The 228,335-nt window shown below is 44.2% G+C and overlaps 3 protein-coding genes and 1 pseudogene across 5 annotated transcripts; 2 read left to right on the forward strand and 2 right to left on the reverse strand.

Annotated features, from left to right (window-relative positions):
- Positions 1 to 24,167: 24,167 nt before the first annotated feature.
- Positions 24,168 to 140,472, forward strand: BEST3 (bestrophin 3). 3 transcript variants are annotated; one of them, XM_077468992.1, is made up of 10 exons: positions 24,169 to 24,390; positions 29,731 to 29,904; positions 76,923 to 77,017; positions 116,278 to 116,511; positions 118,905 to 119,059; positions 120,475 to 120,552; positions 121,721 to 121,873; positions 131,622 to 131,702; positions 133,571 to 133,722; positions 135,560 to 140,472. In XM_077468992.1, exons 2-10 carry the CDS (start codon positions 29,753 to 29,755, stop codon positions 136,419 to 136,421), a joined length of 1,962 nt encoding a protein of 653 aa, XP_077325118.1. In that variant the 5' UTR covers positions 24,169 to 24,390; positions 29,731 to 29,752; the 3' UTR covers positions 136,422 to 140,472. The 3 variants fall into 3 exon arrangements, with proteins under 3 accessions (XP_077325119.1, XP_077325120.1, XP_077325118.1); XM_077468993.1 differs by lacking the exon at positions 121,721 to 121,873 and having other exon boundaries at positions 24,168 to 24,390; XM_077468994.1 differs by lacking the exons at positions 120,475 to 120,552; positions 121,721 to 121,873 and having other exon boundaries at positions 24,168 to 24,390.
- Positions 106,829 to 106,947, reverse strand: LOC143964562 (5S ribosomal RNA; annotated as a pseudogene).
- Positions 140,473 to 150,414: 9,942 nt separating the features above from the next.
- LOC143960408 (cathepsin E-like) lies at positions 150,415 to 208,529 on the reverse strand. The gene is made up of 9 exons (XM_077468995.1): positions 208,468 to 208,529; positions 202,785 to 202,962; positions 186,248 to 186,365; positions 172,366 to 172,484; positions 166,300 to 166,499; positions 166,087 to 166,209; positions 163,781 to 163,925; positions 152,054 to 152,152; positions 150,415 to 151,951 (listed from the first exon to the last, which is right to left on the reverse strand). The coding sequence occupies exons 1-9, from the start codon at positions 208,521 to 208,523 to the stop codon at positions 151,751 to 151,753; spliced, it is 1,239 nt and encodes a 412-aa protein (XP_077325121.1). The 5' UTR covers positions 208,524 to 208,529; the 3' UTR covers positions 150,415 to 151,750.
- A 6,136-nt stretch (positions 208,530 to 214,665) lies between these two features.
- Positions 214,666 to 216,419, forward strand: LRRC10 (leucine rich repeat containing 10). The gene has a single exon (XM_077468996.1). The coding sequence runs from the start codon at positions 214,743 to 214,745 to the stop codon at positions 215,610 to 215,612; it is 870 nt and encodes a 289-aa protein (XP_077325122.1). The 5' UTR covers positions 214,666 to 214,742; the 3' UTR covers positions 215,613 to 216,419.
- Positions 216,420 to 228,335: the final 11,916 nt, after the last annotated feature.

A 228,335-nucleotide genomic window follows, 5' to 3' on the forward strand; every position in this document is an offset into this window, starting at 1 on the left:
CTCTGGGGACACTTTACAGTATGCTGCCCAGGAGGTCCCTACTGCTCTTGTCGAGTGTGCTCTCAATCCTTCTGGTATCGGGGAAAAGTCGAATTGAGTACGCTTTTCTTATGGTTCTGATCAGCCAAAACGCTATCGTTCTTGAGGAGGCTGCCTGGCCTTTCCTTGCGCCATGTGGTATGACTAGAAGGTGTTCTGTTTCTAAATGTATGAGTAGCTACTAGGTAGGTGGAGATGACTGATTTAACATCCAAAGGATGAGGATTCCCTTCGCTATCTAGAAAGACTGGAAGATTGATTTCTGAGTTGAAGTGAAAGGTAGACGCTACCTTGGGTACAAACTGATCTGAGGGTCTGAGGACAATTCTGTCTGGATACAAAACCAGATTCGTTTCTTTAATTAGTAGAGCCTGCAGTTCCGAAACCCTCTCGGCTGACGTTCTTGCCACTAAAAAATATAACTTGAGTGTTAAGTCCAATAGGGAAACTAACTCTAGTGGAAAGAATGGTTCCTTTGACAGGGCTTCTAACACGACTGATAAGTCCCAGGTCAAGATTGGTTTCCTGGGAGGCCTAATTTTCAGACAGGCTCTCTGGAATTGGATGATGAGAGGATTCAAGGCCCACTTTACTCCTGACATTGCGGATAGAGCAAGACTTGGACTTTTAAGGTGCTAGAGCTTAGCCCCTTTTCCAGGCCTAGCTGCAGGAACTCTAGAACCTGAGAAACTGACGGATGTTGCGGATTCCAGGACTGCTGTTGAGCAAAAGTGGAGAATTTTCCCCAGATTTTACTATATATATGTTGTTAGTTGATTTTTTCCTGGCTTGCTGTAGTGTAGATATTACTCTGAGCGAACACCCTTGGTCTAACAACCTCTCCCTTTCAATCTCCAAGCCGTTAGATGTAGTCGTTCTGAAGATGGATGTAGGAACTGGCCTTTCGAGAGCAAGTCCGGGAACAGTAGGAGCTGGAGTGGTTCTTCCGTGTTTAGTTGTAGGATGGTCGCAAACCATGGCCTCCTGGGCCAATACGGCAGTACTGCCACTAATGTGGATGTCGAGCTACTCAATCTGGCTAGAAATCTGGCTATTAGGAGTACCGGAGGAAATATGTACCCTAGGTTGAATTCCCAAGGGTGGTGAAGGCATTCGATCCCAGCCGCTGTTGGGTAGGCCTTTCTTGCTAGGAAGCGGGGACATTTGTTGTTCTCTGGCGTCGCCGCTAAATCCATGTCTGATGTTCCCCATATGCATGTGAGAAGGGCAAAAGCCTGGTCACTGAGAGACCATTCGTTGTTTAATACAAATACTCGACTCAAGTCGTCCGCAAGTTGGTTGAAAACTGGCATCTGTTGTTATTACTTCTGGTAGTGGGGGTACAATGGGACGACAGCGTGTCAGGTTGCTGATCTGGGTCCACCACCATAGAGAATTCTTCACTACCTGAGTGATCAGTATTTGCTGACTCATGGAATATCCGTTCCATTGTCTTAGGAATGAGTTCTGGAAAGTTCTCAAATTCCATTGGGACCATTAGATCATTGGGAAGGTGGAGGACATTGATCCTAGGATGCCTAGGCACAATCTTGCGTATAGATGATTCACTGACAACAGTCTTTTTACTTTGTGGATGAGCGGAAGTAGCTTCTCCTGGGGAAGACCAACTGTGTTGGAACTGATATCTAGTTCGGCTCCCAGGAAAATCATTTTTTGTGTTGGTACCAAGCTGCTCTTTTTCCCGTTTATTATCCACCAGAATTTCTGGAGTGTGGAGAGTAGCAACGTTCGATGTTGCAAGAGTGTTTCACGACTGTCGGCTAGGAGGAGAATATCGTCTAGATAGTGCAGGACTCTCAGTCCTTTCTCCCTCAGGTGTGCTATAACGGGTAGTAGGACCTTCGTAAAGGTTCTGGGTGCCGTTAAAATCCCAAACGGGAGGCTTTGGAATTGAAAATGTCGTTGGCCAATGGCGAAGCGCAGGTACTTCTGAAAAGCTTGGTGCACGGGTATGTGTAAATAAGCGTCGGACAAATCGACTGAGATCATCCAGTCTTCTGCTCCTATTGCTAGTAGTATGGACTGAAGACTCTCCATCTTGAAGGATTCGACCAGAATCGTTCGGTTGAGATTCTTCAAATCTAGCACTGGCCTCAAGTCTCCCGTCTTCTTCGTGACCAGAAAAAGAGGGGAATAAATCCCTACACCTCTCTGTTCTCGTGGGACTTCTATAATCGCATGTTTTTGTAGTAGTTCCATGATATATTTGACTAGAAGTTTGCGTTTTGGGTGTGAGGATGGTAGCCTGGTAACTTTGTAGTGATTCTTGGGAGGTTTGTGTTTGAACTTCCATTTGTGGCCATCTTGAATGGTAGAAATCGTCCAATGATCTTGTATATGGTCTGTCCATATTTGAGCAAATAGCCTCAGCCTTGCACCTACTATTGTGGACTGGGCGAGCGCAGCATCAAAAAGACTTCGTTTGGTCTCCTGGGGTAGTCGCCTTTGCCTTCTGCACCCTCACAAAAGACGGCTGTGGACTTCGCCAACTTCGCTTGAATTCCTTCCCTGGTTTATAAGACCTTGCATCCTGATATCTTTCGGGTAGATGGCGTCTGAACGATGGGTTCATTGTTGTTTGGACCTTCTATCTGATAGGATGAGACCCGATTTTTCTTCCGTGACCTTAGATATTGCCGAATCTAGCCTGGGGCCAAAAAGGTTGGTGCCGTCGTATGGAATCTTGCACCAATTGGACTTGGAGGTCGTATCTGCGACCCAAGGCTTGAACCACAGCGCTCTCTGGGCTGTCACAGAGGTCAACATTGCTCTTGCTGAATATCTTATTATATCTACTGCAGCTTCTGCTACAAGGTCCCCCGATAAGCTGAGTTCTTGCAGAGCAGATATGATTTTTTCTTGATCTGCAGGTGATGGCAGGTGATGGCTCTACCGACTGCTGCCAGAGCGACCGCTGGCCTGCAAGCCCCCCTCCCCCCCGCTGCTGATTAGGCCTTTTTAAGGTCAAGATCTATCTTGTGGTCCATCACATCCTTAAAGGTCAGGGCGTCCTCTATTGGCAGGGTTACATGGCGTGCCAACTGCATTAGTGAGGAATCCACCACCGGGGTCAGGATAAGGGGATTCACCATTGGTTCTTTTAGTGGATAGAGCTTGCTTAGCCTATTGTTCAGCCCTGATTTTTTGTCCGGCCTTTGCCACTCATCCTTTATCAATTCTTTGAGTTCCTCTATAAAAGGAAATGTTTCAGGATCCTTCTTTAAGTTGGGGAAGTATTTTCTTAGTTTAGATGGAGCCTCCTTCTCCTCCTCCCACTCCAATTGGTTCGTAGGCTGCTACCTGCATGATCGATTTTTTTACCGATTCTCTTATTATATTAGATGCCTCCCTTGCGTCGGATTCTTTATCACGTGTCGCCTCATCCAAGCAAATTTGGCACACTGGTTTATTTGGTAGAGCCTGTGCTCCGCACACCCAACATGTGTTAGGCGCAGGACATGCATGCCCAACATCGCGGTGTTGGTGAGAGGAGGATGAGCTCCTGCAGTGGTGGTAAGATTTTGAACGGCTTCTTTGGGAGTGGGAATGTCTTGAAGGGGAACGCTCTTTTCTTTTATAATGCAATGACCCGAAGACCTGCCAGAACTGGCATGAAAAAAAAATGGTGTTAGTGGCAATGCTCTCTTTTCTCCTCTTCTTACTTACCGATTAGATGTCCCCCTACCTTGTGGTTCACGGATGGTCTGCTAAAGCGGTGGCGGCCTCCATAGGTGAAGCAAAGTGTACCTGTGAGGAAGGGTTCTTATTAGAAGCAATAGCAGAGTATGAGCAGCAGGTGCTGGGATAGTAAAATAAGTGGCAGATCACTTACCAGAGGTTAGGGCAGACAGGTTTCAGCAAGGCAGCAATAAGTTAGAGAAAACCAGGATGGAGAGTGATGTTTGTTGCAGTCTGCAGCTGAAAATAGGTTCCCTAGTACACGATCATACCTATTATGCCCATTTTTTTTCTTTTCTTTTCTTTCTTTTTTTTTTTTCTCTTTCCTCTTCTCTTTTATTATCCCTGTGAAAAGAGTGAAAATGGGAAAGACGGGAAAGAGAGGGGCAGTGCCAGGGGGGTTTGGTACTAGGGAGACCCCGGATCTTGGCATTATTCTTGCTTTTTTTTTTTTTCTTTTTCTTTTTTTCTCTTTTGATACCTCTTAAAGGTGGAAAGCCTGATTATTATTGTCTGTATATTCTTAATAAGGCTTGCTTATCTGCCTTATGTTTTGTACTTACCTGCTTGTATCGTACCTTGGGGACTGTCTTCCCTTGTTTGGAGCTTAATAAAATTATATTTGAAAAAAGAAAACAGGTTCAGATCGATTTTAAATATGCCGCCGTCGTGGAGGTGATGACGCCGATGCCACGCATGCACCATAGAAAAAAATGAACAGGCACAAAAGGTAAATGATATATGAAACTATAAGAATAGCCAAAGCAGTATGAAATGCGAAAAGGAGAGGAAAAGAGGAAAATAGAGGGAATGACTGTTGTATACCCTTTTAACCTATTTAAGGTCAGAAAGGCATTTTACAAATCCTAGCCCCTGAGACCATCAGAGTGGGGCTTCCATGGGCGTCCGCAGCAGGGGGCAAGGGGGGTCAAGTTCCCTCCCCCCCTGGAATCCCCAAGGTGTTGCAGCCGCCGCCATGCTGCATTTTTTTTACTGAGTCCGCCGGCGGCTGCATCCTCCGCTCTCTCCTCTGGATCACAGAGCGGGCTGCCTCTGTGTTCGGCGGCAGCTCTGTAACATGGCCCAGCCCCCCCCAGACCTGCTTGTGTGATAGTAGAGAGACTCAATGTTCCGCCTATCACACGAGTCGGTCGGGGGGCGGGGCCATGTTACAGAACGGCCACCGTACACAGCCAGCCAGCGCTTTTATCCATAGGAGGAGATGCTGCAGGTACAGCCTGCCCTGTGTGCCACAGTGCCTGGATAGGAGGATCAGGGGGCTGCAGGGGGCCCCCCTGCCAATTCTCCTATCCAACTTATTTTACTGTCCCCAATTCACCTTGTGCTCCCTGCCCCCCCCCCCCCCCAGTGCTCTCCTCCACCACACTCTCCTGCCTCCCCCCCAGTGCTCTCCTCTACCACCACACTCTCCTGCCCCCCCAGTGCTCTCCTCCACCACCACACTCTCCTGCCCCCCCAGTGCCCTCCTCCACCACCGCACTCTCCTGCCCCCCCCCCCCAGTGTTCTCCTCCACCACAACACTCTCCTGCCCCCCCAGTGCTCTCCTCCACCACCACACTCTCCTGCCCCCCCAGTGCTCTTCTCCACCACCACACTCTCCTGCCCCCCCCAGTGCTCTTCTCCACCACCACACTCCTGCCCCCCAGTGCTCTCCTCCACCACCACACTCTCCTGCCCCCCCCCCAGTGCTCTCCTCCACCACCACACTCTCCTGCCCCCCCCAGTGCCCTCCTCCACCACCGCACTCTCCTGCCCCCCCGTGCTCTCCTCCACCCCCACACTCTCCTGCCCCCCCCAGTGCTCTCCTCCACCACCACACTCTCCTGCCCCCCCCCCCCAGTGCTCTCCTCCACCACCACACTCTCCTGCCCCCCCCCAGTGCTCTCCTCCACCACCACACTCTCCTGCCCTCCCCTCAGTGCTCTCCTCCACCACCACACTCTTCTGCCCCCCCAGTGCTCTCCTCCACCACCACGCTCTCCTCCACCATCACACTCTCCTGCCCCCCCCAGTGCTCTCCTCCACCACCACACTGTCCTGCACCCCCCCCCACAGTTCTCTCCTCCCCTGTTCTTGCTGTCCCCCCTGCTCTCCCCAACCTTCTCTAGCCACCATCCCAGTGCTCTCCACCCCCCCCGTTCACCCCCCAGTACTCCCCCCCACAGTTCTCTCCACTCCCCCCAGTGCTCTCCCCCTTGTCCCCCCCAGTGCTCTCCTCCACCACACTCTCCTGCCCCCCCAGTGCTCTTCTCCACCACCACACTCTCCTGCCCCCCAGTGCTCTCCTCCACCACCACACTCTCCTGCCCCCCCCCCCCCCCAGTGCTCTCCTCCACCACCACACTCTCCTGCCCCCCCCAGTGCCCTCCTCCACCCCCGCACTCTCCTGCCCCCCCCAGTGCTCTCCTCCACCACCACACTCTCCTGCCCCCCCCCAGTGCTCTCCTCCACCACCACACTCTCCTGCCCCCCCCAGTGCTCTCCTCCACCACCACACTCTCCTGCCCTCCCCTCAGTGCTCTCCTCCACCACCACACTCTTCTGCCCCCCCAGTGCTCTCCTCCACCACCACGCTCTCCTCCACCATCACACTCTCCTGCCCCCCCCCAGTGCTCTCCTCCACCACCACACTCTCCTGCCCCCTCCCAGTGCTCTCCTCCACCACCACACTGTCCTGCACCCCCCCCCACAGTTCTCTCCTCCCCTGTTCTTGCTGTCCCCCTGCTCTCCCCAACCTTCTCTAGCCACCATCCCAGTGCTCTCCACCCCCCCCCGTTCACCCCCCAGTACTCCCCCCCACAGTTCTCTCCACTCCCCCCAGTGCTCTCCCCCTTGTCCCCCCCAGTGCTCTCCTCCACCACACTCTCCTGCCCCCCCACAGTTTTCTCCTCCCCTGTTCTTGCTGCCCCCCCTGCTCTCCAGCTCTCCCCATCCTTCTCTAGCCACCATCCCAGTGCTCTCCCCTCCTGTCCCCCCCCCAGTGCTCTCCACTCCGCCCAGTGCTCCCCCCCATCCCCCCCACAGTGCTCTCCTCTCCCCCCAGTCCTCTCCCCTCCATGCTCTCCCCCTGTTCTCCTCCCCAGTGCTCTCCCCTCTGTTCTTTCCCCCCCCAGTGCTCTCCACCCTGTTCTCCCACTCCCCCCAGTGCTCTCCCCCCCAGTGCTCTCCTCTGCCCTCCAGTGCTCTCCCCCTGTTCTTCCCCCCCCCCGTGCTCTCTGCCCAGTGCTCTCCACTCCCCCCAGTGCTCTCCCCCCTGTTTCTTTCTCCCCCCCAGTGCTCTCAAGCTCTCCCCATCACTCTCCAGCCCCCACCCCAGTGCTCTCCAGCCCCCCCCCATAGCTCTCTACCCTCCGTGCTCTCCACCCCTGTTCTTTTTGGCTCCCCCCAGCACTCTCCACTCCCCACCCCTGTACTCTTCACTCCCCCTGCATTTTGCCCCCACCCATGTGCTCTCCAACCCTACCAGTGCTCTCCACCCCCCATAGTGCTCTTTCTGGCCCCCACTGGTGCTCTCAAGCTCCCCCCTGCTCTTTGTACCCCCCCAGTACTCTCCAGCCCCCGTGCTCTCCACCCGTGTTTTTCTGCCCCCCCCCCCCCCCCCGGTGCTCTTCACCACCCCACACTCTTAGCCCCCCCAGTGCTCTCAGCCTACCGTGCTCTCTACCCCTGTTCTTATTGCCCCCCCCCCCAGTGCTCTCAAGTTCCCCCCCCCAGCGCTCTCCGCTCCCCACCCCTGTGATCTCCACTCCCCCTCGCTCTTTGCCCCCACCCATGTGTTCTCCAACCCCGCCAGTACTCTTTGCTCCCCCTTCTCTCCAACTCCCACCAAGTGCTCTCCACTTCCCCAGAACCAGAGGACAGGCTGACTGGAGATGGAAAATGAGGAGAGCTGAAGGTTCAGGTGGCCAGGGACCACTCCATCTCACAGCAGACAGATCCACTGGAAGGAGCACCGTCCCCATCCAAAACGAGAACAGACCCTGCCTGCTGCTGGCCATCATGGATATCCTGCTGGCATGCAAGGTACCGTACCAAGCATCAACAACACACCTTCCCACAGACAGGGACTGCAAACTGGGACATGGGGCACAGGAGGGGCTACAATGATGGACACAGTGAGGCTGCATTCACGGCACAGTAAAGCTGCATTTGATGGACACAGTGAGGCTGCATTTGATGGACACAGTAAAGCTGCATTTGAAAGACACAGTGAGGCTGCATTTGATGGACACAGTGAGGCTGCATTTGATGGACACAGTGAGGCTGCATTTGATGGACACAGTGAGGCTGCATTTGATGGGCACTGGTGAGGCTGCATTGAGCTCTTGCATCAAGTTTGCAGTCTCTGACCATCTCCTGTAGGGAGTTTGGAGCACCGCCAGGATGGGGGTCATGGGAGAAGTCAGACTTGTGTGGACTGTGGACAGGAGACTATAGGATAAAACCAGAGCCACCAAGCTGGAGCCGACTGACTGAGCCCTGCACAGTGCACCTGAGAGGAGGTCAGTGAAAGCACCGCCAGGCCAGTCGGGGGGGGGGGGGGGGGTCACTGATGTAAGGGGGGGTGAATACGATAATGTAAGGGGCACTGATATAAAAGGGTTTCCTCCTTATATTAGTAACCCACCCCCCTTACCTTCAAGTATTCCTTCTGCAGAAGGTGGTCCCCCCCCCCCCCCCCACGTTCTGAGTTCCTGGGGTCCCCCTTGATGATTGATCACTTACCACTATTAACTGGTAAAATGTATGGTTTTCCCTTTCATGAACAAGAAAATAATGACGTTATGCTGTTGTGCTGGTATAATAATGCTGTGAGGCTGGTATGAAATTTTTTCCAGGGCTGGTTTTTGAAAGCATGGGCGTCCGCAAGGTTACTCAGGTGGCTGCGTACCATGCCCATATAGCCTAGAGAATGTACATCTTTTTACATTGCATTACAATCTGTTGTTGCCATATTTTTATCTTTATGAAAACAGCCTATACAGTGACAGTATGAGATCAAAATATGGCCACAACAGATGTATTGCAATGTAAAAATATGTACATTCTCTAGGCTATATGGGCATGGTAAGCAGCCACCAGAGTAACTTCCAATACAAAGTGAAGATGAATTATCTGTTATATAACACAAATGTATTACCAGTGGAAAGATTTTCATGAGATTGCCGAAAAGGGACGGAGCATGAGCGGCCTTAAAATGATGCCCCCCCTTGGAAAAAGTTCTGCGGACGCCCATGGGGGCTTCCCTTCTTTTAGCTCATTTAGAGATTGTACAGACAGGGCTTCCAGTTAGGAGAGGCAGAACCTGGCTGGGGCAAAACGGTAAGGGGTTCCATGTTTCTAACCTATCCTGACCACACGATCGTCCACACAGGTGAGGAAAAAAAGGAGAATGCAACGGTGGACTCCTCTTCGAATCTTATCGCTAACCAGTCCTATCAGGTTGTGGAGGTGGAGTCACAACCCAATGTGTGTGCTGCCATGATGCGTCAGGAAATGTTAATCGCCTAAAGTAGTGTGCATGGGCACATAGGATAACACTATTTAGCTTCTAGGAGCAGAAAAAAAATGCTAATACCAGCTTCTAGGAGCTTAAAAAACACTAATGTGCATGGAGCCTGAATATACTGTATATTCTGCTCAATCTGATAGGGAAAATGTAACAGTATTGATACCAACGATGTTGGAGCATTTGATGATGCAAGGCAAGTAAGTCTATTGGATTAATATCGTAATAGAAGCATACAAAAATGTGACACCTATTTTACATTGCAACAGCTACTTAAACGTACATTTTGTTCAAATGCGGTTTAAGTATTAATTATGCTGTTGCACATGTATCCTGTATTAGATATGTGTACACTTAGGCCTCATGTACACCGCTGCTGGTAAACTGACATTCAGGAGCAGTTGGGTGTTTTTTTCAGCTGCTCCTGAACTCTCCTCTATGTTATCTTATCAGTAAATGTACACAGGGTCGTAAATAGTCGTTTCTAGGCAGTTGAGTTTAGAAGAATTTTTTGGAATGCAAAAAAATGTGTTCAGGACGGATGTTCAGAGGCATTTATTTTTTTTTTAAAACTCTTCTAAGCGCAAACGCGGCATGTAAATGCGGCAAAACGTACGTTTTAAATGTCGGTTACTATCTGTCAAGTTAAATCATTCAGCAGAGATTGTAAAAACATCCCATGTACATGAAGCCTTAGTTCGAACATCCTGATAGGACGAGCTAGCTTCTTCTGACAGAAGATACATGTTTGGCACAACCACACATTTATCCTCCCCTCCTGCCTCAATTTTTGCAACAAAAATATTTATGATTTAAAACAATATGATAATAATAGAAATACAGGGCTTTAACCACTTGCTGCCCATGTAGCGTCATATGACATTGCGGACATTGAGCAGTGATATCTGAATGATGCCTGCAGCTACAGGCATTATTAAGATATTTTCTTTTAAAACCGGCGATTCCCTTCACCATAACAATGATCATAGTGGCTGTTCAGCCGCTTAATTGTTCTTACAGGCAGTGAGAGGGGACTCCCCTCCTCCCGCCATCCTCTGGGCTTCTCCTGGCTCGCACCTGCCATTGTTGAACCAACCGGCCCTGGATGCTGACCATAGAGATTTCCAGTGGGGCAGATGGTCCCCAGAGTCTCTATGATCGTATACATTATGCTTAAAACTGAGTTATACTCACCTTCTCTCCAGCATTGGATGTCTCGGAGCTCCCAGCTGGCAGCTGACATCTTCAGCCTGGCGGCTTCTGGGTATCGATCTCTGGCCATTTTCACTGGCTGGGCCAAGATGAAGTCACTCCTGTGTGAAACTTTACACTGACTTGCACAGCTCAGTTTGCAGTGTGTACAGGCAGGTAAGTAACTTTAACCACTTGCTTACTGGGCACTTAAACCCCCCTCAGTCCCAGACCAATTTTCAGCTTTCAGCGCTGATGCACTTTGAATGACAATTGCGCGGGCATACAACACTGTACCCAAATTAAATTTTTATCATTTTTTTCCCACAAATAGAGCTTTCTTTTGGTGGTATTTAGTTACAGCTCGGAGTTTTATTTTTTGCTAAACAAACAAAAAAAGATACAAAAAAAAAAATCATGTTTTAATAGTTTGTTATAAAATTTTGCAAACGGGTCATTTTTCTCCTTCATTGAAGTGCGCTGATTAGGCGGCACTGATGGGCTGCATTGGTGGGCACTGATGGGCTGCATTGGTGGGCACTGATGGGCTGCATTGGTGGGCACTGATGGGCTGCATTGGTGGGCACTGATAGGCTGCATTGGTGGGCACTGATAGGCTGCACTGGTGGGCACTGATAGGCATAGTTAAGGCGGCACCGATGGGCACAGATAAGGCGGCACTGATGGGCAAAGATGGGCACAGATAAGATGGCACGGATGTGTGGCACGGATAAGTGGCACGGATGGGTGGCACGGATGGGCACTGATAGGTACCACAGATAGATGGGACTGATGGGCACTGATAGGTGGCACTGATAGGTGGCTCTGATAGGTGGCACTGCTGGGCACTGATGGGCGGCACTGCTGGGCACTGATGGGCGGCACTGGGGTGCAGCACCTTTGAGGCAGATTGTGGGCACTGTGGGTGGCACTGTGGGTGGCACTGTGGGGTGGCACTGTGGGTGGCACTGTGGGCACTGACGGGGGGCACTTACTTTTGCTTTTACTTTTACTTCAGGATGGCACTGCGGGAGGCAGGTGGGCACTGGCAGGTGGCAGGTGGTCCCTTGTATTGATGGCCGTGATCGGGACTGATGTCCCGATCACGGCCGCCGGTGATCGGCTTTTTTTTTTTCTCCTCGCGCTGTCAGCGCGAGGAGGAATAATAGCCGATTACCGGCTCCGTTCTATCACATGATCAGCTGTCATTGGCTGACAGCTGATCACGTGATAAAGGGTCGGGATCGACCCCTTGCACGGATCGGTGATCAGGCGAGTCTCATGGACTCGCCGATCACAGAGCGTGCCGCACGTGCCCCTCAGGGGGCGCGCAGGCCGCTCGTACACGGGACGACGTCAATAGACGTAGTCCCGGAAATGTAGGTCCGCGCTAATGCCGTCATTTGGCAATAGCGCGGATCCCAAGTGGTTAATGTAAAAGAGACTTAGTATGTTTCTTCTGCATTAAAAGTTCTGCCTGTTCACAATTTTTATATATTTTTTTTACATTAAAGTTCCACTTTAACCACACACATAATGTAACAGACATTGGTTGTTATGGTGCACCCAGTTGTATAAATGCTATAAGCATTTGATCCGGATTTCTTAACCACTTCAGCCCCCTTCCTGACCAGAGCACTTTTTGCGATTCGGCACTACGTCGCTTTAACTGAAAATTGCGTGCAACGTGGCTCCCAAACAAAATTGATGTCCTTTTTTCCCTCAAATAGAGCTTTCTTTTGGTGGTATTTGATTACCCCTGCGATTTTTATTTTTTGTGCTATAAAGAAAAAAAGAGCGACAATTTTGAAAAAAAAGTGTTATTTTTTACAGTTTGCTATATTAAATATCCCCAAAAAATATATAAAAAAACATTTTTTTCCTCAGTTTAGGCCTGTACATATTCTTCTACATTTTTTTGGTGAAAAAAATCGCATTAAGCAATATTGATTGGTTTGCGCAAAAGTTATAGCGTTTACAAAATAGGGGATAGTTTTATGGCATTTTTATTAATAATTTTTTTCTTAAATGGTGGTGATCATCAATTTTTATCGGGACTGCTACATTATGGCAGACACTTCGGACATTTTTGACACATTTTTGGGACCATTGTGGTTTATACAGCAATCAGTGCTATACAAATGCACCAATTCCTGTGTAAATTACACTGGCAGTGAAGGAGTTAACCACTAGGTGGCAGTGTAGGGGTTGTGTCCTGGGGCGTGTTTCTAACTGTCGAGGGGCGTGGCTGTGTGTGACATGTCACTGATCTCTGCTCTGATCACAGGGAGCAGAGATCAGTGACACTTGTTGCTAGGCAGAACGGGGAGATGCTCGTTTACATTAGCATCTCCCTGTTCTTCCTCCCGGTGATCGTGGGTATCCCCACGGCGATCGAGTCCGCGGGACCCGCGACCCGACTCACGGAGCTTGCCGCGCCTGCTGGCCACTGCTTAAAGGCAAATGTGCAGGTACGTGATTCTGCTTGTACGAGCCCTTCTGCCGACGTATATCGTCGTGAGGCAGTTGGCAAGCAGTTAATAACAAAAAGGTATTTTAGCTGAATTAGAGTATGAAAACTGACAGTTTTAGCTTTTATATCTATAAAATATGTTTGAATGGCATGGCAAAGTCAAAACTCTTATAGTAATCTGCAAATATGTTATGTTATCTATACAATTCACAAAAAATAACTGTGAACCTTCACTAAGTGGAAGAGTGGGTTTAATAATAAAGTTGGCAGTGCATAGCATGAATCTATCCATGGCCGCCATGGCCATCCCCTATTAATGCATCTGGTCCCTTTCAGGAAGCCGAGTGCATAAATTACAGCAGCGTGTGTGTTTCTTTTGAAGCACCTGATTAGAGCCACAGGCTCTAATAGGCTTCAAAATAGGATGGACTTGGAGGACAGAGCATTGTGCTCGAAGCCCACCCAGGTTATTGGGTTGTGTTAGAAAAGCAAATGACGTTTCACCTTTCTAAAACTGAATCGCCTCTCTGCCAATCAGGAAGCGCGGGTCTGATACCCGTTTTCCGATTGGCTGAAAGTTCAGGGGATCCTATTGGACACCTAGGAGAAGGAGAGGGATGTACAGCATAAGAAGCCGTGATCCACACCACAGGAGGAGGAAGAAAGCAACTGGACACGTTGCCCGCCCGCTTCCTAGATGGAGTTAGTGCGGAGATTTGATGTCCCGGCTGTGCTCCGCAGAGGCCAGGGGAGTGTTTTTTTTTTTAAAGGTGTACCTATTCATTTTTTTGTGACTATTAGTATATTGCTTTTGTTGTTTGTATATTCTGCCATTTATTCCCTCGGTGCAGCAGCCAATCAGATACTTGATGAATAGAATATATTTTGCAAGATGCATATACATTTAGAGTACAATTCTAAATACTATTACTAGCTTGTGTTCTTTATATGAGGAAACCTATATTTTAAGCTTAGCGTTTCCTTTAATACATGTTTATTATCATGTCTTAGTGTCAAGACAATTCTTTAAATGGAAAGTATGATCTCAGGCTTATCTACAGAGTGATAAGATGATCAAGGAAAGGAACATGAAGACAAGTGTAGGCACAAAGAGCTGACTCAAATTATCCCCAGTTATTGTGGCATAAATAATATAAATAATATATATAACAGTCTTTAAACAAGTTAAAAAGTCCAGGAACCATGGAAAAATAAAGGGAATCCAGCACTCAGGGCTGCCATCATATAGGAACAGACACCAGGTTCCAAGGGCTGCTTGACAAAGGAGGGCGGCTGCCGTGTCATCCGCAGCGCACATGCTCATGAAACGCGTCCATACTGGTGACTTTATCCATCCTTGCCTGTGTACCATCTGCGCTCCAAGCCTTGTTCTGGGTTCTCTTCCACCGCGGCCGGCTTTTCACATCAGCAGTGGATATTGTGAGCACAGTGATTCCTTGCAGAGAATCGGATCGTCCACTGATAACCTCCCCCCCCCCCCCCCTTCTTGTTGGGACTACTTTACATGCTCATTACCTACTTCTCAAATGCGAGTTGCCACTTTTGAAGTGCATATTAAAAACTTGTTTTAAATCTACACTCAGAGGCGCCTCTCTCCTTGTTCCTCAAGGAATGAAACATGAGCTGCAAGTTACAGATTTTGGCATGTGTTTATCATTTTGGAACAAACTTTCCCGAGTGAAAAAAAAAATCCTGGACAGTTAGGCTCCATGCACGCTGACTTAAAAAACATTGCTTCTACAGTTTTGCATTCTGCCTGTAGAAGCAGCTCAATGGTAACCTATGTATCCATGCACATTAGGACGTTAAGAGGCATATTTTGAGTTTAACATTTAGAGGCAGAATAAAAAATCCTTCTGGTTCACGTTTCTGATTGGAGCCTGGAGACAGAAAAAACATAAAACTCTCCTAAGCCCGTCTAAACTTTGTACAAAAAAAAGCTCTAAAGCGTTTTTTACTCCCAAGAGGACAGACTTTTTTTAAGCCCAATGTGAAAGGAGCCTATAGTAAAGATATAAAGAAAACAGAAAATGATACTGTCGATGAAGAACCAGTCCTTTAAGAAATGTTTTATTGCCTATTGTTGGATTGGCCTAGATCAAGCAATTTTAGTCAAAAAGTAAGCAGAACATCTACAGGCAAAAACAATGTATAAACCAGAAGGCAGTTACTGGACCAAGAGTGACAGAACTTGCAAGACTGTGTTGTGGGACGAGAATTTACTTTCATTCCTTCCTGAGAATTGTCACTTTTTTTTGTTTTGTTTTCCATTGGTTAAAGCAGACCTGTAGGCTGGATTCACACCTATGCATTTTTAGTGCTTTTTGCATTTTGCAGATTTGCACTACAGAACGTGTTCCATAGGAAACCATGTTAAATGGACTGTAGTGCAAATATGCAAAATGCAAAAAGCTCTAAAACTGCATAGGTGTGAATCCAGCCGTAGACCTACTGGATAGTCTCCTTAGCATTTTGCTTAACAACTTCAGCTCTGAAAGGTTTTACCCCCCATCATGACCAGGCCATTTTTTGCGATATGACACTGCGTTACCAAAAAACCTTTTTCCCAAAATAGAGCATTCTTTTGCTGGTATTTGATCAACTCTGCAGTTTTTATTTATTGTGCAAAATAAACAAAACAAGACCGACAATTTTGAGAAAAACAATATTTTTTACTTTCTACTATAAAAACTATCCAATAAATTTTTTTTTAAAAATCCCATTTCTTCATCAATTTAGGCAAAAATGTATTCTGTCAAAAAACAAGGCCAAAGGCTAACGCTGCGCTAGAAACAACTTACCTAAGGAAAAAAAACTATATGTAAAATATAGTGGATAGACTAAGCTGCCAGCACATGAAGTCCAAATAGATGAATATATACAATAGAATAGAATAACAACGTTGCAAAATTTTCAAATGAAAAAGAAAAATGAAAGTCCTAGTGAAAATGTCAGTCCATAAATCAAGGGTTAAACAACAGCCATCTGTTTAAGATATCAGTGGCAGATTGCAGAGGTGGAAACCATGAAAGATCCTTCAAATAATGTGCATCCAGCTCCACACCCAAGTGAGTAAGTAGCCTGCTTACCAGCTATCTGTGACAACTGAAACAGTAGTCTCACCTAGCACAGGGAAATCGGTCTCCCCAGGACCCTTAATGATGTCTGGAACCACAGCTAGGCCAAAAACATGCAAAAGATATAAAAGAAAATGCTTCCATACAGGGCCGTCTTTAAGGCAGGGCAAAAGGGGCAGCTGCCCTGGGCCCTGTCATTGTTGTGGGGCCCAAAACAGCTGCCTCCTACTTGCCAACTATCCAGGTTTAAATTCCCTTGTCCCTTGAAGTTTTATTCCTGTGCTGTATCCCAATATCTCAGTGTGAAGTGCTGGTACTAATGCTGCCCAGCTCTGTTCTATTGTTGTGTGCAGATGACTCAGCTGAAGATCCTATGTTTACATGTAAATCGGCATTCGTATGTAAATAGCGGCGACAATACTAAGTAAATAGCTGCGGCCAGCGGCATTGGTATGCAAATAAAGGCGGCATTCCTATCCTATGTATATCATGCTCCCCTGCTGTGAGGAGGTGATGTGCTGTAACCTCTAGCAACTAATCAGTGAGCCATAATGTGTGCTGTAACCTCTAGCAACTAGTCTGTAAGCAATAATGATATTCTGTAACTGCTGGCAACCAATCTCAATTGCTGTATGATCTGTTACAGAAAACTGATTTTAAGTCTAGCTGCTATTTATTGTATGTCTCAGAGTAGGTGGAGAGGGAAATTGCATGGGGGGGCCCCAAGAAAATGTTTGCCCAAGGGTCCAATCTATACTAAAGATGGCCCTGCTTCCATAGTGCTCATCCATGGCTGTATTTTGCAAATCACTTCAGAAACTCCCTGGTATAGAGACAGACAGACAGACTGAATGACAAAATGTATTCTGCTACATATTTGTAGTAAAAAAAATCCCAATTAGCGTATATTGTTTGCGCAAAAGTTATAGCGTCTAAAAACTATTGGATATATTTATGGAATTTTTATTTATTTTTAAACTTGTACTGGCGGAGATCAATGACTTTTAGCGGGTCTTTGATATTGTGGCAGACAAGTCGGATACCTAACTTACACTTTCGACATTTTTTTTGGAACCAGTGACACCAATACAGTAAACAGTGCTAAAAATATGCACCGACACTGTACTAATGATACTGGCAGGGAAGGGGTTAAAATCTAGGATGATCAAGAGGTTAAATGTGTGGCCAACATTTGTGTACTGTGAGGTATTTTTTACTAAGCAACGTGCTGTTTTTTACCTCTTGCTTCACAGGAAGAAAAAAACAGCACATTGCTGCTGTCTGAAGAGAGCCCTGTGTTTTTTTACCTACACAGGGTTCTCGTCGGGTACTGTCAGCCACCGATTGATGCTGCAGCCAATCGCAGCACAGCCCAGGTGGCGGAGGCGTGTGGGCACGCTCTCTATACTAGGTACGTGATCTGGCGCAGAGCGGTTAAAATGTACCTGTGCATTATAAGTATAGACACATATAAGACACATATAAATTATTTACCTATTCTAAATGGGCAGAAAGGAGCAAAAAGAGGAAGTAAACTTTCACTTATTCCTATAATAAAGCTTACCTATAGGTACTATAAATATCTCTTAAACTTTCACCATTTAGGAGATATTTACGGTATACTGCAATGATGACATCGTTGCATGCGCTCTGAATGGTTAGCCACCCATGCCGTTTCTTCAGAAGCTTGTGCCGTGACCGGCTGCTCCCATGGATATGTGCCAGTCACACAGCCGGAGTCCACGGACCCAGAAGGAAGGTGGGTGAAGATAGATGCGGCCTCCAGTGGGGACGATGAGGGCTTCATTTGCAGGTAAGTTTCACATAATGTGCTAGTATGCGATGCATTCTAGCACATTATGCCTTTACTTTGCAGGTAAGATAAAAAGGGGAAAATAAAGGAATAGTTTACTTCCTCTTCAACCACTTGCCTACTCAAAACAAAAGTGGAGTTACGCTTTAAGGGCTAGTTCACACCACATGCAGTTCCGTTCAGTTCCGTGTGCTTTTTCTGCACTAAAAATGCATGTACAGTGTTTTCCATGTATTCCAATGGCTCTAGTTCACACCATGCAGTCAGTTTCCGGTACAGAACTAGAGCCATTTGAATACATGGGGAAAACGCTGTGCATGCATTTTGTGCAGAAAAAAGCGCACGGAACTGCATCTGGTGTGAACTAGCACTCAGGTAAAAAATTATTATTTGACTTTAGAACCACTTTAACCACTTGCAGCCCGCCGTATAGTAAAACGATGGTGGAGGGGTGGCCCGCTCATTCTGGAACAATGTCATATGACGCCATGCCAGAACTGCCTCTCTTGGCTCCCGCTGGGGCACGTGGCGATCGTCGATGCGCGGTGTCCTAGGACATGGCGCAACCCCGATCATGGTAAAGAGTCAATGACGCGGCTCTTTACCCATGTGATCGCCTGTGTCCAATTACATGACAGAGTGTGTGGTGAGGAGAGCCGATCAGTGGCATTTCCTAGCAGTGACGACCTGTACAGGGGATCAGGGTACTGTGGAGGTTGCTTGCAATCCAAGGTTTTACTGTATTTTACAATATAATTTATTTTTTAAGGAGCCCTTTTGGGGGCCTTTTGTGAAATATCAGGGATGTAAACAGACCAATGATGTCTCACTTTTGAGATAGAAAAAGGGACTGAGGCCAGAAATTCCTCAGTGCCTTTCTCTGCAGCTTTAGCTGCACTTGACAATGAATGAATGGGAAGTGCTCTGTGGTGAGCAGCTTTCTATTCACTCACAAACTGAAGCATAGTAAACAGAGTTTACTATGCTACAGTTATGAATGAACAGTCTATACTGATCACTTACTGTGTTCATTCAGAAAAGGAAGGGGGTAGTAAATGACATACAGTATTTTCCACCCCCTTTTCCACTCTCCACCCTGAAACAATCAACCACAGAAGCTGACTGGATAGGAGGGGAAGCCGACAGCGCTGTAGGATGAGGGGATGGACCAGGGAAGCACACGGGGGCCCAGACAGCAAAAAGAAGGGGGACAGGAGGGGCGATGTGGGTGGAAGGATGGAAGGATTGCGGCCTAGCTGTCACCTGCCCGCTATCGACCAGTAAAACACCCGGGACATGCCGTGCGCATGCTACTTACACACTGTAGCTGCCACCACATATTGTTCACAGCATCTGCAGAGTTTTACACTACAGTAGCTCTTCACAAAGTTTTTTAATTTCTAGTTCTTTCATTCAGAGATTTAGCTTAATCCTGTGCTTTTGTATTTTGACAGTGGGGGGACTCCTCTGCTGTCTGAATATACCGATCAGTGCTGCAGTCATTGCCTGTAGATGCTGTTCAAGCTGCTTTTTTCCAACAGGTCCGTTCAACCGAAGTTGAACGATAGATTGACTTCTGTTGAGCGGCAGTGGCCACACATGAATCAAAGTTTGATCAGTCCCTTGTGAACCGGACAAATTTATACCCATCTTTGGCCACCTTTAGGCTTTAACACAAGAATACGTTTTATTTTCAGCTATTTGACTGTAATTTTCAAATCTCATTGGGCTGAAAATAACTGTCCCCTTTTTTGAAAATAAGGATCCTTAACCTGGTGTTTTAGCTTTGTGATTTGAGCCCACAGTCTTCTTGCTGGTAAATTATTATTATTATTATGAATACACAGGATTTATATAGCTCAAACAGTTTGCACAAGGCTTTACAACATGAGGGGGTGCAGTACAGTTACAATACAATTCAATACAGGAGGAATCAGAGGGCCTTGCTCATTAGAGCTTACAATCTAGGAGGGAGGGTCAAGTGATACAAAATGTAATAGCTGTGGGGGATGAGCTGATAGAGAAAATAAAAGTACAGTTGTTAGATAGGGGCAGAATAGGCTGAAAAGGAGGGTTTTCAGGAATTGTCTAAAAGCAGTAGATAATAGTTGGACAGATAGTTAGGGAGTTCCATAGAATAGGAGAGGCTTGGGAAAAGTCCTGGAGGCAAGCATGGGAGGAGGTGACAAGAGAACTAGAGAGCAGGAGGTCTTGAGAGGAACAAAGAGAATAATTTGCTTGATATTTTGAGACATGGTTATGATGTAGCTGGGGGCAAAGTTATGGATGTCTTTGTAAGTGGAAGCCAGTGCAGGAATTGACAGAGAGGAGCCGCCGGTAGCTGCGTAAACAATCGTGTCAGCTCTCCTAGATGCCTTGCTGCTGAGGGGGAAGATGGCCCCCACTCGGCTCCATAGCATTGACTGGCGGAAGCAACGTCAAACGTCACTTCCGCATAATGCTCTTAAAGGAGAATTTTTTTTTTCTTTAAATTACTTTTTTTTTTTTAATACCATTTTAGTGTAAATATGAGATCTGAGGTCTTTTTGACACCAGATCTCATATTTACGAGGTCCTGTCATGATTTTGTTTTCTATTACAAGGGATGTTTACATTCCTTGTAATAGGAATAAAAGTGACCCAATTTTTTAATTTTTTTTTAAAAAGGACAGTGTCAAAATAAAAAATAAAAAGTAAAATAAATAAGAAAAAAATAAATTGCCTGACCAGCTCACATGTAGAAGCAAACGCAGACGTGAGTAGTGCCCTCATATGAAAATGGTGTTCAAATCACACATGTGAGATATCGCTGTGATCGTTAGAGCAAGAACAAATATTTCTAGCTATGGACCTTCTTTGTTACTCAAAACTAGTAACCTGTGGAAATTTTTAAATGTCCCCTATGGAGATTTTTAAGGGTAAAAGTTTGTTGCCATTCCACGGGCGGTCACAATTTTGAAGCGTGACATGTTGAGTATCAATTTACTTGGCATAACATCTTTCACTATATATATATATATATATATATATATATATATATATATATATATATATATATATATATATATATATATATATATATATATATATATATATATATATATATATATATATATATATGTGTATATGTATATGTGTATTTATATATAAAAAGTGGGCTAACTTTACTGCTGTCTTATTTTTTAATTCAAAAAAGTGTATTTTTTCCAAAAAAAAGTGCGCTTGCAACACCGATGCGAAAATACGGTGTGACAAAAAGTATTGAAATGACCGTCATTTTATTCTCTAGGGTGCTAGAAAAAAAATAAAAAATAAAATAAATAAATATATATATATATATATATCTATATATATATCTATATATATATCTATATATATATATATATATATATATATATATATCTAAGAGTATTTCTAGCAAAAAAAAAATATTTTTACTTTTAAACACCGAGTTTGAAAAATAAGCCCGGTCCTTAAGTGGTTAATGAGTGTGATAAAATAGGTCTGCTTGGCAGGGAGGAGGCAGGAATTGTATTTTTGGAAGGCCGATTTATATTAGTTAAAATCTTTCTGACACTTACGCCACAGGTGCTCAAGAGCTTGTATATGTTTTTTCACACTTCTGATGTCATCTGTTTGCCAAGGATGTAGGGATCGGGGACTTATTCTGTGTGTAGTGAGAGGGGGCAGTGTGCCCAGGGAGGATGACAGTGAAGTGAAGTGTTGTTGAGAGAAGTGGCTAAATAACAATAACCATATAAAACACACAGCCTTGTGGTTTCTTCCATTCCCTTACCTAAAGCAATTTGTTATGTGATAATGGTATATATAGTGGGGCTTAAAGTGGTTGTAAACCCTTACAACACACTTTGACCTACAGGTAAGCCTAGATTAAGGCTTACCTGTAGGTCCAAGAAATATCTCCTAAACCTACACGTTTTAGGAGATATTTGCCAAAAGACAGGCACTGCTGTCTACGGCGCATGCGCCGTAGACAGCGGCACGCAAGCGCACTGAGCGCTGCATCGTCATCGAAGAAGATGCCGCACGTGTCGGCTCCCATGCGCATGCGCGGGAGTGACGTCATCGCGGCTTCGCCGAATGACATCGGCGGAGCAGCGAGACCCCACCGAGAAGATGGATGTGCCGGACTACAGGGGACAACGGTGACATCGCTGGCTCCTGTGTCAGGTAAGTGACACAGAATGGACTACTATGCAGTGCATAGTAGTCCATTCTGCTTTGCCTTTGCAGGGAATGAAAGAGGAAGTAAACTCATTAGGGTTTACTTCCTCTTTAAAGCAGACCGTGTGCTTAAAGCGGACCTTCAGTCATTTTTTCAACTTTCCATCTATTATATCTTCTTCCCTTGATGTTTTAACTTTGGATAGTAAAACATTCTTTTTCTGACAGTAAATACCTTATACAGCCCACTTCCTGTTTCTTGTCTGGTAAAAAGCCTAGGCTTATGACATCATGCACAGCTCTCTCTCTCTCACTCTTGTGAGAGTTTGCCAGAAAGGGAGGGGGGTTGAGTCATAAGAGGGCCAATGAGAGCTGCAGAGCTGGAGGTGTGTGTCTGTGTAAATCCAGGAAGTGAACAGGCAGCAGCTTCAGCTGCCCACAGTTAAAATGGTTACAGCCAGACTTGGTGGAGGGAGATTTCTGCAGCATATTTGGCAAGTACAGAATCGCAGTATATATAAAATAATATACAAAGTGGTTGGAGGGAAGCTTTAGAATGGCAAAGATGTTTTTATTACAAATTATGTGAGCAGACTGCAGTTCATCTTTAAAGTTAAATTCCTGAGAACACTTTGCATTCAATTCGAAAAATGCTAAGAGTTTTTTATAAAAGGCGAGAGGGACATCACTAAATAGGCAAACCTATCTAGAGTGCAAGATTCAACTCATTTTTTGCAGTGCAGAGTTCAAAGTAAAACATTTATTTCTGGTTGCTCTGAACAACTACAAATGTTTGTGATAATACTATATTCATACATAAGCCCCAATGTGTAATATCACCATGAAGTCAATAAGTTGGAAGAGCAGCAAATGTCAAACCTCAGCCTTTATTATACCTAGGGCTTAGGGTAAGAGACATTTTAAGAAAAAGTAAGGACAAGGACAATGCCATGTTTGCAATAAACAAGGTAAGCCTCAACTCCTCACTCACTTCCCAATGGCATCCTCCTTTAGTGTTTGCAGCCTTTTTCTGGAAATCTTTACCAGCACTACCCATACTTGTGCAGTAATGCCCCATAGACTTATTGAGACAAAACAGAGTGGGGGTTTGGCTCCATTCAAGTCTAATAGGAGTTAGTACACAAACATATTTTGGGGGAAATATTAGAAGATACTTTATATATTTAGACATAATTTAATTATTTTCTATTTTTGCACAATGACCAATAAAATATAAAATCAAACTGCAAGTATTCTTCAAAAAAAGGCTTAAATGGGTTAAAGACTGTACAAATAAAGCGTAAACCTGTAGTAAATTAGCCTGAATAGTCTTTCAGTCTTCACTCCTACTTTTTTGTGAAAGAATAATGCCCTGTACGCACGTTCGGACATTCCGACAACAAAATCCGTCGGATTTTTTCCGACGGATTTTGTGCCAAACTTGTCTTGCATACACACTGTCGGACAAAATTGTTGGAAAATCCGATCATTCGGAACATGGTGACGTTCGTTGAGTACGACGGGACTACATAGAGGCCAGTAGTCAATAGCTTTGGTCTCGTAATTTAATCTGAGCATGCGTGGCACTTTGTCCGTCGGAATTCTCTATAAACGATCGGAAAAAGTCAGATCGGATTTTGTTGTCGGAAAACTTTAGATCCAGCTCTCAAACTTTTTTCATCACGATTTCCAACATATTCCGATCAGACCTTTTCCATCGGAAAATCCAACTGTGTGTACAGGGCATAAGGATTCATATGTGAACATTATATTATTTACAAGTACCTTTCTTCTCATAGGTCATCTATTGGTCTTTAATGATATCAAAATGTGCTTTAAGATCGGTTAATACTTTTCTTCTCATGGGCCAGTGTTTTGGAGTGAGTCTAAATTACTGTTAACCACATTTTCGTTTTCTAAACCAAATAACCAAGTGATCAATGTATATATAGACCAGAAGGTGTTACATAAATTGGCTAGCTATTGGTCTTTAGTGATGTGATCTAAATGTGCTTTAAGATCGGTTAAAGATCACTTAGTCAATGGTCTTTGAATGGCAGGTGGATTTATAAATATAGAATAGGAGAGCGCAAGATCAGCAGCTGTTGCCTGTTTTTGTCACATGGAACAGTCTCCGATGTAACTGACAGTGTGCATGTTGGCACAAACAGGCTTCAAGCAAGAAAGACAATCTTCCCTCCTGTGCTCGTCAGTCTGGTCTCCAGGGACTCCTTACTGCTCCTTGGGAAGAGACTTGATTGTCAGCAGAAGGAAACTGTGAGAGTACCATTTCTTAACTTTACAGTATTTTTTAACCTCAGCAAGGACTTTGTAAGGATATTGCCCTGATCCCCATATCAGGTTAGTCCAATACACTTTTCTTTCATTATCTCAGAATGATTGGCTACTTGCATGAATATGAGCATTCTTACTTAGTAACCTATTTATAATAAAAGTTATGTTACAAATGTGTGCATTTCATTTTATTTACTTATTCTGCATATTAACCAAGTTATATTACAGCTTTAAAATAACTTCATATAATTTCTTATCTAACTCAATACACTTCATTCAAAAAAAATTCATTACATAATATTACTTAACATGATCCAAGAGCTTGTTTGAAGATGAATTTTTGTATTATAAATACATGCATAATTACAATTTAGATATTCTAACACTGCAGTTTATAAAAGATTCCTTAGAAGATTTGGGCCATTTAAAATCCTGGCTTATTCTTGCTCTCAGGCCTAAAGGCGGACAGCCCTGACGTATTGGTCTGCAGGTCTTTCAGCTATAAATACCTCCAAAGGTCACAGAATAAACTTTTTATGTTGTTTAATATCATATGATAATAATGATTGTGCTATATACTAATAGTACACATCTTACATCCTGAGCTGTGGTCAGATTTAAATAGTTTGCAGCATTCACGTACTTGGTTATTATGCTTTAATTTTTTAATCTTTAAAATTTAATAATTTCATCTTTTAAATTTAAATATAATCACAGGTGATAAAATAAGTGTTGAGTTGAGTTAAGAATCATGTTCTTTTATATCTGAGTAGCATGTACATGATCATGCAATGACAAAGTACAAACTGTTCCTTCTGATTTCATTTATTTGGGTTATGATGTTCAAGGACTGTTGTTTTATTACAGATCTTTTTAAAGATAACCTTTTAAATAGTCTGGTCAGCTTCATGTGCAAACACTCTATGTTCTTACAGAGTTCTAATTAACACAAAACGTGTTAATAGAAGATTCATTTTGCATTTTGTAGTATTGTTCTAATACAATTTCACAATAGACCATGGAAAACATATACTGTATATATACAGTATCTCACAAAAGTGAGTACACCTCTCACATTTTTGTAAATATTTTATTCTATCTTTTCATGTGACAACACTGAAGAAATTACACTTTGCTACAATGTAAAGTAGTGTAGAGCTTGTATAACAGTGTAAATTTGCTGTCCCCTCAAAATAACTCATCACACAGCCAATAATGTCTAAACCGCTGGTAACAAAAGTGAGTACACCCCTAAGTGAAAATGTCCTAATTGGGTCCAATTAGCATTTTTCTCTCCCCGGTGTCATGTAACTTGTTAGTGTTACAAGGTCTCAGGTGTGAATTGGGAGCAGGTGTGTTAAATATGGTGTTATCACTCTCACTCCCTCATACTGGTCACTGGAAGTTCAACATGGCACCTCGTGAAAAAGAACTCTCTAAGGATCTGAAAAAAAGAATTGTTGCTCTACATAAAGATGGCTGAGGCTATAAGAAGATTACCAAGACCCTGAAACTGAGCTGCAACATGGTGGCCAAGATCATACAGAGATTTAACAGGACAGGTTCCATTCAGAACAGGCCTCACCATGGTCGACCAAAGAAGTTGAGTTCACATGCTCAGCGTCATATGCAGAGGTTGTCTTTGGGCAATAGAGGTATTAGTGCTGTAAGCATTGCTGCAGAGGTTGAAGGGGTGGGGGTTCAGCCTGTCAGTAGTCAGACCATACGCCACACACTGCATCAAATTGGTCTGCATGGCTGTAGTCCTAGAAGAAAGCCTCTTCTAAAGATGGTGCACAAGAAAACCCGCAAACAGTTTTCTGAAGACAAGCAGACTGAGGACATGGATTTATGGAACCATGTCCTTTGGTCAGATGAGACCAAGATACATTTATTTGGTTCAGAAAATGAGTAATAGAAAAAGTAAATGAACAGAAGAGATTTCTGTGGGAAAGAATGAACAGAAGAGAAATCTAAATCAAATCAATATTTGCTATGACCACCTTTTGCCTTCAAAACAGCTTCAATTCTAGGTACATTCTTACAATTCTAGGCTGCCTTAAATCCTTCTGTCTCTTCGTGTAATCCCAGACAGACTTGATGTTGAGATCAGGGCTTTGTGGGGGCCAAATCATCAATGTTCAGAGTCATCGTCCTTCTATAGAATAAATTTACCTGTATTTCTCAGTATTGAGGACACCATTGATCCTGACCAAGTCTCCAACTCCATTTGCAGAAATGCAGCTACAAGCTTGCACCACGCTTCACTGTTAAAATAAACTGCCTCCTGCTATAGCCAAATATTTAAAATGTTCACTCCTCAGTCCAGAGAACCTGCTGCCATTTTTCTGCACCCTAGTTCCTATGTTTTCGTGTATAATTGAGTAGCTTAGCCATGTTTCGATATCAGAGGTATGGCTTTTTGGCCGCAATTCTTCCATATAGACTATTTCTGGCCAGACTTCTCTGGACAGTAGATAGGTGTTACTGGGTCCCATTGGTTTCTACCAGTTTTGTGGTGCTGGCGCTGCTGGACATCATCTGATGTTGAAGGAAAGTAAACATGATGTGTCTTTCATCTGTTACCTTAACCCCTTGACGACAACTGTACACATATATGCGATCTTAGTAGACTGGCCTTTTTTACAGATATGTGCGTATCTGTTTATCTGTTTTTCTCTCTCTTTGTGATTGGAGAGGAAAGAGATACATTTTATCTCTCTCTCTCCCCTTGCAGAGTAAGATAAACACCTGTGTGTAAAAAAAAAAAAAAAAAAAAATGAAGGTTTGATCTAGGTCAGTGCCAGGGTTAGTATTTGGGTCATGGTCAGTATATTTTGGGCCGGATTAACAAAAAAAAACATTTTTTAAATTAATATCAGTGTCAGTTATGTTTTTTCCAAGTAAAATGTGCATTATTATTTCTGGGCAGTGCTACGGGTACAAACAACAAATAATATACACATATGTGATATTGCTGCGATCATCAGAAGCAGGAGAATTAATTTTGGGTTGTAATTTAGTGGTAGATCATGGTAGGTACAATAAATATACAGCTACATTTATTTATATATATATATATATATATATATATATATATATATATATATACATTTTTTTTTTTTTTTTTTTTACTATTTTGGGCCAGTTTTCCATTACCATTTATTACCAAATAAAAGCCCAATTTATCCTGAAAAGATATAATCCACCTGGATGCACAAAGTAGATATGGGTTTACTTCCTCTTTGTCTCCCTGCAAAGGTAAAGCAGAATGAGTTACTATGCATCGCATAGTAGCCCATTATGTGTCACTTACCTGACACAATGTCACCGCTGTCCCCTGTAGCACGGAGCGTCCATCTTCTTCCGGGTATCGCTGCTCTGGCCACACACAGCACTGGAGCAATGGTGACGTTCCCGCGCATGCACACAGGAGCCGCCACTAACGGCATATCACACTCAGTGAGCCTGCACGCCACTGTCTACGGCGCATGCGCCGTAGACAGCGGTGCCTGTCTTTTTGTAAATATCCCGTGTAGATTTAGGAGATATTTCTTGGACCTACAGTTAAGCCTTAATCTAGGCCTTATAGCAAGATGGCTGTCCAAGCTGAATCAAGACTTGGATAGGAGAAAATGATGGACAGTTAAATATAAAATATTGGAAAAAATACAGGGGTGGCCCTGCAGAGCAACCTGCAGCACCAGAGATGTACAGTAGATCAAGGAACAGGCCCCACAACAGACATGAACCCAGTGTAAAATCACCTAAGAAATGTGCAGAATGTGAAAATAAACAAAACCATGATACAATAAACTCAGAACGGGGAGAGCAAGTAAGGTACCAGCACCCATAGCAGAGTCGTCCCACTGACAGCACATAGGTTTAAAGTATCTTATGTATTTATGTTTATTGTGCGCTTGGCAGCATGGATATATTGACCTTTGACACCAGCGAAGGCTGGCCTGTGTAGTCCTATACAATAGAAGAGCTACAGTAGCTCAAATTGCAAAAAAAAATTCCATGCTGGTTCCAATAGCATGATGTCAGAACACACAATGCATCGCACTTTGTTGCGTAGGGGAAATGCCCTGACCCCTGTCCACAGCCAAAAGCACCCACAATGGATATGTGAGCATTAGGCCTGGACCATGGAGCAGGAGGCGTCCTGTTCTGATGAATCATTCTTTTTTTTTTTTACATTATGTGGGTGGCTGGGTGCTTGCTCATTATGTACCCGAGGAGGAGATAACACCAGGATACACTATGGTAATGCCAAGCTGCGGTTTCCAAAATGAGCAAAGTCCTTTCTTGTATCAAGGGAAGTATGGACTCCAGAGAGAGAGATATCATTTTGCCCCTGTACATCATACTTCAGGCTATGTTTCCACTATTGCGTCCCCAAAATCACGCGATTTTACCGCAATTTTTTACTGGCGACTTGAAGCAATGCCTGGGTATTCTTGAGGTCTATGGACCTCAAGTCACCATCAAAGTGGGACCAAAGTAGTGCAGGGACTACTTTTGAAGTCACTGCGTCTTGAAGACATATATGAACGGTGCTCATTGGAAATCATGGGGTACTACTTGTAATGTGACTTTTCAGTCCCAAATCGTATGAAAAGTCACACTAGTGGAAACTAGCAGTACAGTTTTGGGCACCAGTTCTCAAAAAGGATAGCGGGGAGCTGAAGAGAGTGCAGAGGACAGGCACTCTTTACATCTAGAGGAAAGAAATTTCATCTCCAAACACAGAAATATTTTTTCACAGTAAGAGCTGTGAAAATGTGAAATAGACCTCCTCCAGAGGTGGTTCTGGCCAGCTCAGTAAATTACTTTAAAAAGGCCTGGATTCTATTCTAAATGTACATAATATAACTGGGTACTAACATTTATAGGTAAAGTTGATCCGGGGAAAATCCGATTGCCTCTCGGGGGATCAGGAAGGATTTTTTTCCCCTTCTGTAGCAAATTGGATCATGCTCTGCTGGGGTTTTACGCCTTCCTCTGGATCAACTTCGGGTGTAGGATTGTGCAAATGGGATTGAATTAATTTTTTTCTTTAAATGTATATTTACATTTATTTTGATGTGTTGGAACAATTATCCTTGTACTGGACTTTGTTTTATATTGAAGTGTGTCAAGCCTGTTAGAGATTTACCCTCCATTAGCAGCGCAGGCAGAAATAAAAATGCATTTTTCTTGAAAGGGTAGATTTTGTATTTCTGTGCCCTTTTTTATTTATTTTTTATTTTTTTAGTGCTCTTGTTGTAGATTTTATCTTACTGTTGAAATTGTTGTAGAAAAATAGTTTTTGACTTGAATTACAATAACTCATAACTCATTGTATTAATTATCCATTTGTGATATGGTATAATTAAAATACATTGCATTTATGTATTACAGCTTTCAGGAGGAATATGCCGAGATGACAGTCACGTATTCCAGTAAAGTAGCTAATGCTACGTTCTTTGGTTTTCACCGATTACTGCTGAAGTGGAGAGGCAGCATTTATAAATTACTCTACAGAGAGTTCTTTATGTTCATCAGTTTATATACAACACTAAGCATCATATACAGGTACCTTCTATTGTATATCCTTCTTCAGACCATTAACCTTGTATACAAAACCTTTATGAACAATAGTTCAATATATTTAAAATATTGTTTAAATGTTTAAAACAAGCAATCCCATTGGTTAATAATACATTGCAATCATTTTAACTATGGAGACTCTCTCCTAATACAGGACAAACAAAAAGTGGCAGGTAAGCACATTTAGGCACTGTGCCAGAGGCCCATAAAGGGTCCTATGTATGAAAAGAATTCAAACAAAATAAAATTCTGGCTTAATGCAACCCCTCAGAATCCTTGTTTCGTTTTCAGCTCTGGACTGCAGGAATTTCCAATTGGGAGGTGAATGGTTGCTGTGGGTAACAAGAATTTTTCTAGTTATCATACTTTTAATGCATAAGTGCTTTCTGGGTATTAGAGCCCACTTAAAGTGCCCCAGGATGCAGCATTAAGGGGATAATTTAGCTGTTTTTTTTTTAACATCCTCTCTTGTCTCCTATTGCCTGTATTGACAGGTTTCAGGGCTGTGTCAATGACATCAGTTTGACATCCATTTCAGTTTGACGGCTACATAGGACTTGCAGTTGACTTTCCTTTGACTTGCGTTTGACCAACATCAAGTGGGTAAAAGCAAACCAACACCTGTCTACAAAGGCTATTACCAATACCAATACACATTTCTTTTCCTTACTGGGCTACTAGAACAAAGGGACAGAGAGCTGGGGTGACTGGCAGTGCAGTGTGCTGAGACCATGGTGGGGAGCACTGAGAAGGGGCTCCAGTGGTAAACAGTACCTGAGGGCCAACTACAGGCATAATCCAGCTTCAGAGCAAACCTTCAGATGATATTTTAAAGACTGAGGGTGTGACTAAGAGATTTTACTCACCAGGTGTCCTTAGATTTCGTACAGATTTTATAAACAAATTAGTAATGGAAACACATTTACATTGGCATGAATACAGAAAAGAAAAAAGTAGTGCTCAAAGACAACTCACAAAATATAAAAGCAGAGCGTTTCCTTTTTACATATGCACTACTGCCATACTTCTTAAAGCAGAGCTTCAGTATTTTTTTTCATCTTTTCATCTATTAAATCTTCTGCCCTTGTTATTTTAACTGTGGATAGTAAACGTTTTTTTCTGCCAGTAAATACCTTTTACAGCCCACTTCCTGTTTCTTGTTTGTTGTGCCTGAGCACACACTAATCACCCCATGTGCCACTGGTTCTAGGAGGGCCAGGCAACATGGGAATCTGATGTGGCCAGGAGAGGGGGTGATCGATGTTGTGGGGGGGGGGGTCTCTTATAAGAACTGATCCTGTTGTGTGTCTCTTTCTGCAGCAGCTGAAGGCCAGCCTCTCATTCTCTTCCACCAGCTTTCAGCTGCTGCAGGGAGGGACACACAATGGGATCAGCTCTCATGATTGCCCCCCCCTGCTTCACTGATCCCTCTCCCTATCCTGGATTCCCCATGCAGCCTGGGCTACGCTGTAATGCTATCAGCTTCTCTTCACTCCTCTCTTGCCGGCTGCTGTAGGCATGAAGGGGAATGGGGGGGGGGGGGTATCTGCAGGATGGAGAGCGGGGTAAGGGGATGGTAAATGTCATAATTACCAGCCCTTTCCTTTTGTGAATGAACAGTGAGTGATCAGTACCAATCATGCTCTCTGCTTATTCATAACTGAACTGTGAATGAACAGGAGCCTCTGTACATAGCCTTTTGTTCAATCACTATCCAGTGCAGCTGAGGAATTTAAATTCTCAGTCCCTTTGTCTATCAGGGGTCATGTGAATGTGCCCAAAGACCTCATTCACACACGGAGCTTTATTTTTTTTTTCTATCTTGTGTATTTATTAAATGCTTTTTAAAGAATGTACACAGAACATTCACAGAACATACACAGAAAGGCAGATCCACCAACTAAACTGTTTGTAAAGTCTTTTTCCTTAAAAATGTTAACAAAAGCATGTCCCGCTAAGAACTACTTGCTAATTCCTTAGTAATTTCAGCAAGGTAAACTCAAACTTAAATCAAACATTCTCTAGATATTTGTCAACAAAGCTGTTTTTTAAGGAACCAGGTGCAAACTTAAAGTCTTAGGGCCGGTTCACACAGCGAGGCGAGGCGAGGCGACACGGCTCACCTCGCCTCGCTCCCGCAAGTCGCCCCCATTCAGTACTATGGAACCGTTCTGAGAGGAGCGACTCGAGTCGCTCCGACTCAGAAAAAAGGTTCCTGTACTACTTCGGGGCGACTTCGGGGGCGACTTGCATTGACTTCTATACAGAAGTCCTCTGCAAGTCGCCGCTGAGCTCCCCGCAGGTCGCGGCGAGGTAAGTCGGAGACGCCTCGCCGCGCCTCGCTGTGTGAACCGGCCCTAACTAAAGTCTATATTTTTAATTTGAAATAACTAACATGTTATCATGGGCATCTGCAGAACATTTTTCGGCGGGCATCATTTTAAGGTCACCCATTGTCCACCTCTTCATGACAATGTCACGAAGAGGAGGGACTTAGTCATTCATTATCACATAAAGCGAAGGCCAGTGTCCTCCATATAGATCTCCCTTTAGAGCAAGCCAGGGCAGGACCCCATAGAATAGACCCTTCTTACTCTTACCTTTTTTTCACCACTCTGCATTACAAGGAGGGCACACCACTCTGCATTACATGGTTGGCACTGCACTGCACATGGTGGGCACAATACATCACATGGTGGTCACAATCATCACATGGTGGGCACAAAACATCACATGGTGGTCACTGCACATGGTGGGCACAATACATCACATGGTGGTTACTGCACATGGTGGGCACAATATATCACATGGTGGTCACTGCACATGGTTGTCACTGCACATGCACATGGTCACTGCCCATGGTGAACACAATACATCACATGGTGGTCACTGCACATGGTTGTCACTGCACATGCACATGGTCACTGCCCATGGTGAACACAATACATCACATGGTGGTCACTGCACATGGTTGTCACTGCACATGCACATGGTCACTGCCCATGGTGAACACAATACATCATATGGTGGACACAATACATCACATGGTTACTGCACATGGTGGACACAATACATCACATGGTGGTCAGTGCACTACACATGGTGGGCACAATACATCACATGGTGGTCACTGCACATGGTTGTCAATGTCCATGGTGGGCACAATAAATCACATGGTGGTCACTGCACATGGCGGGCACAATATAGCACATGGTTGTCACTGCACATGGTGGGCACAATAAATCACATTGTGGCCACTGCACATGGTGGGCACAATACATCACATGGTTGTCACTGCACATGGGCACAATACATCACATGGTGGTCACTGCACTGCACTGCATATGCCATGGGGGGGAGCAACAATATGCCCCCAGTACAATCATTTCACCCCAAAGGTCAATTTCTGCACAATCCTCACTGTTTACTGACCTCATTTTAGCAGCATGGTAGATCTTCTTGCTCCTGGGCTCCTGCTTAAGGGGATGGCATCGGCGCATGTTGTACTCGCCTGCTCTGTGCAATGGTATTGCAAAAAGCCGCCCTGATCCTCCTCTTCTCAAGTCCCTGACTGGTGATCTTGGCTCCTCCTCTTCTTCATGTGTCCTCATAGCAAGCCATTTGCTATGGACACAATGTGCCTGCTTGTTCCTAAGCTGTGTGTCTATGGAGTCCTGCTTCATAGCCACTCACAGTGGGGCTTAGCCCCACCCCCACTTCCTCCTCAATGAACTTGATTAAAGAGGAAGTAAAGGCAAATTTTTTTTCTTCTAAAAGCACACCCTGTAAGGCAAAGGCATAGCATAGCATTCTAGCTCATTATGAATAACTTACCTGAGAACGAAGCACCTGAAGTGGTCCTCCGTCTTCCTCTTCGCCGCTGCCATGGATCGACTTCTGGGTCTCTCGGCTCCGGCACTGTGATTCGCACGCATGCGCACGGGAGCTGCCCCAGTGCGCCTGCGCGCCGCTGTCTACGGGTAAATATCTCCTAAACCGTATAGGTTTAGGAGATATTTCTTGGACCTAATCTAGGCTTACCTGTAGGTCAAAGTTGGTTGTAAGGGTTTACAATGCTGCTGTTCGAGCCCCTGTGTGAAGAATAAAGAAAGAAAGAGCACTCAAATTGCCTCATCCGTAAATTATGTAGAAATAAAGAAAAAGAATTCCAAAAAAGGAAAACCTATGGTTGGACTTTAAAGGCACAACAAACAGTAGAAGTATACAAAAATATTAGCATTTATTGAAATATACATGTAATACAAAAAACAGGGACATGAAACATATGTAGCGCCGGCTCCTGAAGAGCACGCGCTATGTGTTTTTTTTTTTCTATTTAAATTTCCTAAAGCCACAGTTGGGTTTTAGGGTTAATTATGCCAAATTGTGTTTTCAGTACCAGTCTAGCTGGATTGCATTGGATTCTCCTTGGCCACAGATTTCGCTGTCACCACTGGCAAGTGTGAGAATGCAGTTTGGTTGGACGTATTGATTGCCATTCTTTTTCGGAACCAGCCCAGTGGGAGTGTCGTCCTGCTGTGCATTCTGGGAGAGGGTACTTAAGGTACTGACATCACGTGCTTCTGGGGTTCCAGTCCAGAAGATCTTTCAGTCTGCTTGGTCCTGGTCCTCTTGACCAGCCCCCATGGCCCTCTTGGCCTGGAGTGCGGATCCATCCAATTTTGAGTCTCGGGGCTGGCTAGCCCAAGGCAAAGTAACTGAAAGGAGGATTCAAAGGTTGTCTAGTGCCGTCTCTTCTGTGGAGAGGCCCAGCAGCTGGAGAAGCACCCAGGGGAGGACTCTTCGGGTGAAGGTCATGCATAAGGCTGGCTTCTCAGAAGGAGCCTGGAGGCTCAGTTGAAGGACACTAAGTGGATCTACACTCATATGGTATCGCCGGACCGGCTGTGAGATACTGGTACCATATGATAGCTCTCTAAATTTACCTACATCCCTCAGTTACATTCAAGTCTGTGGCAGAGAGTTTGTTCAAGTGTTCTACATACAAGTCTGTGGCAGAGACTTTTCTTTACTTAAACACTCTATCGGCTGCTAGGCCTAGTGAGAGAAGGTCTATCCGGTAGCTGTGAGAATCCAGTTGTGAACGGTAATTCTCTGGATTTTTATAGTGAGAGACTTCCTATCTTTTGCAGTTCCAAAAATAGATGAACTTCCTACCTAACCCTCTATCCTTCATTGAGAGACTACTTTTTCAAATAAATATCCCAAAAAGCCAGTGTCAGTTTCTACAATTCTTTGGGCCATCTACCACGGGAAACCCCTAGACGCACCCGAGGTCAAGAAGGTAACGGTAAGCCCAATAAAACCAGCAGCTCCTTCGGGGGTCAGTGCTACACATAGATAAAAATCATATATACAAAAAGCAGTCTATATGTGATGTGAGTCCTAATGCGTCTACGTGTTTCGTTGTACACTTCTTCAGGACACTTTGGTGTTCAGTGATTGCAAGGAAGAGAAAGGGGTCTCACTCTCTTGCAAAAGGAGTCTCATATTAATCAATCAGTGATCAAAAAAGTAGTTTCCAACAAAGGAAAAAACACAGTGGTGCAATGGGGTCAGAGCGAAACACCAGGCAAAAAACACCTAGGAACCACCTGTAAACTAGTGATCACGAGTGTCTAAGTATGATACTTTCAGACAGGGGATGCCGTATCAAAATAAATTTTCATAGAAGACAGGATATAACCATAGATGATTCATATCAAAAAGTGTAAAAATCCCTCAGTCAGAGGCAGCCACCAAATAAAGAGTTTGGCTATATGTCAAATTTACTGAATCCAGATCTAAGCTGTTGTCATCCAGGATAGCCAAAGATACGACAATATAACGAAAATCTCCTGCTCTCTCCCAGGGGATTTTCTTTATGTATTATTGCTGTATGGTATAGTATAACAGGAAACGCATAGAGGTTTCCAAAAAATGTATATTTTATTTAAACTCATATAAGTGATTTCCACATTTTATACCTTTTTGGATCAGCATTAACATTAGAGCCCTGACCGCTTGCTACTTGAAGCTTTAACCTATATATTGTAGAAACTTTTTTTAGATGTAATGACCAGCAGAGTGAAAGACTTCTGTGACTGACAGCATTGTGGACTGCACTGCAGAGGCGGCTCAATTCTTTGTGAGGCCTTAGTAAAAACGTAGATATGAGGCCCCACTTACGCCCACCAGCTACACAGCAGGCCTTCCCAGATTGAGATTCACGGTAGGCCTTCCCAGATTGAGATCCTAGTGCAGTCGATGGGAGGGGTGACCTGCATGGACACAACGTCACTCCTCATTGGCTAATGGGTGGAGCTCCAGATGTCTTAGGTTACGCGACAGGGCTCTTAAAGTGGTTGTATACTCTTTTTTTTAACTTTTACCTACAGGAAAGCCTATAATAAGGCTTACCTGTAGGTAAAAAAAATATCTCCTAAACCTTTACGGTTTAGGAGATATTCCCCTCGGTATGCGCCGCTGACTGCAGCGGCGCATGCGCACGAGGGGATTCTCGGCCTGAAAATCCGGCAGTGTCCGGCCGGCCGGAATGAAATCTCCCGCGCGCATGCGCGGGAGTGACGATATCGCGGCTCCGGCCACTCACAGCGCCGGAGCCGCGATACCCGGAAGAAACGCAGAGGGATCATGTCAGCTCCCTCGGCGTGGATCGTGCCAGATGTCGGGGCCTCGTTCTAAGGTAAGTATTTCATAATGATCTAGTATGCGGTGCATACTAGCTCATTATGCCTTTTGCTTTGCAGGTGTTAAAAAAAAAAATAGCGGGTTTACTACCGCTTTAATGCTGCCTGCCCACAGTAGCATTAAGGTGTCCTGTGACCTCTAAAATAAAGTCACGCTGCTATGCCCTGAAACAGTGGTCAGTTTATGTGCCTCCATCATCCGCAGCTCTGCTCTGTTCCTCTTTGTCCTCCTCTCCCCCCCCCCGCCTGTCTGTTCTGTGTCAGTGCCCGCCCCCTCCCCTCCTGCTGCTATCATTTAAACCTTAATGCATTCCTTGCATTAAAGTGGTTGTTACCTCAGTACAATAAAATACTATGATCCCCTCTGTAACATAACTATATGTGTCCCTGTGCCTGTGTTAAATAAAAAAGCTGCCGATCTGTACCTATATCAGTGTTTCCTGGTGCTCACGTGACTCTTTGGCTCTCTCTCCTTTCTCCACTCCACCTCCCCGGCTGACATCAGCAGGATTGTTTTGCACCGTCTGCTATAGCCGAGCTAAGGAGAGAGCTGAGGAGTCATGTGAGTACCGGGAGACGCTCTGATATAGGTACTGATCGGCAGCTTCTTTATATAACACAGGAACAGATATCATTATGTTACAGAGGGGTGGGAGGATTTTATTGTACTGAGGTAACAACCACTTTAATGCAAGGGATGCATTAAGGTTTAAAAAATGTTTTTAGCTTTTAGTATCACTGTAAAACCCTACTCTTTTAATGAAGTCACACAAAGCAAAATACCCTTGTAGTGGGGACTCTCTGCACTGCAAGGGTTAGCTAGTTAAGTCTAGGAGTAGAGGCGTAAGCTGTAATATTTACCACATTCCTCACTTCAGAAGGTTTCCTCCACATTGTGTGACTGCAAAGAAACTTTGGCCTGTGGTCTCACTCTCACTCTGCATTCACACCTCAGCGTAGCGTTTTTGAGCGCTTTTACCGGCGTTTTGTCGCGTGTATTCGCGAGTTTGCGCGCGTTTGCATACAGCGTTTTGCGGCGTTTTTTAACTTAGGCGGTTTTTTTTCAGCCAATAGGAAAAATATTCATCTCTTTTTTCATCTGCTTCCTTTTCTGCTTCTGCTTTTCATCTGTCATTTCCTTATGTAAATTATATTTTCTCCTGAGCAGATACAGCGACAAAACGCCCATAGAAACACTCGTTGTCGCTTGAATTGAGCGTTTCCATTCGTTTCTATGGGAATAAAAACGCCCAAATCAGCCCGATTTGTTTGAGCTTCAGGCGTAGGGCTTCAGGCGACTTGGAGTGGAGATGTGAACCATCTCCATTGAGAATAATAATTTTTTTGCCCTCCAGCGTTTTGTAGCTTCAGGCTTCAAGCTACAAAACGCTCAGGTGTGAATGGGGTCTAACACCGTCACATACAGTGCAGGACCAATAATCCTGCATTGTACATGAGGATGGCAAGGGCTTGTCCACAACCTGGAATTCTGGAGAGAAGAGATGGGCGCTGGAAACCTAAGCCTGTTCAGACTTTTCCTCTACCTCTAGATTAAACAAGCATTTAACCTTTTGTGGAACATTTAACCCTTTTTGTTGAAAAAAAAGGGAACGTTTATTGAGCATACAAAATACATATGATAACAGTAACACATATGGGGTGCAACATGCACCAAATATACGGATAGAAAACAGCTGCTAACAATACCACAGGCTGAAAAACACAAGGAGGGGGGGGTTCTTTGTTTACAGGTTGCACATTACATAAAAAGCAAGGGGCAATACAGTGTGTTCAGATATGGGGGGAAAAGAGGAACTCAGAGGTTGGGAGTCATATGTCGAGCCATAGTACATCCTACTCAAAGTAATTCGCAAAGAGGAGCAGGAAACCATTATTATGAGGGCGGGAAGCCCACCTACAACCACGGAGACAGCTAGACTCGCCGGGCCGAACCCGGGTAGGTGTAAGGAGGCGTACAGACCACAAGCTACACTAGTCGGTACATGTATCTGAATCCCCCATCCATTTATCCCACAGTTTGGCAAACTTGCTCGGGCAGCCTCTATGCATATACAGCAGTTTTTTATAGGGGAGAGTGGCATTGACAGCCGACTTCCATTGTCGGGCGGTGGGGGGCGCAGAGCGCAACCAGGTGCGGGCTATCTGCAGTCTGGCTAGGTATAGGGTCTCCTGTAGGAAAACAGTCGGGATCCTTGCCTCCTCGGATACGAGGAGAATCCCCAGCAAACATTGGCGGGGGCATAGCGTCAGAGGGGAGCCCATTTGGTCGTGGAGGAAGTCAACAATTTGCTTCCAGTAAACCTGCAACTCAGGACAGGACCAAAGGAGATGGTAGAACGTGGCCTGGGGATCACCACATTTAGGACATGTTGGATCATAGCCAGGTCTAAACTTGGACAGCCGCCCGGGGGTCAGGTATGACCTATGTAACATGTAAAGGTGTGTAAGTCTGTCAGAAAGTTTAGGGGAGACCAGCTTAGGGGTGTCAAGTGCAGTTTCCCAGTCCGCATCCTCGATAACCCCCACGTCGGCCTCCCATCTAGCCTTAAGTCGGTAGGCGTGGGCGGTCGCCCCAGGCATGAGCAGGTTGGTGTAAAAAAAAGAAATCAGTTTCTTAGGGTCATCACCTAGCACGGCTGTTGCTATCGGAAGTGTTTCGAGCCTGGGGATATGGGAGCCAAACTGAGAGCTAAGGGCATGGCGGAGTTGAAGATACCTAAAAAACATTCTATTAGGGAGGTTGAAGTCAGTTTTGAGGGCCTGGAAGGGTCTGACAGAGCCATTGGTAATAACCTGGGACAGAAAGATAACGCCCCCGGCCAGCCATACAGAGCGGTCGGGGATCGTAGAGAGCTCGGGAAGTAGGGGATTGTCCCAAAGGGGGGTGTGGGAGTGAAACCTAGGGGCCCCAGTAATGGACGTGGCCTGCTGCCAAATCAAACAATGGTGGGACAACATGTCTCTCGTCAGGACGGAAGGTCCCCCGGAGCCACGCATAAGGAGACGGAGTGGGTGTACGACCAGAGTGTAGTGCGGGGAGCATACCAGTGAGGCATAGCGATCTTTGTCAATCTGATTAAAATAGTAGAAATGGGACAGTTGAGCGGCCAGATAATAATAGTACAGGTCTGGTAGGGCGGTGCCGCCCAGGTGGGTAGGGCATTTCAGAACACTCCATGAGAGCTTGTGTCGAGACGAACCCCAAACAAACGTGTTTAAGATGGCCTCCAAGGATTTGAAGGTTCTGAGAGGGATGCGTAGGGGAGCATGCCAAAACACATAGAGCAGCTTGGGGAGGAGAATCATTTTAACCAAGTTTACACGGCCCATCACCCCAAGGGGGAGACGGGACCAAGTCTGGGTTTTTTGCTTGAGCAGGGTGAATAAGGGTTCCACATTTAAAAGGGTGTAGTCAGTCAGCAATCGTGAATATTGCACTCCCAAATATTTCACCTGACTCGCCCTGACCAAGGGCATTGCCGCCTGATCAGCGGACGGGGCACCCAAGTCTAAAGGGAGGATCTGGGACTTGGACCAGTTAATACGTAGTCCAGAGTATTCCCCAAACTGCTCTATCAGTCGCAGGGCTGCTTGCAAAGAGGGACCCGAGTCTTCGAGGTATAATAACATATCGTCAGCGTATAAGCTGAGGGTTTCCGTCAAAAGGCCCGAACGCAGGCCCTTAATTTGCGGGTGAGCACGAATGGCAATGGCCAGCGGCTCAACCGCGAGGGCATACAGGAGGGGGGATAACGGGCAACCCTGACGAGTACCCCTAGACAGAGGGAAAGGATCCGAGATCCTGCCATTAACCTGGATCCGGGCAGTGGGAGCGCTATATAAAAGCTGGATCCACTTAATGAAGTTAGGGCCAAAGCCGAAGTTAGTCAGGCATTCCCATAGATAACTCCATTCAACGGAGTCAAACGCCTTCGCGGCATCTAGACTCACGACTACCCGGGAGCCGATGTTATCATGAGTGGCCTGCAGATTCATAAAGAGTCTGCGGAGATTGAAGGCAGTATTTTTGTTAGGCATGAACCCCGTTTGATCTGGATGTATAAGGCTGAGGACAACTTTATTGAGTCGCAGGGCCAGAATTTTAGCCAGGATTTTTACATTCAGCTGCAGGAGGGAAATCGGGCGGTACGACTCTGGGTAGCAGGGGTCCTTACCGGGCTTGGGTATAAGGACAACAAGGGCCTCTCCCATGGAGGCGGGAAGGGACATTGTATCAAACATATGAGTGTATAATGTGTGCAGTTCTGGGATTAGCGTGTCTTGAAAATGAGAATAAAATTCCAGGGGCAGCCCGTCCGAGCCAGGCGCCTTGGAGGATGGGAGGGAGGCAAGTGCCTCGGCAATGCAGTCAGGGGAGATGGGGGCTTCCAGGAGGGATCTCTGCTCTGGGCTGATAGAGGGGAAATCTATGGAGTGAAGAAATTGGGTGAGGTCAGCGTGCGTGTGTCGGGTTGTGGAGGTATATAGAGTGGAGTAGAACATTCTAAACTCACGTAGAATCAGGTCAGGGTCGGAGATCAGGTCGTCGGCGGCGCCACGGAGCTGAACCACCACCGGAGGGCTATGGTCAAGCCGGGCCATATAGGCTAGCAGTTTTCCCGCCCGCTCGCCGTGCTCGAACACCCGCTGTCTACTAAAGAAAAGGCCCTGCTTCGCTTTCTCATAATGAAGGTGATCAGTCAGTCGGGACTGGAGGCGGAGCTGGGTGGCATGGTCCAGGGAAGGATCCGTCACAAACAGTTGCTCAAGGGATTGTAGGCGCTCCTCAGCCTGTGTCAATGCCTGTCTAGAATTAGCCTTGTACCTGTTAATACGAGTGATCAGGAGCAGCCTAGCATGAAGCTTAAATGATTCCCATATTGACCCAGGGGACGCAGATCCCGAGTTTGAACGGAGAAAAAAAAACTAGTTCCCTCTGTAGGTCCTCCAGACCTGGGATAACCGTAAGCCAGAAGGGGTTCAGTCTCCACACACGGGGGGGGACGGTCACAGGCAGTCTCAGCGTCAACCAGTATGGGGAGTGGTCCGACAGCACCCTGGCGTCAAAGCCGACCTCCAATAATTCGGGAAGCAGGGAGGGAGAGAGCAGGGCCATGTCTATACGAGACATAGCTCGGCGGGCGGGAGTGAAGCAAGAAAAGGCCTGTGCTGTTGGATACTTATGTCTCCAGGAGTCTGTCATGGCCAGTTCAGCTGCAAATCTACCGAACCTAGTGGTATGAGGGGGGGAAGACGTGCGGTCAGGTGCGCCAAGTCGGTCGAGGCCGGGGTTGATGGTCATGTTGAAATCACCTATCCAGATTACCGGGACTGTAGGGAATTTGGTCATAAAAGTGAGACCTTCGTGCAGGGCCTGAAACTGGAAGGGCGGTGGTATGTAGAACGCCATAATAAGCATCGTCAGGCCGCTCACAGTGGCATGTAAGAATAGAAATCTACCGTGAGGGTCTGAGCATAGGTCATGTAACTGGAACTGCACAGTTTTAGCAATTAAAATGGCTACACCTCGGGAATGGGAAGTGTGAGGGGCGCTGTACATCCAGCCGACCCAGGGTTTTCTAAGCGCCCTTTGGGACTGGCCTGTAAGGTGAGTCTCGACGAGGATCGAGATGTCCACTTTCAGGCGTTTGAGGTGAGTAAGGACGGCTAATCTCTTGGGTTTAGCGCCAAGGCCCCTGACATTCCAGGTTGCAAATTTAAGCGCAGCCATGGAGCATGTCGGCACAGATTAGACTAGTGTAGGCCCCCGGCCCAGGAAGTTCGGGCATGCAGGGCGCCTGGGCAACCCCTGGATCCTCCCTGGCTGGCAGCAACAAATACAAGAACACATTTGCAGTAAAATTACAGCTGTAAATAACACAATATAAAACACATACAACCAGTAAAACAGTCATAACAATGCCTACTCTGGACCAGCGGGGCAAAACAAAAAAACTGTCACTCGCCGCAGCCGCGGTAGTGACTGCTGGCCAGGGAAACAACACAAACATGGGCGCAATTATAACAAACTGCAGAGCAGACAGTGCAGCGGGTTGCAAGGGGTGTACTTTCCAGAGCAAGAGTCAGCAGGTCGTCTGAGAGACCAAATAAAAGTATAGCGCGTGGGGCAGACAGGGGAGAAAAAAAAAAAAAAGGGGGGGGGGAATAAAAAAAGGGGGGGGGGGGTACGGGCGAACCCAGGCATGTGGAAAAAGGGGCCAAATAGGGGAGACAAGGAGTTCAAGCAGTACATGGTTACCTCCGTGTGCATCAGTAGAAATAGGGAGGGAAGGGAGAGAGGGGAGAGTGAAAAAATGGAGCGAAACAAGGGCAAGGGTAGCACGTCCCAGAACATGTCCCCCCTCACGATCTGCGCCATCTCACCGGTGTTCACCATAAAGAAAACAATGAAGGGTGCACGGGAGGCTGGCAAAGGAGGGGAAGCAGGAACTGTAAGGCCAGGGCACAGAGAGAATTCAGCGGCGGTCACCGCAGAGGGCAATCAGCATAGCGTTCTCCAATACAGGGGGTGATAGCAGCAAAAATGGAGGCAGTCCATAGGGTCAATGGAGAAAAAAGAGGGGGGGTATAGCAGAGGGAACAGGAGAGGGCAGGGATCACTCACGGTAGCCAAGGTGGATAGGTAGGCACTACTCAGGGGCTGTAGTGGTCAGCTTTCAAGCAGGGCCTTGCACCGCATCCCGTTCCAACCATGACGAGGCCGCAGCAGGATCTTCAAAGAAATAGGTCTTGCCCTCGCGGGTCACCCGGAGTCGAGCTGGAAACAACATTGCATATGGCAAATGGTGAACTCGCAGCTGGCGCTTGACCTCCGTAAATTGTGCTCGTTTTCGTTGGACCTCCGCCGAGAAATCTGGGAACACTGCCACCGTAACGTTGTCAACCGGGATATTTCCACGTTCGCGGGTGAGACGAAGCACCGTATCCCGGTCTCTGTAGTTAAGTAGCTTGGCAATAAAAGTTCGCGGGGGTGCGCCGGCTGGAGGCGGACGAGCCGCCAGACGATGCGCTCGTTCGATCACGAACGTGGAGGAGAAGGATTCCCTGCCGAAGGTTTTAACGAGGAGGTTTTCCAGGTAGGTGGGGGGGTCGGAGCCCTCCGATCGTTCCGGGAGACCCACGAAACGAAGATTGCAACGTCGAAGTCTATTTTCCATGTCGTCCTGCTTGTGAAGGACGACACTAAGCTGGTGCTGCAAACGTTCGACCGAATGTTGTAGAGGAGGGATGTCCGTCTCCACGTGTTCCACTCTTCGTTCGGCCTCGGACATCCTGTCCCTCAGCTTCTGCAGGTCATGCCGAATATGGGAGATGTCCATCTTAACCTCCTCTATCTTGGTAGTGAGGGCGGATTGGCAGGAGGAGACGGCCTCAAGGATCTTGGCGGTGTCGTTTGCAGGAGACTCCTCCGCGGTAGAAGCGGGGCCGGCGCCATCTTGCTCCGTCGCGCCCTGGCCCTCGTGGCGGAACTTAGCCAGCTTGGCGGCCGCCTCGGAGGGTCTTTTAGTCGGCGACATGAGGCACAAAGTGAGCACAAGGTTCCCGGGCGTCTGTACAGTAAATAGCAAAGAAAAATCCCCAAAGGATAAGGTAAAAGGATGAGGTCTCAGACGGAGCTCTCACTCAGCACGTCCTACACCATGAAGCTCCAGGCCACGCCCCCTTAACATTTAACCCTTTTAAAGTCAATTTGAAAACTGAAAATCTTGCCTAGGAGTTGGTACCATAAAGTAGCTGCTACAAACTTTTTTTGATGAGCAGAAGCCTTCATTTTCAACTCTTTGATTCTGATTTCACATTATTTTTTCAAAAAGTGCCTCTATTAGCAAACTGAAACTAATTATAAAAGTGTCAATCCCCATTGGTTCTACCTTACTACCTTTTTTGTTTTAAATCATACTTGCCTATCAATGCTGCATCTGTCCCCCCACCAAATAAGCTGTTCGGTCGCCTCGAGGCCTACTTAAATGAGACAGGGCTCTTAACGCTGCCTGAGCACAGCAGTGTTAAGGTCCCCTGTCCCTCAAAACTGGGGTAATGTGTGTAGCTCTACCCCTGAAGGAGCTGCTTGATAATTTTGGGTTCCCTGTGCTGCACCTCAACTCCAAGAACACCCTCAGCCCCTCTGACATACCTGGTTGATTGAATCACTACAGACGCACGTAGCAACACCAGCATATCATAAAACATGCAGCGCTGTGATAAAAACACCTAAAAGTGCAAATGGAAAAATAAGCAACAAAAAAGTCCTCTAGTCTTAGTCCAATAACAGTCCGATGACCATAAGCAATAGTGTAGACTTCTCTCTAGTGGAGACGGTCAGAGACTGCAGACATAGTACAAGAGATGTTCAGAGACTGCAGACATACTACAGGAGATGGTCAGAGACTGCAGACATACTACAGTAGATGGTCAAAGACTGTGGACATACTAGAGGAGACGGTCAGAGACTGCAGACATACTACAGGAGATGGTCAGAGACTGCAGACATACTACAGGAGATGGTCAGAGACTGCAGACATACTACAGTAGATGGTCAAAGACTGCGGACATACTAGAGGAGACGGTCAGAGACTGCAGACATAGTACAGGAGAGGGTCAGAGACTGCAGACATACTACAGGAGATGATCAGAGACTGCCGACATACTACAGGAGATGGTCAGAGACTGCCGACATACTAGCTGAGACGGTCAGTGACTGTGGACATACTAGCTGAGACTGCAGACATAGTACAGGAGATGTTCAGAGACTGCAGACATAGTACAGAAGATGTTCAGAGACTGCAGACATAATACAGGAGATGGTCAGAGACTGCAGACATACTACAAGAGATGGTCAGAGAATGCAGACATAATACAGGAGACGGTCAGAGACTGCAGACATACTACAAGAGATGGTCAGAGACTGCCGACATACTACAGGAGACATCAGAGACCACGTACATACTACAGGAGACGGTCAGAGACTGCAGACATACTACCGGAGATGGTCAGAGACTGCAGACATAGTACAGGAGATGTTCAGAGACTGCAGGCATACTACAGGAGATGGTCAGAGACTGCAGAGATACTACAGGAGATGGTCAGAGACCACGGACATACTACAGGAGACGGTCAGAGACTGCGGACATACTAGCAGAGACGGTCAGAGACTGTAGACATAGTACAGGAGATGTTCAGAGACTGCAGACATACTACAGGAGACGGTCAGAGACTGTAGACAGGAGATGGTTAGAGACCACGGGCATACTACAGGAGAGGGTCAGAGACCACAAACATAGTACAGGAGAGGGTCAGAGACCACATACATAGTAGAGACATTCAGAGACCTGCGGACATACTACAGGAGAGGGTCAGAGACCACAAACCTAATACAGGAGCGGGTCAGAGACCACGGACATAGTACAGGAGACAGTCAGAGACTGCAATTCCTATGGATGGGTGTAGATAATGGCCAATTGGCCCTCTCACCAGACATGGCAACAACGGTTCCTCTGATCAGGAGTCGGCTCACTCTGGGTTGCCCATGGCGACTCCGCTCGGTAGCTCCCGAATCTGTATTGTGGCAATGACTTAATTCCTTTCTTCACCAGGGATGGTGCTAGGCTGTGTGGCTTTCCCTCTGGTGGCACAGGGCATCAGGGTTCTCTCTCTCTGATGGTGTTCCCTTAGCACTGTTCTCTCCCTCTGGAGTCCTGGGTGCACTTTACCTAAAGCTTTCCCGGGCTCCTGGTTCTCTCTCTTTCTCTCTCCCTCCCCTTTAGCCGGGCATGCTGTGGGCTGCAGTTTCCTCCCTTATGGTTACAATGGGGCCACAAGTCCTCAGGACTATATGTCCCACAATCCTCTCCTCTGCTCCTTTTAAATTGTGTTTTTCCCCTGGCCAATATGAAGGAGGGGGAAAAAAACATAGCGGGCAGTTGTCCTGACAAGTGCCGCTACTAGTACAGCAGCGTGAGGAGGAGAGGGAGGGGGGAAGCAAGAGTCCATAGCTGCTCCCTCTACACTCAGTAACACAGCTGCTCTGATCTCATGCTGTTCTGCTCTCCTCCTCAGACAGGAGGGGGGAGGGGGAATGGGCAGGAAACACAGAGAGCCCTCTTCCCGTTGCTGGCAACGGCGGCAGCACAGTCTCTCCTCCTCTGACCCGCTCCTGTAATTTTCCAGCAGCGAGAGCAAGCGGGATGGAGATCTGTGGCACCCGCTACATGTGTTAGGCAAACTAGGCAGCCGCGAGGCCCCTGTGAGTGCAAGGCCTTAGGCGATTGCCCAATTTGCCTAATTAACCACTTGCCGACCGCCGCACGACGATGTACGTCGACAGAATGGCACGGGCAGGCATAAGGGCTTACATGTACGTCCTTGCCTGCCCGCCGGTCGGGGGCCCGATCGGGCCCCCGCCCGGTGCCTGCGGCGGTCGGTATTCGTTCGGGAGCGATCCCGGACGAGGGGACGGCCATTCATTCATGGCCACCCCCTCGCGATCGCTCCCGACGAATGAAAATGTCCCGTGACATAATTTCCTCTCCTGTAATGTAAACACAGGAGAGGAAGTGATGTATTCTCTCCTCCGTGTCGGTATTTTTCGTTTCGGCACCGAGGAGAGAGGTTCGGTGAGTTGCACCAACACACCACACATACAGTAGAACATGCCAGGCACACTCACACCCCCCCTTTACCCCCCGATCACCCCCCAATTACCCCTGCCCCCCCAGTCACAGTGACACCAATTGCTTTTTTTTTTTTTTTTTTTTTGCATTGGTGTCATTTGTGACTGTAATAACTGTTAGGGCAGTTAGGGTTAGCCCCCTTTAGTTCTAATGTGCCCCCCTAACCCCCCCAATAAAGGTTTAACCCCGTGATCACCCCCCGTCGCCAGTGTCACTAAGGCTGGGTTCACATTGCAGCGGTTTATGAGAACGAATGTGATTCGCACCGCACTGCAGTGCAAATCACATCCGATCTCTGTGCGATTCGAGTTCAGCCATACAGATAGTATGGCTGAATTCGTGTCGCACCCGCCGCACCCGCCGCAAACTCGCACGGGACCCTTTTTTTGGCCCGCAGCAGAATCGGATCGCTTTTGCAGATCGCACTGCGATATGCGAACTGATCTGGGGGTGTCATTAACATTTCACTGACACTCCCAGCAGTTCGCATAGGGCAGTGTGAACTGCCGCCGGGAGGCATGCGATGCGGGAACCCGCCGCGGATTCGTGGCGTTCCCGCATCGCTCCAGTGTGAACCCAGCCTAATAAGCGATAGTTTTTCTGATCGCTGTATTAGTGTCACAGGTGACGCTAGTTAGGCAGGTAGGTATTTAGGTTCGCCGCAGCTTTTTATAGCGCCAGGGACCCCCATATACTACCGCATAAAGCCCCCTGATTGCCCCCTAGTTAACCCTTTCACCAGTGATCACCATATAACTGTTACAGGTGACGCTGGTTGGTTAGTTATTTTTTTATAGTTTCAGGGTACCCGCCATTTATTACCTAATAAAGGTTTAACCCCCTGATCACCCGGCGGGTGTCATTTGTGACTGTAATAACTGTTAGGGCAGTTAGGGTTAGCCCCCTTTAGTTCTAAGGTACCCCCCTAACCCCCCCAATAAAGGTTTAACCCCGTGATCACCCCCCGTCGCCAGTGTCACTAAGGCTGGGTTCACATTGCAGCGGTTTATGAGAACGGATGTGATTCGCACCGCACTGCAGTGCAAATCACATCCGATCTCTGTGCGATTCGAGTTCAGCCATACAGATAGTATGGCTGAATTCGTGTCGCACCCGCCGCACCCGCCGCAAACTCGCACGGGACCCTTTTTTTGGTCCGCAGCAGAATCGGATCGCATGGGTGTTCACACCATGCGATCCGAGTTTGCAGATCGCACTGCGATATGCGAACTGATCTGGGGGTGTCATTAACATTTCACTGACACTCCCAGCAGTTCGCATAGGGCAGTGTGAACTGCCGCCGGGAGGCATGTGATGCGGGAACCCGCCGCGGATTTGTGGCGTTCCCGCATCGCTCCAGTGTGAACCCAGCCTAATAAGCGATCGTTTTTCTGATCACTGTATTAATGTCACAGGTGACGCTAGTTAGGCAGGTAGGTATTTAGGTTCGCCGCAGCTTTTTATAGCGCCAGGGACCCCCATATACTACCGCATAAAGCCCCCTGATTGCCCCCTAGTTAACCCTTTCACCAGTGATCACCATATAACTGTTACAGGTGACGCTGGTTGGTTAGTTATTTTTTTTATAGTTTCAGGGCACCCGCCATTTATTACCTAGTCTCACTAGTGTACCCCTAAATTTAGGGGTGTCTACTTTCCAAAATGGGGTCATTTGGGGGGGGTTTGTGCCATCTTGGCATTTTATGGCCTTCAAAACTGTAACGCCCTTAGAAAGCCTGAAGGCAGTGCTTGGTTTTCGGGGCCCCGTACGCGGCTAGGCTCCCAAAAAGTCCCACATGTGTGGTATCCCCGTACTCAGGAGAAGCAGCAGAATTTATTTTGGGGTGTCATTTCACATATGCCCGTGGCATGCGTGAGCAATATATCATTTAGTGACAACTTTGTGAAAAAAAAAAAAAAAGTTTGTAATTTTCCCGCAACTTGTGGCAAAATATAAAATATTCCATGGACTCAACATGCCTCTCAGCAAATAGCTTGGGGTGTCTACTTTCTAAAATGGGGTCATTTGTGGGGGTTTTGTGCCATCTTGGCATTTTATGGCCTTCAAAACTGTAATAGGTAGTGAGGAGTGAAGTCAAATATTTACGCCCTTAGAAAACCTGAAGGCGGTTCTTGGTTTTCGGGGCCCCGTACGCGGCTAGGCTCCCAAAAAGTCCCACATGTGTGGTATCCCCGTACTCAGGAGAAGCAGCAGAATTTATTTTGGGGTGTCATTTCACATATGCCCATAGCATGTGTGAGCAATATATCATTTAGTGACAACTTTGTGAAGAAAAAAAAATAAAAAATTAAAGTTTGTAATTTTCCCGCAACTTGTGGCAAAATATAAAATATTCCATGGACTCAAAATGCCTCTCAGCAAATAGCTTGGGGTGTCTACTTTCTAAAATGGGGCCATGGAGGCGGGAAGGGACATTGTATCAAACATATGAGTGTATAATGTGTGCAGTTCTGGGATTAGCGTGTCTTGAAAATGAGAATAAAATTCCAGGGGCAGCCCGTCCGAGCCAGGCGCCTTGGAGGATGGGAGGGAGGCAAGTGCCTCGGCAATGCAGTCAGGGGAGATGGGGGCTTCCAGGAGGGATCTCTGCTCTGGGCTGATAGAGGGGAAATCTATGGAGTGAAGAAATTGGGTGAGGTCAGCGTGCGTGTGTCGGGTTGTGGAGGTATATAGAGTGGAGTAGAACATTCTAAACTCACGTAGAATCAGGTCAGGGTCGGAGATCAGGTCGTCGGCGGCGCCACGGAGCTGAACCACCACCGGAGGGCTATGGTCAAGCCGGGCCATATAGGCTAGCAGTTTTCCCGCCCGCTCGCCGTGCTCGAACACCCGCTGTCTACTAAAGAAAAGGCCCTGCTTCGCTTTCTCATAATGAAGGTGATCAGTCAGTCGGGACTGGAGGCGGAGCTGGGTGGCATGGTCCAGGGAAGGATCCGTCACAAACAGTTGCTCAAGGGATTGTAGGCGCTCCTCAGCCTGTGTCAATGCCTGTCTAGAATTAGCCTTGTACCTGTTAATACGAGTGATCAGGAGCAGCCTAGCATGAAGCTTAAATGATTCCCATATTGACCCAGGGGACGCAGATCCCGAGTTTGAACGGAGAAAAAAAAACTAGTTCCCTCTGTAGGTCCTCCAGACCTGGGATAACCGTAAGCCAGAAGGGGTTCAGTCTCCACACACGGGGGGGGACGGTCACAGGCAGTCTCAGCGTCAACCAGTATGGGGAGTGGTCCGACAGCACCCTGGCGTCAAAGCCGACCTCCAATAATTCGGGAAGCAGGGAGGGAGAGAGCAGGGCCATGTCTATACGAGACATAGCTCGGCGGGCGGGAGTGAAGCAAGAAAAGGCCTGTGCTGTTGGATACTTATGTCTCCAGGAGTCTGTCATGGCCAGTTCAGCTGCAAATCTACCGAACCTAGTGGTATGAGGGGGGGAAGACGTGCGGTCAGGTGCGCCAAGTCGGTCGAGGCCGGGGTTGATGGTCATGTTGAAATCACCTATCCAGATTACCGGGACTGTAGGGAATTTGGTCATAAAAGTGAGACCTTCGTGCAGGGCTTGAAACTGGAAGGGCGGTGGTATGTAGAACGCCATAATAAGCATCGTCAGGCCGCTCACAGTGGCATGTAAGAATAGAAATCTACCATGAGGGTCTGAGCATAGGTCATGTAACTGGAACTGCACAGTTTTAGCAATTAAAATGGCTACACCTCGGGAATGGGAAGTGTGAGGGGCGCTGTACATCCAGCCGACCCAGGGTTTTCTAAGCGCCCTTTGGGACTGGCCTGTAAGGTGAGTCTCGACGAGGATCGAGATGTCCACTTTCAGGCGTTTGAGGTGAGTAAGGACGGCTAATCTCTTGGGTTTAGCGCCAAGGCCCCTGACATTCCAGGTTGCAAATTTAAGCGCAGCCATGGAGCATGTCGGCACAGATTAGACTAGTGTAGGCCCCCGGCCCAGGAAGTTCGGGCATGCAGGGCGCCTGGGCAACCCCTGGATCCTCCCTGGCTGGCAGCAACAAATACAAGAACACATTTGCAGTAAAATTACAGCTGTAAATAACACAATATAAAACACATACAACCAGTAAAACAGTCATAACAATGCCTACTCTGGACCAGCGGGGCAAAACAAAAAAACTGTCACTCGCCGCAGCCGCGGTAGTGACTGCTGGCCAGGGAAACAACACAAACATGGGCGCAATTATAACAAACTGCAGAGCAGACAGTGCAGCGGGTTGCAAGGGGTGTACTTTCCAGAGCAAGAGTCAGCAGGTCGTCTGAGAGACCAAATAAAAGTATAGCGCGTGGGGCAGACAGGGGAGAAAAAAAAAAAAGGGGGGGGGGAAATAAAAAAAGGGGGGGGGGGTACGGGCGAACCCAGGCATGTGGAAAAATGGGCCAAATAGGGGAGACAAGGAGTTCAAGCAGTACATGGTTACCTCCGTGTGCATCAGTAGAAATAGGGAGGGAAGGGAGAGAGGGGAGAGTGAAAAAATGGAGCGAAACAAGGGCAAGGGTAGCACGTCCCAGAACATGTCCCCCCTCACGATCTGCGCCATCTCACCGGTGTTCACCATAAAGAAAACAATGAAGGGTGCACGGGAGGCTGGCAAAGGAGGGGAAGCAGGAACTGTAAGGCCAGGGCACAGAGAGAATTCAGCGGCGGTCACCGCAGAGGGCAATCAGCATAGCGTTCTCCAATACAGGGGGTGATAGCAGCAAAAATGGAGGCAGTCCATTGGGTCAATGGAGAAAAAAGAGGGGGGGTATAGCAGAGGGAACAGGAGAGGGCAGGGATCACTCACGGTAGCCAAGGTGGATAGGTAGGCACTACTCAGGGGCTGTAGTGGTCAGCTTTCAAGCAGGGCCTTGCACCGCATCCCGTTCCAACCATGACGAGGCCGCAGCAGGATCTTCAAAGAAATAGGTCTTGCCCTCGCGGGTCACCCGGAGTCGAGCTGGAAACAACATTGCATATGGCAAATGGCGAACTCGCAGCTGGCGCTTGACCTCCGTAAATTGTGCTCGTTTTCGTTGGACCTCCGCCGAGAAATCTGGGAACACTGCCACCGTAACGTTGTCAACCGGGATATTTCCACGTTCGCGGGTGAGACGAAGCACCGTATCCCGGTCTCTGTAGTTAAGTAGCTTGGCAATAAAAGTTCGCGGGGGTGCGCCGGCTGGAGGCGGACGAGCCGCCAGACGATGCGCTCGTTCGATCACGAACGTGGAGGAGAAGGATTCCCTGCCGAAGGTTTTAACGAGGAGGTTTTCCAGGTAGGTGGGGGGGTCGGAGCCCTCCGATCGTTCCGGGAGACCCACGAAACGAAGATTGCAACGTCGAAGTCTATTTTCCATGTCGTCCTGCTTGTGAAGGACGACACTAAGCTGGTGCTGCAAACGTTCGACCGAATGTTGTAGAGGAGGGATGTCCGTCTCCACGTGTTCCACTCTTCGTTCGGCCTCGGACATCCTGTCCCTCAGCTTCTGCAGGTCATGCCGAATATGGGAGATGTCCATCTTAACCTCCTCTATCTTGGTAGTGAGGGCGGATTGGCAGGAGGAGACGGCCTCAAGGATCTTGGCGGTGTCGTTTGCAGGAGACTCCTCCGCGGTAGAAGCGGGGCCGGCGCCATCTTGCTCCGTCGCGCCCTGGCCCTCGTGGCGGAACTTAGCCAGCTTGGCGGCCGCCTCGGAGGGTCTTTTAGTCGGCGACATGAGGCACAAAGTGAGCACAAGGTTCCCGGGCGTCTGTACAGTAAATAGCAAAGAAAAATCCCCAAAGGATAAGGTAAAAGGATGAGGTCTCAGACGGAGCTCTCACTCAGCACGTCCTACACCATGAAGCTCCAGGCCACGCCCCCTTAACATTTAACCCTTTTAAAGTCAATTTGAAAACTGAAAATCTTGCCTAGGAGTTGGTACCATAAAGTAGCTGCTACAAACTTTTTTTGATGAGCAGAAGCCTTCATTTTCAACTCTTTGATTCTGATTTCACATTATTTTTTCAAAAAGTGCCTCTATTAGCAAACTGAAACTAATTATAAAAGTGTCAATCCCCATTGGTTCTACCTTACTACCTTTTTTGTTTTAAATCATACTTGCCTATCAATGCTGCATCTGTCCCCCCACCAAATAAGCTGTTCGGTCGCCTCGAGGCCTACTTAAATGAGACAGGGCTCTTAACGCTGCCTGAGCACAGCAGTGTTAAGGTCCCCTGTCCCTCAAAACTGGGGTAATGTGTGTAGCTCTACCCCTGAAGGAGCTGCTTGATAATTTTGGGTTCCCTGTGCTGCACCTCAACTCCAAGAACACCCTCAGCCCCTCTGACATACCTGGTTGATTGAATCACTACAGACGCACGTAGCAACACCAGCATATCATAAAACATGCAGCGCTGTGATAAAAACACCTAAAAGTGCAAATGGAAAAATAAGCAACAAAAAAGTCCTCTAGTCTTAGTCCAATAACAGTCCGATGACCATAAGCAATAGTGTAGACTTCTCTCTAGTGGAGACGGTCAGAGACTGCAGACATAGTACAAGAGATGTTCAGAGACTGCAGACATACTACAGGAGATGGTCAGAGACTGCAGACATACTACAGTAGATGGTCAAAGACTGTGGACATACTAGAGGAGACGGTCAGAGACTGCAGACATACTACAGGAGATGGTCAGAGACTGCAGACATACTACAGGAGATGGTCAGAGACTGCAGACATACTACAGTAGATGGTCAAAGACTGCGGACATACTAGAGGAGACGGTCAGAGACTGCAGACATAGTACAGGAGAGGGTCAGAGACTGCAGACATACTACAGGAGATGATCAGAGACTGCCGACATACTACAGGAGATGGTCAGAGACTGCCGACATACTAGCTGAGACGGTCAGTGACTGTGGACATACTAGCTGAGACGGTCAGAGACTGCAGACATAGTACAGGAGATGTTCAGAGACTGCAGACATAGTACAGAAGATGTTCAGAGACTGCAGACATAATACAGGAGATGGTCAGAGACTGCAGACATACTACAAGAGATGGTCAGAGAATGCAGACATAATACAGGAGACGGTCAGAGACTGCAGACATACTACAAGAGATGGTCAGAGACTGCCGACATACTACAGGAGACATCAGAGACCACGTACATACTACAGGAGACGGTCAGAGACTGCAGACATACTACCGGAGATGGTCAGAGACTGCAGACATAGTACAGGAGATGTTCAGAGACTGCAGGCCTACTACAGGAGATGGTCAGAGACTGCAGAGATACTACAGGAGATGGTCAGAGACCACGGACATACTACAGGAGACGGTCAGAGACTGCGGACATACTAGCAGAGACGGTCAGAGACTGTAGACATAGTACAGGAGATGTTCAGAGACTGCAGACATACTACAGGAGACGGTCAGAGACTGTAGACAGGAGATGGTTAGAGACCACGGGCATACTACAGGAGAGGGTCAGAGACCACAAACATAGTACAGGAGAGGGTCAGAGACCGCATACATAGTAGAGACATTCAGAGACCTGCGGACATACTACAGGAGAGGGTCAGAGACCACAAACCTAATACAGGAGCGGGTCAGAGACCACGGACATAGTACAGGAGACAGTCAGAGACTGCAATTCCTATGGATGGGTGTAGATAATGGCCAATTGGCCCTCTCACCAGACATGGCAACAACGGTTCCTCTGATCAGGAGTCGGCTCACTCTGGGTTGCCCATGGCGACTCCGCTCGGTAGCTCCCGAATCTGTATTGTGGCAATGACTTAATTCCTTTCTTCACCAGGGATGGTGCTAGGCTGTGTGGCTTTCCCTCTGGTGGCACAGGGCATCAGGGTTCTCTCTCTCTGATGGTGTTCCCTTAGCACTGTTCTCTCCCTCTGGAGTCCTGGGTGCACTTTACCTAAAGCTTTCCCGGGCTCCTGGTTCTCTCTCTTTCTCTCTCCCTCCCCTTTAGCCGGGCATGCTGTGGGCTGCAGTTTCCTCCCTTATGGTTACAATGGGGCCACAAGTCCTCAGGACTATATGTCCCACAATCCTCTCCTCTGCTCCTTTTAAATTGTGTTTTTCCCCTGGCCAATATGAAGGAGGGGGAAAAAAACATAGCGGGCAGTTGTCCTGACAAGTGCCGCTACTAGTACAGCAGCGTGAGGAGGAGAGGGAGGGGGGAAGCAAGAGTCCATAGCTGCTCCCTCTACACTCAGTAACACAGCTGCTCTGATCTCATGCTGTTCTGCTCTCCTCCTCAGACAGGAGGGGGAGGGGGAATGGGCAGGAAACACAGAGAGCCCTCTTCCCGTTGCTGGCAACGGCGGCAGCACAGTCTCTCCTCCTCTGACCCGCTCCTGTAATTTTCCAGCAGCGAGAGCAAGCGGGATGGAGATCTGTGGCACCCGCTACATGTGTTAGGCAAACTAGGCAGCCGCGAGGCCCCTGTGAGTGCAAGGCCTTAGGCGATTGCCCAATTTGCCTAATTAACCACTTGCCGACCGCCGCACGACGATGTACGTCGACAGAATGGCACGGGCAGGCATAAGGGCTTACATGTACGTCCTTGCCTGCCCGCCGGTCGGGGGCCCGATCGGGCCCCCGCCCGGTGCCTGCGGCGGTCGGTATTCGTTCGGGAGCGATCCCGGACGAGGGGACGGCCATTCATTCATGGCCACCCCCTCGCGATCGCTCCCGACGAATGAAAATGTCCCGTGACATCATTTCCTCTCCTGTAATGTAAACACAGGAGAGGAAGTGATGTATTCTCTCCTCCGTGTCGGTATTTTTCGTTTCGGCACCGAGGAGAGAGGTTCGGTGAGTTGCACCAACACACCACACATACAGTAGAACATGCCAGGCACACTCACACCCCCCCTTTACCCCCCGATCACCCCCCAATTACCCCTGCCCCCCCAGTCACAGTGACACCAATTGCTTTTTTTTTTTTTTTTTTTTTGCATTGGTGTCATTTGTGACTGTAATAACTGTTAGGGCAGTTAGGGTTAGCCCCCTTTAGTTCTAATGTGCCCCCCTAACCCCCCCAATAAAGGTTTAACCCCGTGATCACCCCCCGTCGCCAGTGTCACTAAGGCTTGGTTTACATTGCAGCGGTTTATGAGAACGAATGTGATTCGCACCGCACTGCAGTGCAAATCACATCCGATCTCTGTGCGATTCGAGTTCAGCCATACAGATAGTATGGCTGAATTCGTGTCGCACCCGCCGCACCCGCCGCAAACTCGCACGGGACCCTTTTTTTGGCCCGCAGCAGAATCGGATCGCTTTTGCAGATCGCACTGCGATATGCGAACTGATCTGGGGGTGTCATTAACATTTCACTGACACTCCCAGCAGTTCGCATAGGGCAGTGTGAACTGCCGCCGGGAGGCATGCGATGCGGGAACCCGCCGCGGATTCGTGGCGTTCCCGCATCGCTCCAGTGTGAACCCAGCCTAATAAGCGATAGTTTTTCTGATCGCTGTATTAGTGTCACAGGTGACGCTAGTTAGGCAGGTAGGTATTTAGGTTCGCCGCAGCTTTTTATAGCGCCAGGGACCCCCATATACTACCGCATAAAGCCCCCTGATTGCCCCCTAGTTAACCCTTTCACCAGTGATCACCATATAACTGTTACAGGTGACGCTGGTTGGTTAGTTATTTTTTTATAGTTTCAGGGTACCCGCCATTTATTACCTAATAAAGGTTTAACCCCCTGATCACCCGGCGGGTGTCATTTGTGACTGTAATAACTGTTAGGGCAGTTAGGGTTAGCCCCCTTTAGTTCTAAGGTACCCCCCTAACCCCCCCAATAAAGGTTTAACCCCGTGATCACCCCCCGTCGCCAGTGTCACTAAGGCTGGGTTCACATTGCAGCGGTTTATGAGAACGGATGTGATTCGCACCGCACTGCAGTGCAAATCACATCCGATCTCTGTGCGATTCGAGTTCAGCCATACAGATAGTATGGCTGAATTCGTGTCGCACCCGCCGCACCCGCCGCAAACTCGCACGGGACCCTTTTTTTGGTCCGCAGCAGAATCGGATCGCATGGGTGTTCACACCATGCGATCCGAGTTTGCAGATCGCACTGCGATATGCGAACTGATCTGGGGGTGTCATTAACATTTCACTGACACTCCCAGCAGTTCGCATAGGGCAGTGTGAACTGCCGCCGGGAGGCATGTGATGCGGGAACCCGCCGCGGATTTGTGGCGTTCCCGCATCGCTCCAGTGTGAACCCAGCCTAATAAGCGATCGTTTTTCTGATCACTGTATTAATGTCACAGGTGACGCTAGTTAGGCAGGTAGGTATTTAGGTTCGCCGCAGCTTTTTATAGCGCCAGGGACCCCCATATACTACCGCATAAAGCCCCCTGATTGCCCCCTAGTTAACCCTTTCACCAGTGATCACCATATAACTGTTACAGGTGACGCTGGTTGGTTAGTTATTTTTTTTATAGTTTCAGGGCACCCGCCATTTATTACCTAGTCTCACTAGTGTACCCCTAAATTTAGGGGTGTCTACTTTCCAAAATGGGGTCATTTGGGGGGGGTTTGTGCCATCTTGGCATTTTATGGCCTTCAAAACTGTAACGCCCTTAGAAAGCCTGAAGGCAGTGCTTGGTTTTTGGGGCCCCGTACGCGGCTAGGCTCCCAAAAAGTCCCACATGTGTGGTATCCCCGTACTCAGGAGAAGCAGCAGAATTTATTTTGGGGTGTCATTTCACATATGCCCGTGGCATGCGTGAGCAATATATCATTTAGTGACAACTTTGTGAAAAAAAAAAAAAAAGTTTGTAATTTTCCCGCAACTTGTGGCAAAATATAAAATATTCCATGGACTCAACATGCCTCTCAGCAAATAGCTTGGGGTGTCTACTTTCTAAAATGGGGTCATTTGTGGGGGTTTTGTGCCATCTTGGCATTTTATGGCCTTCAAAACTGTAATAGGTAGTGAGGAGTGAAGTCAAATATTTACGCCCTTAGAAAACCTGAAGGCGGTTCTTGGTTTTCGGGGCCCCGTACGCGGCTAGGCTCCCAAAAAGTCCCACATATGTGGTATCCCTGTACTCAGGAGAAGCAGCAGAATTTATTTTGGGGTGTCATTTCACATATGCCCATAGCATGTGTGAGCAATATATCATTTAGTGACAACTTTGTGAAGAAAAAAAAAAAAAAAATTAAAGTTTGTAATTTTCCTGCAACTTGTGGCAAAATATAAAATATTCCATGGACTCAAAATGCCTCTCAGCAAATAGCTTGGGGTGTCTACTTTCTAAAATGGGGTCATTTGTGGGGGTTTTGTGCCATCTTGGCATTTTATGGCCTTCAAAACTGTAATAGGTAGTGAGGAGTGAAGTCAAATATTTACGCCCTTAGAAAACCTGAAGGCGGTTCTTGGTTTTCGGGGCCCCGTACGCGGCTAGGCTCCCAAAAAGTCCCACATATGTGGTATCCCCGTACTCAGGAGAAGCAGCAGAATTTATTTTGGGGTGTCATTTCACATATGCCCATAGCATGTGTGAGCAATATATCATTTAGTGACAACTTTGTGAAAAAAAAATAAAAAAAAATTAAAGTTTGTAATTTTCCCGCAACTTGTGGCAAAATATAAAATATTCCATGGACTCAAAATGCCTCTCAGCAAATAGCTTGGGGTGTCTACTTTCTAAAATGGGGTCATTTGTGGGGGTTTTGTGCCATCTTGGCATTTTATGGCCTTCAAAACTGTAATAGGTAGTGAGAAGTGAAATCAAAAATTTACGCCCTTAGAAAGCCTGAAGGCGGTGCTTGGTTTTCGGGGCCCCGTACGCGGCTAGGCTCCCAAAAAGTCCCACATATGTGGTATCCCCGTACTCAGGAGAAGCAGCAGAATTTATTTTGGGGTGTCATTTCACATATGCCCATAGCATGTGTGAGCAATATATCATTTAGTGACAACTTTGTGTAAAAAAAAAAAAAATATTTTTTTTTTGTCATTATTCAATCGCTTGAGGCAAAAATATTAAATATTCAATGGGCTCAACATGCCACTTATCAATTTCCTTAGGGTGTCTACTTTCCAAAATGGGGTCATTTGGGGGGGTTTTGTACTGCCCTGCCATTTTAGCACCTCAAGAAATGAGATAGGCAGTCGTAAACTAAAAGCTGCGTAAATTCCAGAAAATGTACCTTAGTTTGTAGATGTGACAACTTTTGCGCAAACCAATAAATATACAATTATTGACTTTTTTTTTACCAAAGACATGTGGCTGAATACATTTTGGCCTAAATGTATGACTAAAATTGAGTTTATTGGATTTTTCTAATAACAAAAAGTAGAAAATATTTTTTTTCAAAATTTGCGGTCTTTTTACGTTTATATCGCAAAAAATAAAAATTGCAGAGGCAATCAAATACCATCAAAAGAAAGCTCTATTTGTGGGAAGAAAAGGACGCACATTTTGTTTGGGTACAACATTGCATGACCGCGCAATTACCAGTTAAAGCAGCACAGTGCCAAATTGTAAAAAGACCTCTGGTCATTTACCAGCAAAATGGTTAATAGAAAATGCAAACAGTCAGGATTGAAAGATAGATGCGGATAATCCTGGGTTGCAGGATGTACTGTATAAGCAGATGACTGGCCTAGCACTTGATCATGTAGTTTTTCAGTCATGATGCCTCCTTGGCTTGCTTCAGCTACCTCTACAACCAGTAATAATTCTGCAGTTTTGGATGTACCCAGGACTTACTACTTACTAGAGGAAAGAAAACAGACAGACAAAATAAAGGCAAAGTGATCCAGTGAGGGCATAGAAACAAAACAATGGAAGAAGGCAACACAGAGAAGGCAGAAGAAAGCACAGCAAAGAAACAAAGATGCTTTGGGAAGCCTTGCCCAGTGCAATCTAATTGCAAGACAATTTCTTGTTCCCTTTCATGACAGTTCGCACCTGTGGTGTGTGCTAAAAAAAAGTATAGCATGCAGATATTTGTTCATTTGAGAAAAAATTTCCATCCTGCCCCTTCAAATTTTCCTATCAATGCAGTCAAAAACAAACGTCAATGTGACCAACTAATAATGAAATGAACAAACTTTCTTACAACCTTCTTTCTTCAAGAATTTTTATTTAAAATTCTACCCATCTATGACCAGCTTTAGACCCCTTTCACACTGGAGGTGTTTTTCAGGCACTAAAGGGCTAAAGATAGCGACTGCAAAATACCTCCCTGCAGTCCCAGTGTGAGAGCCCGAGTGCTTTCATACTGGAGCCGTGCGCTTTCAGGACATTAGAAAAAGTCCTGCAAGCAACATCTTTGAAAAGAATGGGCAGCACTGCCGAATTTAACCCTTTCTTCGGTCGCTAGCGGGGGTTAAAAGTGGCCCCATAGCAGCCAAAAAGCATTGCTAAAACACAGCTAAAACTGGCGGCGATTTACCACTAACGCGGATCGTTGCCAGTGTGAAAGGGCACTTGGGGATCTTTGATTATAAGCTCCTTGAGGGCAGAGACTGAATGTACAATATATGTTAAGCGTTGTGTAAATTGACAGCACTATATAAGTACCTGTAATAAATAAATGTACAAGTAACATATCAATTTTAGAAACAAAACTATGAGAGTACATTAGATGTAAACCAGGTGTGACCCCAGATGACCACTTATGTGACTCTGCATTTTAAGTCCAGCACAACATCATATTTCCCGTTTACGAAGTCTGGTAAAACACTTTATCACCCTGTGACTTTTTATGTCACACCCATAGAACGTGTAGTATGTCCAGGGTATATAGAGTTTCTTGCTGACCCATAGTTGCCCACAGCATTCCCAAACTACTATATGTTATTCTGACTGGTGTAATGCTCGCTTAGCATCTGCCTCATATGACTTGGCCTTCTACTTGGATTGTAATTTCCTTGGACAATGTTCAGGCTGCTCACCATTTATTTTATATATATATATATATATATATATATATATATATATATATATAGTATGTATGTGTGTGTGTATATATATATATATATACAGGGCCGCCATTGGGGGGTAAAGGCAATACATTTGTAAGCGGCCCGCCGGGCCCAGGGACGACCTGCACCCCGTACAGCAGCTTAAAGAATTAAACTGTTGGACTAGCACAGCAGGCAGCCGCTGGCTGCGTGGCACTCGCAATAGCGAATGTCACATACATGCACAAGAAGCCCTTGTCTGATTCCTTCTCCCCATGTCCCCGCCTCCTCCCCAAAGGTGATCCTGCACTCGCTCTGTTTCCTTCACTGTTGAGGTGGAGCCTGCTGCTGCAAGGTTACTATTATTGTGATTAGGTGGGGCGGGACTCCGGAAGGGGGTGTGGTCAGTGGTTGGAGTGGACCCAGCCCTCTCAGGTGCATGCATTACAGATGCAAGACAGAAAGCAGCATGGAGGGTAAGTCCCCAGTGTGCAGGGGCGTTCTGCTGTATTGTAGATTGGAGTGGACCAGTGAAAATGGATGAGGATGATTTTGGGTGGGGATAAGAGTTACATTGTGGAGAGGCTCTTCAGAATGTAACTCTCATCCCCACCCAGAATCACCCTCATCCATTTTAACAATGTAACTCTCAGTGGCAGCCCTTGCATTAGTGACGCTGCCCCCCCCCCCATCCATGCTTCCAGCCCCCTAATCTACATGCAGGGCGCCGGACTTATGAATTCCAATGGGGGATTTTGACGCACATGATTGGAACCAGAGGCCCTAATAGGCTTCAAAATAGGGTGGGCTTCGGTGGTGAGATTGACACGTCGCTGGCCCCGTCACCTGGTATGGACTTAAAGGGGAAGCCCTATGCCAGAAAAACGGGGTAGGGGTCCCCCCCAGGTCCATATAAGACCCTTATCCGAGCATGCAGCCCGGCCGTTCAGGAAAGGGGGTGGGAACGAGCGAGCGCCCCCCACTCCTGAGCCATACCAGGCTGCGTGCCCTCAACATGGGGGGTGCTTTGGGGAAGGGGGGGCCTCTTCCCAACAACCCTGGCCGTTGGTTGTCAGGGTCTGTGAGTGGGGGGCTTATCGGAATCCGGGAGCCCCCTTTAATAAGGGGGCCCACAGATACCGGCCCCCCACCCTATGTGAATGAGTATGGGGTACAATGTACCCCTACCAATTCACCTGTGAAAAAAATGTAAATAAAACACAACACAAGGTTTCAAAATCATTTATTGCACAGCACCGGGGGTCTTCTTCTGTCTTGGGGGGTCTTCTTGCTGGACTCCTCCGCTATCTTCTGCTCTTTTCCTAGCTCTTTTACTAGCGGAGGAGCCAGGCTTTCTTCTTCGTCGCTGCTGCCCGGGGGTTTTCTTCCGACTTCGGGGGTCTTGTCCCCCTCTTCGGGGGTCTTGTCCCCCTCTTCGGTTCTTCTTGCTGGGCCTCCGCTTTCTTCCTTTAGCTCTTTTACTAGCGGTGGCCCGGTCTTCTGTCGCCGCCTCTTCTTCCGACTTCGGGGTCTTGTCCCCCTCTTCGGTTCTTCTTGCCGGGCCTCCGCTCCTTCTTGCAGCTCTTTTACTGGCGGTGGCCCGGTCTTCTGTCGCCACCTTCTCTTCTTCTTCCTTGAGATGTTGACTCGACGCTGTCTCTGGCTGTAATGACAGGGATGTGTTGCGCGGTGACTTATATAGGGACAATGGCCGGGGTCACCGGGTGATGTCCCCTCCCATTATGATGTCACAGTTCCAGAGGATGCTCTGTAAGTTGTAATTTTTTTCCCACAATTCTTTGCAAAATTAAGATTTTTTTTTCTTACAAAATTGTCATATTATCAGGTTATTTCTCACACGCAGCATACAACAAATTACACCCCAAAATACATTCTGCTACTCTTCCCGAGTATGGCAATACCACGTGTGAGACTTTTACACATCCTGGCCACATACAGAGGGCCAACATTGAAGTAGCACCTTCAGGCGTTCTACGAGCATAAATGACACATCTCATTTCTCTTTCGTTCATTGACAGACACAGCATGTTCATCTTGACCTCCAGGTTATATAGCCCCTTTAGGAGAGGGCTAGGCAGAAAGTGTTAAAAACAGCAACACTTGCACAGTACTGCCCAGGGGGCGGTCCTACTGGCTATAACCCCCCTGTGCCGGCTCTGTCGGCTGTGTACATTCCGGGCGTAGAAAACTGGTAAGCGGACTACCTAAGTCGTCAGATGCTGGGCCAAAGGGAATGGTCACTACATCCGGATGTATTTCGGCTCCTTTGCCTAAGGTCGGGCACGCCAGATGTGGATCTCCTGGCTTCTCGACTCAATCGGAAGGCACAGAGGTTTGTGGCCAGGTCAAAGGATCCCTGAGTGGACGCAGCAGACGCTTTGGTGCCTCCATGGGGGCATTATTGGCTGATTTATACTTTTACCCCACTCAAACTTCTACCATGTCTGCTTTGCAGAGTGGAGGCCGAGGGGATTCCGGTAATTCTGATTGCCCCAGATTGGCCTCGCCATCCGTGGTACACCGACATAGTACAAATGGTGGTGGATGTTTTCCTTGGCGACTGCTAATGCGAGAGGACCTTCTGTCGCAAGGTCCAATACTTCATCCTGCTTTACCGTCACTGACTTTAACGGCATGGCTGTTGAAAGGTAGGTGCTAAGGGACCGAGGATTGTCGGATTTTGTAATATACACTATGCTGAGGGCATGGAAGTCATCTTCTCAGAAGATTTATCATCGTACTTGGAAGACCTACATCTCCATGTGTGAGGAGATGGGGTGGCGTCCAAGCACATACTCGATTTCCAGGATCCTGCTGTTTTTGCAGCAAGGAGTTGATCAGAAACTTAAAAAAGGAGGAAAACCGCATCTAAAATATCAATAAGAGCTGCCTGCACAACAGAATCTCTGTGAATAAATAAAGCATAAAAAATAATAATAGAGTGTGGCGCTTAGTAAAAATGTGTACAATGATATTGTTTGTGTTTCACGCCACATTTTTACTAAGCGCCGCACTCTATTATTATTTTTTGTGGATCAGAAACTTGCCTTAAAGGGGTTGTAAAGGTAAAAAAATGTTCACCTTAATGCATAGAATGCATTAAGGTAAAAAAACATCAGACAACGCCGCCCCCCCCCCCAGCCCCCCATTTTACTTACCTGACCCCTCGAAAGTCCCGCACTCACCTCCGACATCCTCTTCGACGCTCAGCCTTGCCGTTGATTGGCTAGAGTGGATGGATTGAAAGCAGAGCATCCATTAGCTAGCGCTGCTGTCAATCACATCCAATGACTCGGCGTGCGGGGTCCAGTGATACAGTGATCGGCTATAGCCGCCGGCTGTATCACCGGAGCGCGCCCGCAAGCACTTCTCACCATGCGAGGGAGCTCGCATGAATGTGAGACGTACTTGCGGGGGGAAGCTGAGATAGCCGCTGAGTAACTCCAGAAGACCAGGTTCGGGGCCACTCTGTGCAAACGAGCTGCACAATGGAGGTATTACATGTTTGTTGTTTAAAAAAAGAAAAATCCCTTTACAATCCCTTTAAGCACCATCAAGGGGCAGATATCAGCTTTGACTCTCTTTTTTCAGTGACCCTTGGCGACGCATTCATTGGTGAGTACGCTTGTCCAGGGGGTTTGACATGTGGCCCCTCCGGTTCGACCACCGCTACCTCTGTGGGATTTGAATCTGGTGCTCTCGGTGCTTCAGAAACCTCTGTTTGAAAACATTAGGGAGATCCCCTTATTGACACTCTCTCAGAAAGTAGTCTTTCTAGTGACTATTACATCTGCCAGGAGGGTTTCTGAGTTGGCGGCCTTATCTTGCAAGTCTCCCTACTTGATCCTCCACAAGGATAAAGTGGTGCTGCGTCCGCAGCCTTCGTTTCTGCCAAAGGTTGTTTCTGCCTTTCGTCTAAATGAGGACATTTTGCTTCCGTCCTTATGGCCTCAGCCGTCACACCCCAAAGTGGTGGCTTTGCGTTCCTTGGACATGGTCCGGGCTCCTCGGGTGTATCTGTCTGCTACGGCTCCTTTTCGGAGGTCGGACTCGCTGTTTGTATTGCTGGCTGGTCCATAGAAGGGACTGGCGGTCTCATCGGCCACCATTTCTCGGTGGATCAGACAGATTGTGGTTCAGGCTTGTGCCATAAGGGGGCGGGCACCTCCCTTTCCTATCACGGCACATTCTACCATGGAAATTGGTGCCTCTTGGGCTTTCTGACATCAAGCTGTGACAGGTACTCAGATGAATTGTCACAGGTTACTTGGGTACTACAGATGGACTGTGACAGGTACTCTGGTACTCTGATGGACTGTGAGAGGTACTCGGATGAATTGTGACAGGCACTTATATGGTACTTTGATGGGTGGTGACAGGTCCTCTTTTTTGGGGGGGCAATCAGTGTGATTGGTGTACACCGTAAACGGTAACGAGATGTTACCGCAATCTCATTCTCACACACTATGGTGTGTAAGGAGGAGAACCTGGTAATCACAGCCGATCACGTGGTAAACAGACGCCGGCCAATGGCTGTTTACCAGCGTCAGTGACGAGCAGTGTTACCGGGAACACGCCGCCACCGACGTGCAGGAGCAGCACACTTGTGATTGCCCACACGAGCAGTGCAAAGTGGGGCGGTACCTACTGTGAATGGTTGTGACTTCATCACGGCCGATCACCTGGTAAACAGCCATGCCCAATGGCTGTTCACCCCCCTCAGTGGCGAGCAGTGTCTCAGTGACACGCTGGCACCGAAGGATCAAGGATGTGCACACATGATCGCGCGCATTCCCTTTTTAAATGGAGGGATGTCATATGACGCCCGCCCAGAACGAGAGCTGCGCCACCTGGCCGTCATACGATGGCCGGCGGGCGGCAAGTGGTTACACAAAACTCGGGCTTCCTTGTACCTATAAAATATGCTTTTATTATTGTTCCACAAGAAAGAGTCTCATGGATACATACAAACCCCAGCACATTCATTAAAAAAAAAGGTAAAAGCATGCAGGGTTTGGAGTGCATTACATACAGGGTGCAAGTTTCTGGGATGAGCTATGAACAGAGTGCAAGTTTCTGAGATAAGCTGTGTACAGGGTGCAGGTTTCTGGGATGAGCTGTGTACAGAGTACAGGTTTCTGGGATGAGCTGTGTACAGGGTGCAGGTTTCTGGGATGAGCTGCGTACAGAGTGCAGGGTTCTGGAATGAGCTGCGTACAGAGTGCGGGGTTCTGGAATGAGCTGCGTACAGAGTGCGGGGTTCTGGAATGAGCTGCGTACAGAGTGCGGGGTTCTGGAATGAGCTGCGTACAGAGTGCGGGGTTCTGGGATGAGCTGCGTACAGAGTGCGGGGTTCTGGGATGAGCTGCGTACAGAGTGCGGGGTTCTGGGATGAGCTGCGTACAGAGTGCGGGGTTCTGGGATGAGCTGCGTACAGAGTGCGGGGTTCTGGGATGAGCTGCGTGCAGGGTTCTGGGATGAGCTGCGTACAGAGTGCAGGGTTCTGGGATGAGCTATATACAGGGTGCAGGGTTCTGGGATGAGCTATGTACAGAGTGCAGGGTTCTGGGATGAGCTATGTACAGAGTGCAGGGTTCTGGGATGAGCTGCGTACAGGGTGCAGGGTTCTGAGATGAGCTATATACAGGGTGCAGGGTTCTAAAATGAGTTATATACAGGGTACAGGGTTCTGGGATGAGCTATATACAGGGTGCAGTAATATTTAAAAAAGAGAAACAATCAGCGCACACATGTATAATACCATAAACAAATTTGCAAGCTGAACACCAAAAGGAGCAATACAAAAAACACCTTAATCACAAGTCAATTAATATAAATAGTGCAGCGCAAAATGCAAAAGTCCACGTGTATTGGTCTTGTATAACACCTCAAAGAGCATGTAGAGTGAGAACACCACGTGGAACAACCGCTGATTACTTGTATGTGACAATCCTTCCCCCAATGAGCATGTAGAGTGGTTCACTACCATTGGGGGAAGGATTGTCACATACAAGTAATCAGCGGTTGTTCCACGTGGTGTTCTCACTCTACATGCTCTTTGTGGTGTTATACAAGACCAATACACGTGGACTTTTGCATTTTGCGCTGCACTATTTATATTAATTGACATATATACAGGGTGCAGCAGAGGAGTAATTAAAACCTTCAGGGCCCTGGTGCAAGAAACCATGACGGGTCCTCCCGACCTCCGGCCTGGGCCATTCCCTCCAAGCCCTTCCCACTGTTATTACAACCCTACATGGTCCCACAGCAGATCTCTTTCACATGTTGTGCAGTCCTGCAGTCTTGGGCACCTGCCATAGTAGCAGAAGGTCGGGGCCCAGTCGCAAGTGTGACCTTTGCTGGTAGTTCTGCCAGTGGTGTCAGTGTGGACTGTGAATAGTGTCAGTCAGTACAGCAGTGGATGTGGTCAGTAGGGCAGTGGACATGGTCGGTAGAGCAGTGAACATGGCCAGTAGTGCAGTAGACATGGTCAGTAGGGCAGTGGATATTGTCAGTAGGGCAGTGGATATTGTCAGTAGGGCAGTGAATATTGTCAGTAGGGCAGTGGATGTGGTCAGTAGGGCAGTGGATGGGATCAGTAGTTTTAAATTTTAGTTATTTTATTTTTTTATTATTTTTTACCATTATATTTTATTTTACAATTATATTTTGTATAGTTTTTTTCACAATTTTTAATGTGAGGGGGTGGCAGTGCAGGGCAGTATGATGGGAGGGGTGGCAGTGGAGGGCAGTATGATGGGGTTGAGGGCAGTATGATGGAAGGGATGGCAGTGGAGGGCAGTATGATGGGAGGGGGTCGCAGTGGAGGGCAATATGATGGGAGGGATGGCAGTGGAGGACAGTATGATGGGAGTGGTGGCATTGAAGGGCAGTACGATAGGGTGGAGAGCAATATGATGGAAGGGGGTGGCAGTGGAAGGCAGTATGATGGGAGGGGTGGCAGTGGAGGGCAGGATGATGGGGTGGAGGGCAGTATGATGGGAGGGGGTAGCAGTGGAGGGAAGTATGATGGGAGGGGTAGCAGTGGACAGTATGATGGGGTGGAGGACAGTATGTTGGGTGGGGGGATAGTTGAGGGCAGTATAATGGGAGGGGTGGTAGTGGAGGGCAGTATGATGGGAGGGTGATAGTGGAGGGTGGTATGATGGGAGGGGGTGTAGTGGAGGACAGTATGATGGGAGGGGTGGTAGTGGTGGGCAGTATGATGGGAGGGGTGGTAGTGGAAGGCAGTATTATGGTAAGGGTGGTAGTGGAGGGCATTATGATGGGAGGGGGGTAGTGGAGGGCAGTATGATAGGGATAGTGTAGGGCAGTATGATGGTAGGGGCTGGTAGTGGTGGGCAGTATGGTGGAGGAGGCAGTGGAGTGCAGTATGATGGGAGGGGTGGTAGTGGAGGGGCCTTTCTCTGTCACTATACATATATACACACGCAGTATCTCACAAACATGAGTACGCCCTCACATTTTTGTAAATATTTTATTATATCTCTTCATGTAACAACACTTGCTATAATGTAAATAATTCAACACACAGCCATTCATTTCTAACAAAAGTGAAAATGTCCAAATTGGGGACAATTAGCCATTTTTCCTCCCCGATGTTGTGTTATGTTATGTTACGTTAGTGTTACAAGGTATCAGATGTGAATGGGGAGCAGGTGTGTTAAAGTTGGTGTTATTGCTCTCACTCTATCATGCTGGTCACTGGAAGTTCAACATGGCACCTCATGGCAAAGAACTCTCTGAGGATCTGAAAAAAAGAATTGTTGCTCTACATAAAGATGGCCTGGGCTATAAGAAGATTGCCAAGACCCTGAAACTGAGCTCCAGCGTGGTGGCCAAGACTATACATCGGTTTAACAGGATAGGTTCCACTCAGAACAGAACAGGCCTCGCTATGGTCGACCAAAGGAGTTGAGTGCATGTGCTCAGCGTCATATCCAGAGGTCGTCTTTGGGAAATAGACATATGAGTGCTACCAGCATTGCTGCATAGGTTGAAGGGGTGGGGGGTCAGTGTCACTTCCTATTTCCTGTTTCACTCACATGCTGCAGTTTCACTTCATTCAAGTTGACATTAATAATGGATATTGGGAGATCTTTGGTGACACACCCCCACCCCGGCCATGTCTGCCCCCCCGTGTGTGCTTTGTTGGGTTGGTTTTTACTCTGCCTCTTCAGCTCCTGAGCCAGAAACTCATTACTGCCGCCTCTGGGTATTCAGCATTTGGTAGTTTGATCCAGCCTTTGATACTACACACGCATCTACCCCTGATGAAACGGGCATGGTCTTGTGAAACACGTTGGGATACTTTTCATGCCTGTGTACTTTGCAATTTACATTTTATATCATGATACGTGTAATTAAATTTTTTTACTATATGTATCATTTCAGTGGCTTGGCTATGATTCATGTTGTTTATGTTTGCATGACAATTTTAATACATTTTGAGACTGCATTTTCTCTGTCAATTGTTAGCTAACCGCATTTACCTCATTTAAAGTCCCGGGCAATTTCCTGTATTTTGATGCATATATTGGGATGGAGGTGGTTTGCGGGTGACATCAAACCTTTTCTTTTTTGTCAAGAGGGTAATGTAGTAATGGAAAAAAATGGTGGCCACACAAAATATTGACACTTTGGTCCCAATTTGGACATTTTCACTTAGGGGTGTACTCACTTTTGTTGCTAGCGGTTTAGACATTAATGGCTGTGTGTTGAGTTATTTTGAGGGGACAGCAAATTTACACTGTTTGCAAGCTGTACACTCACTACTTTACATTGTAGCAAATTTCTGTCAGTTCTTCAGTGTTGTCACATGAAAATATTTACTAAAATATTTACAAAAATGGGAAGGGTGTACTCACTTTTGCGAGATACTGTGTATATATATATATATTGCATTTTATGCATACATTTTGCATTTAGGCTGGGTTCACACTGCAGCGGTTTATGATATTGGATGTGATTCGCACCGCACTGTAGTGCAAATCACATCCGATCTCTGTTCGATGCGAGTTCAGCCATACAGATAGTATGGCTGAATTCGCATCGCATCCGGCCGAAACTCGCACAGGACCCTTTTTTCGGTCCGCAGCAGATACCTTATTTAGCATCTCAGTCATCCCCCTGTTTGACACATGAGTTACTCCATGTGTCAATACTGCATCATACCTAAATAAGGATTTTGGCAATACCGGCTTTCCTTCAGGTGATGTGTAGATGTTATCTTGTGCAACCTTTTGTTTTCTAATATTGTTTCTCCCCAGGGCATGCATTCTGCTGCATATCAGTAAGGACTGTATGATCTATTTCTATGATTTCCTGTTCTGTCATTATTTGATGTGTTTCTTGTGCCGCTATTTTAGCTGCTTTATCTGCCCTTTTATTTCCTTCCGAGATGGGGGTCTGTATGTTTTGTGTGTGCTTGACATTTGCAGATTGCAAGCTCTTTTGGTAACTGTATTGCATCTAGGAGTTCTAGAATGAAGTCCATGTGTAAAATTGGCTTACCACTGGAGGTGACCATCCCCCTGTTTTTCCATTGTTGTGCAAAAACATGTACTGTTGAAAATGCATATTGACTGTCAGTGTGTATGGTTACTGATTTTCCTTTTGATAGTATGCATGCTCTTGTCAGTTCTACAAGTTCTACTACTTGTGCTAAATAATGTTTTGGTAATGGCCTAGCTTCTAAGATTTTATCCTGTGTCACTACTGCATATTGTCAGGTCACCTTGAGGCCAGGTGACAGATGCACACCGTAGGGATTAGGAGTGCACCGCAAGGTTGTGGACCCTATGGCTGACTGCTGCTGACGGAGGTCAAGGTGATAGGAAGGCAGGGCTGCCAGAACACCAAGATGGATCCCACCGGGGATAAAGCGTTAATTTCCTGGGGTGCGGAGTCTAAGAGCCAGCAGGTGTTCACCAGAGCCTCGAGTGGTGAGGATGGACTTGGCTGCAACTGGCTCCAGGTCGCGACCCCCAGGGTCCCCCAGCTCACACCCACAGTAGGCAACAGGAGGATAGGGATGGTGAGGGACAAAGCCAAGGTCGGGGCCACAAGCAGACAGGAATAGTTGGGAACACACCAAAAGGTCAGGATCACAGGCAAACAGGGATGGTTAAGGACACGCCAAAGTCGGTAACGGAATAACAGCAGAGCACACGGCAGGTAACAGGAAGCTAACACACAAAGGTTGATCAGCAGGGCTGGCCTGCAGTGCACAGGTTAATATAGAGTTCTCTGATAGGAACTAGGGTGGAGTCATGCCAGAGGATGGATTATAAAAGCAGTCAGGTGAGGGTCGGCTGGTCTCTAGAAATGAACACATGGAGACAGGTAAGCAGACGAACTCTATTGCATAACCATGACACATATCTAGTTGCATTTGTGCCATCTGGATTTTTCATACTGGAGCCATCAACAAAAAGTGTCATGTTAGGGTTAGATAACGGTACATCTTTCAAATCACTTTGTGGCAGTACCTTTTCAGCGATGGCAGCAGTACAGCCATCAGTAGGAAGTGGTAGTAGTGAGAATAGGTTTAATGTAGTACATCTCTGTATCGTTAAGTGAGGTTGTTTCAAAAGTATTGTCATACAGGAAAGGTGTCGTGCTGGGCTCAAATGTGATATTTCTTGTTGTAAAAGGATAACGGACACTGCATGTGGTACTTTGAGTGTCAGCGGGTCAGATAGCACTATAGATGCTGAGGCCTTAACTGCTTCCACTGCAGCTACCACTGCCTATACACAGGGTGGAACTTCTCTAGTTACACTGTCTAGTTTTGTAGAATAGTAAGCAATCGGCCTCTGACACCCGCCGTGTGACTGTGTAGGTACTGATGTCATGTGACCTTCCCTTGAGTCTACTGTTTGTTCAAAAGGTTTGTCATAGTTTGGTAAGGCTAGTACTGATGAGCTAAAAAGGACTTGTTTTAGGTCAGCAAAGGCTGTCTCTGTTTCCTCACTTCATTTTATAGCGTCCTGTGGGGCCATGGGGGTTCCCATGTATGGCATGGACCAACGGGGTGGTTAGTATTGAATACCCGGGGATCCAAGCTCTACAAAAATTCATCATGCCCAAAAAAGACATAATTGGTTTCTTTGTTTCTGGCTTTGGCACCTGGAGGAGGGCTCGAATTCTTTCCTCATCCAGATGTCCACCTTCTTTTAAAATATTATACCCTAAGTATTTGACCTGCTGTTGCCACAACTGGAGTTTTGGTTATTTACCTTATGCCCTTGGTCATGGAGGAAATACAACAGAGCCATTGTGTCAGTCCTACAAACCTCCTCTGAGCGAGACGCCACTGTTGTCTACATAGAGGTGGAGCTGGCTTCCCCCTGGGGTAACAAATTGAGCCATGTTTGAGGACATTGCCTGTGAAAAGATGGTCGGGGACTCACAATAACCCTGGGGCAACCTGGTGAAGGTAAACCAAAATTGATGGTCGGGGTGCACCGGAATACTAAAGAAGGCATTACTGATATCAATCACAGAAAATAATTCATTTCCCCAGATCTAAATCATTCAATAGTGCAGGGGTGCCCAACCGCCCCATCTTGCTCTGAGATGGCGGGTCAGCAAGCCCAGATCGCGGGTTCCCGACCCACCATCTCCGAGCATCAGCGCAAACAACGGAACCGCCGCTAAAGGAAGCAGAGCCAAAAGTATTGGGGGTCCTGCCTTTACACACACAGAAACGTGACTGGCCTGCACAGAGTCCTGACCTCAACCCGATAGAATACCTTTGGGATGAATTAGATGTCAGTGTACACAGGAGGACAGTTTTAAGTAGAGTTATGGATCTGAGTTTGCCTCTAACCTCATACAGGTATTTAATAATGAAAGGGTTAACTCCAATGCATCCTGAATTCACTCTTTTAGTGTGAGGTGAGCAATATGACTAACAAGTTTGTTTCACAGGCAGAGTACTTCTTCTAGGCATTAGGTAACCCTCTTACGTGCTTAAAGAACAAATCAAAATTTAACAAAAGTGTTGAAGTTATAGAGTGTGACAGAAAAAGCAGCATCGCGGGGGTAAGTGTAATATGTTGTATTGCAAAATATTTTGGACTGAGAAGGTCACGTAAAATATAGGATATTTCATTTGAGACTGTAGTAACTGTTTACTAAAGATAAATTGATATATTCTGAATACAGTATAATTTGAAATGAACAATTGTATAGGTTATACATAAAATTGCTTTAATTAAAATGTATATTTATTAAGTAATATAAAGGGTAACTCCACTTTAGTGAGGAAAAAAATAGCAAATAATGAAAAAATATAGCGTATACAATTGTAATACAAGTCATATTGTTTTTGAATGATATTAAAAAATTACCTTTCCTTTTCAATCTGCAGCTGCTGTAATTTTCTGAAAATGCAATGCAATATGGCTTCCTGGAGTTGTTCTGTACACAGAATGTGTGCAAGCCACTCCGCAGAAACTTAATTTCCTTCTTGTGTGATTGGCTCACCGATTTTCCCAGACTACACTATGATAAGGTTCGCCAGTTCCTAAAAGTCTTGCAGGACAATTTCATGGTTCAGATGGTAGATGCACCAACTAGAAACAAGGCGTTACTAGATCTACTGATTACCAACAATACAGACCTGATCACAGGTCAATTGGCTTCAGTATAAATCACTCAAATAGGAAACACAAGGGGAGCACAAAGACACTGAATTTCAAAAGAGCAAACTTCCCTAAACTACGAAGGTTGCTAGAAGATATAAATTGGGATAAAATCTTAGAAACAAAGAACACAGAGGAGAGATGGGTTTGCTTTACGAGCATATTAAATAAGGGCATTAGCCAGTGCATCCCACTGGGAAATAATTGTAAAAGAGTGAACAAAGGTCCTGGATGGCTTAAATCCAATGTAAAAATGCATATAAAAGCAAAGGAGAAGGCCTTCAAAAAATACAAGGCTGAGGGGTCATCATCAGCATTCAGACTTTACAAAGAATGCAACAAGATATGTAAGGGTGCAATTAGGCTTAGATGGAACATGAAAAACACATAGTGGAGGACAGTGAAAAAAATCCCAAGAAATTCTTTAAGTATATAAACAGTACAAAAGGGAGGACAGACCACATTGGCCCCATAAAGAATGAGAAAGGACATTTGGTTACAAAGCATGGGGAGATGGTGAAGGTATTGAATTTATTCTTCTCCTCATGTCCGCACGGGGGAATCGAGGGGCTTCAGTAACCAAAACTGCAGTGTTTGTCCTCATGCCACAGCACAGGAGGCACCCCCATGGCTAACAGAGGACAGAATTAGAAATAGACTTGGGAAACTTAACATTAATAAATCATCGGGACCAGATGGCTTGCACCCGAGGGTACTTAGGGAACTCAGTCAAGTAATTGCCAGACCATTGTTCCTAATTTTTACTGACAGTCTACTGACTGGAATGGTACCAGCTGATTGGAGAAAAGGCCAATGTAGCACCAATATTTAAAAAGGGCCAAAATACATCCCTGGGAATTACAGACCAGATGGCCTAACATCAATAGTATGCAAGACTTTAGTAATAAAAACAGTATCATTAGCAGTAATCAGCATGGATTCATGAAGAATCATTCTTGCCAAACCAATCTATTAACCTTCTATGAGGAGGTGAGCTGCCATCTAGATAAAGGAAGGCCTGTAGATGTTGTGTATCTGGATTTTGCAAAAGCATTTGACACAGTTCCCCATAAACTTTAAAGTCCGTTGGCATGGACCATAGTGTGAGTACATGGATTGAAACCTGGTTACAAGGGAGAGTTCAGAGGGTGGTGATAAATGGGAAATACTCGGAATGGTCAGGGGTGAGAAGTGGGGTCCCTCAGGGTTCTGATCTGGGACCAATCCTGTTTAATTTGTTCATAAATGACCTGGAGGAGGGGGTAAACAGTTCTATCTCTGTATTTGCGGACAACACTAAGCTAAGCAGGGCAATAACTTCTCTGCAGGATGTAAAAACCTTGCTAGAAGATCTGAATAAATTAATGGGGTGGGCAACTACATGGCAAATTATGTTTAATGTAGAAAAATGTAAAATAATGCATCTGGGTGGTAAAAATATAAATGCAATCTACTCACTAGGGGGTGAACCTCTGGGGGAATCTAGGATGGAAAAGGACCTGGGGTCCTAGTAGATGATAGGCTCAGCAATGGCATGCAATGCCAATCTGCTGCTAACAAAGCAAACAGAATATTGGCGTGCATTAAAAAGGGATTAACTCCTGGGATAAAGCAATAATTCTCCTACTCTACAAGACTTTGGTCCGGCCTCACCTGGAGTATTCTGTCCAGCTCTGGGCACCAGTCCTCTGGAAGGATGTACTGGAAATGGAGCAAGTGCAGAGAAGGGCAACAAAGCTAATAAAGGGTCTGGAGGATATTCGTTATGGGGAAAGGTTGCAAACACTGAACTTATTCTCTCTGGAGAAGAGACACTTGAGAGGGGATATGATTTCTATTTACAAATACCATACTGATGACCCCACAATAGGGATAAAAAATTTTCGCAGAAGGGAGTTTAACAAGACACGTGGCCACTCATCAAAATTAGAAGAAAAGAGGTTTAACCTTAAACTGTGTAGAGGGTTCTTTACTATAAGAGCAGCTAGGATGTGGAATTGCCTTTCACAGGCGGTGGTTTCAGCGGGGGGCATAGATAGTTTAAATAAACTATAAGATAAGCACCTGAATGACCCCAACATACAGGGATATAAAATTTAATACTGACACATAATCACACACATAGGTTGGACTTGATGGACTTGTGTCTTTTTTCAACCTCAACTACTATGTAACTATGTAAGATACAAGTCAGATTTCAGGCATTTCTGGAACAAAAATTTTATTGTTTAGTGAGATACCCCCAATAGGAAATCAGGTCTAAAGGGATGCAGGCCCAGCAGACTTCCCCATTAGTGCTCTGTAGGTGCCACAGCTGCTTGATTATGAATCCACTCCCATTAGATTAATTTTCCCACATGGGCACAGAGAAACACACAGGGATTTCTTCAGAACAAGGCCCCTTTCACGTGGCTTTCCGATCAGGTCCGTCTGTCAGCTTTATGGAGCGGCGGATGTCAGCGGTGACATGTCTGCTGACACCCACTGCTATCCAATCCTGTGCGTAAAATCCACACGGATGGAGACCCTATTTTCCATCCATCTGGTGGATTGGATGGGATCCAATGAAAACGGACAGGCAGGTTGTTTTCATCTGATCTCCCCATAGAGGAGAGTGGGGCTCTGACAGGTCCGTCCCAGCACAGAGAGAAGAGAGGGACCTGTCATCTGCCTGCTCAGCAGGGATCAGCGGATCGATCCACCTCTGAACAAAGCGGAGTCCGTCGGGGGGACCGCCCATGTGAAAGAGCCCTTACAAAAGAAAGGAATCTGAAACAAAGTTTGTTATAAGCCTTGCAAAGTACATAGATCACCCAGAGGGCAATGTTTTTTTTCTCATCAAAAGTAGAGTTACGCTTTAAAGATCAGTTACAAATAATTAGCATTTACTGGTGTACATTGACTTTATTTCTGCTGCAGATTTTTTCTTGTAGGTACTCAAAAACGTTACTTTGAAAAGCTATCGATTTACTGTGACAAATATGCTGAACAAATCCCAGTAACATTTGTTTTAGGTAAGTGACCACCAATGAAAAAACTATACACGGAAGTATTTATCAGTGCAACTGATCCTGACCACAGCAACACTGATGCACATTATGTGTTCTCCACTGAAAAAGCAGTTATGTACACTAAAACTAAAGAGATTCATAGACATGACAGTCAGCAGATCAAACTGCCACATTGTAATTCTTTAGAATTATCATGGCATAAACATATTGGGAGATCAGTCTTGTGTGTATATTTTTTACGCATTGAGCAGATACCCTAGCAATGTGTGTGTCCTCTTTTTTTTATTTTTTTATTTAGGAGAACCAGTAGCAATTGTCTAGGAAAACTCATGTTTGCTGATTGTTCTTCCACCCTAGATCAATCAGCCAAGTGGTGACCACAGAGAATGTAAACTAACAATAGGCATTTCTAGATCTGACCTAATTACTTAAATTGGGCAATGATCAACTGTGAGCAACTTTATTCTCTTAATATCATTCTTTCCTTTTTGTGTTAAGTTGTGTTAGTTGATATTTTTTCTGATCAGTTTGCCAATGTGCAATTACAGGTTCTCATAGAAAAAAAGGCGCATGGTAGCCCTAAATTCTACTTTTTATGCTACTCTTTATTTTGTATTTCTGTGTGTGTGCTTCATTGTTCTAACTTCCTCTGGCTCATTAAACACCTTTGTGCACTTGACAGTCACAATTGCTTTTTTTCTCATTTGGAGCTTAACCTCATAATTAACCAGCAACATTGAATGTTGGTGTGTTATAACCAAATTACTGTAATACAATATCAAGATGGATACCCATCCTTTAATGTTTCCATCAGTTGTTGTCTCAGAAGTAGAAGAAATAATGCATATCGCCCAACTTTTTAAGATGGAAATGTGGGACACCTATCAGCAAAAGAATGTAGGCATAGGACACACCCCCTTAAAGGAGAATTTACAAATGCAGCAATTAGAAACTGGATGAAAGGTTTAGCACTGGAAACACTTTCTGAAAGATAAAAAGTTCATTTTATATACAGCTATATAGATCAGACCAAAATGAGGGACAATTGAGGAGCAAAGAGGCACTTTGTTAAAAATCAGGGACATGGGGGGCGTGGCCGATGATGGAAGGCTGAAGACATACAGCACTGAGCTCTGTGTCTTCCCAACGCTGGCAGATAATTTTTCAGCCCACAAACTCCCACATCCTGCATGTCTTTGGATACCTCTCACCCAGCCTGAGTCTGATGAGATGCAGCAGGGCATTATGCAGCGCTATTTACTCCGCACAGCGCCACTCTAATCACAGAGCCCCAAGGACAAAATGACGACTGGATGGACCACAGGGAAGAGCAAGCCTCCCCCCCATCCCCACAGCAGCCTGTGCAAGTGAGGGCACTGCTGAAGACCCCTCAGGTACACAGTTGGATCCTCTGTAATCTCATCACAGGTCAGACAAAGCCCAAACCATGTCCCAGATGGCAGACCCACCCTATACTGACTCTGAGGGCCCAATAGATCTGAAGCCACTGCCCTTCTCTCCTCCTTTAAAGCCACATTTGAATCCTAGGCAGCTAAAATTGATGCCTTGCTACATGTAGAACTGCAAGCGACAAGTTTCAATCACTGAAAAAGCTGTTTCAGCACTAACCACTACCCAGGCTGACCATGCAGCACATATATCAGTACTGGAATCTGTGTCTAAAGCTCATTTGAATCACATAGGACAGCAGCAACTCTGTAAAGAAGGTGTTGAGAACAGATGTCGCAGAAACAATGTTCGCTTCCAAGAATACCAGAGTCAACATCAGGCACAGATCTGAGACCTATTGTTGTCTCTATCCGCAATCCTGGGAAGGGAGCCAGCATCTCCCATTGAACTTGACCTGGTACACAGAGTGGAGGGAAATGGGGGGGGGGACCAAGGTGGCCACCCTCAAGACGTACTCTGCCAAGTCCACTATTATACCCTGAAAGAAGAAATCATGGGGAAAGCATGGCGGATGGACCCTGTGGACTTTGACGGATCCTCTATCCACATATACCCTGATCTCTCCCGCCACACGTTATACATGCAGAGAGTAGTATGCCCCCTACTGGATCTAATACACCAGGCCGGAGCTTCTTATACCTGGGGGTCATCCCTTTAGCATCAGCGTGACCCAAGTTGACCACAAATTCATCTTGTCAGACCTGGATCAACTGGCCGATTTCTTTCATTTCCTCAAGCAAGATCTAGTTGATGTCCCAAACTGGTTGGACCCTACTGACGACCAGCAGCGGATCCCGGGGCCTGGCCCTCTCTCTCAACGTCACAGACGTCCAAGGTCCAGATCGGCTTCTACCGACTACATGGCCCAATGGCCTACCTCACCTGAGGATTGATTCGATCTTCCCCTATTTGAACTCAGATCCTGCGTTGCCCACTGAAAATTCCATAGGAGGGTTGAGCCTTCTTTCTCTGGCATCTGGCAGGTTTGAATTATGAACTGCTTCATACTTCTCTGCCTCCGGTGGTCATCAGCAACCATACTACTCGATGTACCATAGCATGATCCACAGACCTAGTAACCATAAGGTACCTTTTCCTGCCCTTTGCTAGTACGACTTGTTCAGCTGGGGTTTGGGAAGGTAAGAGGGCATTTAATGATTCACATATCTGGTTATTATACCAGTAAGACGATTGCCTTCCCTTACCATTATCCTATACTCCCTTTTATAGTTTTCTATGTACATCCTTATCATTAATGTGTCTGAGCGTGGGGGCATCTTTTTCTCTCCTTGGATATTCATATGCCTGCTAGGCTCCGCTAGAGGAGAAGAATTTGGCCCTATGCAGTGGTAGGGGTGAAGTCCTTTTGTGATACTTCTAGCCTCGCCTTTATATGAGATGCTTATTTTACTGACTTTTTCTCCTACAGGGTACATATCTGATATATGTATAGGCCCCGCGGATCTGTCCTTGAAATCTACCTGCTCTTCATGAAAACTGGGGGTTGCGTTGCCTTATCTGAGACAGCCCCTGGGTGGTGATAAATATCCAGATACCAAGCTGTTTACTCTAGTGCGCTATTATGATTATTGTAAATGCTATTGTTGTAAATGAGTGCTGGTATTGAGCCGAGCGGCAGTAACCCAGACTCTGTCTTGGATGGAGGCTTACCTGTTCAGCTCGTTCTGGATATTTGACTTTCATGTTTTTTCCTCCTAGGTTAACCACTTAAGCCCCGGACCATTTTGCTGGCTTAAGAGCAGACCACTTTTTTGCAATTCGGCACTGCGTCGCTTTAACTGACAATTGCGCGGTCGTGCGACATGGCTCCCAAACAAAATTGAAGTCCCTTTTTTCCCACAAATAGAGCTTTCTTTTGGTGGTATTTGATCACCTCTGCGGTTTTTATTTTTTGCGCTATAAACAAAAATAGAGCGACAATTTTGAAAAAAACGTTTCCCTCAGTTTAGGCCGATACGTATTCTTCTACATATTTTTGGTAAAAAAAATTGCAATAAGCGATTATTGATTGGTTATAGCGTTTACAAAATAGGGGATAGTTTTATGGCATTTTTATTAATATTTTTTTTTTTTTACTAGTAATGGCGGCGATCAGCGATTTTTATTGTGACTGCGACATTATGGCAGACACATCGGACATTTTTGACACATTTTTGGGACCATTGTCATTTATACAACAATCACTGCTATACAAATGCAGTGATTCCTGTGTAAATGACACTGGCAGTGAAGGGGTTAACCAGTGGGTGGCATCCTAGGGGCGTGTTACTAACTGTTGGGGGCTGGGCTTTCTTTTAGTGAACTCTGATCTCTGCTCCAATCACATGGAGCAGAGATCAGCATCACTTGTTGCTAGGCAGAACTGGGAGATGCTGTTTACAACGGCATCTCCTAGTTCAGCTGCGCCGTGAGATGATCGCGGGTATGCCCACGGCGATCGAGTCCGCGGGACCCGCGACAGGACTCACGGGGGGTCTCGACCGACTCGCAGTGGCAGGGCGGTAAATTTAAAGGGACGTACAGGTACGCCTATTTGCCTGCCTGTGCCATACTGCCGACGTACATCGGCGTGCGCCGGTCGGAAAGTGGTTAAGGTGCTGCCTTTCTGGTATTAAAGGGCTGCTATCCGGGGTATGGATTGTTCTCATACTAATTTGGAAACCCACGTCCCGGATCAGCTACAGGTTATAATTAGATGGCCTGCGCAAGACAGCTTGTTCCTTGCCACCTCTATGTTTGTTGGGTGTGCTATTTACTTATCATATATCTCTGCCATGCTGTCGGGATCACAACTCAGACACTCCCCTTTCGACCTCTCTCCCACATTAGGCCTGGCGCGGTTTGTGCTGGTAACGTGATATTTCAGGTAGCATCTTGCTTTTGCGAGTGCTTTCGTTTTTTCTAGACACTTTTCCCTGAGTGTCTTCTTGCTGATATTACTTTTTTCTTCCTTACCTCTGCATTTCTCCCCTCCTTCTCTGCTCCCTACCCCCCCCCCCCCTTCCTCCGTTCTCCTCTCTCCTCCTCTTTCCCATTTTCTTCTTTCTGTATATTTTATTTAAATACTCCATCATGGCTCTTACGGTGAGTTCCTGCCCCTGGTTAAAGAGGGATTCCACCTAAAAAAAAAAATATTAAAAGCCAGCAGCTATAAATACTACAGCTGCTGACTTTTAATAAATGGACACTCACCTGTCCCGGGTTCCAGCGATGCCGGCAGCCGAGGCCGATCGATCGCTCGGCTCTCGGCTGCTGCCGTCACCATTCTAGGTGAGGGAATCAGGAAGTGAAGCGAATCGGCTTCACTTCCTGGTTCCCTATTGCGCATGCGCGAGTCGCGCAGCGCAATAGGAATTGTCCGCTCTGTCACTGGGACCCGTGTGTGTCCCAGCAGACAGCGCGGCAGGACAGGAAATGACATAGACTCCCACAGGAGTCTATGCCCGGAAGTGGGTGTAAATACCTGTCTTTGACAGGTATCTCCACCCCCCTCCCCCTGTAAGGTGCCAATTGTGACCCCGGAGGGGGGGAGGGTTCCGATCAGTGGAAGTTCCACTTTAGGGTGGAACCCCGCTTTAAGCTTCTGCTCATACAATGTAAATGGACTTAATATTGCTTCTAAACGGGTACAAATCCTCTACCAAATACATAAACATCAGGTTAAAGTGCTTCTATTCCAAGAGACACACTTCCAATCCAGCTTCACCCTTTCCTGCTCCAACAGATACTTCAACAGGTGGATCCACAGTACCCATCCTTCCCAGAAGGCCAGAGGAGTCTCTGGTGCTTTCCATAAATCGCTCCCTATAGAAATACTTGACCAAGTGTCCGATCCAATTTGTGAAATTTTCATTGTGGAGGACTAAATTCACGGTAGCTAACATCTACCTACCACACGTTAATCAAATCTAGATAGACTACTTTGTAATTGACCATAGTTGTCTAGACTGGTCTCCCGAATGTAAATTTGATCCCACGATTTGGTCCGATCACTCTCCCCTCTACCTGACTCTTCAGATTCCCTCCACTCCGGTAAGGGACAGGACGTGGCGCTTAAATGACTCGTTACTTACAAACTCAGATTGTGTAGCACTTGCCACTCCCCTGCCCATACTTTAAAGGTTGTCTTGAGAGGCAGTTTTATTCAAATTGGGGCCCGGTTGAAGAAGGAGTGCTCACCTGCCATAGTGGCAGCAGTTCAAAAACAAAAGAACCTGCAAACCACTCACAAGCGCTCACCTACTTCCTCCTGGAAACTCTCACGGAAGTTTCTTTGGCTTGATCCCAACTCAGGGACATATATGAGCTGTCCGCCCGCTCGTGTGCTGATAAACTTGCCCTACACCAATAAGACAAATGTGGTAGACCACTGGCTCGTTCTTTACATCCTAAAACGCTGTCTACATTTACAGTGGTGTGAAAAAGTGTTTGCCCCCTTCCTCATTTCCTGTTCCTTTGCATGTTTGTCACACTTAAGTGTTTCGGAACATCAAACCAATTTAAACAATAGTCAAGGACAACACAAGTAAACACAAAATGCAATTTGTAAATGAAGGTGTTTATTATTAAAGGTGAAAAAAAATCCAAACCATCATGGCCTTGTGTGAAAAAGTGATTGCCCCCCTTGTTAAAACATACTATAACTGTGGTTGTCCACACCTGAGTTCAATTTCTATAGCCACACCCAGGCCTGATTATTGCCACACCTGTTCACAATCAAGGCATCACTTAAATAGGAGCTGCTTGACACAGTAAGGTCCACCAGAAGATCCTTAAATGCTACACATCATGCCGAGACCCAAAGAAATTCAGGAACAATTGAGAAAGAAAGTAATTGAGATCTATCAGTCTGGAAAGGGTTATAAAGCCATTTCCAAAGCTTTGGGAATCGAGCGAACCACAGTGAGAGCCATTATCCACAAATGGCGAAGACATGGAACAGTGGTGAACCTTCCCAGGAGTGGCCGGCCGCCCAAAATTACCCCAAGAGCGCAGCGACGACTCATCCAAGAGGTCGCAAAAGACCCCACAACAACGTCCAAGGAACTGCAGGCCTCACTTCCCTCAGTTAAGGTCAGCGTTCATGCCTCCACCATCAGGAAAAGACTGGGCAAAAATGGTCTGCATGGCAGAGTTCCAAGGAGAAAACCACTGCTGAGCAAAAAGAACATCAAAGCTCGTCTCAATTTCTCCACAACACATCTTGATGATCCCCAAGACTTTTGGGACAACATTCTGTGGACCGATGAGACAAAAGTGGAACTCTTTGGAAGGTGTGTGTCCAAGTATATCTGGCGTAGAAGGAACACTGCATTTCATAAAAAGAACATTATACCAACAGTAAAATATGGTGGTGGTAGTGTGATGGTCTGGGGCTGTTTTGCTGCTTCAGGACCTGGAAGACTTGCCGTGATAAAAGGAACTATGAATTCTGCTGTCTACCAAGAGATCCTGAAGGAGAATGTCCGACCATCTGTTCGTGTACTCAAGCTGAAACGAACTTGGGTTCTGCAGCAGGACAATGATCCTAAACACACCAGCAAGTCCACCACCGAATGGCTGAAGAAAAACAAAATGAAGACTTCGGAGTGGCCTAGCCAAAGTCCTGACCTGAATACTATTGAGATGTTGTGGTATGACCTTAAAAAGGCCGTTCATGCTCGAAAACCCTCTAATGTAACTGAATTAGGACAATTCTGCAAAGATGAGTGGGCCAAAATTCCTCCAGGACGCTGTAAAAGCCCCATTGCACGTTATCGCAAACGCTTGGTTGCAGTTGTTGCTGCTAAGGGTGGCCCAACCAGTTATTAGGTTTAGGGGGCAATCACTTTTTCACACAGGGCCATGATGGTTTGGATTTTTTTTCACCTTTAATAATAAACACCTTCATTTACAAATTGAATTTTGTGTTTACTTGTGTTGTCCTTGACTATTGTTTAAATTGGTTTGATGTTCCGAAACACTTAAGTGTGACAAACATGCAAAGGAACAGGAAATGAGGAAGGGGGCAAACACTTTTTCACACCACTGTATATCCCACACCCGGGACAAGTTTGGTAACTCTGTTTCCCCACCCTCCCAGATGGCTCAGACATTTACAGATTTTTACCAATCTCTATATAATATCCCTGCCACTGCATCCCCCAGACCCCCTCCTGAGTCAGAAGAGAGTAAGGCATCCTATGTTACAAAGACAGTATTACCTACTCTAGATATGGATACTGTCACAGAGCTTGAAGAGCCCATCACCACGGACAAAGTCACTAGAGCCATAGCTGCCACACCACCTGGCAAATGTCCGGGCCCAGATGGCTTGACCCGTAAATTTGAGAATTTCTTTGGTTACCTTCTTAACCAAAGTGTTTAATTCCTTTTCAGAAGGCTCTGTATTCCCCCCACAAACACTAGAAGCTCATATCTCTCTCATCTCAAAGCCAGACAAAGACCTAACTTTGTGTGCAAATTATAGGCCTTTTTCCCTGATAGGAGTTGACCTATAGGTGTTTGCCAAGGTGTTGGCTAATAGACTGCAGCCCCTATTACCCAGTTTAATCCACTTAGACCAGTTTGGGTTTGTGAATGGGTGAAAGGCCAGAGATTATACCCTGAAAACTCTTCTACTAACTGACTACGCTCGGTCACCGAAAATCCCTCTTTGTCTCTTGACAGTCGACGCTGAGGAAGCATTCGACCGAGTGGACTGGCAATTTCTTAGCCCTTGTACACACGGTCGGACATTCCGATGGAAAACGTCCGATCGGACCGTGTTGTCGGATAATCCGGCCATGTGTGGGCTTCATCTGACTTTTTCCATCAGAATGTTCGCCCAACAACGTTTGAGAGCTGGATATAAAAATTTCCGACAACATGATCCGGTCGGACATTGTCCGATCGTTTGTAGAGAATTCCGATTGGACAAAGTGCCACGCATGCTCAGATCAAATTCCTAGACCAAAGCTATTGCCTACTAGCCTGAACGTAATCCCGTCGTAACGAAATAACATCACCACGTTCCGAACGATCGGATTTTCCAACAACTTTGTCCGACCGTGTGTATGCAACACCTGTTTCAGACAAAATCCATCGGAAAAAATCAGACGGATTTTGTGTACGGGGGCTTAGACTGTCCTTGCAGCAAATAGGACTGGGTCCCCAAATGTTATCTAGGATAATGTCCCTCTATTCCTCTCCGTCTGCCAGAATCCAAATAAATGGTTCATTATCCCCCCGTTCCATATCCATAATGGGACACAACAAGGTTACCCTTTTGTATCCCCTCCTCTATGCCCTCAGTATGGAACACTTAGCTGTTGCACTGCGAAAAAACCCTAACATCACAGGTATTACGACCCTGTACATACTAAACTTGCTCTCTTCGCAGATGACCTGCTTTTGTTCATGACCCAGCCCCAGCTGTCTCTGCCCTCCATAATGCAGGAGTTTATGGACTTTGGGGCCATGAGCAACTTAACCACAGTAAGTCAGAAATCCTCACTATCTGTTTGTCAGGGGCAGCTGTACAACAACTTTCATGCTCATTCTCTTTTAAGACTGGCTCCATCTCTAGCCGATACTTAGGAATACAAATCCCAACAGACGCATTCCCGGCTCTTTTCACTGAACTTCACTCCCCTCCTTCTCAAAACTCAGTCAGATTTGATGTCCTACATAACCAAATGGCTTTCTTGGTTAGGGAGGATTAGTGCATTGAAAATGGATGCCCTCCCCCGTTATCTGTACTTTTTTCAAACGATCCCCATCTACATACCGACCTTGTACTTTAGGAAGCTTTCCCGGTTGTTCTCCATTTTTATTTGGGGAGCAGCTCATCTGCCTGTCTCTTCCAAGCGTTTTTCTTTACCACTAAGCAGCTGTACTCACACGTATGGTGGACTGGTTCCACCATACCGCATCCACACTATGGGTCCAAATAAAAGGTTATTTAAATCCGGGTAAGCTTTGTGCTTTACTGTGGACAATTTGTCGTAAAAGCCTGTCTCCTTTGACAGATCTCACTCGTCAGACACTTAAATTCTGGGACCGCTTGACTTTAAAAGGCATCATGTCTAAACAATTGGGCCCTATGACTCAATTCTTTGGGACCTCTGCTTTTCTACCAGCCATGAGAAAGTTGAAGTTTGGACCTTGGCATAAGGAGGACTGTAGGACTGTAGGAGACTTGCCCAAGTCCTTTGCGCAGACCCTCTTTGATGACAAATGTCTCGCCTCGAGCAATGCCTCACTCCCCGATGCATCGGCTCCAGAGGAGACAAGCCCTTTCATATGTCCATAGCTTTCCCTCCTATATTGGATAATGCTACCTTAAACGCCAGGATTTGAAGATATGCTACTACAGGCTGACCCTCCATCCCATGTAGTCTCAAAAATTTTCTCAATATTACCCCACGCTTTCTCCCCTGACCTCCCACCATACACACAGTCTTGGGAATCTGAATTGGGACATTCTACATAATGCATGGACTGGCAAAAATGCTTCATTCTGACACACAAGCTCTCTAGAAACCACATCTCAGGAGAAAGGGTTTAAACTAGTAACCAGATGTTACAGATGCCCTGCAAATATAAGACACTTCAACTCGTCCCAATCCGATGAGTGTTGGAGATGCTTATTTGCAAAAGACACTTTACTCCACATCTGGTGGGACTGCCTTCCTGTACAGCAATTTTGGCAAAAAATATTTGATCTGTATTGTAAACTGATGGCGACATCTCTCCAACCCTCATTGGAGGTAGCTCTCCTATCTATAATCCCAGGCACTCTAAAATCAGATAAAAAAGATGTGCTGTCCCACTTTATTGCTGTGGCATGGACAGTAATCCCCCTCACTGGAAGTCGACAAGCATGCCCTGCCTTGGTGACTGGGCTATTGTAGTGGAAAGTATCAGAGACCTGGGATCTCTGTTGGCTCAGGAATACGATAAAGAGGAACAATTCTCCCTTACGTGGACTTCTTGGTCCATGTTCCGGTACTCCACACAGTTTGTAACATGGACAGAGGGCGAACATGTTGCCACCACACCTTAGCCTAAATGGAGTGCCTTTTTTCTTCCCCTTTTAATCTGACCTTACTCTATCCTTCTTTTCTAATCCAACCTATAGGCTTTGCTAAACTCTTCTCTGCTTTAAGAGCATTAGCTGAATAATGCTTCTTCTGATATGGCACGATATGTGACCCGCATGACTTACGTTTTCTTTATATGATAGTGCACCACCACGGTACGCAATGCTTTATTAAGCAGCAATATATTTTGATTCCACCTGTGATATCGCTGCTTGTAAGTGATTGTTCTCCATATGTTTATACTATTGCATATATTATGCCGAGTAACTATAATGATTCTCAGAAAATGGGCAATTTGTTTCCTGTGGATTATTATTATTATTCAGGATTTTGACAGTGAGATCAGGGGAAGGGGCATATGGGGGAGGAAAAGTTCCGTTTTGGATAGATTGAGTTTGAGGAAGTGGTGTGACATCCAGACTGATATATCCGATAGTAAATTAGTGATATGTGAGGAGACAGAGGGAGTGAGCTGAGGGGTAGAGAAATAGATTTGGGTGTCGTCAACATAGAGGTGGTATTGGAAGCCATGGGAGGCTATCAGTTGACCCAGGGAGGAGGTATAGATTGAAAATAGGAGTGGTCCAAGAACAGAACCTTGGGGGACCCCAACAGAGAAAGGAAGAGGAGAGGAGGAAGTAGAGTTGTAAGAAACACTAAAGGTGCGGTTGGATAAGTATAAAGAGAACCATCATAGAGTACAGTCACGGAGACCAAAGGTGTGGAGTTTTTTGAGGAGGAGGGGGTGATCAACCGTATCAAAGGCAGCAGAGAGGTCCAGGAGGAGGAGTACAGAATAATGTCGATTGGTTTTGGCCATTAGTAGATCGTTTGTTAGTTTTAGGAGAGCAGTTTCTGTGGAGTGTTGAGGACGAAATCCAGACTGAAGGGGATCAAGAAGGCTATTATCAGTGAGGTGGACGCTCAGTCGGTTGTAGACCAGACATTCGAGGAGTTTGGATAAGAAGCGGAGCAAGGAGATGGGGCGTAGGTTGTTAGGATTGGATGGGTCCAGTGAGGGTTTTTTAAGTATGGGTTTGACAAGTGCGTGTTTTAGAGAGTTGGGGAAGATGCCAGAAGAGAGGGAGAGATTGAAGATGTGAGTTATAGAGTGTAGCATAGAGCCAGAGGGTGAACGTAGCATTTGTGAGGGAACAGGATCCAGAGGGCAGGTGGTAAGGTGGACATTACCATGTAGTTTAGCAACTTCGTCTATAGTGGTGGGGTTGAAAGAGGGAAGTAATGATTGTGCCTGTGGGCATGATGTGTAAAGCGTGGAGGGTATCAGAACAGTAGAGATCTCCACGCGAATTGAATCAATCTTCTGTTTGAAGTGATTGGCAATCTCCTGGGCAGTGAGTGAGTTAGTGGGTGGAGGCGGTGGAGGACGAAGTAGAGAGTTGAAAGTAGAGAAAAGTTGACGGGGACGGGATGATAGGTTGCTGATGAGAGTGATAAAATAGTTCTGCTTGGCAGAGAGGAGGCTGGAATTGTATTTTTGGAGGGCAGATTTATATTGGTTGAAATCTCTCTGAGACTTGGTCTTGCGCCACAGGCACTCATGAGCACGACTATGTTTTTTCAGACTTCTAGTGACATCTGTTTGCCAAGGTTGAAGGGCTCGGGGCTTGATTTTGTGTGTAGTGAGGGGGGCCAGTGAGTCCAGAGAGGCTAGAAGTGAAGTGTTGTAGACAGAAGTGGCTAGGTTGGTGCAGGATAGGGGTGAGATTTTGTCGTAGAGGTTGTCGACAGTAGAGTAGAGAAGTAAAGGGTTGAGATGACGTAAATTTCTGCGGGTAACTTTAATGCGGTTGGAGGGAGAGGAGGTGAAGGAGAGAGTGAAACTAATAAAGTGGTGATCAGAGAGAGGGAAAGGATAGTTAGAGAGGTTGCATGGAGTGCAAAGGTGAGAGAAAACGAGGTCAAGGATATTGCCTTCGGAGTGAGTAGGATCATGTATCCACTGCTTCAGGTCAAAGGAGGAGGTTAGGCTGAGAAGTTTGGAAGGGGCAGAAGTGTAAAGCCGCGTACACACGGGCGGACTGTATGGCCTACTTAGTCCGTCATACAATCCGACGGACAGTCCGTCATACTTTCGAATGAACGGACTTGACCACACACGGATGCACAAACAGTCCGTCGAAAGCTTGCGCGATGACGTGTACAGCACGTACGACGGGACTAGAAATAGGAAGTCCAATACACAGCAATGCACCCTTCCGCCGTGTAAATCCTTTCTGAGCATGCGCCATTCTTAGTCCGTCAAACTAGCCTACTGACGAGCGGATTGTCCGCTGAAACCAAAGTATGACGGACAGAATTTCAAAAAATCCGAAATACTTAGTACGCCAGACTGCACGCTGAAAAAGTCCGCTGAAGCCCACACACGAGCGGACTGTCCGCTGAAATGTGTTTCGACGGACTAAGTAGGCCATACAGTCCGCCCGTGTGTACGCGGCATTAGTATTAATAGGAATGTTGAAGTCCCCGAGAATGATTGTGGAGATTTCAGAAGAAAGAAAGTAGGGTAACCAGGCATCAAGAAATGTTGATACTGGTCCAGGGGGCCTGTAGATCACGGCTATTCTTAGAGAAATTGGAGTGAAGAGACGAATGCAGTGTGCTTCGAAGGAGGAGAGTGACAGAGAGGGAGGTGGCTGAAGTACCTGAAAGGTGCTATGTGGGGCTAGAAGGATTCCGACACCTCCTCCCTTACGTCCATTGGATCTGGGGGAGTGAGTCCAAAGAAGACCACCATGGGATAGGGCAGCAGAAGACGCAGTGTCGGATTTGTGGAGCCAGGTTTCGGTGATGGCGAGTTGGCGATAAAGATATCATGGAGAGAGGTGAGTTTGTTGCAGACAGAGCGGGAGTTCCAAAGGGCACAAGAGAAAGGGAGTCTGGTCTTGGGAAGAATAGAAATGGGAACTAAATTGTGTTGATTGCGGCTGCTGCCAGAGGGTGCAGGGTGATGGGTACAGTTAAATGATGGAGACCCGGGTTTGGGGATATATCTCCAGAGGTTAGGAGAAGCAGGAGGGTGAGGGAGGTAATATGGGAGTGAGATTTATATGAAGGGACATGCCCCAGGGGCTTGGAGATTTTTAGTGTGTGTGGATTTAGAATTAGCAGGAGTTGGTGGGTGCAGTAATAAGGAGAGGACAGAAGTGAGGGTGATGTATATATGCTGTGGGGAGGAGAAGAGGGTTGGAGTTGAGATAATTTTAGTATAGAGGACAGCGCTGTCAGAAGGAGTGGTAGAGAGTGCATGTTATAAGGAGAAAGAGCTAAAGGGTAAAACGAGGTCATCTGGTGTCTTTGTGGTGTTTTTCAAAGTATTTCTTGCCTTTGTAATTTTATACCAAAGAATTGTGTAATATTTTGTTACATACACTATATCTGTTATTCTTGGTGTACTAATAATAATAATAACTAAAAATCAGGGACAGTCCTTCAAAATCAGGGACAGTTGGGAGCTATTAATAATGGATGAAATAATGGCACATAGCTTATCTCCCCAGTTTTGTCTGACACTTCTGGCTTCCTTCTCTGGACTCCAGACTTTAATAATAGCGGCAGGCTAAGCTTGTTTGGATACCTGGAAAACAGTTTCCAGTTACAGATCTTGCCTCACAGTACAGCTTCTACCAAGACTACAGTAGCAAGAAAATGTTAGGTGCCACTAGGTGAGTTGAGAGATTAGTCCCATGCCACCCTTAAAAGGTGCTCTAAGACTCAAACCTTGCCTAAAAAAATGGATTGACCATGACCGCAACAGCATTTTCAGACAAACCCAACTTTAGAATCTTATCGATATGTGTGAACTGTGTTTTTCAGAGGAAGCTTGCTGCTCTAAACTTGTTAAGCAACTGGCCAACCTTGCTGTCCCAATGATAGGTCCCATTTATCTTTATGGACAAAGAGCAATTGGGTGCTGGCACAGAAAATAGTTGTAGTGGAAAAGTGGAAAGGGAGGCAGCTGTGCAAATGTTTACCAGGAAATAGTTACTAAAGAGGGCCAACAAAAAGAATTTGGGTGAAAGATATTGTGGGCATTTACTTAGTTAAAACAGCAACGTGTGTATGTATTTTTATAACTAGCTTATTTATTAAGATCTTTTAGAAAAAAAAAAAACTTGTCAAATCCCCCAGTCACTGTGCATTTAGCACTATGGGCGAAGACTGGGATGCCATTAAAGTACATGTGGATATAAAGGCAGGTGTCCCAGTACTATTGGTAACATAATGTATATGAAATTTGACAAAGCCTAAATATTTTTGAGCACATTAGATATTTATTTTAGGACTTATATTCAAAGAGCTGAATGCAGAACCATCTTTATTGCCGCCTTATTCCAAAACCTGTTCCAGAGAAGACAACTAGGGGAGTCGTACAGAGGGACTGAGTGACAATGCATTGAGACAGTTCAATCTACATTCATTACATACAAAAAAGGCATAAAGTAAATAGAATGGTTCACTTGAGAGGCTCCACCACCTGCTGGAAATACAAGACAGAAGACAAGGAAGTTTGAAAGGGTTCCTAGGAACCAACAACCCCAGTCATAGAAGATGATTACAAAAACAACCCTAAAGTAAAACCCATTATACCATAGGGAAAGGTCACCATGCAGGATTTTTTTTTTAAAAGGAATTATCAAGTAAGGTTTTCCCTAATCATCCTCCTGGACAGTTCACTAATATGTTACATAGGGTAGTACTACTCCTTTAGGCGCTTTCCTCCCAAATGCCTGATTTTGACTGGAAAAGAGGTCAATGCAACAGTGCTTCACAAAAGTACTGTATTCAGGTTCAAACACATGGCTACTTTGCATATCTGTTTTGGCAAATCACCAGCCCTTTCAGCAAAGGATGTTGACAATGCTCTTGTAGAAGGAGCAGAGATGTGTAGTGAGCAAGGTTTTGTTACAAATGTGTGGGTTAAGATGAGTTAGTACATGGTGGATTTTTAAGCTTTTCTTCTGAAAAGAACACTCAAGGTGGTGGATTTTATAAAGCCCCTGGTGATTTATATGTACTAAAGTATGTACTTGCTTATGTCTAGTGAGACAGGCTTGGATTCTTTTACATTAGGGGTGTCCTGGCAAAATGTGTTAATGCTTTATAAAAGAAAGCAAGATATGTTTTAAAGAGGAAGTAAACCCTGATGGGGTTTACTTCCTCTTTGTCTCCCTGCAAAGGTAAAGCATAATTGTCATGGTTATGCAATAGAGTTCGTCTGCTTACCTGTCTCCATGTGTTCATTTCTAGAGACCAGCTGACCCTCACCTGACTGCTTTTATAATCCATCCTCTGGCATGGCTCCACCCTAGTTCCTATCAGAGAGCTCTATAATAACCTGATCACTGCAGGCCAGCCCTGCTGATCAACCTTTGTGTGTTAGCTTCCTGTTTCCTGCCGTGTGCTCTGCTACTGTTTTCTGTTACCGACTTTGGCGTGTCTTTGACTATCCCTGTTTGCCTGTGATCCTGACCTCTTGGCGTGTCCCCGACTATTCTGGTCTGCTTGTGGCCCCGACCTTGGCTTTGTCCCTCACCATCCCTATCCTCCTGTTGCCTACTGTGGGTGTGAGCTGGGGGACCCTGGGGGTCATGACCTGGAGCCAGTTGCAGCCAAGTCCATCCTCACCACTAGAGGCGCTGGTGAACACCTGCTGGCTCTTAGACTCCGCGCCCCAGGGAATCTTACGCTCTAACCCCAGTGGGATCTGTCCCCCGTCAGCAGCAGTCAGCCGTAGGGTCCACAACCTTGCGGTGCACTCCTGATCCCTACGGTGTGCACCTGTCACCTCGTCTCAAGGTGACCTGACAGTTTGATCAGCCATGGACCCGGCTGACGTGCCGCTCCCTGCAGTTGATCCGTTGCAGGGCATAGTGCGGAGACTCGAGACCCAGGAATCTAATCAGACTCAGGTGATGCGATTCCTTCAAGATCTGGCTTCCTGTTTTGAGCAGCTACAGGCTTCCTTGGGAACCCCAAACCTGCAGCCTCAAGTACAGTCTGCAACTGCACCTATTGCACCAGTCACATTCACGCATTCATTATTACTGCCAGCTCCGTCCCGTTTCTCTGGGGACTCCAAGGCCTGCAGGGGCTTCCTCAGCCAATGCACCATTCATTTTGAGCTCCAGCCTCAAAACTTTCTGTCGGATCAGGCAAAGGTGGCCTTTATAATTTCCCTCCTCTTTGATGAAGCTTTAGCCTGGGCTGCTCCCCTGTGGGAGAAAAATGATCCAGTGGTTTCCAGCCTGTCCAACTTCTTGAAGCTCTTTCGTAATGTCTTCGAGGAGCCAGCTCGGGTTTCTTCTGCGGCTAGTGCTCTTTTACGCCTTTGTCAAAAATCTTGTTCTGTGGGACGATATGCACTTCAGTTCCGTATCTTCACAGCTGAATTGAGCTGGAACAATGAGGCCCTGGTTGCAACCTTTTTACATGGTCTCTCTGACCGAGTGAAGGACGAATTAGCAGGAAGAGCTATTCCCGCCGGTCTGGACCATGTAATTTCCTTATGCAATCAGATTGACATTCGTTTCCAGGAGAGGTCCTTAGAAAAAAGACGCCAGCACCCCCTAGGTCCTAGTCAGTCTGAACTTTTTTCCTTTCGCCCTGTGGAGCATCCTCTGTCTGCTGAGGAACCCATGCAGCTTGGCCGGACCAGACTAACCCCCGAGGAAGGTGCTAGACGCAGAACTCTGGGCTTGTGTCTTTATTGTGGGGGCAAGGGTAATTTTCGTGACTGCTGCTCACTTCGTCCGGGAAACGCACGGGTAATACATTTGGAAGGTGGAGTATTGGACCCAAAAACATCACCTTCTCGTTTTCTTCTTCCGGTGTTCCTACATGTAGGCACTTCTCCCCAATCGGTCCTAGCATATCTGGACTCCGGAGCTGCCGGCAATTTTATGGACTGGAGAACTGCTTCTTCTATGAAGCTTACCCTTTCTCCCCTCGCTACGCCACTGGTAGTCTCGGCAATTGATGGCACTGTGCTCCCAGGGGGTCCTATCCGTTTCCAGACGCTACCTATTAGGATGTCTGTAGGGATACTCCACCAGGAGTGGATCTCCTTCCTCATCCTTCCCAAGGCCTCTACCCCTATTGTATTGGGTCTTCCTTGGCTACAGCTCCACTCGCCACATGTGGACTGGGTCTCTGGGCAGATCCTGGCTTGGGGCCCTTCGTGTTTCTCGTCCTGTCTTCTCAAGGTGAGCCCCAAGGGGAAACTTCCCATTGCTACCACATCCGTATCATCTGATCTTCCCGCGGCATACAGCGATTTCCGGGAAGTGTTCTGTAAGAAGTCTGCTGAGGTGCTTCCTCCCCATAGATCTTTTGACTGTGCTATGCAAGTCTGCCCAGGGGTCGTACCTACCCTCTGTCCATTCCAGAGACCCAGGCTATGTCTGAGTATGTCGCCGAGAATCTGGAGAGAGGTTTCATCTGGAAATCCTCATCGCCTGCAGGAGCAGGGTTCTTTTTCGTTGCCAAAAAGGATGGTACCCTCAGACCCTGCATCGACTATAGAGGTTTAAACGCAGTGACTATTAAAAACCGATACCCCTTACCTCTAATATCTGAGCTATTTGTCAGGTTGAAGGGGGCTTCCATTTTCACTAAGTTGGATCTCAAAGGTGCATACAATCTCATTCGAATACGGGAAGGTGACGAATGGAAGACTGCGTTTAACACTAGGGACGGGTATTACGAATACCTGGTTATGCCTTTTGGTTTGTGTAATGCTCCAGCTGTGTTCCAGAACTTTGTCAATGAAATATTCAGGGACCTACTGTACCAGTTTGTTGTCATCTATCTGGATGATATTCTCATCTTTTCCGAAGATCTGCCTGCTCACAGAAACCATGTACGCACCGTACTTCAGCATCTTAGAGAGAACAATCTCTATGCCAAAATGGAGAAATGTTCCTTTGAATGTTCCAAGGTCCTGTTTCTGAGATGTTTTGTTTCTAGTGCGGGTCTTCGCATGGATCCTGGGAAGGTCTCAGCCATTACCAACTGGCCCCTTCCCGCTAGCCTCAAGGCCACACAGCGTTTTCTTGGCTTCACAAATTATTATAGCCAGTTCATAAGAAATTATTCTTCCATTGCCGCGCCCATTATCGCTTTGACCAAGAAGGGTGCGAATGCGAAAGACTGGCCTCCCGAGGCTGTCTCTGCGTTTCACAATCTGAAACAGGCCTTTGTCTCTGGACCTCTCTTGAGGAGATCAGATCCTGAGGACCCATTTTTTATTGAAGTAGACGCTTCTTCGATGGGGGTGGGAGCTGTGCTTTTTCAGGACTTTGAGAAGAAACGTCAACCATGTGCGTTCTTCTCCAAAAAAAATTCTCAGGCAGAGATAAATTATGCCATTGGTGATCGGGAACTTCTCGCAATTAAATTGGCGTTGGAGGAGTGGCGTCATCTCTTGGAAGGTTCCCCTCACTCCATAATGATCTTTACTGATCATAAGAATCTACAGAAGGCTAAACGTCTGAACCCCAGACAGGCCAGGTGGAGTCTCTTCTTTTCCTGTTTTAAATTAACGAATACGTACAAACCTGGTTCCTGCAACGGTCGAGCTGATGCACTCTCTAGGTCATTTGACACTTTGGACGAAGAGTCCAACCCTGATCCTGAGCCGATCATTCCTACCTCATGCATTGTTGCCCATTCTACCACCCTGGAATCTAAAATTCCTCCTGGTAAGACCTTTGTTCCCACGGAGCTAAGAACTAAGATCCTTCGTTGGGGACATGATTCCAAGGTGGCTGGGTTCCTCCGATCCTTCCTGCTCATCAGTCATCACCACTGGTGGCCTAATCTCCGCTCGGATGGTAAAGACTATGTTAAGGCTTGTCACGTCTGTGCTCAGTCTAAATCTTCCACTCAAGCCCCTGCTGGTCTTCTCATGCCCTTGCCCATTCCTAAGGGGCCCTGGTCTCATATCGCCATGGATTTTATCACTGATCTTCCACTGTCGGAGAATAATACGGCCATTTGGGTAGTAATCGATCGGTTCTCCAAGATGGCTCATTTTGTTCATCTTCCTGGTCTCCCTTCTGCCCCTGCCTTGGTTCCCATTTTTGTACGAGAGATTTTCAGCCTTCATGGTGTTCCTTCTCATGTCGTTTCGGACAGGGGTGTGCAGTTTACTTCTCGTTTTTGGAGAGCCTTTTGCAAATCCCTCGACATTACCTTGGATTTTACCTCTTCTTATCATCCCCAATCCAATGGCCAGACTGAGAGAGTTAATCAGGAGTTGGAGGTCTTTCTCAGTACCTTGGTCTCCGCCCATCATGATGATTGGGCATCACTATTACCGTGGGCTGAGTTCTCCCACAATAATCATGTCAACGTCAGTTCTCAGAAAACACCCTTTGTCACTGTTTATGGAAGACATCCTCAGCTTCCTCTTCCTATGACTTGTTCTTCTGACATTCCAGCTTTGGCTACTGTTCAGAAATCATTCAATTCCATGTGGGCTGACATTCATGATTCCCTCCAGAAAGCTGCCAACAAATTCAAGAGTTTTGCTGACCGTCGCAGGCATAAGCCACCTTCTCTTCAGCCAGGAGACAAAGTCTGGCTCTCCACCAGGAACATCAAACTCCGGGTTCCTTCTCTCAAATTTGCTCCAAGATTCATTGGTCCGTACACCATAATTTCTAAACTGAATCCAGTTTGTTTCAAGCTTCAGATTCCCAAAAGCCTCAAAATTTCTAACTCCTTCCATGTTGCCCTTCTGAAGCCTTTAGTTCTTAATAAGTTCTCTCATCCTCTACCGTAGCACCGGTCTCTGAGGATAATCAGGAGTACGAGGTTAGCCAAATTTTGGATTCCCAACTCTGTAGAGGCATTCTCCAGTACCTCGTGCACTGGAAAGGTTTTGGTCCTGAGGAGAGGTTGTGGATTTTGGCTTCTGAGGTCTTTGCACCTCGTCTGTTGAGGAAGTTTCATTTGAAGTTCCCCTCTAAACCTGGTCCCAGGCGGGGAAGGGGGAGGCCTCGTGAGAGGGGGGGTACTGTCATGGTTATGCAATAGAGTTCGTCTGCTTACCTGTCTCCATGTGTTCATTTCTAGAGACCAACTGACCCTCACCTGACTGCTTTTATAATCCATCCTCTGGCATGGCTCCACCCTAGTTCCTTTCAGAGAGCTCTATATTAACCTGTGCACTGCAGGCCAGCCCTGCTGATCAACCTTTGTGTGTTAGCTTCCTGTTTCCTGCCGTGTGCTCTGCTACTGTTTTCCGTTACCGACTTTGGCGTGTCTTTGACTATCCCTGTTTGCCTGTGATCCTGACCTTTTGGCGTGTCCCCGACTATTCTTGTCTGCTTGTGGCCCTGACCTTGGCTTTGTCCCTCACCATCCCTATCCTCCTGTTGCCTACTGTGGGTGTGAGCTGGGGGTCGCGACCTGGAGCCAGTTGCAGCCAAGTCCATCCTCACCACTAGAGGCGCTGGTGAACACCTGCTGGCTCTTAGACTCCATGCCCCAGGGAATCTTACGCTCTAACCCCAGTGGGATCTGTCCCCCGTCTGCAGCAGTCAGCCGTAGGGTCCACAACCTTGCGGTGCACTCCTGATCCCTACAGTGTGCACCTGTCGTATTGCTGCTCCGGCCACTCACAGCGTCGGAGCAGCGATGACGTCACTCCTGCACGTGCGCACGGGAGCCGCCACTAACGGCATATCGCCATTAGCAGCGGCATGCTGCTAACGGCGATAGTGCGCCTGCGTGCCGCTGTCTACGGAGCATGCGCCGTAGACAGCTGTGACTGTCTTTTAATAAATATATCCTAAACTGTGTAGGTTTAGGAGATATTTCTTGGACCTACAGGTAAGCCTTAATCTAGGCTTACCTGTAGGTCAAAGTGGTTTGTAAGCGTTTACAACCACTTTAAGAATTATCCTGTCCGGGGGCGTGGCTAAGCAGCGGATGTTGCCGGACGTGTCTCTCCTCCGCTCCGCCGAGTATCCTGACATTGATCCTGTGATGCACCACATCTAACCGTTTAGGACACGCAAAATTGGTCTTTAGAGCCCTGAGAGCCACACCGTGCCATCGACTACTCTGCTGCCCATCGCTGCGATGACTAGGAGGAACAGGGAGGCGAAAGGAGCTGGAGATGAGCTGAGCCAAGATGGCGCTGGCCCGCACCGCACGTCCAAAGAGCTATACAAAGAGGCCGCACAGAATCTCCTCTATGGAGGCAAATCGTATAAAGATTCCCTGGCAACAACACCGGACACAGGGGGAACACATGAGAACCCCAATGAGGCAGGTAACACCGTACCATTGGCGGATGCCGGCGGATTGTCCCCAGAGTGGACCGCAATGAGTACCCCTAGAGACCTTTTTGCTGGGCCCCATGCTTCCTCTCCTACGAACTGTGTTGAGCCTGAAACTACTCTCAGGGATATTTTCTCAGCCGTAACCTCTTGTAATCAATCCATCACTGCACTTTCTGATGACATTAAGGGGGTGAAAGCAGAAATCTCTTATGTGCGTCACGACATGCAGAAACTTAGGGGAGACAGTTGCACTGGAAGGCAGAATAAGCACAATGGAGGATGATATGGCTCCCATGCAAAGAGATTTAAAGTACAACTGCCACGTTACTGAGCAACATGCGGCCCGTTTAGAGGATTTGGAAAATCGCATTAGGCGCAATAATGTACACGCCCTGGGCATTCCAGAAAGGACAAAGGGCAAGAATCAGGTGGCCTTTATTGAGCAGTGGCTCATTTCCATATTTGGCAAAGACGACTTCTCCCCACTATTTGCTGTTGAAAGAGCACACTGAGTGCCGTCTCGTCCTCTGCCACTGGGCAATCACCCCTGTGCCATTTTGTTTAAACTGTTGAATTACAAAGATAGAGACACAATGCTGTCCAAAGCCAGAACCATGGGTGACAAGCCGGCGATAGATAATGCTAAAGTTTCACTTTTTCCAGACTTTTCTGCAGAACTACAAAAACAGCGTGCAAAATTTATTGATATGAAGAAAAGACTCAGAGGATATGCTCTACAATATGCCATGCTATACCCTGCTCGCCTCTGGGTGGTAGCACTCGTGAGGTGCATTTCTTTGACCGCCCTACAGCAGCTGCGCAGTGGCTAGACCGGGAAGATAGAGCACTTAATGATGCAAGACGACAGCACCCAGCTCCAGCTTGAGGGTCCTTGATTATGTTGTGTGGAGGGCTTGGAGGGGGGGGTGGAGGGTTTGCTCATCTCCCCCCCCCCCCCCCCCCGGCTTGTTTGCTTCTTATTCTGGGCCAGGCAGATGGAGGGAGAACACTGCACGTTGTTAAAGTATGACTGGTGTTGCTCACCCTTCAATTGTGAGACCCCATTTGTCATCCAGAGCTTTGTTTCTCTGCGGGTGTTTCCATAGTATACCCCCACCCCCCAGGAAGCATTTCTCGGGGGGAAACATATGTCAGCCCTGTTGGCTTATAGCCCTGTTGGCTCCACTATTTGATAGGTTACTGACATTTTTGTTTATTTTTCTAAGTTTGTGCTTTACCACCCAATTTTGGGCAGACCCATCAGGACACCAACCAAGAACCTCACCATCTGTGAAGAATATCAACTCATCCACGTGTGCTATAGGTAACATGCTGGACAGGTATGTCTCTTCCCTGCTGTATAGGTCTGCCATAATGAGCTTACGCGCCCCGCTTGCTTGGACGCGGCAGGCTCATATCTACATTTTTTCTCACACCGCATGGAGAATATTGTTAAAATAGCCTCGTGGAATGTACGTGGACTTGGCAGTTCAGTAAAGAGACTGGCAGTTCTTAGGCATCTTAAGTCCACGGGGGGCAGTATTGTCTGTTTGCAAGAGACTCATTTTTCATCTGACCCGTCACCCAGCTTTAGCCCCAGGGTCTATCCTCAACAGTTTCATTCTACATATTCTGCATATGCTAGGGGAGTGAGTATCCCGATTTATCGGGACACCCAGTTCCAGTGTCACCAGAGGGTTGTGGATTGGGAGGGTAGATATGTTTTTCTATTATGCAATCTATTGGGCTTGTCATGTATAATTGCTGCAATCTACATCCCACCACCTTATTCATCCGAGATCCTCAAACGCCTTGCAAGTTTCTTAGTCTTATATCCCAACATACCGCTTGTGGCACTAGGTGATTATAATAATTATTTAAACCATTTGTTAGACAAAGTACCAGTTTCAAATAATTTATCTTCAAATAATAGGGGACATACTCCCTTTGCGGGGCTACTTGAGGAACTCGGATTAATGGACCTGTGGAGATTGAGACACCCTTCAGTAAAGCAATATTCCTGCTGTTCCACCTCCTATGGGAGCTTATCCAGAATAGATTAATGCCTAGGTAATAGTCTTAGTATCCCATTACTTGTTAATGTAGGGTACAATGATAGGCATATCTCAGATCATTCCTCATTATGGGCGACATTACGGTTACCCACTATTGCTACGCACAAGTGCTGGAAGTTTAACCCCTTTTGGCTTTCGCTGTTTCCTGAGTCGGACCCCATTGGTGAACAGCTTAAACTTTTTATACAGGACAATGTGCATTCAGCACATTTGTATATGTTATGGGATGCAGCTAAGGCCTTTGTGAGTGGGCAATTTATTATAGCAATTAATCAAATTAAAACTAAGACCAAGGAGTGGGAGGTGCAGGTCTGTAGGACACTTAAGGAAGCCGAGGATAACTATATTGCTAACCCCACAGATGGCACTAAGAGGAGCTGGTTCAGTGCTCAGTCTATGTCTAGACAGCTAGCACTGCAGTTGGCCCGAGAACAAACGCTTTTTCTTGCAGCAGTCACATTTTGAGGAGGGGGAGACCACTGGCTGTTTTGGCACGGGCGCAGGGGTCCACCTCCACGGTTTTGGCTGTGCAGGACAAATCGGGAGTCATTCACATGCAGACTGCTGCGGTAACCAACATTTTTAAGGCATTTTATTTGGATATATATTAATCTAAGGTGCAGCCAACAGACCGGGACTTGGAAGATTTTTTGGGTAAATGTACGTTGCCCCATTTGTCAGCTTTGGACGCAGGCCTGCTTAATGCCCCACTTTCGGAGCATTAACACAAAGCATTTCTGTAGCGTTAACACAAACCCATAATAAATTATTATACATAAATACATAAATTATACATAGGGATCAATCAGGGTTTATTCCCACTAGGTCTACAGCCCAAAACATTAGGAGACTTTTTTTGAATTTACAGGTGCCCACGAGTAATACAGGTAATAGAGCCATTTTCTCCTAAGATGCAGCTAAGGCTTTCGACAGTGTTGAGTGGCCTTACCTGTGGAAAGTACTTGAGAGAGTGGGGCTAGGACCCATTTTTATTAACTGGGTAAAACTACTATATGCTCAACCATCAGCCAGAATTAGGGTTAATGGTGAATTGTCAGATCCCTTTCCATTGTTCCGGGGCACCAGGCAGGGGTGCCCACTGTCGCCCCTGCTTTTTGCCCTGGCCCTGGAACCACTGGCGGCGTGTATCAGAGGAGACGATACTATAAAGGGATTCCAGCGTAAGACGGGTACAGATGTGATATCATTGTATGCCGATGATACACTTTTATATTTGGGGGATACACAAGGATCTCTGAGCGCGGTGATGGCTCTTATTAAGGCCTTTGGCACGATATCCGGCTTTTCTATCAACTGGAATAAATCAGTGCTTATGCCCTTGGATCCCATTGCCTCTCCTCTACCGAAATGTGCTGCAATGGTGCAGGCAGTGTCCTCCTTTCGGTATTTGGGCATTCAGGTCTCTCCGGTGGTGTCTCAATACATACCTCTTAACTTAATACCTCTTCTGACTACGTTTCGGGAGAAGTCCAAGGCCTGGTGTAAACTGCCCCTATCCGTGGTGGGGAGGGTTAACTTAATAAAAATGGTGTGGGCTCCCCAATTGCTCTATATATTTAATAATTCCCCTGTTTGGATTTCCAGGAAATGGTTTGACAAAATAGATTCCCAATTTAGGGAATTAATCTGGCGTAAAAAGGTAGCGAGAGTGAGCTTGTCAACATTACAATATAACAAAACTGAGGGTGGGTTGGCGGTGCCACATGCAAGAACGTATTATTTTGCCACAGAGCTCCAACAGGTGGGGGGATGGGGGACTGAGGACTCCTTGGATATGATTCGTGGAGTCCTTCGGGACTCTGCGGATGCTGACATGACAGCTTTGTCACAGTTGGAAGCTGGTTACCCAGGACTGGACCCTGGGTACCCGACTATACACCCTTTGAAAACGTTATGGTCTTATACTAAGCGGCTGTTGGGGATACAGGGATACCTATCCCATACCCCCTTATGGCGCAACATTAATTATAAGGAATTATATAAGCTTAGAGGCTTTAGGAATTGGGCAAATCTGGGCATAAGATATATTGCACAATTGTATAATGGGTCGACCCTTAAGTCTTTTATGGAAATACAGTCAGAATTTAATGTACCGCGCACTGATTTTTACAAATACTTACAACTGTGCCACGCATTATACACACAGGCCAGACAAAAAGAACTTAGATTGGTAAGCCACCCCTTGATACAATATATCCTGATGGAAAATAACAAGAAAAGCATGATATCCAGGTGTTATAATATGCTGCTTAATAAAATTCAGGACCCGGCTAGTTTACCATGTCGACGAAAATGGGAGGGGAATGTTGGGATTATGGATGGGGAGACTTGGAATCTTTGCCTCACCTCTGCCCCCCTGGTCTCAGTATCCGCCTCCCAAAAACTATCTCATCTCTACTTGTTGCATAGAGCATATAGAATGCCAGCACGTCTGCATAGTTGGGGTTTACGGGACACAGCTATATGCCTGAAGTGTCAGCGGGACAGTGGTGACCTGTTACATATGTTCTGGAAATGCCCCAAACTTTTCCGGTATTGGAAAGCAATACTGGACATAATTTCTCAGGTATTTGATTTTACTATTCAGCGAGATCCTAAGATATGACTGTTGGGTGCCCTGGATGAGGAGCTACTGTCTCCTCCTGCTCGCACAGCAGTTCTTCGTTTTCTATATGTAGCGTGCAAACTAATTGCACGAGTTTGGATAACGCCCAGGGTTCCCACTAGACATCAATGGGTGGAGCAGGTTAACCAGATGTTGATAAGGGAAAAACTGACATTTCAACATAGGAATGCACCTCGTAAATTTTACTCATTGTAGAGAGCATGGTTGGAGACACCTGGGCTAGCACCACCGCAACTAATTACTAACAGACTTTTACAGGGCTGATAAGCCACGTGGTTGGGGGTGGAATGAAGGATAATAAATGCCTTGATTGGTTGGGGGAGAAGCAATACCTTTGTATATATGTGTTGTGTAAGTACTTTTACACCTGGTGGTTGTGACAGCCTTTTAATGAGAGATCTCTGCCCAGCCCACTGGGAAAAGACCACATATAAGCACAAAGTTACTAGTTTTATTCCTTGGAGATTACAGGTATTTGATTTTGTCAGTTATTCTGATGTTCGTAGTGTGCCGCATGCTAGCTTTTTTGGCATGGCTAGCGGGCATTATATAGAAATTGTCTACATGATATTTGTACTGTACAAATGTTCTTTGGCTGTAATCTGTAATTTTTTTGCATATTATGTATCTGTACCAACGAACACACAATACAAATAAAACCTTTTTTTTTTATTAAAAAAATAATCATCCTGTCCCATGACAAAGTAAGGAATTGATGTTTGTCTGAGAGTGCTGATGTGATGGCTTTTAAAAATAGGATTTTTATAACAGCTTACCTGTAAAATCCTTTTTTTTTTAAGTACATCACGGGACACAGAGCCATAGTAGTTACTATGTGGATTATAGGCCACCTTCAGGTGCTGGACACTGGCACACCCTAAACAGGAAGTTGCCTCCCTATATATCCCCTCCCATACCTGGAGTACCTCAGTTTTGTATCAAAGCAATACACGTGTATACTAGAAAGAGTCCCATGATATACTTCAAAAGAAAAGGATTCTACAGGTAAGCTGTTATAAAAATCCTATTTTCTTTCATCGTACATCACGGGACATAGAGCCATAGTAGTTACTATGTGGAATGTCCCATAGCAAGGCCAACTGACAAGAGGGAGACACAACAGAATTAGGACAACATGAGACTAGAGGAGTTATACTGCTGCCTGCAGTACACTATGCCCAAAGGCGATATCATCATGCCTTTTAACATCTACCTGATAGAATCTGGTAAATGTATGAATTGAAGACCAAGTTACGGCTTTGCAGATTTGAGCCATGGAGGCTTAGTGATGCACTGCCCACGGAGCACTAACAGCCCTAGAGGAGTGTGTTTTGATTTGAGAGGGTGGAATCTACCTCTTTAAACCATAAGCTTGAATGATTACTTGTCGAATCCATTTAGAAATACTATATTTCAATACTGCCTGTCCTCTTTTAGGACCTTCAGGCAATACGAACAAAACATCAATTTTCCAAATCTGATTAGTCGCCTTTAAGTAGTCTGATTGCTCTCACCACATCAAGAGAATGTGGTGATTTTCCTTCCATAGAACAGGGTTCTAGAAAAAATGAAGGTGAAAAGTTAGGATGAGGACGCAATACTACCTTATCCCTGTAAACAATGATAATATGGCTCTTTACAAAAAAGAGCAGATAATTCTGATACGCTTCATACAGCAGATATGGTTACCGGAAAAAACAGTTTCCTTGTCAAAAATAACCAAGGGAATATGTCGTATCTACTCAAAAAAAGGCTGTTTTTGTAATGCCGACAAAACTAAATTCAAGTCGCAAGGGTTCAGGGGTGGCCCTAACCGGAGATTAAGCCGTGTTACCCCTTGAATAAAGTTACAAACCAAAGAATGTGAAGCAAGTGGTCATTGAAATAATACAGATAAGGCCAAGACCTGTCCTTAGAAAGTACTCAAGGCCAGCTTTATATCTTACCCCATCTGCAGAAAGTCAAGGATTCTACCTATGACCTATTTCCTGGGGTGCCAACCCCTGGTTTCACACCAGGAGACATATGCTTCTCAGACTCCACAATATATAATTATGGAGGCCGGCTACCTTGCATTTAACCAAGGTAGATACCACTAAACCTGACAGCCCCCTCTTCTTCAGAGTGTGGGCCTCAATAGCCAAGCCGTTAAATTTAGCATTTGTAAGGTAAGATTGAATACCGGACCTTTGCGAGAGAAGGTCTGGACATGGTGGTAGGGTCCATGGGACCCCTACCGCCATCCTTATGATGTCTGCATACCAAGATCTTCTGGACCACACCAGGACCACAAGAATCACCAACTTGCCTTCCTGCTTGATCCTGCAAAGAAGTCATGAACGCAGGCAGAAAAGGAGGGAATGCATAAAATAGTAAAACTGATTCCATGGAAACGCCAAGGCACCTGTTCCGCATGCTAGCACATCCTTTGTTCTTAACATAAAGATGTTGAACTCTCTGTTGAACCTGGATGCAAACAGATCTATGTCTGATATCCCCCATCTTTGACCTATTGTCAGAAAGATATCGGGGTGAAAGAACCATTCTCCCGGGAACAACTGCTGAGACCGCCTCCCTAGAATGAAAAACCACCAATAGGCAACATACATAATTTTCTGCCCAAGATAGGTGAATCTTATCCTTTCTCTGGGCCACACAACTTCTTGTACCCCCTTGGTGATTGATATAGACTACTGCTGTGGCATTTGTCGGATTGGATCCTGACAGGTTAGCTCCGTAAATTAAACGTCCAGACCCTCAGGACCAATCTCTCTGCCCGAATCTGTAGAATGTTAATGGGCAAGGTTACTTCTGATCTGGACCACTTCTCTTGGACAGTTACCTCTTCCAGGACTGCTCCCCAACCTAAAAAAGGTTGGCATATGTTGTTACCATTTCCCAGGTAACTGTAGGAAGGATTTTCTCTTTGGTAATTAACCATAAACTGAGGCGGAAGCCATCGTGACTGCCTGGAGGCTGATGCCCCTGGCACTGGAGAAGGAGCTTGTTTAAATGAAATACATGTACTCATTTTCTTAAATGGCAAAGGGGTACCTTTCCAATAGAAATTCTTTGGATGAATTATCCAAGATATCCCAAACAGCCGTTTCACCACAAAAGCGAAAAAAAGCCAGGAGTTGTTTTTTTTTGGGTTTGTTTTATGACACCAACCATAGTATTCTATACATATGTATCAGCCCATTAGCCTATGGCACCTGGTATTCCCAGGTAGTCTCCCATCCAGGTACTAACCAGGCCCGACCCTGCTTAGCCTCCGAGATCAGATGAGATCAGAGGCCTTCAGGATGATGTGGCCGTAGTCCGAAAGGAGTGAGACCTAAAGATAGAATCTCTCATAGCTTCAGGGATAACCTTGAGCACCTGTTTAAACTGGTTCCTCAAGGATTTTGACATATACCAATTACTGTCAGCACAGGTCGACTCAACCTGTCAGGAAAACAATATATGTTTTTTTTTATTTTTTTTATAGGAATTATCCATTGGATCCCTAAGTATTTGAGCATTGTCTGCCGGACAAGTAAAATTTTTAATCAGAAGATATAGCAGCGTCAACAGTGGCGGCCCGTCCATAGGGGGCGCCCGGGCGCCGCCCCCCCCCCGCCAGGCAGTAAAAAAAAAAAAGTAAAAAAAAAAAAAAAAGTTTATTTAAACATGTCCCTTTAAATTTTTTTTTTTTTTTTTTAAATGTCTTTATTTGCACTGTGTCCCGCCGCCGGGCGCCGGGCGCAGTGCAATATGTGAAGCGCCACGTCTATGCAATCACGAGATTGCAGATGAGGCGCTTCATTTGCCGAAAAAAACTCGCTCTGTGGCGCGGTCGATCGCGCCACAGCTTCCGGCGTGGTAGACTGGCCGGGCGCTGGACTGAGCAGTGCTACCGACGTCACTCAAGGAAGTGACGTTGGCAGTCATCACTTGCTCAGTCCCAGCGTCAGATAAGCAGGTAAGCGGAAGCTCCTGCTGTCTGTTGATATTCGGCAGCACAGATGGGTTAGATGGGGCTGCTGCCACCCCCCTTTAATCATCCTTGTTTTCTGACTCTGGACGGAGGACTTGATGCGTTTGCAGCTGGAGGAAAGTGCAAGCCTCAAAGGTCATTGCTGGTTGGAGGGACTACCATTCCTAGCAGACTCATCCCCTGGGTGAATTATTGTAGTAGGCATGACATGGCCGGTTCTATAGAACCACAAGTCCCAGGATGCCTGAATGGCTGGATGGGATGCAAGCCATAGTGTGCATTGCTGGGTGGAGGCACTGGTAGTCCTAGCAGTCTTTAACACCATAGTGAATGCTGGCACTAGAAATCACATGCCCCAGTCAGTTTCTTTGCTCCCAGGATGTCTTTGCAGTTGGAGGGCCATGCAAGCCTAAGGGTATTGCTGGTTGGAGGGACTACAAACCTCAGCAGACTTCAGACCCTTAATGGATAATTTCACTAGATATTAAATGCCTTGTCAGTTTCTGGAGAACAGTGAACCCCAAGCTGCCTTGGAGGGACAAGCCATAGGGTGCATTGCTGGCTTGGGGGACTACAAGTCCCAGGATGCCTTGGCAGCTAATATAAGTAAGAAAAACATTGACTTTTCCAGGGACAATGTGGGTCAAAGCCTTTCAGTCCCTGGAAATAAGGAATGATTGGCAACTGCCCATCAAAATACTGGGGAATTGTAAGCAGAGGAATGTTGGCACTTGTAATTATTTTGCAACCTAAATGGTTGGAACCTGTACTTCTGCATTGGCATACAAGGACTGCTGTGACTTGTAGTGGATTGGCAACTTACAGGATATCCTAGGACTTCTAGTTTTGCAATGACTTGCTGAGCCCTGAAGTCATTTTACCAATTGTTAAGCCATCTTGAGACTTGAAGTTCTAAAATGACATGCTGCGGTTTATGGTGCCTTGGAACCTTAAAGGCTGTTTTGGGACTTGTAGTTCCTTGGTCCCTAAAAATCCAGTGATGATCCATGTTTTTTTCCCAATGCTTGGACTTGTAGTTTCTCAGTCCCTAAAATTCCAGCAGTTCTTTATGTTGGCTTGCACTGCTTGGACTTGTTTGTTTTTTCTGAGACGGCAGCATCCCACCAACCCCCCCACCCCTTGTCAGCTACATGTTTTTTGTTCTGAGTTTGGACGGCAGCCCCCCACCCCCTGCTTCTCAACCACATGTTTGTTTTGTTTTCTGTTAATTAACAGTTTTCCAGGACATGCAAGCCTTTTAAAGAAGGATTCCACTGGAAAAAAAATATTAAAAGCCAGCAGCTATAAATACTGCAGCTGCTGACTTTTAATAAATGGACGCTCACCCGTCCCAGGATCCAGCGATGATGGCAGCCGAGGCCGATCGATCGCTCGGCTCTCGGGTGCTTCCGCCATTCTCTGTGAGTGAATCAGGAAGTGAATCGTTGCGGCTTCACTTCCCGGTTCCCTACTGCGCATGCGCGAGTCGCACAGCACAATGGGAATGCTCCGCGCTGTCTCTGGGACCCGTGTGTGTCCCAGCGCGCTGGGACAGGAAGAAGCATAGACTCCCGTGGGAGTCAATGCCGGAAGTGGGTGCAGATACCTTCCTCTTTGAGAATTACTGGGCTGCCATTGTTGTATAATGTGCAGCCTGTTATATGATGTGCAGAGCCTGGTGTATAATGTGCAGCCTGGTATGTGATGTGCAGAGCCCGGTGTATAATGTGCAGCTTGTTATGTGATGTGCAGAGCCCGGTGTATAATGTGCAGCCTGGTATATGATGTGCAGAGCTCTGTGTATAATGTGCAGCCTGGTATATGATGTGCAGAGCCCGGTGTATATGATGTGCAGAGCTCTGTGTATAATGTGCAGCCTGGTATATGATGTCCAGAGCCCTGTGTATAATGTGCAGCCTGGTATATGATGTGCAGAGCTCTGTGTATAATGTGCAGCCTGGTATATGATGTGCAGAGCTCTGTGTATAATGTGCAGCCTGGTATATGATGTGCAGAGCTCTGTGTATAATGTGCAGCCTAGTATATGATGTGCAGAGCCCGGTTTATAATGTGCAGCCTAGTATATGATGTGCAGAGCCCGGTATATAATGTGCAACCTGGTATATGATGTGCAGAGCTCTGTGTATAATGTGCAGTCTGGTATATGATGTGCAGAGCTCTGCGTATAATGTGCAGTCTGGTATATGATGTGCAGAACCTGGTGTATAATGTGCAGCCTGGTATATGATGTGCAGAGCTCTGTGTATAATGTGCAGTCTGGTATATGATGTGCAAAGCTCTGTGTATAATGTGCAGTCTGGTATATGATGTGCAGAGCCCGGTATATAATGTGCAGCCTGGTATATGAAGTGCAGAGCTCTGTGTATAATGTGCAGCCTGGTATATGATGTGCAGAGCCCGGTGTATAATGTGCAGCCTGGTATATGATGTGGATTCTATAAGGGGTGTGGCTTATGAGAAGTGGGAGGGGCCAACGGTGGAGGGGCGGGGTCTTGCGCCCCCCCATCCTAAAACTTCACCAGCCGCCACTGAGCGTCAATTGCTGGTATCTTCCACCTTTATATCCGTTTTTTCCTCCATGGGATAAAGTTTGAAAAACTTTTTAGGAGGGAAAAAATTAGGACTATTACTGATTAAGATTTCCGTGTGCGTTTTTTTTTTTCTTTTTAATCAATTAAGCGACTAATTTTGATTAATTATAACGCACATACAGATCCAACTACTTTTAGCTGATCTCCTTGCATTGCAACTCTCCATTAGTCAGTGGTAAATGTGGTATACACTATATACAATCACCCGACACTAGTTAGTTTCCACAATCCATGACTTAACGTCACAGTTCACACAAATACGTTTTAAATTCAAACTGTAGCACTGACGTAAGCAATTTTTTTTATTAAACTTTAAGAAAAACGTAGAAAGTTAGTTTATCTTTAATTATAAAATATAGTATATTGACTGTCAGTCACTTTATAGTAGGCAAGTAGGCATCACTTTAGCCAGTCACGCAGACATACCAGAGTGTTTGCATTTTTTTTTTTTTTTTTACAACAATGTTAAAAACAGAGGTTTATCAAATTTGCCTACACTTAGCTCACTGAATGATCCCAGTTAACCACATCCATATTTACCATCACTATCCAGGCTGTCCGGATGATTTCACGGACATCAACATTACCTGACTCCTCCCCCCTATCCGTCGTTAGCAGACAGAGGCACTTGGGGAAGGGGGGAGGAGTCCGGTGACGTTGATGTCCGTGATATCACCGGATCTCCGACGGAACTCCCTGAAGACCCAGAAGCCGGCGGAGAAGTGAGTACCGATCAAATGAATTTTGATCGATCAAAAAAATTACCGATTAATCGAGGAATTAATCTTTAATTTTCCCAGCCCTAGAAAAAATGCTTATCTGGGTGATCCCACTCAGAATACATAAACTTTCCCTACAATGAATGGACAGGAAAGGCATACACAATTTTAAGAAGGCTTTAGCGAACCCAAAACAAACAGTGGACACTCAGTTAAGGGTAGCATAAAAAATGGAGCGGACTAATTTCAGTAAGGAATTGCACCAACAATGTGAAGCTGATCCTTCCGCATATGACCCCTCAGAAGAGGAGTCATCAGCCTGTTCACGGTCCCCTGAGAGAAAACATCTTCTCCCACCCCCAGATGCTCAGTTTGAGGGTCCTTGGGTAATGGAATGGAACCTATTGCATTTTATCCCAATCTGGGATGCGATTAAAACCACTAACCTTTTTCCCATGCAATCATGGCTGAGGAAAAATACTTTTTTAGAAATATAGACACGGGCTGCAGTGTTGTAAACAGCTGCAAACATTCCATGGCCCCCGAAGGCTCACTCTGATCAGAAACCCCCTCTTAAGGGAGGATGCCATTGTAGAGATGAGTTTTAGGCTTTCAGAGCTTCAGGCAGATCCCTTTAGTCCTCTTTTGGGGTGTTTCTACCTCCCCTTCTGACCATAGCCCAATGCATAAATGCAGAGGTACTAATAGAAGAAATCACATCCACTGCTTTGAACAATAGTCCAGCCACTGCCACTGCTATTAACACTCAGCCTGATGCGAATAGTAAATGTGTCAGTAGGAATGTCTTTGTCACCAAACCTTTTACATGCTCCTTACTCTTGTGTCCCTCCGAAAACTTGCAGCAGTAAAAATTGAGCTTTTTTAAACACACTCCCACGCTGAACATTGGAGGACGCCAATGCTAAGCGCTAAGCCCAGCCCCCTCCATAGCATCACACCCTCCTTCTCTCTCTTTCAAAAGAGAGTTCTTCCCGCACGAGCTGACGGGATCGGCTTGTGTGTGAGGGAGGGATGGCGAGGAGGATGGCAATCTTCACACTTCCCGGTGGGTTCCATTAACAAACCTTCAGGAACCGGGGACCCACACTCCCGGACCCGTAATAACACCCCGCCTGTAAAACTTTATGGCTGAAAATACCAAAGTACTGGATCCTGGGGTCCAGCTCTCTAAAAAGAGAAGCGTCACAGGCAAAACCTTGTTTCTTCAGACACGAGGCCTGGGTACCATTCAATTTGGCCTAAAAGACACTTTGAATAGCATAGCTAGCCCCAGCAAGGATTCATCCATCAGAGCTCAGCACAGCACATCTTCACTCGTGACCAACACCTTAGACACTGGCGAAAAAATGGAGGTACTCCCGGTATGGGAGGGGTTATATAGGGAGGCAACTTCCTATTTAGGGTGTGCCAGTGTCCAGCACCTGAAGGTGGCCTATAACCCACATAGTAACTACTATGGCTCTGTGTCCTGTGATGTACGATTAAAGAAAAGACTAGATTTATAGTCAGATGCTTAATAGAGGTGTTGATGGCCAGCCCTTTATCTGCTTCTCTCTGGAGAAAGTCCAGTACTGAAGCCACCTTGTTAGGGTTGTATATGTTCCTTTTGACCCGGTTGGAGTAGGCTGTCCACCATTTATTACAGATAGCTCTTGTAACTAGTTTCCTGCTCTGTAAGAGGGTGGTAATGCCCTTATGAATCATCCCTTGTTATTGAGGATATTCCATTCAGAAGCCATGCTGGCTTGCATAGTTCCGAAAGATAAGGGTAGAGAATTAGACAGTGTTAAAGAAGGTTCCTTCTACAGGGGAGGGTAATTTCCTCTGGGTCTTTCCTCTGGCATCTGACCTCTGGCACAAGGATCACTCTGCACTGCTCTGAACTGATCTTCCTGATTACTTTCCTCAGAAGGAAAGTTGATGGGGAAGCACACACCAGGTGAAAGTGCCAGACATAGGCATCTAACCCTGTTGGACTTCCCTGTATGTTATGGGAGGCCGAATTTACTTTTATGTTCTGGCTGTTGCAAAGATGTCTAAGGCATACTCAATTTTTCTCCAAAAAGTTGAAAGACTCTTGTTGGAACTCCCAGTCACCTTCTTGAGGAGAATTCTGCTTAGCATGTCTGTCATGGAGTTTTCTATGCCTCCTGATATTGGTTTCTGAAATTGAGGCTAGATTCTCTTTTTCCCAGCAGGTTCTGCTAGCTTCCTCAACATTTCTGACTTAGTTTCCCTTTAGTGAATCAGTAATGAAACTGTTGTAATATTATTTAAGAGCATCACAACATGCTGTGAGGTGATTTTTAGCTTGAAGTGGCAAAGCGCTTCTCCTACCGTTTGCAGTTGTCTCATGTTGTCCGTGGCCTGGCGATACCACCTGAGCTCCACCTTTTGTCAGATCAACGATGGCATTAGATTCTCATAGGAGCACAAACCCTACTGTAAACTGTGCATGTGAGGGATCTAGGTTGCATGCTTCTTATAAAAATCAAATGCCTGATGATCTAAGGAGGGTCTGAGGCGGTGACGCTAGCACTGGGTAGTGGTTGCAAATACAGATTATCATTATCAGAGAGGTTTGACTGCACAGAGACCATAATAAATCAATTGCTTGCAGACTCATCAAAACCCTATCAGTGAGTGGCAAGTGACAATTAAGCTACATCTGGCAGGAGGCTTTATAGTGGCAAGTGACCACCTTACTTCAATTGTAAAGCTGCATCTGGTACATCCCATCACCCCCAGATGGGACCTCCTAGTTTAGTTGCAAGAAAACAAATTTAGGGCTCCTACCGATTCTGCATTATAGCTAGTTATATAATTATTTCATTTTATATTACAGTTCATTAATTATAGAAATAGAGTGCACAATAAAATGAATGGGCTTGAATCACCCCAAAACCATCCTGAAACCCCCCCTGCCTGGCCAGTAAAAAAAAACGTAATGACCCACTGCTGAAGAAGTCAACCCAGACAGTGGCTTATTGCTGCTGCTGAATCTGGTTCTTGGGGTAGACTGGTGATGTGTCATCTCCTGGAAGGCATTTCAGAAGAATTTCAGCCTGAAAATTTGCCTGATAATGCTCAGGAAAAATTTGTTGGAGCACCGCCCCACCCATCAGAGGAAGAAGGTCTCACATACCTGGTTAGAGGATGAAGTGACAAGAGACCTTTCTTTGTGGTTATGGTCCAAGCACCCCTGGAGGTGATGACAGAGAGTGCAAAGTTTAACCCTTTCCTGCCTCCCTCTTTAAGAGGTTCTAAATACCCAGAGGTGGGCATTCTGATCATGTGGCTGTTGTGATTGGCTGATCGCAAATATGCATTGGGAGCTTTCGAGTACCCGCTGATTACCATGCTGGGAACGTGAGTGCGCCCTCAGCATGGTAATTTTTTTACACATGGCTGCATATATGCAGCCGCTTGGCGCTTTAGTCCACACACAGAAAGGCCACATGTATGCACATGTCCAGTGGGAAGTAGTTAAAGTACCCGCTGATTACCATGCTGGGAACGTGAGTGCGCCCTCAGCATGGTAATTTTTTTACACATGGCTGCATATATGCAGCCGCTTGGCGCTTTAGTCCACACACAGAAAGGCCACATGTATGCACATGTCCAGTGGGAAGTAGTTAAAGAAGCATGGGTGCCGACTGGTTAGCTAATGTCCGACTATGTAGTTCTTCGACAGGTGAGAACATCAGAACAGTCTAAAGCAGGGTTTCTCAACTGGGGCTTTGCGGAACCCTAGGGTTCCACAAGAAGTACCCAGGGGTTCCAAAATTATTTACCTGTTAGTTGCAAGCAGCTGATGGGTAGATCGCATCCCCACGTTTCCCCCAAAGCAGAGCTACACCAGAAAGCTGCTGGGAGTCCTGTTGTAGTGTGCTGTTCCCCACCGACCCCTCCTCTGCTCCTGTTCACCCCAGGTACTTGTATGTGACAACATATGGGATGGATGAGAGAGGATGGGCCAACAGGAAACAGTGATCTGCAGCAGCACTCCCAGCAGTTTCCAGATGCAGCTCTGCATGAAAACAAATCCACAACTACTATACAGGATACTGCTGTCTACCTTTACTGTGCCCAGCTGCTGCTGACCACCATGTAATGTGCTCTGCTTATGCCCCTATATAATGTGTCTTGCTGCTGCCCCCCTGTAATGTGCTCTGCTGTCACTCCTTATGTAACATGCCCTGCTGCTGCCACTTATGTAACGTAACCTGCTGCTGCCCCCTCAAAAAAAAAGGAGCAAGCACAAGTTTTACATTACATAGCTTTTTTCATATTATAATTGATGGTATATCAACAGTTCACTGATCACACCAATATTCCGAGAGCTGTAGATCTGAACAGTATGTCAGAGGATCCCCAAGTTAAAAAACTTTTTGCCACGGGTCCATCCAATTTAAAAAGGTTGAAATACCCTGCTCTAGAGAATTGTTTGAGCAAATCCATATTCTGATCTGGTTATATTTTAACTACTAGAAACGGACTACTTTATATTTATAATATAATTTGTATGGTTAAGGAGTTACTCATCATCTGAAAACATAGATATTGTATATTGTAGTTAGACTAATGGGCATTAAGGAGGTGTCTACTGAAGTATAGTAAAACACTTCAGGAGTCCTACATCATTACTGTCAACTCTCTCAGCTCTTTTGATAGGGTGGGAGGTGGCTCAGGGTTAAAAAAAACACTGACATTGGCAGCTGCACCTCTCATCCTATTGAAACTATGAAGGATTGCTAGGAGTCATTTATGAGAGGCAGTGAATTTTATACCTCAGACTGGAATTACTGTGCAGCAAATTGAGTTCTGACTGAAAGCAAAAATCAGGCGAACTCTGTAAAATATTTTTTAACCATTTATTTTACTGTTGCTAAATGTCTATTTTACAATATTATTTCTGTATATGTCTTCTTGCCAATGTCCTGAGAGTGTAGTATCATCACAACAGGGAGATTCACAGTTTTGACAAATTGTCCCCCTGGCTCTAGAGGCCCCAGGCTAGGTTGCCATATGCATAAGCTGGCTTTCAATGCTGGATCACATAAGAATCGCTAGTTTACTGGCAGGTGTAATTCTTCTCTTATCTCTTTCAGAGAAGATGGTACATATAAATGGAACATGGTACATATAGCTCAATACATTTAACATAAGTACCCCATTGTTCCTGCAGACATATTTACCTTCTTGGTTTAAATAAAACAGCTTTTGTCATTGGATAGTCATCTCTGATTTATATGCATTTTCCGTTTAAATTATGAATGCTTTTAATGTTTTCTTTATAAACACCTTTGTTTTGCTTGCAGGTTTTTATGTTACTCTTGTAGTGAACCGGTGGTGGAACCAATTTGTAAATCTTCCATGGCCTGACAGACTCATGCTTCTCATCTCCAGCAATGTGCATGGTAGAGATGAATATGGACGGCTACTTCGCAGGACACTTATGCGTTATGTTAATCTCACCTCCTTACTGATCTTCCGTTCAGTCAGCACTGCAGTGTATAAACGATTCCCAACAATGGACCATGTTGTAGAAGCAGGTATAAGAACTGCAGCTTAAATAGTTTTATAGGCTGTATATGATTTTAGGTGAACCAGATAGAAAGTATAGGTACCGCTTATGCTCTTTAGAGGGTACTCATCCGATGCCACATGTTGGGAGTGCCGGTTGGGAACAAAGCTCGCCTCATCTCCAGACATCAATATGTAGCAGAAAAAGTATCCCATAAGCTGCACATTGCATCGTTGCAAGTACTCTGTAAAGGAGTATGTGGCATCACAGCCAGGGCTCCACACAAACTATATCCCCAGCCAACCACCAGGGAGTGTGGCCTGGTTGGAGCGCTGGCTGAGACTGCCACATACTCTTGTACAGAGGACTTGCAGCGATGTGAGACTTATGGGATACTTTTTCTGCTATACGATTTCAGGTTTTTGCTTCCTGCTCCCATGGTCTACTTCTAACATAAGTCATATTAAAAATTGATGCTATTGAGAGATGTTGTCGCTCCTATGCACACAAATAAGCTTTTTGTTCTATTGACTAAACACACAGTACATTAAATACTTCCCCAAAACCTATTTGTTTCAAATTGCATGTCAATGTTTATGCTAATCATTTGTTGCCAAGTAATCGGTTCCCATGACCTCCACACATTAATACTAGATTCCTATTGTATTTGGTATTTCTCATTTCCTAAATTTTTAGGTAGGGTCCCCTTCCCTTCTGATGCCTTGCTTTGTATTTTTTGTTTGAAGTTTTTTATTTGTACCCCTTTTCCTTCTTGTCTGTTGAGGGACACAGAAATTATTAGCCTATCAGGTTAAACTGCTTCCTACAGGAGACATGGACACTGGGAACAAAGAAGCCATTGCCCAGCACAGAAGACCCTGCCCACAACCATGATGCAGATGCAAACTTTCCTATCAACAGCTGAAGGTGGATTCATGTAGAATATATGAAATATTTAAAGAGGAAGTAAACCCTGATGGGTTTACTTCCTCTTTTTTTCCCTGCAAAGGTAAAGCATAATGGACTACTATGCATCGCATAGTAGCTCATTATGTGTCACTTACCTGACACAGGAGCCAGCGAAGTCGCCGCTGTCCCCTGTAGTCCGCCGCATCCATGTTGCTGGTGGCGTCTCGCAGCTCCGACGAATCACAGCAGCGCAGCCGCGATGACATCACTCCCGTGCATGCGCACGGGAGTCGCGTCTCGCAGCTCCGCCGCTGCCATACGGCGAAGCCGCGATGACGTCACTCCCGCGCATGCGCACGGGAGTCGACAAATTAGGCAAATCCATTCTTGGATTTGCCGCATTTAGTGCGCCTGCGCGCCGCTGTCTACGGCGCATGCGCCGTAGACAGCGGTGCCCATTTTCGGGCAAATATCTCCTAAACCATATAGGTTTAGGAGATATTGCTTGGACCTACAGGTAAGCCTTAATCTAGGCTTACCTATAGGTCCAAGTTGTTTGGAAGGGTTTACTTCCTCTTTAAAGTCTCTCCAGTTATCCAACAGTGTTAGTGGAATTGTGCTATTTAAATCCTAGAAGTCTCTCCAGTTAGTCAAGAAGTAAGGGTAGATTCATGTCATATATAATAAATCTTAGACGTTTCTTCATTTAAAGGAGCACAGATATCCTTGTTTTATACCAGTGATCTCTCTGACATGAACCTGCAGTTAATGGCATCCATTCTATTTTACAGGAGCAATACGTTTTTTATCCAAGGATGAGGGGGTCTCATTAGAACGCACCACCTTTTTTATGAATTCTAGGAATTCCTGTGTCTCTCAGTGGACAAGAAATGAATGAATGAATGAAATACTTGTATAGCGAACAATGCGAACTGAACTACCTCTAGGCGCTGAAAGAAAATGGGCTGTTTGTACTCACAATAAAATCCTTTTCTTGGAACCCATTTACAGGTCCTTCCCCTTTGTTGTTTTTTTTGCCACAAAACTGAGGCATTATGTTTGTGGTCGATGTTATCCTTTGCTGGACAATGTCTATTTTGTTGCCAGTGTCCATTTCTCCTGTTGGCCACAGTATAACCCGACAATCTAAGAATGCTGTTTGTTCCTCAATGGACTCCAAGAAAAGGATTTTGCGGTAGGCACAAAAATCCTATTAATATGTTATGTTAACCATTGCATAACGCTAATGCATTATAAATAAAGGATACTATAAGAAATTGTAAAGAAGATAATTACAGTGGCAGAGAAGGAGAAATATTGGTGAGGCAAGCTACATATTGTATACATATACTGTGAGTACTTGTAGGTGCAATCTTTCTGTTTTGTTCACCACAGTTTTAGTATGGCTATAAACTTGCTGCTTGCCTAGGTTCAGTATTAATAATTATTATTGTTATTATGGTTATAATACTACTTAAGCAAAATATATTTATCTACTTTGTATTTAAAAAGGATTTATGACAGCAGATGAGCGAAAAATATTTGACAACCTTAACTCTCCTCACCTTAAGTACTGGGTACCAGTCGTCTGGTTTGGAAATTTAGCTTCAAAGGCCAGGTCTGATGGAAGAATTCGTGACAGCGTTGATCTTCAGTCAATGCTTAATGTGAGTCAGAAAGCAAATACAGAAATGGGCTATGAGCATGTGCTGCATTAGTGAACCAAGAATATGTAAGTGTGTTTTGTGTGATTCCTGCCTGTTTTTTCCTTGTGAGCAGTAAGTACAAAATCTAGCTTTGCTTGGTGGAAGCTTGGTTGCATGGGAATACATACATGCATTTAGCCAATAATCATATTTTCTTCTCCAGCAACGTCCAGTTCTAATTGTAAAAAAAACTTTGTGTGCCTAATACTTACATTTAGCTGTTTTAAATTAATAATAATTATTACTTCCAGCTACAAAATAATTATACTGTAATACATATAATTTTCAGGGCTGTTAGGCTGTGCTCTTGCTTTATGCCACATTTTATTTAGCAGTGCTGATGTTGACATTTTATTTGATATGAATAATTCAAGTTTTTTTTGAAAATGTTAATCCCTAAATAGCTGAAAAAAAGTCCTGAATATCAAAAGCAAGTTAACAAATAGCCCAGTTCCTCAGATTACTAGCATGCAAGTGGATATGATAATCCAAACCTTGTCAAACTTAAACTGAGTTAGAAAAGACACATCCAGTGCTATTCTCATCGAGAGTATGTAATAAGCTCACTGAAAGTGAAACGCATCAAGGGAGGAGTTCAGATGGTTTGCTGTTCATTGGATGCTTTTTAACTCTGGAGTGCAGCTACTCTCTTTTTTGGTTCTCATTGATCATAGGGAGCTGTGTTAGAAGTGTACTGCTTGCGTTTTAAAGTGGTTGTAAAGGCTGAAGGTTTTTTACCTTCATGCATTCTATACATGAAGGTAAAAAAACCTTCTGTGTGTTGCTCCCCTCACAGCTTCCCCTAATACCTGAGTCCCCTCTTGATCTAGCAATGTGCACAGGAGCCTCAGCTGTCCCAGGTCTCTCTCTCTCCTCATTGGCTAAGACAAAGCAGCAGCAGGACCCATTGGATCCCACTGCTGTCAATCACAACCAGTGAGCCAATGAGAAAGTGGAGGGTGGGGCCGAGGCGTGGCTCTATGTTTATTATGGAGGCATAGGGTGGGGCTTGAGAGCGAGCATGCACCAGTGCTCCCACAGCAAGTGGCTTTCTATTGGGGACACTGGTCAAAGGGGAGAAGCCAGGAGCGCTGGCAGGGCACCTGAGAAGAAGAGGATAGGGGCTGCTCAAAACCTTTGCACAATGTAGGTAAGTATAACATGTTTGTCATTAAAAAAGAAATTATAATATCACTTTACCATGAGTCCAGGTGAATACAACAGGCATAAATAAGCAGTTTCTACAGATACTGCTTGTTCTTTGTTTTAAATAAAAACAACATCCTTTCCATATAGGGACATGCCCTGTATTTGATGATTAGCCTACAAAAATGCAATTACCTTATTAGCTGATACTGATGTGTGTTTTACCCCAGGAGATGAACCGGTACCGGTCTTGGTGTGGTCTCTTGTTTGGCTATGACTGGGTTGGCATTCCTCTGGTGTACACACAGGTAAATGCACATGTTTTTTAGGATATGTATAGTCTCTTTTAGGTATGCATGTGATACATGCTAGACATCAGACAGATCAGATGTATGTATAATGTAAAAATATATGTGTACATGGGTGCATCCTTATTTTCTCAATTCGAAATTCCCGCTTTGCAGGATGACACAGTGGTATTTGCTTACAGCTCCTTATCATAATGCAAGTCTATAGCAGGGTATACACTTAGCCTACGTACACACGGTCGGAGATTTTGCCAACCAAATCTGTCGGATTTTGCCCGTCGGATTTAGTCCGACGGATTGTGTCCGAAACTGTTGCATACACACGGTCGGGCCAAGTTGGCGAAAAATCCGATCTTTCAGAACGTGATGACGTAATTTCGTTACGATGGGACTACATTCAGGCTAGTAGCCAATAGCTTTGATGTAGGAATTTGATCTGAGCATGCGTGGCACTTGGTCCGATCAAAATGCTCTACACATGATCGGATTAGGTCCATCCAGCCCAGTTGGTCGGGAAATCTTTCCAACATGTTGGAAAATTGGGTCGGACGGAGATTCGGACGGAATCAGTCCGATGCATACCACACACAGGTCCGATAAGACTCATTCCGACAGATTCTCCGACCGTGTGTACAAGGACTTAGAGTTTTTATGCAATCAGCAAATTGAACAAAAAAAAAAAACTCACAAATCCCTGTATCCACGCAAGCAATATGGATGCAGGAATCTCCCCGCTGCACTATTGTATTCTGACAGTGGGCCATTGGCTGGATGTGCTGATCGAATGCTGGTTTTCTAGCAGGACTGTCCCAACAAAAGCCAGTGTAACAATCGGCTTCTATTGAATGGACAGTGGTACACAAAGCAAATAGCAGTATGTGTATACCCTACTTATGCATTGCCAGCTTAAGCAAACCAATACATTCACTGTGTGGCTGATTTCCTATGTCAACAGTTGTTAGGAAGGGAGGTAGTGTGATTGAAAACTGATTATTACTCCTGAAGTGTAAGCATGTATAAATGTTAAAGCCACATGGAAAAGACTGCAATCAAAAAATAAAACTACAATAAATAATCATATGTGCTGACTAGAAGTATACTATACTTTCTAATTGTGCAACTCTTTGCATACAGTTAACACAAATCCACACTGCTGTATGCTTTTTAGGTAGTAACTCTTGCGGTATATACTTTCTTCTTCGCCTGTATAATCGGACGTCAGTTCTTAGACCCTGAACAAGGCTATGCAGGACATGAATTGGACCTCTACATTCCAGTTTTCACTCTGCTTCAGTTCTTTTTCTATGCAGGCTGGTTAAAGGTGAACTCTCTCTCTCGCGCGCGCTGTCTGTCTATGTTTATACATTATGCATGCTTGTCTATCTGTATATAATACAAATATATTGGATTTGGGCAGGTGTTTCATAACCATATGGGAGCACAGGGTTTCTGTATAACTGCTTTTATATGGGTCATGTGTGTTCTAGCCTGCTGATATTTTCATTTCAGAAAAAAGTGGTTGCAATCTACAGTAATATAATGACCAGTATAGCAGGCTACACTTTTACTCATAACATAACATGTCTCCCAACTTCCTAGGATGGCAAAGAGGGACACCTTTTAGCAAAACGTATTTATATTGAGTAGTGATACCCATAAAAGTCCATCCATAAACAGTAAACGTGCAAATTAGTGCAGAAAGTGCTGAGTGGCACACACGAAGAGTACACAGTGGCTGTCACCTGAAGAGTTTGTCTGCACACCAGCACTTTTTGCACTAATTTGTACGTTTACTGTTTATGGATGGACTTTTATGGGTATCACTAGTGATGGACGAATTTCCGACGGGACGTTTCGCGAACGCGGACCGCGAATGCGGCCGATAGTTCGCGAAGCGTAACGTTCGCGGCGGGCCCCATTGACTTCAATGGGAGGCGAACTTTGCAAACCTACAGGTCAAATTTGCAGCCACAAAATAATTACTAGCTGTGCAAACATAGTCCCACCACATGGCCAATGACATAACACATGTATGAGGTGAATCTGGGATCGACAACTACAAGCATTCTTTTTTTATATGTGACATTGTTGTGACAATTCAGGACTGTGGAGCGCATGAAGGCAATGGAGGAGAGGGAAGGTCAGGGTAGGCAAAGAAGAGGGTGCAGGATATGATCACCAGCAGCGTGACATACAGCAATGACACCTGCACCGTGATAGAGTCATCTGACACCAGCACCGTGATAGAGAGCACTGACATCAGCAGCGTGACATACAGCAATGACACCTGCACCATGATAGAGTGATCTGACACCAGCACCGTGATAAAGAGCACCGTGATAAAGAGCGTGATAAAGAGCACTGACATCAGCAGCGTGACATAAAGCACTAACACCAGCACCGTGATATACAGCACTGACACCAGCACCGTGATAGAGAGCACTGACATCAGCAGCGTGACATACAGCAATGACGCATGCACCGTGATAGAGTGATCTGACACCAGCACCGTGATAGAGAGCACCGACATCAGCAGCGTGACATAAAGCACTAACACCAGCACTGTGATATACAGCACTGACACCAGCACCGTGATAGAGAGCACTGACATCAGCAGCGTGACATAAAGCACTCACACCAGCACCGTGATATACAGCACTGACACCAGCACCGTGATGTACAGCACTGACACCAGCACCGTGATATACAGCACTGACACCTGCACCGTAAGCAGCCCCAGGAGGAAGTCAGCATAGCACAGGGATGGTGGGAGCCCCTCATAATGAGCATAGCACAGGGATGGTGGGAGCCCCTCATAATGAGCATAGCACAGGGATGGTGGGAGCCCCTCATAATATGCACAGCAGAGGTACAGCCCCAGGAGGAAGTCAGCACAGCACAGGGATGGTGGGAGCCCCTCATAATAAGCAGCCCCAGGAGGATGTCAGCATAGCACAGTGATGGTGGGAGCCCCTCATAATAAGCAGCCCCAGGAGGAAGTCAGCACAGCACAGGGATGGTGGGAGCCCCTCATAATGAGCATAGCACAGGGATGGTGGGAGCCCCTCATAATATGCACAGCAGAGGTACAGCCCCATGAGGAAGTCAGCACAGCACAGGGATGGTGGGAGCCCCTCATAATAAGCAGCCCCAGGAGGAAGTCAGCACAGCACAGGGATGGTGGGAGCCCCTCATAATAAGCAGCCCCAGTAGAAATATGACACCGCTCAACCTCTTCAAACAGGAGGGTACGGGCATATAGTACTACGGTGTGCTTTTTTTGGACAAGGAAGTGAGCCAAATGAAGAAAGAAGGTCTGTGTGTTCGATTAAAAAAATTGTTTATAGACATATACATGGTCTACTGGTCACATGAGTTGAATTCCTCCGAGATCCATGCCTCATTCATTTTTAGAAATGTGAGGTAGTTAACACTGTCGTGAGCTAGGCGAGTACGCTTATCGGTCACGATCCCCCCTGCTGCGCTGAACGTCCTTTCGGACAGGACATTGGACAAGGGGCAAGCCAACAGTTCGATTGCAAATTGGGCAAGCTCTGGCCAGAGGTCAAGCCTGCCCACCCAGTAGTCCAGGGGTTCATCACTCCTCAGAGCGTCCACATCGGCCGTTAACCCGATGTAGTCGGACACCTGACGGTCTAGGCGTTCCCTGATGCTGGATCCGGATGACACCTGTCGATGGGTCGGCTGAAAGAATGACCTCATATCCGAAGTCACCAACACATCTTCAAACTGACCTCTTCTTGCAGGCGCTGTTGGATTGGTACCCGCAACTCTTTCTCTGGGAGTGGGAATTGCTCCTCTGCCAGCGCACGCAAAAGCAGAATGCAGCATTTCTCGAAGCAAGGCCTGGAAGTGCTCCATTCTGACAGCCCTCTGTGACGGCGGTAACATTTCCGCCATTTTGTGTTTGTACCGGGGGTCTAAGTACGTTGCCACCCAGTACTGGTCCTTGACCCTTATGCTTTTTATACGGTGGTCCCTATTAAAACACTGGAGCATGAAGGCCCCCATTTGCACTAAACTGGAAGCGGTGTGGTGGCCTGGCTCCTGCTCATCATCCAGGATAATGTCGTCCTCTTCATTCTCCTCTCCCCATCCACGCACAACAGGGATCCCAGAAAGGTTTAAAGCATGCTCTTCTTGCTCCTCCTCATCCGCCCCGGCACCATCCTCCTCTGACTCCTCTTCAGACTCCTGTTGTTCACTTGTCTCAGATAGAGTAGCCCCCCTGGGAATTCATCCAGTATTGCGACTTCCTCATCTTCCCGCTCCTGCTCCTCCACAGCTTGATCAATGACACAACGCAATGCACGCTCCATAAAGAAGGCATAAGGTACCATGTCACTGATGGCGCCATGGCTGCGACTGACCAGTTTGGTGATCTCCTCAAATGGCCGCAGAAGTCTGCATGCGTCGCGCATGAGCAGCCACTGGCGCGGTGAAAAAAACCCCAGCTCCCCAGAACCTGTTCTGCCGCAGAGTTTATACAGGTAGACGTTAACTGCACGTTTCTGCTGGAGCAGCCTATCAAGCATATAGAAGGTTGAGTTCCATCGCGTCGGGTAATTGCAAATAAGACGTCTGACCGGCAGATTGTGTCGCCGCTGAATGTCAGCAAGGCGAGCCATGGCTGTGTAAGATCTTCTGAAATGGGCCGAGATTTTCCTTGCCTGCCGCAAGATGTCCTGGACCCCAGGGTATTTGACAACGAATCGCTGCACGACCAAGTTTAAGACGTGTGCCATGCATGGCACGTGCGTCATTTTGCCCTGTTTCAATGCGCTAAGCAGATTGGCACCGTTGTCACACACCACTTTACCATCTGTCAAATTGAGCAGTGTTAGCCACTGATCTGCCTGTGAACGCAAAGCTGAAAGGAGTGCCGGGCCAGTGTGGTTCTTGGCTTCCAGGCACAACAGACGCAGCACGGCATGGCAACGTCTCACCCGGCATGTCGAATAGGTTCTGGGGAGCTTGGGCGGCGCAGCGGAAGAGACTCTAGCAGCGGAAAAGGATGAGTCAGCCAAGGAGCAGAGGGAGGAGGATGGAGTAGGAGGATGAGGAGAAGAAGAGCCAGGCCTGCATGCAATCCGTGGCGGTAAAACCAAATCTACACGGGTGCCACGGGTTACATACTTGATGGCCGTCAGAAGGTTCACCCAGTGGGCAGTAAAAGTGATATACCTTCCCTGCCCGTGTTTGCTAGACCACGTGTCTGTGGTCAGATGTATCTTGGCACCGACACTGTGTGCCAGAGATACATTCAGTTGCCGCTGAACATGGCCATATAGCTCTGGGATGCCCTTCTGTGAGAAATACTTCCTTCCTGGGACCTTCCATTGTGGTGTTCCAATGGCCACAAATTTTCGAAAGGCCTCCGAGTCCACCAGTTTATATGGCAGTAGTTGGCGGGCTATGAGTTCTGACAAGCCAGCCGTCAACCGTTGGGCAAGAGGGTTATCCGGCGTCATCATTTTTTTACGCTCGAACATTAGGCCCACGGAAGCCTGCCCTTTTGCAGAAAAACGTGAGCTTGGCGTGATGGAAGGTGGAGTGGAGGACAATTGTGAGGAGAGAGGAGAAGGAGAAGTAGAAGACGAGGCTGGACGGTGAGAGCCTGGAGTGTGGCTTTGTGTGTTCCGCTGCTCCCACTGGGCTCGGTGATGGCTGCTCATGTGCCGTCTTAAGGCGGTCGTCCCTAGGTGAGTGTTGGGCTTACCGCGACTAATGCGTTGACTGCAAAGATTGCAGATGGCAACGCTATTGTCAGCAGCGGACACGTTAAAAAAAGCCTACACTGCGGAGCCATGTGTCGGTGTCCTGGGAGCGCCAGATGTGACCGTACATGGTTGATGACTCACTCCTGATACATTTGCAGTCTGCTTTGTCCCTCCTGTGCAATGTAAGTTATTCCTGCTTCTCCTCCCTATCTGCTGGTCCATATTTCCCTCTGAACTCCCTTCCTCTTCCTCTCTTGTGGGCACCCACGTGACATCACTAGACACGTCATCATCGATGTCACCTTCCCCACCGCTATAAGTAGAGATCTCGGAGTAGGCAGCAACACCGGGGACCAACCTCCTCCTTGGGCTGATCTGGGTACTGTCGTCAGAATGCTGAGTAGCGGTTGTTGCTACCTCCTTTTCCTGGTCCAATACCAAGAGTGACTGCGCATCAGAAATGTCTTGATATGGATCGGAAAATAATTCCTGTGACTCAAGCGGAAGGTATGTGGTGGTGTTGTTGGTGGTAGTGTCTTTGGGGGTGCACATAGCAGAGAGTGAATAAGAGGGTGCAGATCGAGAGGATGAGGAGGGTGCAGAAGAGTAAGGCTGAGTGAGTCACTCAACCAAGCCTGGTGCGTCCTTTAAAGTAATTGAACGCACCTTCTGCAACTTCCCACTTTGGCTCAAGCCTATTGCTCCTGCCCTACCCCTACCACCCCTGTGGAAGGGCTTGCCTCTTCCTCTGCCTGTCATTTTTTAAATGACCCTGTGACAAAACTGTCAGTCCCTATACTGATAAAGGACTGCTGCAGTATAGGACAGCAGTCAGCAGTAGTGCACCTCAACCCTATGTATTGTGGACCTATACCAGTCCTTAAGGAATAGCAGACTGTACCTCACTCAACCCTATGTACTGTAGCACCCTAGACCTTACCAGTCCTTATAAGGACCTTTGTTGAACAAGTAGGTTGTGAATGATTAGCAGACTGTACCTCAGTCCCTATATTGATAAAGGACTGCTGCAGTATAGGGCAGCAGTGAGCAGTAGTGCACCTCAACCCTATGTATTGTGGGCCTATACCAGTCCTTAAGGAATAGCAGACTGTACCTCACTCAACCCTATGTACTGTAGCACCCTAGACCTTACCAGTCCTTATAAGGACTTTTGTGGAACAAGTAGGTTGTGAATGATTAGCAGACTGTACCTCAGTCCCTATACTGATAAAGGACTGCTGCAGTATAGGGCAGCAGTCAGCAGTAGTGCACCTCAACCCTATGTATTGTGGACCTATACCAGTCCTTAAGGAATAGCAGACTGTACCTCACTCAACCCTATGTACTGTAGCACCCTAGACCTTACCAGTCCTTATAAGGACCTTTGTGGAACAAGTAGGTTGTGAATGATTAGCAGACTGTACCTCAGTCCCTGTACTGATAAAGGACTGCTGCAGTATAGGGCAGCAGTCAGCAGTAGTGCACCTCAACCCTATGTATTGTGGACCTATACCAGTCCTTAAGGAATAGCAGACTGTACCTCACTCAACCCTATGTACTGTAGCACCCTAGACCTTACCAGTCCTTATAAGGACCTTTGTGGAACAAGTAGGTTGTGAATGATTAGCAGACTGTACCTCAGTCCCTATACTGATAAAGGACTGCTGCAGTATAGGGCAGCAGTCAGCAGTAGTGCACCTCAACCCTATGTATTGTGGACCTATACCAGTCCTTAAGGAATAGCAGACTGTACCTCACTCAACCCTATGTACTGTAGCACCCTAGACCTTACAAGTCCTTATAAGGACCTTTATGGAACAAGTAGGTTGTGAATGATTAGCAGACTGTACCTCAGTCCCTATACCAATAAAGGACTACTGCAGCAGAAGGGCAGCAGTCAAGTATAATATTCTTTCTATATTTGGAAGAAAGAATATTATACGTGTACAAGCCTATTACCATAGCAGTCCTGAAAAGAACCTTTGTGGACCTAATAGTAACAGCTACTGATTAAACTGACTGTCCCTCACTGCCTCACACACAGCTTCCTGCCTGTCCCTATTTAAACTGACAAAACAGAGGCTGCTGGAACAATAACTTGAATAGCACTTTTGTGGACCTAATAGTAACAGCTAATAATTAAACTGACTGTCCCTGCAGCACACAGCGTACTGTCCCTCGCTCTACGCTGACAAGAGACAGGCTGCTGCAACAATCAGTAGCACAGCAGTGCCTCAAACCTATATCCTGAACTACACCTAACACCTATACCAGTCCTGAAAAGAACTTTTGTGGACCAAATAGCTAGCGATTTGGGTCACTGCAATCTCTCCCTGCTCCACACAGCAACCTCTCCCTATAGTGACAGAAGAAAGAATGTAAAATGGCCACCGGATCGGGTCTATTTATAAGTTAGGGGGAATTTCCAAGTGTCCATGTGCTGTAATGTCTCAATTGGCTGTCCTGTACCCCATGATGGATGTGTCATCATAGGTCAAAGTTCTTTTACACAGTAAACACGGAAGTCCGCCGGGCGAACGGCGGCAAAAGTCCGCTGATCGGGCGGATGGCGAACAGCCGAAATTCGCCGCAAAACGACCGCCGGACGAACCGTTCGGCCATCCCTAGGTATCACTACTCAATATAAATAGGACTGTATTGGTACACCTACACACTTAAAGGCGTACACAAAGGATCATTTGATACTCAGAACTTTATGATAATCTTGCACCATTTTGCACTATTTAGTGTTTATTCAATTATTATTTAATGTTTAGCATCTGATGATGATTTGCATGATTTTGCACTATATTAACTGTTTGTTTTAATTATTTGCATAGCAGTAGCTATTTTATTCACTTTATGAATTTATAGTAATGTGTTGAGCATTTTTTGAAAATAATTTATTTGCGTAGTTTGCATAGTAGCAGTTTGCACAGCAGCTAAATAATCGCATGTACAGCAAATAATTTATTTGCGTAGTTTGCACAGTAGCATTTTGCACAGCAGCTAAATTATTGTATTCACAGCAAATGATTTATTAGCGTAATTTGCACAGTAGCAGATTCCACAGCAGCTAAATAATCGCATGCACAGCAAATGATTTGTTTGCAGAGTTTGCACAGTAGTATTTTGCACAGCAGCTAAATAATCACATGCACAGTGAATAATTTATTTATGTAGGTTGCACAGTAGCAGTTTTGCACAGCAGCTAAATAATCGCATGCACAGCGAATAATTTATTTATGTAGTTTGCACAGCAGCAATTTTGCACAGCAGCTAAACAATTGCATGCACAGCAGCAATTTGCATTAGGATTCACCAATAGTATTGATATAATTATTGATTTATTGCACTTTATCTATGAAGTAGAATACATATCAAACAAGAATTTTCCATCTTTGTAGTAATATTTGGTATATAGTTTGGGCTACTCTAGATTTCACAGGTTGCAGGTTCGATTATCTATCTCCCGGCTTCTGGATGATTCCAGAACATAGGGCAGGAAGAGTCAAATAGGCAGCTTGAATATTTATTGTGTGCCAGACATTTCCTGGGGAGATGTGCCCAGTAGAAGGGAGAGCTGTGACAAAGCTTGGGGGGGCTATTCCTTAGTATCTTTGGAGCTAAAGATCTGGTTTGGAGAGGTTACTGAAGAGTGCTTGGTGGAAGCTGGAAAGTGTGTAGCTGACCTGTAGCATTTTGAGCATTAATCTCTCCTTCACTGAAGAGCATTCAGTGGAAACTGGAAGTGAGAACCTATCATGCAGACAAGGAGAGGCTAGAAGAAGCTAGGAATGGTGCAGTTACCCTGTAACATAGGGATGTCTGATGGAAACTGGAAAGTCTTCAGCTGTCCTGTGACATTGTGAGAACTGACCTGAGCTCAAAGTCCTGGTGACTGTGTATTGTTTTACTTTTGGGGTGATAAGTTCCAGACAGCTCTTACAAGGTCTTAGTTCTGGACATTCCCCTTGGTCCCTGGCCATTGTTCAGGGAAGTCTAGCCTAGTGAAGAATAGACATGTGGACTGCCCAAAAATTTGTTAGTTTTAATTTAATTTGTTTTTTGTTTTTTTTCGTAAATTAAAAAATGTGTAAATTCGAAAAATTTGTAAATTCAAAAAATTCATAAATTCAAAAGTTCTTATTTTTGAATTTACGAATTTTTTGAATTTACACATTTTTTCGAATTTACACATTTTTTTCAGGAAAATCTGAAAATTATTTGAAATAATAACTATCTAACTAACTAATAATAACTATTAAATTATGGGTATTGGAATTTCCTTTCAAATTTGGCTGTCAGTAAACGTAACAAATTTATCTGAAGTTACGAATTATCTGAAAAATAAAGAATGCACATTTAAACAAGTAGAATGTAACGAAATAATAAATAATGATAATTTATTATTATTTTATTGTTATTTATTATTATTAATTTGTTACATTCCATTTGTTTAGATACAGCATTCGTTATTATGTATAATTCATAACTTCGGATTAATTCATATTCGTATTCACTAACAGCCAAATTTGAAAGGAAATTACAATATCTATAATTTAATAGTTAGTAATAGTTAAGTTATTATTTGTTAATTATTATTTCAGATTTTCAAACTTTCTGGGTTTTTGATTTTTCATTCTTATTTTCGGATTTTCGTTCTTTTGAATTTTCGAATTCTCATTCCCATTTTTGGATTTCCGAATTTCTGAATTTCGAATTTTCTAATTTACGAATTTTGTAATGTTTTTAATTTCCGAAAATTCAAAAATTCAGATATTTCTGTATTAACAAATTTGTCTAAATTTGTTCAAAAAGATTTTGGAACTAAACAAATTGCACATTGCCTAGTGAAGAATGTCTTCCTGCTACTATCCAGGGTTCCTGGAGTATCCCATACCACCCTACCCCCCTCTCCTGTTTAAAGTTCTTTAAACAATAAATTATAAAAAGACAACCCATTAACTGATTATTGGAGCCAGAAGTTAATGGGCTGTTGCTTGGGTGATTGGTGGCCTCTGCACTGTTTGGGGAAGAATCAGTTCTTGCCAGTAGCCCCTTCAGTACACATTTTTTGAGAAATTGTGCATTTTTTATACAGGTATATGCATCAGATCAAAATGACAGACAAATGAGGAGGAAGTAGGAAGGACTTTGTTACAAAAGAGGGACAGCCCCTCCAAATCAGGGACAGTTGGGAGCTATACAGAAGTACAGGCAAGAAATATACATGTAGCATAGTTCTTAGTGTTTACTATGCTGTAACTGTTAGCAAATGTAAGCCTCAAAAACAGTTTATTTTCATTGTCTTCGTTTTTATTATAGGTGGCTGAGCAGCTAATTAACCCTTTTGGAGAAGATGATGATGACTTTGAAACAAACTGGTGTATAGACAGAAATTTACAGGTTAGGAATTTTGCATGATTCTTTTTTTTTCTGAGAAAGCTACCATGGATGGAGTCTGCACACAAAGTGGTGTTCTGAATTGGCGGTGCTACATGTAGCATTAAAGGATTGCAAGAGCCTAAGATTTTTGACCACTTTATGGGTTGTAAAACGTACCTGTTACTTTCTACCTTTTTATGTGATGTAAGAATGATTTTTCAATTGCTCCTCCAGCACAACAGTCTTGTTTTGACACCAGTTAAAAAAATGTATTCATCAAAACCATAAAACATGACCTTTATATTAGTACCTGTGAGTGGCTTCCTTACATTGGATTATTATTATTATTTTTTTTATTAATATTATATTGTGTATACATTGTTATTGTATATGGCTATAAAAAGATAATTTGCTTCAATTATGGACTATCTTGCATTTAACCCAATGGCTGTGAGACTACTGATAAGCTTTCTCAGCTAATTGGGGCAATACATTTTGAAAATTTGCTGTTATAGTGCTGTTTTAAAATGTCTCTGTGTTCACTCATGGAGCCGGCATGTATAAAAAAACAAATGTCTGATGGAATCTTCCTGACTCTTTTCTAAGTGCCAGCCCATACTTGCCAACTGTCTCGAATTTCCCGGGACATTCCTGGGATTTAGACCTTTGTCCCGGTCTTAGCGTTTCCTGGGAAATTGCAGTTTTCCCATTTTTTCACCGCTACGCTAGAGGCCGCAGAAGGCACAGGAAAAATGTTTCTGCTGGCCGCCATTTTACTGAAGATCAGCTATCATGAGGAAGAAAAAAGGGGCGTAACTCAGGCTCTGCCTCTTGGTTCTTCCTTTCGGCTTGTCTTCTGTAATGGCGCAGAGGCCAAATCACCTGTGGCCCACACCCGAGGGGACACCTGATGTAAGAAGGGACTCCACTGGCTGGGGACACCTGATGTAAGGATGGACTATGCTGGCTGGGGACACCTGATGTAAGGGGGGACTCTGCTGGCTGGGAACACCTAATGTAAGGAGGGACTCCGCTGGCTGGGGACACCTGATATAAGGAGGGACTCTGCTGAGGACACCTAATGTAAGGAGGCGCTCTGCTGGGGACACCCGATGTAAGGAGGGCCACCTGATGTAAGGAGGGCCACCTGATGTAAGGAGGGACTCTGCTGGGGACAGCTGATATAAGGAGGGACTCCACTGGGGACACCTGATGTAAGGAGGGACTGCGCTGGGGACACCTGATGTAAGGAGGGACTGCGCTGGGGACACCTGATGTAAGGAGGGGCTTTGCTGGGGACACCTGATGTAAGGAGAGACTCCGCTGGTGGCATCTGATGTAAGGAAGGACTCCACTGGGGACACCTGATGTAAGGAGATACTCTGCTGGGGGCACCTGATGTAAGGAGGGATTCTGCGGGAGGGCACCTGATGTAAGGAGGGACTCTGCTGGGGGCTTCTGTTGTAATGAGGGACTCTGCTGGGGTCTCCTGATGTAAGGAAGGACTCCACTGGGGGCACCTGATGTAAAGTAAATAAAATAATATCTTTTATTTTCAGATGTTTTTATCTTTATCGAAATTTGCTGTAGGAATGAAGCATAGTACTTTACAGATAATAGTTAATTATGAAGTTTTGTCACTAGTTGCATGGGACAAAATGGCCTGTGAAGGGGTTCACAATCATTGGATTAGCAGCCACAGTTGTATGGACAGCCATACCTACAGGTAGGTGGCAAAGAAGCACAAGTAAAACTTGTAAATAATCTTCCACTTAAACATCCTTATCCTTGGCTAAGGTCATGAAATACATCACATGCACTATGAAGCTGTGTTACTAAAAGAGTTATTATAGGCTTTTAAATAATAATAGCTAAATCACTGGTTTTAGGTTTCCCTAATGGCTGTGGATGAGATGCATAGAAACGTACCAAAGATGAGTAGAGACATCTACTGGAATGACTCTGATGCACGACCACCATACACACTTGCAGCTGCTGACTACTGTATTCCTTCATTCTTGGGATCAACAGTCCATATGGGGTAATTATCATTTCCACCAGGTAAAAGCGTATTTCCAAAGTTAGTATGAAGCTTTACTAATGTGTACATTCCTACACAATTCCACACAAACAGCACAATTCTACCTTGCTAATGTTATCAGTCACTCATTTAAGAGAAATAGAGATTTCAAGAAAAAAGAATAAGGGACGCTTTTATTTTCAATGTAAGTACCGACCTTCATTTTAAAAAAATTTAACTAAACTAAATTTTAACTAAATGATATCCTTATTTTCCAAAAATAATTCACACATCTACTACTCAAATGAGTTGTAAACCTCTGACATGAAAAATAAACAAAGCACACCCTTCTATAGTGTTTGCCTATAGGCTCCAACTTTAAACACTTAAAGAGGAAGTAAACCCTGATGAGTTTACTTCCTCTTTTTTTCCCTGCAAAGGTAAAGCATAATGGACTACTATGCATCGCATAGTAGCCCATTATGTGTCACTTACCTGACACAGGAGCCAGCGAAGTCGCCGCTGTCCCCTGTAGTCCTCCGCATCCATCTTGCTTGTGGCGTCTCGCAGCTCCGCCGAATGACAGCGGCGAAGCCGCGATGACATCTCTCCCGCGCATGCGCACGGGAGTGGCGTCTCGCAGCTCCGCCGCTGTCATTCGGCAAAGCCGCGATGACGTCACTCCCGCGCATGCGCACGGGAGTCGACAAATGCGGCAGCTCCATTCTTGGAACTGCCGCGTTTAGTGCGCCTGCGCGCCGCTGTCTACGGCGCATGCGCCGTAGACAGCGGTGCCCGTTTTCGGGCAAATATCTCCTAAACCATATAGGTTTAGGAGATATTTCTTGGACCTACAGGTAAGCCTTAATCTAGGCTTACCTGTAGGTCAAAGTGGTTTGTAAGGGTTTACTTCCTCTTTAAGCTCCATACACACAATCAGATTTTCTGCTGATTTTTTCCTTCAGATTTACCAAAACCATTTAATATGAGGTCAAACCTCAGGAGTTTCCATTTGTATGCAGTCAGGCAGGCCCTTGCACTACATGGTTTTGGTAAATCTGAAGACAAAAATCAGCAGAAAATCTAACAGTGTGTATGGGGCTTTAGGGTTATTTTATTAAAACTGGAGAGTGCAAAATCTGGTGCAGCTCTGCATAGAAACCAATCAGCTTCCAGGTTTTATTGTCAAAGCTTAATTGAACAACCTGAAGTTAGAAGCATATTGGCTACCATGCACCAGATTTTTCTCCAGTTCAGTTTTAATAAATCAACCCCTTTGTGTGATTTCTGTCTGCTGTCTGCCTCCTCTGCTATCTTCACAATTCATTTCTGACAGTTAATGTCGACTCCAAAGGAGGCAGGGGGATAGGGGAAGGAAGCTCCAGCACACAACCTGTGATTGAGACCCCCAGATGTGCATGTTCAGACATACAGTGGGACCATGGACAAAGAATGTAATCACTCACTAACAGGAAGTCAGATCACAGCAGCAGTAAAGAAAGGGATTTGGATACTTGAAAGAGACTGAAAGCAATAGAAGTTAGAAGTTAAGAATACGTAAGATTTTATTTTTTTCAAATCAGATTTTAGTGTCACTTTAAGTTTTAAACTAACTGTTACATCATTCTATGTCAACCAAATTCCTCAAGTACCCCCTAAAGGCCATGTTTTGGGAATTTCCATTAGACAAAATAGCAGTCATAAATACCAAGCTAATAACATTGATTTAATGAGCCTGTGCAAGGTAAAGGTCATCCTGAAAACATGACTTTTTGGAGGGACATGAGAACTGAGGTTGGGAACCATTGTTCCATGCAAACAGTAATACATTATTTTCTGCTTTTTGTCTCTGCTGCAGGCTACCTGATTCTGTATTTCTACATGAGGACTGGTTTCTGGATGAAGAGAAGCATAGAAGACAACCTTCTGTTTTAAGAAGAGTCAAGCGGTTTTTAAGTGTCCATGAGCATCCTGAATCTCCCAGCAGAAGTACTTTTAGTCGACAGGGAAGTGATGCGTCAGCTACATTCTTTCCTAGTGAAACCAGTTACATAGGCAGTTTCCATGATGTTCCATCCAGAAGAACTCATTTACATGGTAGTAAGAGGTACGAATCTATGGATAAAAATGTGAAGCCTGGCACCACTAAAAATGATTTAACTGTTATTCGGGAGTCTAGTAGATCAAATACTTCCGAAAGACAACCCTCAAATGAAAACAGCATTACACCAAACTCAGCTTTAAATGTACCTGAAGTGGTGGTTACTACTTCTTCTGAAACTCTAGTCCAAAATGATGCCCCACTGCAATCAAATCCTCCACCTATATCAAACATTGTAATAAATACTGACTGTGTTCAGAAAAACACTGAGCAACCAAGCCCTGAAATAATTTCCAAACAAGATATTCAGAAACAAGGGTCAGTACAAGCTCCACTGAATACAGGTGAGGAGAAATTACAGCACATCACTAAAGATCAGCTGATTGCATCCCATCGTTTAAGTGAAACTATATTCCCAACACAAAGTCCTTTCACATTTTTACAGCCACCGGATACATCTCTGCATAATATACCTTCTTTGCCTTTAGAAAGGGAAGAGCCTGCTTTAGGTGCTCACTCAAATCCCACTGAAAATTTGCTGGATTTATTGAGCCACATTGCCACCAAAGAAACAGACATTGTTGACTTTCATGATGAAAAGAAAGATGGGAAAATATAAGAAAATAATAAATCCTGTAAATGCAAACATGCAGTTCTGGGACAAGAGAATCTGCCTAACAAGAGGAAAGACTTTCATAACGCAAAAAACATCTAAGAACAAATGTTTGCAGTTAAGCTACTGACATGGTCATTTAATACTTGTTATCAACATGGTGCAATTCTCGCAGGAAGCAGCACAGTCTATTTGTATAATACAGTGCTTCTTTTCTAATTTCCAAGGACAGTAACAGAACATTGACTGTACCCATCAGAAGAGGTTTGAAACTTGCACTTATGAAATCAGTCTCTGAATTAGTCACTAATCACTGAAATATGGTTCTAAGGCCGGTTTCACACTGCTACACTGCGGTTTGGCCATGTTTTTCGCATGTTTCTGAAAGCGCACTATGCTGCATTTTTAAAACTGCAAGTAGAACTTTAAAAAACGCAGATATACTCGCGCTGCCCCCAAAGCACAGTGCAGCAGTGTGAAACCAGGCTTTTTCCCACCACATGGCTTGGGCAATACCACCTATACCTAATGTTATTTTTTAAATGCCTTTAAACACACCTATTTCATTACCTAATCGCCATATTGATAGGTTAACTGGGCAAACCCATAAAATGTAGGCCAAAGTGACTTCTAAAATCTTCTGCTTGTCTGCTAAGAGGTCTACAATTGCTGCAGAACCTAAAGCTCACTACAGTAATGGTTAAAAAATGTTTCAGATCTCTATTCCATGCAACATTCTGCCTGCAAAAAATAATCAAAACGAATAAAGGTACTTTGACAGACACACCACCAGTGTTAATTTCGCAGACGAAAATATTTTCGTTGCCGAAATTAGCACTGGTACGGGAGATTTTAGTGGACTAAAATGCAACTAAAACTAAAACAATTCAGATGACTAAAATATGACTTAAACTAAAATGGCATTTTAGTCAAAAGACTATGACTAAAACAAAATCGAAATTTGACATTAAAATTAACACTGCTCTGCTGGCCTCATCTAAATCGGCAACACAATTCCATCCCCAGCCTTTAATAGCACATTAAAGTTTAAACATGTATTGCACTATTCCACTACCACATAAGAATAAGTAGGGGGCATCTACTAAGCTGCTGAACGAAAAAATAAAAAATAAGAAAAGGGCTTTTCTTATTTTTTACTTAATATTTAATGCTGGTAATATATTCAGGTAATATGTGCAATGGCATTACAGCCAATAGAGTTTACAGGTTTTATTTGTGTTTTATTTTTTATACTTTAAAGTTTCACTTCTGTTTGTCAAAAAGCATTATTTTTGAGTGTTTATGAAACTTTATTTATAAAGACATTATATATCACAAAGGCTAAATCTATGTCTGTAGTATATGTTAAAACCATAATTCCATAAATAATGTTATTACATTATTACCCCTAGAATTGGCAATTCTGGAGAAATGCTTAAATAATGCATTACAATTTAACTAAACTTATTCGATTTTAGCTGTTTAAAATGTCTTGCAGATTTTAGTCGACTAGAATACCACTAAAACTAAACCAATTCAGATGAATAAAATACGACTAAAACTAAAAGAACATTTTAGCAAAAGACTATGCCCAAAACTAAATCGAAATTTGACATCAAAATTAACACCACACCTCACTTTACTCAGTAGTTGTGCCTTGGATATAATGGAAAACACCGAAACGTTTTACTATTTAAAAGCACCAGTTGGTACCTTTTAGCCTAGCCCTCGCTAGAGACTCTTGTGTGACCTACCTGCGGTATATTCAGACAGCTTCCAGCACCCACATTTCTGGGCATTTCAGTGGACTTTGTTACTGGTAGCTCTACCACCTTAGGTTCAAGCATTTGAGACTTGCCCACAAATCCATGTCTGGTAAGGACTTTTTGACCTCAGATCTCATATTTAAGAGGACCTGCCATGTTTTTTTCTATTACAAGGGATGTTTACATTCCTTGTGATAGAATAAAAGTGCCAATTTTTTTTAAACAGTGTAATAATAAAAAATAAAAGGTAAAATAAGCTCGCATGCAGAAGCGAACGCATACGCGAGTAGCGCCCGCATATGAAAACGGTGTTCAAACCACACATGTGAGGTATCGCCACGATCGGTAGAGCGAGAGCAATAATTCTAGCCCTAGACCTTCTCTGTAACACAAAAAATGCAACATGTAGAATTTTTTAAACGTCGCCTATGGAGATTTTTAAGGGTAAACGTTTGTCGCCATTCCGCGAGCAGGTGCCAGTTTTGAAGTCTGACATGTTGGGTATCAATTTACTCGGTGTAATATTATCTTTCACAATATAAAAAAAATTGGGCAAATTTTACTGCTGTCTTATTTTTTTATTCAATAAAGAGATTTTTTTTTCCAAAAAAGGTGCGCTGCCCAAATATGGTGTGAAAAAAGTATTGCAATGACCGCCATTTTATTCTCTAGGGCGTTAGAAAAAAAACAATATATAATGTTTGGGGGTTCTAAGTAATTTTCTAGCAAAAAAAACTGTTTTAAACATGTAAACACCAATATCTCAAAATGAGGCTGGTCCTTAAGTAGTTAATTCTATGTACTGAATTAAATTCAAGTTAATTTATGTTTACTTTTGTTAGTCATACCAAGTTGCCATGTAAATGAGAGACCCTCAAATGGATTTTCTAGTATGTTTGTATTGCACATTTATGTGTCTTCCTCCCACTCTTTGAGTGTGAATGTGTCCAAAGCTGCAATCTACACATTTAATGTAAACAGACCAAGCCAGCACAGAGCTACGTACATAGGCGTGCGCACAGGGTGTGCCTGGGCACACCCTAATCACCTGTGCAGTGCAGATTCTCCCTACTGCCCTGGCTCCCCCTGGCAGCTGTCAGCTTCTTTCCTCTTCTCTCCCACCAGCTGTTGATGCGGGCACACACAGGGGGATATTTTAGAATGAGTGGGGGTAAAGGGCCTGTAAATATGTAAATTTACTGGCCACTTCCCTTTCTGAATGAACACAGGGAGCGATCGTTACAGTGTGTTTGAGTTTTGGCATGCACACCCTAATGCAATAGGCTGCGCACACCTATGGATATGTATAAAGTGTCTTACAATTTTTCATACATGTTGTTTTCTTCGCTATGCTCTGTTATAGTAGTCAAGAGCTATGCTATCAGAACACATTTCTTCGTTGTAGTGAAATTGTGATCCCATGACTTGTGACCATATGTGATGTAAAACACTCCAACATAAAGATATATAGAAAGGACAAAAGCAGATATTGTCATTCCTACTGTTGACAGGAATGACATTTCATACATTTACACTGAGATTATTTGTAGCATAACTGTTTGTCTATTGAAACAAGTTTGCTCTTCAGTGCCATCTAGTGGCCATAATGCAGTATGTCCCTTAGATTGCTCTGACACTCCTAGAAGATAAGTGTGCGCCTCAACACCATCTAGTCACCACAATGCAATATTCACACAATCTAACTGCAGGGAACATAGCCCGAGGAGATTTGATTTGGATCTATTTGCAAAAAACTAATTTACATGCAGTTTCGATGGACAGCTTTGTGAAGTTTTTATAAATACCCCACATACTGTGTGCAAATAAAAAAGAACTATAGTATTTTTTGTGCCATTAAAAATGTTTTGTTGACAAAGGCCATAATGAAACCAAGCAAAACAAATAAGTGTATATAGAGGAAAAAAGAGTGGTGAAGGATTAGGCTATCTTTCATCCCTGGTTACCTGAGTTATTGTCCAACTCCTTAAATAAAAACCATTGCTAGTTACATGAACTATTTTTACTAGCAATAGTACCAACAATCTGATTGATACCCATTGCTCTCCTCCTATTTCTTTGTAGGTAATGATTATCTCTTACATCACCTTATTACCATTCCTGTTGAATTGCTACGATTAGTGATACAATTGTTCCTCTTTTGTTTCTTTTCTTTACTGCTGACACTCGAAATATGTATGTTACTCTTGTCACTTGATGTCACTTGTCAATATTCCTTTGGAAAAATCAATAAACTTTTTGAAAAAGAGAAAAAAAATATATAAAAAATGCAACACACCTGTGGGAAGTGCTTTGTCCAGCCACACGTGCAGGGAAAATACACACTGCAAACACAGCAAAACGCATCAAAAACATAACATACCGTGGCAAATACGAAGCCGTGTGAAAGAGCCTTAAGTGGACAACCTTAATGAGTTTGGTGCTTCTATTGTGACTTTATGGGTGAACTATCCTACAGTGCTTGCAGTTACAGATGTCAGTCAGGGCTTGTCTATATGCCTTGTCACAGGCTTACTTTAGAAACTAGAAAATACATTTCCTGGAGGGAATGCTGAATAGCATCAAAACCCCATCAGAATTGCCCCATCAAAACTATCCCATCATATTCCTCTATTATAAATCAGTACATGGTGTGTCTGTGCTCTCCCCCGGGCTCTGTAATCTGAGATGCTCCAGCCGCCTCCCCCCACTCCCCATCACTGTGTATAAGAAGCTTTGGTAACCATGGAAACAAAACAGACAACAAAAGCCTGGATGCCCTAAATGTAATGAAATATTCTGAAATGATCACTAAACTTAAACAGCTTTTTCACAAAATCTGTAAAAGATATAGCTGAATATCTTGTGAACATTTTAAAGTTTGGTGTCTGTAGGTGAAAGTATGAAGGAGCTGGAACTTTTGGTAGCGGAAGAAGATTTTAAGGATTTTAAGGATTTTAAGCATGCTCTCATTGACTTCAATGTTAAAAAAGTGTTAAACAGCTTAATATTTTAAAAAATATAAATAGTAGAAAAAAAGTTGAAGAAGTGCACACATCAGCTGAAAGCTGAACATTTTAAAAGTTGAATGGCTTTAATAGCTGAAAGTATGCAGAAAGTTACGCAGAGCCAAAATACGTACAGAATAATAAAATTAAAAAGGATGATGATGATGATGATTAACAAATAAAAAAACGAATAACAATAGTGGGACTGCTAAAGCAGTCCCACTAAAAATGTTCAACCATTAAGAAATAAGGGAATTGCTATTGCCAAAGTTTTTAAAATATGCATGGCTTTCTTAGTTACTAACCTGATGTGAACATGAAGGCAGTGACATCTGAATAGGCCTATACTTACAACTACTAGAATTGTGTACTAGGTTATGGACTGTGGCAGAGTGCACCACTACTCACCTTCCTCAGTGGAGGACATCTATCTTTTAACTTCTCTCCTTCAACATTTTCTTACTTTATTCTGTGTTTTCCTGTATACCACTTTACTATTTGGCTTTCTGTTGTCAATTTTACTGTGAATTCTTTCAGCAAATTTGCAGTTAAGTTACTCAAGGTCTGGTATTTGGCTGATTTACGAATTACATAATAACTTTCTATGGAGTGAAGGTATGATCTGGATGATAACCAGGAATGATAACCAAAGGAGCCCACGCCTTTGAAAGAAATGTTACCTGATAAAAAAGTGGCTTGAACCAGAAAGCTCGAAGAGCATAGGTGAACTCAGTGTACATCTGGTCGATGAGGACCTCGGAATTAGCTCTGCACCTGAGAAATGTAAGCCACCTCTTCCACTGAATGGTCAAAATGTATCTATCCTTGGGAGCCCCTGCTGAGACTGAGGACAATACAGTGCTGGCGGTGTGATAAGTGGGCACATATTACTACAAAATATCTTCCGTCCCAGGTTTCTATGGAATGTGCCACCGTTATGCATACGTCCCTGTCGCCCACTCACGTCTAGTCACAGATCCAGGTATGTATGGTCAAGGTAAGTGGAAAAAGTGCACATGTTCTCCAAGACTCTGGCAGCATAGGTACCCTTGTACATACCTGGCTTGTGGACCATGAACATTTGACCCAGAGCCAGGTAGTAGTTTTGTGTGTACACAGTGATTGTAAGACATACCTCACTGCCATGGTGACCTTTAAACCGGTTGGGAAACTGTATTCCACAAAGTAGAAGAATCTCCTTTACTGTTGCACGGTGTGATCCTAGGGAAAGAGTGTCCACTGTTTCAGGAACTGTGCAGTTAGGGGAAATAAGCCTCAGAACATGAAAATACTGTACTATCTTCTGAGTGGGAACTGAACCCATCTGAACATAACTTTGGTGCTGGTGCCATATGGGTGACCACTGATGAAAGTGTATCTTTTCATTTTACCATGTTAGCTGGCAAACAAGAGGTGTCCCCAGAAACCCACAAGATGTCTGGTATGCCAGCTAGAGTTCTCTTGGGACAGCTTTGAAGCTGCTCAATGACGTGATCCTACTCCTACAAAGCTTGAAAGAACATGAAGATAAATAACAAAAACCTAGTGAGTCCTGGGGTGTAGTTTGTGTTTCCTCATACTCTAGTCAAACAGGGATTGCTGTACCAAGTTGATAAAATTTCAGCCCCGCAAGGATTTACCCCCTTCCTGATCAGGCCATTTTTTGTGATACAGCACTGCTTTGCTTTAACTGACAATTGCGTGGTCGTGCGACGTGGTACCCAAACAAAATTGACATCCTCTTTTTCCCACAAATAGAGCTTTCTTTTGGTGGTATTTGATTGCCTCTGCATTTTTTATTTTTTGTGCTCCAAACAAAAAAGCGACAATTTTGAAAAAGAAAAAAAAACAATATTTTTTAATTTTTGCTATAATAAATATCCCCAAAATAAAAAAAAACATTTCTTCATCAGTTTAGGCTGATATATATTCTTCTACATATTCTTGGTATAAAAAATATTATATATATAATTATAGTTTCTAGAAAATAAAGGATAGATTTACGGCATTTCTATCATTTTTTTTTTTTACTAGTAATGGCGTAATGTCAGGACACCGGAAGTGACGTCTACACCCGAGCGGTACGCTCGTAGTATTTTTACTGTGCGATTTACATCTAACATTGTGTGAGTAGTTTGAATTTTTTTTAATAAATTGGTAACTTTTACAAATCTACTACACTATGGTGGGTCTTACATTTATCCTTTGAGTGCCCATGCTGATCTAATCTATGGAGTAACCCTTATGGACGGTGGTGACGCTACAGTCTGAAGCTCTCTCCCTGACCCCCTGTGCTCTCCCCAGAGGCTATATACGCTGTATACCTTACAGCAGTAAGGTAATTAAGGTAATTACCTAGTGTGCTTAGCGAACATGTGGATATCACTTGAGTGTGGAGATTGTCGCATCACGGACTCACCGTTCCACCATATAGCTTCATCTGTTCTGTGACACTTTCACTGTGTAATCCATCTCTTGGACTATCATATATGTCACCCTGAGTAATAGCACCATTGGTTTATATATTGATGTTTTTTTTTTTTTTTTTTTACTTTTTATAAAGGTGATATAGCATGCACATTAGCAGTTTATTAATTTGATCACTGGTTTTTACACTATTGTATGAGTGACACTACTTTTGGCTCATATATCGATTGCTCTCTTGGTTTATCAATTTATTTATTTATTTATTGATATAGAGACATATTATGCACTTTAGCACTTTATTTATAATTTTTTCACTGGTTTTTACACTGTTTGAGTAAGGATATATTTCATTGGGATACTCATTTATTCAATTCTTTGTGGGAGCCCAACACCGATTTTTAATATTAACCCAGAAATCATGTTGAAACCGGGTCAATAACAAGATCAGAATGAGTATCAGGAATACAGGAGCAAGACTGAAGACCATACAGTGAGGATTTTGTAAAAACCAAGAGAGTCCTGAAGCGCTACAAAAACTGTAGGTCATATAAAGAAACTGTGTACGACAATCGGTGGCTAGTGGTGGATCCATCCCAGTGCAGCTGACAAACACTGGAACAATGTAGATTAAGCAAAGAAAAACTATAATGCAGCGCTCTGTAAACTAGATCCAGGGTATGGTTGTGGTCAAAGCAGGCAGTTCAGACCATGTGAATGGATAATCAAGAAAAATGGATAATCAAGAAAAATGAATTTCATCGCCTAGAGGCGATTCAGTTCGCATTGTGCGCTATACAGGTATTTAATTCATTCATTCATGAGTCAAATTGTAACAAAAGAAAAAAGAAGATGCATAAAACAATAGTGTGATTGAATAATGATATAACCAACGTTACCACTGGTGACCACAGAGCTTGGAGGGGTAAGCAATCATCTGGAGGGCTCGCTTGATTTTTAAGTGTGGATTTGTTTGTGGTACCATTTTAATGTTGATATATTTTGATTAATAAAATTGATCTTAATTGATCCAGCATGATGGTTGAGCCAAATGAGGTTTTTACATTTTAGGTTTTGAGCATATCAAAGTGTGCTTAATGAGAATGTGAGGCCATCTAAAAAATTATGTTAAACCAGAAACTGATCTTTTAGCACGGTAATAATCTGAAGCACACTAGAAAAGCCACAAAAGAATTGCTCAAAAAGAAGTAATGGAGGGTTATGGACTAGTTTAGTCAAAGCCCTGATTTGAATCTCATTGAAATGTTGTGGTAGTGTTTGAAAGGGGCAGTTCATGTAAGGAACCCACAAACATTGTGCAACTCGAATTTTGCATGGAGGAGTGGTAAAACAAGGTGGGCAGTTATGCAAAATAATAGGTAATTTCTACTAAACAGCACAATACCAGCTTTTGTTTAATTATACCAGTGTTTCTTTAGTTTTTTTAACAGTACAACATTACATCTATTGATATATTTTTCCTAAAGAAATCTTGCATATATAATAATAATATATAATTAATACTAGTTTGTTCATGGTTATAAACAGAAATAGTCCGGTGAGCGGAGAAGATGGCTGCTTTAACAGCTGCTTCATACACAGCCTGCACATCCGAGCCAAATACAGCTGCACAGAGCCTCGGATAATGGCAGTTTTGCCACCTCTAGGGGTGGGCACAGCTCACCTACATGTCTCGGAAAAGAAAGGACAGAAATCCACCGGGGAGAATATCCAAGTTCTTCTCCCAGAAGCACTGCTCCTCAGGTCAAGATGGTGCCAGCCACTCACCACAAGCATCACAGAGCCACACCAGTACAGGAGAGAGACAACTGCAACAGTTCTCCCCCATATTCGACCTTCCATAGCACAGCAATGGTCAAGTCTCACAGGCTTCCTCCAGCTCCTCCAGCCCTGTCAAAGTCAAGCAGAAGCGGCATTCTCACCCAAAGTCTGCACCAGAGGTGAGTGAAAGTTCTATTTGCCTAGAGGACACTAGGGAGCTGCAAGACTCCATTATGGAGTTCTCTACTAATGACCAGCTGGTGCTTGACACAATTTTAAAGGACATGCTGTTATCTCTAAGAAGCCCTATACACTCAGACAGAGTTTGCAGAAACTTTCAATGACCTCATAGATGCCCATAACAGGCATGAAAATGATATCAACTGGATGAAATCCAGAATCGCTGACCTGGAGGATCGCTCCAGGCGTAATAATGTTAGAGTCTGTCAAACAGCCAGAATTAAAAGCTTACTTTACTGAAATAATGAAAGCAGCACTTCCTGATGCACTCCTAGGAGATCTGACAGTGGATGACATTCATAGATTGCCAAAAATAAAGCACATCCCTGCACACCTACCCAGAGATACTTTAGCTCACATCCATTTCTTCCAAATGAAAGAAAACCTTAAGGTCAACCTTTAGGAGAGTTGACCAACTGCCAGAACACCTCCAGATTTGAGCCATCTTAGTGAACTTATTTTCCCACACTACGCAACAACCGAGACAACTGTCCACAATTACGAAACCTCTTTGGAACCATCATATTGCATATAAATGCCGATACCCTGCAAAACGTCTTATCTCTAAGGATGACCACACCTATTTAGTTACCTCCATAGCTGATGGAATCCGCTTATTGTGGAAATGGAATATCCTTGATCCCCCCGCACAAACCCACAGGGGACGCCATGTACCTGCACCTGAGGAAGCCGACCAGCTTAACCCCCCCCCCCCCCCACGACTGAGTCTGTGCAACAACCCTACAGTCGCACTGAGGTAGCCCTGGCGAGCATATGCAGTGTTTATATTGTTCTACAAGCAGTTATACCCCAAATTTTGCAACTAAGACCCGTTCAGATTCCCAGTTGGAATCGTAATTTTTTCTATCTTTCTTTCCTATTAGAAAATATATTTCTCATCAACCGTTTCTTTTGAACTATACCAAGGTTGTTATTGCAAATCATTGGCGTAATGGCTTTCTGATTATGTCACACCCAGAACGCAAAACCTCCATACAGAATTCCCTAAAATAATTATTTGAACTTGATGCTCTGTCTGCCTCCACCCCCTTTAAGCTGTGGAACTCAGACAAGGCATTTATTACAGTGGTAATGATGAAGTTGAGCTCGGTGGGAAGGAAGCAAAAGACAATTAAAGAAAATTAACGATATCCTGTTAAAGTTCAAACAATTAGAACAAACCCATAAACAGAGACCAACTTCCCACTTACTAGAACAACTAAATCAGGCAAGACTTGACTTGAGATCATTACTACTATCCCAACATCTTAATCAAACTAAATCTGTTAAAGCCAATTTCTACCATCATGGAAATATAGTTGGGAAATTACTGGCCCGACAACGGCGAGATAAAAACAAAAAATATCCCACATCCACCTTCCCAAAATGGGAGAAAAAAACGATGAAACCCCCAGGAGATGGCAGACGCCCTTGGCATCTACTATGACTCTTTATACAATTTAGATCAAGGTTCGAATACCACACAGCCTACATCCAAATTAATAGAGGACTTTTTAGAATCTGTCTCTCTGCCTAGGTTGTCTCCTAATAAATTGTTAAACTTAAACCAGCCCTTTACGCAACAAGAAATTAGCACTGCAATCCAGTCCCTCCCACATAATAAATCACCATGACCCAGGCGGTTTTACTTCTGAATATTACCAGTTTTTCCATCCCTTACTATTTCCACATTTGGAGTCTGTTTAATGCCGCTGTGTCTGAAGCTTCCGTCTCCTGAAATGTTGACTGCACACATTATTACTTTACTGAAGCCGGGAAAAGACCCGATGTATGTACAAAACTTTAGGCCCATATCTTTGCAAAATGATTTGAAACTATACGCAAAACTAACATGAGCTGGTGAAACAAAACCAGGTGGGGTTTATTCAGGGGTGCCAAGCTCCCAATGCAATAAGGCACATATAAAATCTTATGCACCATGTTGAACGCAACCAGACGCCTTCTTTGCTACTTAGACGCAGAGAAGGCCTTTCGACAGGGTTCATTAGAGCTACCTATCACAAATTCTAAAGAAATTTGGCATACAGGGAGAGATTTTTAAAGCAATCTCTGCACTCTATATGGTTCCTTCGGCTTTTATGTATTCTGATGGCCTTTTCTCCAAAAAATTTAAATAATTCCAATGGGACGAGGCTGCCCCCGTCTCCACTTATATTTGCTCTCGCAATGGAACCATTAGCGGAGAAAAAAAGGATCCCATGCACAAATTAAGGGTGTATCTATCAATTAAGAGCTCCATGGATGACCCTATCAGAAACCCTAAATGACCCACTACATTCCCTCCCTAATGTCCATCGGCTTTTTATTAATCAATATAACCAACTTTCATACTACAAAGTGAATCAGACAAAGTCTAATATCTTGGGGATCCACATTGATGAAACAACCAAAAACACCCTATAATCCCACTTCGCATATCCATGGGTAATGGGTTCCCTTCCATAGCTAGGAATATCACTAACAACGCCAATATCCCACCTATACAAATATAACCACATCCCCGTAATCGACAATACTCAAAAGAACCTCATCAAACTGAGCTCACATTTCTTATCCTGGGCTGGCAGGTTGGCAACCTTTAAGATGTCGATTCTCCCCAAGATCTTGTACATTTTTAGAGTTCTTCCCATTCCAGTGCCATCATCCTTTTTCAGATCTATGCAGAAACTGTTATACAATTTTATCTGGGCTAATGGTAGGCCAGGATGTACCCACAACATTCATCAGGAAGCATAGGCCAGGGAGCGTTATGGGGCCCCCAGACTTAAATGATTAACCACATGTCGACTTTACTGGACCGAGCAAGATTTTGGTTTCAACAGTCCTACACTAATCTATGGTGCACCTTAGAACAGGAGACTATCAGAGGGGTCAACCTCAGCTACCCACTATTAGCTAACTCGTTCTCCCACATACTTAACATAGACATGGACCATCCTTCCATTTCCGCAACTATCACAGCATGGAAATATTTTTTAAACCATGGCAATATTGCTAACCGGCGAATTAAAATCCCCTTGCCCTTAGAGATTCTCAAATTTTACGTTCCAGTTCTCCTTACATCCTGGAACAAAAGTGGTATTAATAAGATATCATACATATTTCAAAACAACAAACCAGTCCAATTTGCCACACTAATCTCTATATATGCCCTCTCAGTGGGGGAATTCCTGACATATGCCCAACTAGCATCTTTCTTGTGCCATTCTCCTATTTCAGCCCTAGAGTTACCCCTCAAGATATGGCAATTTTGGTCCTCACCGACTACTTCACAAAAAGGAATTTCCCTGCTTTACAACCATTTACACAATAAATGCACCTTTACAGTATTCAAACCACTACCAAAATGGTCTACAGATCTTACTCATCCCATATCCAACCAACAATGGCACAAAGCCATAATGAATAATCTAACAACCTCCAAATGCTTCACCTATTGGGAAAGGACCCAAAAGCTTCAACTCTGCTGGTATTACACCCCCTATATACTGGCCAAAAGCAAACTCCATAGCTCCAATCAATGTTAGAGAGGATGTGGGCAAGTGGGGACCCTACCTCATATGCTAGGGTATTGCCCCCAAATACGCAGCTTTTGGAACTAAATTTTTCATTTGATTGCAACTCTAATACTAAGCGTATGAATTGACCACTTCCCACCAGACCTTGGAATGGAATGGAAATCCAATATCGCCCCGAATATTAGTGAAGTAATTAACCACAACTCCGACACATACGCTCTGAAACACATAATGGCCTATAAACAAAAATGTTGGTCCCCTTGGTTAAACCTTAGGAACAAGCCTTCTAGTCATCTGAGTTCTACCTCTAAATGAAACACCATTGCCTTTTTTGTCACCCATTATTCTTCTTCCCTTACAAGCTACTACTCAATTGCAGCTATTAAACTGCTGACAATACTCCATCTCTATCTCCCTAGTTCCATAATACCCCTTTTCGCACTCCATATAAGTTGTACACTATAATAGTGAAGGTAATCTACCCATGTATTCCTCTTTGTTTACTGTAATTTGACCTACTCTGGTTTACACCAGATCACCACTTTAGATGCTTATAGTATGTTATATGATGTACTCACATGTGATTGCCTTTATGTGACATAAACAGAAATAGTAAAATACTGGATTGACAAAGGCAAACAGTATGTCACAGTAATCTGTCAAAATAAATCTTCCTAGGGCTAGATTCACACCTAGGCAATTTAAGTATGTGCGCAAAATCATGTTGTGTTTTTGTACATTTTTGTGTGCTTTTTTTGCCACACGCATAGGGCTGCTAGCTAATATATCTTTTAGAGCGTTGCATTTCGTGCATTTTTTAACCTTTTTCTTTAAGTGTCTTTCTTGCTTGCGAGCCTTCTTGCTGCATTTGGAGTGCCATTAACAATGAATGGCACCACAAGCGTGACATGCATTTTTTACACATTTCATGATTGCGTGTATGAACACCCGATTTTGCACACATGCACAAAATGCTCTGCTGTGAATGGAATCTAAGTAACCTCACCTTGCATGATGTTATTAAGACTAGTATTGGCAATAATAAAAAAAAAACTTTAAGAGCTGATTCACATCTGTGATTTTTTTGGCTTGTTGCATTTTAAGCACGCTACCATTTAACTCTATAGCAAACAAGAGTTTAGATGACAAAGATGCAGCATGCACGACTTTTTTTTAGTACACGGCACTTAATATGCACAGGTGTAAAGGGGCCTAAATATGTATATATCATGAAATACCTTCGTAAATTTAAAGAAGTTAGATCTTTATCACGTGTACATATTTTACAATTCTCATGTGAAAAATTAAAGCATTACAGTGAACCACAATGAGCTAATCAATTAAGCAATTACAGTATATTTAGAATGTACACTCACCTGCCACTTTATTAGGTACACCTGTTCAATAGCTAGGTAACACAAATCGCTAGTCAGCCAATCACATGGTAGCAACTCAATGCATTTAGGCATCTAGATGTGGTGAAGACAACTTGCATTAGAATGGGGAAGAAAGGGGATTTAAGTAACTTTGAACGTGGCATGGTTGTTGGTGCCAGATGGGCTGATCTGAGTATTTCAAAAACTGCTGATCTACTGGGATTTTCATGTATAACCATCTCTGGGGTATACAGAGAATTGTCAAAAAAAAAGAAAATATCCAGTGAGCGACAGTTGTGTCGATAAAAATGCCTTGTTGATGTCAGAGGTCAAAGGAGAATGGGCAGACTGGTTTGAGATGATGGAAAGGCAGCAGTAGCTCAAATAACCACTCGTTACAACCAAGGTATGAAGAGGTGATGGTGTAATGGTGTGGGGGATCTTTTCTTGGCACACTTTGGACCCCTTAGTACCAATTGAGCATCGATTAAATGCCACAGCCTACCTGAGTATTGTTGCTGACCATGTGCATCCCTTTTTGACTACAGTGAATCTTCTGATGGCTACTTCCAGCAGGATAATGCACCATGTCAGAAAGCCCAAATCATCTAAAACTGGTTTCTTGAACATGACAATGGGGGCTATTTACTAAAACTCAAGCGTGCAAAATGTGGTGCAACTCTTCAAAAAAACAATCAGCTTCCAGGTTTTATTGCCAAAGCGTAATTGAACAAGCTGAAGTTAGAAGCCGATTGGCTACAATGCACAGCTGCACCAGATTCTGATTGCACCAGTTTTAATAAATCCCCTCCAATGAGTTCACTGTACTCTAATGACCTACACAGTCACCAGATCTCAATCCAATAGAGCACCTTTGGGATGTGGTGGAATGGGAGATCATAGATGTGCAGCCGACAAATCTGCAGCAACTGCATGATGCTATTATATCAATACGGACCAAAACCTCTGAGAAATGTTTCTAAAACCTTGTTGAATCTATGCCGTGAAGAATTAAGGAAGTTCTGAAGGCAAAAGGGGGTCCAACTCGGTACTAGCCAGGTGTTCCTTTAAAGTGGCCGGTGAGTGTATATTGACAGTAAGATTCCCCTCTCCATTAAGCAGTGCTATTCAAGGAATACAGAAATGTAAAAAGCTTTTTTTTTTGCTATTTGAGAAGATGCAGAGGACATGTAGATGACACATTCAAAAGATGTTTTTTGTGTCCTGCTGTGTGTGCCTTTTTTTTCTGGCTTTTGCCAGTCCAATTCTGTCATTCTCACGGTCAAACACGCTGTAAAACTTGGACATAAAAATATCTCCCAGGATCCAGAGAGTTCCAGATTTAGTAGCGAAATCCATGGGTTGAAATCCAACCAGGCACATTACTGATTTTTCTGTTTGCTCCTATGATAAAGTACAACATGTTAGTATGTTACAAACTTCCTAAGTAGTGCATATTATCTACACTCGCAGCACAGACCGGATAATATGCATCTATATGCTTACCTTAATCACATACTGCTCAGGAGTTATAGTGTAGTCTCTGTGTCCTATGGTGAAGGTCACGCTTGGAAGACTAGACAAATTCTTGCAGCCTACCGAGTACTGTAAAATGGAAGTAAAAATAATACCCTTTTCTCAAGGTCAAAAAATATAGCAAATTATAACATATATTGTGGAAGTGACTAAAGCCGCATAGACACGATCAGACTTTCCGATGGGAAATGTTGGATGTCAGACTGTTGGCGGAAAATCTGATCGTGTGTATGCTCCATCAGACAATTGTTGTCGGACTTTCCGCCAACATATGTTGGCCAGCATGTTTTCAAATTTACCTCCAATAAATGTATGTTGTCGGATTTTCCGATCGTGTGTACACAAGTCCGTCGGACAAAAGTCCAACGTACAAACATGCATGTTCGGAAGCAAGTGGGAGCCAGAAGCGGTTGGTCTTGTAAACTAGCGTTTGTAATGGAGAATTAACATTCATGATGCGGCAAATTATGAAATCTCCAAATGCAGCGCACAATTCTCTTTTTCTTTAATGGGATAATAATGAAGTTGCTTTGCTGGTGATACTGATGGAGTTATGGCAAATTAATTTTCAAAGGCTTTTTTTCTAGTGATATCAAGAATGATATTATTATTATTATTTTTTTGTTTTTTTCATTTGTGCAAGTTACCACAACATTATTATCCCCTAGTTTATAAGATCAAAGATACAACTACAGTATCTCACAAAACTGAGTACATCCCTCACATTTTTGTAAATATTTTATTATATCTTTTCATGTGACAACACTGAAGAAATGACACTTTGCTACAATGTAAAGTAGTGAGTGTACAGCTTGTATAACAGTGTACATTTCCTGTCCCCTCAAAATAACTCAACACACAGCCATTAATGTCTAAACTGCTGACAACAAAAGTGAGTACACCCCTAAGTGAAAATGAAATAGCCAGATTGGGCCCCAATGTGTCAATATTTTGTGTGGCCACCATTATTTCCCAGCACTGCCTTAACCCTCTTGGGCATGGAGTTCCCCAGAGCTTCACAGGTTGTTACTGAAGTCCCCTTCTACTCCCCCATGACAACATCACAGAGCTGGTGGATGTTAGAGATCTTGCGCTCATCCACCTTCCATTTGAGGATGCCCCATGCTCAATAGGCTTTAGGTCTGGAGACATGATTGGCCAGTCCATCATCTTTACCCTCAGATACTTTAGCAAGGCAGTGGTCATCTTGGAGGTGTGTTTGGGGTCCTTATCATGTTGGAATACTGTCCTGCGGCCCAGTCTCCGAAGGGAGGGGATCATGCTCTGCTTCAGTATGTCACAGTACATGTTGCCATTCATGGTTCCCTCGATAAACTGTAGCTCCCCAGTGACGGCAGCACTCATGCAGCCTCAGACCATGACACTCCCACCACCATGCTTGACTGTAGGCAAGACACACTTGTTTTTGTACTCCTCACCTGGTTGCCCCCACACACGCTTGTTACCATCTGAACCAAATAAGTTTATCTTGGTCTCATCAGAGCACAGGACATGGTTCCAGTAATTCATGTCCTTAGTCTGCTTGTCTTCAGCTAACTATTTGCGGGCTTTCCTGTGCATCATCTTTAGAAGAGGCTTCCTTCTGGGACGAAAGCCATGCAGACCAATTTGATGCAGCGTGCGGCGTATGGTCTGAGCACTGACAGGCTGACCTCTCACCCCTTCAACCTCTGCAGCAATGCTGGCAGCACTCATACCTCTATTTCCCAAAGACAACATCTGCATATGATGCTGAGCACCTGCACTCAACTTCTTTGGTCGACCATGGCGAGGCCTGTTCTGAGTGGAACCTGTCCTGTTAAACCGCTGTGTACTCTTGGTCACCGTGCTGCAGCTCAGTTTCAGGGTCTTGGCAATCTTCTTATAGCCTAGGCCATCTTTATGTAGAACAACAATTCTTTTTTCAGATCCTCAGAAAGTTCTTTGCCATGAGGTGCCATGTTGAACTTCCAGTGACCAGTATGAGAGAGTGAGAGTGATAACACCAAATTTAACACACCTGCTCCCCAATCACACCTGAGACCTTGTAACACTAACGAGTCGCATGACTCCTGGGAGGGAAAATGGCTAACTGGGCCCAATTTGGAAATTTTTACTTAGGGGTGTACGCACTTTTGTTGCCAGCGGTTTAGACATTAACCCCTTGCCGCCGAGCATACACAGATGTGCGTACTCAGCTTCCGGGGGTTATACCGGGATGCTGCCCGCACCTGCAGGCATCATCCCAGTACTGATTTTTAGAGCGGGCGATCCGCTTTCCAGCCATAACAACCGATGTGGCTAAAAGCCACTCAGCTGTTATGCCGGAGGAGTCGGAGGCCCCCCTCCCGCCACTCTTACCGGGGCTCCCGTTCAATCGGGAGCCGCGATCAAGCATCCGATGCCTCTGGCTGCTAGGAAGGGACTGGAATGAAGTCGTATGCGGCTTCATTCCAGTCTCCTAATTGTAAACACAGAAGCGACGTCATGACGTTACTTCCCATTTACTCGGCTGCCAATGGTGCCGGATTTAAAAATATATACAGAATTCAGAATCGCCGAAAACGGCAATCTGAATACTTTGAAGTGTAAAGGAGGGATCAGGGGTCTTTTAGACCCCCGTTCCCTCCATAAAGAGTACCTGTCACCACCTATTACTGTCACAAGTGATCAAAAAAAAAACAATTTATTAATTTTAACCACTACAATACAGGGCACTTTCGCCCCCTTTCTGCCCAGCCCAATTTTCAGCTTTCATCGCTCTCACACTTTCAATGACAATTGCGCGGTCATACTACACTGTACCCAAATGAAATTTTTATCATTTTGTTCGCGCAAACAGAGCTTTATTTTGGTGGTATTTATTCACGACTGTTTTTTATTTTTTGCGATATAAGCGCAAAAAGAGTGGAAATTTGGAAAAAAAAACAATATTTTCTTCTTTCTATTTTCAAAGAAATCCAATAAAATCAAATTTTGTCATAAATTTAAGCCAAAATGTATTCTGCTACATGTTTTTGGTAAAAAAAATTCCGTTAAGAGAACAATAATTGGTTTGTGTGATCACGGACATATGTACGCAAATGATCATGTACAGATGTGTGCAGGTGATCACATACATATGTGTGCAGATAATCATTGGAACATGTGATTTTAGTGGGACATATGTGGGGGATATGTATTTTTATTATTTGGGGACATGTCTTTTTATGATTTGGGGACGTGTGTTTTGGGGACATGTGTGGGGACATGTGTGTTTTATACTAGACTGGTGATCAGTGAGTAAAAAGCTGTAAAAACAGCTCATACTCACTGATCACCAGCCGGCTGCAGCGATCTGCTCTCCTCTCCTCAGCGACGACTTCCGTGTGAGGAGAGAAGAGCCAATTGCCTAGCAACCGGCTGTTTGTTTACATCACATGAATGAATGAATGAATGAAATACTTGTATAGCGCACAATGCAAACTGAATTGCCTCTAGGCGCTGTGGCGAGCTTTGATCATCTGCTAAAAGAGGAAGGTCTTGAGTTTTTTCCTAAAAAGCCAGGTGATTTTCTTCCAGGCGGATGTTGATTGGTAGAGCATTCTATAGCCGAGGCCCTTGGACAGCGAATCTCCGATCCCCCTTGGATTTATACCGGGCTTTGGGCACGGGGAGGAGGTTTTTGTTGGCTGATTGAAGACTGCGGTTTGGTGTGTAATGATTTATTTTCTCCATTAGGTATTGCGGAGCTTCTCTATGCACGCATTTGTGGGTGAGGCAAAGGGTCTTGAACGTAATCCGATTTTTTACGGTTAGCCAATGTAAGCTCCTCAGCGAAGGAGAGATTGATTCCCAGGGTTTTTTTCCTGTTATCAGCCTTGCCACCGTGTTTTGGACCAGTTGTAATCACGCAAGTTGATATTGTGGTAATCCTATGTAAAGCGAGTTTGCGTAGTCCAGTCGTGAATTAATGATTGTTCCAACTACCACTGCTTTGTCATTCTTTGGGATAAAAGGGATGAGTCTGCGAAGCATGTGTAGCAGATGGTGAGATCCACTGACTACAGATCCTATTTGCGCATCCATTGACATTTGTGCGTCTAAAATAACCCCAAGACTCTTTGCTTTGGTCTTTGGGGAGATAGTCTGCTCAAAGACGGTTGGTGGAGACCAGGAGGTTTTGGTTGCGGGCTTATGATTTGGGTGTAAGATAATAAGCTCTGTCTTTGATTCGTTCAGCCGGAGGGAGTTAGTGGTCATCCAGTCCTCTATTGATTTGAGGCAGTTTTCAAGTTGTTGTTGGTGATCTTTTTTTCCATTGATCCGGAAATAAAGTTGCGTGTCGTCAGCGTAAGCGTGGAAGCAGAGATCTGAGCATCTGATGATTTGGAGGAGTGGGCGAATGTAAATGTTGAAGAGAACGGGTGATAAAGGAGAGCCTTGAGGGACTCCACAGGTGACTGCCCGAGTTTCGGAGAGGAATTTTCCTAGTTTCACTGTCTGTGACCGATTTCCTAGGAAGGACGCGAACCATTGGAGATCTATGTCTTGGACTCCGGCTACTTCTGTGAGTCGGACGAGTATAGTATTGTGATCTACTGTATCAAACGCTGCACTTAGGTCTAGCAGTACGAGGAGACACGGCTCTCCATCATCTGCTGCTTCGAGGGCGTCATCCCAAATCTTGAGGAGAGCTGTTTCTGTTCCATGACCCGGGCGGAAGCCTGATTGCAGCGGGTCCAGGAGTTTGTAAGTATCCAGGTGAACTTTTAGCTGATGTACTACAGCTTTCTCCATGATCTTAGAAATGGTGTTGAGGCTTGTAATTGGCCTACGGTTGTTTGGAGCCTGAGGGTCCAGGTTTGGTTTCTTGAGTAGAGGTTTGACGATGCCTTGTTTGAGGATGCTGGGAACAATCCCTTCGTGGAATGATCGGTTTATGAGGTGAGTTATGGTTGGAGCCACGATGTCGGAGCATTCCTTCAGTAGTTTTGTGGGGATGATGTCAATAGGTAAGGTACTGTCACGCAGTTTATTAATGATGTTTTTTGCTGTGTCTACGGTAATTGGGGATAGTGAAAATTTCGGCGGTTGCAGTATGTTGGTGCAGACATCCTCTTTATGTATTTGCTGGCTGAGGTTGGATGTTTTCTTCTGACAAATTGTTTCCCTGATGGTTTTGACTTTATCGATGAAAAAATCCGACAGTTTGTCACAGTAATCCTGGGATTCACTTTCTGGGGGTTCTAGGCACACCGGATTCATTGATTGATTAACCAGTTTAAACAGTTCCCGTGGTTGGTTTGCGGCCGTTGAGATTGTATATGAGAAGTGGTCCTTTTTGGCTTTGAAGATTGCTTTCCGATAATTCTCTGTGAGACTTTTGTAATTAAAGTGGTTTTCCTCTGTGGTATTTCTTCTCCGTGTTCTTTCCGCTCTTCTGCGTTCTTGCTTTAGTACGGCGAGGGAGCTATTAAACCATCCAGAGTTTTTCTTCCTGATGAGAGCCCTGCGTTTTGGTGCTACAGAGTCTGCTGATTGCAGCAATGCCCTGTTCAGGGAGTTGAGTGTTTCCTCCGTAGAGTGGTTTAAGGTTATTGTAGTTATCTTGTTGGACAGAGTGGATTTGAAGGATTCGGAGTACGGTTTTTTATGCGATCTGGTCCAATGCGTTGTTGTTACAGGTTTCCGTTTTTCGTTGGTGAGGTTGGTAGCTATTTTGAATTTGATGGCGTGGTGATCCGTCCATGGCAGAGTTATGTTGTCGAGTATGTTGATGTCAATGTTCTGTTTGAAAATGAGGTCCAGGGTGTGTCCTGACCCATGCGTGGGAGTCTTTATCAGTTGCTGGAGACCCAGTTCTTCTAGTTGATTGATGCAGGCAGTCGCGATGGGGTCTTTAGGCTCGTTTGCCCAAAGGTTGAAATCTCAGAGTGCCAGGACATTTTTGAATTTTAGGGTGTGCCTTGCAAAGGATTCCGTGAGGGGTGAAAGAAGATTGGACTTTGGTCCCGGTGGTCTGTAGCACAGTAGAATATGAGTGGTGTCATGGGGTGTTGGTTGAAGATGTAGCGTCAGGGTTTCCATAAAAGACACTGGGTTCTGAGATGGTTTAGTGAGATCCAGGTGACCTTTAAAGATCACTGCTAGGCCTCCTCCTTTTTTCCCTATCTGGTGTTCGGTTAGGATCCTGTAGTTTTCCGGCACCAATTCAGTGAGGATGGTGTTGCAGTCAGAGGTTAACCAGCTTTCGGTGATGAAGAGGCAGTCTACATTGTTCTCGATGATGAAGTCGTGTACTTCCAGTCTATGTTTGACTGCAGACTTGGCGTTAATCAAGGCGCAATCTAATTGTAGTGGTCGAGTAGATGTCTTCCTGTGGTTGGGAGCTGCTTGTCGTCCGGTTTTTAATAGTTGTTCTCTTTGAAGTATTTTTTGTATGGAAGATGGCAATGTGGTGTTGATGTTCCTTAGTCTGTGCAGAACTTCAGCTGAGTATTTGAAGTAGCACATGGTTTGTGGATGCTGTTGATGGTACTATGGGCCTAAGATGATGATCCTGATCAGGGTATTGATCCTGAGGAGGGGCTAAGTATCAGACTTGCCGCCGTGCTTGAGGCTATTAGCGCGCAAGTTGATCAGGGGATGCCTATATGGATGCGGAAGGAGTTGTTGTATTCGGTTGCTGGCTGTTCCGGCTACCTTTACTTAAGGTGAAGGTCTCCGCTCAGAAAAGAAGTCTGGCTGTGATCTGGAATAGTCATCCTAGGATAGCGTGAAAAATGGAATGGAGGCCGGAGGCAGGGTTATGCTAACCTACGGTTGTTCCCGATTGTTCCAGAGGAAGGCGAAAAACCCCCTGACAGTAGCAGCCAAACGCACCAGTGGGGCAAAAATTCCTTTCTGACCCCCGTAGGTGGTCGGACGGAGTCCCTGGAACAATCACTGGGGGGGGGGAAGTGGAGGTTCAAACTTACCTGGCTGCAGGGGCGTACCAAGCAGGGGGCGGGGGGGCGTTCCGCCCCAGGTGCCACACATTGAGGGGGGTGTAAGTGGCTGGGTGGCATTGCTATGGGGTTCACTCTGCACTCAGACACTGTCTGACAGTATCCTGAAGGGAATCCCTGGCTCTGGCTGCTCGGTTTTTTGTGAGTTTTTTTGTGAGCTTGAACACCCCCAGCACTGTGGCCAAAATAGTATGGTCTAGTTTCTGTTTTCCCCTGCTAGCTCCACCCACCACTGCTGAGCAGCCGAGCTGAGTGTGTCATCATTCAGCGCGGGGGTGACTGCTGTTACACACTGTGTCCACATCATCTTCTGGAGTCTAAACCTCCCTAGCTGAAGCTGAGAGCCGAGGTGAGCTGGTGATAGGGGGTGTGTGAGCTGTGAGAAGACGTTGGAGTGTGTCTGTCCTGCCATCCTTACTGTGCTGCTCTGTCATAGAAGGGGAAGGGGAAGGGGAAGGGGGGGGGGTTGCTGTGTAGTAGGTATTGTGTAGCTGACCTGATGGGGGAGGGGTTGCAGAATGCAGGCGTGTGCTATGTACAGGTTGTAGACTCCAGATTTGTGCTATGTACAGGTTGCAGAATGCAGGTGTGTGCTATGTGTAGGTTGCAGAATGCAGGTGTGTGCTATGTACAGGTTGCAGAATGCAGGTGTGTGCTGTGTGCAGGTTGCAGAATGCAGGCGTGTGCTGTGTGCAGGTTGCAGAATGCAGGCGTGTGCTGTGTGCAGGTTGCAGAATGCAGGCGTGTGCTGTGTGTAGGTTGCAGAATGCAGGCGTGTGCTGTGTGCAGGTTGCAGAATGCAAGCGTGTGCTGTGTACAGGTTGCAGAATGCAGGCGTGTGCTGTGTACAGGTTGCAGAATGCAGGCGTGTTCTGTGTACAGGTTGTAGACTCCAGATTTGTGCTATGTACAGGTTGCAGAATGCAGGCGTGTGCTATGTGTAGGTTGCAGAATGCAGGCGTGTGCTATGTACAGGTTGTAGACTCCAGATTTGTGCTATGTACAGGTTGCAGAATGCAGGTGTGTGCTATGTGTAGGTTGCAGAATGCAGGTGTGTGCTGTGTGCAGGTTGCAGAATGCAGGCGTGTGCTGTGTGCAGGTTGCAGAATGCAGGCGTGTGCTGTGTGCAGGTTGCAGAATGCAGGCGTGTGCAGGTTGCAGAATGCAGGCGTGTGCTGTGTACAGGTTTCAGAATGCAGGCGTGTGCTGTGTACAGGTTGCAGAATGCAGGCGTGTGCTGTGTACAGGTTGCAGAATGCAGGCGTGTGCTGTGTACAGGTTGCAGAATGCAGGCGTGTGCTGTGTACAGGTTGTAGACTCCAGATTTGTGCTATGTACAGGTTGCAGAATGCAGGCGTGTGCTATGTGCAGGTTGCAGAATCCAGGCGTGTGCTGTGTGCAGGTTGCAGAATGCAGGCGTGTGCTGTGTGCAGGTTGCAGAATGCAGGCGTGTGCTGTGTGCAGGTTGCAGAATGCAGGCGTGTGCTGTGTGCAGGTTGAAGAATGCAGGCATGTGCTGTGTGCAGGTTGCAGAATGCAGGCGTGTGCTGTGTGCTGGTTGCAGAATGCAGGCGTGTGCTGTGTGCAGGTTGCAGAATGCAGGCGTGTGCTTTGTGCAGGTTGCAGAATGCAGGCGTGTGCTGTGTGCAGGTTGCAGAATGCAGGCGTGTGCTGTGTGCAGGTTGCAGAATGCAGGCGTGTGCTGTGTGCAGGTTGCAGAATGCAGGCGTGTGCTGTATACAGGTTGCAGAATGCATGTATTTGCTGTATATTGCTGTGTGACTACCACTCACCTATAGTAGCTGAGCTGTGAGCTTACCTGGTAAGGGGGGGGGTGGTGTTGCTGTATTCACAAACCAGGTATAAAGTAGATGAGCTGATCTGATAAAGGGGGGACTTACACCCACATCTTGCAGCCATCAGATCCATCCAGCAAGCAGCAGGTCACAGCAGCATCTTGCCATCTTCCCTGCGGCCATCAGATCCCATCCACGGTCCAGCAAGCAACACGCCTTGTCAGCAGGTCAGTTCCCAAATCTGAATCAAATCATCAATGCCAATGCTGTCCTCAGGGACAGATCCAATCCAGAGATCGCCATACAGTGGGATCTCTGGATCAGATCTGTCCCTGAGGACAGTAGATAATGCAAAGTATGGGCCACACTTTGTATTGTCAGCTGTCTCACTCTGATGTCTCCCTCATAGCAGCTCCAGTCCAGCTCTCCACTTTCCTGACCTTGGCACAATCTGTCCAAAAATGTGGCATCTTCTCACACCTGAGTGAGTGACACCTCTGTCCTTTCCCATCTATTGTCACTGGCTACCATGGATGAACAGCATCGGCTGTTATTACAAGGAGCGGGAGGGGACGTCCCCATCCCCACACAGCTTCGCCCAAGTCTCCCATCCCTACCACAGACCTGAGCCACCAGCCAGCTGGCCAGAAACCGAACAAAGCCGAATTTGCCTTTGATCAGGTCTCCGATGTAGAAAACTGGAAGCGACAGCACAGTGTCACTTCCGGTTTACTCGGTAGCCAACAGCGCCATTTAAAAAAGAAAGCAGAATTAAAAAACGCTGATCTTGGCAGAGGAGGGTGTTTTTTTGTGGGTGTTTTTACAGTTGGGGGGTGCCAGATATAGGATGGGCCCTGGGTGCCAAATGCTCTAGGTACGCCCCTGCCTGGCTGCGGTGGTCCCCGTTAAACACTCTGGTTCCGGTGAATCTGGCTTGCTGTCAGCCTGACATTTCCGGAGAGCTGTCTGGTTGCCCCTTGCAGTGGGATCTTTAAAATGGAGGGGAGGATGGAGGTAGGATAGAGGTTAGAGACTCCAGTCTTAACTCCTGTTTTCAACTCCTGGTTATTAACTCTCCACTTTAGTTCAAAAATTCCACTTGTGTTCACAAAATCCACATGCAAGCCACCATCAGGGAGCAAGCTCCTGGAGGAGTTTGTATAACTACCTTTATACACCTGTGAACAATTAACCCCTCCCCTAAATTGACATGATGGCTGTGACTGGACACGGCCGTCATGTGATTAGGAGGGCCAATCACAGAGCCCTCCTGCCGATCCAAGATGCGCCGTGTCCGGGTGACACGAGTGCATCGGGATCGTGCCGCTGTGCGGCCACGCGCGCGATCCCCCTCCTTTTGAAGGACGTTCCTGAACGTCCAGTCAGAAGGAGGAGGCTCCCACCCGGCCATTTATATACATTGGCCGGGTGGGAAGTAGTTAAAATAAATAAAATAAATAAGAAAAATAAAATTTAAAGCGCTCCCATCCCCGCGAGCTTGCGCAGCAAAGAAAACGCGTACGGAAGTCGCGCCCGCATATGTAAACGGTGTTCAAATCACACATGTGAGGTATCGCCATGATCGTCAGAGCGAGAGCAATAATTCTAGCACTAGACCTCCTCTGTAACTCTAACCTGGTAACCGAAAAAAAATTTGAAAGCGTCTCCTATTGAGATTTTTAGGTACCGTAGTTTGTCGTCATTCCACGAGTGCGTGCAATTATAAAGTGTGACTTGTTTGGTATCTAGTTACTCAGCGTAACATCATCTTTCACTTTATGCAAAAAAATTGGGCTAATTTGACTGTTTCATTTCTTTTTAAATAGTTTGAGGGGAAAGCAAATTGACACTGTAAAGCTGTACACTCACTACTTTACATTGTAGCAAAGTGTAATTTCTTCAGTGTTGTCACATGAAAAGATAAAGTAAAATATTTACAAAAATGTGAGGGGTGTACTCACTTTTGTGAGATACTGTATATTGGTGTCCCTTGTCAATTTTACATTTTATTTTTTAAAATGTAACTGCCTACTCCCAAACTGTCATTTGAAGTAAAACACATATGTATTATTCTCCACGATTTTTTTATTGGGCATTAAAAAAATAAAAAAAAATTAGACATGCTATCGGCCAATAGAACTTAAGCAAAAAGTGCATTCTATGCATCCAAAAATATAGAAAATATACCAAATCAAATCATTATTCAACTCAAAAAATTATGTCAAAGCAATAACTCCAAAGCCAATAATAAATAACACATTATCTCCTCCGATTCCGCAACATATCTGGTTAACGGACGGCTATTCAGAAACTAACTGAGAAGCACAAAATGAAAAACGGGAACTGAAAAGCGCTAAATGAAAAATGCAAAAAGAAAAGCACGAATCAACACTTACCAAACTTCTACTAACACGGAATTAGCAGAAGGAGCCCAAAGGGTGGAGCTAAAGAGCTGAAAAACCACATAGTACGTTTAGTAATTGTTGGCCAACATTTGTGTGACCATGTGTATGCAAGACAAGTTTGAGCCAAAGCCCGTCGGACAAAATTCCACGGTTTTGTTGTCGGAAAGTCCGATCGTGTGTACGTGGCATAATGACTTCAGGAACATGGCTACAAGACTGTAGGCCTAAAACACAACACAGTACCTTATTACAGTGCGATGAAATTAACATGCTGTACCTCGCGCTAATGACTCTGAAATGGAGGCTTCTGTACAGTGGCCCAAATATAAACCATTTCATAATATGCAATATTCATTACTGTATTCTTTTGTGGCAGCCAGTAAAGGCAGTAGCTGATGCATCTAAGCATTCTTGTTCTATGAAACTATAGTTTCCTTATGATGCTGTAGTGGGCGCAGGACATCATAGCCTTACAACAAATATCAAAGGGAAGTGAAAAAATATTACCTCATTAAATAACATGGGTGTACCTCCGATTAGTTTCTGCAACTTCTTTATTTCAGCACTAGGCCCAGTAATGAGGGAGGTTCCTGAATCAACAATAGCCTCACAACCCTTGGGGCAAAATTGTACTTTTCCATTAACTTTGATGCTGAATGACAAACAAAAATGGTAAGATAGTAAAATAGCAAGCCATCTAAGTCTAAAAAAATAATCTCCCCACATTTTTTTTTTAATACCTTTGGCCAAACATTAATTGATTAAGTCATTTTTCAGTTTTCAATAGTCTGTTCTAGGGTTTCAGAGATTGTTGTCTTCAATCTATATGCATCTAACCTGGACTTCATACTTTGCCTTGATGTTTTTATAAGCACATAATAGGGAAGAATTGATGGTCATGGTTGAGTAGAAATTCGAGCTTTTGGGGAAGCTATTCTCCAATTGAGATAGAACTTGGGGTGTCAGTTTGTTTGTGAGGAGGCATAGTGAGAGTGGTCTTTCTGCATATATGGAGCCAATGTATGTGTGTGTTGGTGAGTAAGGGGCTAGCTTGTAATTTGCACAGTAAGGATATATGGTAAAAGGGCTACACAGTGGGAAATAAAAGAGAAGTGCGGGAATGAAAAAAAAAAACATTCATACTTACCAAGACAGCTGCAGCATCAATCTGATTTTTTTGTTTATAGTGTTAAAAATTCAAATCTATCTAACTATTTATACTTTCATTCTTGAGAGTAGGTGTGTAAATTGGGGAAGGCTTGTGCCTTACTTTGCCCAGGGGCCCGTGATGCTATTAAGATGGCCCCGAGAGTAACAGGTTTTTATTGCATAGGTTCTGTGTAAGGAAAGGACCCCATAACCCTAAGCAGAAGGGGCTCCATGAATAATAACTGACAACCAGGTTAAATCTTCCTTTGCCTCCATCTGTCTCTTGCTTAGTTTACATTCTGACGAACATGAATCCTGTTATTTGTACTATAAACCTTAAAGTGTATAGACTCTAACAATTAACATCACTTATGTGCTACAATTTTCTCTGCTAAATACACAATTAAAAGTATACCCTAACAATGAACTTCTCTTATTTGCTACCAATTGCTCAGTTAAATAAACAAATAATAGCATTTTGTTATATGTGTTAAAAAGTGCAAACAAAATACCTGTTGATCCCTCAGTGATTTTGCCACTTTGTGTGAACTCTGTTTCTGTTGCACTGAAACGTGAATTACAGAACACTTCCCCTCTATGTTATGGAGGAAAGGAGAGAGAAAAGTGTTCTGCAGTCCAAATCACAAGCATAGACTGAAAACGCTTATACCATATATACAGTACAGCAACTATTTTCTCTAGGATCACCAGGTGAATAAAAAGGAAAAAAAGCTTTAAAAAAATGAAACCACCAGTGGTGGCTGGTGTTTTTTTTTTTGGTGGGGGTGGCAAACAACCCCCCAGGCCGCCGGTGGAGTGGCAGTAGCACAACTGCCACCTACCCCCCGCATAGCGTGGCACTAACACACACCCCCCTCCCACCACCATCCGCTGTCCTTACTGTGGATGTGAGAGCAGCGGTCGGATATGGCCATCTTCCACTGTGGTGGGCTCAGGGAAAGCTGCTCCGGTGTCCTGCTTCCCAATTATACCTGCTTCCCGATTGGCCAGGAGGAGGATCAGTGTTGCAACAGTGAATTTTCATTTGCTGTTGCAACACACCTGAGTGGGCTCCAGACACAATGCTCTGCATCCCGAGTTCACCCTATTTTGAAGCCTATTAGAGCCTTTGGCTCTAATCATGTTCTTCAAAAACAAAAAAAACTGGCCACTGTAATAAAGGGGCCGGACACATGAATAGGGGGCAGCCGCATCAGCCGTGGATAGATTCTTGCTATACATGAATCTATCCACTGCATATAGGGGGGTGGCTGGAAAGAGGGGGCGGTGCCCAAGCGCCCCTAATGGATGGGCTACCACTGGTAACCCCCACATGTAAGGACTGGTAAGCTGCCAAATACTAATTTTTCTGTTTTTGTTTTTTATACACTTTAATCAAGTACCTGCAGACATAAAAAATGGTAATAACAATTAAAAAAAAATGGTAAAATAATAAATGCATCAATAATCCCAGTATTATTTTAGGATATTATTAGGATTTAAATTTGGCACATCAAACCACTTGCCTTTTAGCTATATATAATTTGCTCACCTTGATGCCCCGGTCTTGACTTTCACTGTATAACCTAGATCCCAGTTATGCACTCATACGTACATAAACTGATAGTTATAAAATTGTCATTTAGTAGCTGTAAAATACTTACTTTTCAATCTTTATTTGCCAGTAAGTTTTTTTTGTGACGTTAATCCAATGAATTGGACCTTTGTAAAGGGTGTCATCTATTCCCCCTAATATCAGCTCTCCTCCATACTGAAAATCATCATCTCTGAAATAAATAAAGATAGAATAAATAAACAAACACATATAGTATCTCTATCATCTCAAAAAGTTTTACATGTTTTAAATGCCAACTAACTTATTTAAATGAAAAGAAAATATTGGCTTATCCACTTGCTGCAGCTCCATCATCCGGTCAAATACTGGCTTTGCATTTCCAGCAGCAAGTGCAGGATATCCAAGGCCCAACACCCCATCAAACTTTGCAAAAACAAATGTTTTTCCGGGTTCACTGATTGATTCACCAAAGTCCTGCCCCACTATGGTCGTGTTGCTGATCTGTTGGAGAAAAAAAAAAGAAGATCTTTGACTTTTCACCTGAACTCTCAATCTAGGAACAGCAAATTTCTGAAGGTAACCTCTTGTCATGCACTCTGTAGTATTAATAAGTTTACCATGTCTCCCACAACTCTGTCTGCTGTTTCTTTTTAATTCTATGATTAAGCAGCACAATGTTTTTATCAAATGATATCATTCTGATGTAAATATTCTTGCATACATAACTGGAAATACTATGATAGTCTTTAAAATAAAATTATATCAATAGCCATAACCTTTTAGCAGCAGCACATTAAATATAGTACACTGATTATGTAGGAAGAATTTAATGGGAAGCCACTAAAGAGCAGATTTACAAAAACTAGACCAAAATGAAGAACAGTTTTACCTGACAACCAGTTTCATATATTAATAAATCATAGAAATTGTTCATTGCTATGGATAATTGAATTCAGTTTCCTGCATTAGCTTCATACTGTTACACAATCAAACAATTTGAGCTGACATGACCCTTGTTTTGTACAGCATGAACTGAGCTCAGCTGGAGCCATTTGTTCAAGGTATTTTCACAGCATACCTAACATGCTTGGAATAGTATGGTGCATATCAGAAGAAAGACAGATGTTTCAATTAACTGAGCTGTCCAAAATTATGTTTTTTTTTTTTTTTCATTTTACTAGTTAGTTATGTATTTACTTCCTTAGCCTGTTCTAGTTCCAGAATCAATGGCACCAAAAAGTTCCATCCAGGTCACAAGGGAACCAAGATTCATGGAGTAACAGGGTCCTGCAGCTTCTACAAAGAGATCCGGGTTGATCCAGTGCAGCTCAAAGAAAAGAAAAACAGGAGCACGGGAGTTAGAAAAAAAGAAACTTATTTATTGGAAAAAATCGAATATACATTTACAGATAAAATCTGGTAGATCAGTGTGAAAAGCAGAGGACACCAGGACTGACACATAACCAGACTAAGCTGAAGAAGCAGCAACTCCTGATCTAATAGCTGGCATACAGGGATCTTGCTGTGACAGCTGTAAAAAAGCAGCAATGGACAGTGTCCTCAGCCGCGTGGTAACCGCTACGTAAAGGGCATAGGGGCAGTAACTGTTCGCTGTCCATTGATGCTTTTTTTGACAGTTGTCACAGAAAGATCCCTGTATGCTGGTGTTCTGCCAAAAACTCCAACTCGCCAAAATCTCCATCCACGTCACTTCTGGTAACTCTCCAGCAGCAATAATTGGAGATTTCAACGAGTTGGCTGTCTTCACAGAATACCAGCGCGTATACACTATGGTACATGACAAGTTGGCTGTTTTGACAGAAGGAAAAAAGTTGTTTGCCTTGGAGGTGGCCATATTGTTGGTTACTAGTGGGCAGACTAACAATGTCAACTCTATTATTATGTATCGTAGTGTATGCGCTGCCTGGTTTCTGTGAAAACAGCCAACTCATCCAAATCTCCAATTATTGCTGCTGGAGAGTCACTGGAAGTGACAAGGTTGGAGATTTTGGCGAGGTGGAGTTTTCTGCAGAACATGGTGTCTGTCCTTGGTGCCCTCTGCTTCCCAACTGATCTACCAGATTTTAACTGTAAATGTCCTTTACATTTTTACCAATCAATCAGTTGCTTTTATTTGAACTTGGATCCCACTCTATTGTTTTTCTGTTGTTCTCTTTGTACTGCTTCTTTTTTATTATTGTATTGCCCCCTTTAACATCAATGACAGCTTGAAGTCTTTTGTGGTATTTGTGGATGAGGCTCTTTATCTTCTCAGATGGTAAAGCTGCCCATTCCTCTTGGCAAAAAGCCTTCAGTTCCTGTAAATTCTTGGGCTGTCTTGCATGAACTGCACATTTGAGATCTCCCAAGAGTGGTTCAATGATACTGAGGTCAGTAGACTGAGATGGCCACTCCAGAAACTTCACTTTATTCTGCAGTAGTCAATGACAAGTCGACTTGGCCTTGTGTTTTGGATTATTGTCATATTGGAATGCCCAAGTATGTCCCATATGTAGCTTCCTGGCTGATGAATACAAATGTTCCTCCAGTATTTTTTTTTTTATAATCTTTATTTTATTTGTCCAATATAACAAACAATAAAAAGAAGAACATAAACAACAAAAGCCAGTACTTACAAGATCAAGGGAGGGTACATAAAGGTTAAGCCTGAGCACCCGATCGTGAGTGCAGAGAGACCTAGAATACCTTCAGTAGCAAGCATCCTATGACATCATCAACTTATGCCCAACAACAGGGAGGGGGGGACGGTTATGCATTTAAACCATGGTATCAAGTCCTGATTGTGTTATGACGCTCATCAAGCTATGCGTATGCGCATATTAACCCTGCGACTCTGCTTTTCTACATCATCAAGTTGGTCAAGCAGGGAATCGATAAGTTGATCTTGCATTGTGCAGCATGTCTGTAAAGACTGTAGGGTAGGGGTGATGTCTTCCACCAATGCTTCTAAGGCCTCTACTCTACCCCCAATATGGGCTGTGTCTGCTTGTAGGTCTTCAATGTCTTTTCTGAAGGCCTTTTCCATTCATGTCATAAAACCCTCCAGATCAGCCCAGGTGAGGAGGGCTAGTATGTGGGATCGCATGTCTCCTTCATCCAGAGCACTTTCCATGTCTCTATGCCCAGGAGTGGGGAATAGCCCTAGAACTAGAAGAGGGAGGCCCAGTCGATCTTATGTGAGGGCTATGTGGGGACCTGTGAGAGGCACTGCTGCTACTCTCTTGTGTGTAATTTCAGTTCGGGCTGCTGAAAGGAGTGTCCCTGGAGCCTGGTGAAGAGGGTGGAGGAGGTGAGGAGGGTGGCTGACGTGGTGAAGGGATCAGGGGTGCCGCGTGTGCGGCTTGTCAGCACTCACCCGGCGCCATCTTGGATCCTGCACCATGTTGCCAGCCTCCGCTGGCAAAGTATTCATCCAGGGAGCTTGAACGTAGCCGTGGGGTCCTCCGGGGTGGCGGGGACTGCTTCCTCCGCAATGGCATCTTGTTCGGCGGGTGTGCGGCGGTGTAAAGCTGCTGCAGGTGGCTAAACGAGGAGTGGGTCAGACAGAGCTCAGCTTAAGCACGTCCGCTCTCTCCCATGCCGTGGCCTCCTCCTCCAGTATTTTTTGATAAAATACTGCATTCATCTTGCCAACAATTTTGACCAAATTTCCTGTGCCTTTATAGCTCAAACATCCCCAAAACATCAGCGATCCACCGCCATACCTTTCATCATAGGCTTTGTTGACTCCTCTCCAAATGTAGCGTTTATGGTTGAATTTGTGCCAGAAGGTTTGAGGCTTGTCTCTGTGCTGTTTGGTGTATTGTAAGCGGGATACTTTGTGGCATTTGTGTAGTAATGGCCTTCTTCTGGCGACTCGACCATGCAGCCCATCTTTCTTCAAGTCCTGGACTATATTTTATCATATACATATATATGCTATACGTAGCTTGTTTTGATATTTTTTTATATTTTTATACATTTTTGTGGAAATAAACTGTTTTTTGCCTAAATAAACCATTAGTGCTTCTCTAAAGTATATACATACTACTTTATGGAGACTTTATATTTTTCCTATGAGGGATAAACGGAACCCCTGTCTGGATGTGAAGGATTACATGGGCAAGGAGCCGGAATTTCAAAAGGCTGATTAAAGGCGAATTACCCCAGCTGGGGTGCATCTTTCTGGTGAGTGGGGAACCTTGTGGGGGAGCACGGAAGTCACTTTGAAGGATATACAGCAAGAACGAAAGTCACCTTATGAATATAATTTTTGGACTTGCACAATAGAAAATTGTTCAACAATGGACATTTAATATATTATTTTAATTTTTGTGGTTCTTGGTTTTTGGTTATATATATTTTTTAAGGGTGGTGTGGTACACATATCCATACATTTTTATATTTTGGATTTTTTTCATTTTTTCTTTTTTCCTTTTTTTCCTTTTATATATGGATTTTTGATCTGTAATATATATTTACACTTTGTGATAGGGTTTTTGGCCTATGATTTCTATGTCTTTTCTATATACACCTCAATCTAGGGTGTGGTGCCTGTTTGTTTTGTGCTTTTTTCTTCTTGTTTTCAGACTCAGTTTTTTTATCTAGATTCTGACTATTTTCTATTTTTTAATCATTTTATTTATTTTTCAGTCTTACTCAATATATTTTTTGTGGTTGGGTATTTCACTAGGAAGATTTGGAGCTTATGTTTACAATAATTTGCACTTTATAATTCTGATTCACTTCGGATATAGGCACACGCACTTTGTATGTTTGATTTAATCTGTTTCACATTTGCACTTTAGGAGTAGATTTGCTTATACGTGAGGGTGAGATGTTGCTGGATGAGTTCACATGCACCAACATCTATGCGATTTCTGGCATAAGTTGCATGTGAGCACCATATCACATATTTCTATATATTTTTGCACATAAGCACCTTTTGGAAGCTGAGGTCTAGGTCCTTCTGATACAAGTGCGTATTATTTCCGGACCCGGCCACACCCAAGATTATCTATGTGATTTTATTGTTAAAGTCACATAGGGTTCACATTGGTTAAATCACATAGAGCTCCTGGCGCCCAGCAGTCTTTGGGATTATTGAACCTTGTCCCTGATAGAGGCTAATATTCCCATTAGTGTGGGAATAGGATATCTGATATAGGCCTTTGAGATATAGAGAGCATTTTATGAGATTGCTGGTATTTTTAGGGACTATAAAAATACTCACTTTGTATCTCTACTCTATACTTGATCTAATTTTTACTTAATCATAGGTAGCGCCAGATACCCCGGTTTTTAGGTTATAACATCTTTCTTCAAGTGCCTCCTTATCGTGCATCTTGAAACAGCCACATCACATGTTTTCAGAGTCCTGTATTTCATCTTCAGTTATTTGTGGGTTTTTCTTTGCATCCCAAACAATTTTCCTAGCAGTTGTGGCTGAAATTTTAGTTGGTCTATCTGACCGTGGCTTGGTTTCAACAGATCCCATCTTTTTCCACTTCTTGATTAGAGTTTGAACACTGCTGATTGGCATTCTGAATTCCTTGGATATGTTTTTATATTCCTTTCCTGTTTATACAGTTTAACTACCTTTTCCCGCATATCCTTTGACAATTCTTTTGCTTTCCCAATGACTCAGAATCCAGAAACATCAGTGCAGCACTGGCTAAAAGATGCAAGGGTCCAGAAACTCATTGACCTTTTATACACAATCACACACTAATTACAAGCAAACAGATCACAGGTGAGGATGGTTACCTTTAATAGCCAGTCAAACCCCTTTGTGTCAACTTGTGTGCATGTTATCAGGCCAAAATCACCAGGGTGTGTAAACTTTTGATCAGGGTCATTTGGGTAGTTTATGTTGCCATTATGGTTTAAAAAGAATAAACTCAGTTGATTGATAATAAATGGCTTCAGCCGAACACTAACCATGAGTGAAAGAAATGTTTTTGTGTTATTCATATTCTCTGAAAAATGACCAAGAAATCATAAATTCTGCCAGGGTATGTAAACTTATGAGCACAACTGTATGAGAGCACAATCATCTCAACATGGTCAGTTTTCTGACTGTGCTTGGAGAACAGCGTGCCTGTCCTCCAATGGCCAAGAATTGTGCTGTCACACCAACCTGCACAGCCATTCACTGGGAAGATCAGTGTAGTGCTGTTTCTCCACCCCTAGCTCACAAAGTCCCTTATGCAGGTGAGAAAAAAGATTATGTAATCACAAAAAAAAAAAAAAATGTATTTGTCTTTCATTTCTGTTATAAACTGAATGGGTTGTTTTACAAGATAAGGGTTCACATATACTTAAGCAAACTTACACATCTTATCTTGATTGTGACAAAGCCTCTTACCTGCAGTGTGTCTTTTCCCATCACAGCAAGAAGTTGTCCAGTACCATAGTGAATACTAAATGTCTTTCCATTATGCACATAGGATTTGGACAGGAAGGACTTGAAAGTTGAATGGACAGCTAGAAATAAACAAGTCACTTTATTTAACTTTTTGCACTGTGTAATGTGTTGGCGCTATATAACACATGGAATACAGTGCTGTGAAAAAGTATTTGCCTCTTCTTGATTTTTATTTTATTTTTTTTTGCATATTTCTCACACTTAAATGATTGAGATCATTAAACACATTTTAATATTACACAAAGATAACCCAAATAAATCCAAGATGCACTTTTTAAATTATTATTTAATTTATTAAGGGGAAAAAAGCTGTTTAAACCTGCCTGGCCATATGTGAAAAAGTAACTGCCCCCTCCCGTGTGGAATCATGAACGAACTGTGATTGACCACAATTTTTTTGAAAGCCACACCCAGGCCTGATTTCTAGCAGTTGAATCAAGAAATCACATAAATTGAAGCTGTCTGACAAAGTGAAGCATGCTAACAGATCACAAAAAAAGCCACATATGCCACAATCTAAAAAAAAATTAAGAACAGATTAGAAACAAACTAATGAATATATATATTAGTCTAGGAAGGGTTTCAAAGCCATTTCTAAGGCTTTGGAACTCCTGTGAACCACGGGGAGAGCCATTATACACAAATGGAGATAACTTGGAACAATAGTGAACCTTCCCAGGAGTGGCTGGCCTACAAAAATTACTCCAAGACCATGATGACGACTCATACAAGAGGTCATAAAAGAATCCAGAACAACATCTAAAGAACTGCAGGCCTCACTTGCATCAGGTAAGTGTTCATGATTCAACAATAAGAAAGAGACTGGGCAAAAATGGCATCCATGAGAGTGCTCTGAGGCCAAAGCCACTGCTGAAAAAAAGAACACAAAGGCTCATCTCACATTTACAAAAAAGCATCTTGATTATCCCCAAGAATTTTAGGCAAATATTCTGTATACTGATGAGACAAAAATTTAACTTTTTGGAAGGTGTGCGTCCCGTTACATCTGGCATAAAATGAATACAGCATTTCATAATAAGAACGTCATACCAACAGTCAGACATGGTGGTGGTAGCGTGATGGTCTGAGGCTGCTTTGCAGCTTCAGGATCTGGACAACTTACCATAATTGGATGTAAATCCACTCTCATCCTTTCTAATCTACTGCCATAGTGGTTATCTATACCCACAATTTTAGCAAGTGTCAAAGGAAAAAGGAAACCAGCCAAGCTGGAGCGGTTCGCCCATACACCAGGTCAGACAACAATGAAGGGTGGAAGGCTGGGGGAGCACAACAATCCCGCTCCCAGACTGGCCCCTCTGTGGGGAGGAATAGCCAGGGCCAAGTAGCAGCAGCAGCAGTCCAGGAGAGTGAGCATGCAGCTGGCAAAATGACAGAGTGTCAGGAAGATCCTCCTCACGGACGTCCGAGCGGCGAAAGTCGCAGAAGATCTTTTACCCAGTTTCAGGAGCGTTACCGCGATCAGCGGTGCGCGCGTGCGCGGGAGCGCGCACGCGGGTGCGCGCGCGGTCGTTTGACGCAAATTGGCGCCAATAGCGCTATTTAAACTGGAGCCATGCTTCAGTGTTTTGCTGCCTGATCAACAGCGTTCCTGTGCTTCCTGGTGATCCGTATCTGAACCTGAACCTGTACCTGTACCTGTATCCTGATCCGTATCGAACCCGGCTTGTTCCCAACTCTGCTGTTTGCTGCCTGCCCCCCGACTTTGGCTTTGTACCCGACTACTCTTCTGGATTCCGTTTCTGTACCTGATCTGCCCGCCTGTGCCTGACCTGGACTGTTACACCATCCGTCAACTGTAAGTTGCTTGCTGTTGTACTACAGGACACCTCCCAGTCCTCCGCAATATTTGGCTGTACTCCTTTTGCGTTTGTAGCCTTCTACCTCTGGCTGCAGACTACTGGACTCTTCCACTTCCGCTTATCCATTGCACCTGCATCCGTTGTTGGACTACAATACCCCTCCGTTGTTTGTCACTTCCTGCAATCACTTGTATGCCGTTGCTGGACTACAGGAACCCTTCTGCTGTCTGCTGAACCTTATCTCACCGTTGCCTGCATTCTGACACCGGACTACAATACACCTCCTCCTTCAACGGTCTTCTGCCTCTACCACCTGCTATCCAGTCAGGCACTTGTGCCCCTCTGTGCTCCTGAGCCCCTGTCACCACTACCAGGGTCTCTCGAGTCAGAGGTCTACGAGAGGCCACTCCCTGCACTCCGGGCTCTGCTTAAAGGTACGTGACAGTATCAGGCAGCCATGTCTGAGCCCACGCAGGGAGATTCGGCCATGGATGATTTATGCCGTCATCTTGCTGGACTTACCCAGGCTGTTAAATCTCTACAAGAAGGCTATTCTCGGTTGGAAGAGCGTGTCCAGGTCTTATCTACCACAGGCCCTACCGTGTCGGGAACTTCTTCTGCGCCATCAGTGGTTATGTTGCCCCCTGAACCCAAGGTCCCAACCCCGGAGAGGTTTTCGGGAAATCGCAGCAAGTATAGAGCTTTTCGCAATGCCTGTGAACTGTTTTTTGCACTTCAACCCAGAACTTTCTCTCTAGAATCCACTAAGGTGGGTTTTGTTATCTCCCTCCTACTGGATGAGCCCCAGGCTTGGGCCCACCGCCTTTTGGAGCAAAAAGAAACCTGCCTTAATAACCTGAATACCTTTTTTCAAGCCATGGGTTTGCTCTATGAGGATCCTCAACAGGCGGCCACAGCGGAAGCAGCTTTATATTCTCTTCAGCAAGGCCGCAGAGCGGCAGAGGACTATGCGTCTGAATTTCGGCGCTGGAGTTCCGATACTACCTGGAACGATGCTGCTCTGCGATACCAGTTTCGCATGGGACTCTCTGAACCTCTAAAGGATGAATTGGCCCGGGTGGGTGTCCCAGCAACTCTTGAAGCCCTTATCAACCTCTCCATCCAGATAGACAGACGCTTGAGAGAACGGAGAGCAGAACGTACTGCCGGGCCGTCCCGACCAGTCTGGATGTTACCCCGTGTACCTAATCCCCCTGCACATCCTGCTGCAGACACGCCTGAACCCATGCAACTGGGCTTACTTAGACCAACGCTCACCACCGAGGAACGACAACGCCGACAGCTCAACAATCTGTGTCTTTACTGTGGGGAACCCGGACATTACGTGAGATCCTGTCCTGCCAAATTCCGTAAGCATTCTTCTGTATTTTCTCCTGTTTTACCTGCTGTGCCTAGTAATGCTACTCACCTGGCTGTTCCCGTCTCTCTTCAGCTACCCGGAGGGAACATTCAAGTCCCCGCAATAGTTGATTCTGGAGCGTGCAGTGGATTTATGGACTTATCGTTTGCCCAAAAATTCCAAGTGCCCTTACGGCCCAGGGTGAAGGGGTTGTCTGTACACCTTGCCGATGGGTCAGCTATCAAATCAGGACCAGTGACACAGGAGACATGTCCTTTGACTGCTACTATTTCCGGTAACCATCAGGAACAACTCTGCCTGGACATTATTGAATCTCTCCTTTTTCCTATCATACTGGGTATGCCCTGGCTCCGGGCACACAACCCGCAAATAGACTGGTCCACCGGAAACATTTACTTTTTCTCTCCCTACTGTCGTCAACACTGCTTCCAAGAATCAATTAAGGTCTCACCCCATTTAATGTGTATGGAGACCGACGTTGAGACGCGCCAGCACGTTCCTGAGGCTTACCATGACTTCTTGGACGTGTTCAGCAAGAAGGGGGCAGAAACACTTCCCCCTCATAGACCCTACGATTGCCCAATTGAGATCCTTCCCGGAGCCGAAATCCCTTTCGGGAGAATATTTCCCTTAACAGAAGTGGAATTGGAGACTCTCAGGACTTAGGCCGCGTACACACGGGCGGACTGTTCGCCCAACTTTGTCCGCTGAACAGTGTTTGGGCGGACAGTCCGCTCGTGTGTGGGCTTTCAGCGGACAGTTTCAGCGGACAGTTTGACGGACAAGGTTTTTCGGAAATTCCGTAAAACTGTCCGCTGAAACCTTGTTTCAGCGAACAGTCCGCTCGTGTGTAGGCTTGTTCGTCAAACAAAGTTGCGCGCATGCTCAGAAAGGATTTTCACGCCGAAAGCTATAATGCAGTGTATAGGACGTCGTATTTTTCGTCCCGTCGTACGTGCCGTTCACGTCATCGCGCACGGTTTCAGCAAACTGTTCGTCCGTCGTGTGTGGCCATGTCCGTCCATGCTAAGTTTGAGCGGACTGTTTGCCGAAACTGTTTGACGGACAAAGTTGGGCGAACAGTCCGCGCGTGTGTACGCGGCCTTACATTGATGACAATTTGAAAAAGGGGTTCATACATCCTTCTACGTCCCCAGCTGGGGCAGGAATCTTTTTTGTAGAAAAGAAGGACCATTCTCTCCGCCCTTGTGTTGACTACCGGGACTTAAATAAAGTTACAGTCAAGAACCGGTACCCATTGCCTTTGGTACCCGAATTATTCCAGCGCCTTGGATCAGCTAGTATCTTCACAAAACTGGATTTGCGCGGAGCCTATAATTTGGTCCGTATCCGAAGTGGGGACGAATGGAAGACTGCCTTCCGCACCCGCTTCGGACACTTTGAATATCTCGTAATGCCCTTTGGGCTGTGCAACGCTCCTGCGACTTTCCAGCATTTTGTGAATGATATCTTTAGAGATTTTCTCGACCTGTTTGTTATAGTATACCTGGACGACATCTTAATTTTCTCCCCCTCTCTGCCAGCTCACAGGGAACACGTTAAGAAGGTTCTCACTCGGCTTCGCCAACACGGCTTGTACGCAAAACCTGAGAAGTGCGAGTTTGAACGTCGCAGCATTCAGTTTTTGGGGCTGATTATTTCGGTGGATGGAATCAAGATGGATCCGCAAAAAGTTTCGGCCATCCTGGATTGGCCAGCCCCTACTGATAAGAGAGGAATTCAACGCTTTGTGGGGTTTGCGAATTTTTATCGAAAATTCATCAAGGGATTTTCTACAATCATCGCTCCAATCACCAGATTAACGAGACAAGGTATCAAGTTCCAGTGGACTCCGGAGGCACAAGCCGCATTTTCTTCCCTTAAAGAACAATTTGTGTCAGCATCTGTCCTGAAGCATCCTAATTCTGTGCTACCCTACATCCTTGAGGTGGATGCATCCGAAGTTGCAGTGGGAGCAGTCCTTTCTCAGAGACAGGGCCCCAAGGCCTTATTGCATCCGGTGGCGTTCTTCTCACGTAAGTTGTCTGAAGCGGAAAGGAATTATGATGTCGGGGACAGGGAACTACTTGCTATCAAAGCTGCACTGGAGGAATGGCGCTATCTCCTGGAGGGAGCAGCTCATCCCATTCTGGTATACACTGACCACAAGAACTTAGAGTATTTAAAGACTGCTAAGAGACTGAAGCCACGTCAGGCCAGATGGGCACTTTTCTTTACAAGATTTTCCTTCCACATTACCTATAGGCCCGGATCGAAAAACACCAAACCCGACGCGCTATCCCGGATGTTCAGCGAACCCGAAGTTCTTCAACCCACAGACACCATCCTTGCGCCCGGAAATTTCCTTATGCTCCAGGAAGATCTTCTATCCCAACTTAAGGAGGCTTCATCTTCAGCTTCACATCTCTCAAACACCACCTTACTCTCTAGCAATGACTTGTTATGGCATGAAAATAAGATCTACGTGCCCCAACAACTACGGGTTGCTGTTCTTAAGTCTTGCCACGACCACAAGCTGGCCGGTCATTTTGGGGTACACAAGACCGCCGAACTTCTCCAACGTACCTTCTGGTGGCCTCAGCTGCTAAGAGACTGTAAACTTTATGTAGAATCTTGCATTACCTGTACCCAGAACAAGAGTAGCAAGGCCAAAGCCTGGGGGTTGCTGAAACCACTCCCCATCCCGGAGAGACCTTGGAAAATGATTTCCATAGACTTTATTGTAGATCTACCACCGTCAGAAGGCTTTACCACTATCCTTGTGGTGGTTGACAGATTGTCCAAGATGGCTCACTTTCTGCCCATGAAGGGTACACCTTCTGCCCCTGAGACCGCAAGGATCTTCATTAAGGAGATTGTAAGACTCCACGGTATACCTGCGAACATTGTTTCCGATCGTGGAGTACAATTTACATCAAAATTTTGGAGAGCTTTATGTAAATCCTTGAAAATTGATCTCTCGTTTTCTTCTGCCTATCATCCCCAGACCAACGGCCAGACCGAACGAACAAACCAGACCCTTGAACAATATTTGCGTTGTTATTCTTCTTTTTCGCAAGACGATTGGGTATCCCTTTTACCACTTGCCGAGTTTGCCTACAATAACTCTGTTCATTCTGCAACTAATCAATCTCCCTTTTTTGCGAACTATGGCTTTCACCCTCAGTTCTTATCAGCCAATATCCCGGAATGCACGGTTCCAGCAGCTCAAGAAACTTTGAACTTTTTCTGCACCAATAACAAGTTGCTTCAAGAAACGATGGCAAGAACCCAAGAGCGCAACAAAGCAGTTTTTGACAGAAAGAGGAGAGGGGAGCTCGATCTAAAACCCGGAGATTTGGTTTGGTTATCTACTCTGAATCTAAAATTAACATGCCCATCTAGAAAACTGGGCCCAAGATTTGTGGGTCCTTTCCCAATCACCAGGAAAATTAATAATGTGGCTTATGAACTGAAATTACCAGAATCGCTGCGTATTCACCCGGTGTTTCATGTGTCCCTCTTAAGACCTTCAATCCAGGATCCCTTCACTGATCGGAACGTGGGCCCTCCTGAACCTGTGCTTATTAATGGTGAAGAAGAGTTTGAAGTAGAAGCAATTTTGGATTGCAGAAAGAGACGCAACCAGGTCCAGTATCTGGTAAAGTGGAAGGGGTATGGTCCTGAAGAGAACTCCTGGGAACCAGAGACTGGCATCCACGCCAAGAGGTTGGTTCTGGCATTTAAAAGATCTCACCCAGGTAGGATGTCCCAGTTGGGCATCCGGAGGCTGCCCATTGGGGGGGGGCAATGTCAGGAAGATCCTCCTCACGGACGTCCGAGCGGCGAAAGTCGCAGAAGATCTTTTATCCAGTTTCAGGAGCGTTACCGCGATCAGCGGTGCGCGCGTGCGCGTGCACGTGCGCGCGGGAGCGCGCACGCGGGTGCGCGCGCGGTCGTTTGACGCAAATTGGCGCCAATAGCGCTATTTAAACTGGAGCCATGCTTCAGTGTTTTGCTGCCTGATCAACAGCGTTCCTGTGCTTCCTGGTGATCCGTATCTGAACCTGAACCTGTACCTGTACCTGTATCCTGATCCGTATCGAACCCGGCTTGTTCCCGACTCTGCTGTTTGCTGCCTGCCCCCCGACTTTGGCTTTGTACCCGACTACTCTTCTGGATTCCGTTTCTGTACCTGATCTGCCCGCCTGTGCCTGACCTGGACTGTTACACCATCCGTCAACTGTAAGTTGCTTGCTGTTGTACTACAGGACACCTCCCAGTCCTCCGCAATATTTGGCTGTACTCCTTCTGCGTTTGTAGCCTTCTACCTCTGGCTGCAGACTACTGGACTCTTCCACTTCCGCTTATCCATTGCACCTGCATCCGTTGTTGGACTACAATACCCCTCCGTTGTTTGTCACTTCCTGCAATCACTTGTATGCCGTTGCTGGACTACAGGAACCCTTCTGCTGTCTGCTGAACCTTATCTCACCGTTGCCTGCATTCTGACACCGGACTACAATACACCTCCTCCTTCAACGGTCTTCTGCCTCTACCACCTGCTATCCAGTCAGGCACTTGTGCCCCTCTGTGCTCCTGAGCCCCTGTCACCACTACCAGGGTCTCTCGAGTCAGAGGTCTACGAGAGGCCACTCCCTGCACTCCGGGCTCTGCTTAAAGGTACGTGACACAGAGGGAGAGATGCCGGCGCCAGTCATACGAGCTAGAGCTCTAGCAGAGAGAGAGCCAACTGTATGTCCTCATTATCTGAAATGTCTGACCAACTTAAATGCATAAAAGAAGACTTATTATTTTTAAGGCATGATGTACAAGAGGTTTGTGAGTGGACATCTGCTCTGGAGGGGAGACTAAGTTCGGTAGAAGATGATTTAAACTCAATGAAACAAGAGTTAAAATCAATAAGGGAACAACTGAATATGTATATATATAAAATGGATGACATGGAAAATAGACTGTACAGGAAGAACTTAAGGGTTGTGGGTCTCCCCAAGTGATGTGAAGGCTCTAATCCCACAGAATATATGGAGGACTGGCTTAAAGGGATTTTTGGCAAAGAGTGTCAATATTTTTTGCAATTGAGCAGGCACACAGAGTTCCTTTTAGGGCACCACCACCAGGAGGTCAGCCGAGGCCCTTCCTTATTAAACTGTTAAAATTATAAGGACAAAGTTACCATTCATTTACCAAAAAGCAACAGAAATGAAAAATATATTGTCTAATGGTGCTAGGATTTCTATATACCCAGACGTTTCTGTGAAACTACAGAAGCAAAGGGCTAGGTTTATAGAAAGTAAACGCAGGCTGCAACAGCTTAAAATTAGTTATACGATGCTATACCCAGCAAGATTGTGGATAACAGCTCTGGGGGAAACCAAGTTTTTCAAGACACTTGCAGAAGTGACATTGTGGTTTGATACCAACGAGGGGAGACTACAGAAGGGGGAGGAAGCATAATAAGATTGGAGAGCCAATAGAACCTCTTTTTTATTTTTTTATTTTTTTTCCTCCTTTTTTTTGAGGGTTCTCTTTTTGTAAATTTTACTTTTTTAATATATACACATTAGTGAAATGGGGGAGTGGAGGAGGTTGCTAAGGGTGAATTTTTTTGTGTTGGGGATAATTAGCTGTTTTTTTTAGCACTTGGTTTTCTCTACTTTTTTTCAGGGAGTATCACACAAGAGAAATGAATCACAAAGAAATTTGTATATACCACCTTGATTAGAGAACACAGTCACTTTAGAAGCCCTCTGTGTAGGCCCAAAGAAGGGCAGGGGGAGGAAGAGGGGGAATGGATGGGGGGGTTTGGGGTGTGTAAGTGGATGACTGAGAGTATAAAGGGGGGTGGGGGTGGTTAGTGGAAGTTGCACATTTACAGATTCAACACTGGAAGGAGAGGATCCACAAAGTTTTGACTTTGTGATATTACACTTGAACACAAAAAAATAGGGAAAATTACTTTAGGGTAGAAAGAGGAGGGATGGGGCGGGATTATTTTTTAAAAGGGAAGAGGAAAGAGAGAGGAAAATGACAGTTACTAGTGAGAGGAGAGAAAAGTCAACCCAGAAGGTTAAAGATATCTTCTTGGAATATATCGGGAAATGAGGAACCCCTCTAAAAGACTAGCAATTTTTTCTATGGCTGATATGAACAAGGTTAAAATACTCTGCTTGCAGGAGACACACCTCAAAAAAAAGACACAATTTGCACTTTGATGATCATGTTCAATACCATTCTGTTCACACCTCCTATTCTGGGGGAGTGAGTATTTTGGTAAACTCAGGGGTGGCATTCTCCTGTAGGAAGAGTAAGATAGACAAGTATGGACAATATGTTTATCTTTTTTGCTCAGTGGAGGACTGGGTGTGTGTATTGGCCAATGTTTATATACTCCCTGCAATTTGGTGTAGAGATTCTGAATGAACTAATGAAGTTTATTATGGATAAACCATATGTACCTGTTATAGTGGCGGGAGATTTTAATATGACCATGGATAAGAGATTGGACAGGTTCCCACCTGGAGCTCCACCAGTCATTATACTTAGCAGCCCGCTCCTCCAATTTTGTGGGGAGACAGGGCTGGTGGATATTTGGAGGAAGTAGAATCTGGAGGTAAGACAATACTCCTGTTTCTCCAGGACACTCTCCACATTATTCAGAATTTATCTTGTGTTATATAATGAAGAAGCTCTGCATATGATAGAGGAGGTAAATTATAAACTGAGAGGCCTTTTCGACCACTCAACTGTTTTCTCAGTAAAAATGGGGTGCAGTTATAGGAGTGATTGGAAAATAAATCCCTTTTGGCTGGAATTAATGGAGGACCCAGAAAGAATAGCAACCAACTTAAGAGAATTAATATCAAGATATCAAGAAACAAACAAGAGCAAAAGTGTTCATCCTGGGGAGAGAGTGAGAGTAGCAGAAGACGGTATGTGGAGAACCGGTGAAAACTGGTCAGAGGAACAGGAAGAATATAAGAAACTGGTCTTGGCGAAAGCAGAAAACAAGAGGTTATTTAAAAAACAAAGCTTTTTTGGGGAGGGAGAACGAGTGGGACATATCCTGGCCCTAATAGTAAAGGCAAATGCACCCTGATCTATCATACTGGCCATTTCTGTTGAAATATTGAATGCATTTAGAAATTATTATGAAAACCTTTATAGTACATCACAGGTAAATGTAGAGGGTGACGTGTTTTTTTTTTTTTTTTTAGAAGGTTGGGAATTCCATCACTCTCAAAAGAGGATAGAGAGAATACGAGTAGCTGAAAATGAGAAGAAGACATTTGACAAATAACTGAGGAGCAATGGAGTTGGTTACTGGAATTGGGGCCAATGGTCTCATTATCACCCTCACAGATTGTATTCCACGTATTTCTGGTACAGATCATATTATACGCCCCTGAAAATGTTTATATTTGGAAAAAAAACAGACATGATGTGGAGACCAAGATGTGGAGACGTAAAAGGAGATTTGGTGCACGTGATCTGGAGATGCCCCAAATAACATAGATATTGGAGGGAAATATAATAATAAAATAAATTCTGTATTTGGGACATCTTTAGACGTGTTTTGGGGCATATAGAAAGGAATAGATTCTCGGGAGACATACAGATCGGAATAATCAGATGCCTGTTCCAAGCAAGAAAGCTGATTGCACAGAAGTGGCAAGCAATAGCCCCCCGACGGTTGGAGAATGGATGAATGTCATAAAAGATATGATATGGAAGGAAAAATTTACATATAGCAAGAGGGAGAATATAAAGAAATATGAGAGATTGTGGAAATGATGGTTAAAGGCAGAGTAATCCCAGTCATATGGAGATTGGTATGGACGGGGAGGGGGGAAGGACGAACAAAAGGTGATAACAAGTGATGGGTGTGTAAAAGTAGGGGAGGTATAAGGATTTTGGGGAGGGCGTGAGATGGGGACAAGATGTATTTTTTTAGGGGAAAACATTTTCAATAAAAAACATTTGATTTAAAAAAAAAAAAAAAAAAAAAGGCTTGTCTTGTCCCCCTAACTGATGCAACTGCAGAACAGCTTGTTCTTTCAAACCACAACAGATTTACTGGCCAGATCAGAAGGGGGAAATAAAGGAAAGAAAGCCCAAAAACGAATGCATCCATCACCACATCTAAGAATTGGTAAGCTGCAGTATAATAAATGTTTGCTTTTGGGTTTAATATCGCTTTAAGATACATGAAATGGCTAGGTCTATTTTTAAACACTGATCACACATGCATCAACTAATCAAATCATTTAACTGATCAAATGTTGCAAATAGTTGTTCACGGTACCAACAGATAACTTGCTGGTATCAATTTAATTGCTTTTAGTAAAAAATAATTTAGTAACTGCCAGTTTTTTGTATAAAACATCATTTTGTGTTATTCTTAGATTGTAAACACTAACAAGCAGGGACCTATCATTCCTCTTATACATAATTGTATTGTAACTGTACTGTTTTCCTTTATTTTGTAAAATGCTTCTCAAACTGTTGGCGCTATATAAATCTTGTATAATAATAATAATAACAATGCTTGGTTGGTTTGATCAGCTACAAAATGACACAACTTTTTTTTTAGCTGAAATCTTTCAAAACAATTTCAAGACAATCTCTTAGGCCCGATTTACATCTCTGCCCTTTTTTCAGGCCGCGTTTGCAAGGGCACGGCAATCCATTTGTTTAAATTGGCTGCTGTGTCTTCAGAATGAATGCCAGCCCTGTATGTTTTCAAAACAGCAATGCGTTTTGACTGAGGCTGGTTGCAGTCCCACAACCACCTGCAATTCCTGCACCCGCATAGATGTGAACAGAGCCTAAGTGGATCACTCATTGAAAGCCGGTTTACACCATAAAAACACACTCCAGATCGATTCCAGATGCATTTGTGCCTGCCTCTTTTTTAATGCGCTTTTTGATGCGTTCCAGTACATTTTTGTTGCATTTTTATGCATTTCCGGATGCATTCGAGGTGGTTTTTTCTTTTTCCTTGTTTTTTTTTCCCTGGTGCATTTTTGATGCGTTGCGGTGCATTCTGTTGAGTTTTTATGCATTTTACTGCATTCCAGTACAGTCCAGTACATGAAAAATACAACATGTTCTACTACCTTTAATGGGTGTATTTTCTCTTAAAGCCCAACTGCGGGTACAGCTAACAAAAAAACCCCTTGTGATGGGCCCCTTTCCATCCCCCATACTGCAATGGTTAAATGCTTGTTAGGTCTAGGGCAGGCATGTCCAAAGTCCGGGCCGTGGGCCAATCGCGGCCCGCGGTCCGGTTTTGAACGGCCTGCCTGGTAATCTAAACATATATATCTTTTGTGGCCCCCAACGATCTCCCAGCGCCGGGGCCACAAAAGTTATATAGTCTGGCTGCATAGGAGATAGGAGGCTGTACGAGCGCCGTGCACACAGGCGTATTTCCTGTTTACACGGCAGCCTCTGTAATAGGAAGTCCCGTCTCTGCCATTGGAAGACTGTTCTGTCCATCAAAGGAGGCGGGACTTTCTCTTAAAGAGGCCGCTGTGTAAACAGGAGATTCTCCTGTTCTTTGGCGCTCGTCCTGCCCCCTCCATGTCCCCTCCAAGGCTGCACTGATGGCAATGGTAAGTACATTCCTGGCTAATGGCGGCTGCATTCCTGGCTAATAGTGAGTGAAATCCTGGCTAATGGTGGCTGCATTCCCGGCTAATAGTGAGTGAAATCCTGGCTAATGGTGGCTGCATTCCTGGCTAATGGTGGCTGCATTCCTGGCTAATGGTGGCTGCATTCCTGGCTAATAGTGAGTGAAATCCTGGCTAATGGTGGCTGCATTCCTGGCTAATGGTGGCTGCATTCCTGGCTAATGGTGGCTGCATTCCTGGCTAATAGTGAGTGAAATCCTGGCTAATGGTGGCTGCATTCCTGGCAATAGTGAGTGAAATCCTGGCAATGGTGGCTGCATTCCTGGCTAATAGTGAGTGAAATCCTGGCTAATAGTGAGTGAAATCCTGGCTAATAGTGAATGAAATCCTGGCAATAGTGAGTGAAATCCTGGCAATGGTGGCTGCATTCCTGGCTAATGGTGGCTGCATTCCTGGCTAATGGTGGCTGCATTCCTGGCAATGGTGGGTGCATTCCTGGCAATGGTGGGGGCTGCATTCCCAGCAATGGTGGGCGCGCAGATGGGCACTGACCCTTATTTTGCTTCACAGTTTTTATTTAAAATTTTAAGTTTTTTTCCTGAAACTTCCCTCTTATTCACCAATAAATACGGTATATCCAAATAACACGCCCAAGCTCATCTCTTCAACACACACAGCCACAAAGGCAAGAGAATTCTTGTTGGGCCCTGTATTAGTGTTCGGACGAACACACTTACACCGAATTTTAATGGTTCAAAGAATGTCAGCAGGATCTGGCACTTTCCTCTTTTGCAAATTCCTGGACTTAACATACATTTAACTCTTGCAGTGTGGGGAGGGGGGAATGCACAGTTACATTTTCATTTTGCCCTAGGTTGGGCTTTAAAGAAGCTTTTAAAGGTTGGAGCAAAAAGAAACGAACAAGTGCAAAAGTACAGTAAAGAAGATCATGGAAGACTTACTGCATGCTTCACTGATACAGTAAGAGGAAGGGACCCACAAATTGGAAGATCCTGTGTCAAAGACCACACTAAAGTCTTGAGGGGGAGTTCCAATGCTGATTGTTCCATAGTACTGAGCCTGGAATGAGAAATCTACTGCATTATTGTATTACATTGTCTCTTTATGTATAGCAAATGTATAAAGAAATATAACTACTCCTATAATTAACAAAGGCACTTTCATCAGTACCGATACGATTTCTGCTAGCTGGATATTTTCACATGTTTAGAGCAATATTTATATATACATTGATTTTAAAATATTCCGTATTTATTTTGATGTATTTTATTTAATGTATTGCTATAATAAGGATAATGTATTGTGGTTTTGCATATTTTTTTATTTCTTTTTTTCTTAAGCCATCTTATTTATTGTGATCAGGACTAAAAAAATTAATACAATAATAAATAAAAATTAACTACTTAACTGGTAACTTAACAAATGAACGGCATTTTATTTCCCCTTCTTTTTCGGGAATCCTTTTTTTGTTTTTGTTTTCAGTGAGTTTATAGTTTGATAATTATTCCATCATGCAACACTATACCCAGCTAAAAATTACCATACTTTTTTTTTTTTTAGACAGAGATTCTTTTTGGTGGTAATGTATTATGGTTTTGGGTATATTTTCTTTTATGTCATCTTATTTATTGTGTTCAGGACTAAAAAGAAATAATAAAATAATAAGAAGAAAATGTAACCACTTCACTAATCGCATTTTACACCCCCTTCTTTTTCAGTGCTATGACAGTTTGACTGATAATTACTCCATCATGCAAAACACACTGTACCCAGCTAAATATTTTTTTTTTTTTAGACAGATTCCTTTTGGTGTTATTCATTAACTGCTTGCCAACCTCCGCACACCAATATACGTCGGCAGAAGGGCTTGTACAGGCAAACTAACATACCTGTGCGTGGCCTTTTAAGAGACGGCCAGTGGGCGCGCACGGGGCACACTTAACCCCTACACTGCTCCCTAGTGGTTAACCCCTTCACTGTCAGTGTCATTTACACAGGAGTCAGTGCATTTGTATAGCACGGATTGCTATATAAATGACAATGGTCCCAAAAATGTCTGATGTATCCGCCATAATGTCGCAGTCACAATAAAAGTCTCTGATCACCGCCATTACTAGTAAAAAAAAAAAAGAATGAATAAAAATGCCATAAAACTATCCCCTATACTGTAAACGCTATAACTTTTGCGCAAACCAATCAATAAACGCTTATTGCAATTTTTTTTACCAAAAATATGTAGAAGAATACATATCAGCCTAAACTGAGGAAAAAAAAAGTTTTTTTATTTATTTTTGGGGGATATTTATTATAGCAAAATATAAAAAATAACGTGTTTTTTTCAAAATGTATGCTCTTTTTTTGTTTATAGCGCAAAAAATAAAAACTGCAGGGGTGATCAAATACCACCAAAAGATAGCTCTATTTGTGGGGAAAAAAGGACATCAATTTGGTTTGGGAGCCACGTCACATGATAATGCAATTGTCAGTTAAAGTGATGCAGTGGCGAATCTCAAAAAGTGCTCTGGTCAGGAAGGGCATTATTGGTGGTCAGTAATACTTTAAAACTGCCAAAATCTCCATCTTGAATTGCAGATTTCCTTTGCTGCAGCCTGGAGGATTTATAGAAATAAATTTAGAGCAGAGCCATTGGGCACGTCTGTGTGTGAGCCGCCCCTCCCCCCTCCTGCTGCTCTCATAACACTAACCTGTGTACACCATCAGCATTGCCTCCCATTGCGCAGTCCCCCTCTGTGAATGATTTATAAATATAAATGCTGTAAATACCTAATTTAAGAGCCAGATTGGGATCACATGACCAGCCAGCTCTCTCCCCCTCCCCTCCAGACTGACATCAGTGGAGGATTCTCAGCCCCGCCCGCTGCATCTCTCAGAGGAGGAAAGGAGAAAGCTGCCAAGTCATGTGATCACAATCTCGGCAGTGAAATTAGGTATTTGCAGCACAAACACAGAGGGAGACACTGCAATAGGAGGCAGTGCTGCTGGTGTATACAGGTTAGAGTGTCTTAACAACCACTTCAATGTTTTGTGTTTCATGCGCAACCAACAGGGGGAGTTCTAGCCTCTTTTTCATATATTTGCCTGTCATTCCATATCTGCTTTGCCTAAAGAAACCTGGTGTGGACACACACACAGACACACAATAGATCAGGTCACAAAAGTGGTGCATTCCTATCTTTCCTCCCTTTTTTCTGTTGTTTTTATTCGGCTTCAACCAATATTTCAATTAGAGGGAAACATGCAGAAAGTTTCTGCTGTGCTTACTCTTTAGAAAATCCATAATGCTCTATGATCCATGTGTCAAAGGTGTATTCTGCATTCAATGTTTATTTGTAAATCAATGGTCTTTTTATAAACCACAAAAAAAACTGATAGAAAACATTAGTTTAACAAGTATAAATGTAAAGAATGTTTAAACTTTCCCAAAACCATTGAATTTCCCTTTAAGGCCCCTTTCACACGGGACGGATCCGTAATGATCTGCCCGTGATGATCCGCTTGCTTAGCGGGGATCACTCCGTTTATCCCCGCTGAGCCGGCGGATGACAGGGCAGTCCCTGCACACTGTGCAGGGACCGCCCTGTCAGATCTCTGCTCTCCTCTATGTGGGATCGGATGAACACGGACCGTCTGTCCGTGTTCATCCGATCCACTCTGCAGGCGGATAGAAAAATAGGATTTTCCTACATCTGCAGAATCGGACCATAGCAGAGACGGACGATATCGGGTGTCTGCAGGAATGCATGTATGTCCGTATTTCATCCACAAATGGATGGATGAAATACGGACATATGGTCCGCATTTGTGAAAGGGGCCTTATAGTGCATCCTATGGTGCATTTGAAAACGTGGTCAAGTGTATTTGTTAGTCTTTCTACTTTATATCAACAGGGTGTTTTCTTTAGCCCTAAATATCAAACAGCAGCAAACGCAAAGAAATGTTCTATAGATTTTACAATCAGCTCATCACAAGTGAGCAACCAACCAGTCATCATTTTATCCCCCAAAAATTTACAATTTAATCACCCAAATAATCTTCCAGTTTACATATTTGCGCTGGTTTCTTTCTGCCAGCCAGTGTAATCTTTTGCAGACCCATAGATTTTCTTGCACAATAGCTTGAGTATTTATGGAAAGATGTCAGTGTCACATTCCAATGTGTTTGGTATAGCAGAGGTTTGCAATGCTACTCAGGCTGGTCTGGGACTTCCTAACAAGTACACAGATTGATATATACGAGGTGACAGGGGATTGTGTCAGACGTTTGACATTAAATTAGCTATGTGTTACTCACCAGCACTTAAAATAAGGGCTGCTTCAAGCATTTTTTCTAAAGAAAGCTATTTCGGCACAGGTTTTCACCATCAAAATGTGTTACATTTTTGGTGCGATAGTATTACTGCTGCTAGTATTACTGTGATAGTATTTATTGCCATTAAACTATAGTATTTATTGGCATGTTTGTAGACATTTTAGAGTCTGGGTGAAAGGTTTAGCACTGGGAAACACTTTTTGAAAGTTAAGTAGTGCATTTTATATACAACTATATAGATCTTTTCAAAATGAGGGACGAATGAGGAGGAAAGAGTGACAGAGGGACATTGATCCGAAAGAGGGACAGTCCTTCAAAATCAGGGACAGTTGGGAGCTATGCTGAAACAACACTCACAATATGAAATCTCTTACCTAAAACAATTATTAAAGTGGTTGTAAACCCACTCCACTAGGAAAAAAAAAACTACAAGACAAAGGCATAGCATACTAGCTCATTATGAAATGCTGACCTTAGATCGAAGCCCCCCAGCAGTCCCCGTACACTGGTCCAGCCGGTGACATTGCTCCCGGAGTTACTTTCAGGTATCACGGGCTCTGGCGATGTGATTGGCCAGAGCCACGATGACATCATTCCCACACATGCACGAGGGAGCCACTAGTAACGGCACGTCAGCTGAAGCAACAGCATGAACGAGCCGTTGCTTCAGTGTGCATGTGCGATGACGTCGGCACATGCTGATACAGGGGATATCTCCTAAATCGTGCAGGGTTAGGAAATATCCAGGGTAGCTACAGGCTTACCTGTATTAAAAAGTGGATTGTAAGGGTTTACAACCACTTTAACTTCAGTAAATAACACATGCTGTAACTACTTCCTAAATGGTTGTGTAGCTCCCTCCTCCAGTTAGGCTGCTAGGTAAATTTAGTTTTGGTTCCATTGTAGTTAATAGAGCAGTGATTGATTATTTTGTCTGCTCATGGTTTCTGATGTTGGGTGTTTGATTTAGTCATATAGAAAGTTTCTTGCCGTTTAGAACTAATAGAGGGTACCAACTTTGGCTTTTTGGCTCTCAGTAAGGGTATGTAGCACTACCCCCGCAGGGGCTGCTGGTAACTGACTCCCCTATTCCTGCGCAACCAGGCAACATGCATTCCCTGCTTGCATCCAAACACAAGAAGTCAGTCCCTTGGCTTTGTTTTGATGTTTTATTAGGGGTAACAACTTGGATTGGGTGAAGGGATTCATGGGATGCCCAACTTGAATTAAAGAACAGCAAAAGGGCACAACTTCTTCCTCTGTACAAAAGATCTTGCACTGCTTTCCTTCCTGTACACACACAGTCTTTTGAGGATCAGTAGTAAAAGTCCATTACAGACTAGGAGCTCTTAACCCCTTTTGGAAATAGCACAAAAGTGAGGCAAAACGGCATGCAGGCTTGTATCCTCTCCTAATGTAGAACTGCTTCCAGCTCCACTGCTTACAGGTACCAAAAGCCATCCTGGTTTTTCTGAATATCGCCCAGGCAAGGATAAAAGGGTTAAGAACAATGCTGTCCTTTTAGAAAGCTTACTACCTGTGGCAGTCTCTCCCCTTCAAAATCCCTGGGTGTGCAAATGTACTCACTTTGTTATTCTTGCTCTCAGGCAAGATTCCTAGTCAAACCGTGATGCTGAAAGTATCTTCCTAAGCCAGCCCGGGTCCAGATGAAAAGATCCCCCCTAGACCTAGGGGATTCCTCCTAGGCCACTGACAAACTCCTTGACACTCCATTTTTGACTCGACTCCCATGCTAACATGACTCATCCAGGCTGACCTAGCCACCCTGTCAGGACAATATCCCTGCAAGTATGCAGATCAACCTTCCTGGCCTCAGCCCACTAACTTCTAAACGTTTCTCCAACTTCCAGATCCAGAAGGAGGCACCAGAGACCTGCTTCTATGAGTAAACCAGGGAGGCATCCAGCCTGACCTGCAGTAAATTCTGACCCTGATTCAGACTCACTTTACCGTGAGTCAATAAATTTGCCTGAATTATTCTAGTATCACACTAGAGGGTGCTACAGGTAATACTGAGAATATAAAATAGGGGTCTTTTTGTGACTCTAACTAAAGAAGCATTTTGTAAGAGAACAATAGGGGTTTATTGTCCAGATGCCTCTGTAAAAACAATACTTCAAATTCTGACAGCATGCCTAAGGTCTTACAAAAGTCACCCAGACCCTGGAAGAAATGTTGCAACTGGGAATATCTCTATGTATCTATTGAGAACAAGCCCCACTTGGCCCTCAGTTGGTTTCAACTTACCATTAGCTGACTATTTGCCACAGAGGACCTCTCCATCAGCCCCTGTTTTCCAAAAAACATCAAATCCTCCCAAGGTCCAAACCACAAAAACCTACCCAGCAGAACCATAGAGGATGAGTCTGCCCTTGGGAATACTTGTTAATTCTATTATGCACTCTCAGCATTTTGTGTGAGTAAGGAAGCGTGTATGGACTAGCCAGGATGTATGAGCCAGGTTACATCCTGCCATCATCTTTTCGAAAGAAGACCCACTGTTTATTCCTAATTGCCAATTTCCAGTACAGTATACACAACCATGTTATTGCATTATAGTAAAGCTGGAAATCTGTCGAACACAGTTACCGTCAGTACAGAGAAGTCAATTCTGGCTTTCTGGTTTCTCCACACAAAGGAATTGAAATCACAAAGGCCTGGGTAAAATTACAAAGCTGGTGGAATAAATAACTCGGTATCTCTATGGGGAGCATTTGAAAATAAAGTATCCTGGGCATAACATTAATTTTCAGTTTTTCTGAATTTCCTTTAACCACTTCAGCCCCGGACCAATAAACAGCCTAAGGACCAGAGGTCTTTTTACAATTTCGCACTGCACTGCTTTAACTGGTAACTGCGCGGTCATGCAATGTTGTACCCAAACAAAATTTGCGTCCTTTTCTTCCCACAAATCGAGCTTTCTTTTGGTGGTATTTGATTGCCTCTGCGATTTTTATTTTTTGCGATATAAATGGAAAAAGACCGAAAATTTTGATAAAAAAATATATTTTCTACTTTTTGTTATAAGAAAAATCGAATAAACTCAATTTTAGTCATACATTTAGGGCAAAATGTATTCAGCCACATGTCTTTAGTAAAAAAAATGTCAATAAGCGTATATTTTTTGGTTTGTGCAAAAGTTATAGCGTCTACAAACTAGGGTACATTTTCTGGAATTTACACAGCTTTTAATTTATGACTGCCTATCTCATTTCTTGAGGTGCTAAAATGGCAGGGCAGTAACCCCCCCCCCCCCCAAATGACCCCATTTTGGAAAGTAGACACCCCAAGGAAATTTCTGAGAGACATGTTGAGCCCATTGAATATTTTTTTTTTTTGTCCCAAGTGATTGAATAATGACACAAAAAAAAAAAAAGTTTACAAAAAGTTGTCACTAAATGATATATTGCTCACACATGCCATAGTTATATGTGGAATTGCACCCCAAAATATATTCTGCTGCTTCTCCTGAGTACGGGGATACCACATATGTGGGACTTTTTGGGAGTCTAGCCGTGTACGGCACCCCGAAAACCAATCACTGCCTTCAGGGTTTCTAAGGGTGCAAATTTTTGATTTCACTCCTCACTACCTATCACAGTTTCGAAGGCCATAAAATGCCAAAATAACACAAACCCCCCCCCCCCAAATGCCCCCATTTTGGAAAGTATACACCCCAAGCTATTTACTGAGAGGCATGTTGAGTCCATGAAATATTTTATATTTTGCCACAAGTTGCAGGAATATTACAATTTTTTTTTTTTTCACAAAGTTGTCACTAAATTATATATTGCTCACACATGCTATGGGCATAAGTCAAATTACACCCCAAAATAAATTCTGCTGCTTCTCCCGAGTACGGGGATACCACATGTGGGGGACTTTTTGGGAGCCTAGCCACGTACTGGACCCCGAAAACCAAGCACTGCCTTCCGGATTTAAATATAAAACGCTACCAAAAAAACTGTTAGCGATCACAGGGATCACGCCTGACTCTGCGAACGCTGTAGTTATGTGTTTAGTGTTTTGTAAGTGACAGTGATCAATCGATACTGCACTTGGGTGGGCTGGGCGGAGGGGCAAAACGCAGGTGCTAGCAGGTATCTGGGCTGATCCCGCTAACAATGCGTTTTTTTGGAACCCTAAACTGCTGGGGACGCTAGTATAGATCTTATCAGATCAGATATTGATCTGTTCAGATTCTATACCACTACGGGAGGTGTATGCTTTGCGCGTGGGTGTTAGCGGTACTGGCACTAACCTAGCGCTGCCTGGGGCGACGCAGACCCTGACCCTAAAACCTAATTAATATCACCCGCCGGGTGATCAGGGGGTTAAACCTTTATTGGGTAATAAATGGTGGGTGCCCTGATGCTATAAAAAGCAAACGAACTAACCAGAGTCACCCGTAACACTTATACGGTGATCACTGGTGAAAGGGTTAACTAGGGGCAATCAGGGGGTTCAAATTTTTATTAGGTAGTATATGGGGGTCCCTGGCGCTATATAAAAACCTGACGGGGAACCTAAATAACTAACTGGCTAACCAGCGTCACCAGTGACACTTATACGGTGATCGCTGGTGAAAGGGTTAACTAGGGACAATCAGGGGGTTAAAACCATTATTGGGTAGTATATGGGGGTACCTAGCGCTATAAAAACCTGGCGGTGAACCTAAAAAAATAACTAGCTACCTAGCGACACTAGTGACACTAATACAGAAATCAGAAAAATGATCGCTTAGTGACACTGGCAAAAGGGGGTGAAAGGGTTAACTAGGGGCAATCAGGGGGTTAAAACCATTATTGGGTAGTATATCGGGGTACCTAGCGCTATAAAAACCTGGTGGTGAACCTAAAAAAAATAACTAGCTACCTAGCGACACTAATGCAGCGATCAGAAAAATGATCGCTTAGTGACACTGGCAAAAGGGGGTGAAAGGGTTAACTAGGGGCAATCAGAGGGTTAGAACCGTTATTGGGTAGTATATCGGGGTACCTAGCGCTATAAAAACCTGGCGGTGAACCTAAAAAAAAACTAGCTACCTAGCGACACTAATGCAGCAATCAGAAAAATGATTGCTTAGTGACACTGGCAAAAGGGGGTGAAAGGGTAAACTAGGGGCAATCAGGGGGTTAAAACCGTTATTGGGTAGTATATCAGGGTACCTAGCGCTATAAAAACCTGGCGGTGAACCTAAAAAAATAACTAGCTACCTAGCAACACTAGCGACACTGGCAAAAGGGGGTGAAAGGGTTAATTAGGGGCAATCAGGGGGTTAAAACCATTATTGGGTAGTATATCGGGGTACCTAGCGCTATAAAAACCTGGCGGTGAACCTAAAAAAATAACTAGCTACCTAGCGACACTAATGCAGCGATCAGAAAAATGATCGCTTAGTGACACTGGCAAAAGGGGGTGAAAGGGTTAACTAGGGGCAATCAGGGGGTTAAATCTTTATTGGGGTGGTAGGGGGCTACCCTGGACCTAACACTAACTGCCCTGACACTTTTTACTTTTACAACTGACACTGAATGCAGTGATCAGTAAATAAATGATCACTGCAATCAGTGACACTGTGACTGGGGGGGGAGGGGGGGCGGGGGGACATCGGGGGGCGATCGGGGGGGTGATGGGGGGGGTTTGTGTGCCTGTGTGTTAGTTAGTGTCAGTGTAGTGTTTGGTGCAGACTTACTGTGTCCTCTCCTCGTAGTCCGGTCAATAAGACCGCCCCGAGGAGAATGACATCACTTCCTTCCTGCCTGTGTATACAATACACAGTGGGAGGAAGCTTCTCATTCGCCAGGAGCGATCGAGAGGGGATGGCCAGAAACCAACGGCCATCCCCTCATCCCGGATCGCTCCTGAAGCGAACCAGACCGCCGCATCCAGCGGGAGGGGGTCCAATCGGACCCCCCACCCGCTGCAAGGCTTGTGCCTGTACATGCCATTGTGATGACGTACAATGGCATGCGGCGGTCGTTAAGTGGTTAAAAGAATGGGCAATGATGGCTTTGCATGATGGCTTCCTTAGAGTATCTGTGCAGCTAACAGAAGTTAGTACATGGTCATCAGTGTCATCGCTTTTAGGAAAGGGTCCTGTGGGCTCTCTCTAATTTAATAGGAAAGTCCACAATGTCCCCCAAATTTTTTAATAAGATATTAGTGAGCGTGGGGCAAAAATCTTGAATTTCAGTGGCCTCAGAGAGCCCTGTGATTCCTATGTTACAGCAGGATGCCTATTCTCATGGTTATCGAGCTGCAAAAGGAGTTTTCTATGGTCCTAAACACTTTGTCTTTGAGGGCATTATACGGAAAGAACAGTTTGCCTCCAAGGCATCAACCTCTCATGGTCTGACCAGAACTCACTGTAGGAGTTAAATGTTGGTTTTTATAGGGGTGCTTGGATAAGGTACATTACTTACCTTATCCCTGGCTCCAGCAGGCTCCAGTGCTGTTCTCAAGCTCCAGGTTGTGGATGTCCCTTGGCCTTATTACATGCAATGCAGACCTATTAGCCCTGTGAGGAGACGAGCATTTGACCTTGGCTTAAAAAAAAGACCGCTTTGGGGGACTGGTTGCAGGGATTGAGGAAACCTGCTTGAGCCACCAACAAGGTACCTATCACTATCCCTACATCTCTAGACTAAACAAGAATTTAACCCTTGCAGTGCAGGTGTAAAGTTTGTATGCTCGGAGTTCAGCTTTAAGGTGGTTCTAAAATATCTCAATAGCTGTTTTGCCCCCTCACCTCACTAAATACTTACCTATCTTGATCCAGCGCTGTGCCCATCTGCAGTGGAGCTGGTCTCTGTTCCTCGCCATTGGCTTCTGCTGTTCTCAATCAAATCCTGGGGAGGGGGGAGCGGGGGGCAGGGCTGAGCTGTATGTCTATGGATCTGGGGCAAAGATTCAGTTCGCCCCCCCCACCTCAGAGAGAAGTTTTCCATCCATACACTCCCAGCCCCTTTCCCAGAGAGGGAAGTGTAATAAATACATAGTTAAGTCATAGGATGGCAATAATAATAAAAGTTTTGGTAATAGTGAATTCAAGCCTCACTTCTGTAGCGTATCAGGAGGGCACCCCCAGGAAAGCACAAATGAGTCAAGAAGCTGGTCTTTATTAAGGCCTGCTTCTGTGTGCTTTTTTTCCTTCCTGGCAGTGCCCCCTCTCAATCCGCTGTGGGGGTTAGGCTTGAAATCTCCACATAAAGCGCTGCTGCTTTCTTCTAGCATGGTGACTAGGGTTATCACCTTTCCTTCAAGCCAATCCTGAACACTTTAGCGGCACAGACCAATTTTTTTTTTTCATTATACACTATAGGATTGTAAAATACCTGGGACACCTTTGGATGTCCCAATCAGAGCAGCAATGTGGCGTACGTGGCGTACCAAATTGCGTTGAAAGTTGGAGGGGCTTAAAAAGGCATAGTTATATAAAACAAAAGTATTCTTGTACCCATAAAATATACAAAGATTACAAAAACAAATGTCACTGTAAAAATATGAACTTGGCCTTATAAGTTGACGATGTGGACAGTGGATGGTATCAGTAGACGGTATCAGTATAGCAGTGGATGGTGTCAGTATAGCAGTGGCTGGTGTCAGTATAGCAGTGGATGGTGTCAGTATAGCAATGGAAGGGGTCAGTAGGGGAGAAGATGGGGTCAGTAGGGCAGTGGACAGTGTCAGTAGGGCAGTGGATGGTGTCAGTAGGGCAGAGGTTGCCATCAGTAAGGCAGTGGACGATGTTAGTCATTAGAGCAGTGGGGCAGTGGATTTTGTCAGAAGGGCAGAGTACGGTGTCAGTGGGGCTGTGGACATTGTCAGTAGTTTTTTATTTTTTATTATATTTTTTATTCATTTTTTACAATCACTTTTTTTCAATTTTTTTGTGGGGATTTGGTGAAATATTGAGGATCTTAATAAACCCCTGATGTCTCACTTTTAACACTAATGCCCCGTACACACGATCGGATTTTTCAACAATAAATCTTGGATGTGAGCTTGTTGGCTGAAAGTCCGACCGTGTGTATGCTACATCAAACATTTGTTATCGGACTTTCCGCCAAAAAATGTTGGCTAGCAGGTTCTCAAATTTTCCGGCAACAAAACTTTGTTGTCGGACTTTCTGAAGCCTGTCACACACAAGTTCATGCATGCTTGGAATCAAGTACGAGCTGGAAGTGCTCAGTCTTGTAAAACCAGCATTCGTAATGGAGATATCACGTACGTCTTGTACGCCACTACGTTTGTAATTGTTGGACAAAATTTGTGTGACCGTGTGCATGCAAGAAAAGTTGGCGCCAACATCCTTCAAACAAAAATCCATGGTTTTGTTGTCGGAAAGTCCAATCATGTGTACGGGGCATAAGAAAGGAATTGAGGGCGGAGGTTTTTCAATTTCTTGCTGTGCAGCCTGAGCTAAATGAATGGGGTCCAGGTCCTGGCTCCCCTGAGATAAGCGGCAGTGCGGGCTCACAGAGTGGAAATATGCCATGTTGTCACAGTGGAGTGGAATTTTATTTAATATCTGCACAATAAAAATATGTTTATACCTGATAATTATAACTCTGATTACCGCATGATCGGTTTAAACTTTACGCTGTATAATTCATTTTAGCTTTGGGACTAGTGGCAGAATATAGAAGTCGTCCTTTCTAAGATAAAATTGTATCCTGTTTTTTATGGGAGGACAGGTATCAAATAAAGTTTGAAAAATTACAGCTACTATAGCAGAAAGAAGAAGTATTTATTCCTGTGTAGTCTGGTTTCCATCATGATGTACCTCATTCACTTTAAATACTACATATTTATGTTCAATGATTCCTGTTTAAAACGGGTCTTTCACAATGTATTTAAATGAACAAATACATCATTTATTGTGTCTTTCAGCCTGTTAAACTTACATAAAGCAAGATTTTCTCACAGAAATACATGTTACCATTGGGATAGTATTAAGCTAATATGTCAGTGATACAGGAACAAAACATACTCTACGAACAGATGCCAACAATCGAGTCATTCCCATAGATAATGGTGCTGAAATGAATAGTTGTTTTAGTTAATTGCACTAGCACAGTCTTTGTGAGTCTGTCTTCATCAGCATCTGACTCTGTTCGTCTGCCTCCACCTATGTACATAATTGTCACTCATACTGCGTGTATCCATTCCCAGTCTTTGTTAATGTGAATATTATTATACTGCAAAGAAAGCTGTACTCCCACAATAAAATATTGAATTTGAATGCCAGACAAACAGCTAAATATATAGGTGAAGTACATATGAGAGCTGTTTTACCTACTTATGGATTTGTATTTGTGCCTATTAGTTCCTGAGATTTACAAAGCCCTGCCACACAGCATAGCCAGGATCTTGACCGGATTTATCACTAGTGCACTTAAGCAAAATTTTAAAACAATAATTTTTTTGTATGTTTAGTATTGAAGTCCGGGAGACCGGCTTTTTGTTATGCCTTCACTAACCCGTTCTGGGATGCTTGATAGGCCTCTAGTTTGACAATTATGTCATTGCACTATTATGGAGATGTTTTTTGTTTTTTCGCTGATTAAATTACCCATCGATTATCATACATTGACATGATAAAAGTATAATCTATTACTTTTTCCCTCTTTTTTCACATTTACACTAATCGTGGTGAATTTATTTATATATTTTAGATTATGATAAAAACATAATTCATTATATCATTTTTTCTTCTCTTTCCACATTCACATTTATCATGGTGAATTATTTTACATATTTTTGATTATTATTGATTTAATTAGCGTTAAATAACATTAAATATATATTGGGTATAGTGGGTAGACATTTATACATGTTGTGCGACACTAGACTTAAGAATACATTCACTGTATCAATTATAGATATTTGATTAGATGCATAATATCATATTATCAGTAATGATATGAGCTATGTAACGTTAGGTAATTATTTATTGATTTAAAATATTAATTTAATTTAAATATTTATTTAATTTAATTTATTTATATACATATGGATTTTCTAGATTTTTTATTTTTTATTTAAATTTATACACACATTTCTTGTCTTTTTTTTCCCCCTCTTTTTTACTAAATGGGAGCTAGTCATTATATATTAGAATTAGTGAATGTTTTCTTCGACCCCCTTCATCTGTGGGGACATGCCATCATCCATAAGGGTATACGAGGTACGGAGGTTTCCCTCTGACTGGTTTCTTATCCAATCGGGTAAGGTTTAGGACTTTTTGCCATTAATTAAAATGGCAGTGTTTGACCGGATCTCGCATCTCAGAACGAGGTTTGGTTTGGTTTGGTTATAAAAGGTGGTGCATCGCTGTGCTGCCCGTTCCCCATTGACAACGTCATTTGTGACGAAACGCATCTGGGAAGGCATGCAGTGACGCCGTTACGTTGCACGAGGGGAGGACGGGCTCCCGAATGCCGGCCGGCTTTCTATGTTCCATTTTTTATTGCTGTATTTGAATGGGTGCTAATGTAAGTGCAATATTTACATTTTAAAATAAATTATCCAAATGGTGTTATACTATGTGGGTTTCCTCTTCTTTTTGGAGCCATTGATAGCGCTATTTGGGATCGCTGAACAAGGTATATATTTATGGGAATGCTGCCTTTCATTGTGGTTAGCTGATCTATGAATGCAAGCTCTAAGGAGGAGGACACTGATGATTTGCTTACAAGGCTTTGATTAAGCGTCCATCTGGTAAGCACACTCACTTCTTGGTGACGGGCACTTGTGTGCTGTTTTTGAGTGGAATCACTGTGGTGTTCTGGAAAGGATTGCAACTGAGGACTTTTTATGAACTTTGTTTGTTCCTTCCTCTCAAGCAGATTAATCACAATCTTTGTCATTTCACTCATTGAATTTGTATGGAATGTGATCTAAAATAAACCATTTACATTTATTCATAATTTTTCATAATTCTTTTTATTTTTTGCGTAGTTAGTATATATGGTCTTTTGGTGCAGATTTTGAAATTTTTCTAACTTAAGCAATACAGCTTTGTCACCTCTGTGCCCCCAGCCTGTGACCTGACAATAAAAGAACTGTATTGAGATAACCTCTCTGCTCTCTCCTCCTGTCAGCATATTCTTTGTTAGCATCCATAAGATCACCAGATCTTGAATGGCTCCAGGTGATGCCCCTCCCCCTCTTTGCTGAACAATAGGATTGGACCATACTGATATTAAAGCAGATCTTCACCTTCAAATACATTATCCCTCCTCTCCGCCCTTTTTCCAGTCCTTTGTACGAATAGCACTTTTTAAAGTTAATTGTTTGGCCCAGCACCCCCCTCCACCCCACTTCATGCCATTTGCCTAGGGGAATGACGTGCACTGTCCTCCCTTTGACTCCTGGGATATGAACGTCATATACTGTATTCCAGGAGGCAAAGCCTCTCATTCTGTAAAGGATGAGGGGGCGGGCCTAGAGCGCATCATTGGGAGGCGTGTCCGCTGAACCCTCAGTTCTCTCCCTCTCCTCTCACCGGTGCTGACATTATAGCTTGCGGCTTCACAGCATGCACGAGTCGCTCTGCACCTTCCAAGTGGTTGGGTAATCATTTGGGACCCAGAAGATTGCAGTGAGGGAGGGGGAGAGGAGAATTTCTGCTCGGATCGCCTAGGTGGCCCGAGTGGAAGTGGGAGTGGATACCTATCAAAACTAGATACCTGCTCCTCCCCAAAAAATATATCTCAAATGTGGCATAGTAGGGTGGGAAAAGTGCTTAAAGCAGAACTTCCCCTTTTGGGTGGAGCTCCGCTTTAAGGAATTAACATTAAATTTTTATAAGTGAATACAAAGCTGCAATTTTCCCTGGTTTTCTGCTTTCAGGATAACAGGACTTACAGTATATGGTTTTGTCAATTCATATGGTTCTAGACCCCCTTGGGGATATCCAATTTTCTCATTTACAATAGAATGTACTGTATGTTAGCAGGTGTAGTGCCCCTTTTAGAGATACCACTCCTCTGGCAATGTTAGTGGGTGGAGTCTGTGCCCTCTATGAAGAGCTTTGAGTTTGGCCTTACTCAGAAAGGATGCGTGGGAGAAGGTCACCCCTGACCAACAATATGTAGGTCTGTGCTACAGAGAGAGGCCCCTATGGGGTTTGAATGTCAGCAGGAGGCTCAAGATGAGCACGCATGTTAGGGGGACTCACAAGGGAGGAGGTGAATGCACCCCCCAACCATCTACATCTTGCAGTTCTGTAGAATGGGGTGTGGAAGCTTTTTGGGCTTGGGCCCAGCAGTAATTCTGACTTGTTGTTGAGGGAACCTATGATGGCATGCTTAGGAAGGTGACAGCTTGGCGGAAACCATTGTTCAATCCAGGTTCCTTAGGTATATCGTCACATTTATTATTATTAATAATAATATTATTATTATTATTACTGTGCCATGTTAGGGCAGAGTACTTTTACCAAATAAAAATTCAGTTACTAGAATTGCTGTGGCTTTCTTTATCATTTTAAAGTGCCACTTGTTCCTTGGCTGTCATATTTATTCCTAGCTTCATTACTTAGTCAGTCACCAACCAGGAAAAAGCATGCAGGTCTGGGATTCTGACATCAACGGCTATTCAAAGTCGGTGTCCTAGACCTAGCAACTTTCTTTTAGGTTTTCAGGTTTCGTTTTGAGGATCTCTGCGTACACAGCAATCTCCCACCACCTTTCCTCAACACATGGTCAGCCACTAAAATGAAAGTAGCAAAGCCAACTATTTTCCTCCATTAAAGGGGCAATCTACAATTTTAGACAATCACAGACTTTTTGTTTGTCTGTCCGACACACTATATGGAAGCCCTGAATAGCTGAGTTCATTGTTATGCCAAGTACAATGCTGGATTTGTGTTAATGATAGTGAAATGTGGAGAATGCAAGGGGAGTGAACATCCACAGGCTGCAACATAAGGGGGGGACTCCACTATGAGGAAGGGGCTGAAGAACTCAATGAAACATCTAAGAAGTTAATGGGCATCTAATCTGCATCCAGAATTGAAATGTGTGCTTTGCATTGTCCAACCCTATAAATGTTGTGCCCTAAAGGTAAACCAAAATCATTTATTTTTTTAAACCAATTCTGAATCATGAACACACTCACATTCATGTAATCAAACAGATACTCTGAGGTAGGCCAAGCTGTCAAGGAAACTTGTTCAGGAAAGCACTGCTTATACTTCTGGGCGAAGACATGAGGTTGGTGATTTACCCAAAATTCCTCTAGTTCATTCTTTTGCCGGAGCTGGTGCCGGATTGAATGGACTTTTACAAGGGGGATCCTGAAAAATAAAGCAAACAACAATAATAATATTAGTATTACAACCCCAATTCCAAAAAGTTGGGATGCTGTGTATAATCTACATAAAAACAGAATGCGTATTCATCTACCTATCTCCTTCATTATAACATTAGATAGTATAGGCTCCTACACCATCATTCAAATGCTACTTAAGGCCCCCCAGTTTCTCTATAGGATACGGTATCCCCCTTCTCAATTTTACTAATTTGATTAGATGTACAACTTAAGGATATGCATCGTACTAGTTCTGATAGACTGCAGATATTCCATCCAACTGGAGACACCCATGGTTGAAAAAATGCTATATCAGAAACGGTAGTAATAGTGAGTGAAGGATTTTAACTGCTATAGGATTCAACAGTCTGGAGGTCTTCTTCATCGTATTTTTAATTTCATGATGCTCAAAAAACGTTCAATTGGTGAAATTTCTGGACTGCAGGCAGGCCAGTTCAGCACCCAGACTCTTCTACTACAAAGCTATGCTGTTGTAATAGATGCAATATGCAGTTTAACATTGTCTTGCTGAAAAATGTAGGCATTTCCTGAAAAATATGTAATCTGGATGGAAGCATATGCTACTCTAAAACCTGGATATATATTTTATCTTTTGTAAGCTGCTCATTCCTTTACACATTAATGCATCCATACCATCAGAGATGTAGACTTTTGAACTGAGCGCTGATAACAAGCTGGAAGGTCCCTCTCATCTTTAGTCCAGAGGACGCGGTGCCCACAGTTGCCAAAAAGAATGTAAAATTTTGATTCATCTGACCAGTACAGTTTTCCACTTTGCGACAGACCTTTTTAAATGACCTTTGGCTCAGAGAAGACAGCAGTGTTTCTTTATCATGTTCAGATTTGGCTTCTTCTATGCATATTACAGCTTTAGCTTGCATTTTTGGATTGCGCTGTGAACTGTGTTCACAGACCGTGATTTTTGGAAGTATTCCTGAGCCTATGCAGAATCATGCTGTTTTAATGCAGTGCCATCTGAGAGTGCAAAGATCACATGCATCAAATTATGCATTTTGGCTTTGTCCCTTGCGCATAGAGATTTCTCCAGAGTCTTATAATCTTTTGAAAATATTATGTACTGTATATGATGATATATTTCAAGTCTTTGCAATTTTATGTTGAGGAAAATTCTGAAAATTCTGATTCTGAAGTTCACTAGTTTTTATACGTATCTTTACGTATGAGACGCTCTGACTCTCTAAGATGCTCTATTTATACGCAATCATGTTACTGACCTGTTGCCAGTTAACCTAATTAGATGCAAAATGTTCTTCCAGTACTTCCTAGTCAGTACCACTTACTTTGTCAGCCTTTTGTTGCCCTGTCCCAAATTTTTAAAACATGTTACTGCCATCAATTTTTTTTTTAAATGACCTTAGTTTTTTTCATAAAATGGTACAATTTCTCAGTTTAAACATCTGATATGTTTTCTATTTTCTATTGTGAAAATAATTCGCATTTTTGAGGTTTGCAAATCATTGCATTCTATTTTTGTGTAGATTTTACACAGCATCCCAACCTTTTTGGAATTTCGATTGTAGTAGTAATAATATCATAAATGCAAAGAGGTTGTAGATTCTCGAAAATAACATCCTAAATATGAATAAGCTGTAGTTTAACATTTGCACTACAACTTCATAAATACCTTAAGATTAATATCATGTTCTTTTTTCTAAGAAATTTATTTACAGATAACATGTGTGAGTTAATTTAACGAGTTGTGGACCCTATATGTTCCCAAAGAACTTTACAGAAGTACATATGTAGCATGCCTTGTTCCTCTCCCACATTTTTAAAAAAAAAGCTCAACATTTAAAAAAAAACACCTTTGTTTGATTTATAAATAACGTTGTAATTCTTTGTACCAGAATCAGAACTTTAGTACTAATCATTATAAACAGGACAAATAGAATAATATATATACTTTCTATCCACCACAATAACACCATTTTTTAAACATTTTAACAATATAACTCTTTTTCTGTGTATTTATTATCTTAAGGGGTTAGTTTACCTTTAAAGAAAAAATGTAAAGGTGAACTAACCGGACACCCCCCCTTTCTCACTGTAAAGGTGAACTAACACTTTAAGCAACAGCAAATATATCGCTGAATTTACAGGACTATAGTAGAAATGTAAAAATTGCTTTGGTCCATTAGTGGCAGGGCTTTTTTTCAGCTGGAACTTGGTGGAACTCAGTTCCACCACCTCTGGCTTAGGCCCGCTGCTCTCTGCTCACCACTATCACTTTTAAACACAGAAGTCCGGCTTCTGTGTTCGCAAGTGGCAGCTTGTCTCCCATTGGCTCCCACAGATATAATCTCTTGAGCGACTCCCACTGAGTGCAGGTTGGGAAGAAGGGAGATGCATGTGCCAGGTGTGCAGTGCCAATCCTGGCACCCCCACTGGATGATCTCCCTGCTAGTGAGGAGGTAGAGCCACCTACAGTGTGCGAGGAGGTACTAGAGGCAGCTGGGTGCTTCAGCATAATACAGCAACACAAGTAAGACATGTGGAAGATGGTGGCGCTTTTAGGGTGGGAGGGAGAAGATGAGTGCAGAGCAAGGGGAGATGCATACAGAGGTCAGAGCTAAAGAGGGGTGAAAGTGAAAGTGAGATGTGGATGGAGGGAGCAGAGGTAAGCAGCTGTGGAAGAAGAAGGCTGAACTCTGCACTCTGTGTGCAGTGCACCCCTGAACTGTGCACAATGTTTGCAGCGCACCTCTGAATTCTGCAGAATGTACATAGCATCCCCTGAACTCTGCATTCTGTAACACACACCCTGGAACTCTGCACTCTGTACATAATGCACTCCCAGTATAAGACCCTTCCACTGTTGGCAAAATTGTGTGTGTGTGTGGGGGGGGGGGGGGGGTCATCTACTGTTGAGTTCCTGCACTTGTTTTCTGAGAAAAAAAGCAGGTGAAAGAGTGGAAGTGGTTAAGAAGGCAGGGAGCAAGTGAACAAAATTAAACCGTACTGACTGCATTAGGGCTTGCATATCTATGAGTATCAGAAACAGAACTAAGCAGAAGGCACCAGTAAGAATGCATGTTACTAAAACAAAAATTTATTGCATTTGGCAGAAAGGGGGTGAAAGTGCCCAGTACTGAAGTGGTTAAATGCATTTTCAATGTGCCTGACAAGTGTTTACAGTGTGACTGTCCTGTTTTTGAGTTTGATCCATATGATCAGCAGTTAAAGCCCATCTCCAGGCAAGCCTAACCCCCATCCTATGCCTTGCTGAAGGCCCACACAATGAACAGATGATAGGAAGTGTCCATGTCATCCAGGTAGCGACATGGTATCTAATAAATGACCACCCCACTCTGCAGTCCTGGGGATAGAAAACTCAACATGTCACGTTGATTGGTTTTGTTTATTTATCTAACATGCCAATTTATGCCGATAAATGCGCCTTTACAGTCTTCAAACCACTAACAAAATGGTCTACAGATCTTACTCATCCCATATCCAACCAACAATGGCACAAAGCCATAATGAATAATCTAACGACCTCCAAATGCTTCACCTATTGGGAAAGGACCCAAAAGCTTCAACTCTGCTGGTATTACACCCCCTATATACTGGCCAAAAGCAAACTCCACAGCTCCAATCAATGTTAGAGAGGATGTGGGCAAGTATGCTATGGTATTGCCCCCAAATACACAGCTTTTGGAACTCAATTTTTCATACTAAGTGTGACCACTTCCCATCAGACCTTGGAATGGAATGGAAATCCAATATCGCCCCGAATATTAGTGAAGTAATTAACCACAACTCAGACACATACGCTCTGAAACACATAATGGCCTATAAACATGGAAGCCTACTGAAATTTCACAAACAATGGTCCCCCTGGTTAAACCTTAGGAACAAGCCTTCTAGTCATCTGAGTTCTACCTCTAAATGAAACACCATTGCCTTTTTTGTCACCCATTATTCAGCTATTAAACTGCTGACAATCTCTATCTCCCTAGTTCCATAATACCCCTTTTCGCACTCCATATAAGTTGTACACTATAATAGTGAAGGTAATCTACCAATGTATTCCACTTTGTTTACTGTAATTTGACCTACTCTGGTTTACACCAGATCACTATAGATGCTTATAGTATGTTATATGATGTACTCACATGTGATTGCCTTTATGTTGCATTTGTTAACTTGAAAATTTTAATAAAGAAATATTTGAAATAAACAGAAATAGTAAAATACTGGATTTAGAAAGGCAAAGAGTATGTCATAGTAATCTGTCAAAATAAATCTTCCTAGGGCTGCATTCACACCTATCATTTTAAGGGAGGTTTATAAGCCCTGTCAGATTTTTCTTGTTTTGCCATCTGTGTTCCATTGTGGAGATTTCCCTTCACTTCCTGTCCCATAGCCAACCAGGAAGTGAAAGGAAATCCCTGCAAAATAAGGAAATTCATTGAGGGCTCCCCAAATCACTTGAACTAGTGTCTCTATTGGAAGACTTCCCCTCTATTTATTTTTCTGGAAACAACCCAAAATTTGGGGTTTTCTTTTACTTTCAATGATGGTAAACAGGACAAGTAGAGAGGGTGAATCTCCTTAACGAGGGCACGGACAGCAATAAAAAGCTAATAGGTATTCTAATCCCTCTCCACTCTGTCCAAGACTAAAAATAAAAAAAAAAAAGTTTTGCCTGTAGTTATACTTTAAGGGTGAGGGATTTAAGGAGGGGAAAAGTTGGTGCTTGCAGAACAGCTTTAACACCTTGCTGCCATCTCCTGCTGGCCCTTAAAGGGGTTCTGCATGGCAAATAGCAGAGGTGGAGTTCCTGATCATTGAAACACTGTGATTAGTTGTTAAAGAGGTCACATGATCAGGTGCTCCTCCAAAAAACTGCTGATCATAAGCAAAGACCGGGAGCTATCAGTGACAGCTTGGACAGAATCTTGGTAGCGTGTGGTGAAAAGTTGTGCACCATGGAGACCTATGAGGAGCATGTGGATGTTGTGGTCCAGGAATCATCACAAAAGCCATGCTCTGCATTTGTAATGCATTTACAATGTTCCCATTTACAGCAATACAGAAACAAAGCAAAAAAAAATACATCTGAATAGGATCTGGAAAATTAAAAAGTAACAAAATAAACTGTTTAAAACATATGCCATTGAAATATAAAATTACAATACACCCAATGATAGCAAAGCATGCCATGCAATGACAAACACATGTAATAATACAACATAGGAAAACAAAGTCAAATCCGCAATAGGCTCAATTCACAAAGCTAAGAAACCTGGATAAGTATCCCTATTTTCAAAATCGTGACAGTCCAATGAAATCTATAAGCCACGAGTACATGGCTGAAAACAGGGTGACTTGGTGTTAAAGATTTGTAAATTGAGCCGAAAGTCTTTTACAAACAATAATGATGAATTCAAAAAAAAAAATCTGGAAATCATATCTTGTAGAGAAAAAAAAACATGAATTTTCTTACCTGTGTAGAGCTGTGCTTATATGGATAAAAAGTGTAAATACAATTATCAGCTTCATTGCTCCTAACTGGACATGCAGACATTTGTCCCTCAGTTTTTATATCTGTAAAGGTCACGCTGTCCCCAGGTCACTTGATTACTGCAGGACAGTGACCTGGCAATTTTTCACAGAAGTGATAGTAACATTCCTAATATTTCAAAGGCACTTAGAACAATGTGTATTTATATGTCAAGAATTATAAAAACATTATTTGATAAATAGGAATATTAGTTTAAGGTAATTAAACTACTAAGACAGTGTGAATTCTAAAAAGCATGTAAAAAAAGATATACCTTCTGCTAGTATAAATGAGAATTTGAATAGTTTTTTTTTAAAGCTGCACCAACTTGATTGTGACCGTACCACAAAGAAACAGAAACATGGTTGATGGACTGTGAGATTCTTGCTTAAATACACTGATAGTGATAACGGATTATTTGTCTTCCAAAAAACTTTTAAACATCACTTATATGGTGCCTCAAGACTACAGAGTTTACAATTAGATATTGCACTGACTCAGTTTCTTTTATGAACTTTACAGGCAGGTAGTCTGGCAATTATGCCATCTACCATAAAGACACGTGGGGAACACAGCTGAGCCCAGTAATTGAGGTCAAATAAAGCAGAACTCCAGCCAAAAAAACAAGATAAAAAGGAATAGCCCATTAAAATATAATACAATTATTTTTTTCTACAATATTCACATTCAATCTAGAGATTTCCTTCAGAGTGTTTTTTTTTTCTGCCGTTAGATGACCTTAGTCTGATGGCCAACATCATTCAACCCACTTCTTTTGAGCCCAGGCCATCCTGGACCCGCCCAAAGCCTGTGGCTGGACAGTGAAAAGAGAAGCAGCCCAGTGACAAGCTCATCTCTCTCACATTCTGCTTTCTCTTCCAGTCATTATGTTTATAATTAGTTCCTTGTTCTTTCTCTCATGCTCCAGCTCTGCTGTACAGAGATTGCACGAGTATGATACCAGATCAAATTCAGGTACTTAAACTACTTGTATTTAAAAATACATTTAAAGTGGAAGTAAACCCTTCTATCGTTTTCAGTCAAGGAAGCCGCCATCTTGACCTCTAATGATTCTTCAACTGCCATAATGCTGCACATGTGATCAGTTATGACACCAGCCATTTGGTTGAAAGCACAGCCAATGTGAAAGTTAGCATTTCCGGCATGCCGGGAATGTAAGTGTTTTTTTGAAACTGGGTTTACTACCGCTTTAATGATTTATTAATAATTACAGAGCTGCATAAACATGTGTTAGAGCTGAACTCCAAGCAGTCAAAAAAGAATGTGTGTGTGCGTGTGTGTCTGTGTGTGTGTGTCTGTGTGTTTGTGTGTGTGTGTCTGTACATGTGTGTGTGTGTGTGTCTGAATGTGTGTGTGTGTGTGTGTGTGTGTGTGTGTGTGTGTGTGTGTGTGTGTGTGTGTGTGTGTGTGTGTGTGTGTGTGTGTGTGTGTGTGTGTGTGTGTGTGTGTGTGTAAGTGCGTGTGTCTTTGTGCATGTGTCTGTGTGTGTATGTATATGTGTGTGTGTGTGCGTGCGTATGCAATTATCTGTGTTTATGTATATATAGACACATACAGAGTGTTCTGTAATGAATGTCAATGGGAAGAATTAAGCAACAGCTATGGCTTCCAGGTTCCACAAATACAGACATAATTGCACGCTATATATCTATACGTTCCTTTATATGTCCATCTGGAAGAGTCCTTATTGTCCTATCACAGGCTGGGAGATGGATAAGACCTTGTTGTATAACTTACTAGCATTAAAGTCAGGTCCTCCGGTGGCTGTGCTGTCTGGCAGGTTTCAGGACAGCATGAAATACAGTATATAGGATCAACACATTCCTTTGGCAACCTACTGATAGTTGGGTTAGCACTAAAATCTATTTATGGGAGTGTGTGAACTTCACTACAACACACACTGATAAACCACAGCCATTATGTAAGGGAGGACCTAGTCAGATTGCTATTCTTAGCATGCTTCACCCACCGCTAGCCCAACATGAGCTTCTTTGTAAAAAAAACAACTGATGAGTGGTACCAAGCACTACTTTTACAGAGCATGGGCTTCCCAACCAATTCAGCTCTCACCCCTTATGGACCAGAGCACTTTTTACATTTCTGCTATGGATCTGTTGATTCAGCAATAACCTCACCATTACTTAAAATAACAATTTAATATATACTGTATATATTGCTTTTGGGGGGCGGGGGGAGGTTTCAAGAGCTTTTTTTGGTGAAATTATCTATCAAAATGTATCTTATTTTTTTATGCAATCTAGAAAAAAAGGGCCTTTTTTTCATGTGTTCAGTGCAAATTTTAAACCAAAAAGAGCGTTACTGCACTGCTAAAAAGTATAAATGGTATTCTATAATTTGTCCTGTTTATACGGACAGTAAAATTACAATTACAATATAACATATTGCAAAGTTATCTACAAATGAAAAAAAAAGGGATGATTAGAGTTAACTATGGTTTAAATAAATGGTTAAATAGAACAAAATGTATTTAAAAGAAAAATGTTTAGGTTGCTTTAACTGACATCATCTGCAGATCAACCACATCCTGTGATCTGTAGATGAATGTAAGAGAGTAATTAAAAAAGTAACCGTGCATCACCCAATGGGGTCTAGAACAGAAGTCTTTTATATAGAAAATAAACATTTTGGTGGAGATTACATTGAAGGTGGGCTTGGTAATGGTTATATATTTGATGCCGTAGGCGTGCGCCTAGGGTGTGCCGGGTGTGCCCGGGCACACTCTAATTACCCTGTGCAATGCAGATCCCCCTGCTGGACCCCCTTGGTAGCTGAGGCTACAGAGAAAGGCACTGGGAAATCTCTGTAGCCTCAGCTGCCATGGGGGTTCAAATTATTTTAATTTTTTTAATAACAAAATAAAATAATAAAAACAAAAAAACTACTGACACCAATCTCATCCCTACTAACACCATCCACTGCTCTACCGACACCATCCACTGCTCTACTGCACATGTGTGTTTGAACTTTGGGGTTCACACCCTAATGCAATAGGCTGAGCACACCTATGTTTGGCGATCCTCTTTCTGCACAACATTTTGCATATTACAAGGTTATATAAGGAAATTCTGGCAACATTTAGGCTCCATGCACACTGGGCTTAAAAAAAGAGTTTTGCGTTTTTTTTCTACCTAAAAAAACTTCAATCGGAAACTAAAACCAAAAGGTTTTTTTTTTCCTACCTCTAAATGCTGAGCTTAAAATATGCCTGTAATCATCCTAATGTGTATGGACCTATAGAATAACATTGAGCTGTTTTTACAGGCAGAACACAAAACTCCTATAGAAGCAGCGATTTTTAAGCCAGTGTGCATGGAGCCTAGGTGTAACAAGTACTTATTTAGATTTCATTGTTTTAATTTTCAATCTACTTTTTAATATTTTATTTATTTATTAGTATTTATTTATTACATGTACTTATATAGTGCAGTCATTTTGAAATATTTTTATTCAAAATGCTGCAAAAGGACATGATGACCTTCAGAACAGTTAATTTCTGATAATGATTAATCATATGGCTTCTTTTGTCATTGTCAAAGCTTTGACTGCGGAGAGTAGGTTAAGCGCTGCCCTTGAACAAACAGTAAAAACCACTCACGGTTCTCAGAAATGTGGCTCCCCTGGATGATGTTTTGTAACCACTCACTAGCGACTTAAGAGACCTCATTTTCATCTCTCCCTAAGTTTCATATTACAAGATAAGAGGTCGTAGGATGTCGTAAATCTCCCGTTCCATCCTGTCTACCATGGTTTCAAATGTATTTTTTTTTTTTTTTTTGAATTTTTGGAATTGCTGGGTGCACTGTATAATTCTGTCCATTGTATTACCTATGTGTAGGGATTTGGGGTATTTTAGACCGCTGATCTCTCCATAAAGAGTACCTGTCACCACCTATTACTGTCACAAGGGATGTTTACATTCCTTGTGACAGCAATAAAAGTGATCAGATTATTATTTTTTTTTTTTTTAAAGAGACAATGTAAAAAAATAACAATAAATAAGAAAAAAAAATGCCCCGTCCCTGCGAGCTTACGCAGCAAAGAAAACGCACAAAAGTCGCACCCGCATATGTAAACGGTGTTCAAATCACACATGTGAGGTATCGCTGCGATCGTCAGAGCGAGAACTATAATTCTAGAACTATACTTCCTCTGTAACTCTTACCTGGTAACCGTTAATATTTTTTTAATATTTTTTAAAACGTCACCTATGGAGAATTTTAGGTACCGTAGTTTGTCGCCATTCCGCGAGTGTTCACAATTTCAAAGCATTACATGTTAGGTATCTACTTACTCGGCCAAACATCATCTTTCACATTATACAAAAAAATTGGGCTAAGTTTACTGTTTAGTTTTTTTTAATTAATGAAAATGTATTTTTTTCCCAAAAATTGTGTTTGAAAGACTGCTGCGCAAATACAGTATGACATAAAATATTGCAACGATTGCCATTTTATTCTCTGGATTCTCTGCTAAAAAAATTATATAATGTTTGGTCTAAGTAATTTTGTAGCAAAAAATACAGATTTTAACTTGTAAGCAACAAATGTCAGAAATTGGCTTAGGCATGAAAGGGTTAAGGGGGCAAATCCTTCCAGTCCTTAAGCGGTTAAAGGGTTAAAGCTTGTAGGAGGAGTTTTCATTCTCCTCTGACTGTCTTATGAGTCTGCATGACCCTGGACCCTCTGTCTGGACAGTGCTGATTGACCCTGTGCTGATCACATGCAACCCCCTAAGAAATAAAAAACACACTCTATGAATACACATCAAACTGAGCATGTGCAGAGCGACTCCAAAGGCTCTGTACTAGCAGCAGATGGATTGGGGACTGTGGAACAAGGGGAGGATCAGAGAAGACAGGATCAAACAGCCTTTTTGCGCAATGAACACAATTAACCCCTTAGGTGCCACAGTGAGTATAACAAGCTTGCTTGACTGCAAATACAGACTTATTTTACTGTTGTGGTTTAGTAACACTTTAAATACATGTATGTAGCTGCGAGCACTATCAGGCTCCCAATGCTTTTAAAGGAGCTTCCTGCTCTCACCTATTCACATGGATCCCCACTGAGTCCCCACTGAGTCCCCCATAGGTAATTGCAAATGGCCCCATTTGCAAGTGTTACTGGGATTTTAGAAAGCAGCTACAGCCAGAGTAAAAAAGTTTGTCCCCTGCCAACCTGCTGTACAGAATTGTCCCTGTTCTCTGTGTGGAACTAGTGGTCTCTCGAAGGTCAGATACACACCTGCCGTGTGTGACCTGTGACCTTTAGTTCTGCAATCAGATTGATCACAATCACTTCTAGCTCTGAATCAGCAGGTGGTGTGTTGGACATCTTATAGGGGTTATATTTTGGCACAAGTGCAGATGTAAATAGGGCTTAGTTGGGTTCTTCTTTTGTGTCAGTCAGTATAGGCAATAGGAAGCATGGGGTTAAATTGTAAACACCCTATTTCTCGTAAACTATTCAAAACTAAAACAGATGGAAAATGTGACACATATAAAGCAATCATTTGAAGTAGTTAATGTCTTGGATGGGAATAAAAAAAATACATGCAGCATTCTATGCATGTATCTCCAAGAGCACTTGGGTTTCTTGGTGAATAACCTCATGTGTATCAGTAGGTTTGGTTGTGTTCAATTTAATTCAATTATCTAACCATTAGCTGAGTGAGTTATTTTTAATTCATGACAGGTACTTTAAACAGCTTCAGATTAAATCAGATTTTTTTTCGGCCTGTTAAAAGTTGGAATGTTTAGCTAAAATGAATCCAAGTTTAAAATCCTGCCTTTTCTAATGTGCATTATCTGAGTGTACATATCTTCATAAATTACAATGTGCATACCACACCATGTTCCTTTTCTTGTTCACATGAATGCTTGCCAGAAACTGTATATTCTTTGGATTTGGGAAAATAGTTTAGTTTTCCTTTTGTAGGAGTTGAACAGACACAAGGGAAGGTATTTTTTTTTAAGTCACGTTTGTCTGTTCCATCACCAGATGCTCCTTCAGTTATCAGTAACATTTCACAACTCTTGAGATTAATCGCAGTTACCATGTAAACAATGTATTGTAATGGAACGACTGAAATGCCACTCTTAACAGCCTTCGCAAAACATAGTTCAAGGACAGAGAGAGAAGGCTCAGAGCATGAAGTTTCAGTGAAATACATGGAAGATGGGCAATACGGTAAGAGGAATTATTGCCTTCATCCCATCAAACAGCTGCCAAAAATACCTCCATGGGGAACTGGAAGAAATGCCCATAGATAAGATGGTGGACTTGAGCAGTATGCAAATTAGGAGATTTCCTCTAAGAGTATGTGCATTCACAGAACTTGTCAAGCTGTACCTAAGTGATAACAACCTAGCTAACCTTCCTCCAGAGCTGGAACTGCTGCAGAACCTCCAGATTCTAGCCTTGGACTTTAACAACTTTAAAGCTCTTCCACTAGTTGTATGCAGTCTCAAGCAGCTGGCTATATTATACCTGGGAAACAACCATATTAAAGACCTTCCAAAAGAACTAAGTTGTCTTGACAGCTTGCATACTCTCTGGATTGAGGCCAATTATTTCACACATTTGCCTGTTGTCATCTGTGAGCTGCCTCACCTCAAGACACTTCACGCTGGTTGCAACCCAATCCGCAACATCCCCAAGGAGCTAGCAAATTTAAGAGAACTGAAAAGTATTTGGATGTCAGGGACTCTTCTTGCTGAATTTCCATTGGTGTTTTTGGAAATGCCTTTCCTGGAAATCATTGATGTGGACAGAAATGGTATTCAATTTTTCCCAAGTCTAAAGCACATGCGGGGGTTAAAACTTGTTATCTATGACCACAATCCATGTCGCAATGCTCCAAAAGTAGCAAAAGGTGTTCGAAGAGTTGGAAGATGGTCTGAAGAAACTCCAGAACCCAAGAAAAGGTTTGAGGTAGAAGCAGAGCTTGAAAAGGTCACAGAAAGTAAAGACATACAATCTACAGTTGCTAATGAAGCAAAACCGCAGAATGTTAGTCCTGTGGAGGCAACCACCTCCTTAATTTAATTTATGGACTATAAAATGTTAAAGTATGGCAGTTTCTCAAAGAGCAGTCAAGAGAGCAGAAGTATTTTTTACATTTCTGAGGAATACAGTGATTGTTTTTTTGTTTTTTTTACACATATACTTATTTTAATGTAAGTACTTTAAATTGATCTAATTGTTAATCAAGAAAAGTTTGATTATCTTATTTGGGACGTATAATCGCTAAGGACAGTTTACATTAGTCTGCCTCCATTTTTTTAAAATTAAGAATGAAATGGTGTAACATGTAGAAACTTTGGTTTTGTCAAATTATCTCATATAATTAGAAGGTACATACTGAAGAGACATTTATCTTGGGAGGTACCTAATCCCTTGTTGACTTCCATAGCAGAATACAATTTGATTAAAAATATGGTTTCATCAGTCAATGGACAGCAACAATTCCTATTATTATATGCAACATCAAGGCATTGGTTTTCTGGAATTATCACCAAACCTTTCTGGAGTACGCAGAGTGTTTCTCCCAGACAATCTGAATCCCTCTTAATAATTCATATTGGCTTGATTGAGGATGAATACTCACTAAGGATATGCATAAGTAATAATCTCCCCAATATTATCACAGCTTTACAGATGTAAATAATGCTTTCTTTACCAGTAAAATTCATGTAAGCACATTTCTTAAACAATTTATAAGAGATTTGATATAATCAAATGTTTAGGTTTTATGAATTTACATTTGTTTTTACACCTCATGTACTAGATATGTCATTTAACAAATCATTTCTGACACAATCACTATTTATATACAAATATAGAGTGAATTCATGAAACATGTTATTTACTGTTTAGGTATATGGTAATAAGTTGTAGTTTATTAAACGCATTTTCTAATATAAAAGCCATGGTCGAATGTCTGTTTAATGATTTTAGGATTTCTCTTTATTAATCAAAGTATTTATACTACTAAAAATGACATCTATAGATTTAATACAATTAACTTGGCTGTACTGTAAGTTGTAGACATAATGATAGAGAGGAATATACTATACTTGTAAAAAAAAAGGATATAGCTTACCTAGCATATTTATATTATATCCCCACAAATACAGCTTCCTTTTGGTAGTATTTGATCACCTCTGGGTTTATTTTTTGCGCTCTAAATGAACAAAGCGAAGACAGAAAAATTTGAAAAACTAATATTTTTTACTTTCTACCATAAAATATATCCAATAACAAAAAAAATAAACAAATAGAATTTCTTCATACATTTAGGCCAATAAGTATTCTGCTACATGTTTTTGGTAAAAAAAAAATCCCAATAGGCATATACTGATTGGTTTATACAAACGTTATAGCTTCTAAAAATTATTATATACATACTGAAATTTTTATTCATTTATTTATTTTAATACTAGTAATAGCGGTGATCCGTGACCTATAGTGAGACTGTGATAGTATGGTGGACAGTCTGACACTAACTGACACTTTGTGCGAACCAGTGACACGAATACACTGATCAGTGCTAAAAAAAAATGCGCAGTCACTGTACTTATGGCAATGGCTGGGAAGGGGTTAACATCTAGGACGATCAAAGGGTTAAATGTGTGCCTAACCAGTGTTTATGTGTGTACTGTGAGGTGCTTTTAATAAATGATGTAACGCTTTTTATTTCATGTTTTGCAGGGAAGCAAAAACTGCCATCCCCACTGACAGGACAGAGCTCTGTATTGTTTACATATGCAGCGCTCTGTCCTGTCTTCCTCCTCGCCGATCAGCAGGTCCCGGAAGTCATCCATTGGCTGAAACCCACTGATCGGCTTATGCTGTGTCTAATGCTAATCACAGCACGGCCGGCTGTGCCCACGCATGACCCCTACCTGGAAGTGCCAGATCAACGTGTTTCGGCACAGGAAAGCCACTTTGCTGCTGTATAATGGCGTTACGAGGTCAGCAAGTGGGTATGCAACAAAATAGTTTTAAGTAATAATAATGCCCAAAAAATTCAGACAATTAAAATCATAGTGCCCTTTATATTATTTATCAGTGGAAAGCAGGCCCTGGCACATTGTTAAGCCCATTCTTTTCAATGACCATCAGACCGAAATTTCTGCATTGTAGTCTGCATATAATTTAATTTTCAGTATTTAAGCAAATAATGTTAGTGGTGGTATAGTCTCACAATTGTAAGGAGGGAAATTGCAGTTAGTTATTCAAACAGAGCAGGGGTCTCCAAACTTTTTCAACAAAGGGCCAGTTTACTGTCCTTCAGGCTTTAGGGGGCCGGACTATGGCCAGTGTGAGTAGAAAATGTCCTGGCGCCAATGGGAGTAAACACTGCCCCGTCATTGGTTTTAACAGGAGACATAGTGCCCTGTTGTTTTAACAGGAGGAATAGTGCCCCCCCATGGTTGGTATCAATGGGAGGAATTGTGCCCAATCAATGGTGTCAGTGGGAGGAATAGTGCCCCATCATTGGTCTTAGTGGGAGGACTACTATCCAATCAATAGTGTCAGTGGGAGGAATAATGCTCTATTAATAGTGTCAGTGGGAGAAAAAGTGCCCGATTACTGGTGTCAGTGGGAGGAATGGTGCCTCATCATTGGTGTCAGTTGGAGGAATAGTGTCCTAAGGGCTGGACAGAGGCAAGCAAAGGGCCACAGTTTGGAGACCACTGAAATAAAGGGTCAGTCCAAACGATATTTAGATTTTTGATACAGAAGGGTTTGTCCTGCTAATAAGGACACTAATAAGATCTCTGCACTCATGTTCCTAGGAATGACACATACTGTTGCCTTTATGAGGGGTTCTTTAAATAGCTGTTGGATTTTTATTTTATATTAACGTAGACCTATTACCTTTATTAAAAAATCCATTGCAACATTTTCTCTTAGGGTCCGTTCACACAGGGGCAACTCAGATCCGACTTCAGGTCGCCCCTAGTCGCCTCAGGTTGGACAACATTTAAAAATCAATGTAAGTGAATGAGAGCCGTCTTAAGGGTCCGTTCACACAGGGGCAACATGACTTTCAACACGACTTTTGGAGGCAACTTGGACACGACCTGAACACGACTTGGGGCGACTTACAACACGACTTTAAGTCGCCCCAGGCCAGGCGAGTTTTGCCGCGGCCAATCAGAGAATGAGCTCTCAAGGGGAAACTCTACACCAAATTTCTGAAAAAATTTGGTGTGGGTTCCCCCTCCGTCACCATGCACCGGGTCCCTGGCATTGCGACCGGAGAGAGCGTTGAGTCAACATCTCCAGAAGAAGAAGAACGGAAGGCGGCGTCGGCAGCGACAGAAGTCCGGGCCACCACTAGTAAAAGAGCTGGAAGAAGAAGCGGTGGTCCGGCAAGAAGAACCGAAGAGGGGGACAAGACCCCCGAAGTCGGAAGAAGAGGGCGGCGACAAAGAAGAAAGCCGGGCTCCTCCGCTAGCAAAAGAGCTAGCAGAAGATAGTGGAGGAGTCTGGCGAGAAGACCCCCGAAGACGGAATAAACTATTTTAACCCTGTGTTGTGTTTTTTTTTTAAATTTTTTTTCACAGGTGAATGGGTAGGGGTACGTTGTACCCCATACTCATTCACATAGGGTGGGGGGCCGGGATCTGGGGGCCCCCTTATTAAAGGGGGCTCCCGGATTCCGGTAAGCCCCCCGCCCGCAGACCCCGACAACCAATGGCCAGGGTTGTCGGGAAGAGGCCCTTGTCCTCATCAACATGGGGACAAGGTGCTTTGGGGTGGGGGGGCCGCGCGCCCCCCTTCCCCAAGGCACCCCCCCATGTTGAGGGCACGTGGCCTGGTACGGCTCAGGAGGGGGGGCCACACGCTCGTCCCCACCCCTTTCCTGGCCGGCCAGGTAGCGTGCTCGGATAAGGGTCTGGTAGGACCCCCACGCCGTTTTTTCGGCGTAGGGGGATTCCCCTTAAAATCCAGACCAGACCTAAGGGCCTGGTATGCTCTCGGAGGGGGAACCTACGCCAATTTTTTTCATAAATTTGGCGTAGAATTTCCCCTTGAGAGCTCATTCTCTGATTGGCCGTGGCAAAACTCGCCTGGCCTGGGGCGACTTAAAGTCGTGTTGTAAGTCGCCCCAAGTCATGTTCAGGTCGTGTCCAAGTTGCCTCCAAAAGTTGTGTTGAAAGTCGTGTTGCCCCTGTCTGAACGGACCCTTAGTCTCCCTACATAATCTCACAAATACCTATTGAGCCTGCCAGTGAAGTCCACCTAATGCAGCGCTGCTTCTGAATTCAAAACAGCATTGTCATTATTATGTAGGCTGTGTCTGCTTGCAGTATAATGGAATAATATATTGAAGGGGTGGGGGTTGATATCAGCATTGTCACAGTTAATTACAAGCATGTAGCTTGTCATTAAGCACCGGGCCACACATAACTGTAGTTCTGCCCACTGATTTTTGGTTTGAAAGTGCTGCCTCTGTTGTTGAAACCCTCACACTGTCATCTGTAGTGTCTGGAAGGTGGAAGCATGTGAGGCACAAATGAAGGAGAATTTGGCTCAATCAAGGAAGATAAAGAGTTTTTTTTGTTTACTTTATGAGGCTTGTGCATTACATATTAACTAGATTTTCAACTATTATACAGGTGACTAAATATACCTTAAAGCGGTATTAAACCCATAACCAAAAATATAATATGTTGCGCAGTTTACCAATCATTAGATGTGGTGGCATTCGTTTTCTTCTTTTTAGGCTTTTTTTCCTTCAGTTTTTACCTGGTGGTCTGCCTAGTAACACATCTCCTGTATTAAATAAAGTTAAATAATAAAAATAAATAAAAAAAAAAAAGGAACAAGCAACCTGCAGGGCTGGTATAAAGGAGCCCAGCTTGCTTGTTAAAGCAAAACTTAACTATATCTGAGCACCACAAAATGAAAATGCTATTTATTTCATTCTAATATTCACTGCAAACTCAAAGTCAAGCCTAGCATTTCTAACCACAGCCATCTTGAGTAAGGGCAGGTGATTCATATAACATTTACTTCCTGAAATCCATCTGCCCCGAGCGCAGGCGTGATAGTTACAAATTTGGTAAGGTAGCATAACCACACCAGTCTATTCAGTTCAACCTGTGTGGGTGTATTATGTCTTTACCACTTTCCAAATCCCTGTATATTGAATTCAATAAGATGCCCATCTAAGAATTTTTTAAAGTCAACATTACCCGCTGAAACCACCGACTGTGGAAGAGAGTTCCACATCCTTGTCTTCTTGAGTGACCTAAAACTGAAGTTTCCTCCCTATGCTGGAGTCACCATTACGATATTTGTATATCGCTATCATATATCCTCTTGAGGGTCTCTTCTCTGGGGAGAATATGTTTAATGTTTACAAATGTTCCTCATAACTGAGATCCTCCAGTCCTCTTCTTAGTTTTATTGCTCTTCTCTGCACTTTTTCCAGTTCCAGCACATCACTTCTGAGGACTGGAGACCAGAACTGGGTGCATACTCAAGATGTGGCCAAACCAGAGCGCTGTAAAGTGGAAATATTATAGTTTTATCGCTTGAATAAATACCCTTTTTAATGCATGCTAATATTCTACTGGCTTTGCTTGGCATTGCATGCTATTGCTGAGCCAGTGATCTACTAGGACCCCCAGATCTTTTTCCATCCTAGGATTCCCCCATAAGTTTTCCCCCTAATGTGCATCTTGCATTGATATTTTTAGCCCCAAGTGAATTACTTTACATTTCCCTACATTGAATCTCATTTGACATATGTCTGCCCACCCCTCTATTTTATTGAGACCTTCCTGAAGAGTTTCTATATCCTGTTGTGAAGTTATTACGCTACGTACAGTATCTCACAAAAGTGAGTACACCCTCACATTTTTGTAAATATTTTATTAAATTTTTTCATGTAACAACACACAACACAAGGAAGTGGGCTGTAATATTGATAAAAGAAGGCTTGTGGATGTAGTGTATCTGGACTTTGACAAAGCACTTGACACGGTCGCCAATAAATACTTACCGTATATACTCGAGTATAAGCCGAGATTTTCAGCCTCTTTTTTGAGGCTGAAAGTGCCCCCCTCGGCTTATACTCGAGTCATCGCCGTCTGCCTGCCCGATCAGCGTGTCGAGCAGACAGACGGCGGCCATTCTACTATTCAAAGGCCGCGCCTCCGTCTGTGAAAGGCGGAACACTCAATTTCCCAGCAGTCAGTGGTCCGCCTATCACGGACATCCGCTCATCCTCATACTACGGACGAGGATGAGAGGATGTCCGTGATAGGTGGAACACAGACTGCTGGGAAATTGAGTGTTCCGCCTATCACAGACGGAGGCGCCGATTTTGAACAGTGGAATGGCCGCCGAGGCGCCGACGAAGAGCGGCGATCCTGGCATGGCAGAAGGACGGAGGCTCGGGACACAGGTAGGCTGGACACACAAGGCTGCACGGACACACACACAGGGATGGATGGACACACACACAGGCATGGATGGACACACACACAGGGATGGATGGACACACACACAGGGATGGATGGACACACACACAGGGATGGATGGACACACACACAGGGATGGAAGGACACACAGGGATGGACGGACACACAGGGATGGACAGGAATGTCTCACCCTCGGCTTATACACGAGTCAATAAGTTTCCCAGTTTTTTGGGGGTAAATTGGGGGCCTCGGCTTATATTCGGGTCGGCCTATACTCGAGTATATACGGTAATCCACAAATTGAGGTCTGTTGATGATAGTGTATGTACCTGGATAGAAAACTGGTTACAAAGCTCCAGAATCTCACAAAAGTGAGTACACCCTCACATTTTTGTAAATATTTTATATATTACAGTATATATTATGTGATAACACTGAAGAAATTACACTTTGTTACAATGTAAAGTAGTGAGTGTACAGCTTGTATAACAGGTTAAATTAGCTGTCCCCTCCAAATAACTCAACACACACAGCCATTAAAGCAGAGTTCCACCCAAAAATGGTACTTCTGCTTTAAGTGCAGGTGACCCCCTGACATGCCACATTTGGCATGTAATTTTTTTTGGGGGGGGGGGGGATGGATACGCTCTTTTTAGAGGCATCCAGCTCCCACTTCCTCCCGGGGCTCCGGAAGGAAGTTTACCTCTCCCCCCTCCAATCTTCTGAGACATGTCACAGGTCCCAGAAGATTGCCTGGCCCTTCACAGCACTCAGAGCGGCTCAGTGCATGCCCGGCTGTGAAGCCACAGACGGCCTCCCACAGTATGAATGCTGGCGCCGTGGAGAGGAGTGGGGCTTTGTATGGCCGCATTGCTGGACCATGGGACAGGGGAGTGTCTGATTATTAAAAGTCAGCAGCTACACTTTTTGTAGCTGCCGACTTAAAGAGGAGGTCCGTTTAAAAAAAAAAAAAAAAAAAAAAAAGTCAGCAGCTGCAAACACTGCAGCTGCTGACTTAATAAACACACTCACCTGTCCAGGGCGCCCGCGATGTCGGCCGCCCGAGGCCGACCCATCCCTTGGCTCTCGGGTCCCGGCGCCGCCATTCGTTGTAAGGGAAACAGGCAGTGGAGCCTGATGGCTTCACTGCCCGTTTCCTACTGCGCATGCGCGAGTCCCGCAGCGCTTTCTGAATGGGACGCGCTGTGTTCTGGAACACACAGTTCCCAGAACACAGCGCGACTCATTACCCAGAAGACGCCGCGACGAAGGGAGAAGACACAAGATCTCCGCGGAGGAGGAAGAGGAAGATTAGGAGAAAGTGCCTAGCAACAGGCATTTCTGGTAAGTAAAAAAAAAAAAAATTTTTTTTCATTTTTTTTTTATTTTTTTGTAATTTTTAATATTTTTTTGTTTTCAGGGTGGCCCTCCACTTTAAATTATTTTTTTTGGGCGGAACTCCGCTTTAATATTTAATACTAGCAATGGCAGTGATCTACGACTTACAACAAGACCGTGGTAGTATGGTGGACAGTCTGACACTTTGTGGGAACCAGTGACACTAATAGTCATCAGTGCTAAAAATATGCGCTGTCACTGTACTGACACTGGCTCGGAAGGGGTTAACATCTAGGGTGATCAAAGGGTCAAATGTGTGCCTAACCAGTGTTTATATGTGTACTGTGAGGTGCTTTTACTAAGGGGTGTAACGGTTTTTATTCCCTGCTTTGCAGCTGAGGGTAAAGGTGATGGACTGACAAAGCATGGCTCCAGAACTAAACCCTATTGAGCATCTGTGGGCCATTCTCAAACAGAAGGTGGAGAAGCACAAGGTCTCTAACATCCACCAGCTCCGTGATGTCGTCATCAAGGAGTGGAAAAGGACTCTAGTGACATCCTGCGAAGCTCTGGTTAACTCCATGTCCAAGATGGTTAAGGCAGTGCTAGAAAATATTGACACTTTGGGCCCAATTTGTACATTTTTGCTGCCAGCGGTTTACACATTAATGGCTGTGTGTGTTGAGTTATTTTGAGGGGAGAGCAAATTTACCCTATTATACAAGCTGTACACTCACTACTTTATATTGTAGCAAAGTGTCATTTCTTCAGTGTTGTCACATAATATATACTGTAATATATAAAATATTTACAAAAATGTGAGGGTGTACTCACTTTTGTGAGATTCTGGAGCTTTGTAACCAGTTTTCCATCCAGGTACATGTGGATTAAGCATTTATTGGGGACCGTGACAATTGCTTTGACAAAGTCCAGATACACTACAGCCACAAGCCTTCCTTTATCCACATTACAGCCCACTTCCTCATAGAAAGTTAAAAAGTTTGTCTTGCAAGAACGGTCTTTTATAAATAGATGCTGGTTACTACTAAGGATACTATTCTCTGCAATTCCTGGAAACAGTCATTTATCATCCCCTCCAATAGCTTACAAACTATTGATGTTATGTTGACTGGCCTGTAGTTTCCATATTGGCCCATTCTTGAATATTGGTAGCACATTAGCTTTATGCCAATCCGCTGGTACTATTCCAATCAGCAAGCTTTCCTTAGCCACTTTCAGACCGGACCATTTTGCTGGCCAATGACCAGACCACTTTTTGTGATTCGGCACTGCGTTGCTTTAGCTGACAATTGCGCGGTCGTACAACATGGCTCCTGAACAAAATTGATGTTCTTTTTTTCCCACAAATAGAGCTTTCTTTTGGTGGTATTTGATCACCCCTGTGGTTTTTATTTTTTGTGCTATAAACAAAAAAAGAGCAACAATTTAAAAAAAAAAAAAAAAAGCATTATTTTTTTCTTTTTGCTATAATAAATATCCCCCCAAAAAATGTTTTCCTCAGTTTAGGTCGATACGTATTCTTCTACATATTTTTGGTTAAAAAAAATGCACAAATGTTATAGCATTTACAAAATAGGGGAAAGTTTTACAGCATTTTTTTTAATATATATATTTTTTTTACCAGTAATGGCAGCGATCAGCGATTTTTATTGTGACTGCGACATTATGGCAGACAGATTGGACATTTTTGGGACCATTGTCATTTATACAGCAATCAGTGCTATACAAATGCACTGATTCCTGTGTAAATGACACTGGCAGTGAAGGGGATAACCATTAGGTGGCAGTGTATGGGTTAAGTGTGTCCTAGGGGCGTGTTGCTAACTGTGGGGGCGTGGCTGTATTTTACACATCACTGATCTCTGCTCCAATCACAGGGAGCAGAGATCAGTGACACTGTTGCTAGGCAGAATGGGGAGATGCTTGTTTAACTTCTCCCCGCGAGACGATCGCGGATATCCCCACGGCGATCGAGTCCGCGGGACCCCGACCACATGCACACAATGACGCGGCGGCAAATTTAAAGGGATGTACCTGTACGCCCATTTGGCTGTCCGTGCCATTCTGCCGATGTACATGGATGTGCGCCGGTCAGGAAGTGGTTAAAGATTAGGAATAACTGTCTAGAAATAACCTGGCTATGTTTTGTGAGGACTCTAGGGTTTAAGACATCTGGTCCTGGCAATTAGTTCACATTAAGTTTTTCCAGGCTATTTTGAACACTGGCTTCTGTTAGCCACAAGGGCACACTCCTTGCTGTGTTGCCAACAATACCGTCTTGTCTATTATGCCACTCTTTTTTCATAGTAAAAACTGAAAAGAACGTATTTAATACAGTTCCTTCTCTTCGTCACTTGTAACCAACTTCCCTTGATCATCCTTTATGGGGGCCAATATGCTTTGACTTTGCTTTTTTTACTATTATAATAAACCAGTAGTATTTAAAAAAAAAAAAAGTTTGGATTCTTGTTACTCTCCTCTGCCACGTGCCTTTTCGTTGTCCATTATTGTTGCCCTGATCACACTCTTACATTTCTTATTGCATTCGTTGTAGTCCTGGAACGTTGGACGGTGTCCCTTCAGCATTATATTTTTTTTAAAGGACAGGTTTTTTTTTTTCTCTTTAACGTGCCTTTTTACACTTGAATTTAGCCACCCAGGTTTAGCCTTAGTTATTTTATATTTGTTACCCATTGGAATACATGCAATTACCTAAAAAGTTCTTCAAAAACACTCCTGCTTGTCCTCTGTGGTTTTTTGTTTATAGAATATTTTCCCATTTAATGACATGAAGAATGGAGCTCAGTTTGCCCTCTTGAAATTTAATGTACTTGTCCTAACCTCATGTTTGCTTTTCCTGTGCTTTACAGCGAACATAATTACCCTACAATTTCTGTTTCCTAATGTATTGCTTACTCCCACATTCACTATTAGCTCTGGGTAGTATGTGATTAGTAGGTCTAGAAGAGCCTTGTGGCTAGTTGAGGCATCCACCAACTGATACAAAATTGTTCCACAAGACATTTCAGAAGTGCAAAGCCTTAGAAGAGTGAGCAGTTCCATCTGCCCCTCATGATTAGATCGTCCTGCCTAACCGCCATGTCTGTGAAAGGAGATCAGTTTTGTTTTCATCCTTGAGGGTGGGGGGCCTGAAGCATACCCCACTGTTTCCCATTTGTTTCTTCCCTTTGAAGTTCCAGCCACAAGAAGTCCACTCCTATTGCCGTTCGTAATGTCATCTCTCATGTTCACCGTCAAATCACTGTTGAAGTACACCCCTCCCCCCTCTTCTACCTACCCCGTCCCTTTGAAATAGGCAGTATCCCTGTACAGTTGCAAGCCAGTCACGTGTACTATGTACAGCCAAAGATTGGACCTTTAATCACAATCTGTTGGCTGCAGTAGAAGCCATGCGCTTTTGTGTTTTGTTCAGCCGCCTTCTGGCTTCAAAGTGAAAATGATGCAAATGATGCAGCAGCTCTGTAGCTGCCGGTCACTTTCACAGAGTCGGCAGCATGGTGCCTCCCTCCATTGGCCCCAGGCTGTCCCGCAAGCCCAGGGTGTGCACGTGTATGTAAACCACAGTCACACCACACATGACAATGTTGCAAGTGAGAAAAATGTGTGCACAAGAGCTGCTTAGTAAACTGATGTGCTGTAAAGGCTTTTCAATCGTCACCTATGGTGATTTTTGGGCACCAGAGTTTTCAGCGATCGCACAGGCACACGCAATTTTAAGACATGGCATTTTTGAAAATCTATTTACTCGATGCAACCTCTTCTATATTTTACCAAAAATGGGTATTATAAATATATTTATTTTTTACAAAAAATTTGCATTCAATAAACCGTTGTTCAAAAAGGATGTGACAATTTTGCAACTACCGTATTACCTTTTTATTCTCCAGGGCCTCTGCTTTCAGAAAATAGATAATGTTCTGGGGGGGGGGGGGGTTAAGTAATTTTATTGCTAAAACTAAACTTTTTACATGTATGTGAAAAAAAATTGCTCTGGAGCCACAGTAGGATTTTGCCAGTCCACATGTGGGTTTTTTAGGTCCTCCAGTTAAACTGACCAGTCGCAACTTGACATTCCTCAGATTCCCCTAGCGCGCCCCCCCCCCCCCATTTCCCAGGAACCCAAAGCCCTCCTTCCTGCATCATTTCCTCAGCCTAATCTCCTGCTGCCTCTCTGGAGTGGTTTGAGATACAGGCATTTTTGAGAATATCAGCCTGGAAGTCCTTTTCTTCATTATAGCACCTAAGTCCCTGAAACCTATTTTTAGGATGCTTCATCTTCCTCTAACTTTGTCATTGGTACCAATATGTACCATGACAGCTGGGTCCTCCCCAGCCCCACCCAACAATCTGTCCATCCAACTCACTAAGCCCAAGCGGCCAGTAAACATCATACTGTTTGGTGACCCCCATCTATTTTGACCAGGCCATCCATCAGCACCTGCTAGGTAATGTCCATACGCCATGCTGATCCTTCGCAGTTTTGCCACCTGGTTCTCTAGATGCAAGTTCCAAAGAAACTAGCTCACATCTTGCACAGCAGTAGTCGCCCTCAAATTGCTCTTCAAGGAACGTATACATGGAGTAAGATATGCAGTCGCATCACCAATCTTGTGGACATTTTACCCACTACCCTAACTAGGATAATCCAGGGAAAAAAATTAATTGAATAATGAAATAACACACACACACACACACACACACACACACTTGCCATTACCCTCCTCCCTTAATCCTAATCTAAACAGTATCTGTTACTTTAAACCATTTGGGATCTCTTGCTTCCTGATAACACAACCCCAGAATCCTCATTTCCTGCTCCTGCCTTACTGATCACTAGGCCCTTGTCTTCTCATGCTGCCACAGGCTGATCACGAGGCCCTCATCATACTCTCCTGCTTCCACTCACTGATCAAACAGCCCCCAGCGACCTATTATCCTTTTCTTG

The sequence above is a fragment of the Lithobates pipiens genome, unplaced genomic scaffold, assembly GCF_037356315.1.
Source record: "Lithobates pipiens isolate NorthernLeopardFrog02 unplaced genomic scaffold, aLitPip1_a1.2 Scaffold_8, whole genome shotgun sequence".
Classification (NCBI taxonomy): Eukaryota; Metazoa; Chordata; class Amphibia; order Anura; family Ranidae; genus Lithobates; species Lithobates pipiens.

Excerpts from the sequence above, each read along its gene's own strand:
- BEST3 (XM_077468992.1), top strand. The coding sequence starts at position 29,753 with ATGACAGTCACGTATTCCAGTAAAGTAGCTAATGCTACGTTCTTTGGT. Across the intron at positions 77,018-116,277 it reads CCCAGTAACATTTGTTTTAG|GTTTTTATGTTACTCTTGTA; the intron begins GTAAGTGACCAC and ends TTTTGCTTGCAG. Across the intron at positions 133,723-135,559 it reads GGATCAACAGTCCATATGGG|GCTACCTGATTCTGTATTTC; the intron begins GTAATTATCATT and ends TCTCTGCTGCAG.
- LOC143960408 (XM_077468995.1), bottom strand. The coding sequence starts at position 208,523 with ATGAAGCTGATAATTGTATTTACACTTTTTATCCATATAAGCACAGCT. Across the intron at positions 172,485-186,247 it reads CTGTATCAGTGAAGCATGCA|CTGTCCATTCAACTTTCAAG; the intron begins GTAAGTCTTCCA and ends GTTTATTTCTAG. Across the intron at positions 166,210-166,299 it reads TTTTCTTTTCATTTAAATAA|AGATGATGATTTTCAGTATG; the intron begins GTTAGTTGGCAT and ends TATTTATTTCAG.
- LRRC10 (XM_077468996.1), top strand. The coding sequence starts at position 214,743 with ATGGGCAATACGGTAAGAGGAATTATTGCCTTCATCCCATCAAACAGC.